Consider the following 211627-nt stretch of genomic DNA (forward strand, 5'->3'; position numbering starts at 1 on the left):
CTGCTGAGTAGTGCTGAGTTAGGAGTAGCGGCGGCGGGGCATTGTGTAAACTCCTGAGTTAGCATCATCTCATATATCAGCGAGGCACAGACAGACTGGGTTTAAAAGCGTACTGTTTTATTGTTGTACTTTATAGTACACGGTTTCACGTACATATGCAAATGCAAATAATGCAAAGGTAGATTTATGTAAGACAGGGAACAACGCTATACCTTGGTTAGCTGATTCCGCGAAATCACAATATTATCCCATGAATATCCTTATTCTCCATCCTTGATCTTACTCTCGCAAATGAACAAACAATAAATTAAAATTCCTTTTCGTTACTTTAATTAAAAATAATCAAACACAATATTAAAATAAAAAATTAAAAGCTGGTTTTATTGTTCTTAGTACTGACAAAAAAGAAATTATAATGACATAATGACACAAAATTACATTTGTGTTTATTTTTTTCTACAGATTTAAGTCAACAATGGGAAGTTTTAAATCAATGTTTGTGATAGTCGGTTTTATAATAATAGCCAATCCTATCAATATAGTATTTTAGACGAAAAATAATTTTGTAATGGCACTAATGAGGTGTAACTCTATTAAACTCTATTACTATTTCCAGAGTTTACAATTCCACCAAAGTTAAATAAATTTAATACAGATAATGGTACTGCTTATTCTTTTACTTAAAAGTAAAAAGTAAAGAAAAGATGTCTTATTTTACCATGTCTTATTTGTCTAATAACCTGTTAAATATTATTCATAAAAGCCTTTAACTTAAAAATTTATTAAATTATATAAGACATTTTTTCAAAAATTAAAAAGTTTCCTTTTTGTTCTCAACACGTGATTGGGAAAATGAAAATGCAATAATAATAGCATACAAAATTACTATATACGAGATGTCTTTACTTTTTCCATAAGTATAATCCTAGAAATGTATATGTTTTAAATAAACATGTGTTATAGTCAGATTGAACTTAATATAATTGACCAATACTACATTGGAAAGTAGTTTTACGATAGACCTCATGAAGTATTAACTGTTTGTAGCAGTTACAATCCTGACTACATAAGGATGGTATGACTGAGCACCGAAATTGAATATTTATTGAAAATCTAAATCTAAGCTACTTGCCTAGGCATAATTATACTAGTATCGTTGATGGGGATGAGTCATGCGAACCGTTTATCTGAATTGCTTTTGCATTATTTTCTTATTCTGGAAGATCCAATTTGGGATATAATTCATTTTAAACTAGTTTCGCATTTGCGAACCATATAATTTGAGTTTGATTGCTACTATTTGTCTAAGCATCCACGTCAACTATTCTTTAACATTCTTGGAACGAAATTATGATGAATTTCCTCCGAGTAAAAAATATCACTAGAGCAGCCTGCACGAAAATAGCCGATTAGGCTGTTGCGCCTTAATCCCCCCCTCCACACTCCGCGCTCGACAGTGTTGCCAGTTTTCCGTGTATGAAAAATTACTGATTCGTGTCTTCATAACGGAATAAACAAATATAATCAACTGTTGCTGTAAACAAATATACGTATATTTGATTTAATTTATCTGATTCGCAATCAGTACGTGACAATAGACAAATCATTGCGAAAATAACTGATGGTTAACAGTGATATGACAACACCGCCACAAATGTCATCGGATTATTTTCGTACGTATTACAAATCTCACATTATAACCATTTTTCATCTAGCTACACAGATTTCAATCAGTTGTATTTAAATTTATCTCACTGTAAGGGCATAAACTCAACAACACACGATTAGTTGGATAACAACGGTGAGTTTACATGTGATAATCAAGGCACATTAGATTTCTTATCTATCCACTTTCAGGTGTTTATGTAAACTCAGTAATATGCTGGTTTTAACTTGCTTACCAACAAGTGACGGTCTTTGTAAATAGTATTAACCAGAGTCCATTTTAAGAGTTGAAAACTGAACCAAGTTATAACGGAATATAATATTAAGTCATTTATTTAACAAACACATAATACTGACAATTACAATATGCTGCCACGATTGCTCCTACTTAATAGTAACGTATTATGTCATATATATCACAAGTATATCATATTACATTATAATGAATGCTCTATTTTTCATCTCATCTGCAATAAAATTATTGCTTCCACGTTAGCGGAGATATTCCATTAGATCTGTGAGTGATGTTCAACACATGATGTATACTTCTCACTTAACTTCTCAACACGATGCTGACCTTGGATAGACGATGTGAGTATCGGATGTCGCGGTTAGGTATCTCTTGGACGCGGATCTATGACAGGTTCAGTGAACCATGTCAGGGTCAAATAACCAAATAGAAAACCATGAATACAATCAGAATCCAAACCGCTTTGGGACACAGTAACAACTTTAGCATGCCATGAAAAACTTGAAACTTGCTTTGCCAGTTCATCGTCACAGCATCAGCATCAATATGACGCTTTACTTTCTACTTCTATCAGAATATTCATAATCTAGGGCAGAGAACACCATGTAAAATTCTAAACAATAAATTAATCTATGTTCAATAATTCACAAAAATTCATACAGTACTTAACTGCAATGCAACGAAACTTTTACTTTACAACTAAGGTACATGTTGACATGAGAAACGGCAAGAGCCAACGTAATGTATAGTATCAAGTTTCCAATATTATACAATCACTGTTAACCTACACTCATAATTGTTTCATTTTTATTGTTTAGTCACATTACATAGGCCATAGTTTATCACATAGTTTAAAAATTGTTATGTGTTTAAGAGTTTGTTATCATATTATCTACTGTTGAGCTGTTATTGTTGAAATTGTATGTTACATCTATATATTGTTGCATTTGTTACTGTTGTATATATGTTATATTAAATTCTGTTTTGTTGAACTTTTATTGAACTTGGTGGACCTTTGATTTGTTAAATTTGTACCACTATCTGAATGTTGATTTATCACATTATTCATAATTGTTATTTATCTTCTAAATTAATATTACTATTAAATGTCTACTGCCAAGTTAAAGTTGTTGAAATTGTTGTTAAATAACTTAATAAATTTGTTACAGTTTCGTTCATTTTCGTATTTAATCATGTATTACCGACATAAATTTTAAATCTGCCTAAGTATTCCTTAAAGTTGTTAAGCATTTTATTATTAATTGGTTTTGTTTGATTCATGTAAGGATTTATTTATTTATAATATCTAAACATTTTGAAACATATTATTTATTTAAATTTAAATTCACCCTCTGTCAAAAGATGACTGGATAGGCTTTGAATATACTTTGCCAACTGTAATATATAATGACAATACATTAAAAAATAACTTTTTTATCTCTTCCACACATGCTTTGTATAGCACATGGAATTGTATTTTTTTTAATATTTGGAAAATAAAGTTTTTTGGGAACTGTGAACTGTCAGCAATTATAGTCTCGGTTATACAAATCCCAGGGATTTCGAATAGGCTATACACTTTCAACAAATTAAATTGAGTGAGAAATTAGAATGCCTGAATGGAAATTCTTTGCAGTTTAAAGATCAACTGAAACTTTATCACAAGTCACAATACAAAGACAGGAGAATTAATTTACGAACAGTAATTTAAACTTGATTTGCTTTACCTTATTAATTTTATTTGTATACCTTAGTACATTGTTTGACATGAAACTAAATGAGTTCCCCATAAATATCACATGGGGATCCATTTGCGAATATTACTAATAAAAATCTATGTACAGAGTGTTCCAAATTCTTCAAACGAAAATATGGGACAAATTATACATTATTCTAAGCAAGACATCTCGTTGAAAGAGACTCTTGGAAACAGAACTCACTTATATTAATTCATTTCAAAATGGCGGCAGTTTTTGTGAAAACGAGGTTCATTAAGTGGGTGAACAAGGGAATTTACTGAAGGAATGAGCAGACAATTTGACAGGATAAGGAAGCGACTTGAGGATATACCAAGATAACAGCGGTATAAATGAGCAAGATCAGCTGGAGGAAGAAGCAAAAGCAGATACGTCTAGGCTTGTTCACATGATGTAACGTCGGAAGTACCAAACAACAAATAGGGTCGCACACAATATGATAACGCAAGTAATTTGAATCAGCTGTTGTTTTATTCGTATTGGAAAAACCAAAGTTTTTATTGGGAATGGCTAGAGGAGGAGTGTGACGGTTATCTGTGGATGAAGGGGAACATGCCATTATAGCTAATTCAGTAGTGATGTGACGCACTTTGCCATAGCTTTTGTCAACCAATTGCGCTGCACAGTAACTACTCCACTCCTTGCTGGCGAATGCTAAGGAGTAAAATAGGTCTTCCGGTTCCTTCGAAAGAGATAGGTAGATTTTGTGAGAGCTTATGGGATTATATGTGATAGGAAAATCGTTCAAGAGAGAACAAAAATTTGTATTACACACGTAGCCAAATCGTGGTCTCGTAGTTATCTCTTCAAACCGTGGCATCTACAATCTCTAATCCCTTTGCAAATCAGAATGGATGCAAACCATTTTTGTACCGAATTGTATATAGATTAAGCACATTACTAATGCTTTTGAATGATCAGAAACATGCAACTAAATATAACAACAACACAATTCTTATTAAAAGAAAATAGGCTGAGAGGCGACTATAGTAAAACGACCTTGAGGTTTGTCCCATAGAATAATGTTAAACTCCAAACACTTTTACGCACTTATTTTAAATTATACAATTATGGGAAATTTATTATTTTAAAAACTTTTGTTGGTTAATACGCATACAAACGCTTTTTTGGTTTTCTTTAAATTATAGGTACATCTATTTGAATATTTAAATAAATTATGGAAAATTTCATTGTTTCCTGAAACATATCGACAAAACTAAAAAGAATTTGGATATTAAATACCTCTTAAAAGAGATTTTTACTAGACAGGTAAGTAATGAGATATCTCTCCTTCCCCAGGAGGGATCACATCTGGCTGGTTCATTTATACCCTCCAATTGAACTTACACAGGTACAGCGAACACCGACGTGTCATTTAAGTCTGGGCAACTCTATGGATGTCCAAGAACGGTACTCGGCAAATGTCGAGATATTGGAGAGCAAGGGTAGATCGAAAGGTCTACAGCCTACTGCGTGAGATGATTGTTGGAGTCAGTGGTGCTCCCTAAGTGTCAATGGCAGTTGCTAGCTTGGACATGAAGGAGTGCCACCTTTGCCTATTTTGAATGGAGAAGCTGTTACAGAGCTGGCTTCCAAGGTGACATGACTGAGATTAATGCCCAAAAAACCTTCCTCGTGGATCTCGACAGGAGACGGCCTCTAACCCCAACCTTCCCATCCAGAATATTCTGTTACGTCAGAAGCAGTAACATATATTTTAGGTCCAAGTGTAATTTTTCAGCTCTGAAAGAATAAAATAATGACACACCTCGCAAAATTCTACAACTAAAATTAAGGCTAAAACAAAGATATCTCGAGTACAGTGAGGTATTAAGTATTAATTTAAAAAATGTTAATTTTCTAACTTGTCTATTATTAAGTATTTTATAGCCGTCATTTCTCTTTACGTTATGTTGTATAGTATGTACGCAAGTGGGAGTGCCAATAGCCGAGCGATCTAAGTCGTTGGACTTTGGGTCTGAGTTAGAGATAACGCAGGTTCAAATCCTGTCAGTGACCATTGCACTTTTTATTAGTACCATTGACCTTGTACTGTAACGACTCCCCCCTTATTCTGTTTGATAAGATCCTCGCACAGGCCAGTGGCCCATGAGGACGGACAGAATAAGGCTTAAAAGGGGATCGGCCTCTCCTTTTTCTAAAAAAAAAAAAAAAAATAGTCTTTCTTCTGGTGAAATTCCATTTATCGCTAAATTCCTGCACTTTTATTGCTTATAAATTATCAAAAAAGGTTATTGAAATTCAAACATCTTCCTAGCGTATCCCCTCAATTTTGAGTTTAGTGTAACAGACGAGCTGTTGATAAATCTGTTATCTATTACAGGATGCACCCACCACTTATTTTGTCTTCTTCGCCTTGCTCTAGATCTACGGTACAACAGCTTCCTCCCACACACCGCTTCTTTCACTTCCATAGCTGTACTGGCTAGTTGTGTACTGTGCCCATCTCTAACTGTGCTGGAACAGACTCAACCCTCAACTCGTGTTGCTCAACTCTCCGATTCATGCACCCTTGTGTACAAGGCCTTATTGAAGAAGAGAAGGTGGAGTTAACGGTACAATTTAACATGGGCTTAGGCTGGTAGAGATAGTAGTCTAAAAGGAAAAGTAATTAAAATATTAAAACAAAAATAAGTCGTGTTTGTTACTTAGTTTTGGCTATTAGTTAAAAGCGTTTTCTATTTTATTAAACGCATAAAAAAAGTTCACTCTTAAATTTAAAACATACAAACTTACAGTTTCAGAAAAACATAAATGAATCAACAATGAAATGTTAACATTTCTAAATTAAGCTTTACTATTGCAAACAATAGTGTCTTAAACAAATGTCAAAACATTTATCATTTCGATGACATTAACTGGTAAACTACAAACTACAAACATAATCACACACAGTCTAGGATTTTCTTATTTACAACTTAATGTAAGCTTTTTTCTGCCTTTAAAATAATATGATAATTGAAAGCCTTTAAATTTAGTTTAAAACATTTTAGTCCTAATGAGAAAATCAAACTTTAGTAATCATCTCTGGATATTGAATAAGTTGATCACAAAAACCTCTTATTTGGAACTCAAATGGAGTAAAATGTATTCAGAAAACAAAGTGAGGTATTGGATATTTATACTTATTCGGATTTTGAGTTTACGTGTAAAGCTGCCGTAATTTAAGATATCCTTACTCAACAAAATCACACAGATACATCTAGATGTCTGAAACTCACAGAGGCCGTGGGTCTTCAGCGACCATCATCCCTCAGGAGCCGAGATTTTGAGAACCTCCAATGGTTCGAGGATTGGTGAACTCCAATAAACGGGTGTTTGGTACGCTCTAGTTTTGAGCCATGGGGTGCAGTGTGCAGTGCCCGTAAGTTTCAGAATATCAGACATTATTTTTTTCTCAAATGCAGCCAAAGTTTCCTGTACTCTTCATGCTAAGGTTGATTTTTGAAACAACACCACTAAATATGTTCCATCATTTTTACTATTAATAGTCACTGAAACTAATTTAACGTCAATTTTACAAAACTTAAAATCTATAAAGCCAAAAGTCTATTTATGGGATTTGATCAACCTTGCTCAGGGTACATTACTGAACAAAGTCTTTTGTAAATTACATTAAGTTTGTAAAAGTTACACCAGTATTTATAAATGAGAGAACGAATGGATACTAGAAATTATCTACTTTACCTAATACCTACTTTATCAGTATTTAGTTTGCACAAAACAATTCATCAGTTTAATTAACTACCTATCTTTACAAATTGAATATTTGTCAAAATTCCAATTTAGTTAAGGAAGAGAGTTGCAATCACAAAGTGTTCAAGTCATTATCTATACTAATAGATAAATTCTAATTAAAAATCAATCATATGTCCTACATATTATTCAGATTGTCCTTGAGTATATATGTCGTAAGAAACCTTAGCAATTACTTATAAACAGAAGTTTTGAAAATAACTTATGGGCTGATCGATCCCAATTACGGAAAATTGAACTAATAATTAATTTAAGAAAATATTTGTTTTACAAAAGAAAGCCTCAAGAATAATAAAGCAATTACAAATAAAGGAGTCTAAAACATTTAGGGAGAACTGACTCTACCATTTATATAGTTATTTTAAATATATACATGGTGGTTGAAAAGTAAGTTCATACCCTCCCCCTTAACTTTTTTGTTATTTTAGATATGTAAAGTTTGTTTGCAGCACTCTTAATAGTTACAAAGGGCTACACTAATAATGATAGTTTTCAAATTTTTGACCTTCAGTGGACAGGGGGTTGGGAGGCAAGTCAAAATTTTCAAATAGCACTTATAATCTTGCAACATATCATTTTGAAGGTCTTTATTAGTCAATAAAAATACACTTAAAGAGTTGAAATCTGAACACTTTACAAGAAATGGCAATACATGTGTTGAAATACATCTTCTTCAAGAAGGTCCCTATGTCAATGTGGTTAAACATTATTGTTCTTGACTTGTAGCCTTTACTTCATATTCTGAAAGATTGCAGCAAGATATGCAATTGGTGCAAATTTCTTTTCAGCATTATACGTTTGGGGCTGCCATTTCTTGTACAGGATAACGGGGAGAGAGAAGAGTTGGACCAAAAGAAAGAGCAAAAATATCGATGGAGAAATGAATGGAGGAGTGAGTAGGAAGAATGATGGGAGAATTTGCCAACCAGGACAATGGGTATGGGAAGAATGATCAGGGGTGGAGTGGGAGCTGGAGTAAATGCGGTAAAATTAGGCGAGAACAGGGAAGTTGTAGAGCGATATATCAGAAACATGGACTGAAAGCAAGGTCAGAAAGATCGGCTGTAGGAAAATATCAACTAGATTAAAGCTATTCCAACAAGTCCGAAGAAAAGAGGAAAACAAAAGGATGGTGGATAAAGGCACCAGGGAGATCGACAGTGAGAATAATTTGGAAATAGGTACGAGCTAACACATAATTAATTACTGGTAAATATATTATTATAAATTTTATAATAAAACAAGGGAAAAGTATAGGGTTAAAATAAAACTTTAATAATTACTTTTTATACTAATCTATTTCCATTATACAATTAATAAACAAACGGTGAAACCAAAATGTTGTCAATTTGACGAGTAAAAGATTAAGTAAAGAAATGGTACTTTGGTATTATCCGGAAGCCACTATTTTGGGACGAGTTTTCCTTATCGGGGACCAAAATAAACTTAATTATATGGTAATAGTACTTTCCTTGTTTCATAATGAATCGAAAAACCCCGATGAGGCATACTTCCTGTCGCCAAATCGACTCCAAATAGGCCTAGACTCCGGAATCACTTTGCTGCTTTCGAATAATTAATTGTTGTTCCTTCAGTTTTTTCATTGATTGTCGTGCGCTTGATTAATTTATAAGGTGGTATATTCAGTAAGATTTATTGTGATGATAAGAAAAGAATAATAAATTAATCTCAACAGTTGACAGGCTCAAGGGTCAACGCCATACGAAGAGGAAACGGAACTCAAATACCAGCAATATTTGCGATCCCGATATACTCGTATCTCGCGGTCCATCTAGTTGAGGTTATGTTTGCCGCTAGTAACTCTTGCATCTCGACGATCGTAAACGTTGTCAATAACAGAATAAATGAGGTGAGGCACCATTAAAAGTCAATACGCCGTGTCGAATGTTTATAAACAATAAACGGTTACTGCTGCAAATATAAGAGCATAGATTTCCAATTCCTGAACATTGTGCCAACCGCTGTTGAAAGTCCATCAAGTGTTAAAAATTAGAGTCTACCAAATTCTACGCGTTCTGTGCTTTTCCTCACCAATCTCTATAGCCTACAGGGTAATGACCATTCTACGACGATGTTTACAACATTAGAAATTAGTTGATGTCATTAAACTCATAAAAGTCACATGTAGATATGGCAAATCTCGATTAATTTACAACTTGAAAAACCTCATAAACTACTAGCTCTTGTTAGTTTATGATTTCGTCTGGCTATTATCAAATACTCCAAACATTATAAAATGAAGCAGCAAAGACTTTCATCCGTTCCTCATATAAAACATATAATAATCCTAGAAATCTTTTGGCCACATCTTCAATAACCAACTAATCAAGATGTGTTCCAACAGCCAACTTTCTTTACTTTGAACTTCTTCAGTCTACAGCTTTGTCAAGAAGTCAGGGTATCACCATATACTCGCATAATACTCATCATACACCAAAGTATGATACTCGTAGTATTGAAAATACTATAGGTATATACTACATGTATATATGTGTCGTATATCTGTATGCTGTACACCAGTTTCCCCAGGTCAGCGTTCCATCTCACCATTTTCATGGTGGAATTGAGTATGCGCTTTATTTGCCGAAGACTATTTCTCATCAGAATCAGGATACTATTTTTATTACAAGTTATGCTAAAATGTACACGCAAATTTAAAAAATCTTGAAGTATTCAAGCAAATAGAATCGCAAAAATATATTTAACCATATTATTTCTTTATTAACAGTTACTTCTATGAGCAAACTGAAATAGATAGACGCCTCCGCGACTTGACACAATGGAGCACCATTGTTTCTTGTAGTGGGAAATTACATGGAAAACTTTGAGATCAGCCGAGAAGTAGCAAAGAAGCCGGTTATGGGTTCGCTAAGTAGATGATGTATGCGCAGTTGAACCGCAAGGTTAAGAGAGCAGATGCATTCTTACAACATATAAACGCCATACATAACAACATCATTTCACCATATCAGTTGAAAAATAGGTCTTTACAATTTTTGGACGTCATCACAAAAAGAAAACTAGATGGAACATCAAGTAATCAACACTCACTAATAAGTATCTGCATGCTAAATATCTTGTCATCATCCTAGAAGCATTGAGTAACCCTACCAATCTAATTCTGTATATGATTTATAAGAAATATAGATTAAGAGGTGTAAGATGCTCTGTGAAATCCTGTGACCTACTTTCCAGAATATCCACAACCACAAACTCTTCGAGAAACAGCGCCATGGTCAGGATTCAGCGGCACGATAATACTATCGCAGGTTATCTGGACTGTTTTAGTGATGGTCCTGTTTTAAACCACAATCTGATAGAACACGTATGGAATAGTGTTGAGTTTAATTCTAGTTCACCTTCCTCCTAATGCAACGTGTGGAATCTGGTGCTGTTACAAACGTGACTCGTGGAATCTGGAGCCATGTTCGTCTGAAGAGATCGAAAAAAGTCAATGACGAAGAAGCCTACTACCAAGATTTGTAATATAGGTGTCTGTGATGTAAATTATTCGTTTTGAGCTTCTTCGTCATCGAATGTTTTCGATCTCTTCAGACGACAATGGCTCCAGATTCCAGGAGTCAAGTTTGTGACAGCATCAGATTCCAGACGCTGCAAACTCAACATTCATATTAAATCAACCCTTCCCACCATGGCTACGTTATATGTTGCTGATGTTACTATTATATATTGCTGTTATATTATTGTAGTTATATTAACATATTTTACATGTATTTGTTATTTACATTGATAAGTTTATATTTATTTACTGATGCTATTGCTTTTTGGCTTTGTTGATACACACCAATCGACATAATCTACTGTACTTTTAATTTTCTTGCATTCCTTTATGTAATGGCATTGCCGTTTAAATAAATTATAAGAAAACATAGTTGACTAAGCTATCGTATCTTATTATATCCAAGAGGTACTACAAGCAAATCCTCAGTTAACGTATGTAGGGAGAAACTATTGCACTAAACTTCAGATGAGACTAGCTTCTCTGATTCTTCACTGTCAAAGTCCACAGTCATTTCAAAGCATTGACTGATTCATCTCTTGCAACTCTAAGACCCCCTCCTCCTGTGCAACAATCGACTGATTCAAGTCTAGACCTCCTTGTCCAATAGCTCATTCCATTCTAACAAAACACAAAGGCCTTAATCACTAGTTAACCTCGACGAATAAGAAAAATAATTTCAGTGTAGAAATTTAGAAAGGTGAATGTTTTTAAATAATCATAATCTTATATTACCAACTTCTAAAAACTATTTTATACCTTTTTGATTAGTAACTTTTGGTTGTGGTTGTGGTTTTATAATACAGAGGTATTAGCCTATTTCACAAGCGGAAAATTTATTTAGTCTTGGTTGGCATTCACACGATCTAATCGCTTATCAAATCATCTTGTCTCTTGCATTTTTTTCTTCAACCTCATGTCCAAGAGTACAACAGTACTGAATCACAATAGGTACTCTTAACTTTAGACGAGACCAATAAAAAATAAAATACAAAGGTAATAGTAATAATATGTTTGGATGAACGAAAAGCCGTTATATAACAACGTAGTTTACTTTTAGTCCGTAGAATGAGGTCAAAGATATTTGTCATGTTAGGAAATTCACACAACACTAAGAATATTAAATTTCATAATTAAATGAAAAGAGAAGAAACACTGCTGTAAATTAACAGTTTCGTGGTATGTTACAGTACTATGTCATTTGCTGGGATTCAGTCAAAATGCAAGAGCTATTATATATGCTGAACAGCCTAATGTACCGTTAGACCATACTATGATCAAAGTACGAACTTTAAAATGGAGATTAAATTTGATAACCTCTACAAAACAGTAATAATCGAGCTATTGAACTGTTCGTTTTAATAACATGAAGAAATGTAGCCACTTCAGGACGAGAATGGTGGGAAAAAAGATGAACAAAGAAGTGGCGCCAACGCCCGCTTGTTGTGACAAAGACCTCTAAAGCTCGGCGGTATCACTGCGGGCGGCCATTCACGTTCAGTGCCGGAAGTGAATACGGTTGGTGGCCCTGCCACAGGAAATGCCCCGTTCATTATGCCCGCTTTGTTTTTGCTCCTAACCGACCTGATTTGTAAGGATGGACTTGCGCAATGCCCGGCCAACAGACTGGGGTTTGTCAAGGGAGTGTTGCCCTAGGCGGGTGGACTCTCCCAGCCAAAAAGAGTGGGCTTTTGTTTGAAGAATCTCGTTCTGAGACGAAACTATTAAGAAACGAGACGAACTTCTTTGACACCACCATTTGTAAGATCAAATTATTCAGACAGGACATGTGTTGATGTTGAATAAGAAACTTATTCCAATTATTAAGATTCCGACTGAAAATCGGTCCTTCTTAAAATTATATCATTTCTGTCTGTCCATTAGTGTAATAACTCTTAAAAGAAAGATCCTAGGATCATGTTACTTGGTTTATGAATTCCTCTTGGTTCAAAGAAGAAGACATACTGAATTTGGGATCAAAAGTCGAAGCACAGCAGTGTTGCAAGCAACTCTATAAAGAAATGACGTGTTTTGCTTCGTTACGTTCTGTCGGTTCCTTGATTATCCGTCGTATCGGTTCATTAAAATTACTTATGTCTTATATGATTTGAATGAATATAAACATAATATTTAGAGCTAAGAAATCTTTAGACAAATAAGCATTTACTTTTACGATGCATGATCAAAAATGTCTTTGGGGGTTTAAGTGGTGTAACTTGCTTTTATGAAGGAAAACATGAAAGAGCTTACATTTCATGGATTCAAACAATCCAAATTTTTCCATGTGAATGGACACCGTTCACTAATTCTCCGATTTCATTGGAATGGACTATTTGAAATATAGTGCTCATCTATTGTCGTATCCATTACTGTAAAGGTGTTGAACCAACTATAAAGTATTTGAATAAATATGAACTATAAATAGCGTGAGCCTCACACGCCCAAGAAAGAGCGGAGCGCATCCTTGATGAGATGGGAGTGGGAAACGTAACACCATCTCCAGCTCAGACGTCCCTAAAAGAAAAAGACAAGAAAGCAAGGGCAAGGCCTCTCGGTCCCTGAACCTCGGGGTCTTCGCCCACTCCAGACGGCCTCCGGTCCGGTGCTGGAGCTGGAGCCGGGATCAATGGCCGCTCCAGCAGCTCCAGCTAACCTATAAACGAAAGCGAATGTGTGCCGGTTCGACGACCGCTCGATCCTGGACCAGACGGGGGTCGTCGACCGGCTGATGTGTGTGACCGACCTACAAATGAAACTGAAAGCGAAATGGGCCGTTGAACTCAGGTGCCTCTCAGAAAATCGTCTTCCAGTCGTTTACACATTGCAGAGAGGTCGTTGACTTCGCTACAGATCATGACTGGAGGTTCTAGAATCTTCAGCACGTTCTCTGCAGCTCCAAGAGCTTTGGCTTTTGATGAAATCATGAAGGACTTTCTAGACCAATGTTAGCAGATTTGTGGGTCACATAAACAGTTGAATTGAAAAATACTACTCAGTGTACATTATTTTTCATTTACATTGTTCATAAATACGATCCAAGTATTATATTGCAATATCGTCTTAATCTTAACAAGGCACAGCTAATTTTCACGTCAACTGTTTTAAGTTGAAATCCCAACTAAGGTTACTAAGTTATTTCAAATTTTATTTCAGATTGTAGCTAAGTTTCCTTTCAGAATATATGTTGTATAACATGGATATTCATGCCTAAACCTGATACAGTATAAATATGGCTTAAATATGTCCTTAAGCTTGGGAAGTGCCGCAGCGTGAAGGACACGGCGCATGGGTATTGAAAAGAGTTTTCTACAAGGTATGTATACAAAAAGCAACTCTGCGCCATACGCGTATACTTTAGTTGTAGGCCTATATATTATTTTAATATTCATTGATTTTTTTATGTATATCTGAAGCTTTGGATATCTGTCACATTGCTTCAGGCTAGGCTATGATGATTCGGTCAATGCAGATCCAGTTGCTTTTTCAGCCTTTAGTGTACCTGTCTTCATGGACCACTGGCCTGTGCAAGGATCTCATCAAACATAATAAGGAGAATCGATATCACAAGGTCGATGGTACTGAAAAAAGTGGAACGGCCACAGACGGGATTTGAAACTGCGCTATGCCAAACTCAGATTTAAAGTTTGAAAATTGTAATTGATAAAGGATAAAACACAAAGGAGTTCTAACATTATGGATAACTGCTCACGCAGACATATATTGCGACTGAGTCTATGGCGATACAAATTGTATTGTATACAACGTTGTTATGATCGTATAAGAGAAATTAGAATAAAACCCCATGAAGATCCTGCAATTACATTTCTGAAAATATTTAAAGAAGTGTAATTCCTAAAGGTCTTTGACCAGTAAGAGCGGGAACGATTAGACCAGTTTTTGTCCCTGATCTGACGGGTTGCGGCGCTTCTCTTGAATGAAGTTCTTTGATCCTTTGCGAGCCCACAATTCTATTTCAGTCTCTCGGCTGGTCTTAAGCCAATTTCGGTTTTCATACAGTAATTTTGTTTTAAACCACAATAGTGTTCAATGAATACCAAGCGTCTAGAGCGTGTTGTATCTAAATGTTATATTTTGTCTTAAAATATGGAGCAACTTCGAATTTCCTGTCCCTTTTATGATTGGTCCCTATCGGTAATCTTAATCTTAGAAGCCTGTCATTGTCATCCTTAAATCATGTCTGTCTTTCCTTCTGTACGATAAAGGCCCTAGATACTTGGAACTTGGTATATAGGTGCACCTTGGTCTTTAGAAGAACCTTATTGATTTTAAGGTCAGAAAGCCAATGGGCAGCAATGTTATCACTAAAAAGGATAAAGGGCTAGACCATCCATTTCCATTAATCCAGGAAAAGTCACCGCCAGTTCAACAGATTTTCGTTACGTTCTGTCAAGTCCTTTGATATTCCGTTGTATTGGATTATTATTTAATGTTATCATTATTCCATTTCCCATTAACCATTAAAATAAATGGTTTGCCTTCAAAAAATCTGCAATAAATATTATTTTAATTACTATATAATGAATGGACGAATAGATATATTGATATAAATTGGTTCTCTAAAGACAAATGATTTTTAAAAGGCTTATAAACCTTCTTGAAATTTACCATACAAGTTGCCACAACCTATGATATATCAAAACGGTTCATACGTTGTAGTTTGATTCATTAAATGAACAGTTTATTCCAGAGATATGGCTCGCTATTACGTTTCTTTACTTGTAGTTTAAGGTTTTAATTTCTTATAAAAATCTCATGTCGTAGAATAATAAAACGGCATTCTAGGGTAGACGTATTAGAGCCCATCCTCACTGTGGGGGAATGTTTACCTTGATTGTTCTATCTCGAGCTGGACCCGCCGGCGGTCATAATATTTATAGGTTAGCCGGAGCGTAGAGGTCGTTGACCTTCGGGCACGGGGGAACGGCATCATCAGATCCTGCAGAGGTGGATCCAAAGAGGATTCCATGGAGCAGATGCTAACGAGTCTAGCATCATTATATTGTGTTTATTAAAACTTTTACAATATATACTGTTTTCTAATATCTAAGGAGGTTGCAATTTTTAACATCATTTGTTTACTTGTGCTTGTATTTAATATGAATCATCTTAAAACTGGTCCTCGAATTTCATCATTTGTTCCGATCCCGACACCTCTCTGGACTATTTACATCGACATATATGAACCGACATATATGTATCTCGGTCAACGACCCAGCTCTCTTCTCTGTCATTTGTTATTTTCAAACTGTTATGTTTTGTTTGTTGTTTTTGTTTTGTTTATTTTTTATACGGTTATTTATGTCGGGGTTTTAAAATAATTGAATACATTCAAAGTGGCATGTCCATTTAAAGTTACAAATTTATTTTCTTATCACTGTAGTTTTTGGTGGCCATGATTACACAGCAGTAACGAACAGATTTTTGAAATTTAGACTATAACATGTTTAACCTAACTTCAGTATTTTGAGGTCTTTACAACACCAAGGGCATTTTAATTGAATATAGCAAACGGGGGTTTTTAGGGGAAACGGCTTACATTCTTTTCCAAAGTTGTACTTATCTTTCCGGAAATCGAATTCATGCCTTCTCGGTTGGAGAGCCTGAGTCTTACCTATAGTCTACAGTAAAGGCTTCAGTATTAAAATCACGGCTAAATACATGATTACATACAATCAACCTCATGACGGCTATATGTTAAAGTAAATAGTCTGCTGCGTCTATTACGATACTAAGCTCTTCAGCAAACTTATCAAAAGTACAAGATTGTTTGATAAAAGATTTAAGGTTGCAGCTTACAACGTGGCTCCAAAAAGTACCTGTTTACAATAATTGTAAAATAAGAAACAAAAACTATTTCCATTTCCGAATCACTCTTGTTTCGTTATTTTTATACGGTCTAAGTGATTCTTTTACGTGCCTTTCAAGTTTGGGTTTAAATATAACAGAGAGATTTCCTTATTGTCTTAGAGAAAAAAAAGATTTGTCTGAAACTGTCGACTACTTTAATTTTCTTCTGAAAATCCGAAAAGGACTGTTTTGCTGCATCCGGAGTGGCAGGATGTTTATTTAGGATGGGTAAGTTTGGGGGTAGGGGTAGTTTCCTGTAGAGATCCCATGAGCCACAGTCGTATTATCTTGAAGAAGGGGAGGCTAGCTCTATTGCCGCAGATTCCAGTCAAAGTGCTCAGAGAAGACCGGCATAGACAATACTTCCTCATTTTTAGGCTTTTAAATGCCTTTAAACTAAGGGAGCCCCACTTTAACAGATATTCTCCGCAGTAAACTAGACAGCTATCAGCCAACCCTTTTTCCTCAAGTCCTTGACAGTTACGATTAATGATGTGCCACTCCTGGACATCCATTGGGTTGTCCAGATATAAGTGACACATCGGTTTTTGCTGTACCCAGTATGGGTTCAACTGGAAGGCATAAACCAGGCAGAAGTGAGCCCTTCTGCCTTAATGGAACAAAATGGTGTTCCAATGTACGTGGCCAAGATATTTATAATATCAGTTTTGTACCAATTTTGAACCTGTTTCAGCATTTCTTTGTCTACTTAGACCAATAAATTCTTATGGGATTTACATTTAGTGCCTTGGGTGGTTAAGGGTGTCACTAATTAATATTAATAAAGTCATATATACACATTAAGTGTTTTCCTTAGAACGCAGGAGAAAGCTGAAGATTGTTTAGTGAGGTAAAGTACCATAAGTGATGCTTACAATCAAAGCCAGAGTCAAAGTACTGCCGGAGTCAACGGCCTGGACTGATGGAACTCTCGGTTTCGTTTATAGGTCACCTCGTCAGACGACCGGTCGTTGCCCGCGACTCTCGCTCTCGTTGGGCCACAAGGTGTCAACGGTTGGCCCGCCCTGATTCCGTTCATCCTGGGACCGCTGACCGCTACCCGGGATTGACCAATCTGCCGCCTCAGGAACCGTAAAGGAGTCGTCTTCTCCTCAAGTGGGGGTGGTTTGTAATGTCGCAGCAACGGTCAAAATTTTGGTCGCTGTAGTTCTCAGATACGTTTTTGAAGAACGAGACGTTTCGTTTTCACGGTCTGGGTTGGGATCTGCCTAAAATTAGAGAAAAGCACAAGAGAGTGTTTTCTGATAGGATCGTCAAATTAAGATACTTAAGTTTCAAAATTATTACTGCAAATGGCTCATCAAATTGCATCATAGGTGCTCACAATAAGAAAGATTTGTGGACTCTTACTTTACCTTGAAAATGGATTACTTTGAATAATTCAATAAAAACTAATATTATCTTCCATTTATAGGAACATATAATTATTGATTTTTTTGATAAAGTTTCCAGGATTCTCATTACTGCTTATAAAACCTGTTTCACTCTTCTAATGCGCGGCGATAACACACTATTCTTCGAGCTTCAATTTGCACAAATCTACGGGTAACAGCCAGCCATGGCAAGGGCTCAGTTCCGAGAAGTCTGTCGAGCATTCAAAATTGTATCAGGAGGAAAATCAGATGATAAGACTGAATTCTGATTCTGCAGCAATCGCCTCCTTACTTATCGCTAATAGAGATTACACTTGCTGACTCCTCTGAGCAGTCCATGACTAGACGTTGTGCCGCTTCGTTGCCTAAGTGTTCTCTGGGTAGACTCCAAAATTTCTACTCCCTTTTCGGACACCAATCTCCTTAATCATCTCATGAGGATGTGCCTTATTAGTGATGCACTTTGAAAACCCAGACTTAGTTTATAAACCAGTGTACTTCCTTTCTGTCTTTTCCAACCGTAGGGATTGCAGAGTACGGGAGCATTGGACCCATGGTACCCAGTTGAAGGTCTGTCTGGTAACAAAGAAAAAAGGAAGTACCGGCTGACTAATCATTTAATTTTGGCCAGCAGCAATTGGAGTTTTCAAAGGAATCGGAAGAAGAAGCCATGCATGCAATGGGTGTCCACTATGAAAATGGACATAAAGCACTCATAGTAGAGTGCAGTTGTGGGAGATGGACGAGAAGAAAGTCAGGTGCTTAAATCTTGTCAAACTACTTTAGATGTGAGAATTACAGGGAGAATAGAATAATTATCACTACCATGAGTGTATAGGTGATGGCATAAACAAACATGCTACGGGAGGTATTGTCCTCCGACGTAGTTTAGGTTTTCATTTGTTTGGGTTCGAGGTTGGTAATAACTATTTTAGAAATAAAATACAATTCAAATCAAGTGTACATTTTAATAATTTATTGTGCTATTGTGGCATATAGATCTTGTAAAAAGTTTTGCATAATCAGGGTGTTTTAAGAAAACAATAAATACAAAAAGAATCCATAATTATCTTTTGATATTGAAGATGCATATAATACTAGTTCAGTGTAGCATTTATCGTTGATTTGTACGAAGTGTCTCCGCTCTTTGTATCTCCACAGTCCTGGATGATGCGGTTTTTATTTTTGTAACTTATATAAACTTCCCTATAAAACATTCCATCTTTCCTTTAAATCCTCTCCTTGGGTAGGGTACGATAAGCGGACCCGGTTTTTATATCGAAATTGGCAAACGATATTACTTAATCATAACCATCGATATAATCAATCGATACTGATTAATTATTTTGAACTATTAACTTAAATAATCTATATTAACAGATGTAAACACTTTAAAATAATACACGTCGGGTAATATTTCAATTTTACATAAGTAATTTTGATTATTAAAATGGCAGTCAATTTTAGAAAACTACACGACATTGCTTTGAAAGGTGTTAAGACATGTTTTTCGTGGCTTCAACATGTTGGACTCTCACCGAAAAACCCATTATGTGAAATTTGTGGGAAAGAATCAACTGTTAACTGTGAGAGGAGCAAATATGGTCGTCTTCAGTTTTCCTACTTTTGGTTATAATAATTTGTTTGATCACTGTAAATATTAAATTCGTATTTTAATTTAAAACATATGATTGTTATTGAGGACTATAGGTATTTCTATATCGATTGATAGTCTAGGATTTGATATGCGAATATTAGGTATCGATTACTACATTCTTCGATATAAAAAACCGGGTCCGCTTATCGTACCCTACCCCTCTCCTTTACTTTCGTCATGACCATTTGTATTACTGGAATTTTAGTTGCAATTAAAATTAAAGATCTTTAATTCGTTACTATGATCGCATCATTCAACAGCGTGAGTCAAGACATTCAGACAGTTGGACGGTTGTATATTCTGCCAGTGTGACAGTGTTAAGTTCGTCTCTCCACACGAGAAGGTAAGGCGCCTGTAGGTGGTAGAGGGGGAAGGCGTTACAGTCGGGACTCGGGAGTTACAGGTTTGGTTCAGTTCAAGGGCGAGTGCAAGGATGATATAACACGGTAGAGTAGTAGAGTCAGAGCCTGGGGTCATTGACACCTCCACGTGCTAGCGTGCAGCTGCTGCTGGACAGCTCGCGTCTGGGGTCAGACCTCAGGAGATCCATAGAGCTATACTTGTACTATAATAAGTGGTCAATCTGTTCTAGGTTGTATGACGCTAACACCTCGTTTGTGCTGTCAAGACTGAAGGATCGATAAAACTTTACAAATACTGGTGACTGAACCACTTTTATTGTGGAATCGAAACATTGCGTAATACTGTTTTAAAATTTCTCCGGAAACCCAAAACGCACACAAGATATATACAGGGAAATCTCAGGTAATCATATTACCTTCTATTTATGATAATCATATAATAATTTACTCTACTATGTATTTACAATATATAATGTTCGTATTACTTGTTCACTGACTGTTTCTTATCTGTAGCATAAGCTGAATACAATTTACACGACCATAAATCTCTTCAAATCTAAATAGCAAGAACGTGCCCACTTCCATGGAACACACTGATAACGTCTGAACATTCCAGATAAACTTTCAATACTAAATTTCGTAAGAGATAAGGAAAGAAAATTTACGTGACTATGAAAAATGACGTTTACAAAGCTAGTAATTACGTTGTGAGCTACAGTTTAATGGCCATATAGGCTATGTACTCTAATAAACAAAGCTAGTAATTACGTTGTGAGCTACAGTTTAATGGCTATATAGGCTATCTACTCTAATAAACAAAGCTAGTAATTACGTTGTGAGCTACAGTTTAATGGCTATATAGGCTATGTACTCTAATAAACAAAGCTAGTAATTACGTTGTGAGCTACAGTTTAATGGGCTATATAGGCTATGTACTCTAATAAACAAAGCTAGTAATTACGTTGTGAGCTACAGTTTAATGGCTATATAGGCTATCTACTCTAATAAACAAAGCTAGTAATTGCGTTGTGAGCTACAGTTTAATGGCTATATAGGCTATGTACTCTAATAAACAAAGCTAGTAATTACGTTGTGAGCTACAGTTTAATGGCTATATAGTCTATGTACTCTAATAAACAAAGCTAGTAATTACGTTGTGAGCTACAGTTTAATGGCTATATAGGCTATGTACTCTAATAAACAAAGCTAGTAATTACGTTGTGAGCTACAGTTTAATGGCTATATAGGCTATGTACTCTAATAAACAAAGCTAGTAATTACGTTGTGAGCTACAGTTTAATGGCTATATAGGCATGTATTCTAATACAATCACCCAAAATTAGAACTTTAGATATTGATTTAAAACCAAACAAACAACAGGGGAGTTAATTAATTACATCTATATAAAGTAATCAGGGATAAAGAAAGAAGTACGAGAACTCCTACTCTTCCACCCACGGCTTTGATTAGAAGTTAATTCGAGTTCTCCGAACCGTCTTCCTTCTTATGAAATATTATGGGTTTTGTTTCTCAACTCTCTCAATAAGATTCCCGATGTTAAATTAATTTATTACAAGAATCTCAAGAGAATTACAGTATAGGATAATGATAAAATATTACAATTATGCCTTGAAATAGATTAAATGTCCCTAACATCTGACATAAAATCCAATAGTAGCCAACAACGATTTATATAACCTGTTATATCGCACTTGTTAAGTGCTGGTCGTATAAGGGTTAACATAGTGTATAACATCTATTAATGTATCGTCTTGTAACATCTAGTGGCCGTCACCGATCTTGCTGGTCCTCCTAAACACACAATATAGGGGCTGGCCCTGTTAGGTGGTTGAAGTGATACAAGCTGGCGAGTTTTACTATATATATATACAGGGTGTCCAAAAAGTCCCGGGTCGGTTCAATATTTTTCAAAATATTTAAAATAGATCTACAAAACCCTACACAAAGTTACTGGACATAAAAATCTATTTTATCACATATTCAGTGATCCACAAAACTGTTTACAATTAATTGTTGTTGTAGAATAATAAGTTTCGTTATTTCTGAGAGGGATCGAATTTTTGGGTTGGTAAAGTTAAAATCAAAAAGCTCATCAGTTTATTTTTTACATTAACCTAAGTTGCAAACTCAAGCCATCTTTGAACGGCTGTCAATTTTGACTCGGTTATCCGTTTGAGGTCGGGTTTGCGGCTCTGTACTCTACTAATAAAGACCTTTTATTTTATATGCATATCAACCTATGCTTACATTTAAGATTTTCTTCTGACTCCTGGCGGGCCGCCCCCCTGAAGAAGTAGCGGATCACTGAATATGTGATAAAATAGATTTTTATGTCCAGTAACTTTGTGTAGGGTTTTGTAGATCTATTTTAAATATTTTGAAAAATATTGAACCGACCCGGGACTTTTTGGACACCCTGTATATATATATATATATATATATATATAATATATATATATATATATATATATATACTAGCTGTTTCCCGCGGCTTCGCACGCTTTTCGTAAGTTTTGCCCGCGTATGAGCATTTCTGGTTGAAGTAAATTATATTTCCAACCCCGATGTAGATTTTTACCTTGATGTCACGATCAAGAAAATATGTCAAAAAAATGTATTGTACATGCATAATGTATTTTATTACAAAGTGGTCTACCACTCAACCTTTAAGTTCAACCAAAAATTTAGTTTTAGACAATTATACATCATAAACTTAGCGCCTTCAAATAGTGTTTCACTGTTTAATATACGTATCTATATCGTAATTGCAGGTTATAATGTGCAGGCGCTTTGAAAAACTTTTCTTCATTTTATTCGTTTATATTCACGACATAAGCGAATAATTCAGATAATAACTATACTATCTTCTAAGTTAGACTAAATTACGGATACATGTGAAATTTGATTGAAATTGGTTCAGTCGTTTTGGAGTTTATTGGCAACATACATCGTGACTCAAGATTTTTTATATATATATAAGATATATATATGGTGATTCAAAACTAAACGGCAATCTCTCGGGAGCTTTATTCTATAGCTAAAAACAAGTAAAAAAAGTTCATATAACCATATGCCCGGAAACGCTTCGTTAGCGAGTTACGCCTAGCGAAAGATTTCGCCCGGATTTCAGAACCCTTGGTGAAGTCAGGCCGTATAAAAATGGTAAAGGTAGTTACAAAGATACAAATACGATTGTTTTTTTTATGTTTTTATATCTGACCAAATTTATTAAAATTCGTCCCAGAGCTGTAAATGCAATACTTTCAGAGATATCTTACGTAAAACACAAGAAATTGGTGCAAAGAAATAACACATTTTTGTGTTTAAACGTAAGATTACTTCCATAAATGTTAATTAAAGGTCATTTTTTTTTCTTAAACAGATTTGTAGAACATTTAATTCTGGAAAAGATTTTTGTGAATTACTTTAGGAAAAAAATTAATAATAGGTATTGAAATTTAGCTTTATTTAAAAATAAAACAGACGCACAAAAAATGCATATTCTTATCTGCATAAAATATTAACTAATGTTTAGGTTGTGAGTAACAGCTGATCATTTATTCTAGACTGAACATTAACATAAAATGTATTTACCTTTATAAAAACTGTAATAATCATCTATAATAGTTGCTCAAAGTGTCCTCCGTTGTTAGCAATGCACGTTTTCGCACGACGAATCCACTCTTTTCTAGCGCGTTTCATAACGTTTGGAGCATTCTTGATAGTTTCTGCCGCCTCTGTAATGCGATTACGTAACTCCTCTATGGTGTTAATCCGTTTTGAATAAACAATTGACTTCATCCAACCCCATAAGAAAAAGTCTGCTGGCGTGAGGTCAGGAGAACGTGGTGGCCATTTTACTGGTCCATTTTCGACCAATCCATTGTCTACCGTATGTATCATTTAAATAGTTTTTTCACATCATTAGAAAAAATGTGGAGGTGCTCGTCGTGCATAAACCATGCATTTATTCTGTTTTGAACAGGAATATCTTCCAAGAGGGTAGGCAGGTTTGTTCTTAAAAAATTTAAGTACGCTACTTCCATTAAGTCGATTAGGGAGGAAAAATGGACCAATCAAATTATCACCCAGAACACCAAGCCATACATTGACTGAAAATGTATGTTGAAAATGCCTGGTCGCAGTTTCATGTGGGTTGTCGTACGCCCAATTATGGGTATTACGAAAATTTACAATTCCATTTCTAGTAAAACAGGATTCATCAGTAACGAGAATACGCCGAAGAAAATACTGATGTCGTAAACAATTTCTTCTTAACCAGCGGCAAAACATCTTCCGTTTATTAAGATCTTGCGGTAATAAGTCTTGAACACGTGTTATATGGAATGGATACAACTGTGCTTCATGAAGTGTCCCGCCATACGCTTGACTGGAAAATATTTAACTGACGTCATAATCGTCTGGTGCTTGTGGTTGGTGATAATTCTACAGCATTTATTATTGCTTGTTCATTATTATAGTTCCTTGCGCTACGTTGACGACCAGTATCTATTCGCTTCGGTTTTAAAGCTACCAGTTTCTCTAAGTCGTCTCTCCACAGCTTCAAATGTTTTGCGATCAGGTGTTCTTTGATGTGGAAAAGTATCACGATATTCCTGAACTGCAGCTAAAACCATTCTTGTTAACTTTGCCGTAAATCAGTACCATGTCCGTATGCTCTTCAAACGAATACATACCATTTACATTATCTGCCATTATTTACTAAGATAATTACATACACTTTTATAAAAATATTTAATAAAATATTTTATATACTTGTATAAAATATTTCCAAATAATCACAGGATCTCACAAAATACAATCTTCACACGCCACAATACAAAAACTTCCATAAAGGTTATTCAAAATATTACTTCATAAACTTAATTGTTGATCAGCTGATATTGCCAACCTTTGCAAAGAAAATATGAACGATAAAAAAGTGTTGAATAAATGATCAGCTGTTACTCACAACCTAAACATTAGTTAATATTTTATGCAGATAAGAATATGCATTTTTGTGCGTCTGTTTTATTTTTAAATAAAGCTAAATTTCAATACCTATTATTAATTTTTTTTCCTAAGTAATTCACATGAATCTTTTCAGAATTACATGTTCTACAAATCTGTTTAAGAAAAAAAATGACCTTTAATTAACATTTATGGAAGTAATCTTACGTTAAACACAAAAAATGTGTTATTTCTTTGCACCAATTCTTGTGTTTTACGTAAGATATTCTCTGAAAGTATTGCATTTACAGCTCTGGGGACGAATTTTAATAAATTTGCCAGACATAAAAACATAAAAAACAATCGTATTTGTATCTTTGTAACTACCTTTACCATTTTTATACGGCCTGACTTCACCAAGGGTTCTGAAATCCGGGCGAAATCTTTCGCTAGGCGTAACTCGCTAACGAAAGCGTTTCCGGGCATATGGTTATATGAACTTTTTTACTTGTTTTTTAGCTATAGAATAAGCTCCCGAGAGATTGCCGTTTAGTTTTGAATCACCCTGTATATATATATATATATATATAATATATATATATATATATATATATGGTATTATATATACCAGGTGAGTTATATTTATATATATCCAATAGCTAACTTTTTAATTACACGACTTAGCACCACACTTTAAATTTGGAACTTGCTCAATTTTAAGTTTCACTCAGGGATACACTTTCAAATTTTTTGAAGATGGCCGCCATTTTCCATATGGCGGTCAACTTTAAAATCTCTTATGGAACACCCTGTATTTTATGTTGTTTTTAGATTCTACTCAACAAAATAATAGATTTTTGCTTTTGAGAGTTTTTCAATATCTCTAATGGTTCAGGAGCTACGTGGACTGGAAGTTTTCATAATTTTTGCCAATAATGGCGGCCAACTTTAAAAATATTTTATGGAACACCCTGTATTTTATGATGTTTTTATATTCTACACTACAAAATAAAACATTTTTGCATTTTAGAGTTTTTCTATATCTCTAATGGTTCAGGAGCTACGTGGACTGCAAGTTTTTATCGTCAGTCCGAAAAAAATCCGAAAACTTGCAGTCCACGTAGCTCCTGAACCATTAGAGATATAGAAAAAACTCTAAAATGCAAAAATGTCTTATTTTGTAGTGTAGAATATAAAAACAACATAAAAATACAGGGTGTTCCATAAAATATTTTAAAGTTGGCCGCCATATTGGCAAAAATTATGAAAACTTCCAGTCACGTAGCTCCTGAACCATTAGAGATATTGAAAAACTCTCAAAAGCAAAAATCTATTATTTTTGTTGAGTAGAATCTAAAAACAACATAAAATACAGGGTGTTCCATAAGAGATTTTAAAGTTGACCGCCATATTGGAAAATGGCGGCCATCTTCAAAAAATTTGAAAGTGTATCCCTGAGTGAAACTTAAAATTGAGCAAGTTCCAAATTTAAAGTGTGGTGCTAAGTCGTGTAATTAAAAAGTTAGCTACTGGATCACTTTAAAAAAACTCACCCTGTATATATATATATATATATATATATATATATATATATATATATATATATGTGTGTGTGTACGTTTTTAGTTTTCAAGTAATCTTACCGAGCTTTTTTACCAATAAAACACAGTTTTTTCATGATTCTTTTAGTAGTATGTGCGACGCAATATTGTCTTTAATTACTAAACCTACATGTCTGTAATTTTTACAGTACTAACACGTAGATATTAATGTCCAGTTCCAATATTTTTATCGCTTTATTAATCTTGATTTTTTCAAACTATAAATGTAAATAATAGTAACACTCAAATTTGTTGTGTTGTTGTAAAAACTTATTTACTTGGATATTAGACTAAAATGTATCTTTGAATACAATAAATACGCTCAAATAAATTATTAAGTTGTAGCTATAATAATTTTAGAATAATGTGTATTTGTTAACATGTATTAGCGGGACTGAACTTTCTCGTTCATATTAACACTCCAATAATATGCTTAAGTAAGTTGAAAAGTAAGATTAAATAATTCCTTGTAGGGAGAATTGTATACATTGAAACGGTAGTTTGACAGTGCAGCACGTTATATTTTAAAACGTCAACAGTTTGAAATATGACATTAAAATCACGACCTTGACCTTAAGAGCTTCCAAGCTCTAGGCTTTGAAACGTGGCATTAAAAGCGATCTTAAGAGACCGTGGCACCACGTCAACAACTGTCTCTTCTTGTCCGACAGTACTGGCAACCTCTTGATTTTGAAAAATATAAAACTTAAAACACTCTTACACACGTATTCTCATTTTAAAGATATATTTAATACACATCCATTAAACGCATTTCAACGATAATAATATTTTTCTTCGGTATTCAAAAAATAATCCCAAACTGTTTTGTACTTCTTAGTTTAAATATTTAAAAAGTATTAGATTTCAACAAATAGACAAAAGCCTAAGGACTTTTTAATCCCACCTTTAAAATGAGACACCTTCCATAACGTTATGACTAAATAATAAGAGTGTGAAGGTGTTTGTTGTTTGACATTGATTTTATGGTATAAATCTCAAGGTAGTTTTATTTCAGGCCATGGGCGAATATAAACGGTAGCTATGGGGGCTCACGACCCCCTTAATTAAAAAAATAACAAACCTTAAAATTTCACCTGGTAGTTTCGGCTAGAAAGCATTCATAAAGTCTTAAATTTCAAAAATCTTCCCGGGGAAATATTTCAGAGCCCCTGTTTTTGAAGGAGTTTTTTTCACCTCCTAAACTACCCCGTGCGCCAGTCCACTCGAAATAATGTTCTATGTAAGCCACTGCTACAGGCTTGTAACATTACCCAATAATTCCTTCACTGTATGTCTGTATATTCCAAATTTCCTTCTTGTCGATAAGGCTATGCAGATTAATAATTCGCCGAGCAATTACATATTGTAAGTCATAGTATCAATTATTTCTAAAAGGAAATGTCTGTGTGATCCGGACTATTAATGTAATCTGAACCATACACCATCAAGATGTTTGTAAGTTGCATACACGTGTTATTTAACCTATCCGTTACATGACAATATTTATAGTAGCCATATAGACTAGATGTAGAATGTAGATAAATGATTGAATACACCCACTCCCACCCACCCACCCAGCCCACGCATTTGAGTGTGGCACTCTCTTTGAATAAGAGGATTTGACAGTTATTTTTAAGTTTAATATTGCTCCATATTGTACCGGAATGAGTGGAGTGGGTGGGATATTGTCTTTCTCTGAGATTTATCCTCTAATCGTACCTCTTTGTACAAAACGGCCATGTTGTTGTATTGTTTTGTGTTCGGTTATTAAAAGGGCTACATCAAATAAAATATTTCCAGTAACAGTGTAGTTGTAGAATTTAGATAAATGATTGAATACACCCACCTACTCACCCAGCCCACGCACTTGAGTGTGGCGCTATCTTTAAATAAGAGGATTTGACAGTTATTGTTTAAGTTTAATATTACTCCATATTCTTCCGGAATGGGTGGAGTGAGTGGGATATTGTCTTTCCCCGAAATTTATCCTCTAATCGTACCTCCTTGTACAAAACGGCCGAATTGTTGTATTGTTTTGTGTTCGGTTATTAAAAGGGCTACATCAAATAAAATATTTCCAGTAACAGTGTAGTTGTAGAATTTATATAAATGATTGAATACACCCACCTACTCACCCAGCCCACGCACTTGAGTGTGGCGCTATCTTTAAATAAGAGGATTTGACAGTTATTGTTTAAGTTTAATATTACTCCATATTGTTCCAGAATGAGTGGAGTGGGTGGGATATTGTCTTTCTCAAAGATTTATCTTCTAATCGTACCTCCTTGTACAAAACGGCCGAATTGTTGTATTGTTTTGTGTTCGGTTATTAAAAGGTGTACATCAAATAAAATATTTCCAGTAACAGTGTAGTTGTAGAATTTAGATAAATGATTGAATACACCCACCTACTCACCCAGCCCACGCACTAAACTTGAGTGTGGCGCTATCTTTAAATAAGAGGATTTGACAGTTATTGTTTAAGTTTAATCAAGTTACTCAATTTGTGTTCCGGAATGGGTTAGAAACTCTTCGAGTATGTTGTCTTTTTCTCCGAAAAAAAAAAAAAAAAAATTTATCTTCTAATCGTACCTCCTTGTACAAAACGGCCGAATTGTTGTATTGATTTTATAACCTCATATATACAAAAATGGTGTTCATTCAGACTCAGATGTTCATCGCTTGAGCAATCCTAAGTCGAATATCTTATGGCTTCTGATACATTAGGCTCTTTCATAAAGTCCACAACTTCGGTTGACAGGGGCATACTAATAATTTCTTATGCAAAGTCTTTCGTACACTGATGAAAAGATCAGATGATACGTACATTTATAAGGTCTTTATTAGTGTCTCACTCAGATCTTTGTACACTGTAAAAGTCATTTTCGCATCTTGGAGATAGCATAGTTAATTATTAAGGTTTAATATTGCTCCATATTGTACCGGAATGAGTGGAGTGGGTGGGATATTGTCTTTCTCCGAGATTTATCTTCTAATCGTACCTCCTTGTACAAAACGGCCGAATTGTTGTATTGTTTTGTGTTCGGTTATTAAAAGGTGTACATCAAATAGAATATTTCCAGTAACAGTGTAGTTGTAGAATTTAGATAAATGATTGAATACACCCACCTACTCACCCAGCCCACGCACTTGAGTGTGGCGCTATCTTTAAATAAGAGGATTTGACAGTTATTGTTTAAGTTTAATATTACTCCATTTTGTTCCGGAATGAGTAGAGTGGGTGGGATATTGTCTTTCTCCGAGATTTATCTTCTAATCGTACCTCCTTGTACAAAACGCCGAATTGTTTTACTGTTTTGTGTTCGGAGTTGGGTACATCAAACAAATTTTAAAAAGTGGGAATATACGATCATGTTGACGGTTTTCTAATACAATTTTTCTTGCAATCCTTTGTCCATGTTTGTTGTAGAACTCTCCATGTGCAGGACATTATTATTACCTCTCGTTATCCTTAACGGCCTCTCTTAATGAACTAATCATTGACAAAAAACACAAGTTGCAGATAACTGTGGAAAAGGCCAACAAAGTCCTTTTAGGAAAGAATATGGTTTACTATCGTCAGAACTTCATAATTGTTCTCACTACATATAAGTAAACATTTTACACACACACACACACACACACACACACACACACACACACACACACACACACACACACACACACACACACACACACACACACACACACACACACACACACACACACACACACACACACACACACACACACACACACACACACACACACACACACACACACACACACACACACACACACACACACACACACACACACACACACACACACACACACACACACACACACACACACACACACACACACACACACACACATGTAAGACTTTATCCTGTGCTTAATAAGTCTTTCTGGAACCTGAAGATCCGTGCTAGTAAGCAGATGCTTACTTTTAAGATTAGAGAATTAGATTTTGATTAACTCGTTTAAGGTTTAAGTTTTCTCTTACTTTTACATTGCTGTAAACAAATCTAAGGCAAGCAAAGATAAGCATAGGAAATAAGTGGTTGGGTGAGTGTTGATATCCATACACCCATACACTGGTCCCTGTTTAATTTATCTGACAAGATAATAGAAAATGTGGAAGGAATACTTACTCTGCACTCCAGTGGCAGCTCTAGTAGTGAATGGATTCCATTCCTTCAATTGTATATAGGTACTTTGGAAAGAACTAGTAATGATTCTCGAAACAGCCGTGATGTTGGGCCTAAAGTCACTGAAAATTCCGCGAACTGACCGTGTACAAGGAGACGATGTTTTCACTGACAAGTTGTCTATATACCTGGCCATTTCGCTCAATGTAATACATATAACAATCGTTACTGTTTAAGAATCATAAGTTTACTATTAGGTTTAGGTCAACTGCGATAATTTATCACTATGTGCAGTTCAATTTCTTGTTTATTTCCTAGAAATCATGGTTTAAATTTCTTGTTTACTTCTTTGAAATCATGGTTTTGTTTTATGCTCGCAGTGGAAGTGAAGCGTGCACATTTTGACCTTACTTCTTGTAAACTATGTTTTGCTTCTAAGATTCGACCTTTTCAAATTGATTATTGAAATATTTGGAATTTTTTTTTAGTTTTGTCTATTACTTAAACCTCCCTACATTGTTCCATAATTTGTCCACCGCATACGAATCATTCCGGGTCTAATACCTTTTAAAGATCGACTCCACACTGACGCACAACTTTTGAGTGGCTACTGACTTTAAAAACCCACAATAACAACTTATAATCGAAGCAGTTCTTTCGTAAGAAACATTTGAAAGGTCTGTGAATAAGGAAATGTAATTTTACTCAAATCGAAAGGTCAGAGAGTCTAAACGACTGTTTTGTTCTCGGAGTTTGACGCGAATCAAAGTGAAGCCGTAGGGCTAACTTGCCTGGGGGCTGTAAATGCGTCACTCCTCCATCGGGGAATAAAAGTGCTGACGTCAGGGGGTTGAGGGAGGTGCACCCCTCCCACCCCCTCCGCCCATCACCCGAACCACCGCCAAACGGGCCTTGCATATTGCATAACATTGCATGTGCGGCCGGCAGACTCAGAGCGTGTTTGTCTAGCCGAACTAATTCACTTTACTGTACTCGTATACTCAGGGAGTCCTGCCTTATGTGGGACTTGTCGGAATAAACAACTTGTGTCTTCAGCGTGCTTTATGGGTGGGCTGCCTTCAAGTGCTTCAATTACTTCTACTCCTGCTACTTACTTTCGTCTTTAACTGTCTATCCCCGCTACATCTTAAGCAAATGAGTTAATACATTTGGCAATTTGTTGGAAGAAGGGTTTTAACCAACTGGGATATATTAACCGACTCTGAAATCATTTTCATAAAACTGGTGGTTTAATCGAACAAATAAAGATCAACTGTGGTGTTTATCGATTTCCAATGAGGATTACATTGGGAGTAGCGTTCTGTTTCTTTTCAAGTTAAACTCAATTTGTGCCATTGCACAATGGGTTAGAAACTCTTCGAGTATGTAAAACATTACTTTTTCTAAAAAAAAAAAAAAATACTGCTTGCTGATTGTAGGCAGGTCCTCAAATTATTGTAATTTAAGCCCAACAAACAAGAGCATGTCACATCTTGATCCACATTGATAACTTTATAACCTCATATATACAAAATGGTTCAGTTTCAGACTCAGATGTTCATCGCTTGAGCAATCCTAAGTCGAATATCTTATGGCTTCTGATACATTAGGCTCTTTCATAAAGTCCACAACTTCGGTTGGCAGGGGCATACTATATTTCTTATGTGGAGTGTTTTGTCCAACGATGAAAAGATTTGATGATACAAGTACATGAATGAAGTCTTTATGAGTTTTGTCTTGACATTATTCTCATGTTAAATCTTCTGTACACTGAAAAATCCTTTTTCCTACATTCCATTACCTCTTCAGACAGAACCCCAACCGGTAACATAATTATATATGTTAAGGCATTTCGAACCAAGAATATTGTTGCAGAAACACCTTGGCTATATTCTGTGAGAGTGTCAAACTTGTCTGTTGTTCCCACAAACCCAGTTGTCTTGGAAACTAGAACAGCGGGTTTAGAAGAACTTAAGGGCTGTAATGCCATCGTTAGTCGTGACACTTACCCCCCCCCCCACCCTTCGGCTCAACCTTTATCGACTATCAGTCCCATTTTAAGTGAGAAATGTTTCTATTATTCTGCCTTTTTTTTGTAACATATCTTTGTCTCTTTTTCTTGCCTCCCATATTTGAAAAAGAATTCCATATGATATGTGCAATACACAAATACAGACTCTCGAAACGAACCTGTACATAAGTAGAGAGAGACCAAAAGTAAAGGTTATTTAACGACAGCTTTTTAATTAATTCAATAAGGCTTTGCAAATGTAGCAAATCAATGCAGATTAGTCGGTGTTGCAGAATTACAGAATTTTCCATCTTTCGCTGTCATCATCTTTCATACATATTGGCATACTCTGTTCATCGACTAAAAATTTCACATGTTCAACGATACACGATTTGTTGTTTGAAGAAAGAAATTAACGGTGTTGCTGGCTCTGCAGTCTCTTTTAGATAATGGATGCGAAATTGTTGACCATATCACGCAGAAGAGCATCTTGGATAATCCCATAATCCTAGTTTTTACTCTTATTCCATCCTTGAAACACGTTATAAGTGGACAAGAGATGGATAACCAAATGTGAGTCGGTGTGTGTGTCCTTGGATTATCAGGTAAACACTGTTTGGATCAGCTGTGCCCAGTACTACCACCACAACCACAATTCAGAAAAAAAACAAACATGTTACTCATTTGTGTGGTAAATGTCACATAACGAATAACGTCATCTTGAGATAAAAGAGTTATTTTTGCTGTATTATCACGCAGTGATAAAAGTTTAACTTCTACCAATACATCAAATGTAGTTGTACATCAGCATTTTGATAACAGTCATTCTTCGCCTCTCTTATTCTATTATAAGATTGTATAAATCTGATTTCCTTTTTTGACTGGAATACGAAAATTTTTGTACTGGTGATAGGTTAGTTCAGCTTCTATAATTTCAGACAAAGCTTCTTCAGGTGAATATCTTTTAGTCATTTTACTCAAAGAATTAATTGAGGTTTTTTGAAATTTTGAAGGTCCGTCTGTTTAAAGCGGAAAGATGACCAAACTCCGCGAAGTTCAGCTATTCTTATAGATAGTCGAGTTCTTGTGTTCTGTCAAAAAAATTTTCAAAAGTTAGATGGTGTGTTTAAATGAGTAGGGGAAGAATTTCCCCATGTTCGCCTTCTATAGCAAAACAAACTTGGCCTTGTAGCCAAAATTCATTATGATAAAAAAATCTAGATTATTCTTTTTGCCTCGTCTAATCTTTAGCAAAAACTTACAAAATCTGATATGTCTTACATATAGTTTGACGGTATTTCACTGATAGCTCGTCATCGAAAGGAGACAATAAATAAGCCTTTCCTTTTATATGATGACATTCCACCGTAACTTAGTCAAAATTGAAAGAGCACCTGTTGCATGCAAGGCTGCTTATTTTCCGAAATAAACACAGTTGGCGGTATTTGGAATACACTTTAATAAAGCGCAGTTATTCAACACTGAAACAGACACAGCCATCTGTATCAAATTATTGTGTTAAAAATTCCGAATTGGATTTTAAATTTAATATAACTTTTCTATACTTCAATATCACTATTTTCTTTTTTCCACCATTTCTATTTTCTTCCTACTAAAATGAATAGCTCCAGTTGTATTTTATGTGTTTAAAATGTATTTAAAACACTCTCCTTTCTGTATTTTATTAAAATACGTTTTCTGTAGAGGAGTTTTACTATATAACGTAAGTCTTATACATAAAAAAATACCCCACGGAACAGTTCTCTGTATTGATAACAATTATACTAGTTGTAGTGTATCGAATACTTCATATTATTATAATAACAATTTTGTAACTAATTAAATCGTTACAGCGCTATTGTAACCTAATAATGACTATTGGACAGTGGAGCATTGTTAAAAAACCTGTAGAATGTTTTTTATGAGAAATAAGTGGAGGCCGTCAAATTAAGAACCTAATTAAGAGCACGTAGTTAAACAACCTTACGTTTTTGTCCATAAGAACATAATTATTTGATAATAGAGTTTCATTTAAAGATACAGTTTATACGCATCCAAATACAATTTTTATTAAGGGTATATTTTTGATATTTATATTATGAAATAAAAAGAAAATTTCTAAATAACATAAACATATCAAAAGTATGTAAAAACTTTTTGATGCGTATCAATTATATCTTTAAAATAAAATACCTCTAATAATTTTATGGTTAAAAGTAATTTTTAAAAAGCGAATGGGTTTAAAATCGTTGTTATGGAACTTGAACAAAGTTAGCCCGCAAGTACATCTGACTAAAACAACGGAATATGGAATGTAATGACATATATACGAGTATTCTATATTATTTCTGAGACTTATATGAATTTTTTTTAATTCTACTTAAAATAAATTTTTAACCCTATGAGGAACAGTTTAAATATTTTTAGTAACTACTTAACACTCACTTTTTAAATTGAAACGTTCACAAGATAGTCTTTATCTTTATAGTAAGTTCCAAGTCACCAATGACGCAAAAAAAAAAAAACATAAAATACAAAAGCCATCAGTGGCTCGTTTGGATTGAACAGGTTTGGGCACCTATGATGATAGTAATATCTTATCTTGTCATCGATTGTTATCTTAGAAGTCTTTATACAGTATTACAGTATTATCTTATCTTTCTGTGTGCATTTCCGCTCTTATCTATGTTATTATGTATATATATTTTGGAAGGTTTTATCTTGTTTTGGCCCACTGTCCATTGGGCTCTCAAAATAAATTATATATTCTATAATACAAAGGCTGAGAAAACGTTCCAGTAGTAATATTATCAGTCATTGTCAGACTAAAGTTTATAAGGGTATTTATCTTCTTACAAAGTTAGTTTTATTCAAATAAATTTTTTTACTAAAGTATTTTAGGTATTTAAAATTCACCTATGTTGTTCTGACATTTTTCAGTAACAAAGTGTAGTTTGGTACAATGTTGATGGCTAGATTGTCTTTTAAATTTCATGAAGTTAAATGAAATCGTAACAGTTTTCATGCAGGTTTTATAGTTATTACCACCTCAATAAACGTATTCCTAAAACAGTTAGGCTACCTAAAGTTAAATAAATTCTTAACACTGTAGTTTGAGACTAAGGGCTACTTACACAAGTTCCAAATTAATTGTATTCAACATCAATAAGTAAATACATGAGAACTGTTTATTAAACTACGAGTTTCTTATAATAGTCCATTTAAGTTATTTTTTCCACTGGATTAATACCAAATTGGCGTTTTCTGAAATTGGAAGTATAACTTCTAGAACAAAAGCCAAGAACCAACTTGTATTAAAGCACACGAACTAGTATGTCGTAAAATTGAGAGATAATTTCCCTAAGAATTGATTGTTTTAGACAAGATAGTTTTGGTAAGGAAAGGTTAAATAATATCAGACAATAAGTTTCTTTTCAGATCATATCTTTAAATTTTACACAGTTAGACATATAAATAAAGGTTAAATCATCATCAGCCAACCAAATGAAAGCCGATCGTTTAGCTGACAATGGCAAATTTCAGTCTCTTTATTTCGTTGGTTGAAGGTAATATAACTATTATTTACGCGCCTGATTGTTAGTTTTATGTAGCTAAAGACGTTATCCGAGAGATATTTTAACGCTTTTGATACTCTTCCATTTCGATCCCCATCTAAGATAGCAAAGCTGATCGATTTATTTCTTACGGGAAATTCCTTTATAGATTCCACGAAACCAGATTAGAAAAACAGATTTCATTCCTGAGTCAGAAAATCAGAATAGTGATAAATGTTCGTTTATGTCAATCCCTTATGTGTCGGGACTATCAGAGAAAATTAGAAGAGTAGGTAGAAAGTACGACATTAGAACCGCGTTTAAAACACACAATACTCTTATACAGTCTCGTAAAAACAAAACAAACAAATTGCTCACAGGATTCCAAAAACGTGTTTGCAGGATAAAATATATTTGCAATAAGGAATACATAGGCGAGACAAAAATACCATTAAACGTAAGGATAAAAGAACAAAAAGAAAACACAACAAAGGGTCTCACAGAAAAGATAAACATTGCACACCATTGTTGGTCCGAAGACCGTTATACGAATAATAATTAATAATAAAGCCAATATAATACATCAAGAACCTCATTTCTCTTAAATGAAATTAATCGAGGCTTCATATATTTATTAAACTGGCAGACCAACCAATCAGTCGGAAATTAGGTTGCTTTGGTTCTGAAAAATGAACTAAAAAGAAAACCAAAATTACAAAACACATTAGATATTTGTAAAATCAATGTGGAGTCACAGTATGGTTTTAAGAAGTTTAAGTTGTTCAAGTAGCATGAACAATAATAAAAAGGTCCAACTCCTGTTCCCTCCTTTTTTGCCACCATCTTGGTTCTGCCGTGACGATTGCCATTTACTGGCCTCTGGTCAGTCGTAGGTGGTTGGCCAGGGAATGCAGATCTATTGTGACTTATATTCTGTAGTTCAGTTTGAATAACAAGTGTTGTGTTTTCTTTTTTATTTAGAGCAGGTTTTAGAATTAACGAAGTTGACACACAACGTTTTGACAAAACAAAACAAAATGAATAAGACTTTATTCATTTTGACTATTACTTACCAATTGCCGAATAATGATGTCTTTCACTTAAATCAATCATTTGCTACCATTGATCAGGGTGTACTTGAAAATTTTGTTTATAATTATCAGGCACTATTTTTATTTATAACTAGGATACAGATGGCAATGGTTTACATGGTCTAACTTTTTAATTATTTTAGTTTAGCATCTTGAGTAGAATTATCTAATTTTTTGTCTAATGTTTCTAAAACTGGATATATGTCCGTTGATATGTAAAATAAATAAGTAAACAACATGGTGGTTGTGATTCCTGACTTATGCGTGTCACAACGCTCTGTTATGATTTGTTTATTTTAACTTAGTTTGTAATTACGTGTTATTACAAATGTGTTATGTGTTATTGTAATTATGGTTAGTTATTTACCTGAAGAAGAGATCAGATTCCAGATCTCGAAAAGTAGTGTTACTGATTTCTTGTATCACTGAACGATCGCAAATGTCCGGAAAATCCTGTTTCCTTCACAATCTCACCATCGTCAAAAACAAACTTCAAACAAAGAAAACCAGGTTGTGTTTTATACAGAGCGAATTTGCTCTCGGTTCCTAAATTATACAGAAAAATCGTTCTCAACTCTTTAGGGCTGCACAGTTGAAGAGATGGCTATAGAATAGTGTGCGAGAAATATTAATGTTCTATGACACACACACAGGTTTGTTTTGAAAGTTCTCAAATATAATTTAGGGATGTAGCGATCGCTATGAAGGAAGACCTTGCAAAACCGAGCGAATAAAAACAGAATTCAGTAGGAAATTGCTGTCTAGCCTATCAATACTGTATCTCTTTGTTGTAGACAAAGTACTTTACTATGTTTACATGTGATGGAATAGCGAATGAATAGTAATCGACCCATCATGGATCACATTTTCTCCGCTGTTGTAGCAACAAAACACAACAACAAACAGGACTGTTGGTGTTTACGGACTAGGAGATTTATAAATGACCAGGAGCTTGAACAAATAACGCGAACGAATGAATAGTAATCGACCCAACATGGATCACATTTTCTCCGCTGTTGTAGCAACAAAACACAACAACAAACAGGACTGTTGGTGTTTACGGACTAGGAGATTTATAAATGACCAGGAGCTTGAACAAATAACGCGAACGAATGAATAGTAATCGACCCAACATGGATCACATTTTCTCCGCTGTTGTAGCAACAAAACACAACAACAAACAGGACTGTTGGTGTTTACGGACTAGGAGATTTATAAATGACCAGGAGCTTGAACAAATAACGCGAACGAATGAATAGTAATCGACCCAACATGGATCACATTTTCTCCGCTGTTGTAGCAACAAAACACAACAACAAACAGGACTGTTGGTGTTTACGGACTAGGAGATTTATTAATGACCAGGAGCTTGAACAAATAACGCGAACGAATGAATAGTAATCGACCCAACATGGATCACATTTTCTCCGCTGTTGTAGCAACAAAACACAACAACAAACAGGACTGTTGGTGTTTACGGACTAGGAGATTTATAAATGACCAGGAGCTTGAACAAATAACGCGAACGAATGAATAGACAAGTGTGCGAGTGGGTGCATCGCATATGAAGTAGTGTCAGAGATCCATTACTACAAATATCACACGCATGCGCACTGGCAGCTTCTCACACACGGTGGAAATAAGATACTCTAATACATTTTACAGTTCGAATGCCTACTCGAATAGTTTATAAGATATTCGAATGAGTATTCATTAAAAACAATCGAGTTATTTTGCTCCTCTGTGCGTTCTTACCTCGGTCGATCTATGCACTCCGAACAATTTCAAACCGTATTCTTCATAATTCATGGTAATTCCAATAATTTTATTGGGCCTTCGAACTATTCAATAACAATCAAAGTTTATAATAATTTTATTACATTAAATAAGCAGGAACAAAAAATCGGTTAACCTATAGCCTTTAACGATTTTAATCAGTATTCTTCACAATTCCTCGTAATTGCAAAAGTTTTTCTTGGGGCTTCGACCTATTCAGTAAAAGTCACAGTTTATAATAATTGTATTGCATTAAATAAGCAGGAATATAACACGGTCGACCTATACTCTCCAACGATTATTATCTTTATTCTACACAATTCCTCAACATTGAAATGGGTTAACAACCTTTTAAGGAACAATATTGGGAATGAGCGATTGACTGAATTTTCTTTACTTTCTGCCCACTACAAGGAAGTATCAGTCGTTTTGACTCCCCCCCCCCCCCAGACAAAACATCCTGGCGCATAGAGGAACTCCCAATCACAGATTAAATTTTAGTATAATAGTAGTAGACAAGGACGTAACCAGTCAGGGGGCCAAGGGGTTTGAACCCCCCAAATTTTAATGTTTTTTATTAATTATTTGGTAAATTATTATTATTGTTTAAATAATTCAGTATTACTGACATGTGCTGCTTAAAGATAACTCTCAACATTGAAACGGGTTAAGAACCTTTTAAAAGAACAAAATTAGGAATGAGCGGTTGACTGCGTTTTCTTTGTCTTCACTCCCCCTCCCCAATTTTTCCCTGGCTACGTTCTTGGTAGTAGAGGTGACCAACAACAATCAATATGGCTCCTTTACTACAGTCTGTCAGCTTTTTGAGAATTTCATACTATCTACTTATTTGAAGTTATTTTCTTTCTTGATTATTTCTAAGGGTTATCTTATGGATGACTGTACAGATGATATCTAGTACATCTATTTTGTCAAATTCTATACTAACAATACTTTTACAATTAATGTCACTATGTGTAGACGTAAAAAATAGTGATTTTTAAAGGAAACTATAAGATATAAGAAACTATTTATTAATTCGCAATTTTAATCCTTAAAGAAACACAATACTTGTTAAGTATTATGAGATGCAAAGTTATTAGCTAATGGAGCAGGCCGGGAGTAATGTGTGCCGCGAGCATCTTGCTCATTATATCGTATTATTTTCTTACAAAAAAGTTATAAAATACCAAAGTGTATGTTGTCATGTAAGATAAACCAAATGTTCAACCTACTTCCCAGTCTGGACTATAGGCATTTAGTAAGGCTACTAGTGAGCTAGCCTGTCTGTGGTTTCACCCCAACTTTCTCACCGCTTTCACTGCAAGACCTTAGGTGTACAACTACCATAACACCTCCTGCCTTACTTGTCACGGGCAGATGTCATTGGTACAATTTAGTTTTCACTTTCTTACTGTAGTTGTCAGCCTTACGCGGCCGGTGTCACGGCTACCATCTACGTTTCCGGTCGTGTGAACTCCTATTACTCTGGAGTGATCTTCACTTCCATTTCACTGGTGTAATATTCACTTCCATTACACTGGTGTAATCTTCACTTACATTAAAGTTGTGTAATCTTCACTTCCCTTTCACTGGTTTAATCTTCTTTTCCATTCCATTGGTAATCTTCACTTCCATTACACTAGCGTAGTGACATGTACTGTAAGATTACAGATTCACTTCCATTACAAACGTTCTGTAGCAGGGGTATTACACGAACTCGCCGTAGACTTTTTATGAAAGAGATTTCATGAAACAGTAAGGACTGTCTGCGATGTAGGACCTACTTTGTAAGACATACAGATTCCCCAGATGAAACGGTTAATTTCTGGTTGGTTAATACCTTCCAGTTCAAGCTACATTGAGTACAGCAAAGCTGATGTGTCACGCATATCTCTGCAGCCCTTTGGATGTACAGGCTACTTGGAAGAATCTACTTGGAAGAATCTACTTCTAAGACGTCCATGTTGAGAATACTTGTAGGAATCTACTTGTAAATAGTCTAGGTTGAGGATACTTGTAAGAACCTACTTGAAAATCGTCTAAATTGAGGATACTTGTAAGATCTACTTGTAAACAGTCTAGATTGAGGATACTTGTAAGATCTACTTGTAAACAGTCTAGATTGAGGATACTTGTAAGAACCTACTTGTAAACCGTCTAGATTGAGGATACTTGTAAGATCTACTTTTAAACAGTCTCGATTGAGGATACTTGTAAGAACCTATTTGTAAGATGTCTAGAATGGGGATATTTGTAAGAACCTACTTACAAGACGTCCAGATTGAGGTCACTTGTAAGAACGTGTTTGTTATTGAGGCTACAAGTAACCTACTTGAGGCTGATTGGTAACATATTGGGTTGGCGGTATTGTGCGTGATCTTGGAGCTCCTGGCTAATAAACTCGGTTTGCGACCACTGAGGCTTAGGAGAGATTTGTCCGATCTCGTAATTCTGCAGACCATTCATGTTCGGAGTTGCTCGCTGAAATGACTTCAGAAAACCTACTGGAAGAAGATCAACTCTTCACTCACCGTTTTAGAGCTACTCCCTACGATCGGTTGTTGGACGAAAGTTAGCGCTGGCTCAGTAATCGAGTTTCTTCTGAGATCAATTTATTCATAAACTATGAGGAGATTCTCAGGGGGTCTTCATTATATTTACTTGTAAAAACCTGGTTGTGCGGTTATTAGCTCTAATATTTCCAGAGTCCTAAATATATCAGATCCAACTATTAATTGCTCAAATCCTTCATTTATATTTCAATTAAAACTATTTTTAGCTGAGGGCTCAGATGATATAGGTTAAACAGAAAGTATTCAAAAGACCTTCAGTTCATCATACTACCCAATTAAATGGTGAGGACCAATTAAATTGTGTTCCTACCTGGCCAATCTACCCTGGTCGTGTACACGATCCGAGTAACGTCTCTATCTTTAAATTAAACGTCCGGAAAACATTATTCTTAACGTTAGAGGCAACTAACAAAAACCCCAGTATATAGTAGCGATTCCAAGTAATCTAATACTTACGGCCATACTATTACTTTCGTTGAACAAGTAAGGAATCTGCAAGCGCCAGAGTATGTCTCAGTTTAACATATCTCGGCTGACTACTGCATTTCTAGTATTAAAACTAGCAGAGTATTTCTCTGTTTACAACTCTCGGTGGATTTAATCGTTCCTAGCACTAAAACTAGCAGAGTATTTTTCTGTTTACAACTCTCGGTGGATTTAATCGTTCCTAGCACTAAAACTAGCAGAGTATTTCTCTGTTTACAACTCTCGGTGGATTTAATCGTTCCTAGTACTAAAACTAGCAGAGTATTTTTCTGTTTACAACTCTCGGTGGATTTAATCGTTCCTAGCACTAAAACTAGCAGAGTATTTCTCTGTTTACAACTCTCGGTGGATTTAATCGTTCCTAGCACTAAAACTAGCAGAGTATTTCTCTGTTTACAACTCTCGGTGGATTTAATCGTTCCTAGTACTAAAACTAGCAGAGTATTTCCCTGTTTACAACTCTCGGTGGATTTAATCGTTCCTAGTACTAAAACTAGCAGAGTATTTCCCTGTTTACAACTCTCGGTGGATTTAATCGTTCCTAGTACAAAAACTAGCAGAGTATTTCCCTGTTTACAACTCTCGGTGGATTTAATCGTTCCTAGTACTAAAACTAGCAGAGTATTTCCCTGTTTACAACTCTCGGTGGATTTAATCGTTCCTAGTACTAAAACTAGCAGAGTATTTCCCTGTTTACAACTCTCGGTGGATTTAATCGTTCCTAGTACTAAAACTAGCAGAGTATTTCCCTGTTTACAACTCTCGGTGGATTTAATCGTTCCTAGTACTAAAACTAGCAGAGTATTTCCCTGTTTACAACTCTCGGTGGATTTAATCGTTCCTAGTACTAAAACTAGCAGAGTATTTCCCTGTTTACAACTCTCGGTGGATTTAATCGTTCCTAGTACTAAAACTAGCAGAGTATTTCCCTGTTTACAACTCTCGGTGGATTTAATCGTTCCTAGTACTAAAACTAGCAGAGTATTTCCCTGTTTACAACTCTCGGTGGATTTAATCGTTCCTAGTACTAAAACTAGCAGAGTATTTCCCTGTTTACAACTCTCGGTGGATTTAATCGTTCCTAGTACTAAAACTAGCAGAGTATTTCCCTGTTTACAACTCTCGGTGGATTTAATCGTTCCTAGTACTAAAACTAGCAGAGTATTTCCCTGTTTACAACTCTCGGTGGATTTAATCGTTCCTAGTACTAAAACTAGCAGAGTATTTCCTGTTTACAACTCTCGGTGGATTTAATCGTTCCTAGTACTAAAACTAAGTATGTTTACAACTCTCGGTGGATTTAATCGTTCCTAGTACTAAAACCCTGTTTACAACTCTCGGTGGATTTAATCGTTCCTAGTACTAAAACTAGCAGAGTATTTCCCTGTTTACAACTCTCGGTGGATTTAATCGTTCCTAGTACTAAAACTAGCAGAGTATTTCCCTGTTTACAACTCTCGGTGGATTTAATCGTTCCTAGTACTAAAACTAGCAGAGTATTTCCCTGTTTACAACTCTCGGTGGATTTAATCGTTCCTAGTACTAAAACTAGCAGAGTATTTCCCTGTTTACAACTCTCGGTGGATTTAATCGTTCCTAGTACTAAAACTAGCAGAGTATTTCCCTGTTTACAACTCTCGGTGGATTTAATCGTTCCTAGTACTAAAACTATCAGAGTATTTCCCTGTTTACAACTCTCGGTGGATTTAATCATTCCTTTTATTAAATTATCAGAGTTTTTCTCTGTTTACAACTCCCGGCGGATTTATATTCCTTGTATTAAATTAACTTATTTTAATAAGCTTTAGTTATTGTCGAAATAAAAAGTATTACAACTTCCGCTCAGGCGTTTTGGTTACATACCACTGACATGACCTTCCTGAACCCAACAGCTGAGGCCACCGACCGGTAAACCAATGAGGTAACTCAAGTTTTGTAACTGGTTTTACAATGCAACTCCATGTTACAGAAGTAGCAGGTTATGTATTAAACAAACAACAGTTGCGTTTTCATAACGGTCGTCTGTAAATAACCCAATTAGATTTATTGCGATTCAAATGCTTTTGGAGTATAATGCTATTGAAAGTTAATGTTAGATCCGAGGTCAAATTTATGTTAAATCCCAGGAATAGTTGTTTAGAGAAATATTTGTGTCTTATTATAAATAAATTATAGTCCTCAATATCCTTTACGTACGTTAGTAGTGGATGGACTGACTCGACGTAATAAAATGAATGATTTAACTAAATTTGATATTAAATGAAGTACTAAATAAGTAATACGAGTGTACAATTAATAGCATAAAATATGTAATAAACACAATTAAAGTTAAACGAATTTAAACGTGATCAGGTAAATTCTAGTATGGTATTAATAGTAGAATATTAATTATTATTGAAAGGGTAAAAGGATTTCGGACATTTTCAGTCGTTATATCTTACAAAAGATTTAACACAACGTTTCGAAGATTGGAATCTATCCTCGAAACGTTGTGCCATGCCTTTTGTAACATATAACAAATGTCCGAAATTCTGTTATATTTTGAAACTTTTTATCGTCAATTGTTTACTTTAATTAATACTGTTTTTTAGTAAAAGAAGACAAGAATGTAATGTATTAATGAATAGTTTCGAATTGACTTAACGACCAATAACATTTGTTATGTAAGGTTTATTTTAATTTCTTTCCACGGGTTCTCTTAATGTGGAAGATTCACATTTACATCTTGCAAATAAAAATGAATCGTTAAATGTGTTGGTAAGCGCTAATCTCAAGAACGGCTGGACCAATTCGGTTAATTCTTTTTGTGAAATGTCCATTGAAATCCAAGGAAGGTTTTTATGAAGAAAAATATAAGAAAAGTTACCTGGAATATTTTAAAATTCAGAAAAAATGCTGCTTTTACGTTTCATAATCCAAATTAAACTGGCACTAAACAGCTGTTCACACCTTCAGTTTTATGTTAAAAAATTGGCTGAAACATCTGTTTACATTTAAATTTGATCAAATATTAAGTAAACAGTGCTTGATAAATAGCGTAATGCAGATAGTAAATAAAAAGTTAATACCAAAATCTTACTCCAGATCGCGCCAGTGATGAATTTAAATCATCTAATGCATTTTATATATCATTTAAACACTGTTATAACACAAACCTTAATGAACAAAGTCATGAATGTTTTCACATACGTTACTTTAAACTGGTGGACTTCCTTGACATTGTGATATGGCATTTTAACAGTGGCTTATGGGAAAACAGAGAAATTAATAGGTCACGCACATTCACAAACAGAGGAAGACGACTATTGTAGGCCTTGGAACAGCTGGAACTTGACAGTGGGAGGTGTCATAGTCAAGGCCAGCTTCTCTATCTTTATATTCCGCTAGCTCCTTGTAACTACAAGGGCAGCTAGACATCTTGGTTCATCCTACAGGTCACGCACATTCACAAGCAGAGGAAGACGACTATTGTAGGCCTTGGAACAGCTGGAACTTGACAGTGGGAGGTGTCATAGTCAAGGCCAGCTTCTCTATCTTTATATTCCGCTAGCTCCTTGTAACTACAAGGGCAGCTAGACATCGTGGTTCATCCTACAGGTCACGCACATTCACAAGCAGAGGAAGACGACTATTGTAGGCCTTGGAACAGCTGGAACTTGACAGTGGGAGGTGTCATAGTCAAGGCCAGCTTCTCTATCTTTATATTCCGCTAGCTCCTTGTAACTACAAGGGCAGCTAGACATCTTGGTTCATCCTACAGGTCACGCACATTCACAAGCAGAGGAAGACGACTATTGTAGGCCTTGGAACAGCTGGAACTTGACAGTGGGAGGTATCATAGTCAAGGCCAGCTTCTCTATCTTTATATTCCGCTAGCTCCTTGTAACTACAAGGGCAGCTAGACATCGTGGTTCATCCTACAGGTCACGCACATTCACAAGCAGAGGAAGACGACTATTGTAGGCCTTGGAACAGCTGGAACTTGACAGTGGGAGGTATCATAGTCAAGGCCAGCTTCTCTATCTTTATATTCCGCTAGCTCCTTGTAACTACAAGGGCAGCTAGACATCGTGGTTCATCCTACAGGTCACGCACATTCACAAGCAGAGGAAGACGACTATTGTAGGCCTTGGAACAGCTGAACCGCGACAGCTGTTAGCACCATAGTCAAGGCCAGCTTCTCTTTTATCACTTCTCGCTATCTTTATCGTTTACAATGACCCAGGAAGGACAATAAAACGTGAACAAGATTAGTACGCTACTTTATTTTATATGTTAAAAACAGTTATCTCGCTAAAAACATTATAACTCTTATATTAACTATTTTATAAATCGTGTGTGGGTGTCCCCTGTATCATTGTTACTATCCAAGGTTAACGGATCATTAGAGCGTTTAATTAATGACCTCAAAAATATAGGTGCACGAGTTACAAAGGGCTCCGAACTATTTATCTCGGTTTCGACTTACTGACAACATCGATCGTCAATACTGACACATACTGATTTGATTGACGACCCCTAGTGTTTCTGAAGAATAGCAGGTTTATAATGGGCTACTCTATTCATGACTCTTGTATTAGACCCCTATCACCCCTTGTATTATCTCCCGCCAGCTCCACGTAACAAACAAGGGCAGTTAGGCATTTTGGTACATCTCACAAACAGAGGAAGACGACTAGTGTAGGACTTGGAACGGCTGTAGCGTGACAGTGGGGGGTATCATAGTCAAGGCCATCGTCTATGTTATTATATCCTGCTAGCTCCTTATAACTACAAGGGCAGCTAGACATCTTGGTACATCTCACAGTTCACGCACATTCACAACCGGAGGAAGACGACTAGTGTAGGACTTGGAACGGCTGTAGCGTGACAGTGGGGGGTATCATAGTCAAGGCCAGCGTCTATGTTATTATATCCCGCTAGCTCCTTATAACTACAAGGGCAGCTAGACATCTTGGTACATCTCACAGTTCACGCACATTCACAACCGGAGGAAGACGACTAGTGTAGGACTTGGAACGGCTGTAGCGTGACAATGGGGGGTATCATAGTCAAGGCCAGCACAGTCTATGTTATTATATCCCGCTAGCTCCTTATAACTACAAGGGCAGCTAGACATCTTGGTACATCTCACAGTTCACGCACATTCACAACCGGAGGAAGACGACTAGTGTAGGACTTGGAACGGCTGTAGCGTGACAGTGGGGGGTATCATAGTCAAGGCCAGCACAGTCTATGTTATTATATCCCGCTAGCTCCTTATAACTACAAGGGCAGCTAGACATCTTGGTACATCTCACAGTTCACGCACATTCACAACCGGAGGAAGACGACTAGTGTAGGACTTGGAACGGCTGTAGCGTGACAATGGGGGGTATCATAGTCAAGGCCATCGTCTATGTTATTATATCCCGCTAGCTCCTTATAACTACAAGGGCAGCTAGACATCTTGGTACATCTCACAGTTCACGCACATTCACAAACAGAGGAAGACGACTAGTGTAGGACTTGGAACGGCTGTAGCGTGACAATGGGGGGGGTATCATAGTCAAGGCCAGCACAGTCTATGTTATTATATCCCGCTAGCTCCTTATAACTACAAGGGCAGCTAGACATCTTGGTACATCTCACAGTTCACGCACATTCACAAACAGAGGAAGACGACTAGTGTTCCTTTGGTACAGCTGAAGTGTGGCAATTGTAGTTACCATAGTCAAGGCTAGCTTCTCTTTTATTATCTCTCGCTACCATTATCAAAATACAATGACCTGGAAGAACAATAAAACGTGAAAAATATCAGTACGATACTTTATTTTATATGTGAAAACAGTTCTTTATGTAGCTTAAAGATGATGAGGTAAGGTGACTACTTTAAATCTGAATTCTGGACTTTTGTTATAGTACTAAATTATCTAAAATCTTAAAATTAGTTACAATTTTTATTAACCGATAGGTAAAGTATACCCTTCGAATGAAATGTTCACATGTAATTTATACTTGTTTAATTATAATTTGTCTAAATAATTTTATTGATTAAGTAATCATAAAACGTGTTCATAAATTTAAAATTTTCCAATAATAATTTGAGTTCTTCAGTATATTAAATCTGTTAGTTTATTGTCATACTAAAATTTAAATCATATAGGATATACAATTTTTACTACTGTTTTATTTTAATTTTCAGCACAATAATCAATTATTGGTGCTTTATTTGTAGATAAGAATATACAATTATATATTTAAAAAATGACGGCACAACACTAGACAAAAAGTGATAAGGGTTTTAAGTATATTTTTAAACCGGACTAAAAAGAGCAATACGAATTCTCATATATTGAAATAAATTCATAATCCAATTCATATTGTTACAATCGTACATTTAAATAGACATTAACTATCCATTCTTACGCACGACGTATGTTATTTCGAATTGTACGTACATTTAATGTACACTAAATTCATGATTATTCACTTCTAGCGCAATCTGAATGGGATCATGAATCTGTTTCAAAATAGGAGAAATTATTTTACTTCTATTTGTGTTAAAATGGTTTTTCTTCATTTAACTTTTATATATATACATAGACAAAAGTAACCATTATTTTTGGTTTATAAGATAAAGCTTTCCAATTGCGATTAAGGGCCTTCTTTGGGATCAGATCTTTGTTGATAATAATTAAATAAATATGTAATAAATAAATACACCATTTTTCATTCCATTGAAACATTGTACAATAGTTTTTACATCAAATACAGATATATCATAAGTTATAAATAATGCAGTACAAAATTACAAAAATATTATATATCTACATCAAAATTTATAAATTTAAATATAACTAAATATTTTTTGGACTACACTGACCAAAACTCCAGTAACATGATCAATATCAAAACAATTTGTATGCAGTAAAGAATTTCTCATTTAAATCGACTTTATTTTGTGCATACAATTCGGGTTTTATAAATTGGAACAATAAGAAAAAGGGACCAGAATCAGCAAAAAGAAAATTAATTAAAATTGGACACAACATTTAAAAACTGTAATGGGGTGGTTATAATTATGAAACTCACTTTAACCACAATATATTTACAAGTTAAATGAGAGTTAAATTCGTTTTGATATAATGGACATTCATGAATATCTGTTGAGAATGTTTCGCTGAATTTTATAATTTGGACATCTGAACATGAAATATTAAACGTTTACATAACCTTATCCAATTTTATACATAAATTAGCTTCTAAATAAGGATGCACGTGGCAACAAATACTTAACCTTTAGTGTCAAGATTGTAATGGCTTTTCCTGCATCCTCTGGCGACGCGACCTAACCTTTCCACCGAGAGCTTTAACTATACTGTATTGTGTATTCCGATATTCTCTTGTGTTATAGGATGACATGGTATCTTTCAAATATTTTTCTCCCGTTTTACAGGATAAAACCAACAATTTATTGAAAACAGACATTTTTGAAAAAGGAAAATAAATGTATGTTGTGTGGTGTAATATGTGGTGTTGTGGGAGAAATATAGAACTGTATTAGATATAATAAAATATATTTTTAATTCTGATTTAAATAGAACTGATATTTGAATGTTGAATTTTTGCGTAGTTTAAAATAAATTACGTAACTATGGTGGGAAGGGTTGATTCATTGTGAATATTGAATTTATCTTCAGTTTACCTTCCTCTTTGTGTAAAGTCTGACAGCTGAGCTGTCACAGTCTTCATTCCTCGAATCTGAAGTCTTATTCGTCTGAAGAGATCCAAAAAATTTGGCGACGATGACGCCCAAAATGAATCCCTTACTTAGTTTCAACATCAGAGATACCTAGACAACAAAATAAAGTGTAATATAGGTGAAAAGGTATTGTCATTGTCCCATCAGATGTACACTTTTGATGGACCTCTTCAGACGAACATAACTCCCAATTCCACGAATAAAGTCTGTTACAGCGTTAGCTTTCAGACGCTGCTCTAAGATGAAGATGAACTGAAGATAAACTCAACATTCACATTGAAATAAATGATTTTCGTTTTACTAAATGCGATGGCTAATGATGTGGTTGGTGATCAGTGATTGTTAGACACATTTAAGTAGGGTATTGATTAATATATGGGGTAGTGGATTATATATATATTCATTGGGTTTTAACATTCTCGTAGTATCATCTTTATTCATAAATGTTGCCTTTATTAGTTTATAAATCCTTATAGTTATTAAAACTTTCTTACCTTTTTTGTAGTTCAGTTTATTAGAATATGACAAATATATATATCTATAATTTATATATACGGGAAAGTGTATAATTGACAATCCACTAGCCTATTGCAAGAGACTAATACAATACCTTTTTGTTTTTTTTAATGCTCTTAGGACAAGAAGCTTATAAACTGCACCTAGTCTTATAAGGACCTTTGCGCTGCTTCCGGAGTGACAGGAATTCTGGATGGGTAAGGTTGGGGTAGTGGGTAGGGGGGTAGGGGGATGGGGGATGGGTAAACGGGGGTAGGAGCAACCTCCTATCGAGATCCCTGAGGAAGAATTTATAGCACTAATCTCGTCATATCCCCTCGAAAGAAGGGGAGGCCAGCTCTGAACCTGCCTCTCCAGTCAAAGCAGGCAGGGGGTGGCACACCCATGTTGAGGCTAGCAAGAACCTGTGATTTTAGGGAACGAACTTCACCAACTCCAATAGTCATGTCCCGCAATAGATTACACCCACCGAATTGCCCAGATTAAGTGACACATCGGTTTTTGCTGTGCCCAGTGGTAGGTTCAACTGGAAGGTATAAACCAGCCAGAAGTGATCCCTGCTGAGTAAAAAGATTCTTGAATAGCAATCATCAAGCCCGTTTTCAGTATAATTAACTTATGTGGAGCATAAAATAAATAAAACGTCAATAAAAAGTGGTTACTATATACATTACAGAAACTATAAAATTCTAAATAATGATATCGATAAAAATATGTTATACTATTAGAATATATAATATGTATTAGGAGGCCTCTTATATACAATTCACGTAAATTTTCCATGTCAATCATTTGTCTATGAATATACCAGAAAAATTCGGTACTATCAACTTCCTTGAGCTATTCTTCATCCACAGTCAGTGTGAAAATTGTAGAGTTTAAAGGTTCTATGTTGCAAAAACATATACTCGTACTGAAATTAGTTTAAGAATTGTAAGTTAGTTGTGCTCATATTAAAATATTGTATGCAGCTATACATTTAAATAAATTCTTTCATAAATTTGAATTTAAAAGCTTAATATGCCATTACATTTTTAAACATTTTACACCGTCGGCGTACGTATGTTTTTTTTTTTTTTAAATCGACTAATGATTTAATATTCCTCATGCACTGTTAAAATGATTGGTTTGAGAATTGAACCTTGTGGTTGTATGATTCATATCTTATTTCTGAAGCTTTGGTATTTTTTTACAGATCTAAACTTGTTAAGTGTCATTAGTTAGGTGAGATTGAATGAAATTTAGTCAAGCTCTGTTTATAAGGATAGAGTGGCACTTACATCAAAAGCCGTTGAACTCATAAAAAAAGCTTAAAGTCGAATTCGTTCTTCAAGGCTTGAAGGGCTGCCAGGGCTACTGGGGGCCTGTGTGTGGGGTGGCGGAAGTTGGAGGCGGTGTGTTAAGGCCGGGGACACACGGTCCGGGTAAACGCCCGTCCGAGTTTTGTCCGGGCTCCGGATGATCCAGAAGTACATTGTGAAAGTTAGTGAAGAACACACGGAACCCGGACGGGCGAAAGCCCGTCCGATAGCAAAGACGCCCGGATGTATTCTCAACTGATCATCCGAGACCCGGCCGGGCGTTCACCCGTCCGACAGGTGGCGGGGCATTGTGTCAAATAGGCGGGAACACACGGTCCGGGCGAACACGTGCAGTCAGTGTTGTTGTGACCGTCGTGGTGTGCGCATCTTGAGTTGGTGGTTCGGTGCTTGGTTGTGATATTGGACTTATATATTGGAGAGTTGATAATGACGACGGATATAGACGCGGATAAACTTATATCGCTAGTGCAAGAAAGACCCCAACTTTGGGACAGAACGTTGGAAGAATATAAAGACAGAAATAAGACAAGGGAGAATTGGATTGTTGTCTGCTCTTCGTTACATCCTGGTTATGACGAGCTGAGTAATATTGAAAAGAAAAAACTATTGTAAGTAACATTTATTTTATTTACAAATTAAATCTTATTACAATATAGTCAATAGAATACTTCTTCAATACAATACTTCTGAACAATAACTGACTATCAATATGTTAATAGTATTACATATAAAACTACAAACTGTCTCAGACCTATGATGTTTTGCATATGAACCTTTCAAATCCTAGACATTTGCCAAGGCACTGAGCCCGCATCACTAAAAAAATAATCTGCCAACACATTTCTAATCTGGTTTGCCTTTTTCCCTACTACTCTAGTTTGGTTCTGAGTTGGTACAAACTCGATATCCTCGAATCCAACAACTTCCAGTGTGTCCTCATAGTTGAATCCATCTCGCTCCCTAATTATATTGTGAAGCACAACACAAGCTTTCACAATATCAATACAAAAGTTTGGGTTCACATTGAGAGGGCGATGAAAGATTCTAAATTTGCTGCTTAATATACCAAAAGTACATTCAATATATCTTCTTGACCGGGAGATTCTGTACTTGAAAACCCTTTTTGTAACAGTCAATTGTTTTCCCCCATATGGCCTTTGTAAATGTACTGAGAGGCCAAATGAATGCCTCATCTCCTATTAGAAAATACGGAATGTCTGGGGTAAGAGTGCCATACAAAGGCCTTGGTGAAGGTTGCACCAACCGATTTTCTTCAATACTTTTCCACAAAGAACTTAGATTAAAGATATTTGGATCAGCTTCACTGCCATAAGAACCAATGTCAACAAAAATAAATTTATAATTTGAATCCGCAACTGCCATTAAAACTAAAGAAAAATAACCCTTATAATTGAAACACACAGATCCACTTAATTCTGGTTTCATAATTCTGATGTGTTTTCCGTCTACTGCTCCAATGCAGTGCGGAAAGTTACTTCGCTTTTCGAATCCTTCTGCGACAGCCTCGCATGACTCTGTTGTGAGTTTTGGTAGGAACTCATCGACAAGACTTGTCCATATAGACTGGCAGACTTGCTTAACAAAGTTTGCTATTGTAGATTTTCCCAGTCTGTATGAATAATGTAGGTCAACAAAGGTACAACCGGTAGCAAGATACCTGAAAACAAAAGCGGCATCAATAACATGTGAAATGAGAATGTATGTATAACAATTATTTCACAACAAACAGATTCTTCAACTAAAGACTTAGTTAGAGTTATATATGTCGTATTTCATTAAACAGGGTCTACATGTACATGTTTTTGTTTCAGGTCAATTGATTCTGAAACGATGGAACAATATCCGGGACCAATGGATGAAATGGAAGAAAAAATAAAAAAGACTCAAAGGAGTCTGGGGCTGGAGCCTCAAAATTAAGAAAATATATTTACCATGAAGCACTGCAATTCCTAGAAAAGGTAAGAGTGCATGCCGAAACTACGTCAAATATCCAAGGGGAAGGTCAACAAGACGACACTGTTGATGAATCTGGGGTCGACTCTCAAAACACTCAACAAACTACAAATACTGTACCTAATACGGTCTACAAACCTTCGAATGTTGCTCCAAAAAAGAAGAAGAAAATGGACGATTTCGAGTTAAGGATGCTGAAGGTGGTGGAAACCCCGCAACAAGATGGAGATCGACATCTTTCCTTTTTTAAAGGAATAATTCCTTCCATTTCCAAATTCAGCGAGCCACAGATTGTAGAGTTTCAGTTGGGAGTACTGCAATTGGTTCAAAAAATGCAACAAACCACACCACCAACACAGGTACCACATAATATTGTCCATTATCAACAGCCACTTTCGATTCAAGTACAACAACAACAACTATTCGATCAACAACAACAGTACATGCCGATGCATCAACCCAACACAGGTTGTAATACTAATAGGTATGCTGCACTTGCACAACAACCATGTAGTTCCACCATGGTTACACAGTACCATCAGCAACTTCAAGAGCAAGCTAAACTCGTCCCACCTATCTACAACAAGCTGTACAACAGGCTAGGCCTAGTCCGGCCGAATCAGATCTAACACAGATGGACAATATGTCACCTGACGACAGTGACGTCGTATACTCTCCCAGTTCCGATTTGTTTTAATGAAAAACGTTATTGCATATGTACAGCAACATAAAGTTAGGTGGAGGGTACTCTTACTGTAAAATGTTAATTGTTCTTAAATTGAAGGCAGATGTTCATTAAACATAGTTTTAACTTGTCGTTATGGTTATTTTTTATGGTACCTCTAATTGTAGAATTAATCTGACATGTAAAACTTAGTTTGTGTTTACTAAGAAATTGTCCATTAATAGTTACAATAAAATTAATTATTTAAGTTAACATCTCTTCTAGATAACTTAATTCAACTCTTACCTTAAGGTCACTGCCAGCATTTCTGCTGGTTTAATGCAGTTCCTCATGTTGGTATCCTGTCTACGAAGCTGTGGTGATATCTTTTGGAGCACCTCATCGAAAGTGGAGACAGACATGCGAAAATAGTTGAAGAATTTTTCTTCATCTACTCTTAATTCTAAAAATAGAGTATTGAAGTGTCCTAGTATGTTTATCTTCTGCACTACAACAGGATGTATCCATACACTTCTATTACGTTTCTTTTTACGTCTGTGACGCAGTAAACAAATCACTGCTAATAGTTTACGTCTATCTTCGTCCATGATCAAGCCGAAAATGACGACAAGTGGAATAAAATCTTCCGGATGGGAGTTTGCTCGGATGTAGTGTGCTGTTCCATCAAAATATCGTCCGTCCGGCCAATCGCCCGTCCGGGCAGTCACCCGGACCGTGTGTCCCCGCCTAGATGTGACTGACGTGTCTTTGCTTTCGGTCCGCATCTTTAAGGTTTTCTTGTATTCATTAAAACACCGAATATAACTTAAAAGTGTTAGTCTGGTTATTCTCTTTTTTGTTTTAATTTTCTTGAATTCTTTTCAATTTATAGAGTTATACTTGAAGTTCATTTTCCATTTAATTCTGTATAAGTTAGGTAATTTTGTTAATATTTATAAAGTATAATTAATTGTGTTAATAATTTACCGGGCCTGTATTCAACTATTGTAAATATACCGTATATGACGAGGTTGAGTGGTAGAGAGGGTTTGATAGCCGTAACTCAGCCCTTTTAAGAAAAGCATTTTTCAATTTTTATTTTCAACTATCATTCATATTAGCTGGACAATAGCATCTGTAAATTTACATACTCTACAGCCAAATTGGTGGATTGAAATCATTTTGATTTGTGCAAAAAAGACTGTAGTCTAGCAAGAAATAGACCTTAAAAACTTTCTTTAACACAGAGAGTAATTAAAATGACATCATGATGGCGTTGCGGCAAGTATATGCTGAAACTCTGGATTGAAATTAAAAAGCAAAAATGCTGCAAAAATCAGATTATGTTCAAATATGAATCTTAGTTATAAGCTGACAGCAGAATGATTTTCAACTAATTCGGTTGTTTTTCATTCCCTTGACGAACTTTAAGAGATGAGGTAACATATGTTTTAAATAACACTGAAGGAGGATCCAGAAATGTTGAAGCATGTTGCATAATACAATATTGGAAGAGATGGGTCTTGTGGAGTACGTGGAGTTGAGAGCCGCCAAGAGTCAACGACCGACCTTGGTAAGCGGGGAAGAGATCAATGGCGTGTAGACATGCACCAAACGCACGCACACACGCACTCACTCCCCTCCATCAGGGTGAGGAAGGGTGGAACAAACAAGGTGTGACTTTTGTTACTGCAATGAGGGGATCTATATGATGCTTTTAAAAGTCCATATGAAAGTGGCAAAGTGCTAAACAGGTCTGCGTGACAGCAACACTATAACATAGATGAGTTGAATTATTGGAGACCTTCTGGCGTAGACTGGCACTGTGAAATCTCCATATGGAGCAGTGTCTTCTTGACGGAGCATCGGAGGGTTTTTCATATCCACTCTACACTGTATGCATCTAGGAATTCATATTTAGGTTTCAAAATTATTTTTTTCTTTGCCCTAATGTATCTAAAAATGCAATAGTTTTATTTTTATACTTTACCAAATTATCATACTTGGTACATGGTTAACGCCTCTTAATTAATGATCTCACATTTATCACTACTGTATATACTTTAACTTGACATGATTTCTGTGATCAGGCTGTTTCCTAAAGCGTACAAGCATTAAGTCTGATATCTGAAGAGTAAGGAATATTTGCAGAGCTTGTGCATAATGTAGTAGAATTCGACAAAAGAAACAATTCTATACGATTATTTATTAATAATAACTGGATTCTTAAAAATAATCAATACAGAAAATGCCTAACAAAGTAGATAGCTTCAAATTGTCGAAAAGGTGGCAGCCAGTGATAAATATGCCATATTGATAATTTTGGTCATACTGGTTGTTGGTAGGTTCAGCTTCAGCTAATCACGATGAAGCTCTGCCCCTCTCAACCCAACTGTACCTATGGATGCGTATTATTTAAGTTTCCGTTTATAACTTGACTAAAGGTGGCTTTCCACAACAACGTCGTAATATTTCAAAAATTTAGTGTAACCAACGTTTCGACTCGATGTGAACCAAAAATCATCAGATTTTAGTCATAATACTGACCACGTAACGGCAAGAACAAAGCTACTCGTACTGTTATTCTTGATAGAGAAAAATTTCTCATCACAGTCACGGAGTTAAATCAATGGAGCTCTGGAATTAGTGGAAAAACTGGTTCGATGAGGTTGACCTTAGCTAACTCCTCCCTAGAGTGTTGGCTTCGCCTTTAATTGGTTGCGTAGGTATAGACACACTAGTCCCTTTTTCTGGAAGACTGCAATAATTGAGGTGAAGTCTGAAGTAAAGATAACTTGTTGGTACTCCGTCAAAGGTCTCAAATTTTGAATAATATCTCAATAGAATCGTCAACAATGGAGAATAGCACTCGCTCTGTACATTGAAGACGTTTAATACAAGTGTATTGTGAATTAAGCCAAGGTATTGATTGCATCTCTCTTTAATCAAACTTGTTTTAAACGTTTGGAGTGATAATCTGATGGACAAAAATGGAAGGTTGTAACCAGCATCCAGAGGTTCTAAGAATCCAACGGTTTAGATGTTTGTTTATTTATTTATTTCTTCCAACGGTACATAACCATTTAGCCTATGACTAAAAAAATGACTTCTTTATCTAGGTATAAGAACAACTTAAAATTATGTTTACATACAACATGCAATCAAAACTTCCAGTTTACCAAGACAATCTTAACAAGACTACATTGCAATTGTAACAATGAAAATGGTATTAACAGAACAATCGAATATCAACATGCATAATATCAACAAAACAATAAGATAACAATACAGTAACAACATAACAAAGACTAGTAACAAAATAAATAATTTTAACAAGACAAGAGAATAACAATAACAAGTTACATTACAACAAAGTTCCTGAGTATTAGGACCTATAATTAGTTAACAGTTTGCTATATTTTTTCTTTGAAAGGTGAAAGAGACCCCAGGAAGAAATCCACCTGCCCGGACCACACACCACCATGCCTCAGAATTCTTGCAACGCTACTGTTGAATGCGTAGTTCGTGGGCAGGAATTTGCGGCAGAAAACAGTCCGTGATCTCGTTCCCCTAGGGACGCTCAAATCAACCATTTCCAGGAGAGCAGGGCAGTCCACCAGTCCGTTGATCAGCTTGAACAGGAAGAGAAGATCGAAGATGATGCGCCGATGGTACAGTGACTGCAGGTTAAAACGCTGTTTCAGTTGGAGAACAAGCGTTTCCATATAGGCGTAGCCCAGACGAGCTCCCAGCATCCTCAAAAAACGTGTCTGCACCCTCTTCAAGTCTTCTACGTGGCCCAGTTGGTAAGGGGACCAGATCACAGTTCCATATTCAAGCACTGGTCGCACTATGGATTTATACAAAACCAGCATTGAGTCGTGTGACTTGAAGCCCCTTGTCGATCTTCCAATAAAGCCAAGGAGGGCATATGCCATAGAAGTGATGGACGCAATATGATCAGAAGGACTTAGTGAACTGGTCAAAATAACTCCAAGGTCCCTCAGACGATCAACTCTGTTGAGGGGCACACCACCTATATGGTAGTTAAAGTTGAAAGTTAACGTAGCGCGAGTGAACGAGATAATTTGGGACTTGTTATCTAAAGGATCGTCTACTGGCTATCAAAGGTGCTTTCCCAAGTGTTTCAAACGCTGCCTTTGAATACTGTCCTAACCCTGCTCTCTTGGATATCGTGATACAAACTACTGCTTCACGAGGTACAATCATATTCAACAAGCAGGACACTGCTGGTACTTAGCTGCAGCGTTGTACTCTAAAATTAGCAGGTGAAAAGTTATCTTGTACGTTATTTCTGATCCCATAATTCAAAATATTTCTTTGAGGGACTAAGGACTCGGTTAGGTAGACTCATTTCTTAGTGATCATTTACTGACAGCTAAGAGAAAAGATGGCATGGGGTTTTGAATTGAGAGATCGAGGCCTTGTAAAAAAGCTGATATCTATGGGTCTTTGATCTAGTCTTCAAAGCAGAGGTCTCTACCATGACGGATTATGATTGTGAGAATCTTTCTGTGGTATAGGGAGAAGACAAAGCTTTCACTGATATTTAAGCAGATTTGATGGTGTGTTTAATTCCAAACATGTCTAGGGTTGTTACAGTACTATGCGGGGAAATTATCTCGGTAGGATCTACAACATTACTGTTTATTGGGCTTCAGGCCATGAGGATATCGTGAAAAATGAGAGAGAATAGTGTGGCAATCTTCGGCTCAGCATCAAAGGTGATAGGATCTCACCCGTTCTACGGCCTCAGGCGGATGTGTAGCCTTTAGAACCATCACGAAGTGGATGCACACTGAATACAAGAGAGAATATGAAGAATGTAGCAGAGCTTAAGGATGAGTAAGATTTATTCAACTTCCCATTTAGAGGAATCTGCAGATCTTAATCTTCTTGGATAGTGGAAATAATACAGAGCATAGACGTTCAAGATAATCCTCTGTACTATGAGCGACACAAAAGTGGAGAACACTTGCTTTTAGACTGCTGGTATTTGCCATCTTTGGTACTTAGAATAAAGACTTAGTTGTTTTCAGCGATTTTTGGCACTACTGGAGTTGCTAGGTCCAAGAGTATTTATAATTCCGTGGTGTGCAAAAGTCCATTGAGGTTTAAGTGCTTAGTAGTAGGCCACCAATTAATTATATAAATAGAAAATTTGCTCCAAAATCCAAAATCACTAAAACGGATTGGTGATCTGGGTATTCCATGCTCTTGCTTACAAAACACCCTCAATTTGAGCCAGTCCTCTTATCTTTAAGACCTTTTCCTGTACTCTGATCGAAGTGCTTTTGAAAGATGTTGAAGTGAAATTGACTCAGCAGGTGATCGCTGACTGTAAGCAGCCTCGCAACTCTGAAGAAATAATTCAAACTCGCTAACCATCTACTTGAATAACAATGTCCAAATTTCTATTCCTGTGATTGTGCTAGGCGGATTTAGGATGGCCGAGGAGGTCGATCTTGTGATTTTATTAATGGAAAACAGCAGGAGCTATGGTAAAAAGCTTCAATAACCCTAAGATCTGAAAACCTTAAATTTTAATCCTTTACCGTTTTTCAGGTCATGTGTGAAGAAGAAGAAGGAATAATTGCGGTAGTGGCAGTTTGAAGTTAAATGTAAAACTTAATAGGCCTTATTATTCAAAGAAACGTCATCATATTTTCAACAAGTAGCTTCATTTTCCTCCAGGAGAGATAGGCAATTGGGTGTGATGGGGTACTTATGAGTACTACTTTATTGCGCTATTTGCATAGTGTTGTTATATATAGTCTGTTTTATAAAACTGCAGCTTATATTTTTGGTGATTTTGAGCTACACCCTTATTGTAAATATTCGTTAATTATTCTTAAAAATTAAATTTGGTCAATGCAGACTTTTAGTATTAAATTGGATGGCCTTTTGTCCAAATTTGTATCACGAATAAATTAAATAATGTTCTTTTTAAATAAATACTATTACAATCTCCTGCCAATGTGAAGCTTATTTTGTCGAAACTAGTCGAATAGACTGTAGAGTATAGTGCATGGTATTCCTTGTTTGTATTAGTTAAACAAGAGATCACTCATCCTATATTAGAAATACGGCGAAGATGAGCGCTCTGACTGTACTCTGTGAAGTGAAAGGCTCATATAGTAAATATTTGAACGGTTAGAATCAAAGTTATGTGGTGCAGCCCTAGCGTCCGACCCCAGAACTAATTAAAATAATCCCCCTGGCCCTCCTGGGTTATGATTTACCCAGGAAATGATTTATCTCCTGTGTGCCTAATACTATCATAGGTGTAACTTGTATATTTTTATTGCATATGTAATTGTGTTTTCAAAGTTTAATCAGATAATTTTTAATAATTAATTTTTAAAATACTATTGATTGAATGAATCAATACCTTGCGATTATGTCTGTTTCTGAAATAAACATGCGTGGAAGGTTTGCTATTTGGAAATGAGTTACGCAGGGCAAAACTATTTATGCCCTTAATGGATTATAATTTGTCTACATATTTGTACCTTGTTATAGTTAGAGCCACAGTCTGTACGGCCAGATGTATCGCTTTCGTTAATTCCACTTCAAAAACAAAGAGTGTGTAAACTTGCTGTTAATTGTTTTAAATATATCACTTAGTTAACTGAATGTGGACTTATTGGACTCGATTCTCGCGCACAGGTTACGACCCATGCGAGGATCTTTTTCATACTTAGTTACTATGGATGTTGTGTCTTTTATGGCTGGAAATAAAATGTATTTTCTGTCAAAAAAATCTTCTACTAATAAATCGCTGATTGCTCAATCCATATAAAACAATATTATTTTAATAATCTTTTGAAAGATTAGCTAGTGAAGAGAATTTGTGTTCCTTTCTCAAATAATTAATATAGTTTTAGTACAGCACATCTATGTTAAAAACAAAATTAGCTCATTTTTAGGAATTTGGAAATACATAATCATGATATTAGGTATTCCATACAATACTGAGATATGTGCCAGTGCAGAAATTAATTACCATATGTAGGAAGCCTGTGTAAAAGGATCTAGTCGAGGTTTGTTGTATTGCAGGAACTACGAAGTGGGCTGCCTTACAATATCGGCCGCAACCGAGCTTATCATCCATCTGTCGCCATGTTGGATGTGGGGCTGCCGCTGACAGCTGACAAATGGACAGCTGATGAGAGCGACTCAGTGGTGCCACTCTTGTAAACGTAAATTGTAGTGGTTTTGGTACCATCTAGTTCTAGCATTCCCACCCAACTTTCTGTGAATCAGACATCTTTACATGATGTTTTCAGTATAATAGTACACGCAGCTTTATCTATACATCTTTGATTTATTTTAAATAGACCCTGCATCCATACGGGAATTGTGTGGAAGGAATATTGTTCGATAAAGCGTATTCTGTTCGATGAAACATAGTAGATAATTCTACCATAATAAATCTTGTGTTTAATGTTGTAACCTACCTTAAATATTTTGTAATTACCTAACTTTTATGAATCAAAATGAAAATGTAGGATATCTTTTATTATTGCCAGAGCTTACTCAATTTTACAAGCTTAATACTGTTGTTTATTTGGTACTAGATAACGTGCAGCTACAACGCATATGTAGTGGCATCAGAATTTAGCATTGGTTGCAATTATTTTCATAGATTGTATTCGATAAGGCTGTTTCATAATCAAAGATAATAATCAGAAATTTTCTTTCCCTTTCACCTTCTAACATGTATTATGCGTGTCGTTATAGTAAAGAAACAACTCGAAAACAAAAACTGGTTGTGTTGTGTTCTTTTTTAGGTATGCCAAACAGACGGCGTATTGAGCAGTTGTAAAGACATATTGATGTCAATGTCTTGATATATTACGGCTCACAATTAATAACTTCATCCCACACCAGTATTTGTTCTGAACTTAAACATTTCTAGTTTGTTAGAACTATGAAAGTATTTATTAAGATGGCCTATTTCAGATGAAAGTGTTTGTATCATGCTATTATGATTTATGTGGTATCAATGAATTATATTTACAAAATAAGCTTATCATAAATCTTTGAAGGTCTTCATCAGACATACTAGTTTGCACTTAGCTATTTACTCAGCTTATATTAAGACTTGTATTAATAATAAATAAAGATTACTCATTCAATACTGTGTTAGTACTCTGACGTCTGTATGGATAAATAAAGTTCCAGCCTACTTTTTGAGGGGTAAATAGCTTTATATTCTCTATAACAAAAGGAGGTGAGTCTTTTTATTTTTGTACGTCACGTAATTAAACACTAAATGTTCTTTGACTGTGTATATTTTGTATTGAAGCTTATGGATATTAACTAGTATCAATCAATATATGATTCATGTAGTTTACCGGAACATTCTCCCAAACAATTTAGAACGTTCATTTTGAAGTATTTGTTCCAAACAAAATGTTTTTCAGGTCGGAGACCATACAACATTTTTATAACAAAACAATTGTATGACCATCTTCCAGGCAAATTTATAAAATTTTTAGGGGAAATACTGAGCATCAAATCTCCGCCCTCATTACCAAACTCAGGTCGTGAAGTCACTAATGAAAAATTGGTGCGAAAACTATCCGACTTTGATAATTAATTAATAGACTTTTATCACGATTTCTAAGGATTTACTTTCTAAAACCAAACGTATTTTAAATAAAGTGTGAAGGAAAAGATATTAAATCAAGAATTGTAAAGTTGTTGTTATATTATCCCTTCTTTTAGGCTAAATGTTACAGTAGTTATATTGTAAAATCAATTTATTTTCATTTATGAACCGTCTCTGCTAGTTCCCAAAATATCTCTCAATGTATTTCAAAATATATATTGAAACTATATATATTGGTTGGTTTTAGTTTAGAATTGTATGTAAGATCGGAAGTTTTCAGTTAAGTTTCATGTGAAGTCCGAACCACGAAGATTTTGTACTTGGGCTGTAGTAGTAGCCTACGCTGTGGAATTGCTATTTACTGGCTAGACATGATATTGAAAAAACTCCATGCCCTCCATGCCAGGAGTATAGTACGATGAACGGATCCGGTTTTTTATCAATATAAAAAAAAGATATTCCTCAGTTATCACCATCGATATAATTAACACACAATTCCAACTGTAACTTCTGAACCAGCCTCTCAAAGCAGGCAGGGGGGGGGGTGGCACACCCTTGTTGATGCTAACAAGAACCTCATATATGTAGGGAACGAACCCCACTAACTCCAACAGTCATCTCCCGCAGTCTTGACCTATCGAATTACACTTGCACCCCAGAATATCGATATTGCAGTTAGTGATGTGCTGCTCCTGGACATCCATGAGGTTTCCAAGATTTAAGTGACACATCGGTTGTTGCTGTGCCCAGTGGTAGGTTCAACTGTAAGGTATAAACCAGCCAGAAGTGATTCGCTGGGTTTAATGGGTGGTTTAGGATGCATACGATACCCGCAAAAATATACGCGCGGGAATTCCCCCCCCCCCGGGACATTGTTGAGCTTTAAAAACTCATAAATGTGTTCCGGCTTAAAACAAAGTATTAGGTACAATTTTAATTTTTTTGTTTTTCAAAAACTCGAGTGAGCCTCCCAAGCCCCCCCCCTCCATATAGAAGTCCATGAGTTAACTTTATAAAACTAAATTAAATTAGTATTGAAATATAATAAACTTTATTGCTTTTCTTTGTTTCAAGATGTATATTGTTGTCAATGTTCCCCAATCCTAATTGTTTGTTTAACGGTTATGGTTCCTTTATTATTATGACATTATGCAACTGCAGTGGCGTAACTACAGGGGGGGGGGATGAGGGGGATAGAAACCCCTCCTTCTAGAGCCATAAGGATAACAAAATATTCAAGAAACATCAATTTAACTCGTCTGAAATGCAGCAGTTCAATATTTTACTTTGAATTAGGTCCATGCAATTAGTAAAAATTTGGATGTGTGCAGATTTATTCCAAGGACGTAGCTAGCAAGGGGGTCCAAGGGGCCCGGATTCCCCCCAATTTTTTATTTTTATCATTTACTTTTTAGTAAACATTTATTATTATTTAAATAGTTCAGTATTACATGTACTGCTGAAAGATCGTTCTCAACAAAGAAAATGGTAAATAATTTGTTTAGGAACAAAATGGAGCTTTACTCTCTGTCCACTACGAAAAATATCAGCTGCCTGGATCCTCCCCCATTTTTCTGGATACGTTCTCGATTTATTCCATACAATTCCCCTCCCCCCACTGTGAAGTGGCTCTCAAATCAGATTAACCCCACCCTCCTCCAAATACAAGTCCTAATTACTCCAATAATTGATGCAATTGTATATATTAAATTAATTATTTTACATTCAAACGTATGACTAGACTTGTTATTCGATATGTGATGTATCGATGATTATACTAAACTCTATAAAAACGGGGCCCACTTATCGTTTTCTACCTGTAAAAAGATAAGGTGACTCAGAAACACATTCCAATACAGCGTATCAAAATCCCACATCCAAATACAGTAGATTTAACCAACCCCTTCCATCACAACATGCTCTTATACAACGGTGTTTACGAACTCTCCGATAATATTTTAAGAATTTATTCTTCGTGTCAAGACAAACACAAATTGTGTTATAAACATGGCAAAGAAATGCCTAGTTTACGGTCTGTCTATAAATGTGTGTGTGTTTTTTTTTTTAGATTTTATGTTTTACTTCAGAAACTATTAAGGCTACTCTGCAAATTTGGTCCAATTATTGTTCTTGCAGTCTCAAATTAAGAGAAAAACTAATATTAAATTATATCACTTTTCCAGATGGCGGACGGTTAAACTTTTTAAATTTTGACGCCGTAAACAATATTATGAAAATGTGGACAGTATAATAAAAGTTGCTAAATTTAAATACACACATTTTGACACCTAGTTCATAACAATAGGTCAGTAAACAATGTCGATGTAAACGTTTCGTTGTTGTAATGCACGGTTAATGATTCCGTAAACTTTTAAACAATGAAACCTTTGCGTAGTTTACATCTACATTATTTCTTGATTGATTGTAATTTTTTAGTTGTAAAAAAGTTTATAATTAAATGTATTAACTTGTATTATTCTTTCATTATTTTCATAATCTTGTTAGATTTTACGGTGTTAAGGGTAGTCCAACCGTTCGTTATCAAACTATCTTGTTTGTTTTGTCTTCTAAATGTAGGAATTGACTGCCCTGCTCTCCTTGGATTAGTCAGAATTAAGATCCCTAGGGACGTCCCTTCTATGGCCCTTTTCTCCAGGTCAACTGCCTGAACATCTTATATGGCCAACAGCACGATGTTGAGAACCCAGCGGCACGGCAACCTATTACATGACACCATGTACTCGATTAACTCCCCGCCATGTGTTTTAAGATGTCTCTGGTTCATAGACGGCCACCATATATGCTATTTGTTAACGCTGTCAAGATTTTGTGGTGTTAGTTGTTTAACACTGTCCACTGCCATGATTGCAGTGTGGTCTGTGATTTCTGTCAAGTTATTCATGTCCTCTCCATTTTTATTATTATTGTTATGTTTATAATATGTGATGTTTATTTATTTACATTTTATTGATTTTTAAGAATTCTAGGTGAGGTCTGCATTGTTTATAGCCTACACAAATGTATATAGTTTTTAGTTATGTTGTTTATCTTATTTTATCATCTGTGCTTGTTGTTATGTTATTTATTTATTACTTATAAGGTTAGTTGTGTTAATTAGTTAACGTGGTCCTTAATAAGAAACCCCTTATTTTGTAATTATTGCAAATTGGCTATGCTATTGAAAGTAAAAAAATAAAAATAAAAAATAGGCTACATAACTTGGGCATAGCACTTGGTTCGAACTCTCGGGCGAATTGTAAAAATCATTTCATGTTGTCTAAACTTCGAAACAACAAATAAACGGAAATTTACGAGCAACGAAATCAGATTAGAGGTATCTCTTGTTTCGTTAATTTATAAACAATACACGTCAAATCGACGTCAGGTTACAGCAGTCATTTGTTGGCCGTTGTATTGGACAACTGACAGATGACCACATGATATTGATGAAGCCATCCATCGCTGGGGCTAAATACGGAGGAAATATTGTTTTATATTTATAAATTGTACAAGTAATACAATACTGTCACATTTAGTAAGCTCTTCCCGTACTTTCCACATGTTTTAAATTTGTTCAGGTGATTATTTAAACGATTTCCAACAACGTAAATATAAATGAGCTTTTTATTTCTCGATATAAAATGAGCACAATACAGAATGACGAAGGCTATTAATATCGTAAAATTAGCCGAAATTTGTCCAAACGCCTTCCAGACTGTTGATGCAATGTAGAGACACACCGTTGGTTTGGTATTTGCATACATCCTCTAGTCAGGCGCTCGTTGTTGTAAGAAGGCTTGACTGTTTTACCTGTCAAATTTGATTGTAATAACACTCTTATGAGCAACAGTTATACATGTATAAAATTAATTACTACACACCATAACACGCAATCAATTTGGAATGCGTTTATAACGCATGTACAGTTGGAGATTGTAAAAAGTATCTAGCACAAATAGTTTCTTTGATTGTTTACCTACAAAGGTTTCAGTTTCAAAGTATAATCTCCATCACTATAATATAAAGCTATTAGTTATACTCACTTACTCTGAGACTAAAATATAATTTATCCACTTGCAAATGTAGAAACTTGAAATTTTACAAGCGCCTTAGTTAAAAAATTAATTGGAAAGAACAAAATGATTTATATCATCAATCATAATTTGAAATTTAAGGAAGGTTTTCGAGGTCTCAAAATTGTTTTATCATTGTATAAAATATAAACTTTTTACAGTAAAAAAACTTATTTAAAAATTGTATAAAATGTATTATTTTTAACTTTTATACATAAATTTGTAATTGGATAAAGATGGAATTTATCGATTGATGATACATGTTTTGTCTCTTTAAATATGAGTTGAAATATATAATTTTAGGAAATATCTCACACATGCACTCTCTTCACAGTATCTGAAAATGTTAAACATATAGTAGCGCTGAAATGGTTGACTCTTTTAATTCTCTTATGTTAAAACTGTATGACAAACATGCACCTCTTTTTACCAAGCCAATTAATAAGAAACAACCCGTTCCCTGGATTACCAAGAATATTCTCGGTCTAATGGCCGAAAGAGTCGTTGTGTTTCGCAGAGCTTTGCGCTCTAGAGATGTCAATTTAATGATTCAGTACTGCCATCTTTGTAACCAAATAAAGCAACAAATTAGAAACGCCTGTCTTCAATACATAAGTGGTATGTTTTCAGACAGAAATCAATCGACAACTGCGTTATGGAGTAATGTCAAAAGGCTGGTTTTTGGTAAGCAACTCTCTTCTGCCTCTGATCATATTCCACTTAATGATCTAAAAGAGTATTTTTCATAATTTTCTCAAAAATGCATCAAACCCGTTTAGATGAATTGAGTCAACAAACCTATAATACTCCCTCAGACAGCCAGTTTCGTTTAAACCCAGTATTAGAGATAGATGTCCTTAAAGCAATCAGACGTATACAAACGAATGCTACGGGTTCAGACAACATATCAATCTTATTAGTTAAGAAAATTCTTTTTGCTATTCTCCCTGTCATTACAGCAATTTATAATAAATCTCTCACAACAGGTGTTTTCCCCACACAATGGAAGTCGGCCTTAGTTTATCCACAAAATAAAATGAAATCTCCATCTGAACCCCAAGACTACCGACCAATTAGTATCTTACCAGCTCTTTTGAAAGGCCTTGAGCGAATAGTTCATTATCAAATATCAGATTTCTTGTCTAAAAATAATATTATTAATGTTTTTCAGTCTGGCTTTCATAAAAACCATAGTACAGAAACTGCACTTCTGAAAATAACTGACAACATGCCATTAGCCATGGATCGAAGTCTTTATACTAGTTCTGTTTGATTTCAGCAAGGCCTTCAATACAGTCATTAATAAAATTCTGAAGGAAACAGGATTTTTCCGGACATTTGCCATCGTTCAGTGAAACAAGAAAACAGTAACACTACGTTTCGAGATCTGCAATCTGATCTCTTCTTCAGGTAAAGAACTAACCTAATACATAATTACAAACTAGGTTAAAATAAACAAATCTTACTAAAGCGTTGTGGCACGCCTAAGTCAGGAATCACAAACCTACATGTTGTTGTCAACTTCACTAACACTAAAGACATGCACTTAATACCAAACTATACAAAACACTAATCATTAAAACTAAACTACGGAATACAGGCCACAATACGTCTTCACTCGTCTACTAACCACCTACGACTGACCAGAGGGACTAGCCAATGGCAATAGTGACGGCTGGCTAAAACAAGATGGCGGAAATACAAGGGAAGGGGAACAGGAATATTGTGACTTCACCATATTGTGACTCCGAGAGAAGAAAACACGAGAAAGGGTTTCACAGAAAAGTCAAAAATTGCACACCATTGTTGGTCCGAAGACCATCATATGAATTGGGATGAAGCCTACATAATACATCGGGAACCACATTTCTTCAAAAGGAAATTAATTGAGGCAACATACATTAAATTGGCAGACCAACCAATCAGTCAACCATCAGTCGAGATTAGGCCGCTTTGGTTGCCAATTCTAAAAAATGAACTAAAGAGAAAACCAAAAGTATCAAACGGATCGGATATTTGTAATAAACCAATGCGGAGTCACAATATGGTTTTAAGAAGTTCATCTCGCATGAACCAATAATAACGAAAGGGCCCATTCCTGTTCCCCTACCCTTGTATTTCCGCCATCTTGTTTTAGCCAGCCGTCACTATTGCCATTGGCTAGTCCCTCTGGTCAGTCGTAGGTGGTTAGTAGACGAGTGAAGACGTATTGTGACCTGTATTCCGTAGTTTAGTTTTAATGATTAGTGTTTTGTATAGTTTGGTATTAAGTGCATGTCTTTAGTGTTAGTGAAGTTGACAACAACATGTAGGTTGTGATTCCTGACTTAGGCGTGCCACAACGCTTTAGTAAGATTTGTTTATTTTAACCTAGTTTGTAATTATGTATTAGGTTAGTTCTTTACCTGAAGAAGAGATCAGATTGCAGATCTCGAAACGTAGTGTTACTGTTTTCTTGTTTCACTGAACGATGGCAAATGTCCGGAAAAATCCTGTTTCCTTCACAATCCTTCCATCGTCAAAAATAACCTTTAAACAAAGAATAAAATTCTATTTAAAAAACTTAAAAATTTAGGATTCTCTGACAAAGCTTTAACATGGATAAAATCATATCTAAGGGACAGAAAGCAGTGTGTGTGCAATGACAACTTAATGTCTGATTTTAGAATTGTGACCTATGGAGTTCTGCAAGAATCAATTCTCGGCCCACTACTACTTTTCATTGTGTACATAAATGACATTAACACTGCATTGCAAATTTCACTGTTATGCTGATGACTTACAAATCTACTCACATTTTAACATTATTGGCATAGACAAAATTGTGAAGCGGATGAATGAAGACATACAACGACTTGTTCAATAGGTTTTAAAAAATGGACTTAAGCTTAACCTGTACAAAACCCAACCCATTAAAATGAAAAAATCTTACCACACGTTAAAAGGGTGAAAAGTCTAGGACTAATCATAAGAAACACACTTGGATGGACCGAAGCAGTGGTGTACACATGTAACAGGGTGTTCGCTGCTGTGCACAAACTGAAAAAAATGCAAGGACTTCTACCATTTCACATTAAACTTCTGTTGATCAAATCACTTGAGTTTCCATTTAACTACTACAATTCTGTAATCAATGACATGACTGTAACCCTTAGCACTAAACTGCAAAGAGCACAAAATTACTGCATTCGCTTTCTGTTTGGTTTATGTCAAAGGGATCATGTTACGCCATATTTATTCAGACATCAATTCTTAAATTAGCTGATTCAAGATCAATTTGCATTTTGTTATTGTTGTACTCCATTACTAATTATTAATACAGATTCACCCAAATATTTATCTGAAAATACTTTCAGTTTTTGGCAGGGAGTGGCGCAAGAAAAACTCGGTCTGGTGCACTAAGTCTCAGAATTCCAATAAATACATACAACCACAACCTATAACCAATCCTTCACTGATAATGCCTGTAGATTATGGAACTACTTACCAGATTCTGTCAAACAAATTGAGAGCTGGGAGCGGTTTATGGCAGAGCAGAGACGGAGATGCCTGGACCAGATGATTGTGGCGGGCAGCGGGGCTACTCTGAATCGTGACTGTGTGAATGGAAGATTGTTTTAGTAAGTTTTAGTTAGATAAGCCCTATTTTGTATTATTAAGTTTGTTTTTTTTAAGAGATTAAATGTAAGAAAGAACCATATGGTCCTAATTTTGCCTCAATAAAAAAGTATTTCTATTCTATAGTAATGTAGTACTTTTCCAGTGACAAATGAATAGCTTATGGATTTATAAAGAAATTAGTATATGCATCATCTAATTTGAAAAACATGTTAGATTCTACTCTATATGAATAGCCTAGTTGTGTAGACAATGCTTGATTATATTAGTTTGGAGACATACAGAATATAAGTTGAGGTTGTTGTATGGGTCGGTGGGAGGGGGGGGGAACAATTACTGTAGAACAGTAATTGGAAAATTAAAATTAAAAGGAAGAAAATTAAAAGGAAATTTACAAATGCAGAATACCTCAGTTTGAAACAGGAAGAAGAATAGGTAAATGTCAAGTTCCTCTTCCTCTTCCTCTTAGTGAACTGGAGCTAAATTCAACATTCACATTGATTCAACCTTTCCCACCATAGCTACATTATGTGTATAAAACTTGGTTGCTCCACTGTAATTTAGGATTGTGTTAGAAACATTTTATTGGACCAAATTGTGTACCTGATGAGACAAAGAGAATACCTCTTCACCTAGATTATGTTATATTTTGTAGTCTAAATACCTCTGATGTCAAAACAATGCAGAGTACGTTTTGAGTCCTTCGTCACCGATTTTCTTGGATCTCTTCAGACGAACATAACTCCAGATTCCAGGAGTCAAGTCTGCAATAGCGTCACATTTAAGATGCTGCACTAAGAGGAAGGTGAACTGGAGCTAAATTCAACATTCACATTTAATCAATCCTTCCCACCATAGCTATGTGATATTGCTGTAATGTTTACATAAACATTAATAAATTTAACAAATTCTTACAACACCATTCTAATTAAAGTGATAAAATAAAATACATTGCTTGTTCATCTTAATTTGAAATATCCTCGAATTAATGTTAAAGCCTGAGAGTGCAACAGTCATGTCATTTACTACCGCATCCCAGAATTTAAAGTGAGAAGAAATACTCGTGTCTTTACTTGCGTTATCTTAATATTAAATGGCATCAAAAATCAAACGGTATAATTCTATGGACTCTAGCAAAAACTACGGTATATTGCAAGTTTAATTAACCTGATCAGGCCAACTTAACGATTTGTTCATCAGCAGTCCAAGATTTTTCACCCTATCACCAGTCAAGATCCTGACTCTTGATGGTCAATTTCTTCAGTGATAACAGGAGCTCATAAAAATATTGTTTCTCTGATAGTTCTTTTAATTTATATTATTGAAATAGTCTATTAAAATGATTCTGATATTTATTTAATTATTCCTTTCAATGGCAATGCCATCAATTACAAAACAAATAAAAGAATGTGAATGTCTTCAGTATCAAGATGGTAACAAGGTATTACAGACAATAAAAATAGAACTAATAACAATAATGCATTCTAAAATACTAGAAGAAAAAGAAAAGAACAAAATCCCAACAGCATAATATACTGACAGATACTCAGAACTAGTAATAATATAACAAATTGGAACAGATAAGAAGGTAACTATAAGTTGATAACAAAACATAAATTGGAAATAGTAACAAAATATAATAACAAGGTAAACTATAGACTGATAAAAAACAGATTTTTGAACAGTAACAAGACAAATTTATAAGTATATAAAAGTAAATAGTAGAACAATGTGTACCAAAGAACAAAATACCATCAAAAACTTAATTCATTTTATTAAAAAAATATACAAAAACTAATTTTGATGGTGATAGAAGTGAATACTGATGTGTTGAATATTTAAAAAAGTGATGTATGTTATACAGGGCAAGCACTGACTCTACACGAGAAAAGTGAGAGCATATGGATTGAATCTCACTTCACTAACGCTCCACGAACTTGTTTCCTGAACGAGGCAAGAGAGACACCGAAGAAGTCAATCTCAGAAATCACCAGAGTTCCTTCCCTCACCAATCTCAACAGACCACTTTTATAGCTGTAGCTTTTAGGCAGGTATCTCAGCCGAAAGATGCTTTTAGATCTCGTACAACAAGGGACCGCAAAGTCAATTCTGCAACATAGGGCAGTAAACGAGGCCGTTCACCAATTTAAAGAGCAGTTCGAGATCAGAGATCCTGCGCCTCAACTGCGGGGACTGCAACTAATCAGCCACTCCAAAGCAGCGACAGGGGTCTTGAGGTGCCCATAACCAAGTCTCCACCCCCCCCCCCCCCCTTACCCAGCAGGGATCACTTCTGGCTGGTTTAAACCTTCCAGTTGAATCTACCACTGGGATAAACAAAAACCAATGTGTCACTTAAATCTGGGTAACCTTATGGATATAGGAGTGGCACATCACTAACTGCAAATGTCAAGATTCTGGAGTGCAAGGGTAATTCGATAGGTCTAGTCTACTGCGGGAGATTACTGTTGGAATTGATGGGGTTTGTTCTCAAAGTTTCAGAGGTTCTTGCTAGCCTCAACATAAGGATGTGCAACCCCCTGCCTGCTTTAACTGGAGAATATCCTGTCACTCCGGAAGCAGTGCAAAGGTCCTTATAGGACTACGTGCAATTTATAAGCTTCTTGTCCTAAGAGAACAAAAAAAGTCTCTACCCCAGAATTTGAATACAACGTACATAAATTTCTTCGAACATGTTGATATGGCCAATTTGGTAAGGGCACTCACCATATGGGTAAAGCATTCTCGAGTACAGGTACAATTAAGGATCTGAAAAAAATCAGTGGCAGAGATCTGAAGTTTTGTTGGAAGTGGCTCCAAAATCATATGGTGGACTTCATTAGCTCCATCTGTTCTGCCAGTAAGGTTATTCCATGACCGATAACCACCTATGACAAATAACGGTAGTTGTTCTTTTCCAGTTATTTTAGTTCAGGCAGGTACTTCATTAACTAAGGGTACACTGTGATATTCGATGTTCAAATTTGTCATTTTATTCACAAGGTTACTTTTGAACACTGCTAGTTTTTCCTAGATATTGTTCTTTCTCTCTTATATGCAAAATCAAGATTGTAGCCATTTAACTGATTATTGTACTGGCATTTTCGTGTTGTACATGTTTATAATAAGAGCCGGCTGTAGTGAAACGATCTTGAGATTTTCCCAATACAAACAATGTTAACCCTTTTAGTTTCACAGGCTTTTTTCAATTTGTGCTCCACCAGTGCCAAGCATTTATTACAAGTGTATACCTGCCAGTGCTAGTAATTTTATATCCCTTTTTGCAATGTGTTGCTAAATAATTTGTATCTCTGTTATTTCTACACAAATTTCTAGATTTTTTTACCAAATTATAGATAAAAATTTAATTTATTGGAATAATATACTAAAAATAACCATACTTAAATTAAAATATTTGTACTGCAAAAAATGTACTTACATGAACAAGTTTTCAGTTTTTTCATTTGAAACTCCTTATGGCGTTGAAAAACATAGCTGGGCTCTGTTAAATAAATTCACTGTAAATTTCTCTAAATTATGAAAATATTGTTGAAATTTAATGGTAAAATGTTTACTAAATAAAAAATTGTGGCATTTTTTTAGACATTTAACAACTGGCACAATTTTTGAAGTCTTAAAAACAGTTCATGATTTTATACAAAATATAAAGTTAAGAAAAAATACAGATACAATTAATAAACACAAAGTAAAACTAAACTGTCAATAATAATTATACATTGTAAAAGTTATCTAGTTTTTTCCAGTGGGATAACATTTAAAAAAAAACCAAAAACTTAGCAGTGATAAAAAGGAAAAAAACTTTGGATTCAAAATCTTTTTGCACTTTTGGCACATAAATGTTGATTTTTTTTCTCTTCCCAACAGTATGTGTGCTGGTTGCAATACAGATACAATAGTTCTCTATGTCATTAGATTTTTTGCAAAATACATGTCAGAATTTGTATTTCCTCCAGGACCTCTGGCAGGACACCTCGGTTAATGGATCAGCCACATTTGGTCTCGATTCTTGTTCTAAAGGCCATTGTCGAAAGGTCATTCACAAGAGAAATAGTAAATTCTAGTCTTGTGAGAGGTTTTTCCGTATTTATAAATAAGAAAATGTTTCTGAATAAATAAAAAGTTTATTTTTGAATTTTTAATGAAGTCTGGTTAACTAGACGTTGTTGTATTAAGCGTACATTTTAGAACGTCCTGTAAACAGAATGGTGGCACTTTATATATAACTTTTTAGATGTCTGGATAACAGAACGTTAGCACTAAAATAGTTAAACCTCATGCACTTTTATTGCTTTATTTTTTATTATAGTGCTATGGTAGTTTTTCTTCTAAACAGTGTATAACTTTTTTAGTAATTAAACTTTAGAGTTCAAAAAAATTAAAAATATTGAAAAGACTCAAAATCTTTAGAATGAATAAAATCTATCCCATAATTCATGAAGTCATTGTTCTTATGGAGATACAGTCAATATGGCCACCAGTATAACAAGCTCTTATACTTATGTGGTGTGGTAGAGAAGACAAAATTATTGTATCACTATTTTGTTGCTATACGGACAACATATTAATGGTGAATTGTCAACATACTTCTTTCCTTTAATTACTGTTAAAGTGGTGAACTTTGTGATACTATATTGTATCATCTTCTCACTCCTCTCAAGATATCTAGCTCTAAAAATGAATGGCCATTCATATGTTGTAATGATGAAAAAAAATGTATTGTAGATGTAGTTTCTGATATTTTGAAGTATTTCTCTAGTGCTTCATCACTTCACTGTGAGCCATGATTTATCCATCTTGAGAGTGCCATTAAGGAAGTGAGACATAAAGGAATGAATCAGTGTGTGTCTAGATATCTATCAAGTAATGAGTTTGTGAGTCATAACTTTAATCAAAGTAAGTCATAAATATTAAATGTCTAATTTGAAATCCATACTCTGTCACTACATTTGTCATTAAGAGTTTTAAGAGGAAGTCAAATTATTTTTTCTAAGATTTGCAGTACTCTTGGTGAAAAAGGTTGAGCTGACCTGCTACTACTGTCAAAATCTGATAATACTTTGTGACGAATGACGAAATTTCCATTTTTTTCCATTTTAAATTTTCATTTGAATGACTCAGTGGCGTAACTAAGAAAGGAATGAGAGGAATAAAGCCCCAAAAAGCTCTAAAAAATTTAAAATATACATATAACATCAATCAAAGTAGTTAAATGTTTTACTTTGAATCCAGCTTATCTAATTATTTAGATTTGGAATAATTATTCAATAACACTCCCCTCCTCCGTTGTGGTGTGCTCTTCAATCAGATTCATTCCTCCCTCAAAGCTAATTCCTAGTTACATCACTGAGAAGACTTGATGAATTAAAGCACAATGTCAGATGAATCACCTTTCACAATTTATTAGATTTGGAACAATTATTCAATAACACTCCCCCCCCTCCGATGTTGTGTGCTCTTCAATCAGATTCATCCCTTCCTCAAAGCCAAATCCTAGTTACACCACTGAGAAGACTTAATGAATTAAATAAAGCACAATGTCAGATGAATCACCTTTCACAATTTATTCAATAAACAATCATTTTCGTTAGACTTGTCATCTATATCTCTGGACATGTTTACTCTTATTCCTTTTTCCAGGGGATAACTTTAATTTGTTTCAGGGGCAGATAATGGAATATGATCCATTTTGATACTATTCACAAAAAAGCAATTGTGAAGAACAATGCAAACACTCCTACAATTTTAATTATTAGACCAATTTGGTACAACAGTGATGATGGGTTGTATAGAAAAGCATAGTTCGCCCAAGTTTGGTGCATATCAATTAAGCCTGAGAAGGAATAACTCAAACAACACAATTCTGCAGTCCAATTTAAACAGAGAGAATGAATGGGTTTAAATTAGAAGTTCTTGCTATTAATAGAACCTGATGTTTTTCAAACCAAGTTTGAAACATTAAAATGCAGTGCCAATTCAATGCCAGAATGTTTAAATATAATCTGTGCGTCATCCAAGCTATTACATCTAATATTCTCATATCAAAAGCTTAATCATCACAAATAGTTGTCAGATTACAAGAAATTAAATGTAATGATACAGATCTTAATGTTTCCAGACCATTTAGGCTTTAGGTTGCGTAAGCAAGAGACATAAAAATGTAATCAGTTTTACATAAGTAATTAGTATTGTCTGTGCTGTCAAATGTGCGATGTACTTGGAGTGTTAGTTCAAAGTGGAAGTATTGGTGATAGGACTAGCAATCATGCGTGCATTGTAAACTCAGCAAGTTTCACTCAGGAACTGAATGTGAGTATTTCAAGCTTAAAGCATTATACTTTGTTATACTAAGTTAAGTAGTATGCAGGTCTTTACTTGAATCAAATGATCTGTTACTCCATATTTTAGTTAGTTGAATTAATGAGCCAACAGGTCCTTTTAAAAATTGTATCGTCTGTCAATCTATGGACAGACAAGGATGCAATTTATTGTTCTAAGCCATAATAGAAAGGTTCTAGAGACTTGAAACTTGTACATAGAAGTTTCTCTTGGTCTAAGAAAGAACTCTATTGGTTTTGGGATTATAGTGTCAAAGGGCAGCAAAGTTAACTCTTTGATTTTTTTATGTTCTGTAGGGTCCTTTGCTACTCTGTTGTATTGGTTTATTTTCAAAAAATTAATTTGCTTAGACTAGCATTTCTTCTCGAGATAGTGATTTGATTTTGAAATTTATGTTTGGAATTACCAGTACAGGTACAGTTAGCTAGTAACAACTCTAATACATTATGTACAATGCAAGAGTATGCAACATCATATGCCACATACACATTGTAACATGTTTCTTTGAGATTACATTCAAAATAGATCATTTCATTCTTGAGATGTCCTACAGATAGACAGACAGACAATCAATCATACAGAATATAAATGTTTACATCCCTTCAGCAGACAAAAAGAGTCGTCCTACTGAGTGATTGACTTCTATGACGCTGAGCCAAATCCCATAGATACACGTGCACCATCATAGAACTCGTTCTTGTCTATGTAGAGATAAGGAATCATGGAAAATTGAATGTCTACAGATGAATTCTTTCTCGATGTATGTTATGTATGTAGGTTAGGCTACCTGTGTCACTATGGCACATATGATTCCAAAATATCATATGATTTTACATAGTTTGTTTACAAATTTATTTATTCTGGAATTTTCTTATTCCCATTATGATTATCCTCAAGACCAACGTTAAAATGGTCATTAATGCTCAGCCATATCCCATAGAGTAACATAAATATCATTGAATTTGATGTGCCTTTGTAGAAATAATGCTTCATGCAAAATTTCAAGAATATAGGAAAGTCCGTTTTCAACTTTCCAATAGACAAAAACAATCCAACTTTTATTGAGCTACAAGAGTCACAGAGTCAGTATTTCCTCCTTTTTTTAAAGCCCTTTAAAATCTCTGTGTTGAAGATTATACTGTACATTTTTGGTGAGACAAAACCTTTACTACTTCTTCAGAATATCACACACATACACTTTCAACTTTTTCAATTCTAATTTTCCCCAAAGACATCAGTGTTCAACTCAAATTTGAATTTTGTATTAATACATTTTGAACATATTGAACATTTCCCATTTTATGAATTTTAATAAATTTATAACGATATCCAAAAATAGCTGAAACTAAAAACCATCCCATGAGTGAAAATCTTGCTGTTCTACCTACTACCTGGCATATCATTGTATAAAATTAATTATGTATTTGTAACCTAACTTAAATTTGTAATTCTCAATTCCCATATTTATATACTGTACCAGAACAACAATTATAATTTTATCTTTTTTATAGATTATTAGATTATTTTATTATGATTAGAACACAATGTTAGTTGTTCTTAGAAGAGTTTCCTTATAGCATTATTCCATGGCCAATCTGTGATTTTATAGGAAGGTAGAATGGAGTTCTTGTAGCAGTTATTGTGCAATAGATTTTATTCTCTTTAAGACAAGCAGAACTGATCCAAGTTTTTTTTACAGAGAATGTTAAAGTGATAATGCTAAGAAAGACAATCATTAAGTGTCAGTCCCAGACTGTGTAGCCTGTACTCTTTGAACATTTTGTGAACCTGATGTATGTTCTCTGTATCTTAGAAAGGTGTAATATAAATACTCTTTGCGGTGTTACTCTAGTTACTCTAACTAGATCATTAGAAATACAAATTATTTGTGCAAGCTAAGTGCAATACATGTGTTAATTTCAAGTTGTTCTACAGTGTTGTTACTAGACAATAGAACTGTGTTCTCACCATACATAACAGAGTAGGTGTGAAGGAAGAGATAATATGGAGTCTTCCATAATATAAACAAAACAGGACCCAATATAGAGTCCTGTGGAAAACCTCTTTTCATGCTCACTTGGCTTTGATTTTCTTACCTTCATTTTTCCAACTCTAGTTTACTTAATTTCTATATTTTGATATATTTCTATCAGGTAGCCTTCAAACCATTTATATTTCATAGTCACAGAGTTTTAAATTTATGTATATATTGAACAAAAATTGCTGAGAAATTAAGTGTTTAACCAAATCTATTAAAACAGAGCAATAATGGTTGATCTTCCTGGAATGAAACTATATAGTCTTTTAAGAAGCAATTTATTGCTTTATGTGATCAAGCAATCTTAAAAGAACTATTTTTTCCATTAATTTGGAGGAAACTGGTACCAGAGAAATAGGTCTATAATTAATTGTTAACTTCTGTTTTGTGAGTTTTGTAAATTTGTTTGTGCAATGGATACAACTTAGAAAGCTTTATGCATTTTGATAGAAATATATCTAACAAAATAGGCTTGTTGATTAGATTAGTCAGAGAAATGTAGACTTTGTTTTATAGAATTTGATTGATCAGATTAGTGAGAGGAATGTTTGTAAGTTTGGTTTTTGCAGAATGTGAGCACTTTTGAACTTATTTTGTCAATACCTTATTCATTCAGAGTATTTTTTAAGTTCTTTAACTGATGGTGAAATGTTAACTTGTCTGTAATGTTGGTAATTTATTTAACCTGGAGGGAACATCAAAATTTTAAAGTTACTTTGTATGATTAGAACAATGAACATTCATAACCTTGACCTTCTGATCTAACTGATCTATCAGGGCAGAATTGACTTATGGTATCAATCTAAGTATTCTTGTTGTTGTCAAACAGGTTCTTTTTATGTAAAAAGATCCAAGAGTTTCAGTGAAAAATGTTTTTTTTTCCACTAGCAATAATAGATCATTCACATTTAGGTTTTTGACAATACAAACCCCATTGTTGTTAATGGAAATCTCCTCCCATTACATAATTTAATAATCATGGTTGAAAGATGCCTTTGGAGGGCAGTAGACACTAAGGAGAAATATATCTCTTTTTCTATACATATTTTGACCTGAGGCAAAAAATGAGTTATACTTTAAAACACTGTTTCATTGGCAAAGTAGTAGTGCTTATAAATTGCAATGCCTGTCTTAGTACGCTTCTCTCTGCAGTAAGCTGTGATCAAGTATGTTGTGTTGGAAAGCTTGGTGTTTATTGTAGCAAAGTCTAATCCATGTCCTGACAAATATCTAGGTTATAATAGAACAAGAAATGATTGTTTGTAAACTTTATTTCCTGGCCTCTACATTTTGGTGAAATATGACTAGTCTTCTCTTTTTTGTTTTGAGTTGGCATAATTTTTTTTATTTAAAAATTTCTTTTGATTGACAAAACTGGTTTACATTATCACAATTGTTTAAAGTATTTTGGTCTAAAAAAATGTGAATTTAAACTCGTGGAGTAACGTTTGTGCCTGGATTTTTCGTTGGCTGGGTGTGGGCGGATCTCCATGTTGTGAGGGCATACCAGCATGATTGGTAAAGTTGAATTTACATTACTGTAATTTAAAAAAAGAATATTACAGTTTTAGTAACGAGGAAATGTAAATATTTTGAGTTTGTTGAACTACACTCTCATAAATAGGTCTTTGTTTAGCATATAAAGAGAGGAAGTTTTTACACAATTTTTCGTGGATTATACTGTCAACAGATTATGTCTTTTGGATAATAATTGTCTCTGATTTTCATCAAAGGGCTTTTATACTTTGCTTTCTATAGAGAAACATAGAAATGATTTCTCCCGCCCTTATTTGAGAAATACACTTTGGTTAAAGACTTCATTCTATTAGTAAAAATCTTTGTAGGTACTTTGTATTGTGAAGGAAACAGGATTTTTTTTTAATACTTTGTATTATATTTACATGTACTGTCACGTTAACTTGATCTCGATGATGCAGTTGTTTTTGCAAAGCTTTAGAGAAGCACTTCGTACAGTGTTCATTAGTTTTCAATTAGGTTACTGTAATTTTTTATTTCTGAAATAACTAAGTTAACTGTTTAGCTCTCACTCTTTTTTTATCAGATCTCATTTTATTTTTTATTTTACTATTCAAATATTTTTGCAAGCTTGGTTCGAATTATTTCATTTTCATAAGATGGAATTTATTTATTGTTTCAGTTTGAGAAATTTACGGTTGAATTTCGGCTTTAAGTTCAATTTTAGCATGTAAAGTTGTTTTCAATTTAAGTTAACGTTCAATTTATTTCTGAGTCCACTATAATGCGTACACACACATATACAAAAGACACAAATCTATTAATTCAGTAATAAAATGTTACTCCAACAATATTAACAGTAACAAATGTGTTAGTAGTAACAAATTGTTGTTACAGTCAATTTTGTTATTTTATAATTAAAATTCTCAGTGCAGTAACAATCCTGTTACCTCTGCCTTTATAATCCAAGAACCAAGAATCAATTTACATTGTATAAGAACTCAACCTAGGTTTTTCTTGATATCGAAGTTTTCCCTAAGAAAAATATTGATTGTCGGTCGCATTAATTTTGATGAGGTCGAAATGGGAGGATATCAAAAAGGTTACAAGAATATGAGAAGATAATTGTAACAAATTAACTCCTAGACGGGTACGGTCCAATAAGCGGGACCCGGTTTTTTTATATCGACATTGGCAAACGATATTACTTAATCATTCCATCGATATAATCAATCGATACTGATGAATTAATTTTTAACAACTTAAATAATCTATATGAACAGCTGTAAACACTTTCAAATAATACAAGTGTAATATTTTAAATTTCACGTAACATTGTGTATTAAAATGGCCGTCAATCGTTAGGAAGCTTCACGAAATTGCTTTAAAAAGACGATAAAATATGTTTTTTATGGCTTCAGGATGTTGGGTTAGTACCTAAGAATCCATTATGTGATATTTTGTGGAAAGGTAACAAATGTAACTGTCAGAGGAGCTAACATGGTCGTCTTCAGATGCAAAAAAAGAAGGTAATGGTGGACACAACTTTAGTAAAAACGTTTCGTTCTGTTCATTTAGTTAAAGTTATGAGTTTCCCGATTTTGGTAATGTTCATTTATTATTTGTTATCATTAAATTCACATTTTAATTTAAACATATAATTGTTATTACTTTTATATCGATTTTATAGTCTATGATTGCGAAATATAGGTATCGATGATTATTCTTCGATATAAAAAACCGGGGTCCGTTTATTGGACCGTACCCTCCTAGACTATTACCATATCTGCCTGCTTTGCTGACGTCAAACGAAAAACATTCCTCTAAATAGTACCTATCAGATTACATATCAAAACCTCACAGTGTTTGATCACGAATGCCTCGTGCCTCCAATAATCGGTGCGGCAAGTATCTATGTTGCCGCAGCCTGCACTGCCAAACATTATATTCAGTTCATCATAAAAATAATGGAATAAATATAAATTTAATAATGGAGCCGATACAGAACGAACTACTTAAGATATTTATAAATAGCCGACAATTAAACCAATGAGAATTATTATTTCTAAAGTATAACAGTTAAAAAACCATTCTTCCCGTATTAGAAGAATCATTCATTCCACATTCAAAGAACATAATAGTTAACAATATATTTCCGCTGAAAACAAACATATATCCTTAAACAATCTATTAAAGAGAATTTTTTAAATCACATTAATAACTTGATTACCATAGTATTGTTTTTTTTTTACTGATGTAACTGATAGGTATTGTCTGTGGATAAAAAGATTAAAGATTGAAGAAATATAAATAGACATCTCTTTTCATAAAACAACCATTTACCGTGTTTCCTCCACTAAATAATTTGAGTTAACAAAGCAAAAAGCAGTGAAATTAAGAATTAAATACTTGCCGGTTTATGCTTGTGATAGCAATTAAAAAAATAACAACCGATCGGAATGAAATACCCGATGTTTGTTCAGGGGTAAATTTTGTGCTATACGAAACAGCTGATCTTTTTTCTTGTGATCAGCTGAACCAGTGGCGTTTCTCAACAGCTGTGGTCAATTCTTATGTTTTTGTTTGAGTTGGAAGAGGGGAGCTGACAGATTGGCTAGTGGTTACTCTTTTGTGTTAGCCTAGCCTAGCCTCTTTCAGTGTTCCGATAGATACAGTTTGGTTTGTTAATGTGAATGTGTTGTTTATTTTCGCCGTATAAACAGTGAAATGTAAGTAATGTACTTGAAATATATGATAGCTTAATTGTATAAAAAATTATCGTTTGGCAACCTAACTGCATTTTATGTTCATTGACCAACATCGAATTCTATTGTCCCTTCAATTAATCTTATTACTCATTCTGTACCAGTTTAGATATACTGGAGAACATAAAAAAAACAAAGTAATGTGATTGAATAAAAAATAAAATTCTTTGTGGTTAGCAGAATTTTGATTGTGAGGTTACGGTTTTCCTTCTCACCCAGCTTTTTGTCCCAAGAATTTACACCATTGTATAATATACAAGATGAGTCCAAAATAATTTTATGAGTACCCAGCACTCAGGTACCAAATGTCATGATAAATATATACTTTACCTATTACACATTATTTGTTTTTTTATGAACAACGCTTAAAAAGTATAAGGTACAAAATACAAATTATTACAGAAACCAAAATGTAGGAAGTTATAGAAACAAAAAGAAAACCTAGAAAATGAATGGGCTGACACTAAATATTAACCATTCTCAAATCTGTCTGCACTGCTGGGTAACATACAAAAATATCCCTAAAGGTGTTATTCCGGTTGTAGTTATCTATAGGCCTAATAAGCGGTACCACCACCACAACCAAATCATCGATATTCATGATTATTTAAATTACGGAATAAAAAAGTTTAACCAAATAACATTTTTAGTTATTTTAAATTATAGTGTAGAGCTGCTATGTTTTTATATCTAAAACAGTGATAATGAATTCAAAATAAAATTATCTGATAGTTATTCATGTTTATTTAATGTAATAAACAATCAATGTAAATCTTACTTACACTTTACTATTTTGAAGGATAAACATGTTTTGATGACACAAATAAAGCATGTTCATAGCCATTGTACGGTAATTCTAAGCAATATATGGGTCAACCTCGATTTTTCTCATATTACAATATAATGTTCCAATAGTCAATTAGAAAAGGAAATGACTAGAATTTCTTGCCGGAAAGCAGTTATAGGGAGCAGGCAACCGCCAGACGGTCATATATTGCTTGGAGTTACCTATAAGTGATCAGGGGCACTGACGTGATCTGGGCTTCAAATTTGGAACTACTCGAGTTAATTTTTTTTCTAAAAGAGCAAGCAGCGGGCAAGCATCGTGCGTGATCTTCGTATATACTGAATTGATTCAGGCCAAAGGAATGACACAGATTCCTTTACCAGATTTTTACGGAGATTTTGTATTGGGCGGATTATATTGGTTTACTTTGCTTTCCAGCATGTAATTATGTGTTTAAAATTGTTTTACATACATTACCTACATTATATTGTAATATGTAATAACAATTTATCAGAAATTTTTAATAAAAAAAAAGGATCACGCACGATGCCTGCCCGCTGCGCAGCGCTTCGCGCGGCTTGCTCTTTTAGAAAAAAAATTAACTCGAGTAGTTCCAAATTTGAAGCCCAGATCACGTCAGTGCCCCTGATCACTTATAGGTAACTCCAAGCAATATATGACCGTCTGGCGGTTGCCTGCTCCCTATAACTGCTTTCCGGCAAGAAATTCTAGTCATTTCCTTTTCTAATTGACTATTGGAACATTATATTGTAATATGAGAAAAATCGAGGTTGACCCATATATTGCTTAGAATTACCCATTGTACTTTTGGCCAAATTACTCAAATAATTTCAGTTTAAGTTAATTTTAAAGAATATTTTTCTTTTATACATTAAAAACAGCAAGCAATATTGTAAATAACTATAGTTAAAACATTTTTGTATTAATTGTTTAGATATTTCTAATTGATAATTTGGTTCTGTTTCTAATTGTAGTGGCCGCTTATTATACTGCAGCCAATAGACCAAAAGAGTAGAGTACAATACGCAGAGTTTTACATCAATATTAACAATCAAATATAAAAACTTTAATAATTTATTAGTAGTTGGAATTATTGTTACTATCAATAAATTTTAATAAAATATATATAACTAACATCAACTTTACTGTAAACACAATTTTGAACTAACTGCAATATTTATTTTAAAAGTGACTTTCTTCTATAAAAATACTGTTTCCATCACAATCCTCCCATAATAAAAACAGACTCTAAACAAGAAAGTAAAATTAATAGTAGACCTATACTTTACAAAAATAAATTAAAGTTTGTTTAAAGATGACAAACAGTGTTTTGCTGGCTTGAAGATGTTGGAATGGTGCTGAATAATCCTGAATGTGAAAGAAATTTGTGGAAAAGAAACAAAGACTATTGTGACAGGAGCAAAACTGGTCATGTTTTAATTGTATGATAGTGTTGGCCTAATTCCAGTAAGAAATAACTTTAATGTTTATTTGATTGCAGACATGTTTTCTTTGATTTTTGTTTTTGACTATGTCCAAAAGTGAATATTTTTTACATAGAAAATTATAATATGAATGAGTTTATAGATCTAGTAATTTTTATGACTCAAACAAGACTTGTTGTGATCATACTCTCTAGAATTTTGACCTCATAAGGTAAACTTCTGGTATAAGGTATTGGCTGGTATGTATACACCAATCCATGAAAGCATCATAAGAACTAAGTACATAGACCTTTTGGTAAGAAAAGGGTTAAGGCCCCAATAGACATGTTTTGAACACCAATTTAATGTACTGTACCCCTTAGCTTTGCAAGAGAATTGTGAATAAGTGGAAGAGGGAAGTAAAATCGCATTATGGAAGAACTAAAACAGTACAAAATGTTCATAGATCCTCTTGAGGAGGAAAATGTTGTAACATGTACCTACAAAATAAAAAAAGAGACTTCTGAATCAGGGAACCACCATGAACATATCCAAAGACATCTAAGGATACTTGGGACTCTGACTCAAGAGAAATCTGTACATTTTTAATTGAAAAAGAGTCATCGGAACATCTTTGGCTGGACTATCTTCCAGCCATTTTAAAGTGTCAGCTAAAGTGGTTTTGAAAAGCTTCTCCCAACTTCTTAGACATGAGAGAAATGAATTTCAAAAGGTTAGAAGAATTTTACTATAGTTGACAACTTAATAAAATTCAGTAGTGGAGCGCTCAAGACCCTGTGTCGCAGAGGTAGGAATATGGCGAAAGAAGAGATGATTGCCACATAGGAATTTGTTTGAGTTCTAAATCACAAATCTCATCTGAGAGATCTTTCTTGGCTGTTTTCTGGATTCAGTAAGAAAGAAACATAGTTTGTTATAGGACCCTCATTGAGACAGTAAGGACCCTCAGGATATGTAAGCAGGATATACCCTCTTCCTATAGAGAGAATCGCCTGATACGAGTTTTCAGAGTTTCAGTTTTCGCCTGATACGAGTCGTAGTTTTCAGAGTCCTCCCTGTGCGCAGCTGTTCCACTGACTCCTGTTCCTGCACACATAATTTTCACAAATGTTATCTGAGTGGAGTACCTTGTAAAAGTATCTTTGCTCTGTAATTAGTTAGGGATGTGCCGCTCCTGCACCTCCATAAGGTTGCCCAGATTTAAGTGACACATCAGTTTTTGCTGTGCCCATTGGTGGCTTCAACTGGAAGGTATGAACCAGCCAGAAGTGATCCCTGCTAGGTATTGAGCTACTCTTTCTTATCATGGAGATTTCCTATATAAACTATAAACTAGGTGATGATATCTTGAATGATGATTTTGATGGAGGCATGTCAGACATGGTTCAGAATGATTTCCTTCTGTCTAGGCTTTGTTGTGACCAACAATGCGTTATTCTCTTGCTGATCCCTCAAATAAGACGCTGAGGAAGTGAAAATACACAGAGTTGTAAGTCATTATGTGTAGAAAAGATATCAACATATCTGTGAAACATTTGATTTATGTAACCAGAGACAGGTAAAGCTCAAAAAGCGAAGCTCTTGTAATGTGATAGCAGAAGCTATTGACCAACCAGCACATCCTGTTCCAGCAGGTTTTCCTGTACCTTGGAGGATGGTACAGCTTCTCTAACAATGGCCATTTCCTCATTTAATTGCAGATAATAGTAAATTAGTAAATCCTCTACGTCCTTGTATCTGCCTCTTCCACATCCAAAGGTTCAGGAAAAGATTTTTCAATCCAGTCCCACCGACGCTTGAAGTGACTGAACAGTCCAGCTAATAGTATTCTGCTAATCTTCTTCATTACTGAATTTGTCAGACTTCTTAGTCCTAGTCTCCAAAAATGTTTTCAGGGAGGTCCCAAGACTACTTTTCGCTGGGTCAAGTCACACTGTTTTCTCCTAAGGGTTTATGAACAGCCTTGACCACCTTTGTCAGTGGGAGTTCTGCCACAATGAACCTATCAAGCTTCTCTCCCACTTCTTTATAACTTCTTCCTGAAATTTACAGGATAACTTTATTTGATATTTAGACCTGTCAAGAGAGACCTGACTGCTTTCTTGCCAGTGAGGTTATCTCCTCCTTATTTCCTTTGATGCCTTCAATGGTATGGCACCAATACCAGCTCTGTCTGATTATATTTTGCCAGTTACATTTGTTGCTATGAAATTAAATCTTTATTTTTGTCATGTGCACCATAAAATTATTGACAAAGTCACGATTGAGCATTAAATTTCTGCTAAAATCATCATAAATTGTGATAAGTTAAACGTAACTTGACTTGACATTGACTTTCCACTCTTTTATGTTTCATTTTATTTTGTTAATAAAACTGATACATGTTAAAATCTTATATGATTGTACTCAGTTTATTTACAAATTTGTTTATTCTCTATTTCCTCTTTGCTACTTCTTATAAATTAATGGTTTTATTCTGTTAAAGATTTTAAGTGAAACAACTCTACAACTATTTATTACCTTGCTCAGCCCATAGAAACCAATAGCTGCACAATTTTGATTTTTAGTATTAAAATTATGTTCATTAAATGTCAGTATGTTTTTATTGTTATTTACAAGGTCATTACTGTGCAGTACCGCATTTCCCTATAGGCCCACTAGGCCCAGGCCTAGGGCGCAAAATTTTAGGGGGCGCATAAATTTTAAAGTACACAAAAGAAAAAAGTTGCGGCGGCGGGTGGTGTTGGTGCTCGGCGGCGGGGCGGGTGGCCAAGGTCAACTAGGTCCGGGGTGCGACGTTGACTCATTCATTGGTTCATTGCTTAATTTTATTTATTCAAAACACTCCTCTATATATATATATATATACTATTGTAATTATCTTTCATCAAAATTACGTAATTAAGAAATTTACTGGATTTCTACGTCAGTGTAATCAGAGTCCTCTGGGGGAGGGGGGGGGGGTGCTCTTTGGTCTGTAGGCCTAGGGGCGCCGAATTTGTAAATGCGGCCCTGTTACTGTGGGTCATTATCAAGTCATGTTACTGTCTTTGAAAGTATTTAATAAAGTTAATCAATCTCCATTAAACATTCAGTAAAAACATTTACATAAAAATGTTATAAGTTTTTGCTTAATAATCCTTTTTATTCTTAACATAATTTTTTTTATGTAGGTGATACATTTTTAAATTAAGAATTCATTTTTTATGCTGTGTAATTGTACTTAATTATTTGTTAATGTTTTACAATAACTATCTGTTTAATTTTATTAATAAATAAATTCATGTTTTGCCGGTAAATGTATGTTATTTTGTTTTCATTATTATTTTAGTCACTAGTTTTCATAGTGATTAAGTTTGTTGGAATTTACAAGTATTAAGTAATAACCTCTTGGTTCAAAGAGCTCATAGGTTCAAACACTGAGGTTTAAAAGAGAGTGATAGAAAGGGAAACATCTTTGAGCTGCTTGTCTCTGTAAGTTAAGAAAGTATTGAAGTATTAAGAAGTACCTCAGTGGCCGCAAACTCACAAAACAGGATTATGTTGTCATCTTGGCTGGTACGAACAATGTCCCTGACCACTGCGATGGGCTTTGCGTGTCTCTCGGTCGGGCACTGGAGGGTTTGGCGGACACCAATGTTTATTGTATTGGGTATTCCCAAGAGATTTGATGCTCCAAATCTAAATGATGTCATTAATGGTGTTAAAACCGGGATCTTCTTGCTACGGTTGGGAGACATGATCATGCTGACTTTGTTTCACTCGAGTGTATCCCAAGGCGATTCTTTACGAGGCATGGGCTGCATTTTAACGAGCTCGGGAAGCGAAGGGTTGCGGAACTCATAGTCAATGCTCTACCGAGCTGTTTTGGGAAAATCAGGCCTTTATCTCCTGGGCTTGGATCTCGAGGAAGTCCTCAAAATGGCGTAAAGCACAGGCCCCTACACATCAAAATGGAACAATGTTCTAAAGCAGAACGAATATTTAGTACCCGAATAGTGTACAATTCTAACTTTGAATCGAAAACATGGACTAATTCTGAGGCAAATTATAATTTTTTTAGAACGGGGACAGGTTACGGAGCAAGAGAAAAATGACATTAGTCTTTCCCTCTGCGACAGGTGTCGGTTACAAAAAGGGAGCTTTCACTATTTTCCACCAGAACATCTGTGGGATTCGAACAAACAAAGACCTCCTAGAAATACACCTAGAGAGCGACACACCCTGAAATAATTTGTTTATCTGAGCACAAATTATCGGAAATACAGTTCGAGTCCTTCTCTCTATTGGAGTATAAACAATGTGTCGGCCTTTTGTTGCCAATCTCGGCAAAAGGGTGGAGTATGTATCCTGGCAAATAGTAATGTGGTTTGTGAACGTGTTGATGTATCCCAGTTTTGTTCCGAGAGTTCTTGTCAATTATCTGCTGCAAAAGTTCAGCTTTGGAACGGTTGAGAGTTGAGAGTATTATAATTATTGCTGTCTACAGAATTCCTGGATATAACTGTGAAGAATTCTTCCGGTTTGTTTGGTGACTGTCTTGCTAGAGTTGTTCGGCGGAGTCATAGACTTGTTGTTATTGGAGACTTCAACATAGAATCTATTGAGTAATCAGGCATCCAGTAGACATTTCATTCATATCATGAAAACATTTGGTCTAAGACATACCATAACCTCTTACACCAGGGAGTTTAAGGGTTCAAAAACTGCAATTGACAATATATTTACTAACATTGATCCTAGCTTGATAAATAGCAATGTCGTGATAACTGCGTTATCAGATCATCATGGTCAGGAAGCTGTTATCGTCCTCCCAGCTAAGACCATACCTTTGCCTAAGTTTAGAATGTCGCGAAGGATAACGTCCCGCAATATCCAAACATTCAGGCATTTTCTAAAAAATGAAACATGGAGTAGTGTGTTTAAATCAGGGGACTTCAATGATAGATTTAATGAATTTACAAATCTAATTTCTTATTACTTTGAAGCAACTTTTCCTCTGACAAAGACAAGAATACACCCTCTTAATTCTTCTAACAGGATCGTCACGGAGAGTCCCGAAATTCTAAGACTCAAGGATCAGCTACAGTTTTGCTATTCCTTTACGAAGGACCTAGAATCCTCACATCCCTCCAGATTGGCATACAGAAAATTAAGGCGTTCCTATAAAAGTGCAATAAGGAAGTCTAAGTCGGATCAACTCCTGAGTAGGATCTCTGAATCAGCAAATAAGACAAAAACCATTTGGACTCTCATTAATGACAGCAAGCCTTCCAGAAAAAATAATAATGTTTTCCCCACTTTGCTTGATTCTGATGACAATGAAGTTAGGGATCCTGTCAGGGTTGCCATATGTTTAACAACTTCTTCTCGACTATTGGTCAATACCATGACACCAGTGGAAATATTTCTCATGGCCCTAAGCGAGTCAACACCAAACTACTACACCACAATCTGTAACCAAGTCGCTGTTCTTGTCCCCCACCACAGAGCAGGAAGTATCGCGGTGTGATACTTGCTTTAAAACCTAAGCCATCTTGTGGAAATGATGGACTATCGTCTAAGCTTTTCAGGCAGATCCATGATTTAATTTCTTCCCCACTTGCTTATTTAATTAATTTATCTTTTTCAGTGGGTGAATTTCCTAATTCACAAAAACACGCTATAGTCCACCCCTCTCTACAAGAGAGGAGCTAGGAACGTTTGGTAGTAACTTCAGACCTTATTTCGCTGGTTACAACCTTTTCTAAGATATTTGAAAGAATATTTCTGGATAGATTGTTGTCTTTTCTGGCGAGAAACGGAGTTCTCTCTGCAAGTCAGTTTTGGTTTCATTAAAGGAAAATCAAACCACTGACGCAGTTGACTCTGTTATTTCATTTATGACACAGGCTCTGGACTCGGGCAATTTAGCTATGGGATTGTTTTTTTTCGACTTGACCAAGGCCTTTGATATGGTTAATCATAAATTTTTGCTAAAAAAACTTCACTTACTTGGCATTAGAGGTGTATCGTACTGTTGGATTTCATCTTACCTGCGTGGGAGGACGCAATCAGTTCAGCTTCCTTTTTTGGACAGCTATGGCTGTCAAAGAACAGCTTCGTCAAAACCATGTGAGGTAATAAGAGGAGTCCCGCAGGGTTCAGTACTGGGACCAATCTTGTTCCTCTTGTTTGTGAATGACCTCCCAAATTGCATTTCTGGTCCCAATGCCAAAATTTGTCTTTTTGCAGACGATACATCCCTCACAGTGAAAGCCCCAAACCACTTGGACCTCATGACTCTGGCTTCTGAAGAAGCACAAAAAATATCCCAGTGGTTTCAGCATAAACCAGCCTCGTAGTAAATAACGAGGGAGAAAACTCAAATGATCCATTTTTCTATCAGAAGTTCTCCGGATTTGGAGCAAATTCCATTCCACTTGGGGGATGAAGAGATTTCATCTGGTAAGTCGCTAAAGTTTCTAGGCGTTCAGATTGACAATAAATTAAGCTTCCACGATCATATTGAGCTCGTTGTAGGAAACTAAGCTCGGGGATTTTTGTTATTAGAAAACCTGTCAAAGTTTGCTGATACCAGAGTGACCTTGGCTGCTTACTATGGGCTTATCTACCCCTTTCTCACATATGCTGTAGTCATTTGGGGATGTGAAAGTGTACGTACAAAATTCGTTTTTAAAACTCCAGAAAAGGGCGTTGAGAGCGGTTTTTGGGAAACCGTGTAGAGCTTCTTGTAGGTCGCTTTTTTAGGGAGGCAAAGGTTCTAACATTCCCCATCGATTTATATCTTGTACTGCGTGACATTTGTTCACAAAACCTCCACCTTTTCAAATCTCAAAATCCCCCTACATCGTCACAATCTACGTCACTCCAATATGATTACCATTCCTGCCCATAGAACAAGTTTTTTTGAAAGACATTTATTAACCAGCGGCATTAAACTATATAATGCACTCACAGACTCTATGAAAACAAAAACAAGTCCTTCTTTTGAGAGGGAGGTCAAGCGGCATTTGGTACAGCGGGCTTACTACAGTGTCAGGGACTTTGTTCGAGTGCTCTGGTCGACTAGCTTATGTTAAGCTTTATGTTAAGACCAGTCCACCTATGTAAGCTTTAGTTTGATTTATTTTAGCATTGACAAAAACTTTAGTGCTGATTAAATTAATCTGACGTTTTTATATTTAATTTTATTGGGCTATTCTGAAAATAACTTAATGTAATTAACTATTACATAATATTGTTGACGCTATTTTGCAGTGTTCTACTGTCTGACAATAAAGAATTTCTGATTTCTGATTTCTGAGTATGGTCTTGTATTATCTTTGAATATGGACACATGTCTCATTTCATTTGTTTCTTTTTTAGGGTCTTGGCCCCATTTGCTAATCAATCAATAGATCTAAAGCTTAATTTTTTTCTAGACATTCTTTCAACTGAACTAAAGCAACGCATAACACGTATGTGTGTGATGAAATACATGTGGATTTTCCTTCTGAATACATATGGTGATTGGCACTTAATAGTGATTTAATGAGCATCCCATACATTTCCCACCGACTCAGAACTTTGTAATTGTGATCATGAAATTAGGTATATTGTAAATGTTGATAACAATATTGAAATTTTGACAGTTTTGACAAATCTGGACCTTGTAATTTGGCGATTGACATTTTATACAATTTAAGCAAAACATTTTTAATAAAATATTATTTATACAATAAAATAATTATTTTATTAATCAGTACTTTTTAAAGGAGTATCAGTTGTTAAAACGGTACAGTTAAATTTTACTTCCTTTGTATTTACAAAATGCTATGAGAACGGTCAGTAAGAGATACAATGACCTGAAGAGTCTGAACATTATTCAGGTTATCACAACAAGTCACGTGAGCGGTTCATGGGCCATTGTGCTTGTATTTTTAATTGGTTTTTTTATTGGTTTTTTTTATTGTTTTATTTTTAGTACTACTGGAGTATTAAACAGGTCCATGCATATTGCAATGTTTCTGACATGCATTTGATCTAATTCGATGTAACTCATTAGTTTGACTTAATACTTTTGACAAGATAAATAAGTTTAATTCAGTTCAAGTAAGGTTGCTGGGCAAGTCGTGTGGGCCTTTTTGTATCTTATTTGTAACAAGATGCAAGAATGTGTTGACGTTCTATTTTTGTGGAAATTTCCAAATGCGACAATTGATCGGTCTCCACCTATTCTTTTTCATATATTGCATATTTAAAACATGGTGTTAGAAGAGAGGGGAAGGAGGGGGACAGTGAAAATATCAAATAGTATGTATTTTCACGTACAAGAAAAAATTGTGTGACAAGAAAGATTTGTTTACACACACGGGTAATTTAATGCTTTATTTTTTTTCTTACACTAAATGATTTTAGAACATAAAAAAATAAAAGTAGTTTAAAAAATTGTGAAAAGTCAAAAGAGTAATACTTAAAGGCAATCACTAGAATCTGCTCCATTTACTTGGTGGCAATTAATTACTAATTAGCCTAATAGGCATGGAAAGAAAAATATTTATTTGAAAATTCATTAGTTGATTCTAAATAATTTTATATTATTTTGTACTTCAACTGTAGGTACTTTTAGTAAATTGATAAGAAATTTTAGGCAAATAAATAGTTAAATGTATTTAAATTTTGTAGAAATACAAGAAATTCAAATGAATAATTAATAATGGTATTTATTTCTATTTTTAAATGAAATGCTGCATTCAGTAAGTTCTGTGCATCAAACCAGACGGCCTTCCAAGTCAAGGTAGGCAGGATGTAACAAAAATATGGGACCGCTTGCATAATATTTTAATACTGTTCAAAAAGAGTAAAACGTGATCTCAAAATTAGACACGTTATAAGATCAGATTGTCACGTAATTTAACGACTGTGTGAGACAAAATGGGAAAATATGAAATTATTGAAATGCGTTAAACATAAATAAAAAATGTTGTCATTCAGAAATCGTATCAATTAATAATATATAATGTGGCTTGTTATAGGTCTGAATAAAATAACTTACTCGTACTGTCAAATACAAAAAATAATCTAAATATGCTATTAATGCAACATTTCCACTTTTCCTTTAACTCACAAACACAATATGAAGAAAAATATTGCATTTGTAAAAAAAATCCTATTTTGCATTTCATTGAAAATATCCTGTTTTGGGGCCTCAGTACCCATATGAATATCAATGACCAGCTGAACAGTTTTTTTATTTTACTGAATTAGTGCGTAGGTTTGTTGATAAATACTAGGCTATGCTTGTAATTTTTTACAAGTGATATTAGATTTTTCATCTATAAAACAGTGTTGTTAGTTAAAAAAACAGTTAGTTTGTGAAGGAAACAGGATTTTTCCGGACATTTGCCATGTTTCCTTCACAATCCTTCCATCGTTAAAAATAAACTTCAAACAAAGAACAGTTAGTTTATTAAAAACACTTTATACATATTTTAAATGAATTTTGTACTATTTATAACCCATTTGGTCTTTAATATTCTTAGCCCCTTATATCAATAGTGTGTCGGAATAAAAACTATTGTACAGTAAACTTTTGTCACCTTGAGCCAAAAGGGTTTGACAAAAAAGCCTCACCTGCATTCACTAAGGGTTTTTGTTCGAAAGCTATGAAAGATATACGATTTTCTAGATAAACAGCTATTGAAGTTATCATAAAAATTGTATGTATGATAATTTTGATTGATGTAAAAGATATGACTGTGCTGAATCTCTGTCCAAAATATTTTAGTTTTTGAGATTTTATAAGCACAGTAAATTAAATAGTTCAGTCCTACAAAATGTGTAGATTTTTATATAACATACAGTGTTTGTAAGGCAATTTTGAATAAATTTTCAATATTTATACCATTAAATGGTTAAAAGTTGCTTAAACCATACATATACAAATTTTAAACATATTTATTGTTGATTTTGTTTAAAAAGGCAACTGATGAAACCATAAGAAATAGAAAAGGTCTAATTCTATTATTTATAGTCTGTTATGGTAGTTCAAAATTGTCTAAAAACATGATCAGTTCTTAGGCGAAAATAAATGTGTTCTATTTTGTGTAGGCCTACTAATTCAAATTCAGATTCAAAATTTCTTTATTCAGACATGTAACAGATTATAAGAATAGCGTCACAATAAATCTCAATATAAATTTATCATTTATATATTAAAACATAAAAATCAGTTTGACACTCACTGAAAAAGTAAGATTTGGCTATGTAGCCTTCTACAGAGTAAGTTAAAGCAATTTCTACATCAAGGCAGTTATTAGTTAAGGTAATTATTTGGTAATTTAAGGGGATTTTATACATTTCTAAACATACCCAACAATACTTAAAAGTTATTTACATATTGAAACAAAAAAAGTCTTCAAAAGAATACAAGGATAACGTTAATAAATAATCTTTAAGTAGTTTTTTTGAATTTTTCATAATTTTGCTCATTTTGAATATTGAGAGGAAGGGTAAACAAAAATTTTGTGCCGATGAAACTAGTTTTCTTTTCATAAAACTTCAGCCTATGTTGTTCCACATATCTGCTACGTCTTAAATTGTAATCATGATGATTTAAAGTACTAATTGGATTGTTGTATTTTTTTACGTATAAAACAGTTTCATAAATGTATAGATCATATACAGTTAAAATTTGAAGTTGAGAAAAGTATGGTTTCACTGTATCTCTTTGTTTTAGGTTAAAAATTATTCTTAAAGCTTTTTTTTGTTGTAATAAGATTCTGTCCAGATTTCTTTTAGTTGTGGCTCTGTATATGCCTATTACTATTACTACTACTATTGCCTATTTGAATTAAATGAAAAGCACATTTTATACACAATTAGTGCTAAGTCCTATGAATCCTTAATTTTTGTTTTTTAAGTTAAGTGAATATTTAATCTCTTCAACACCTTAGCTTAGCGTGTTCTTGGCTTTCATTAAACAATGTGGTGAAATAAATGAAATGCAGCAACCAAATAGTTACTATGACCTGGTTGTGGTTTTGTAAGTAGCCCCATTTACACGGGTGCATTTAAAGCAATGGGTTACTATCAAGTTACAGTTGTTTGTCTGGTCCGGAGGTAGTCAGATCAGACCACTGTCCGACCAAAGTCTACCAACCACACACTGCTGTGTGGCAACTGAACTGTACAGTGTAATGTATTTATAATAGTGGCTTCTGTGGAAATACAGCCTGAGTTCACCTTATCTTAATTCTTGTGATAATCTCTGTATTCATTTCCAAGTAATTGACAGGAATAATGCAAGGCAAAACTTTTTTTACCTGGGATTTCTAATAATGTGGGTTGGGACATTGAAGTAAATTTTGTTATAGGTGAATGGCATATAACAAAAGGTTTGGTTTGGGTGGCACATGGGATACTTCAAATCAATGGCTAGTAAGAACCATACTTTTGAATTAAGCTGCACTGGTTATCTTGATTTTAACCCCATAGTAGCTACTGCTCAAATATTGATACCTCAAATATTTGTATGACTACTTTTAGCTGTAGAGTTGAGATGCCCATTTTAAATATCTAATTAATGCACAACCATAAGCATTTAGTTAAACAACATTTGGAATTTTTCATTCAGAAAATATTTCAAATTTTTGTTTCTAATTCATCATTTGAATATTCAGGAAGTATACACTTTATAAGGAAAAATAAAAAGCTTTTGGATGCATATTAATAGATATGATCTTTGAAATAAAACCTCTCCAATATTTCTATAACCGAAAATAATTTTTGAAATACGGCACTGTTGTACGGGGTAAAACTTACGGTCATTTTACTACAGCACGGTCATTTCACTGTCGGCTCTTCAAAAGAAAGGACTTTTAACATCATTAACCATACGCATGCTTAGAGTATTAATTATGTTTTATATTTACTAATTGACAAATAGTGAATGCCTGTTACAATCTTGGTTAAAAATTCAAGCTAAAAACTATATATAACTTTAAGCTATAAGCTGTCTACTTGTCACTACACAATGAAAGCAATCTATTTGTAACTGAACTGTTCTCTACACACGAAATGCAGCAATGGCAGAATAAATGCAGAGCAAATGTGTATTCAAATAACATTTCCTGTCATCACAGCATGAAGATTGTGGGAAGTTAGCCAAAGTTACAATGAACTAAAATACTTTTTACTGTAGTTTATTGTACAGAACGTAAGACACAATTACCAGTTGCCAAATTATAAACATAACTGCATCCTGTATTTTTAAAAATTAGGTATAGTTTTATAATTTACAATTGTATGTTAGTGATTATCTGAAAAGAAAATAAATCTTATTTGTTATAGTGGTTTTCTATTCATTTTGCCTAATTTAAATCAATACAGAGACCTCAACACTAAACAATAACTGAAGCTTTGATATGAACCCATTTCTTGATGTCATGGGATTTTTAATGTATGTATAAAAATTAAAATTAAAACAAAATCAGAATATCATAGATATTTTCCTCAAATATGGTAAACTTCTGTTTGAATGTTGATCCCCCATGACGAAACCTGGTTAATGAGTCCTAATTATTATTTATTATAAGGCTGTTTATTGCCTGTTTATTTTTGGTTCTCATCAATTTTGATAAGTTTTATTAAATTTAAAAATCTCAGCCAAGATAATTATAAAAAAATCACGAAATTTTTTAAGAAACTATATTCTATAACTCGTTCACTATGGCACCTACTGTCATGTACCGAAATTAGCCGGGATAGTAACATCAACTGTCCGCAGCAGTCAACATGTTAAGTACTGTCCATGTGGGGTATAAGGAACAAATGGAGAGGAAGATATGTAGAGAAATTAAGTAGTTGATGCACATGTACTGTTGAGATGATGTTTCCACAACACTTACCTGTTGTGTGTTATTGCAGTCTTCAATATCCGCTCTAAAAATATTTTCATTCATCTCTTCAAACTGTCAGACATATTGGAGATTATAATACTGTATTTAAAAAATCATCAAATATGTCTACTGGAGGAAACATTTTTCACAATTGTGTGGGTACTTTTAAGGGGTTTCCTTCTAAAGTTTGTGGTTTTGGACCTGTTTTAGGGCTAAAATAGAGGAAACTCTCTCCACCAAGTACCAGTCCTCTCTTGTTAGATTATTTACTCATCTTACACCCAATAATATCCAGTACTGTTTCAAAATCGTGATATGTTTCTAGTACTGAGCGTGGCATCGTGTTTCAGGCAAGTGTTGAGTGAGTGAGCTTAAAGATGGCTGACCCAGTACCTCCTACTAATCAATGGGACGATGTGGACCTTGACAGTAATCCGGACGAAGGGTGAGTTGTCCTCTCAGTTGTGGGTTATTAAAATTAGTAGTTATTATCCACTTGTGTGTTTTTCATATAAGAAATTATACAAGAGGGTGCTTCTTAGACAAAAGCAGAACTTCTTTGATTGGTTGTACCAAGTCCTCTTGTTAGATGGCAACTTAGAAAAGAGGTGAAATAAAAGAATCAAATTTATTTCAACGTATTATATAAGCTATATCTCGTATTTACACCATTTGCAAAGTGAATTACTGTAGTGTTCATTGTCCATATGGTTCCATTGTCCATATGGTTCCATTGTCCATATGGTTCCATTGTCCATATGGTTCCATTGCCATATCACTGTATTAGGGAAGAGACACCCCTACTTGCTTACTTTGTAAACCTGTTTGCATATTGATACACTTTGCTTTCATATATACTTATTTAACCGTTTGGCTGTTTCGCAATGATTTTGGCTGTTCGTGTTTTTGCCAAAAACTGTTTCATAATGATATATTGTTGTTCATACAGTATATTTGCCGAAAATGGTTTCACAACGGTATATTATTGTTGCACAGTACATTTTTGGTATCGTAATTTTTTTGACGAATTAATATATGTATATATCAATTAAAAAAAATTAAATCATCCACAAAAAATATTTTCATACTTTTTTACATTTTATACTTCACTACTTATAAACTTTATAAAATTTGAAAAATTACTTCAAATCCACGCAAGTTACTATTTATTGTTTTTTTTATACCAACCATTATTTGATATGTTACATTAGTACATAAAAATATAAAATTAAAAAATACATTCATTTTTTAGTTTTGGGAAATAGTAAAAATTAGACTTATTTAAAATTTAAAATTATATTTGTTCATGAAATCTTGTGATAACTGTAGCCATAGCACATAGGAAAAACATTTCTTATGATGGAATATAATAAACTAATATAACATAGTATCAAAAAATAAAACAAAAGCGTAACAAAAGATTTATCAGCCAATCCAACAAAGTAACTTTATCACATGATAAAACGTGTACTCAGTTTGTTTAAAAATTTGTTTATTCTGTTTTTTTGCCATTATTGTTACTGAGCAATATAAAAAAATAAGAGTAATGTAAAAATATTATAATTACGTTTTCTTTGATTTTAATCTTCTGATCCCAAAATAAATATTCTATAAATCTACCTTCGATTAAGAGTTACCAATGTATGAAGTTTCTAGGACCTTTGTATTGATAGTTATTGCACAGATAACATGATTTTAAGAAGGTCCCATCAGGTCCTTAATAATATACAAAGTTTCACAAAAAGTTGAGCTGGCTACCTTAAATTGTATTCCACAGGTGAAAATTAGTCAAAAATGTTCATTGAAATTGTTTCACTCTTGCTTAGTTTAGCCATAGTCCACAGTTTTGTATTCTTTTAAATCTTATTTCAAAAATCTTTGAAGATATATGTTGTGAAACTTGACAGATACTAACTCAGATATCTAAATTTGAATAATATTTGTTCTATTTTATTAACTAAAATCGTATCAAAGCTGGTTGGTTTAAAAAAAAAAATGAAGTTTGAGAATTTTTGAGGACAATGCCCAGTTTATTAAAATTTATGTATAAAGAAGTTATGGCTGTTTAAATATTTACTGTGATATTAAAGAATATGTTTCGTATGCTAATATTTTGGAAACCTTGTCTGAATTAAATTACCCAGCTGTTTTTATTTATAAACCTATTTCAACAAAGAAAGTACTGTAAAACTTGTATTGAAAAGTTTAAAAACTTTTCCACTTGCAAATGTTTTTTAATCCTACTTGTTTTCTATGGAATGTGATTTTTAAATATTTACATTAGCACCATTTTTAAATTTGAATTTATATGTGTGTATTTGGATATTTTAGATACGTGAGTTGATGACACCTGTCAAATTATGTTAAAATATCTTAATTGGTTTTTGAAATAAATTTTATTCAAAACAATCAATTTTAATGATGGATTAAATCAGAACTAAGTCGAAACATAAAAAAATGTAATGAAAAAGTCTGACTTATTTTTATCTGTTGAATTCGGATCTGGATAGCTAGTTTTTATTTACAGTTTTAATTACATAAAAAATAAATCAGTTTGAATAAATAAAAACAGTATTGAAACATTGTTAATTCAAACAAGTGCTGTATATTGCTCTAGAGTAACTCAACATGAGTAATAATTTTTCTGTTTTATATATATTTACTAAATTTAAATTAATTACTTTCTATGAGGTGTATAATGTTTCCGAAGTACATTGTCAAAAGAATTAAAGTGTATTGATTCATTTATCAACTCAGGAATGTTTAATGACTAATACTGTTTCAATTTTATTAATAGTTTTGTCTATTTGAGCATTTAGAGCATTAACTATATTCTAGTAGTTTAAAACTGTCATTCTTTAAAAAAAGTGTTCATAAATGTTCTTATAAAAAATTAATAATACATTATGACTTTAAAATTCAAGAATACATTCAGGTATTAATTAAATATTATATCTTCTGATATCACTTTAAATTTAATTTTGTTTGTCTTTTATTCCCCTTACATTAAAGTTTTTTGTTGTGAAACCTAAATCACATACATAGTGCCTATTTGTAAGGCCAACAAAAGTGACAAGTAAATGATGAATTTAATTTTGAATTTTTGGTTGTTTGTCAAACATTATTTTTTGCTCATATGTTTCCTTTGACCATCAGAACATAAAGTTAAATAATGTGTGTAGGCTTACCTATTAAAAATTTGTTAGCCCGCATTTGTTAGCCCATGGATATAATTTATAAAAGAAAGATGCAGGAAATACAATATATAATTTGCAGTAGTTTTATAATCACCTGTTATATAAAAATGTGTTAAACGTAATTTTGAACATTTTCTTCTTCAAATTCCAATAATTACAAAAAACTTAGTTCAAATATTTATGACTGACTTAATATATCATTGTACTAAATATACACATGATTCACAAGCAATCACCGTGAAATTCACTTTGCATATTTGACATTGTGTGATTGTAAACTATGTTTTGGTTGTTTAACACAAAAATATCTTTTAGGTATTTGTAAACCGAATCGAGAACCTAAATAAATGTCCAAACTGAGTTTCATTAAATCAGACCCATTGTTAGATTGCAGGTAAATTGGGTAGTGTAATTAATCCAAATGTTTATGGCCTGCTCGTGTTGTATGGCTGCTCTATTGTTATCACTGAGGTGAGTGGAAGATAAGATAGGGTAATGTCTTCAGACCAAGCTTTAAGTGGGTTCAATAATCTTCTGTTTGTTCAATAACGCCAAGTATTTTTGGAACAGTTAACTGAACAATCATTTGGTGTAAATTGTATTGAATTCTCTTGTCATATTAGCTCCTAAATTGTGTTTATTTTATTTCTCAAATTAAAGTGTTAAGTTGAAAACTAAATAGTTAATTTTACAAACTAAAATAGTAATTTAAATGGAAAATGAACCAAATACTTAATAAAACAAAATGGCATGTTTGTTGAAATAGAAAAAAAAACTAAACAATTGAATCACTTAATGCAAAAAAGGTGTACGTGTCCAAAATTAAAATTTCACTTTTTGTTGAATTCAGTTGTTTGATTAAAAAAACAGTGATTGGTACATAAAGAACATATGTCTCACACCTATAATGAGCTGTATTGAGGGGCCAGACACTTCATGTAGTGCAGAAAGAGCACATGATATTAACTAATGTTCTTCCTGAATCATTCATAAAGAGTACAACCTGAAACAGTGTAACCACCAAGAGTAGTGAACAGAGATATACTCTGCTAATTTTAGTCATAGAAACATTGTAATTCATTGAGAGTAGCAAACAGAGAAATGCTGTGCTAGTTTTAGTACTAGAAATGGTGTAAACCACTGAGAGTAATAATCATTGAAATACTCTGCTAGCTTTAGTACTAAAAGCGGTGTAATGCATCAAAAGTTGTTAAACAGAGAAAAGCTCTGATGTTTGCATGGTGATTGTTTGTTTCTTTCTTTCTCTGCAGCGACATGTTATCTCACTCAAGGAAAAGTCATACAAACACACACACACATGCACGCGCGCGCACACACACACATGCACACACGCACACACGCACGCACGCGTGCGCGCACACTGTGATATCGGTAAAAAATAAAATGGTGTAATCCACGAGTTTTGATTGAACAGAGACGTACTCTTAACGCTTTCAGAGTCCTTACTTTTGTTAAGTTCCAATTTAAGGGTTCATCAGAAGTAGGGGTAAGATTGTAAGTGTTACAATACTTGGAAAGGGTACTATACATCAATGTTTGGGATAGTGGGCCCCTAACATTGAGATTTACGATTTCCAACTATTTATGTTAGAGAACTCGTTACTTGAATCACGTAGGGCATTATTGAGTAACGGTAGGGAACGCAGCTGGTCCTCAAGTGTTAGGCACGTACTGTAAGTGGCTATGATGAACTGAAGGTCTTCTGGATACTTTCTGTTTGGCCTACAAAATGTGAGCTCTTACCTAAAAATTATTTAAAGTGAAATCAAAGGGATAGATTTGAGCGGTTAATAGTCAGAGCTATTTTATGTAGGCCTCTGGAAAAATCCCGGCTAGACCAGGTTTTGACAGATTGTAAGTATAATAACAGCCCAAAAAAACCCTTTACATCCCAAAGTACATTTGTTTTTCTGTTCAGTCAAAACGACTATTCCAAGAGTATTGGAAAGTTCCATAAACTACTCCTGAAGTACTGAGCTAATAGTAAGCTATCTAATCAGCTATTGATGTAGTTTTTTATCACGCACATCGTACAAGGTTTATTAAATGTATAAAAGAATATTACTACAGATACTATTTATATTAGTTTTCTCTTAATTAAAATTACTGTATTTAATAAAGTGGATAAGGCAATATTTATCTAATAATTTTGTATTTCGAGACAAACAATCTTTGTTGTATTTCAGAGAAATCGAGTCATCATCAGTGGGTCAAGATCATACTATGACTGATTGTTTTGTTCTGGTGGGCTTTCTGAGAGTTGAGACCAAACAGGAAGTGACAAACTGTGACCATCTATCAGACCAAATATTTGCTTGTTATATCTTTGGCTCACTCTTTATCACATCAAAGGGTTTGAGGGTCTGAGTTATCAGTTAATTAGTGCAATCAAACAAGTATCTAAGTGGCCCTTAGTGTACCAAGGGCTACCTTATTAAGTTCTACAGTCACAACTTCCACACTTATGAGAAAATTGGAATTTTCTGTATTAAAAATTTTTTTAATGTCATTGATTTTGAGTCAGCAACACTTTAAAAGTAAATTAAATGGAAATTTTCCTTCAGAATTATTAAAATTACTAATTCATGTGACTGAGTTAACCTCATCCCAATCATCTAGGTAAATTATGTTGCTCAACAATCTTAAATTTGCACAATTTGTATATAGTGTTATATCTAGGTAATCACAAAACAGCATTAAAAAATGTAAATTTATACTTGTTTCTACATTCAGTTTAAAAATGACAGTTTGAAACATTTTAAAATGTAACATGGTCTTAGAAAGTTTTATTACTCATTCATATCAATGGTAAATATATCAGAATGAACAAATGACAACTACTATAATTCGTAATTAATACTGACCACAATATAGAGATAATATTTACACAATGGCATAAGTTCGTTCACCAGTCTCATTTAATTTGAAGTTATGGATATTGTGGACGTTTACATTTGTGTAGAATTTTTGTCATGGATCTTACAAAATATAGAGCAAAACTGAAAGGGGTTGTATAATTTCCAAGTCATTTACAACTACTTTTACATACGTTTTCTGATATCTTTAAGCTTGATGCCTTAATCTTAGAGTGAACTACAAAAATTCTGAAATGACTCCTACCAAGCAAGGCATGAGATGATCTTATTTAATATACTCTGAAGAAACATAAGGCACTCTATATTAACTTAAGTTTCAATATGGCGGTTTTTATATATTGTGAAAACTTTATTTTTAGTTATTTCACAATACAAGCTATTCTGTTCAATTAGTTTAATTAAAATTGTAAGATTTAAATTTATAGAATATTTTTTATCTACGGTATAACTCTATTTGGAGTAAAAATAAATTATTTAAAAAACAGAGTTTTAAGAAACCTTACAATAACTTACTATCTTGTAAGATTTCAAGATGGTGGGCCTCCAAATGTTCTCTAATAGAGTTGTTATAGCAACAACTGTACAAATTAACCTTCAAAACTATGCTCAGCTAGATATTTCTAGATGACAGTCACAACGAAATGTGCTTTTGTGCCTTTTTTCCGTCTGTGCAGGCAGCGTTATTTTTAGCTGGCTTTGTTTGTGTGTATGTGTAGCTTTTATTAGCTCATTATTTAGTTCACCAGGTTAAGTACTTTTATTTAAACTGTCACCACATTTGAATGAAGTTTAAACTTAGCTAAATAAAGAAAATCAGACATCGTAGCACTACAACCGAAGTTGTGTATGAAGATCAGTAGTGGAGCACATTCTGGCTAAAACCCAACAAACATAGCTCGAGTTGGCCACTACACGTTTGAGGCAAGGCCAGTAGAGGGCCGAGTTAAAAGTGTTTAGCCAGTGTCAATGGTTCATTGTACTGCCAGTGCAAACTCTTTAGACTCTTCTAAATGAAATTTTGGTAGTCTTTACAGAAACTTATCAACTGTCAAGTTTACAAACTATGTTGAATTAATGTTATACATATTTATATAATAGATAAACACTCACACCACATAAATCAACAATAATATTTAAGAATATTAAAGATCATTCAATAATTAGCCTGAATAACAAAACATAATCCTAATAAAAGTTGTTTATTTTCCCAGATATTACTGTAACATCTTCTGAAAATCACAAAATCATTATTCTATGACTATTTGGCGCACTACTGCTACAAAATTATAATTTTTTAAACTGTTCTCTTTGTTTAAAGTTTGTTATTGACGATAAATGATTTGAAAGATTATTAGTAGGATTTCGGACATCTCCCATTGTGAAATATTACAAATAAGTTTAACACTACGTTTCTAGGATTGAATGGCCCTCAAAATGTAGTGTTTTATTTTATGTAACAATGGGAAATGTCCAAATCCTACTATTTTCTTCCTAAAATAAATTTATAATATTAGTAAAACAGATACAGTTGAAACCAGTTGTTTACCATTATTATTTTCATGTAAAACTAAAAATAATTTGATTTTTAAAGTATTGAAATAATCAATTTACATTTTTAATAATTACTATTTATTTATCTAAAATTGAAAGTACTAAATTATATTTATTATTATGTAAAATTAGTAGGTAATAGACAGTAGAAACAATTCTTTATTTGCTATTTCATTAAGAAATACAACAGTGTCAAAAATTAGCGATCTTGATTTACGATTTTTTGTTTGTTTCTTATAATTTTGTGTCTTTTTTATAAAAACTCGAAGAACTCCTTGATTGAATATATGGGTCACTCCAATAGCCAGTTCTGTAATTCATTTTTCAATTTGTTTCCTCTCTTGTCAAGGTTTTTTTTGCTAAATTGTGTTGTGTGGTGAATAGGAAAACTGTAGTCAGTTGTTTGTATAGTAGGGATGTATATCTTTATTTCTTGGAAAATCCAGCTGCTTGATGTAAACGACAACTGCAAGTATGTAAAATGACGAGACACTGTAATGAAATTCCCACAATGTTTGCGTGCCCTACTAAAATGTTAACTTAGTATAAGAATTATTTTACACACTAATTATTGTAGGAATTGAGTGTTGGCTCGAATATGTATAAAATGAAGGTATTTTCCTTGTTCATTTCCATGTAAATAAGTGATCTCTTCACACGCATTAATTACAAAGTCAAATAGCACTATTGATAAACCACTAATATCCTAATATCACTTATTTTTAACAAATTTTCCTAAGTTAACTTTGTCACATATAAGGCACACCTGGTGGCTTGTTCGTTCAAGGAAAAGTGGTAAAGTTCCTGTTGTTTACAAGTTACCTTCGTTGCGTAATATAATTACTTCACAGTGAAATCACTTCTAATATGAACAATTTTACTTCAGTTTGTCTAGTGCCAGTCACATGATGATAATATTAATATTGATAATATCTGTTTCAATTAAACAAGTTAGATTATGATCCTAGTTTCTAAAATAACAGAAATGAAACACTTTCTAAAAACTACTACTCTGAAACTCAAGACATGTTTAAGCATACCTGACAATTAATTTTATAAAAATACTTCAACAGGACAATAAGTTGTGTCAAATGATTGAAGTTACCATAAATGTTTAATTTCTCCTAACTTTTTTTATTTTATCTTCTCCTGTATGCTTAATAAAGAGGAAAGTATTGTAATGCTATAAGGATTAAAATTTTAATTATTATTGGAATTTTGATCAGACATATCCTTTAAATAAAAAAGTGGGTTGATTAAATGTCCCTCTGTGCGCAAGTCTGATTTTGACTATATCTTAGTTCTTAGGCTTACATGGCCGGTGTTTTAAATACATTTAAGTTTTTCTGTTTACCACATTTCAATTGCAATATATAACAGTAATATTATTGTCACATATAGAACATATAAATATTGTTATTGCAATTGAAATCTTCAAATATTTCAACCTGCCTGGTTCTAAAACAGCATGTTAAAAGAAAAAAAATTACTCCAAGATCAGCTGTGTATAACAGCTCTCTTTTCAGTGAAAACTAAACTTTTTTGTTTTCTATACTATTTATGAGAAGAAAGTGAAATTCTCAACCAGACTTTATAAGTAAAACAGACTATACTAATGTTTTCTGTCATTTAGTAAATTGGACATCTTACAATTGTACAAAAGCCTTCTCAGAACAACCTTTTCCAGGATTTTAGAGAAAGTTTGCATTATTGATATTGGTCTGTAATTACCAACTACTGTTATATTGTCTTTTTTATATTTTGGGTAAATTTTTGCAAGTTTTAAGGTTGAGAGAAATTTAACCTTGTGAAAGGTTAAATTTCCATTATGTGAGTAATAGTTGTGAAAGGGAGTGTGAGTGATTCATTGCAGTGTTTCAACATTTTTGTAGAATTGTTGTCTATTGCTGCAAAAGTTTATTGTTTGCGATTTGTAATAATATTATGTATATTTTGTATTTGGTTTGTGTATTGAAAATCTTGTAAAATATGACCTGTGGTTGGGGTTGCGTGTAGGTTTATATATTGTTTAGGGTTGTTTTTAAGTGTTCTTTCAGCGATACTGTTGAAGAAGTGATTCATATGAATTTTATAATTGTACATGGGTCAACTTCCATTTTTCCATCAATTAAACTTGAATGTTTGCTGCTCTACATGTTTCGCCTGTCTTTCGTAATGTATTATCTTCCACAGGGCTTTAGATTTATTTTCTGCTCTATTTATGAAATGGTTTGATGCTTCATGTCTTAATTTTCTAAGCCTCGTATCATATTCTTTTTTAGCATTGGCTAGGTCACGTTTATCTTGTTCATTATTTGTTTTGTTTTATATTAGAAATATCTGGAGGAAATTTTCTTTTAACAGGCTTGCCTGATTGTCTACAAAACGTTTATTTTCACTTCCTTTTTAGTTTTAATTTTCTTTAAGGGGCAAGCCTGATCAAGGGCTATGGTAAATATTCTGAGGTAAACTTTATATAGGCTTCTGCAGTATTGACATTACATATTTCATTCCAATTGTCTTGTAGTAGCAAGGCATTTAGAGTACTAAGGTTGTTCTGGCAGTAATTTCGGTTTGTCCCTTTTTGTGAGAAGTGATTTCCTGATGATCAGACCATGCCACTTTGAATTACTTTGCTTTTTACATCATTACAAGCAAGATTTGTACAAATGAAGCCAGTTGAGGAGCTTGAATTCGGTAATTCCTTGTTGGAGGTAATCTTAATCTATGCATGTTGTGACTGATCAAAATGTTGTTAAGTTGTTTGTTTCATTGTCAGTTTCTAAACAGTCAACATTTATATCACATAATAATAGGATGGGGTGATTTTCTGCTATTCTGTCTTCCAGCATCTCTGAGATTAGTGCTTGATGAAGGCTGCCAGATGAAGGTCTGTAAATTCCTGCAATGTATAACGGTTTTTTATTCAATGTTAGCTTAATCATAGTCATTTCACAGATTAATTTTGTAACATTGATTGTCTCTGTCAAGTGGACTAAGGTTTTCTCAACATGTATTGCTACTCCTTCTTTTGCATGGTTAGTTCTTCTAAATTAAGAGGCTAGTTTGTAGCCAGAAATGTTGATACTGAAATGTTGAAAATTTCTTCTTTCGAGTCCATGCTCTGTAAGTAAGTAGTTTTCTAAATTCATTAGGACCATTGCTGTGTAATTTAAATATAATTGTAAAATTTAATAAACGATTCATTAGTGTGATGAATTTAGATTCAGTGACACTTTCTTTACAAATTTTATGATCTCATTGTTAAATCGGTATGATTTTTACTCTACCCTACCAAGTGAATAAAAGTATAAACAAAGAACAGCCCAAGTCATTCCTTCACTTTTAAATTGAGTTCAACCTAAAAATGCAACACTGCTATTGCTGGGTATATGGAGAACAGTATTTTTATCATAGGATGATTAAATACCATTTATCTTTATTGGTTGTGATAATGGATGAAACTATTTAGTTAGAAAACAATGGACATTCTTCAAAATCTAATTTCAAGCCTATCCAATTTTTTGCAGTTATAATTCAGTTGCAATCTATAGTCTTATAAACTACCGGATAAGTCTGGCTGTGGATTGATGTGAAAATTGCAACTGTTACAAAACGGCAGTTTATTGACCATTAACCAGATCACATTATCGTACATACAGTGTGGCAGCAGTGTATGACTTGCGGCTTGGCAAGGCCTATCAGTCACTTTCGACTACATGAGGTTAGGTTATATAACAGTCTTACGGTTCTTATCTCCCTTGACATGTGTGTCAATAATGTCTTCTGTTTTATCTTACACCATACATTGTTCTGTTATAATTTCTTTAAAATATTATCTTTCTCCCACATTTTTTAGGTGCATCGTTAGTGTTCAGCTATTTTAGAAATCTTAAAGTTTGTTTTTGGACAATGGAAGGGTTGTGAAGGTAGCAGGGGTTTTCAGAAATTTTTCAGCATTCAGTGACGATAGGTATCAGAGTCCAAATATTTATTTTTTGTGTTGTTACTGATGTCTGTATCACTGAACGGTGGCAAATATTTGAAAACATCCTCTTATCTGAATTTTAAATAAATGCTACATGATCAAGGGTTTTAAGTAAAAAAGAAATTTGTGAAATCATCTTTTTGCTTCCTTTTAAAGGGTAGTCTATAAGTCAATCTTCCTTGCTAACATTTGAACCATTGCAGATAGAAAAAGGAAACTTGGGAATTTCTTTTATGTCAGCGGGGTCAAATTTTTGAAGCATTCATAGGTTTTAATGGATGACTTCCAAATGCATGCACCGAATACTCAGTTTTGAAATATTATCCTCCTTCTCGCTATGATAAATTATTGAACTGTTTCTTTAAAAATTTGTTTTCTTACTATTCTAAATATTATAGGAAATTTTCCATCGTTATATATTACAAAATATATAACACCTTAATATCTCCTCACCTGATGACAAAGAGGATAGATTTCAATACTCGAAACATTGTGTTATACATTTGTACCATATAACTATGATAAAAGTCTGAAATCGAATTATCCTTTCTAATCATCAATAATAATATAAAAAAAGAATAAATATTAAACTTATAAAAATATGTATAAAGCATACATAAAATATTACAGAAGATATAATATGTATATATCTAACACAAACATCTACAAATACATATACAACATTTCAAAGTTTTGTAAATTGTAGGGTATAACTATGAAGGATGCTAACTTAAGTTGTTTAGGACTTGGGGAGGTTGATTTAACAAATTCTTAAGTGCACCAAAGCAGAGGCGGATTTGAAGATTTGCCGCCCCTGGGCTATCCACAATTTGTTGCCTCCCTCCCACCAACCATGTAGGCTTACCTTGGTACTGCGGTGGGTTGACGCGACATCGGCGACAGTGAGGTGGTCACGCTAAGCTTGTAATAATACTCAAATAAAATAGGTTGAATTGTCAACATAAAGTTACACTTTTTATAGTTGCAGTTATTGTTTTTTACCATAAAATATGAGATGTCACAACATTTATCAACTGGTAAATTACTAAAAAAATCATGAAAAGAAAGTAAAAAAGTTTTGTTGGATTAAGGACAATCAAATTAAAGAAGATATACTTAGGAATTACACTACAATAACTTAAGTCTGATTTTAATAATACTTAGATTTAGAATTTAGGTCATCAGAAATTTATTATTTTGTAATTTGCATATGTTTAGTTAGAAATTTAAATAATAAAAAGGAAATGGGAGAAAACGAAATTCTGGATGAGAATGAATTGAGTTGTAATTTTTATAATGTGAAATGAAACTATTAAATATTACGAATATAATGTAAATTAAACACACAACACAAATCAAAAGGTCAGCCTAACAAATAGAGGTGTATTTTCCTTATTTTCCTACCAAATACGTCATATTATACAAAGTTGCCTAACCGCTAAGCGAATACTGTCACGTCTCGGAACATACTACATACACAACATTTCTTTAATGTTAGGACTACGAAATAAATGGAATATATTAAGTGAATGATTGTTTAAACAATTCCAATTTACAAATTGTTATGTTTACAAATTTATTACAAGTAATTTTTTTCACATATTCTTAACTTTTGGAATAATTTATTTTTTTACTTTTTTACCAAAATTTGCCACTCCCTGAATTCTGCCACCCTGGGCTATAGCCCATCCAGCCCATATGTAAATCCAGCCCTGCACCAGTCATATTAGATTTGGTGCTGCAAAGTGTGGATATTGTAGGCAGTTATTCTGGTTCTGTAAATATTTAATTGAAGAGTGCATTGACATGACACCTGGGGTCACTGCCCAGCCAGAACAACACTCAGGTTCCTCCTCATTGTGTCATACTCTCTCCATGCGTTATAAATGGTAGTTGATGAACTATTAATATTATGTGACCTAATTTTATTATCCAAGTTTTTTTTAATAAGGACATTATAAATTAAATTCTCTTTCACTATCATAGTATTAAAGTATTAAGAATAATGTTGTACTAGTCCTTGACACTAATACCATTGGATAAGATAAGAAGTGAAGTTTCAGGCGCAAGTAACTTTATCATAGGCAACATTGTGCTTTAATGCAACACCACCATAACTTTCCAGCATTACAAGTTCTTTCCGTCAAAATTACAAAATAATTTAATTTTAGGATTGCTCCTATTAATTATAAATGTAATAAGTAAGAGTTAAAAAAATCATTAAAAATGTTGCAAAAAAATTGCTGTCATAAATAAAATACAAAAAAAAAAGAACTCTAGATTACAAATCCTGATCTTCTTCTATCTATGGTTATAAAACATTAGGTTCTGTTTATTTGTTTTATACAGAGATAATTAATTTGTCCAACATATTAGACATGTATTTATATACACCACCTTACTATACAAACAGAAGTCTAACATTTATTTGTACAATAAAAAAAGGTCTTGTCATATTTTTTTTAGATATCATGAATTGCTGATAAAGTTACATTAAAAGTAAATTTTTTAAGTGAGAACATTATTTTATTTTATAGCATTCTTTAAATTAAAATTTAAACCTAAATAAAATGCTGTCAAAAAATTATTAAATTTGTAATATATACGTGATGTAGCAAATCACGGTCAACAATCTAGTTATTAAATAATACTCCAATAAACTGGTAACAGAAATTGGCACAGTACTGTTTTATATAAATAAATTATTAACTAATTGTGTCTAAGTTGAAGGTAGAGAGATAACGTTAAACCAAACAAAGATGCATTTTGCAGTATAATAATTTTGAATTGCACATTGTTTATGAATTGATTAAACATTTCAAAATATAATTCCTGTTCAATGTAATCTGATCTATTCTGATCATTCAGTGTAGTCTACAGGAAATTTAGTTCGATCAACTTAATAATTCCTTAGTGATGCGATGAGTCACTGTCACAGCTGCCTGGACAGTTGAGTCATTGTGTGAATCCCCTGTAGAATAATTAACAAGGTTTGCAATAGGTTCTGCTGTTTGGTTAAATGTAACAGTTATAATATTATTAAAATATGAAATGTACATTTTTAGCATGCTAGCTATTCTTCTTGATCCTTGACCTAATTGAATAGAAATTATTTATTTGTCGTGCAGGTACGCATAGATGAGAGAAAGGAGATTGTTAGTTTCGCGTTCACCCTGCGATCAAAATATATATATTTAGTTTTTCAACTAATTTTTTGTATACAAGTTAACCAAAACACAAAATAGTCACACAGTAATTTCCTTGAAAGTATAAAATCACATGATATTATCAGTTCAAAAATATGATCAAAAATACTTTCTTTGGAAATATTATTTATGGCTTTTGGACAAACCTTTCTATTCACTGGAATAATTCTTTTGCATGAAATCTATAACATTGTAGATACTTGTACAGTTACACGCTTCGCGATCAACTAGTGCGACTTTCTATACATTTTAATCCACACTGGTCGCCCACTATATTATCATTTTTTTTTTGACAAAAGAAACCACCATAGTAGAAGTTATGAGATGCTATTTTGGCAATTCTCAATATAATACAAAATCATACAAAATTGCGGTTAATTATTTTAACACTAACTGTTATACCGTGTATAGTAGAACAGAGTAATGTATGCATAGTCTGTTCAGTGATGTAATCTGATGTTCATGCTCCTGCACTCATGTTTAAATTTGTGAAGCTAAGTTTTCTTTTGCGAAAGCAAAACTTGCTGATTGAGCAAAACAAGCTGCCACTGTTTCAATGATAGGCTGGTATCCACTGCTAGTGCTGTAATTCACCTAATAAGCTTGGTATTTGTGGGATTTGAACTGATAAGGTTTGACATGATATTCTTATGCTCATTAAGTTAACCCCTTCACAATTTTTTATATAATATTACGTTAATAGCGATTGTGTAAAAGTGTGCTACTGACGTTATACCACATATTGTTATATTATTCCTGTTTTATTTTGTAATATTCCAAAAGAAGCGTTTTTTAAAGCAACCACTTGTCATTTTCTACTAGATGTCAGCACTTCCTTGGTCCTCTGTCATGCGTGTTTGCATCTTGGTGAGTTCGCTGTAGTCCCACAATGCAGACAGCTACCGCGTGTTGTTACATGTCACCCATCCTGGACTATTTTATGGTTTTACTTCTAGTGTTTATTGTACTGTGGAAATATTCTACGCACAAATAGACGATTGGCTTCGTTTGTGTGATGATGAAATGGACCCAAATAGTGAAAATGACTTAGTGGACAATATATACAAAATTTGAAATAACTTTTTTTGCATAAAAACTATGTAGGTATCTAAACTTTACAAACCTGTCTGTAAAAAAGCAAAAGGAGAAAATTCAACAAAAAATTATAATTTTAGGTACAAAAACAAAACCGTTAAAGGGTTAATACCACTCTCAATCTATATGACCTAGTAGAAAAGTCCACTTTTCTGGAGGTCTGGGCACCAACAAGTGTGAGAATTGAGAGTGAGTATCATCATCAGTGAAACCATCACTTCATGTCCTGGCCACACACGTGCATATCTAATACAAAGAGATTGTACCAGAGAGTAAGAGTAGGATTAATTCTTCCCTGAACTTTCAGAAATTGAACTAGACCTGAACAATAGTTTAACCTTCCTTAGATACATGTTTTTATGTATCTATATATATATATATATATATATAAATGAATGTTTGTATGTTTGTCTTTTATGGAATCGTACACTATTTGACCGATCATTATGAAAATTTGAATGTATATGTACTTTTCGACGGAGAAGGTTTATATGCTATACTCATTTATAAAACTCACCACGAGGTGGCACTGCAAAATATAAAAGTTTTCAAAGCGCCTGCACATTATAAACTGCAATTACGAGACAGTTACGTATATTAATTTGCCAAAGACTATTTGAAGGCACTAAGTTAGAATATATGTTTGTCTTTATGATAAATATATGGTTGAACTTAAAGCTGACTGTTAGACCGCTTTATAATAAAATACATGTACATGTATAATGGCTATATAATAAGCATACACAGATTTTCTTGATCGTGACAACAAGGCAAACTCTACATCGGTGTTAGAAATATAATGCACTTGAACCAGAAGTGCAAATACATGGCCAAGGCTTACGTAAAGCGTGCGAAGCCGCGGGAAAACAGCTAGTCTCATAAAAAACTTTTAAAGTCATTAGAAAAACTAGGGATTACTGGAAAACAATTGAAATGGTTTGAATCTTATCTCAAAAATAGACAGCAGTATGTTGAGATTGAACATTCAATATCAGAATTTTCAGAAAAATACAATTACATCCGCAAGTTCAATTCCCAGAGACGAATAATTAAACATGGTGTGCCGCAGTGGTCTGTCCTGGGACCTCTCTTGTTTCTTTGCTACTTGAAGGGTTTACCTGGAGCGATCCCTGTTGGTAGTACTATTTGTTTGTTTGCTGACGATTCGAATATAACAATATCAGGAGACACTAAAGAAAATGTTGAAGTTTCATCATTTATTACTTTGTCAATTGTCAAAGAATTTTTGGATCATAAAAATCTTCTACTAAACTCAAGTAAATCTAATTTTATATCATTTTGTACAAAACAAACAAGGAATAAAATAAACCCACAAGTAGCTATAAATAACGAAATAATAGAACAAGTTGAAGTAACAAAATTTTTAGGGCTTTAATTGACGAAAACCTAAGTTGGGACAAGCACACTGATCATGTGGTAGGCAAAATGTCAACAGGCTTATTTGCTCTGAGACAATTGGCAAAGTACTGTAGCTTGGAAACATTAAAAATAATATATTTTTCTTTAGTTCACTCACATCTTGCTTATGGGATAAGCATATATGGAGCAACAAAAAAGGGAAATTTAGATAGAATTTTAATACAACAAAAGAAATCATTAAGAATTATGTGCAAATTAAAAAGAGAAGACTCAGTCAAACATCTTTTTGCTAATCTAAAAATATTAACTGTATATGGGCTCTATATTTTAGAAACTATGACTTACGTAAAACAGAACTTTGACCCGATTTTATCTGTAAATAATCATATATTCACAACACTCATTTAAATATACAGGTTGAAACACATCATTTAGATTTTTTTAAGAAAAAAACTAAATATATGGGAACAAAGTTTTTTTGTACGGTATATGCTACCAAGGCATATTTTACTGGAAAATAATTAATGTAAATTCAAATCTAAAGCGAAAGATTATTTAATAAATTTATCTCTTTATTCGCTAGATGAATATTTTCTCAGCTAGAAGTAAGCAATTCTGATCTAACTGTTGTAAGGAATCTAGGAGGGGCCATTCTATGTTTGGTATAACATAATATATTTTAATATAAATAAAATCTATATTAAAGTACTATCTAGTATTAAGTCTTGACCATTTGTAATTTGACGCTATTTATTGTACCTTTGTACATAATATGAATAAAGAATGTTTGAATCTTGAATCTAGTAGTTTTATATAATTGTTAGTAATAATACAGCAATAAAAAAATTATTCGTGAGAACAATATTAGAATAAGAATACATTTATAAAAAGTTTTAATAGGAAATTTTTCTAATGTTTTGAATAGTTTAAAAATAAGAATTTTTTATTGTCTTTTAATAATTACAAATAGTTTTTACCGGAATTTGTCAGGTTACAAGATAACTTAATTCTAGAGTAAATGCATTACACCAGTGGCAATTTAGTAAACTTGATCTACGAAATTAGTAAACTAAGATGTCAAAGGAATAAATTTATAAAACAAGTCAAATACACACAATAATACATAGATAAATTTAGTTAAAACTAGGTTATTTCTAATGCATGTGGCATATCCATCTACTCCTGATGCCCCAAACACTCATGCATTGAATTTTTTTAATGTATCTTCAGGAAGGGTCTTAAAACTTCCAGGTAGCAAATTGAAAAACTTCAAGCTAATTTCTGAAAAGTGGTTTTGAATTTTCAACAGTCTGACGTGAGGAATGTTTGAATTGTTTTTATTTCTGGTGTAAGAGTGAATCTTCTCTCTGGTTGTACTGTTATTTAATTTGTCTTTAGCATATAAAGTAGGCATTGTAAAATTGATATACTAGGAACTGTTGGTTTGCACTGATAGGAGAACAAAATGTTATCTAAAATATGTTAGTATATTTAACCCTACGATAGCAACATTGATTGGACAACGTTGAAAGGCAACATGGGGTGACGCGTCACCCTATTTTTCTTAAAAGTATAATTAAGCATATTTAAATATACATTAAAAGTGCTTCTAACTTCATTATTTAATAAACCGATTATAAATACACAAAATACTGTTATATTGTTTTTCTTCTTATCATAATAAAGTATTAAGAAATGTATTTTCAAGGAAGACTTAATGAACAAGTTTTCTATATTCAAAATGCATTCAAAACAATGATAGTTACATAAAAGAATGAGAAAAAATACGCTTACTCAACAATATTTTAATGATAAGATACATGTTAGTGAAAAATAGCATTTTTGAGTAGTTAAAATACTTTGTAAATGTATAATTATGTTCATATAATATTAGTTAAAATCATGAATAATAAAAAAACAATACGAGTGTTTATAGACCACACTAGTATAAATTAATGTTTTGACTAAAAAAAAAATATAATACAAATGAAATATAAAATTTATAACATATTATTGTAGCTATGGCAACATATTAATTTGTAATAAAATTTACCTTTTGTCTTAAAAACATTCATCACAGACTTCTTTGCGATGGTCACCACAAGTTGGTTTCCTGCATTTTGAACACACAGTTTTCACTTTTTTGTCCTTACAACGTGGACACAAGTGACATCTAGCTTGTTTAGCTAGCTTTGCCGGTGGGTTGAGGGGTAGCTGAGGATCCTCTATGTGTAGAATTGCCTTGATGGTAGCCTTCAGCTCCTTTGGAAGATTTGTTTCCAGTCTTCTTTCCATGTGAGGTCTTGCCAACTGCAGTCCCAGCTCCCTTTAAAAAATTGCCTTCGCTTCATATTCTCTAATGGTACAGTTTTTTTGAACAGGACCATTGCATTAACGCCTGCTTGGTCCAACATACCATAGAACATGCGGAGGGGCCATCGTCTAGTACCTCTTGATACACTGTATGCGTGTACCATTTTATCAAATGTATTACTCCTCCTTTAGTCGAGTTGTAAAACTCTATGACTTCAGGCTTTTGGGAGTCTTTATTTACATCAGGTTGGTTATGCATAGTTGACAGAATCAAAAATGCATTTGTTCTTTTTAGGAGTAAATGATTGTAAGCATCACTTGACCAGAAAATCCAAATTGTGTTGTGTTGACAGGCTTTTGTTTGTCTGCCAAAAATGAGGTAGGAATTTCTCTTTTGTTGCGCCTTACAGTTTCCTACAAGTGTTAAGTTGTGATCTTTGGCCATTTGCTCAACAAGAGGCACAGACATAAACCAGTTATCACATGTTAAGTTGCGATCCGTACCATGTATTGTTTTTGTCAGATTGTTTACATAATAATCAGCTGAAGTTTTACCCTGGGTCTTTACCAATGTACGGAATTGCATCAATCATGTAAGTAAGTGCGTGCATCACACATAGTCACTATTTTAATTCCATACTTATCTGGTTTCTTAGCGATATAAACCTTAAATGGACATCGGCCACGAAAATGCCAGCAATTGCTCATCAATAGTAACATAAGCATGGGGCTCATAAACTGATTTGCATTTATCAATGAAGTTCATCCAAAGCTCTCTAATGGGGGCAAAATTGTCTTTTGTATTTGCACGTCTTTGATGTCGAATCTTAAGCATATCAGTAAAAACCTAAATCAATTTTTCAGTCATAACACACTTATAAAACTGTGATCCATAAGGAGACCACATTTCAGAAGTGCTAAGGTGCCCATCTTTCTGTGATCCTGCTGTGTATAGCAAGCCAATCAAAGATAAAATTTCAGTTGAATCAGTATCACATAAATACCTTTGAGGAGAGGTAAATTTTTCTCTACGCTTAGCTATTACTCTGTGTTTGTATGAATGACAATCATATTTATGGCTGACTGGTCTAGCAATATTTTAAAAGCATCCTCTTCAGTTGTTATATTTAGAGCTGTTCCCCTTGCATGAGGTATACGAATTATATTTCTATTAGCTGTTCTAGTAGTAGGAGGTGGTACAAGTGACCAAGTATAACCATTTTTACCTTTTACTATAGGTCCTTGTACTTGAGACGCAGGATTATCCGGTTCCGAGTCAGAAGCAGCTGAAGAATCATAGTTGGTCGGGTATTCAGTATTGTCTTCCACAGAAGTTATAGAACTTTGATCTTCATCAATTATCACACTGTTCTTCATCTAACATATCTCTAACTATATCACTAAAGTTTGGGTCTATTGTACTTTGCCATATTATAATATAAAACTTTAAAAACTTTAAACACAGCACTCTGCAATTGGACATACACCGAAGGCAAACAGGGGTTATACGTCACCCCAAGCAATTATTTATAGTCACTTTTAACTGATCAACACACTTGTTATCTCGCGTGCGGGCACAGACTGGACCGCTTGTAGAATAGATAAAATTATCAAGATCGTATTAGCAAGATTGCCACAACAACATCAAAATATTATTCTGTGTGGGGTTACGCGTAACCCCTGTTGCCGTTCTAGGGTTAATCCCAAGATGCTTGTAATTACACGTTTTTGCTGTATAAATACTTGCAATTTTTATGGCCCTCAGTTTTAATCTACCAGGACTGACTATAAAAAAAGGTACAACTGATACGAAAAAGTACAGGTTACTATACTAAGTAACAAATAGTAATTTACAAAAATGTAGGGCCTTTGCGATATAACCGGTGTAGAGGATCCGTGTACAAAAAAAATCTGTTTTAATCAATTAAAATGCTACATATAAAGAAAAGTATTATTGTCTCTCTAAATGTTGTAGTGATTATGTGGTTGTATTGAGTTGTACACTTAAAAATTAAATTCTAGGTACTAAAGAAAATTAAATTTAAAAAAGTGTGTTAATCCTTTTACTGCTAAAGTTTGAAAGTTCACATGTTAAACTTACTCTTAAATTGCCAGTATCTAAAATATTGGATGTTTGGGAAGCAACATTAATTACCCTATTAATTTAGCAAATATCTATAGTCAACCAAGATAACAATGTTGTCTAATCAGTTACTTCTCGTGTGATTATTCATTCATATAGGCTATAAGTATTGTTTGTCTGTAATAAATCATAAAACCGAATAATTTTTAGATAATTATTTTTTTAATATATGCTGAATTGTAATATTCTTCAAAATAAATTCTTAAACGTATTGAATGGAACTATAAATTTTGTAAATGTAGTCAATGAAAAAATATAAAAAAAAGCATTAATAATTTGTTGTAAAATTTAAAATGTGCATTTTTTCATCATATTTGGTTTTTAATCCTTTCAGAAAGAAATAAAGGAAATTTTAGATGTTATGACCATAAATAGCAAAATTATGAACTATTACATAAACATTGTGAAAAACTGTCAGAGCACATGCTCATATTGAGCTGTCGGGCATTGCTGGAGCAAGTAGTTATTGAGTGTTAGGCAGTGAAAAGGTTAAAATCCTTTTGGCTGAGAAAGAAAATAGAACAATCGTGTTCAAGATATTGAATTTCTTAAGTAGTAATTTATAGGTTAGTGATACTTTATTGAGTTTTAGTACATTTTAACATAAGTTATGTATTCAAGTTATAGAGTAGTTTCTAAAATGTTGTAATTTTCCTCATGTTTATTTTCATTATCAATAATCCATGTAAGGTGGTGAATTGTTCAGTAGAGAAGTTGTGGGTTGAAGTCTATTGTATTGTAGACATTCGTTTGCTGGAATTGTAATTCTGAGACAGGCAGTGCTTAGTTTGAGTCTTGTGTGGTGGATGTTATTATACTAGAATTGTTATTGTAAGTGAGGCCGTGCTTAGTTTGAGAATGCTTTGAATGTAGAACTTCCATAGAATATAAATGGGCTGAATTGATACCAAACAAGGAGAAGAATTGATGGTGGAGTTTAACGCACTGACTGTAGTGGACAAGTTTCTGTGTCAGGCCTAGTAGTACTACTAGCTAGCTGCAGTGAACATGTTGTTTGAATCACTGTAGAATTTCACTATTCCGTAACTGCAAGTAGCTGGGTTTTGTTCCTAAAATTAATTAGTCAGTAAAATTACAATTTAAAGCTGTTGGTTTCGTCAACTATTCATATTTTATAAAATAGTAACTGATTCCAGTTTGAATTAGTGTTCTGGCTAGTATTTAATTATACTGAGGATTTCCAATTAAAAATAATTGATTTCAATTTTATGTTCATAGTATTTTCGAAGATGTTTCTTATTAGATAGATAGCAGTGCTGAACGTTGATAACAACAATTAATTAGGTTTTGCTACTGGTTGTGTTCACTCAAAGTTGATAAACCCAATCACTTTTTCTGCTTAAAAATAGATATAAACCATTGGCACAGATCAATTATTGTTCATGGTATAATATTAGATAAACAGTGTTTAAAAAAATAACAAGTACATATTTAAAAAAATTTGTCTATTTTCTACTCTTTTTTTTGTGTAGTACGTTCATAACTAAACACGGGTTCCTGGTGATTAGTATTTACTATGGAGTTCTAGCATCACATTGTTATCATCTAAAGAAATAAACAGGATATTCAGAAATCAAATTACTTGGCCGTAATGATTTACCAGATAATTTGATAGGTCAAAATGTACAAGGAATAATATATACAGTATTGTCCTATTGTACTTAATTTTGGTGGGTTGGTTGTCTATGTGTTTTCTTAAAAACATTGTAACTAGCCAATAAACATTTAATTGGCTGAGCATTAGCAAAGCCTATTACTCGAGGAGCTGAGAAAATTTTATTTCTGTCTGTCTGTACGGTATCTCAAAAACGAACTGAACTTGAAATGTTGCGTTCATTTCTATATAGGCAACATCAAGTTCGATGAAGGTGCATGTCACTCCATGGGATTTGGCTAAGCATTAGTAAACATTCTACATTGATTTTATGGGTAAATATGATGGCAATGAAAAAGATCATAGAATAAATAAATATGTAATCAAACTGAGAACAATCATATGACATTTTAACATCTGATGTAATCATGTAGTTGTAGACTTGAAATTTTGCAAGTAATATCAGTAAATCCTGTTACGTGATACATGGTATGACCTACTACCACCTTTGTTAGTGTTGCAATTTGGCATGAGTCTTAAAATTATCTAAGTTATAGTTACAAATTGTAACAAATCTTATCACAGTTTCATAACGGTGATTTCTTTAAAGTTTTCACACTGAATTTCTATGAAATCCCACATACACAGCTAACTTTGTTTAATATCAGACAAGTATTTAGTTTACGTACATTCAAAAATAAATATAAAAACTAGCTCATAAAAAAAACAAACACTCAATATCTCATTTGCTATGATTGGATGATGAGAAAATGCATTTTTACTGTTTAATTAAATGTAAAATGTGTTTTAAACTCTTAAATATGCACAAAGGCAATAACAATCATAAAGAAAAGTATTGTTATTATTAAAAAAACATATAAAACACCTATAACATAGCTCCAAAGGATTAGTATATATGTATTTTCTCACTTATTTATCATCTTATAAATATGAGAAAAACACACTGACAGACTTACATAAAATAAATAAGATAGAATCACACATTATTCAAAATATTATATGTTGTTTATTTGATGTAACAAAACATCTGGTAAAGTTTGGTTGAGTAATTTCTGCAGATCCTGTGTATTATCGGAGGGTAGTTTGAAGTAAGTAATTAAAAGGTTCCAGTCTAAAACATCAGACCATCCACTGAAGCAAAATATGAAAATAATATGAATAAAACACCAGCAAACAAATGGTACTAATCCGGTCTCATGTTGGAAAATTTTAACGACATTTAGATAACATAGATGTTTCCCTTATCTATACATGTAGATTTTTTGCACAGCAATAACTCTAACCTTGAAGAAGTTGTTTGGTAACTATAATAAAATGTTCAGGACTTAAAAACAGACCCTCAAATTTTATAAAACACATTTTTTATTGTGTTATTCCATTGATTCTGTGTATTTTCTTAAATCTACTAGGGATTCTCATTTTTATTTGAATATAGTATCATAGCTCTTCTGAAAGCCCCTAATGATCTGTGTTTATTTTACTTGAACACATGCATTTAAAAAATAAGGCCAAGTAACATTAGGTTTTAAAATTTTTAACATTTGTACTATATATTGATAATTAATTATGTTATATAAATGAAACTAGATTACAAATTTATGAATCAATCATTCTACTAAAGAAAATGTCATTTTACTGTGAAGTAAAAACAAATAAGACATATTACTCACCTACATTCACTCTCACATCAGTTTTTGCTACAAGTCTTTTTGGAACTACAAAGGAAATGCATTTGAACATCATTTTAAAACAACAAAAAGGACCATGAGAATTATACTCAACTTAAAATATGACGAATCGGACAAAGAGAAATTAATTATTTAACCTTAAAATAACCACTGTTTATAGGCAGTATATTTTTGATAGCATATTACTTACTAAAAATGAGGTAGTAAATTCTTTATCTCTCATCTCATATGTATAATACAAGATATTAAGGTGAAATTATCTCAGTACATCACAGATTGAAATTTTATGGAAAAACTGACATATATGGGAAAAAATGTTCTATAATATTTGCAGAATAAAAGTAAGTTTGAAATAATATTGATAAGTTTAAAAACGTCAAGGAGTTTATAATCAATAAACCAATTTATCATTAGATGAATTTTTCTATCTCTTTTCACAATGTAATTAGAAACGTCTACAGACACTGTCTTAAAGTAATTAGGTTTAGAAATTTTATTTAAAAATTGAAACTATTTAAATGTACTTATGTGCTTGATATGAATAAAAATGTTTGATTTTATTTTATTTGAGTCTTGTGCTTAGATAAAATGGAAGATTATTTCTGGCAAGTCCTCATATTATAATTTGGCATCGAAGTCAATTAAACCAGTGTATTTGGTTTCCCTTTTGTCTTTGAAGAACAATGTTGCTACTTGTTCAATATAAATTAAAAAAAAAATGTAATAGTTAGTGTGAATTTTTCCAAGACCACCTTAAGCACAAATATTATCAAAAAACGTTTTTCCAGAATTTGAAGAAACTTAAACAGTGGGATCTTTAAAGATTATTTTGGCAAGTCTAATAGTAATGGCAGACCTCATATGATCACATTTTAATGGTAGAATTTGTGATGTAAATATAACACTTTTGTCAACCTTTCTAGAGCATTTGGTTCTTTTTATACTTTTAAACAATTTTACTCTGTATATTACTTAGATCCAAAACCAATATTTTTAATGTTATGGATGACTCTTTATTTCCTCACGAGCATATGAGGAGTCAATATACTCATATGTAAAATCTTAAATCTAAGAAATAGGTTTAATTTAAAAATGCATTTAATTTTAAAGGTGTCGACAAGAATAATTATATAGTATGTCAAAATTAAAAATGGAAAACTTTGTAATTAGTTTCTTGATACTAGGTAAGTATATGTTCCAATTGGAGAGTAATAAAAACTTATCTCCACTGCTCTAAAGGTCTGCAAAACTTGAATTCATTCATATAAGTGTATAATAATTAAAAATTAAATAAACCAATTAAAATTTCTAAATGTTTCCCTGGACTAAAATAACACAAAGCGCATCTATGCAGAACGCATCAGCCTATACTTGTTATTTTCGAAGATTCTGTAGGCGTAGACTAGCAAATTAATTCATAACTGTACGCATCAGTTATTAGTGAGTGCCAGAACGATTAAGCAGCAACTTATCAGTATAGAGATTGGCTTTGAATAACAAATTTTGTTTGTAGTCAAGTTACTAATTTTACATTCAATTATTTATTTTTAGACAATGTGTCTGCAAATTGTTCAATGTACTAAATATTTTTATTACATTGTCCAATATAAATAGCAAATTTTAAACTCTGCTGTTGGCCATAAATATTACTTGTTGATGTGTTATTTCCGGTGAGATTTGGCCCATGAGAAGCACTTAGCGGAAAATAAGTAGCAAAATCTATCTATAAAATACATTCAAATATAAATACATGGTGGGGGTAAGTGGCTCCTGAAAATGTTTTACTAGAATATTATTGTAGAATATGTACAAAATTGTACGGCTTAATAGTTTCTCAATATTGAAAATATTCAACTTTTAATGTGTCAATCAAATTGTAAACTTTCAGATCAGTATAGTAGGTGCACTACGATGATTTAGTCACGATCCCTAAGCATTGCGAAGCAACTGAGTTTTCTGCACATACCGGTGCATCAAAATGAATTTTTACAGTATTTTAATTTGCATTAATAGGATTATATTATAGGAAAATGTGTTGAAAAAGTTTAATAAAATATTGTTTACTAGTTTTAAAATTATGGCCATTTGAAAATTACAATTTTAAATTTATTTAATTAAAACTATTGTAGTAGAAACAAATTCTGTAAAAATTGGCCTAAAATAAAAACAAAACATTTTAATAATTGATTGATGAATAACTATGATCAATACATTGTTATTTTTAAATAAACAATAATCTGTAATATATATATATATATATATATATATATATATATATTACATATTATATATATATTTTTATATATATATTATATATATATATATATATATATATATATATATATAAAATTTACCTCATTTTAGTTAGACATGTATTAATATGTATCTTCTCCATTATTTTCTTGCCCATATTTACAAAATCAAGCACTATTTAGTTGTGTCTTATTTTGTACAATTGTATTTTTTTAATAATTTATTTTTCATGTGAGTTTTTCTAATATCTCAGTTTTGAAATGACTACTACATAACGCAATATAAGTATTAGGATAATATTTTTGGCAATATGTAAAAAATGACCTGCACTGGGTTGGCACTGCCATTGTAAACCATACAAAAGCACACACACAGTATAATGTAACACTAAACATATGCACTGCACGGCTACTGAAAATGAAGCTATTTAGCTCGTAACTCAAATATAACAATGTCAGGTTACTAACAACACACTACGAAAATTTTTGTACTCCAGCTTAAATACTGGTGCTAAACTAAGTGTATATTGCAACAATGGACGGAGGTTCTCTGATGGGAGACGGTAACATCTGGAGTGAGTTTGGCATATCTCCGATCAAAAACGTTAGCAGAGAATGTGTTAATATCGTCAGTCAGCTCTCTTGAAAGAGGTAAATGTTGATGGTATCCTGATGTTCCAGAGGCTGTGAAGACCCGGAACCTGCGTACCGGTACCATGGAGAGTATCGGAGGACAGCCCCTCCGTACGTGGCTGGGCGAGGGTTTATTCGTTACAGCTCAGCACTACAGCATCTCATACCTGTCCGACCTCGCAACAAAAAGTGAGTTTCTGATATTAGTCTGACACCGTCATTACTAGCACAGTACAATTTTATGATACAATGACTTTTAATTATTTTAGCTCTTTAAGGTTTTTGTCTAAATTAGATCAAATTGGATCATGTTGGATTTGTTAACTGATATTGATTATTCAGTCTTAATATGGCAAATTGTTATAATATTCAAAGATGAAATTAATTTAATTGCTCTAAATATGAACAACATAATGCAGATGGCAGTACAAAGGACACAAAAAAAGGTAACAACTTGAGAGCTACTAATATATAAAATTAGTCTGGAACCTTTCTTGATTAAAAATAATATTGCTGATACATCATGCCAAATGATAAACCTGCGGTTGATTTAAATAAGGGACAATTTTTTTTTATTCGAGTTATTTTACAACCTTAATTGAGGTTTAGTCAAGGTTTATATCTATAATATTAATGTGTACTTTTTGCTTTTACAAAAGTTACTTTTTTGGTAAGTTGAAAAATAATCTTTTCTAGATAATACAAAAGGATTAAGACAAAATTCATTCATCCCCATTGTATCGTAATTAAAACGCATAAAACGAACTAAAGTTTAGGTAAGTAAAATCGATTATAAATTCTTAATACAAGTAATTTCTTAGATTTATCTTTTAAAAGTAATTTTTGGAACACCTATTATCAGGATATATAATTTAGTATCATTGTAAAATTGTAAATGATAACGTATATGTAATTCCTTTTTGATTTATCTCTGTATATAGGGTTTAATAGTAAATATAGGACTGTCTCAATATTGAATGTATTATGAAATAACTGTCTTTACTTAGATAAATTACATTTATATTTAATATTTTTGAGCAAATTTGTTGATTTTAGCTATTAATATAGGCGTATAATCAGATGTATAGGCATTTTTTGGTTTTATAAACAAGAAAAACACATATCCCAGCTTCAAGTAAGATGCATCATTTGTTACAGGAAGAGAGAGACATTGGGTGTGGATGAGGCGGGACTGTTTTCATTCATCACATTCAGCTGGTTGACCAAGTACATGACCAGGGCGTACAAGAAAGGCACATCTATGGACGACATCCCCCAAGTTCCTCCCTCGGATTCTTGTGATTACAATGCTCAGAGGTTCGTTAGAGAAATTACAAATGTCAAATACAAACATGAAGTGGTTCAAGAAAAACAGTTTATTCATAATAAGCCTGGGTTAATATTTTGAATTGTTGTAACAAAAATAAACGGCTTACTAAACATCTTAAAAATAAAAATAAAAAAGACAATGCAGTTTGGAAGATTGCTGAAATCAATAAATAAAGAACTTCTCAGTATTGTAAAATTAAGAAACACACAATTTAAAATAAAAGTAATGGTTAAAAAGTGTGGAGTTCTGTCAATATTAAAAAAAACCATTTTGCAATAGTATCAGTAGAGACATCAAAATTCCAAGTAGATTGTATTAAATATTTTAATTAAACAAAATAAAAAAACAGACATCACCTTATAATACAATTTGAAATGCCCATTCGAGGCTGAAAAATAATTGCAAGTAACATTAATTAAAATCTACATTTTAAAATGATTTTCAAATGTATCTTTCCATAAAAGATAAAATAACAACATATTGCTTTAAAAGCACCTTAAAAGTTATTGTACATAGATTTAGATCACTTGTGTTTTTATCTCGCATTCATACTATTGGTATTGAATCACTGTTTGACAATTTAAAAAAAATGTGTAAATTTATAGCATTTTTGTTTTTTTTTTTAGTATAAAAATGTTAAGGAACGTAGGATCATTAAAAAGAAAGTTAACTGGTATACTACGATCTGGTTAAGGAAAGAGATTTTATGTTAAATCTGTTTGGCATTTATAAGGATATGACTAGGCAATGATATGAGCAGTATCATGGTTGCGTACAATGCATGTCTGAACTGCAAAAATTTGTATTGTAAATATCTTGTACAGGCAAAAAAAGTGGCTTGTGAAAAATTTATTAATGTGGCTCCTAACAGATGTAAAACCACTTGGGATGTTATTTCTCAAGAACGACTCATTCCATGCAGTAGATACTACACTTGACCCTGATCTAGTAACTAATTATTTTGTTGACTCCTTTTTAAAGATGTTCAGTGACAAAATTCCTGTCACTAATAACAATATATGTGATTTTCCATGGCAACAGGCAAGTTGCACCTGATACATTTTATTAGGCTGATAAACCTATCGAGTTAATCAAGATTGTTTCCAAAATTTACTAATTCCATTCAATTATTTATTTGCATATTACATTTGTAAGATCGTTACAAAAGTAACAACAAATTAGTGCATCATCATAACTAAATATTTATTAATAATAATTACATTTAAAAAATGTAAACTAACACACATGTACACTAACTAAAAATATGTATAAGCTACAAAATTCATTACAAATTTGTGCATTGTCAAAAATTACACAATTAAAAAAGTACTGATTATTACTGTTTTTCAAATTATATTAAAGAATAGATTATATTAAAGAAGCATTAAGACTATTAACAAACGTCTAGTGTATGTATACTTCTCTGATTTATTGAAAATTTCAAAAATTACCCCCAGATTTTAAGAAAGGAGACAAAAAGCTGCTCTGAAATAAACCAATCTCGTTTGTGCCTATGTTTTCAAAATAATTAAAACTATAATGCACAGGTAACTAATTTACTGTTTGAAACTCATAACTTGCTATCTAATTCACAGTTTGACTTTAGAACTGGTCACTCTACAACTAATGTTGATGGATGTAGTGGTAATGCCCTTTAAGCTTTGGATAGTAAAGCATCATTTGCTTCACCTTTATTTGGTTTTAATAAGGCTTTTGATTACGTCACTTTCAACAGTATTCTTAAACAATTGGGATTCTACATGTCTAAACATTCAATAAAAATCATAGAATAATATTTAGTAAACTGCAAACAATGTTATTGGGCTCAGTTCTTGGCCCTTTTCATTGTGGTGATGAATGACTTGTGTAGATCTAGTGGGGTACAATCTGTCATACAGTATATGCAGATGACGCAACTTTATATAATAGTAATAAAAGTATAGCTGATTTGCATGCAATTGAATACACTCAGTTGGATTTTCTCAAATAATCTTCTGTGCAATGTGGAAAAGACAACAAATATACTACTTAGTTTAGCTCATAATACCAACCATGAATGTGTAAAGCTGTTTGGTTTTTTTTATTGATTCAAAATAAGTATGGAAAGATTATATCAATAATGTAATGATACTGCTAACACCACCACGCCTTTCAATAATTTTAAATCAAATATTCTTGAATTAATTACCCTTATTACTAAATAAACAAGTATATGTAAGACAATTTTCGTATTTTTTTTAAATTCTAATTCATTTATTCCAATTAGGTGATGCATTCTTGTAAGTATTCTTGTTAACTGTTTTATGTTTAGTTTAATAATGTTGTAAGTAATGAAATATCCAACTGGACTTAGTAGTATAATTGTACTTTTTTATTGATTGATAATACCTGTTTCTCGTAATAGTTCTAATGGCAATAAAATTCTTGATTTTTGGAGTAGCAAAGCACAGTAATTTACAGTGTTGGAGGTTTATCAATGATCATTCCTCATTATGCAATGTGTAATTGTTTCCTGCATTGTTGGAATAAAGCAGCAGAATTTGCAGTGATGACCATCTACAGTGACCTCAGAGACATCTTGATGTCCAGATTAGCATTACTAATGATATCCCTTTTGAAGGCAACAATGTCTAATCACTAATTCGGCTTAATAATGAATGTAAAATAATTCAATATTTCTTTGTTTGAAGTTTTGTTATTAAAGATAGATTATTTAAAAAGATAAATGGATTTTGGATATTTGCCATTGTTATATGTTACAAAAAGAAAACACTGCATTTGGATGATTGAAATCCCTCTTCTTCACGGTGTAAAAAAACCTAGTTAATACAGTTACACAAAAATCTTAAAACTAAAAATTGCAGGATGAGTATACCACACACTAAAGTAATTTAACATAACATTTTGTACATCCAGAACTCAAGCAATACCTGACTTGTGTACCTGTAGCATGAATTTCAGACTATGACAATGAACTGAAGATTTCACTGCATAGAACTTAGAGCACTGAGTGTGTGTGTACATACCTCATGTAATAAATAATAAGAACAATGTCAAGTTCTTAACATACAACATTCTATGTTGTTAAACTTAGTTCAGTGTGTGGTCGGTTTGTTCTGCAATTTTAGTTTTAATTTTTGTGTGCATGTTTAATCTTATGTTTTACTGTTTTTTTTTTCCAAGGGGGTAGATTTCAATAAATGCGAATGTTTGTTTGTATGTTCCGTTATAACTCTGGAACCAATGCACGAAACATCGTGAAATTTTGTACAGTGATTCTACACGTTCCTGGAAGTAACATAGGCATACTTTTAGAGATTTTAATAGTTTATTTCATTAATTTTTTAATTATAAATTGTTGTTGATGTTGGTGTGTTTTATATTGGATCCGACAGACTGCGCTACGACACGTAATACAAAGCGAACTGATACTTAACAGCTGATAATACTTTCAGCTGAAGTTCATCAAAGAGGCAGAAACATTTGTTTACATTTAAAATTTTAAACATTTTTATTGTAAAGTGCTTGATCAGTAGTGTTTTTAAATTCAGATTGCATCAATGATCAATAAACTATTTAATTCAAAGAAAATACTATTAAACGCTATTATGAAAACAACCTCATTATACAAATCCGTGAATGTTTGCACATAAGGTAATCGAATTTGGTTACATCGAAGGTAAATGAAAAGAGCCGAAAGAAGACACTTTATGATCGAAACTTGGTTTCTTTGATACATTTTCTTGAAGGCACACTCCTAAAATAATACTGGAAATATCTTAGACAGAAAATTAATTTTAACAGAACGAATGTGATTCTTTATAACCTAATTAGTTTACCGAGATTCATCCGTATACAGTAACTGTTCTGAATAACTTATCAACACCTAGCAAAAACCACGAAAGATAGAGGCAGGAATATGATACATACCTTCATAATGCGCCCAAGAGGCTCACGAAGGAACGACTGTCAATTATCTCAGCAATGTTTAGAATGTGATAGAAAAAAAATAAGTGAATATAGTGGAAAAAAAATAAGTGAATATAGTGTACTGTTTTCATCGGGAAATTGCGTGCGAAGCCGCGGGAAAACTGCTAGTTCTTTATATAATGTTCCATTTTTGTAACATATAGGTAATGATGGCCATAGGCGTAGCGTGACCTAATAATTTGGGGGGGCACGGGGTCTCCGGGGGGGGGGGTGGTCCCGTGGAAACTTTTTTTGAAAACTACTACCACTTAAGAACTAAAGTAAAGTATATGTGTATTTTTTGTTAAACATTGGTTTTTAATCAATTTTTACTATATTGATGGATTGTAAAAAGACTCAATTCAAATTATACAAGTTTATTCTATTCTAGACATAACTGCAAGGACATTTATAACACAAAAAACAAATTTGTGTACAAGACAAAAGTTTTAAGGTGAACAGAACTACAGTAATGGTTTTCAACGAACCAATTTTCGTCACTTCTAATGAAGCATTAGCCTCCTATCGGCTAGATTTTGAAAATCTGTCAACTAACAGATCTAGTTTTTTATCTTTCATGTATTCAGACGTCAATTCTTGCTCAATAGACAATCAGGGCAAGCCCACTTAAGCGGTCTTCTGTCATGGTGCTTCGAAGAAATGTCTTTAGCCTTCGTAGTGTAGAAAACGATCTTTCTGCGCTTGCTGTTGTGATAGGCCACGAAAGTGATATTTATAGTAGCTGCCAAACATCTGGTGCACTGGCTTGAAGATCATTCTCAATAAAAAAAATCAGCCAACTCTTGGAACGTTATTCTTGTGGTTGCTTTGTCTGTTTTGACAAAATTGTTCTTTGCATAACAGTGAAAAAACTTAAGATGTACAAGAAACTTAAAGACAAGTTATAAAACTTTTGGATTGCCATAACAGCGTTGTTTGTCAATTTCGGTCCAATTAAATAGTAACTGGGCAACGCAGTTGATTTTATCATAATCGTTCTTGGAAAAACGAGATTGCAGGTTTACAATTACTGTGTCTAAAGCAGCAAAGTAAATGCCAGTCTTGAACATCTGTTCAGGTTCAGGTTCAGGTGATTGATGAAATGCAGCATCTGAAGAGCTACTACTAGCTTCAAGTTTTTTTCGGAATCTTCCGTTTGCGTGGTAGTGAAGGCCTTTCAACTGACAAACCTTTTCATACCATATTTGTTACACTGTTCTTCTGACTCATTCCACATCTGAATAAAGCCATCATCATTTCTGTCCAGTTTTAAACAGTCAATGACTGAACTTTTGCAAAAACCTTAGAAATGTCAAGAGATTCACTCTGCAGTTCTTTGGAGAAGTATATCAGTCTGACTCAAAACGCTGTGCAATAGTTTTAAACTGAATACAAAATTCAAATGTGCTGATTTGTTTGGCTATACCATCAGCTTCGGCTGTAATTTTACGATTTGATACATCGTTTGCAATAACTTCCAAAGTTTCGTACACTTCAGGGAGCTGCTCTAGAATTACATGGATTGCTTTGTGTCGAACTGTCCATCATAGTTCGAGACAAGCTCACCAGTCTTTTCATTTTGTTTCTCCCGCTTTGCTTACATATTGATTCAAATATTGAAAACCTGTTAGCTGATGCATTAATTAAGTTATACAGGTGATTTTACTATGGATATAGCAATTCCGAAGCTGTCTTATTTCTTCACAAAATCTCTGAACAGCCAGATCAAGCAAGTGGGCATGGCAGTGTGTGTACAAAGCTTTAGGCTCTTCTTCTTGGAACCTTGAGGCTACACCTTTGAATTTGCCGCTCATGTTACTAGCTCCATCATATGCCTGGCCGTGCATTTTATTTAAGCTTTTACCCAACTGCTGCAGATACTGTTTAATAGTGTGATGTAAATTTTCACCAGTAGTGTCTGACACATCAACGAAGCCCCAAAAACCTTTCATTGATTTTTAATGTGTCCATCTATTTTAGTAATGTATCGAATGCAAATGCTAAGATGTTCAAGGGTTGAAATATCCGTAGTTTCATCACAAATAATTGAGTAGGCCAAAGCCTCACTCACCTCTTGGACAATTTGTTGAAGCATTTCACTTTTTATGCAATCTATTATCTCATTTTGTACCTGGGCACTTTTGTATGAATGGACTGGGGATTTCATTAATGTTTGGATTCCTTCCTCCATTTTGAGTTGTATAGATATAGATCTCAGTTGTAGCAGTTCTATAAAGTTCCCCCTGTTAAATGAAGCAGTACTCTCATCATGTCCTCTTAAGGCAAGATTCTGTTTTCCAAGGAATAGGATGTTTTCAATTATGAATTTTAAATACCTCCTATTCATCTCAACCATTTTAGTATGTGCCGAGGACAACGAATCTGCTACCGTGCTTCCTGCTTTTCTATACTCATTGAGAAACTGTTTAGATATTTGATGCATTTCACTATTCTCATGTTTCCTGAATTTTTCCAAAGCTTTCTTCCAATTGTTTCATCGCCCAGTTTAGTGAATGACTCCTCCCCGCGACCAGACTTATGTTGACAAAATAGTCGGGCATGGGTAACAAAATGCAGCGTCTTTAATGGGGCTATATTCGACCCAATTAAATTCACTGTACCAGGATTCTTTGAACTGCCTCGATTTGGATTGAATCTTGCTTACCTTAAAACAATCAACAGGCTGAAATGCTCCTTTTGCAATATCTGCACTTTGTACTCCCAATGAAGGATCTCTACTTTCGCCCTGGAATGTAGCATCACGATCTGGGCGTAAACAAGATGGCGATTCATCACCAACGCTACCTCCAGTGCTACTTCCCGCTAAATGTTCTATCTTCATTTACACTTTCACTTGAATTTCCAAGTTTTTTTAAAGAATGTTAGTACAGAGGACTGTTTCTTAGACATGATAACAAACGAACATCCGCAAAAAATTACACAAACAATAGCAGCTCAGCTAGTAACAATAAGCTTATTGAACGAATAAAACGTGGCGACCACCTACACAACACACACACACGCGCACTGAGCTGGTATGATATCCCTCCGCCAGGCGTCGTCAATGCTCGGAGGCCCTCGGCCGGCGTCGGCTGGGCTCGGGTGCATTCGATCGGCTGCTCCAGCTCGGGCGCAACCGGCCAGAGTCGGCTCACCCGGCACTTGTAAATTTAGTTGTAACACGGGCATACTTTACACACACAGAATCAAATTAGATGCATACAGAAAAATAGACTAACGGGGGATCTATATTAGTTATTCATTCGTAACTTTTAGTGTATACATATACGTAATTTAAAGATAATTTATATTATTTTTTTCTTTTTTTGCATAATGTTTGGGGGGGGGGCACGTGCCCCCCCGTTGCCCCCCCGGCCCGACGCCACTGATGATGGCATATGTCTAAAATCTGATTTAAATTCAGAGATTTTTATATAACTCATGGTGTGGAGTGTGAGCAAAGTTGTCAGAAACAGTTAGTTACATATACAAATAAAATAAGTATTGCAGTACAGTTCAACTGAATTTGAATAATAATTTTCATTAACATAAATTATGATACAAAACATCAAGTAATTCAATCATAGGCGAAGGTCTAAAATAATAATAAATTTTAAATACAATTAATAATAATGCAAGTATTTATTTCTTAAAAATTAAGAAAAGTTTCTTATATATTCATTTCAAAAAGTCAATATTAATCTATTAGGAGTGTTTTAAAAATGGATTGGATTATGATCTTAATGAAAGGGAGTTTTTAACAGAATATAATTTGAAGTTAGCAGAGAATATTTTAAGTAGGCCTAATTGATGTTTACTGCTCCCTAGAGCATAGTATAGTCTGTATTGTCACTAATGTTAATCTTGTTATTATTTAATTTTTACCATAAATACATTTGTTGAATGTGAAATGTTAGTGGATAGTGTAATACTGTATGTTGATGTAGATTTCTCATGTCCAAAATGCTTTTAGTCCAATTATATCAGTAACAATAAAACACTTTAATAGGTGTTACATATAGATTGTTATTCACAATAAAGGCAATTTCTGCTAACAAATCCAAAAATTGTGTTTAGTTTTGTTTCTGTAAACTGAGTAGTTAGCACCTCAGCATATTTTCCTGGTGACTTGGGTTCAAATCATGGTTTGGGTTAGGTATTTTCACATGTTAAAAATTATTGTTAGAGTCTAATCAGTGTAATGTATAAATGATCTTCAGCTAAAGTTTCACTATCTACCACAAAAAAGAAGCGTAAAACTGAATTAAATTATTATCTATAGAGAACCTTAGCATATTGTCTAGTGTGAGTTTCTCACAGAGTTGGGCAGACTGGTATTCTGTCAGTGCCTATATTGGAGGTCTAATGTGTTGACTGGCCTCATCTCAAGACTTCCGAACCTCGCTGCCAGCACGTGGTCATGTTGGGCTTCTGCCAACATTGGCGATAAGTACTTCTCAAAGAATTAGAAAAAATTGTGTACTGTACATATCTGTGTTTGAGATGTGACCTGTTGGCTTCTCCTATCTAAATACTACACTGGGTTTCATTGTCAATTTGTGGTTTATTTTAGTTACTGTTTCTGTCAGAGGTATGAGATTGTTGTCTTACCTCATTTAAAGACTACTAAGTGTCACTGCCAGCTTGTTGTCTTGTTTGTTGATTTTTACTGCCAATGTCTATGATGTCAATAGTCTGACTTGTTGGCTGGCAATATAAAGACTGCGAGTTCTCATTGTCAATTTGTGGTTTAGTTAAGTTACTGTTTTTGTCAGAGGTATGAGATTGTTGGCTTACCTCATTTAAAGACTTCTAAGTGTAACTGCCAGCTTGTTGTCTTGTTTGTTGATTTACTGCCAATGTCTATGATGTCAATAGTCTGACTTGTTGGCTGGCAACATACAAAGACTGCTAGTTCTCATTGTCAATTTGTGGTTTAGTTAAATTACTGTTTTTGTCAGAGGTACGAGATTGTTGGCTTACCTCATTTAAAGACTACTAAGTGTAACTGCCAGCTTGTTGTCTTGTTTGTTGATTTACTGCCAATGTCTATGATGTCAATAGTCTGACTTGATGGCTGGGTCAGTATATAAAGACTGCGAGTTCTCATTGTCAATTTTTGGCCATGTCAGAGGTATGACATTGTTGTGGCATTGCAAATGTCTGATGCTGGTTGGTTCTCACAGAGTTATTGTTTGCATTGTAACATCAATGTCTATGTCTAAAGTGTGCCGTGTTGACTGGCCTCATTTCATCATTGCTAGGCCTCGCTAACAGCTTGTTATCTGGAGTTATCGTCAATTTTAATATCGGAGGTCTAGTATATCGGCTGCCTTAACCTTACGACTGCAGGTCTCGCTGCTAGTACTGTCTTTATGTTATTTACTTTGACAGAAAGTCTTAGATGTTGACTGTTTCTCATCTTAAGACTACTTGGGTCTTGCTGTCTGTTTGTTGAGTTATTATCAATGTCTATTCTGGTTGATCTCAGAAAGTTAGTGTACAGGTGGTGTCAATGTCTAGAACAGAAATCTGTCATGTATGCTGATCTCATCTAGGTGGGCTTCACTGTCAGCTTATGATTTTTGTGGGTTACTGTTCTTGTCTAAGTCAGAGGTCTGAGATGTTGCCTTACCCCATCTACAGACTGATAAGTTTGGCTGCTAGCTTATGGACTTACTGATTTACTGTCTATGGAGGTTGGAGATGTTGTGACTTGTACAGAACTGTCAACATTGGTGCGGTTGAGATGGTTATTTCATATGCACTTTTCATATGCTAATTTTCATTACTCAAGAAAAGAGAGGTGGTGATACCAATATTATTTTTATTTTCTGTTATTTTATTTATTGTTTACAAATTGTTGTCAAAACTTAACAGTCGAGTATGAATATTGTGACAAACTACAGCTTACCCCTTAAGTATGAACAATGCAGATTATTTATATCAGTGCAACTGTATTTTATGATCTTCCTCCATTATTTCTTTGATCTATAATATTATTTACAGTATGGAATTATATCATATATCTATAAATCTTGATTACAGTACAATTCTTTGATTATCATGAGTACGTAAGTGATAACATAATAAAATATTGATTTAGTAGATGTATAGTAAGAAAGCCAGACAATATCTTTGTAATATTAATAATAAACAAGCATGATAGTAACAGAAAATTGAAAAAATCTGATTTTTGAGAACTTTGATTATTACAAATATTATTTTAAAATTCTAAAATAAATTATAATGCAATGTTTAATTTGAATTCAATATGTTTTATTTGGAGGAAACGTTTAATAAATAGTCAAAATTCCAACTTGTTCTTACTCTGTATGTTTAAAAAGATTTGAATTTAAATCTTTGATTTTAATATCTTTTGAAACAAGCTGACAATCACATTAATTTGTTATATATTTTTAAAATTCTGTTTTCCTTGTTTATAAATAATGAGAAGGTAAATATTGTTTAGCCACTTGTAGTTGAAATAAAAAAGATAACAATTTCATTGTATTTTTTTTTTCAATCTTAAACCTCCCCTTATTAGTAATATGTTTTAATATATGTGGCTAAATTTCATATTCATAACAATTTTATCAAACTTTGTTATTAGATCTGAAATGTTTTACAAACATAATATTACTTTTATTATTTTGTGACACTTTTTTGATATTGTTTAGATTTTTTATTTATTTGCTGCAATTAACATACTGTTATAGGGTAACAAATGGACATCTACTTTATTGTATGTCTATGTAAACAATTATGTACTCAGATTAGTCAATATAATCAGACCACTATCAGACTCATACCTTAATAGTTCAGAGACAACATTAAGTTCTCTAAGGATAAGGCTATCTCAGGTAGAACATAAGATAAGACCACTAAGGACACCCTCACTCACTCTATACATAATTTATGTCATCCATAGAATGCACTCTTCTACAACTCACGATGCTACAAAACAAGCAGACATTGTTGAAAGAGGTTTCCAAAAAAATGTATCATCATAAAATATCTGTTATCTTTCTAAGTTTAAAAGTATGTGTTAATTCATAGTTTAATTGATAAATAGTGATTGTATTAGTATTAGTTAGTAATAGTTAGTGATTATATTTTTAAAATGGATGTTTCATGAAGTTAAATCTTACACTATGGATTTATACAATACTGTGTTTTTAAACCATTCCTATAATCATATTAGGTTAGGACTAAAATTTTTATTGTAATTTGAGATTTTTAAAAAAATATGTTTGCAGCTATATATGTACATACATACATACTTTATTGAGGAAAATCTGCGATAATATGCTAAATATGTAGTTATCATATATTTTGTTGGGAAATTTGTTGAAAAGATATGCTTTAATTAAATATATTTTTTTAAGTGTTGGGTTGCCTCATATCCTTTAAAATAATTTTTCAATCTCTTATCAAAATAATTAAATAAGCTTAACAAGTTGAACAGTGATTCATTTTCCATTTTTGAGATCTTTATTCATAAATGTGCATGACAAAATCATGGACTGAACAAAAAGTTTAATACCAGAATAAGTTTAATTACATACACTTGGAACTCCTAAATTCAAAAAAATTGAAACCAATATTTACAGCAATCCACATTTGTAGATTAGGAAGTAAGAAACTGCTATGATAGTGTGAAAGGCTAATGACTATGGGGCCTGGTGAATAATGGCTGGGTGACCGCACCCACCGCACTTCCTGTGCTGTGCAGCGAACTGGGACTGATATATTCCTGCGGCATTATCTGCAGACAACACCGTCACTGAAAGCAGAAAGAAAATAACACTCAAAGTAAAAAAATTAAACCTTGTTGCTTTTGTTGAAATTTGAATAGTTTAAACTTTTCTGCTCTTCAACATCTTTTATAAACAAACCCTTCCTAAATAGCCTATTGTTAGTTGTGAGAATTCTTAATTTCCTCATTTCTTTTAAGAAGAGTCATAGTCCTTTTTTCTAGCAGCAATTCGTCTTTCATATTCCTTATGGCATTGGTCTTTTGGTGTGCAGTGCTTTAAAAAAGTTCTTCTTAGCTTTTCTAATTCTTTGTTGGTTGCTTTAAATTTTGATTTTAGTTTGGGGTATGACTTGTTTTGGACACATTAAGAATTGCATAACGATTTTACTAAAATAGTCATAAGATTCTTCCATAAAAGAGGTTTCATAGACATGCTACCATGTCTTTAAGTGAGGCAGACGTTTATCATCAAATGTGTACCATCATGTCAAAGTCGAACTGTACATTGTAATCTTTGAATAACATCTTTGAATTATACAATTGCAGCTCAGTTATGTTATCACAGTTGTTTATGACATGTTATACTAATCTATTCACAGCGTAAATAAATGCAACCTAAATTTTTCAAATCTAAGCAAAACAAGACTCAAATTAACAACAAACTGCTATATGGTTGTTTTGAATGATGCAGATTGGAAGTGATGTGGCAGAAAGAAATGGCAGAAAAGGGTCCAAAGGCAGCGTCACTCAAGCGAGTGGTCTGGAGGTTCGTGCGTACGAGAGCTCTGCTGTCTGTCTGTGTGCTGTCTCTCAACATCGTCACGAGTTTCATCAGTGTGGTGAGTTCAACTGGGGCCCGTGTTGTGGTGAGGTCGAGTTTTGGGGTTTGAGTTTATTGGAATCGGTCTTCATATGGTATTCACACAAACTCATCAGACGACAGCATTGTGGAGATGTCAAGGTCACTTATTAACATTTGATGGACGCAACATTGGCAACTGGATTTTAGTCAACAACCTACCATTGTGAGAAACCCCTAAGAGATACAACTCTTAGAACTGTAAGAATCCACAGTTTATCATTGGTTATTAACCTCGTTAGTTAAAGTGTAGCCTGTGGAGACAGTATCGTCAAGGTCACTCACATTTGATGGACGCAACATTGGCAACTGGATTTTAGTCAACAACCTATCATCGTTAGAAACCCCCGCAGATACAACTCTTAGAACTAACTGTAAGAATCCACAGTTTATCATTGGTTATTAACCTCGTTAGTTAAAGTGTAGCCTGTGGAGACAGTATCGTCAAGGTCACTCACATTTGATGGATGCAACATTGGCAACTGGATTTTAGTCAACAACCTATCATCGTTAGAAACCCCCGCAGATACAACTCTTAGAACTAACTGTAAGAATCCACAGTTTATCATTGGTTATTAACCTCGTTAGTTAAAGTGTAGCCTATGGAGACAGTATCGTGTACCACTGAAAGAACTCTGGTTACACTGACATACACATAGTAGTAAGAGCTACAATGAGATAAAACTAGTCATAATAAATTTATGACCCTGAAATTAATAATTCATTCATTGTAGTGTTGTAATAAATATATGTACTTGGAGATCAGGTATATTGAGTATTTGATCTAATTAACCCAAACATTTCCTATATGTCCGCTTATTGTTGCCTGTCAGCTGGTATGTCCAGTCTGACTAGCAAGCAGTCAGACCTCAGCCTTGTCTATCAGCAATTTAATCAGACCAATACTCAATGTTCATATTAAGACGCTCTGTATTTCGATTACATTTTAAATAGTACACTGTATACTTTTCTGGCTTCTTTATGACATGATGTGAGCCTAAAGTATCAATCAGTTTGTTTTCATTGTCTTTGTCTTATTTACGACTTTCAACGATGTTTTAAAAACCAGTGATGTGATCGTTTGGCAGATTTACGACAGTGTTTTACCAAGTGCTTCTACTCTTGTTTAGTTTTGCATTTAGCATGTTGAAATGTTGTTTGTGTGTGAAATAACTTTGTAGTGTAAATATTAAGTCCAGAACCTTCACCTTCCACTTATTGCAGTTTCTGAAATCTGACAAAACATTGTAGTATTATTACATTTGTCAGTACCGTAACAGTAACCAGAAACAGAAATATTATGTTGCTACGCTATTGAATGATTATGGCAAAGTAGGCTACTAAACAGTGATGTATCCTCTTTACGTGAGCCTTCATTGTTTAAAAACAGGGAACGTAATAATTATTTATAAGAAATGCATCAAGATAATATTTTCAAAGGATAAAGATCTCTTGGAGTTTTTAGATGAAGGTAGCCATTTTGATAACTTAATTTATTTGTATTATGTTATTTTTTATAGAATTTGATACTTAAAGCAATAATCTTGCACTATTTTTGTTGGTAATTTATTATTAGTCACTGAAAAGGAAATAAATAAATCCATATTAGACGTTATAATGTACAAAACTCTAATAACTCTTCTTTTTTAAATATTATTTTAAAAATAGACTTTCTATACTAGAACATTTGTGGAAATTTATTTTTATAATTATATAACATACTTTATCTACAAAACAAACAAAAAAAGTAAAAGGAAATCTTTGAAAATAAAGTTTTTACAGGCGTTTTCCCAAACACTAGCATTTAAGAAAAGCTGAAATTGGCCTGCACTTTTACGCATATAATATAAATACAGGGTGATTCGGTTAGTGTATCCACCCGGCACTTTCTGAGCTGATTGTACTATAAAAAATTAAAGAAACAAGTTTCATTTAAAACATGGGTTCCGGATTGGATGGATTTGGTCGCGGTAGGGACCACACACTTGGCCACCAAGATCACCGAGATCTAACTCCATTAGATTTCTGTATATGGGGTTGGATGAAGATCCTGGTGTACCAGGAAAAAAGTAAATACAACGTGAAGAGTTAAATAAATCGAATTGAAGATGCCGGCCCCACCAAATCAAAAACAATCGATGCAGCGATTGCGGAGGATAACGTCGATCAATAAGAAAGCGAGCTGCCTAAGTGTATTGAAGTAACAAGGGACTTGATTTTTGAACATCATGTTTATGAAAAGTGGTACGTAGTATTATAAGCTTTAGATGGAAAAACAATAATGTATATTAAAACTTTAATTTAAATTGCACTCCTAATATAATATTATGTGTAGGCTACTCTACTGTTCATTAAAATGCAGTTTTCCATCTTGCCTTTGGAATTTTCTTGCTTGGTAAGAATGTTTGTTTGTAAAATTAAATTCCTGAATCTAATTACTATCGTGTTAATAGCCGTGTGGAACATAAATTTTATTCAGAATTAAATTTTCTGCAAAGTATTCTTTGTAAAATAATGTGGGTCTTCAATGCCTATATTTAAACAAAATAAATTGTCCCCCGTTAAACCTTTAAAAAAGTGATTGTTTTCAAAATTATTTTATTTCTGTTTTTTGTAGTATAACAAAAAAACTAAGATGAGATTTACAGCTATTGGAGGAACTTTAATTCAATTTCTCATCTAAAAAATCTGTTAAGAAAAAGTTGCATTACGCGCTATTAAAATATCTCATACATTAACATGCCGGCAAATCATCAATTTGGGACATCACTGAACACAATTTTTGGTGAAATCTTCAATTGGCCATATCACCACCAGGAAGGATGCATTTACTGGACCCATGTTTATTATGAAACTTTTTTCTTTATTTTTTTCTGTACAATCAGCTCAGTAAATAAGTTGCCGGTAACACTAACCGAATCACCCTGTATATATTTGGAAAATTGCCTAGCAATGAAAGGATTAAATTATAATATATGTAATAACTATGAAAGATATCAAAGCCTGTATAGTACTCACTGCCTAAGCAGACGATAGTAACAAACTACACTAATTAAATTTAGTATGGTGGAAAACTGTTTTGTTGCAACATGATTTTGGTTAAACCTATTATTGTCGTTAACCCTTTCGATTCCCAGGCAATTTTTCGCGCTGTAAGTCTGCTGAGTCCCGGGCGCCTAGCACTGGTGCAAATCTGCCCCACTGTCCCAGGCCTCGTTTTGTGAGAAATGTAAGACTCTTACTAAAAACTGCATAAAAAGTTTGATTTATAGATGGAATTTTATCAAAATCTTTTTTAAAAAATTAACTCTTACATTAATCTCTATCACATGCATTAATCTATCAATATAATATAGTATATATAGTATATATATATTATATATACATTTGCAGCAAAAATTTTTTTGGAAATAAATGTTAATTACCCTAAACAAACTTTTTCAAAAATTTTAGCTGTTATCCTGTAGTTGCCCGAGTATCCAAAAAAATATGTACCCCAATAATCCAAAAATTAGATTTTTATAACAAAACTTTATAGTTTAAATAAAAATACAACAGGTTTTTAATTGCTTTTGAAACCACAAATAACTGCACAAAATATATATTTTTTGTTTAAATGTCATAATAGGTGGACCAAAAATGTTTTTTCTGCGGATATTATTTGTCCTATCATTTTAGTTTAGGAATATCCAAATGGGTTTTTAATCTAAATCAAAAGTTCTTGTAATAAATATAAAAATGTTATTAGAATAATTACAATTACAAACAGTTTTTATTTATAGTTACAACAAAAGTTATTGAATAATAAAATAATAAAAAGGGGGACCTACACCGCGTTTGGAATTTGTGGAATAGGAAAGCCACTTGGTATGTAAACCCTTTCTTACAACTTAGATACAAATGTACAAAATAGACCTTTTTTTCTTTTGCCTACCAGACCTTTGGTACTTTGCTGCACTACATTACAACAAAAGTTTCTTTGCATAGTATAATGTGGCAGTTTTTTCAAAAAAATTTTTTACTACACACCTTGCTTATCTTCGTTCTTCACCTCCAAAGCCAAAATACCTGGTTTAGGGGGGTCTTTTGTTCTTTTCATGTCAAACCATTAACGTGCTAAGTTATCAACCAAAGGTCACAGAAAACTTCTAAGTCTAGATGTATGGGTGTGGTTTGTATTACTTTTGTACAAAATGAAATATATTTTAAAATCATACTAGATAAAAGATTAAAAGTGATCGTTTTCCAAAACTTGGTTGACTGTTACAGGTCTCTCCATATACTGGTGTGTAACATCTGGTCATGGCCAATCTACAAACACCACCCATGTAACAATTAAAATCCCTAAATAATCTTAGGTTTACTTGTAATGGTATACTTTGTTTTCCTCTTTTTCTTTGATTTTTGTTGCTTCCCCCCCAATAAAAGGCCCCCTTTTTAGGGGGGGGGGGAAAAAAAAAACCCCCCCCCCCTGAACTGAAGACGTTTGGCAGACGCTGCTTGCTCTGAGCAGGTCAGCAGCCTACTAAAATAGCATCGACATTACTTAAATTAAGACAGTTCCGATAAAGATACTATAAACTTTGTTTAAAATCGGTTCTTTTACAAAATATTTTTGGTATATGGAACAAAGGTTTTTTCTTTTAAAAATCTATTGTAAAAAATATTTTAACTGGACGTCTAAAAATTTGGAAGCTGGGCATCATACGCAATTTCACGTGACCGTCCCTTAGAAAATTAGGTCGTTGGGGGATCGTACGCGATTTTCATGGGTACGTCCTAAAAATGAGGAAGTTGGGATCGAAAAGGTGTTAAACCACTCATCATAGCATGCCAATGGTTTTAATTCTCATGTGTTCCAAAGACTTGATCGTTCAACACATATTAACAGAATAATAAATAAGAAAAACATTTAATTTTGTCAAGCCATATCCAAGAAATTGATCATTATCTTTTTTTGCTGTAGGCTTGATTGTATTGATTTTTGCGAGTTCTTAATTAGTTGATTTTTAACCCAGTCAAAAATTTATTTACAACTACTAATCCAAATTTTGCTTTTGTTACACAAACAAACTTAATGTGTTTTATGAAAGACTTAGGGAGAGACCAGAAAGTAAAAAAAAATTAATCTAATAATCCAGTTGTTAAGTTTGAAGACGTTGAAGTAAACTTGAGTATCTCGCGTAAACTGTATCTTTGATTTAATCATAAATTTAACTCGATTGGGCGGCTAGTGCATTAATAATATAAATGTCTTAGTACTTGACTTTATCATTGCATTATATTTCTTGTGCGGACTGCCACTATTTATCTCAATTACCTTTCACTCCATATTATCCAAGTGCAATCTCTTTAATTCCAAAAATTACTTTTATTATGTTATATTTACAATATTTATATGGCACTCTTTAATTTCCAAATATTCATGATCCTCCATTACAAGACAAGTTGGCTTTCCTTTATAAATACATAGAATAGAAGGCACTACGAGCAAATGGAATATTACATACAATAATTCAATAAAAATTAATACTACATTTTATATCCTAATGTGTAAAAGTGAACTTGAATAAAAAGCAATATTAATGATACAATTAAAATATTAGTAATCAAAATTACACTGTAAGAAACTTATTTATGAGTTAAATTTATCAAATCATTAATTTTTTTAACCAAGCATAAAGAACACCTATTATGGGATTTCCAAGTTTTTAAGTAATAATTGCCTAAAGTCTAATAAATTGGAGTAAAGTAAATAAATAAATTAAAGTTGCATTCCAAGTCCAAGTATGTGTTTTGTGGTGAGCAGGCATTCATCATGCGCTGGCTGTTGGAGTTTGCGGAGTCTCCTGATGCACCGGCTAGTGATGGGATCAAGTGGGCGTTGTGTCTGGGTGTGGCCGAACTGCTACGGGTTGTCTTCTACGCAGGAGCATGGTCCATCTCTAGCAGGTATATTATAAGAGCTATGATGATTATTTGAGAAAAGTCTAAATTTTAGAGCTAATTATGTGTTTACTATAAACCATAATATGATGTATTTAGTATATTAAAAATTACCTTTTTTAAAAAGGAATTGTTCAAAATTGCTTTGAAAAAGTTACTTTTAAAACCAGCAATAATAAATGCTGAACATAAGCATTTGGTTTGAATTCAGAATTATTTTATACAATATGAAAAGTATCAATTTTTTTATATTTAATCACATTTCTTAAAATACTAATTATTAGTATTAAGAAAAAGTTCTTTTTCTTATAAATATTAATGGTTTCCTTTACAATTTCCAGTATTAATTTCCTCTAATAAAAGTAATATTTAACATTTTAAACTAAACCAAATTTATCAAACAATACAGGTTTCATGTGTTCACAAATTTCCTGTTTTATTCGTTTAAAGTAGTGTTATTTTTTTCTTATTATAACTTGAATGTGTCCCTTAAAAAAAGTACATTCTGCGACCAATGTCATATTAAATATTAATTTTGATCTACCAAACTTTGCCTCTAATTAAAATTTCATTATTGAAAAAAAATCTACACATCCAAATTTTGTTTTAGTTTGTTTTGGCGAGATCTTTACATTTTGTGTTAAAATTATATTATTAGTATTTATTCGTATTCTATTTTTAATTATGCTACATTTGAAAAGAAACAGAGAACCTGCATCACTAAAATGAGAAACTTTTATTACTACAAATGTACTTTTAATTTAAATCATGTAATTAGTTTGAAATATAGATTTATATAAAGAATAAATGCATCATTGATCAATTTTTTGTACAGTATTAAAATTTGTTTTTATTAATTTGACTCCATCTGATTTTATTTTAAATTTCACGTATATTAATCAAAAATTTAAAAAAAATCATACACAAAACTAAGAAAATGAATATCTATACATTGTTAGTCTGTTGATAATACTGAATCATGAGACTAATAACTGGAGGCCAGGTGTTGATTACAAAGTCTATGGACTGACTGACTCGATTGTTTCAGATCCTCACCTGAGTAAATTATACAGTATGTCATTCCAGACTGGGCAATTGTTTTGAATCTTTGGAACAATGTAACAAGATTATATCATAGCTCAGTTACTTTATAGGATCAGTAGCGTATCAAGCCGATAAACCAAAGGGGCACAAATTTAATTTGCTCTGATAGTACTCTGGTTTTTATAATAGAAACTTAACTGATGGGTGATGAATTTTAAAGCTGTTAGAACACATAACGCCAAAAATAGCTTTAATTTTGAATGCAAACATCTTATCTTTGGACTTTACTATTCTCTACCTGAGAGTTGAAGCAGCCCCTAGCTAATTAACATTTTGATCATTAGTAATTTAGGAACTATAAATTTTACAGTAAACCTAAAGACACTATTTTAGTTAATGATTTTAGTCTAGTTTTCAGTCATCTGTCTCACAGTGACATCCGTTATATTCAAACACTCTGTAACTGCCAATGAATCATTGAATAATTTTTCAAAGGTCATATTATTTGTAATAGAATACTTAACATCGTGCTATTTTAATGGAAAGTATGAGTATATTTTGTTTACTTGGAAACAAGTATTAGGTTAGAATGGGTGAGGGAATATTGGTTGTGGTATTGAAGCTAGCAGGCTTGTGTTGTAGGACTGCTATCCGCTTGAGAGCTGCCTGCCTAACAATGTTGTACCGGAAAGTGATCCGAGTCCACTCTCTGGGCGATAAGACCATCGGAGAGGTGAGTCCAGTTGATCTTCTCAACTTGTTGTCTGTGGTAATTTCTTTTACATCGTCCGCACCTATATTGTAAAGGTCTGATATATGAGGAAAGGTACAAAATAATTCAGGACCCGAGAACCAGTTTGCACTGTATCAGCGTACAATTTAGTTTTTCATGAAATCGATTGAGGAATTTCCCTCAAGAAAGAAACTGATCATTGGATGAATAGTTTTATGAGTCCTGAAATTGAAAAGTATTGTTGAAGGTATCAAATGGTAATTTTTAGATCATATTTTTGTAGCTTAAATGTAGCCATCGGACATGTAAATAATAGTTATATCAACGTCAACAAACTGTATGAAGACCGACTGGCTCAGAATGACAACTTTTAGTCTCTTTATTGTCACGTTTTTGACAATATTCGGTCACTGAACAGTAAATATTCTCTGAAAGATTTCTGTAGCTTAGACCCCTTATAATTATGTGTTTATATTTTGAGATGTCAGTCACACACGAAATTGACATTTCTTTTAACTCTGCGGGAAAGGTAATGGTTGATCCGTTAGAAATAAAATAAAAAGGATAGTTGTGAAGTGAAAACTTTATTCCGTGCAGCTGATGCTCTAACATCATCAGGTTGGAATTGTACAACCTAACAATCTATGTACCCACTCCTGATAGCTGTACCCAAGCATACTATGAGCACAGATCCCAGTGCTACCAACTGTTGAACCTCAGGGGAAAATCCTCATTTATTTGCTCATGTATTTTTATTTGCTTTACGCTTATACTGTAAGTAAAAAAAAAATTAAAACAATGTAATTTGTCTTTGGTCTATTGTCTTGGATATTTATATTGTTACAATTAATCATTTGACATACTAGTTTTAGAATTTGGTTTTTATGGTTTGGTGTAATTATGGTTTAAATTGTTTTTGAACTCTTACAAGATATTATTATGGTCATAATTTAAAAATAAATCCTTTTCATAACTTAAAATTACACAAATTGAGTGATTTAAAAAAAATAGATGACAAATGCAAAATGGGTGTTTTGGTTCTGGTACACGAAATGTACAAGAATACACTGATCACGTCAACTTCCACCCAAAGCCAACAGCTGTTAATTTAAGGTAGACCCTTAACCTGCCAGCTCTAATACCACCAGACTCTGGAAGACGTGAGTCTCATAAGTGTACACCAGATCGAAAATATTCCTAACGTTAGTAAGAGAACATGAGGCTCAAGGTTAGTTCTTGTGTCCAAGAGGAACCATCCTGGCTTAATGTTTTGGCTGTGCAGATAGCTCACTTACGATTTCTCTACACTGATTCTTCCTCTTGTGCTTCCATAGAGGATTTGGTGTTTATCATTCTAAAAGCATGCCAATGTATTAAGGATAGCCTTACCACTGTCCACTCTCAGACTTAATTATCATAATGATATTAAATTCCCAGTTCAGGGCCAAAAATGAAAGTGTGTTTAAATTTTTTTTCTTTTTACTTCTTAAGTATATACAAGTATACATACTTGTTAAAGAAGACAACAAGTTTATAACATTTATTTGACAACATCTTGTGTCTATTTTATCTATGCTCTTCATAAATTCTGGAGAATTTCTAACAAATTAGTTTTCATCGTGTGTTACAGCTAGTGAACATGTTTGCTAGTGACAGTCAGAGACTGTACCAGATGGTGGTATTCGGTCCGATGATCATCAGCGGCCCTGTGTCTATGAGCCTGGGTATACTCTACATTCTGTGGCTGCTCAGTCCTTGGGCACTTATGGGCATGTTGGTATTCATCCTCTTCTACCCTATACAGGTCAGTTTTATTTAAATGTCCACCCCATGCTATATTTTTAAGGGAGCTATGTAAGCACATCAATCAGTTAAATGGGAACTAAATTCAGCATGTGACGCTATTCCTAAAATTCAAGACTTGACAGATTTAAGAACGGCAAAAACTATTTATTTTGGCTATTTTGAATCCTTAATAAGATATGGAATTGTTTGTTGGCGTAGTTAGTTCACAATTTATTGAACAGGTTTTCAAAACTCGAGAGCAATCAAATTCTAGGAAATTTTGTCAATCAAGTATTTACATAATGGATGTTTTAAATCAAACTAACAAAAGAATACAATCCAATCCCTTTACCTAGCTTTATAACTAGACAACACGTAATATTCATTCTCTACTCTGTCTATACACAGAACAACCCATTTAAAAACATCTTTCTCTTACAATAATCACCATTTATAAAATAAACATCTTTAGCATCGATGGAGAAAGAATAAAGGCTTTCAGAAAACTATCACAGAATGTATGTTTCAAAGTGACATTTATATTTTTCATAATTTTTGTCCGAATTCAGCTGAACATAATTAAGATGTAAAATATGTTCACCTAGTTTTAGCTATATGTTACTAGTGTTTTAGTTGGTATTTTTAAACTGTTATTTAGTATTTAGTGTTTTTATATCTTGGCAAGCCTTATAACAGTCTAATCTATTTGGTTAGTCTAATAAATCATTTCAAACTTTTTGTATCTAAATCATGTGTAGAATGCATGAGAAGTTTTGTTAGAATCTAAAATTCTTTATATAGGAATTGATTATATTCTTTATACAGAATATGTAATTTAATATATTACAGAATTCCAGCATTTTGACAAATGTGCTAATTTCAACAGCACTTGCTAATTTGTATCATAAGAAAAGAGTTTAACTTATTGAATGAAAATTGTTTGTAACGGAAGGTGGAAGTATTCCCAAAAATATGCCCTTAAAGTTTCATATATCAGTTGAGAGCAAATTATTCTTCCTGAAAACATTTAACTACCCATTGCAGATCACTGACGATATGTCGTCACCTAATGACTGTTGCCTTATATCGAGTTCAGCTCATTTTAGTGTACTGGCTTTAATTTTACCTCTTAATAGTTAAGTAATCTCTGATAGAATACAGTAACGTGTGTTTTATGCAACCTAGTATTTTTAACAATGATCTAAATGTAATTTTACTTTCTTAAACGTCCACAATTATCCAGCATATTGTACCAATATGTTAAATTTAACAATACTTAGTTCAGCGTATGATATTATCTGTTTGGCAGCATGACCCAAATTGGTATTTTATTTTCCCTGGATGTACATAAACATATTAGTAATCTCTCATATTGTGTTACAGTATAAAGGTGCAAGTAATATATTTAAAATCAAAATTTGTTTTTCAACTTTAGGTTTCAGTAAAGGCGCAGAGTTTTATGCGATATGAACCATTACCGTTGAGCCGCCATGTCACTCCATAAATAACTAAATATGCAATTACTTAAAGCTAGTTGGTAATGGACTAGAAACTCTTAGTGTAATTGATGCTAAGCCCATTCTCTCTGTCTAACTTGATTTCATTTGTTTGTCTTTTCTCAGTATTGGTACATTGATTATTTTAGTATAGCTTCAAAATTGATTAAATTACTTAAAGCAATAGTTTTATGAATCATAAATTTGTAAATGTTATAATTTTCACTACATTAAACATAGGTAGAGAGAGAACATAGTAGTGTAATAAGTTAAGAGCTACTGTAACTTGTGTTACAGTACGGCATGTCAAGGCTGGTGGGCAGGTACCAGGCGAAGGTGGTGTCTATGGCTGACAAGAGGATCTGTCTCACCTCCGAGATCCTCAGCTCCATCAAACTGATCAAGATGTACGCCTGGGAGAAGTGCTTCACGAAGACTCTCTTTGGTTAGTACTGCCCCATGTGAGTAGGCTTACAGTACATGTCTCTTGATGTTGCTGTAGTTGTCTACGAATGTTGTGATTGCAAGTCAACACGTTATCTGTGCACACACAACTTCCCTGTTACCTCAACTCTTTACTGCGGTCGTTCTTACAGACTTGAGAGACAAGGAGCTCCAGTTTCTCCAGGTGGCCATGTACTTCCAGAGTCTAACAGTGTCCGTGGCGTCCACTGTTCCCATCGTCACAGCCATTGTCATGTTCCTCACCCACATCGGCATGGGCTATGACATCACTCCTTCCCAGGTACGGTGTTCAAATTCTATTTGGGGTCTTATTTAAACTACTATGAACTTTATACTGTGAACAGTTGCCATTAGTTTAATAAAATGGTACAGCACCTATTTTATGACAACTTAAGTAGAATAAGCACCAAACCAAAATACTCACTGAGCACTATTTCTGCCATGAGTATAGTTGTTCTCCTGACTAGTGGTCTGATGATCGTAGCCTCGCAAGAGATTAGGCGATGTACCTAGTCATTAGTGATAATTTGGAAGTCATATGTCCTCAGGAGGAGTGTTAAGAGGAACGCTGTAGCCCTAAATTGTGCTGTGTTAGACAAATCACAATTGAAAAATTATTACAGAATTATGGGACTCATCTCGTTTTAATTTTGGTGATTGAATGATCTCTAGAAGTCTATAAGGTGAAGAACAATTTAATAAATTTTTACAATAAACCACACACAAAAATAAACAGACCACAAACATAACTGAGTTGGTTGTTAGTGAGCACATGACTGACATGATCCTAGTTTTTGTCTCAAATGAAAGCAATGGCCTATTTCCTTATTACCATACTGATAAGAAAACAAAAGGATATGTGCATTTAAAGACATCTTCCCATTATCAGAAGTTCAGTAAAACCAGACATTGGTGCTCTTCTCACATTTCCATATGTTTGGTAAAATCGGATATTGGTACTTTCACATACTTTTAAACGTCTGGCAAAACCGTAAATTTGCACTGAAAGGTTTTTAGTTATCATAGGTTCAATAGTTTTTAAAGTACAAGTTGTGGTAATAGTCCAAGTATTATCTTACTTTACAATAAGTGCAAAATTGTGTGCCAGGCTAAGTCCAATTGTAATAAGTTCATCATTAATTTGTTTAACGTAAAAAATGTAAGATAAATTTTCTTATCAATTTTGATATTGATAGTTAACTCTTTCTGTACTATATGTTTTAAAATAGTCTAGTGAAAATGACTAATGGTAATGGCAGATAGTTTAATGAGCCTTATCAGACAGTAGGAAGTTAAAAGAATTACGTCTCCTTTATTTTCAACCAATAAAACTCAGACCTTAGTAGAAGGATATTAATATTTAAACAAATTAACAGACATTTCCAATTCTTTGTGATACATTTTTGTGTCTAGTTTGTATTTTGTTGTTCTCATCTATTTCTATTTTTTGTGTATTTGCTATTCTTTTTTTATATGGACTATATTATTTAACATTGTACATGCAATTGGAACCAGTAAGATATTAGAAATTAAACTATTTATAATTTGTAATCTCACCTGCACAGTAAGTAGTGTTTACGTGGTGATGAGTCATTTCTATAATTGACAAGCTTATTATAAATTATTCGTTGGTATGTATAAACATGTCTGTATACATTTATCCTGGTAACTGTGCTATAAGTTACTTGAATAATTTAGCATTAACCACAGTTTAATTTTTAAATTATAACAAATACCATAATGTTTTGTTAATTTTCAAGTTTCACAAATATATTTTTATTAGTTTAATAATAGTATGATATTTTCCTCTGTATATTCTCAATGTTATTCTCTAAATATTTGTGTTTGTATAGATTTTTAAATTAATCTATTTTAAAAGTTGTTAACATAAATAAATATTCTCTATGGCACATTTGGAACTTTGGTTGATTTGAGTATTTTACTGTTCGGTGTTGTTAATGGATATAAAAACTATATTGTTAAATTATAAGTAAATTATACCAAATTATTTCAATCACTTTAATTTGAGAGAGAGAGCCTTTGTTTTAGAGTGCTTAAAATATTTTAATTGTTGACTACTATTTTTAAATGTTATAAGTAATTAATTTTGTATCAATATAATTTTTAATTTTTTCATATAATCGTGAAAGTGTTGACATTTTTAATAATGCATAATGGTGACAATATGTGTAACAATCCTGTATCCTTTTTAATCTTTTGTTTTCAATAATGAAATTTAAATAACAAAATTATTAAAAAAAACTAATATAACATGCACCATCGCATGTTTATACATGCATTACCACATTCTTTTCAAACTTAAAAATTGTCTCTGTTTAGTTAAGTTTGTATTTTGATGTTTATTTTTCAGTTTCCATATGGATGAATGAAATAGCTCATCAAACAATGTTATTTTTCTACATTTTTCAACTTTTTTATATGTGACCGTTTATGTTCTTACCATCCATAAATTTTGTGCAACCTTTTAAGACAGGAACGTAGTGGTAGATGTGGTTACTTTGATTTGATAGGGCGATCCACGATATCTGTGGAGAAACAAAATTTTGTCTAGTTGTGATGTTGAGGTTAACCCAGTAATTTCCACAGGCGTTCTCAGCCATCTGTTTCTGCATGAGGCAGCTGTCCACGGTGATGATTTTCACCTCCGAGAGTTGGAAGGCACTTATCGAGGGGTGCATAGCCATCAGGAGGTTCCAGGTGGTTTTCTGACCAAACTTGTTTGTCATTTTGCTTGTTTCTGTATGTGGGATTCGCTCTCTAGCTCGCTTGACTCATTGTAATTACTCTTATGTCTCCCTAACTCACCCTCACCTAACACACATCGGAATGTACCGTCTATAATTGAGAACATTAATTTGCGATATTAATCATCAAAAAAAGTAAAATTTGGTAATATTGCCCATTTATTAGCAGGTGTGTTGTAGTAAAAACCTAGTGAATCTCGAGAGTGTCATTTTGTTTTGTTCTAGAGTAGAGTTAGAAGATCGTACTTAGAACACGGTCATTTAATGTTATTATATGTATAAATTTTTTATGTTTTTGTAGTGCCTGCCCTGCATTTTTACCAATCCTAGGGAGACTACTTCTATCACTGTCCTGTTTCTCTATCTGAACAAGTTGTATGTTACTATGTGAATAGTCATCATCTAAGTATTTATTAATAGTAGAGACCAAAAATAACGTTTTCCCCTAATGTGCACAAAATGGGTAAATCATAGCCAGCATGCCTAATCACCTCTCTTGCAGCGGAGATTTCTGGAGAAAGTATACAACCTGTGATGGCAGGTATACCAATGACTTTATTTGGTAATAGTGGTTGTCTTGCAGTGTTACCATTACAGGCCTTTACGGTAATCAGCATCTGCTTGAAGCAACTGCGTAACGTCCTCACCAACACTCGAGAGGGTTGGAGGAAGGTCATCGAGGGTCAGATAGCTGTGGCCCGACTGCAGGTTGTATATACGTCCATTACCATTGAGCCTGTGTATGTGGTTGTTTGTCTGGAACCGTTCTTGTGGAATTCAACATCAGGTCTCGACTCATTCTTGCAGATTGTTCTCTTAAAACACGCTTTTAGAAATCAGATTTAGATTTAGTGCAGTGGAAAACAAAATGAGTAGAGATGTGTGGGTGACGGCATTTATTAGTCCGTTTGAATGTGCTAAAACTCACATGGTAATGCATTTCTAGGCCTACTCGACAAAAACTCATTTCTCATCATCTCGTAAGAATGAACCCCACATAAAATAAACTAAGTACACAAAGTGTGAACAAATGACTATGGATAGTTGGATCTTGTAGAAATGAAACTGGTTAGAATTGCTGTGTTACTTGAGTATTTGGATGGGATCACTTTACAGTAAACGCAATATAGCTGCACTCTATACTAATAATTGCAGTATAAAGACACAACTTGACCAAGCACAAACAACCGCAGTACAAAATATGATCGTAACTGTACTACAATTCCAATTAAGATTTCAGTTAATTATTTCTAACTTCTAAATATAGTCAATTTATTTCCAAATTTACTTCAATATCTAAGCTAAAATTATGTATTAGACAACGTTATTTACAATTTTTAAAATTTATTCATAAAATCGTCAAAAGGAGAGCAGTCCCTAATAAAATAAATTAGCACTTTAAATTTAAAGTTGTGGGTGAAAACCATGCAGTTAAAAAAATATTTGACCCACAAATATCTATTTATTTTATGTTAAATTTAATTCGTAATCTAAGCATACAAAAGTTATTGGCCTACTTTATTTATAAGTTGAGTAACATCAATTTTGTAAGGACACGAAATTTTCCCTTTTTGACATTTGTGCAGGTTAACGTAACACGAGTTTTGAAATTTGTGGTACTTAACATAAAACCAAAGTTATTACTGATGAAATAATTAAAACAGTTTTAATCATATATTTAAAAAAAACTTAAATACAATGTTAATCTTCCTTTCAGCTAAGCTTCTTTAAATCTGTAAGTCGATTCTTCAAAGCAATGTTGTATTAATTAAATCTTTTTACTGAAATAAAATGATGAACTAATCTGTTCTTAAGTAATCATTGTTTAACACATATGCTACCAAATGGCGCAGTAGTGGTGTGTGGTGACACTCATGATATCAGACATTGCGTCGCTTGGTAGTGAAATGTTATACATGAAAGTTAAATATTGCAGTCAAGTCAACCTTTGCCAACATTGTCAAAGGTCAAGCTTCTGAAAGCTGTTACATTTTAAGCTTGTCAACAACTACTATGGTTTTTGCATAACTAAGTTTAATGGCACACAATATTAATCGAGAATACTACTGTATTGAATTATCAGTATTTTTAAATGTTAAAAACATTTAATTGAAAGGGTCTAACGAAGTAATGTATTTTAATTTATGATTCTAAAATAAATATGTTTCCTTGAATTTTAATCTATGAAATTTTTTAAGAAAATAAGACTATTAAATATATCACTATTAATAGTTCACTTTTAGTTTCACATAAGAAAAGTATTACGTTAAGAGTAATGTTAGTGAGTTATGAAGGCAGAAATCTATTGTAATAAATGCAGCTTTGTTAAAAATGTTCATGAAATTGAATTGCAATTAAATTACATTAACCCTTACGACGTAAAAATGGCGTCACCTCCTAACGTGCGTACAATGCGGACGTGCACTTTTTAAATTTTACTACCCACCGAATGCTTTGAAATCCACAGACTTGTGTATAAAGAGGTACTGCATTGAAATATATTAGTTTGTAAAGCTTTGACTTCGTATTTTGTTATTGTGTAATTGAGAAATTGCAATACGTCTCAGCTGACTGCTCAATGATTGTCATGGACAGCTGCATTTCACAACGTTGTGAATATTCCAGCTTGCTTCATGTTGTTAGGTTCAAGCAGTATAAAGTACAGTAGTAGTTACATTTTAGTTCGTTATTTATTTGATTGTGAAAATACATCAATTAGTAACTTAATGATGAACTTAGTAACGATTTGAGTGATAGCTGTCTTGACATTTGTGAAAACATTTTCTACTGATGTAAATATTGTATTTAAAAGTCTTTTTTTAATATATGATTAAAAAAGATTTAATTATTTTATCACAAATAACTTTGGTTTTATGTTAAGTACTACAAATTTCAAAACTCGTGTTACATTAACCTGCACTAAAATGGCAAAAGGGGAAAATGACGCGTCCTTATAAAATTGATGTTACTCAATTTATAAATAAAGTAGGTCTATAACTGTTGTATCCTTAGATTACGAATTAAATTTAACATAAAATAAATAGATATTTGTGGGTCAAATATTTTTTAACTACATGGTTTTCATCAACAACTTTAAATTTAAAGTGCTAATTTATTTTATTAGGGACTGCTCTCCTTTTTTATGATTTTATGAATAGATTTAAAAAATTGTAAATAACATTGTCTAATACATAATTTTAGCCTGGATATTGAAGTAAATTTGGAAATAAATTGACTATATTTAGAAGTCAGAAATAATTAACTGAAATCTTAATTGGAATTGTAGTACAGTTAGCTGAAAGGAAGATTCTCAACTTTACTTCTTGAAACTTTTTATATCAAAAGGACATTAATACAATAACAATTTTAAAAATATGTTAAAACTGTTTGAATTCAGTGTTTAGATTTATGAATAAATGTCATATTTTATAACTATTGTAATTTCTCTTTTTTAATGTGATTTCTGCACCAATTGTGCATGTGGTATGAGAATGATAATTTATATAAAGCATTTGGATCTTCTCATAAGTATAATAATTTGTATTATATCCACAACAGTACCATTTAGTCATAACATTAAGTATCAAACTTGAGTAATATAAATAAATTATTTTTACTCACTTTTAAAAGAAAATTTATATTTCCAAAAGTTTAAAATATTTTAATATGAGTGCTTACAGCAAAATTAAGTTGACTCTTATGATAAAATTGTGAATATTTTATTTATTAATATAAACTATTGGATTTGATGTGTCTTTCTAGTTTTTTGAGATTCATCTGGATGTTTTTTCATGATTAATTTATTGAGCATTGAATTATTAATATTTAATTACTTAAAGCAAATCTTTTAAAATCTCGCATGGTTCATGTGAGAACAGAAAAAATTTTATTGCATCTATATTTTTTACATAACATTATAACCAAATAGATTACTTTGTAGAGATTTTTAGATTTAAAGATCTTCAATGAATGATCAATACTACAATATAATATTTATTTGTGTAAACTTGCAAAGATAATAAATTTCAGTTCATTTGGTTTCCATTGGTAGAACAATTATTTTCCTTATTTATTTAGAACTTTTTTATTTGTCTACTAGACAATACAATGGGAATGGACACAACTTGTTTTCCCCAATACTTTGCACACCTTTGCTTATTTGTGTGCTGTCATCTTGACTAATTACTAAACTGTGTATAACTGAAGGAAACAGGGTATTTCCAGAAATATACCAGTGATACATGAAACCAGTAACACTTTTGTTTCAACGTTTAACAATGTTTTTCAACGTTTAACAATGTTTTTCAACGTTTAACAATGTTTTTCAATGTTTAACAATGTTTTTCAACATTTAACAATGTTTTTCAACGTTTAACAATGTTTTTCAACATTTATTAATGTTTTTCAACGTTTAACAATGTTTTTCAACGTTTAACAATGTTTTTCAACGTTTAACAATGTTTTTCAACATTTAACAATGTTTAACATGTTTTAGAAATAGTGTGCACGGAGTTGACACAAACATTTTTTTGTGATTCCTGACTAATGTGTGTCACAATTCTCTGGAATGACTTATTTTAAATCTAGTTTGTAGTTACGTGTTAGGTTAGTCATTCACCGGATGAAGAGATCAGATATTGAAATATAGTGTTATGGAATTATTGTATCACTGAATACCGGAAAATATCATGTTTCCTTCACAATCCTTCCATTGTAAAACACAAACTTAGAAAAAGAGTGTGCAATTCTAATATATAACCTTTTGTCAAAGTTTAAAAAGAACCTAAGTTAAGTAGTCCCAATAAATGACATTAAAATATGTTATAAATATTTGATTATTGATTTTGGCCGTAGTAACAACTAAAGTTTTACTGTGTAATATTTGAAAAAGATGAAAAGATGTTTATACAATATTGACATTAGTTTGTGTACAACATACAATGCTAATACGAGTAATGCTCGTATGATATATTGTAGCAGTTATATTTTCTTTTTTCTTAAGTTGGACTCATTGATTAAGTTTTATGTAGCTATTGGTGTTTTCGTTTATACAAGGTATATTCAAAAAGTAACAGGAATTTTCATTTTCTGAAAAAATATTTATTTATTTATTGATATTAATGTTATCACCTTAAAAAATCCCTATTAGATATTATGCACTTATGCCAGCATTTCTTCCAATACTGAAAACACTTCTTAAACTTGATCTTTGGGATAGCCTTTAGCTCTTTCAACGATGCACTTTTAATGTCATCAATGCTTGTAAAATGATGGCTCTTTAAGGTTCTCTATATTTTTCGAAATTATAAAAATCACACAGAGTCATGCCTGGAGAATATGGAAGCTGGGGCATTGTTACAGTATTGTTGTGGAAAAAATCACGAACAAGCAATGAAGTTGAGCATCGTTTTGTGTCACAAATTCTCTGGGCATTGTTTTTTGGATTGCTTTCACGTAAACAGCATTGAATTTGTTGGTAGTACTCCTTATTGACTGTTTGACCTTGTGGTAAGAATGCATGATTCATTCGTTCATTACCATTTCTTCAACTTTTTCATGTTTTCATCGGTTTTGATATGCTGGGGTATCCGGAGAGTTTGCCTTCTTCAATATCGGCACGGCCATCTTTGAAGCGTTTTACATCTGTAAACCCTTGTTTTACTCATAGGAAACTCACCATAGGCCTTAACATTTCCCACACTTTGTTACTCTGTATTTCATCGCTAAGAGTCTTTTATTTCATTTCATTAATGACGCTTTATGAAAATCGCTGAGTTCATCAAATACGTCTAACCTTAAGAGTTGCCACTGAAAAAGTAAACAATGAATACAGCTGGAAATTATTTTATACTTTCAGAAGCATGAATACTAACCTAATAAATAATATTGACAATCACACTCTCCAGACCTGGGAAACTAAAAAATTCCTGTTGCTTTTTGAACACACCTTGTATATTGTCATTATATGATAACTTATTTATAAATCATCTTAATCACTGGAGAATATAAGTGAAACGTTTCCATTGTAAAAATTTTGAACAGGATAGTAAAATGTTTGTTGTATGTCCATTTCCTCTTATAAATTCTTTGTTGAATAAGTTCTGCCAAATTGAATAAGGTCAGTCACTTTTTGATTCAAAACAAATCTTTTTATTATGATTACATATAGATTATAGCATTTTATTTTGACTAATTTTATAAATAATTTATGTAAACTATGATTAACATATAAGCTTTGGCTAAAAGAAATCTACAAATTACATAAGTTGAGTTTAGATAATGTTGTATTCTTTCCCTTTCATAGGCTATACATATTTAATTTTACTCCTCTGAGTACTGGCTTTGGAGATTTCTTTTCAACATCCATATATCGTTTACAATTATTTCAGCCAAGTCTCATCTGAGGTTTTGAAAACAATTTGATTTTTACATCACTGTACTATATCCAGTTTAAATGTCTCCCTTATATTTTGTTTTTCATTGAACACTAAGTAGTTAACTGTTTAAGCATTATTTTTTAGCATTTTATTTAGGCTATACATCTGAATAAAAGCAAAATAAAGTGATAATTTAATATAATACAAAATGTACAGTAAATGATAAAATAGTAAGTAGGTGATGTGTTAATATCAAAACATGACTCAAATTAAATTATCTCCAATCAGCAATCTATTTTAATGTAATCCAGTCTTGAATTTGTGTACGTAACATTGCAGTAAAATGCATGTTAAACAATTGGCTGAGCTTTAGTGAAGCCTATCACTCATAAGACTGTAAAATTTCATTTCTATCTGTCTGTCTCCACAATATCTCGAAAACAAACTGACCTACAGACTTGAAATTTTACATGAAGCTTCATTTCTATATGAGAAACACTGAGTTTGATGATAGTGCATGTCACTCCGTGGGATTTGGCTGAGCGTTAGTGAATATTCTTACATTGGTTTTATGGGCAACCATGATGGGAACGAAAAAATAGCAGAACAAATTAATTTTTTAACACGTTTGAGATTGCGTTTGAGATCTGCAACCATATTTCTTCCTTGGGTGAATGAATATCCCAACAAATAACTACAATCTAGGTTTAACAAACAAATCATTCCAGAGCATTGTGACACCCATAAGTCAGGAATCATAACAATAATGTTGTGTGTCAACTCCATGCGCACTATTTCTCAAAAACATGCACTTAGTAAAAACAATACACTTATTATTAAAACTGAACCAAAGAACACAAGTCATAATAGTAGGTTTGCACTCATCTATGTAGGAATTTACACTAACAATAGTCATGATTTAGTGAAAATAATGAAAATTTAATTTAATTAAAACCTGTAGGAGTTGTCTTATATTTTATTTATCTAATATCATCTACATTAAAAAACTTCATATAAAATACAAATGTTCGAGTGTAATTGTTGCTACTAACGTTGCAAATAACTTTTTTTATATATGGTATCAAATTTTACCATTCACACATCCCTACTATGTTGAAAACATTTCGTTTTAAGCTTAATTAACCAAATGATGACTTATTATATTATATTTTTGCTGAGCTGTGATACTTAATCTACTAATAAGACAGCCACGTTCAGCAGGGAGCCTGTGTGCTTGTTTCATCACATCACGTCTTGACACGCAACCAAGCATGTCTCATCCTACCGGCTTGCATGTCATGTCATACCATGTGTTGTCTGCAGGCTTTTGCAGCCCTAGCGTTCCTAACGTCGGTGTTTGTACCATCGTGGCTCGGCTGGCTGGAGGCGTGCCGCAGTCTCCACCGAGGGATCGCGCCTCTGCTTCGAGTCAAGGTTACATCTCCATTAACACGGATCAGGGCTCCATGCTTTCCATTAACAGCTGGTCACTTGCGGGTGCTGGACATTTTCATGATTATTACTGCGCACTGGTTTCGGATATATTGTAAATACCCTGTAACTCACATATTATTTATTACAATCAACGTTTTCTTGGTAGAGTGTTGTAATCTCTGTTGCGTGTAAATTTATGTAATAAAGAAAAAAGAATGGAAAAAAGGAGAGACAAAGAGATCTGATAATAAATTGTAATTTGTGACAAAAATTTCTGTTTTCTTTTTATTAATGAGAGCTGCATTATTCAATTATTCATTCAAGTACTATGGAATGGTACTTTTGGTTATAAAGTATACAGAAGGAGAAACATATCAACGTTTAAAACAATGCTTAGTTAAAATCCTCTTATTTTACAAATTGTTTTCCAAAGTTATCTTTGTCTCTCTTCTATCCAAAATATTTTCAGAATGAAGTAATAATTAATTGTTAATTCCTCGTAGAATCATGTGAATTTACAATTACTTTCTTTTAAACTGTTCTTGCCTAGTAAATCATTTAAAAACTTTAATGCATACATAATATTTGTATTTTTTTAAAGTTTTCAGTTGCCAAACAGAAGTTTCATATAATAATATTATGTCAAGATGCAATTAATTGTACAGTCCTATGCTTGTGCAGCTAAGGCTTTCACAGATATGGAGTCTTCTTATAATATTGTCTACTTTTAATTCGAGGATCCTCTGAAAGTGAACAAAACAGGAGTGTTCAAACTGGAAATGTTTCAAATCAAAAACAAGCTGTATTTGAAAATTCTTAAATTGAATTGAAGAAAATGTGGAAATATAAAAAATTTCATGTAAAATACAAATAGTGGTCTACTAATCAATATGATTTGAAGTATAATATTATTGTTCCGTGGCTTTTTATTATTAGAATGGGGGTTTAGATGCAAAACTAATACAGAATACCAAGTCAAACAAACATGAAATTACGTCCATCAAGTCTGACATCACTGATAGGGAAAATGGACTCTCTGTAGTTAGAGATATGACATGGTGACTGGGGAAGAGAGGGGGGCCGGAAACACTTAGCCTTTGTCATTTTCTATCAAAGAATCATTAAAATCATTACTTTGATAAAAACGTTATTGGCAAAACAATGGTGAAATAGTTCACTGGCAGCGTTTTGAATCTGCCAATACTTATCTTGATAGTAGAAATTGTGAAAACGTGATAGAATGGAAACTAATAGAGCACCACTGTAGCTAAAACATTAATTATTTTAAATTGGTAATAACGAAATTAGCAAACACATTGTCAAAAATCATACTACAGATATTTTTTATATGAACAAAAAATGGCGTTATTGGTTGAAAACTAGTCTTTGTTTTTTTTTTTTTTTGTATTTGCTGAACATTACAAAAGAAATTTATAAATTACAGTGGTGCTCTATTAGTTTCCATTGTATCGCTTTTCAAATTGTGTCAACAGTTTTGACACATTTGTTCACTTTCAATTCATCCTTATCTTTTATATTTTAAATCTTAATAGACCTTATTTGAGTCAATTCCAGGAGGTGAATTCAAAATGAATGGCCTTGATTAAATAAATAATGTATTTATTTGTCAAGGTTCACACATGATGCTATAAAATCGTGTGTTAACCAAAGCTACATTTTAAAGCCTTCAACTGTTGTTTCTGCTTTATTTGGCTGTGTATATATATCTGCACTTAATATGTACTTTCAGATAATTACATTTACTTCTGGTAAATTCATTTTCACAGAAGCTTAAAATAGAATGAAGCAAATTTAAAGTATTGACTATGAAAATATAAACTCATTGAATAATTACAAGTTATACAGGGTGAGGCAGACCACCTGTACAGTACGTATAGCAGCCTAACCAAACGAGGTAGATTATTCGTAACAACTTAAACCCCCCTATTTCCACCCCAAAGAATTTGGAGAAATTATTTTGAAATCTCTAAAACTCCCCAAAAGGGTAGTTTTTGGGGGGTAGGGGTGGTTTTTGGAAAATTTTCAAATGTAAAGGTATGTTGAGTTATACCTCATTTTAAAGGTATATCTTCACTGATTATCTCTAACCATTGGAGATAGAGACAAACTTTAAATGTAGAAAATGTTTATTTTTTAAAGACCTTTCTCTAATTATGTACAACACAACCTAGGTTGCTATTTGGATTTTTTTTAGATTGGGGCTGTTAAGTATTTCAAAATTCTATGTATTTTTAAAATGTGTAAATTTTGAGTTAGGGTGGCATTTGATGATATTTTTTGATAAGCCGTCTCATCATTAGTTTTGAATAAAAATATTGTCTCTCTACATTTGTGCAGGTAGTTGCAATAAATTTACCCACAAACCCCTGATTTTTTAATGTTTTGGTGTACCCTGTACATAAGCAGCAAGATAGGTTCAAACTTTTTGCGTCAAAATAATCAGTGAAGAAATACCTTAAAATGAGGTATAACTCAACATACCTTTACATTTGAAAATTTTCCAAAAACCACCCTTACCCCCCAAAAACTACCCTTTTGGGGAGTTTTAGAGATTTAAAAATAATTTCTCCAAATTCTTTGGGGTGGAAATAGAGGGGTTTAAGTTGTTATGAATAATCTACCTCGTTTGGTTGGGCCGCTATACGTACTGTACGGGTGGTCTGCCTCACCCTGTATTAGTGATGTGTTATGTGTAACATTGAAATTTAGATCTTTCATTTTGAGTTAGGGCAGTGTATATAGAGCATTATTAAATTATCATCAATTACAATGTTGAATAAAATTGAAGCTTTTATGAGACCAAAAAACATAAGCAATGTATTAAAAACAAAACTTAGAGGTTAAGTTAGTGAAAGTTATTTCTTAACTGCTTAAACATTCTTGTTATGAAAGAACTGCTTTTTTATCGTTTAAAATAATTTTTTAGTAAATAGGAAAAACAATGTTAGAAATGTAAACTTTTTTTGAAATTGAAGAAAAATATCATTTTTTGTGTTGATTGATTTTAACAAACGTGATAAAAATTTAAATAAGTGGGTTTATTCTATGTAATAAATCTTCACACTTCAGCCTCTTTGCATCTGTACTAGAAGTTTGTTCAGTATGAAACATTTTATAGACCTTACATGTCTGTTTCCGTCACTCCATCAAGTTGCATAACTTTCCAAGCCCTAACAATCACCCTCCATCTTATTCTGTCTTCTGCCTCCTTCATATTGGCTGGTTCATTCATATCTCTCTGTTAGCATTTGGATTTTCCTAGTGAACTAGGGTCCTCCCCTTCTCATTCTTACGAGTAAACTCGAGTATGTACTTTTTGAACTTGGCAACATGTTCTCTAGCTGATAAATTTTCTTTTTTGCACTTTTCTGATTACATACTTTCCAAAGCTCTACAGCCCTTGCTGACTTTGAATTGGGCCTGTACTAAGCTACTAAGCAACTACTTTTCAAGGGTTTTACTAAGCTGGAGAGTATTTTTCATATGAATTGGCGTGTCTTTTGATCCACTTTGGATAGATACACACATCATTTTAACTATTCTCCTTGGCTGTTGAAGCTTGCACCAAACACCATTTGCTATTCTATTTCTTGGCTTCATTAGAATAAGAATGTTGGCTTGTCGTATTACACAATACATGTATTGATATAGTCAAAATTACAGCTTTTTAATCAAGTCTGTATGATATAACTCTAGCCATTTTTTGCTGTTATCCCGTCATCCGTTCTTAACAATTGCATGAGTTTTTGTATTACATCGTAATGGTTATATTCCTTTTTTTAACTATTATAAGTTGATTAATTCACACATTAATCTATAATCTTCTGAAGTTCACATCCACCAGTATATTTTGAATAAATAATACATATAAATTATGAACTCAAACCTTATAACTGCCATCACTAAATAAGTCCCAGTGCACACTTGATTACTGACACCGTAATCTGACTGTGAACTCCGAAGTGCATCTGTCGAGCTCAATATCTCCGGAATTAGTACACGCAAGGTTGATGACTAGATGAAACAAAGGTGAATGAGCTTGCTTACAGCTGGCTGTCCTAGTGTTTATTAGTTATAAAATGCCTTAATGTTTTTTTTTTTTTAATCGGATCATATATTTGAAGTATCAGACATTACACGACCAGATATATTTTTCTATTATTTCCATGTCATTAACCTTTTAATTAAACTTCTTATGTGATCAGAACCCATATTTTTTAGTACGTATATATAAACCTTTTTATAACACTTAAAACCCTGTGTTCATCGAATATTGATCCTGAATCATCAAAATCCAATTATACTTGAATGACGCAAGTAACAATCACGTAACTCCTGCTTTTTCTAGTGTAGCTTTTATCCTCTATTATTTATTTCCACCATCCTTTCCAGTCCAAAAGAATTACTGCACACTTTTAAGGCATGATTAATTATTTAAAGAATAGTTTGCTATGCTTGGTTTTAGTTTGTTTGGTGATTTTTGTTTTATGTTGCATGTGGATGAATTTTTAGGGTGTGACAGAGTTCCAACATTTAAGGCGCATGTGTTAAGTTTATTTTTTAATCAATCAAAATACATATTAATTCTTTAGTTACTTAATGTAATTTTATATAATTAACATACTTTAATATATAGAATCTATAAAAAAAAGCAAATTTCAAGTTACTTTATTTTTGTGATAAAAGGATTTTTATTACATTAATATTAACTTAAAAATATTTATTGACGTCATATGCACATTTAATATTTTGCCAATATAGTAGAGTCTTGCTTATCTGACATGTATGTGTGGTTGTAATATTGAATAAACAATAAAGTTAGATAATAGGAAAATCTTGTTAAAAGCAAATATTTCTTTTAGTACAAAAATAGTCTTTCCATCTCACCCGGACAAAGTTGGTGGATTTTGTGACAACTGAAATATTATTCTCATGGGATGTAAATGTACCCAAAAATTGTTAAAAAAATGTTAAAAACCTTTTTATATTATTTTTTAGTTTTACAAAATTTCAACTACCATTATGATGAAATGAAATCTTATACCAGCTTCATAAACAAACTTAGATACATTTCTGGTTGAACTTAAAGCTTGAGTGTTAGACCACTTTATAATAAAGTAGATGTACGTGTACAATGGCTGTAAACATACACTTTTGACAAATGTTCTTGATTGTGGCAACAAGGCAAACTACAAAATATAATTCACCTGAACCAGAAGTGCTCATATATGGGTAAAGCTTATGAAAAGTGTGCCAAGCCACAGGAAACGGCTAGTGTTTTATACAATACAAAACCTTTTCTACGAGAAAATTACAAGATCAGTAATTTATACTATTATAAATTCCATAGTATAATCAATACATCACAAGTTAGCATTTGAAAAAAACTTTATCTACAGGTATAAGATGTAGGGTATTTGTACAGCCAATGTCAACAAAGCACTAAACTTTGTTTTCCTTTTTTTTGAATTGAAGTAATTTTTAATAACACAGGGTGTTGGATAAGTGAGAACTTACTGTATATCTAACTTTTTATGTTGAAAGTATAGATAAGTAATGAACATTTCTAGAATTTTCGACATTTGATGACCACTGTGTGAAGTAAGAGTACTTAATTTTTAAATCACTTGCATGTTTAATATTTTGACCAGTATACATATTACCTTGCTTTGTCTGTAACTTCATTAAATAAATCATTGTGAAGAATCATTAGTTTCTTGTATGGTTTTATAATGTAAAGCCTTTATAAAAAACATAAATAATCTATTTACTAACTTGATATTGTATGATGTTTATAGAGCGTAATGCTACTGAACGAGATCAGCCCTTATATTGCCAAGCCCATGGACAAGTCCCAGGCCGTATGTATCTCAAATGGTACATTCAGCTGGGACACCCCTCCCCCCACCCCCAGCCACACCAAGGTCAAGAATGGCAAGAAAGTCTCCAACAAGTTGCTCAGGTAATGCTTCTTAAACAACTCATAAAACATTGTCCATGTCCATAAATGTGTCCATTTTGTCAACTCATACAGCGTGTACATAAACCAACCAACAGACGTGTAAATAAAAGTAAAATCAGCCTCAAAAAACCATTTACAGACTTGCTATTAAAGGAAAACTGATAACATCATTCTCTTTATCTATGTTTTTTTCCTGAGGGAAAAGGATGGTTTGTCCACGTGCTTAGTTCTAAAAAGGACCTCTGCGCCTCCCTTACTTAAATTTGTTTCCTCTAAATCCGAGGCTTTTACAGAAACCTATCAGATTTGAGGGCTCCTGTTCTCTGATATTCTTGGGGCTGAGGAGATATGCTCCCAGGAATCTTTTCCGAATTTTTGAAATGGCAGGACAATTTAACCAAATATGCTCAGTTGATTCCTCCTCTTCTCCACAGGGTCTACATTCTTCAGTCTGGCTAAGGCCCACCCTCATAACATGTTTACTTAGAGGGCATGTCCTGTCAACATCCCTAATATCAGTCTTATATCCTCCTTACTCTGATCTAGGAGAGCTGCCACCCTTTAGCGTAAGGAGAGATAAACATTTTGGATAGTCTTAATCCTGAGGCTCTTCTCCAATTAATGTTTCTTATCCTCTTTTCCCAATCTTGTACAAGAGCTTTGCTGTTGGAGAAAGCTATCCCGCAACCTGACTCAGGCCCCACCATTATGGACTCTGCTCCCTTTTTGGCAAGGATGTCTGCTTTTTCATTTCCATGAATGCCCTCATGGCCCGGCATCCAACCGAGTGTCTATATCTATATCTAGTTGCTGAACGATGATATAACCATTGTCTATGTGTCTGATGGATGGATGGTGCTTTAAATGTGTCAAGCCAAGAAAAATGTGATCTGAGAAAAAATTATTGCTTTATATTTTTAACCCTTTTAATACCTCCCATTTTGACCACCACCAAAACTAATGTGGCTTTTGTAGATTTATAGCATTTGTGAGCAAAAGTCATCAATCTGTTAAAAGTTATAATCATGGGTTTTTACATTACAGCACAGCCAAGATCAAGAAGTCAGACCACATCCAAGCTACAACAGAAGAAACCGTGGTCCTCAACTCTGTTCCCAAGCAAGAACCTGTGTTGCATGACATTAACTTTTATGTCCCTAAGGTAAAATAGTTTTATGTCACTTTAGAGAGATTGTACGTACTTTTAAAAAGATTAAAAAATTTACATTATGTTTTGAGGTGGATATTGTTTTTAGATTGAATTGTTATAGCATTTTTATACATTTTTACATGTTATAAAGACATATATTCTTCAGTAATGCCTTTTTAGTGTTACTTTTTAATTTTCAACTTTTTCTCTTGTTTTTGTAAAATTTATAGTGCACCAATTATAAATTCATAATCAAATTTAGGTTTGGGAAATTGCCTACAATACATGATTTGATGTTATCCTTGATCAACTTTATTTAGTAGCTAAGCTGGGGCTGTAAAGTCCTCTCTGCCACAACCTTATATCAAAATCTGGGGTAAGGTGATAAGGATAACAAAATTTCATTTTCTGATAAATTTGTGAAGCAATTTATAATATGTTCAATAATCTGGACAAACACTGTTATCATCAACTCAATAATATAAATGTATGAGGAAAAGTGGGCAAGAGTAGCTGTCATTGATTTTTTAAGTGATTGAAAAAAAAAATGACAAAATGTAAATTATTTGATAAAAATTAAAAGTATTGAAATACAGGATCAATATCTCTGGTTATACATTAGCCATAACCTTGTAACAGACAGATTGTTCAGTAATTTTTGTTTAATTTCTTCCTTTTTTTCTAACTTCCATCACCAAGAGTTTATGGCATTGCAGGGTAGTCTGGTCGGAGTGTGTGGACAGGTGGGGGCAGGCAAGTCGTCGCTGCTCTCAGCCGCCCTGGGCCAGCTCCGGATGGACTCAGGCAAGGTATCCAGGGAGGGATCCTGTGCCTATGTCAGTCAACAGGCCTGGATACTAAATGCGACTCTGAAGGAGAACATCCTATTTGGAGAAACTTTCAATGCTAAGAGGTGAGAATCCGTATTAGTTAACCTTGTAGTCTAAGATTATGATGTAGCAAAATCAAAAATTGTAGTTTTTATCACTAGGAGCAAAAGTGGTTGTTTTTTTGGATGTAGTCATCTTTTACAAGCAAGGGAATTCTAAGCTAAATTTCATCTATCAAAAATTTTAATCTTAAAAAGCTTGAAAACTGTCAGTCAGTGATATGATCCTTTTAATTCATTGAATAAAACTCAGGATTTCTGGCTTGCTTTAGTATTGATGGGTTTTACGTGGTTTGAACCAATTATTTAAACCAATGACTGTGTCTTGTAGGTATCACCACACTGTGATGTGCTGTGAGCTGTCAGAGGACATCAAGTTGTTGCCGGGAGAAGATGAGACAGAAATTGGGGAGCGAGGCATCAACTTGTCTGGGGGCCAGAAACAGAGAGTGGCTCTGGCAAGGGCACTTTACGCTAACCGGTTGGTACAAATTCACAGGCTAATCAACCAAGTTTGTAGTAAAACAGAAGTTTAAATTGCCACTAAAAATATAAATGTGCAATAGATATAATCAAACAATTGCAGCAAGATGTTTTTGTAAGATTAATCTATTACAATAACTGTTGGTTATTGTGCAAATTGATTTAGTTTAAAAAAATCTCAACAATAATGTCAAACTTTTTGACTGTTCAACTTTAGCTAATCATTGTTAAAGTACCTAATACCAATAGTTTTGTTTTGTGTTTAGCTTTTTCAAGTTTCAACTATATATTTTTTGACTTATGAAAAATGTAAGATAATTAAATTTTAAGACAATTATCACAGTATAATACATAATTATTGTAATCCTTTTTTCTGTAACAGTCTTTTGTGAAGTGTTTGACAAACATAACATTGCTATCAAAAGTCTTGACACCATAATAAAGTTTAAAATATTGATTGTGAATTTTCAATGTATTGATTACAAGAGACCAATATAAGCTTAAAAAATAAAAAAACACATTTTTATTAGTTACATGTTACAAAGCTTGTGTTGGTGGAAAGAGTGACAGTGGCAATAACCTTCATCATCTTATCACATGTTTATCAATTTAAAATTTCACAATATCTTTGTCTATATTTCAACATTTAATTATTATTGTCCATGGTATTTCACTACACTAGGGAGATGATTTGTGTTCACTAGCACAGAAATGCTGAAAGTATTGTATCTTTTTTATAACATAATGATAAATAGTTGTATGATTTTGTGCTTATTTAAATATAGGATTTAATACTTTATTTTGACAATCTTGTTTACGCTATGTTGACAGAGACATATACTTCCTGGACGACCCTCTGAGTGCAGTGGACGCTCAAGTCGGAGCCCACATCTTCAAAAAGTACATCTTGGAGGCACTGAAGCACAAATCTGTCATTTTTGTCACCCACCAAATACAGGTCAGAATTCCTGCACCCAACTACCTTTGTTGAGTGTTATTGATTTATAGCCATGTAAAATTATTAATTTGGTGTAGGAAATTCTTGTTAGATTCGGTTTTGTTTCTATTCCAGTTCTTGAACCGTTGTGATGAGATCTGCGTGATGAAAGATGGCAGCATTGTGGAGCGAGGAACTCACGAGGAGCTGCTGGCTAAGGGTGGAGAGTACGCGACCATGGTGCACACCTGGCAGCAGTCGCAGGGCGATGGCGTCAACTCGTACGATAGTAACAGGTCAGTCTGCTGCCAGCTGTGTGTGTAACATAGAGGGCAGTAGAAATTACTAATTGGAACTTATTTGGAGCTAAAATTTCAGGTTATAGTTACTGTTTATTGCTCCCATGAGCCAGAGATATTGAGGTACAGAATTTACTTCACCATCTTTTGTGTAATGGGAATGCTGCCTTGGCAACTTTATGCCATGAAATGAAGAAATAGTCAATAGTGAATTTTCTTCATGGAGAAAGGAAATTCCTGATTTTACCCTCCGACATATCTTTGTTTAATCTTTTGCACTCGGCAAGCTATTCAGTGTGGGCCAATAGATCTCTTGCTAAGCTCGGGTGGAATTACAGGCAGTTGTCCTCTCAGTTCAACGGGCAGCTGGGTTCTGCGATACTACTCGGTGCTTCCATGACTTGGGACTCGTATTAAAATGGTAGTATTTTACCTTAGGCTCCTTATATGACAGATTTAAATTAAATTCTCAAACAGTTTAGAAAGTTTATCAGTTTTAAGGTTGAAACTTTTTTGATTGGATATTTATTATTTAAACGTACCAATTAGTATTTATTTATGGTATAGTATTAGTTGATATATTTTAAAAGTACTTTTATTTGGGAAATAAAATTGGTCTAAAGTAGGGCTCTGGTATCAATAATATGTAAACTCATTTCCATATTTTGAGGTTTGGCTCCACAAAATGGACTAGCATTTTAATAAATTGAAAGGATACACCCTAGCAGCTACAGTGGCAAACACACTTGGCTTTAAAAGAAAACCAACTAACTGAAAACTATGTCTACTATGGAAAAGTACTGTAATTAGAGAAATATTTATTTAGTTCCTTATTTGACTGAGAGACTACAGCATTTTCCAGCCACAACTGGATAAGGATTGAATTTTAAATACAGTGGGCCACACATAGTGGCCTGACAGGCTGAGTGGCAAATAAATGCGGCCTGTGAGTTGATGAACAGGATGGGGTCTTAAACCTCCAATCTGACATAGAGAACACCTATGGCCGGCCTAATCTAATCACATAAGTTCAAAGAATTAGTATGAGCCTCGTTCTTAATCCGATTAAGTACTCTGGTACCCATTCCTTTTATAAATTACTACCGACCCAGTATGGAAATCTTCAACGCTGAAGCATCTTGCATATTATAAGAGAAAATATAACTCTTTTACGCACATGCGTTTTTTTTTTTTAAATAATATTTTCCCCATAAAATGTAGTATACGTATAGTAATTAAATATATAAAAATAGACCTTCAAATACTTAGTCTGACTGGTGTTGTTCAATTGAAAATAATTTAGGTTCATATTCACACAAATCAGTAGATGCCTATAAACAAAATTCGGCTCAGCATAATTTGGTGTGTAAAACAAAGGAAATAAAAACATCTGTTATGTCACATACAATTATTATGAGTCTTTTATGTTCTCTGGGAAGTTTTTAAACAAAAGTCTTTAGAGCAGACAGCTGACTATGAAAGAAGCACTTTTACTTTTTTCCTCCATAAGCTGAATCACAAATGATACGGTTGTTCCAACAATTTTAGCGTACAAGCAAACATATGTTTTAGTAGTCAATAGTTATACTCGTGAAATATGTAAGAAGATCAGTGATACAAACAGAATGTAAACAAATGATACGGTTGTTCCAACAATTTTAGCGTACAAGCAAACATATGTTTTAGTAGTCAATAGTTATACTCGTGAAATATGTAAGAAGATCAGTGATACAAACAGAATGTAAACAAATGATACGGTTGTTCCAACAATTTTAGCGTATAGGCAAACATATGTTTTAGTAGTCAATAGTTATACTCGTGAAATATGTAAGAAGATCAGTGATACAAACAGAATGTAAACAAATGATACGGTTGTTCCAACAATTTTAGCGTATAGGCAAACATATGTTTTAGTAGTCAATAATTATACTCATGAAATATGTAAGAAAATCAGTGATACAAACAGAATGTAAACAAATGATACAGTTGTTCCAACAATTTTAGCGTATAGGCAAACATATGTTTTAGTAGTCAATAGTTATACTCATGAAATATGTAAGAAAATCAGTGATACAAACAGAATGTAAACAAGTGATATGTTGTTAGCTGGCCTTATAAAATATGTTAGCAAATTAACCTTGGATCTGTCAAATGACTTGTGGCTAATCGCTTAAAAATGTTTTTACAATTTTAAGTGACTAGTCTCTAGTTGTTTTTGTAGTTATTTTTATAATTAGACTTTTGGTATCAAAAATATGATTTAAGTAAGACATATTATATATCAGATTAATTGGGATGTTTCACAGTTTAATTTGGTGTATTTTTTTATTGCATAATAATGTGTAAAAATTACAGGGTGAAATTACAAAGTTACAAATTGAAGAAACATTGGTGGTTTGCTGTTTCTGCTCGCCCACTTTGACAAAATGCAAAATTACGGGATTTTGCCTTCTGCTTTTGATACGAGAACTTTTGTTCAGGAAAAAGTTTGGCTACTTCACTGCGTTCAGAATTTCTTCCTCAACAAGAACATCTTCAAAACTGGTTTAATACTTTATGGTTCGAAAAAAAGACTTCCATTGCAAATACAGTTTGCAGCATTTCTATGTCAAAAGCTAGTATTTTGTTTATTTTTGATTTTATTCTAGAGTTGTGGTTGTATCAAGTGACATGAAACTTTTCATCCTGAAATTTAGCATCAAGTGGTGTATAATAGTAAAAGTATAAAAATATACTCTACAAAAATAAAATAGTTTTTGGAAAGTGAAATTTATAAAATGTATAAAATGCTTTCCATTTAAAAACTTTTGGAGGTCATGTTGTATATTTTTTTATAAGCAAAAACAAATTTTTCAATTTTTTATTAGGCTGTACTTTGAAATTTGTTTTTACTTTTCTTTTTTTCCATTTGTAATTCCAAAAACCTCCTAAATTAAAATACAAAAACAGATTGAAATCTATATATATATATATATATATATATATATATATATATATAGGTGTGTGTTCCTTGCAATTTACTCAAAAAGGAGATATATGGTAGAAAATACTTTACTTCAATAATAAAGATTCTACATAGGTTAGAATGATGATGTGCACAATAACAAAATAATGCCTGAACATTATAGGAATTTCAACAGCCAGATCCAGGATTATTAGAGAACTTTGTTTGCTGAAAATTAATAAAGCTGATGTATTGTTTTAGGACCTAATTATTTAAAAGTGTTTTCAATGGTATTAATTGAGCTTACTAAATACAATCTTATTGTAATGGAGACAGGTATTAAAAATAGTCTGCTCTCTCATCTTTTCTGTGGAAACCAGTACTACTGATGTTTATCGTGATTATTTATTTATTTTTTATCACTGATAATGTATTATCTGTATTTTTATCACTACATATAGTGTTTGTTCATTAAAGAGTAGCAGAGAGAATAAAGAAGTTTGAACTAGAGAGAGTTTTCCGTATCAGTGTTATTTGGCAAATACTGGAAGCTTCAAATTGAATTCCCCCTCGCCCTCAGCGGTAGATATAGTGCCCAGTGGAAACATCCTGTATGTGTTCAGCTTAATGTCTTCATGTCAAAAAGAAAAAGAATGTTCCAAATTGCTGAAGATAAGCGAGCTCTTCCTATCTTATCAAAACTATCTCGTTAAAAATTCTCTATTTAGGTGAATCTTGCTGATTTCCTATCAGTTATCATATTCTATATTTCTAACCAGGTGCTGTTTGAAACCTATAATTATAGTATTATATGTTTTCTAATGAATTTAATTAGTTTATATTTCCTGTTTCACAGAATAATGAAACTAGTTGTACTGTGATGAATGTTTAGTGACTCAGGAGTCTCGGGAATGAATGGGAAATGTGTGTCGGTGGAGAAGCTTGCCACCAACGGCACCCCAAAGAAAGCGAAGACTGTTCAGAACGGAAACCACGATATCCAAGGTTAGATATTTTCCTTTTTTTGTCAAATCTTGTTGTTAATTTTTTGTTTTCCTTAATGCTTCAAACTTTGCCAACAGTGTGTTTCTAAGTTGAATGCTATATTCCAGCACAAATGATTGGTGGAAAACATCTAACGCAGGCAGAACGCGTTTAGAGCGTGGTTCGCTTCACTCGGAGACCTACATCAACTATATCCGGGCAGCTGGAGGCTTCTGCGTGGTCTTCTGTGTGGTGGCCATCATCATTCTCAATGTGGGAACAACAGCATTCAGCTCTTGGTGGCTGGCCACGTGGATCAAGGCTGGTGTCGGGGTCAGTGAGTCTTGTGCAAACTATGTGTATCTAGTGTTATTAATTAAACACTTTATATAAGGAGGTTTATGAGTTTATGGTATGATAGAGGAATCCTTGGATTTGTGGAATAACAAAATTCTAAAACAGTTGGTTTGGAGACCTTGGTCTAGGCCAGAAATGTTCATAAATTGAAAAGTCACTAGCAAGAAATCACTGATATTTTCCTATAAGTAACAGTTTTCTAACGCAGGAGAAGTAGGGGAAGTTCACAAAAAGTGCACGTTATGCAACATTAGCAATTTTTACACACCATGAAAACTATTTCTCTGTAGATTAAACAGAGCAAAAAAGCCAGGTTTAAATAAAAATGTTTTGAAGGCAGGAAGAGCAGGCTTACCTTAACCAAACTGGATGGATATTCCTCTTCGTCTTGATGTAGGAACATTAGAATACAAGTTGGTTATCCACTGGGCACATTGTGAACGAAAGAGAGAAATTAAATTTTGTGTGCAGCGTTGTCAAATTGCAGAGAAAAGGAAGGTGCAAATCCACTGATGATTATAATGTTTATACAGTTCATGTTGCCAATTTATTAGCAAGTCTGCAATGGAGGGAGGATATTAAAAATGCAATTTATATTAGGTTTAGGTTAGGTGACTTTCAGGAATCAATTACTCATTGTTAGACTAACTCCTACCTCATATGTTTATATTGCTTTGTCTTATTGGGTAGGGCTTTTCCTACTTTTGTCGTAGTTGAGGGTTGGGGGTTTGTCTTTACCCTAATAAGTAAAATTGACTGATGATGCCAACTGTTGCTAAAAGAAAGGTTTAAACTGGATTATACAAAGTGCATATCGATTGTATATTGAGTTTGGAGGTACAGGGTTTGATAATCGGCCGATGAACAAGTTCATCATAAGAATCAATCTCCAGAGTCACATGCAATTAAATTAAGGTTTGGAAAAGTTATCAAAAGATCAATTATAAATAGTTATGTTGCTCTGCACTGGTCTTCAAAATCAAAAGTGATAGTGTTTATGATAGTGATTTGTTAAAGAAATGAGTTCGTCTCCATCGAAATGATGACGTATTCAACCACAGTTGAAGTCTTGATGCTTGAAAGAGAATAAAATCTGTGCTTACTAGTTTACCTATTAAAAGCTTTGAGTTGCGTTGCTCAAAGCCACTCGTATTAAAGTGATAAAACTTAAGGACATGCTGGACTGAAGTTCCCCAAGGAAATAGTCTTTTAATATTAATTGGTTCCAATAATAGACCAGAAAGTTGACACTTGTTAGTCGGATCACTGGTTGGTTATAACTGCACTGCACTATTTACGGTTCTACTATTAATTAAATTAGATGTGATTCCTATTTTTGTAAGTATTTTCAAAAATAACAAATTGAAATGCTAGATATTCAGTGATTAGACATTAAATAACAAATTAAAATTTAGGAGGTTAAGTGGTATGACTAAATTATTGACAGAATATTCTTACTGTATAGTGAGGAGTTTTACATGCATTAAATTATAATTATATGGGGAGAGGAAAGAAACAAGTAAACTAAAATAAATGTGTGATTGTAATTTCATCTATTTTGCTTTTTTATGAAGGCATACGCAGGATCCGCCTTTTTCTTATTTAGTGCCAAATACAATATCATGGTATTGTATTTACTATTTAAAAAAGCTTTAATTATGAGGTAAATAATGTCATAAGTTATATTAATGTTTATGATTTGATGGTGTTTTAGAACAGTTCATTTGTGAAGAATGAGTCGATTGTCGTTGGCAACGAGACAGTGTACGAGAATGTGACAGTGTTGGGCACGAGTATGGCTGATAACCCTGATTTTGAGATGTACCGGACAGTGTACGCCCTTACCATCGTGGGTATCATTGCTACCAACCTCCTCAGGGGCTTTGTGTACGCCAGGGTACGTTATAGCTGTATTTTGCATAACCTTTTAGAAGTCAGGAATTGATCTTTTATATTTAATTTATCACAATTGTAGAAATTCACAGGTTAAGAAAGGATTTGCAGCACAAATAGAAATAGCTGACAAAATTGTCAGATCTTGTTTTAAATCCCTTATTAAAACACATAATGAATGTTGTTGTTTTTTTAATGTGTTCCATGTCCAATAGCTCACCATGTATAATTTGATTCAGTAACATTTAGTCATTATAGAAGTTGTCTTGCTGTATGACATGGCATTTTATCTAACCAATGCCAACTATTGGACTAACAAATGAGAGAAACTAAAAAAATTATTTGTCCGACACTAGAACCAAACTGACAACTCTTCAGTCGTTGATCTAACATGCCTCCACTAACAGGCATTTTTATCCCAGATATCACCTATAATTTGTTCCTAAAACGGCTACTTTCACCAGTTGGTATGATTTTTTTTGTCAATTGTATCTAATACTAAATTTATTCAAATTTGTTGACAAAACAATAGTAACAGTAATTAGAAATGTTACAATAAATAATTGCAGTGTACAAATATTTATTTGTAAGGTGACAAGGTGCTTGTGATTGTTAACAGGTGTCACTGAACGCCTCCAAGAAACTGCATGTCCAGCTGTTTAACAAAGTAATCAGAACAACTATGCAGTTCTTTGAAACAACCCCTCTTGGCAGGATACAGAATTTGTTCTCTAAGGATATGGATGAAGGTAACAAAATAATATAAGGGTGATATACAATAAACACTGTTTTTCTGAGTGCTATTCTGCATTGAATCCCTTAATTATTTGTTATTCAGTAAAGACTTTTTGTCATGAGTATTTATTAATTAGTGGCGTAAATAGAAAACTATTTCAGGGAGGGGCCGACACACTGTTTTCATTTTGGACAGAGAGGTTACAACTTGGTTTTCTTGATGATTTGGTTTTATCTTTAAGATATTTTATTTGAGGCATTGCACAATGAGTCATTCCGTTTAAAATATTGGAGTTGCCCTGTACCTCATTACCATTTTGGGGAAGTAGGAAGTAACTATAAACTCCATAATGGTCCTCATCTGAGTGTGTATTCCCAATGAGATTTAATAAATATCCACTATTAAGGTGGTGGGAGAGGGTAGGACTTTTAGGACACTCAATAGATTACCTTGTGTTACTATGGTTTTTGTACAGCTAAGAGTTAGAATGATGTAGTATTACATATTGTGCTGTTCAACCCCAGAGTCCCAACGCTGTTTGAAATTGTGTTACTATGGTTTTTGTACAGCTAAGAGTTAGAATGATGTAGTATTACATATTGTGCTGTTCAACCCCAGAGTCCCAACGCTGTTTGAAATTTGTGTTACTATGGTTTTTGTACAGCTAAGAGTTAGAATGATGTAGTATTACATATTGAGCTGTTCAACCCCAATATTAAATATCCACTATTAAGGTGGTGGGAGAGGGTAGGACTTTTAGGATACTCAATAGATTACCTTGTGTTACTATGGTTTTTGTACAGCTAAGAGTTAGAATGATGTAGTATTACATATTGTGCTGTTCAACCCCAATATTAAATATCCACTATTAATGGGTAGACTTTTAGGATACTCAATAATTACCACACTATGGTTTTTTGTACAGGCTAAGAGAATGATGTAGTATTACATATTGTGCTGTTCAACCCCAAATAAATCCACTATTAAGGAGGTGGGAGAGGGTAGGACTTTTAGGATACTCAATAGATTACCTTGTGTTACTATGGTTTTTGTACAGCTAAGAGTTAGAATGATGTAGTATTACATATTGTGCTGTTCAACCCCAATATTAAATATCCACTATTAAGGTGGTGGGAGAGGGTAGGACTTTTAGGATACTCAATAGATTACCTTGTGTTACTATGGTTTTTGTACAGCTAAGAGTTAGAATGATGTAGTATTACATATTGTGCTGTTCAACCCCAATATTAAATATCCACTATTAAGGTGGTGGGAGAGGGTAGGACTTTTAGGATACTCAATAGATTACCTTGTGTTACTATGGTTTTTGTACAGCTAAGAGTTAGAATGATGTAGTATTACATATTGTGCTGTTCAACCCCAATATTAAATATCCACTATTAAGGTGGTGGGAGAGGGTAGGACTTTTAGGATACTCAATAGATTACCTTGTGTTACTATGGTTTTTGTACAGCTAAGAGTTAGAATGATGTAGTATTACATATTGTGCTGTTCAACCCCAATATTAAATATCCACTATTAAGGTGGTGGGAGAGGGTAGGACTTTTAGGATACTCAATAGATTACCTTGTGTTACTATGGTTTTTGTACAGCTAAGAGTTAGAATGATGTAGTATTACATATTGTGCTGTTCAACCCCAGAGTCCCAACGCTGTTTGAAATTGTGTTATTTATAACGCTTCATCTGTGGGCTACTCTCAGGTTAAATAACTAAGAGACAAATAGATTTTGAAAAAATGATTTAATCTTTCACAAAAACTAAAACTAACATGGAAAGAGATAATAAAAACCTATTTTACAGAATTTAACACACGAAAACCCACATTGCCTTGGAGCATCGTTCACATAAGTACTTGGTCATCCACCACTTATGAATTGGCAAAATCAATACATTTTCCTTGTTGAGCTTGTCGTTGCATTGATCGTTGCTTGTGTTCTTGTAGATCAACTGGACCTATACAATGTAAGATGACTGTTACTGACTGCCGCAATGGGTGGGCTAAAACTGGTATTGCAGGCAGTGCTCCAACCAGGGTTTGATGAGCACATTGGCAGTCCCTTGGCGAATTTTTACTTAGAAAGAGAGGTTTACCCCTTGGAAGTTTTGTTATGTCAATAAATGACAAAGGAATTTACAATCATGATGTTAATCCGAATTCCGTAGAACTCTTCGAACAACAGACAACGTAAAGCACAAAATATTATATAAACTTATAAAATATAAACTGTAAAATATCAAAATATAAACTTTGGTGTTGTGTTGTACGGGGCCACTAGTAATTCAAATCTGTTAAGCATTCTTCAACTTCAAAAAAAAGCAATTAGGATAATCATGAACTTAAAGGATGGGGAATCTGTGAAAGAGTATTTTTCAAAATTAGGAATTTTAACTATTTACGGAATGTATATACTGGAAACTGTTATAATGGTTAGATCAAATTTTGACAAATTACCCCGATTGTGGGGTCAAATCACAACTACTTTACTAGAAATAGAAATCAATTGGCAGTACATAAACATGCGTTGGAATTTCATTATAAAAAACCTAGCTCGGCAGGTATTAAACTTATTAAATTTATAAACCAAGTCCCTAGAAATTTATTTAACATAGAAAATGATTTATTGTTTAAAAACATTTAAAAAAATTTTTGACAGATAAGGCTTTGTATTCATTTGGAGAATATATGGACACATAGGATATAATAAAATAAAAAATGTAAGATGATTCCATTTCTTATTTGTATAAATTCAAATGTAATTGTACAAATAATATGAATAAAGATAATTTGAATTTGAATTAAACTGCATTCCTAACGCTTTGTCTTTAAAGCAACGCGGCTATAGATAGAGTAGAAAGACTGAGCAAAGACACTGCACGACTGCAGATACTGGGAAAAGGGGTTGAAGCAAGTTCTATGTCTGTCTAGGGAAGAAGTGAAACGGCTGTGTTGGGGCTCGAGGGTTAAGAAATATAAAATCGTTACACAGTCAAAATGTCAGTTTCAGAATACAATTGCCTGACAGAATCTTTTTGCAATCATAATTTAGATGATTCCTGTTGTTTTTTGTTTTGGAAAACTATTATTTGATCAATTTGTTCATAGTGGATGCTCACCTACCGTTCACGCTGGAGTGTATGCTAGAGGATGGCTGTTCGCTTATATTCGCTATCCTCTTCATCTGCCTTGTCTTTCCTTGGTTCATCGTTCCTCTAGTGATCCTCTCCATTCTGTTCTTCACAGTCAGCAGAATATTCAGGTATGCTCCTTGGGTGGGTTCAATTGAATGTCTTCTTTGTCATGAGGAATAGAATACATAAGTTACGCCTATAACAGAGTTTGGAATGCTCAAGTACAATGGTTTCTTCTAATATTTTAAGTGAAGTAAATATGATGGCAAAATACTTTTACCAAAGTCCTTTTTTATTTTGTGTTTCTTCCAACTTGTATTAATTTTATCACTATTAATAGTGTTAACAAATATTAACATGCTTGTTTGCAAAAAGAGCATGTATATGTTACTAAAAATTGCATATTTAGCATTTGAAATGTATAACAAAGTTTTATAGAAAGTACGATACAGTTTAAAATGTAATATTGTGTAATGTTTTGACAGTTTTTTTTTTTTCATAACATTAAAAGGCATTTTTAATTCCACTCTTTTGTCATTTGAGAGAGAAAGGGTGTTGTTTTGACACATTCTTAAAAATGTATATACAAAAACGTTTGTACGAATGGTACTATGTCAGGAGGGCTATTGATTAACAGTGGGATGTTCAAAGCACAGTCTTATGGCCGGGCCACACATACCCGCACCGCGCCTGACACGTGAGTAGGCCGTATGTCGGCTGTCATATGGTGAAAGAATTGCAGCGTAGCTTTCAACCTGTAAGTCCACACATGTCCGCACCGTCACCGATACGTGAAGTTTGAATTTTGACGGACACGGTGCGGTCTAAGAGCGGCATCAGTCGATATAGAGACATTTATTGAAGAAGTGAAGAAGAGGATTTTTTTACAGTAAACTAGTAATGATTTCTTACTGTGCTAAACTTACTACAAAACATATTAGGTGGCATTTTAAATTTTGTGATTAATACAAAATTATAAAATATGTCTTATACTTAATGATTTTAGAGCAACTGAATTAAAATAATATAAAATATTATTGATTTTATTTTAAAATAATCAGAATTTATTTATTTTTGATGTATTAAAATTACTTGTGAAAATTCTTTCCTGTATTTTGTAGGGCTTATGTTTAAAATGTTTTTATGACCTTTCATATATATTTTATTTTTCTAACTACAGTACAGTTTTAAAATTAAAATATTTTATTTGCAATCCTAAGGTTTGAGAGTATGAAAAAAACATTATACTCTAGTTCATATTTACTATGTTTTACCAGTTATAATAAAAAGACTTACAAAATGACTAAGTCACTACTTTTTTACTTGCTGAACATTTTTTAAGTATTTGCCACTTTAAAGTGCAAAAGAAATATGCTCTAGTACAAACATTGAGATTTTTGCGCTCGGGAAGGATACGGACATGTGTGTGTCCCAACCTTTAGCTATTTCTTGGTTTTATTTTTTATAAATAACATAAATTCCAATGTGGCAGCTTAGAAGGTATACAGTATAGTTTGAATCAGTTCCAATATACCACACCTATCAGGAGATTTACAAGCCACCCTAGATCCAATATTACTGATAATCTTCGCAACACCAACAAGGATGATAGTTCAGACAGGAAGTGTATCAATTCAAAGAAATGTTGCATTGCAGCTGTTGCTTTTAACCCTCCAGAATACCAAGTGCTTATTGAGTGGGTGGTAAAGTCGGTGCCAAGCATTTATTGCAGGTCATATTTTTTTATTACCTAGGATATAAGTAAGCTATAATATACCTAAACTCAAAAGGTTAACCCATTGTGGATTGTATTGTTTTGGCGCGCTGGCACCAGCAGGCACGAATTAATTTACGGTCAGCGGTGCCGAACGAACAGCAATGGTGCGCCACATCGTATCGCTCACTATTCTATACTAGAAAATTCAGCTGTGAAGGTATTCATTCAGATGGGACATGGCCCTGCTGGGGTATCCGTGATGTAGGAACGATAACACGCGAGCAAGGTTCCGGGGTGGCAGGGATAATGTCGGAATCATAGTCTAAATGAAGCGGCTCGGGCGAAGCGATTACAACATCCGACCCATTGTCTAGACTAAACCCGCCAACATGTACGTCTGCGTTGTTTAGTTCTTTGTCACTAACCTCAAAAGTATTATAATAACAACTGTGGAAAATACACAATCAGAAGCACTAAAAAGCAGATAGTAAGCTCATATGAATTATTTTTCAACTTCGACATACAACTGCGATCTTTAGGATATTTATAAAACTTTTGAAAACTCTAAACGTAGACCGTTGTTAAACACTCTTAGTTGACAAGTGAAGACGATCGCCCGATCTATCAAACATTACTAGAACTATTTGGAGGGAAACTTAACAGCAGACCGCTTTTGCGAGCTGAACTCGTCATCGTGCTGTTAGGCCCGGCCGCTGCGTGACGAGCCCAGTTCGTCAGTGATGGGTTAATACAATTTTGCGAGATGATCAATTAATATTTCATTGACATGACAGACATATGTTCACTTGTGTTGTGTTGGTAGGGTGGCTGTCAGAGACCTAAAGAGGCTGGAGAACACGTCACGATCTCCCATCTTCAGTTCTGTGTCTGCAACCGTGCAGGGCCTCAGCACCATCCATGCCTTCAACAAAGAGAACGACTTTATCAGCAAGTGAGTGTCGTTCTATAATCATGGCAAATATAGTGAAAAAGAAAATCGAATGTTGCAATATTTTATCTTCAGTATCTAGTACAGTTTTGTTGCTGTAAATTTTAACTATTTTAATAAGATACTACCTGTTACAAGCAGTTTGACACACAATTTAGTAATTCACGGTTGGATTTTCCACAACAAATGCACTTAAAGTTTTAGACAATAGACAATAGACAATTGCTTTATTTTCGTATTCATTAAGAACAGAAATTAAATGGCGTCAAATATGATAAGACATATAGTCAATTAATTGTAGATAAAAGTTGCTAACTACATTAACAATTAACATGTTTAACTGACACAGTTTAGGTAGCTATTTCTTTAAAACATGATAAAAGTTTTACCAAAATAACAATTACAAAATACACATATAATTTACATATTTACATTGGTTATATTCTTGAACTCTTCAACACTATATATTGACCTTCCAACAAGCCACTTAATAAAAGTCTTTTCTTCAGAACCTGCGGAGTGCTGTGCTGGTTTTGAAGTTCTTCGGAAGCATATTATAAAGCTTCGCTCCAGCATAAGACGGCTTCTTGGCAAAAAGAGCTGAGTGATGTAAGGGAAGACTGAAGTCATTGGCCCGCCTTGTGTTGTAATCATGGATGTCACCATTCCTCTCGGGACGTTGTGTGTAGGCGTGTAGAATCACTTCAGTAATGTACAGAGTTATCACTGTAGGAATTCCCAAGGTCTTGAAAGCCTCTTTGCAGCTATCTCGAAAGTCTAGATCAGCCATGATTCGTATTGCACGCTTCTGTAAAACCAACACTCGCTGGAGATTCCCTGCAGATGATCCACCCCACAGTACTATACCATAACGAATGTGGGTCTCAAACAGAGCATGGTATGCGGTTCTTGTTGCAGTAGGTGTACCAATTGATTTTATCCTCTTTAGCACAAAGAGTGCTGAGCTGAGTTTTTTGCATAAGCCGTCTATGTGGCAGTTCCAAGTCAACCGGTCATCGATCACTACCCCAAGGTGTTTTGTGGTTCGTACTCTTTCAAGGTTGGGTGGAGCATGAACTTCATCCTTATTTTTACCAAAAGTAAGGCATTTTGTTTTTGATGCGTTGAAAATTAAATCGTTCCTAAGGACAGTATTCCTGAGCCATATTTACAGATGTTATGGTGTTCATTTCTAGTCCTGGAACTGACTTGCTGTTGCTTATTAAAACTGTGTCGTCTGCATAAGAGACAGGGTAACAGTGGTTCCCCAAGTAGTCAGGCAGGTCACCAGTGAAAAGTACAAATAACACAGGTCCCAACACTGACCCCTGTGGAACCCCTCTCCTTATAGTCATTGGCTTAGATTTTTCTATTTTCAAGTTTCCCTCAACAACTTTTTTTATTTCAACGATCTGCTTTCTTTCGTGCAAATCACTTTGAAACCACCTGAGTGGTGTTCCTACGATACCAATAAAATATTTATTGTATACAATGTATATTTTAAAAGCGTGAAGTTGTTTGTGTCACACTCTGTGACTTTTTCAGTTTTTTATTATTGTGTGGTACTGGATAAAACATTTTTTTTTTATCTGGAATGTAATTCAATAAATTCTTATTTAACGAATTTTCTCATAAAATGAGTATAAATTGATAAATTGTAAGAGATCTGAACTTATTTTTAAATGAGCAAATTAATTGCCTTCATTGGTGTGGTCATTAAGTTTTGCAAAAACCAGCACGGTTACATTAACCTTAGTTGGTTAGATATGAACTCATCTTTCTCTCTATCCGTTCGCTGGCTTATTGATGTAAATCAGAAAAAGGAAAACGATAGTTGTTAATGATGGAAACTAAAAGAATACAATATATATTTTCAGATTCACCAACACCTTTGATCTGAATTCAACCTGTTTGTACATGTCGACATCAGCTATCAGGTGGCTGGCCCTCAGAGTTGATACATTATCAGGTATGTTTGCTTCAATACGCTACCATAACTCTCATTTCCAAAATGATGTAATTGTAGCAAGTAGAATGTGTTATGCCGAAAGCAAAAAGAGTGTCCTTATCCAAGATTTTGGGATAACAACTACAATAATATATTCTTGTTGGTATTTTTGTCCCTACTACTGTCCATATCATATTACCAATCACAAGCAAAAATAAACTAAAAAACTAACATTTTATCCTTTTTTTAAAATTTTAATCAGCTATGATGCAGTTTGAATTGTTCTAGTATAGGCAGTTTTCTTGTGCGATCTATATGAGGCAGTTGGAACTATTTCAAGCAATCATTACCTTTTTGTTATTATTACATATTTTGTTTGTTTCATTCAGCTAGCTTTTTTAACTAAACAGATAATTTATATCAGTGTATGCTCCTGTTTAAAATTGTTTAGGTTTATGTTGTTTTTCATTACATTCCATTAACAGTGTTAAAATATCACTGTTTAGTCTATACAGATTATAGTATGAGACTAAATATTTTTTTTAGTAAGTGTAAAAAAGCATGCCAAAAGTGTTGTAGTTGGGTTATCTTTGAAGATCTAATTATGAAAGATTTGTTTTTATTTTATATCAACTAAATTATTATAAAACAACAGTAATTTAATAAGTTTTCATTTTATACATATATCTATTTACAATATTTTAAAATGTAATCTTGAAAAAAAAACTGCAAATAACAATGACAAAGCACTCATGGTATCATTGAGTGTAGGCTTGTTAATTCCCGCAGCTGACACAGATGGGCTGACTAAAACTTCCTTGTTGGGTGGTTAAACAACACATTTAAAATCATATTATAGCTCTAGTAATTTGTTGTGTGAATACACTTTTAAAAATACAATGGTACTTATACTATGTGAACTAAGGTATCTCGTACTATGCTCAGGAATATGCTATCCACTTCTGGCTGGTTTATACCTTTCAGTTGAACCTACACTGGGTGCAGCAAAAACCAACGTGTGACACATCTGGTTGTCCAGGAGTGACACATCACTAACTGCGAAAATTGAGAAATATTGATGTGTAAGGTAGATTGGTAGGGTTAGTCTACTGCAAGAGATGACTGTTGGAGTTGGAGGGTCCCTAAGTGTTAAAGGCAGTTGCTTGCCTAAACATAAGGGCATACCACTTCCTGCCCGCTTTGACTGGAGAGGCTGGTATAGAGCTGGCCTCTGCTTCTTCCGAACAGATATGACTGAGTTTAATGCCCAAAATCCTTCCCCATGGATCTCGATTGGAGGCGGCCTCTACCCATCCTGAATATTCTGCCTGATACTCCAGAAGCAGCGCAAAGAACCTTTCATCTCTAAGTGCATTTTCTAATCTTCTTGTTCTAAGAGAACAAAAAAAGATATATGCTATTATAGATGCACTTGCATAATTATTAAATGTACATTTTTTACCATAACAAAATTTGAATAACAATATCAGGGTTGATATTGAGTATGTGAAGAAATATGGGATGTCAGAATAATAGTCAATTTTAGAGTGACATTAAAACTGTTGATGTTTGCAGCGGTGATCACTTTGATAACAGCATTCTTGTCAGTTCTGCTGCACAACCAAGTAGCACCTGCGATGATGGGGCTGGCCATAGCGTATGCTGCCTCCATCAGCGGTATCTTCCAATACGTGATCAGGATGGTGGCTGAAGCAGAGACAAGATTTATCTCGGTCGAACGCATCACCTCGTACCTCGAGGTAATTATTGGTCTAAGACATTTCAGATGGCAATTCTATGGAATTGGTTGTGTCTAAAGCCTCTTTTTGCTACAAGTCTACTATAGTATTTGGCTTTATGTTTATTGTCAGTTCAGTATTGAGAACACATTAAGCAAAAATGATATACGTGTTGTAACCAGCTATTTGACGATCTTAAATACTGGAAGCAGGATATCTAGCGACCGAAAAAATTGGGAATAGTCAAGGAGTTTTAACAATGTGGAGAAAGTCATGGAAATATCAAGGATTGATTGGGAATTGTTCAGCTATTCTTGTTGGGTGTTGCAAGAATCCCGAAAAAGTCATATACTATAAATATAAGTTTTAAATATAATTTTTTAGGGCATTGTAATAATAGCTAGTGATGTGTCGTTGGCAAATCTCAAATCAATCGAATTTGTATAATCCGTGTCACCGCATCATTAATTTGCGTATGAAAACCCGTAAATAGATAACCTAACTAACAAATTATTCAGAACAAAGTAGTACAAATAGAACAAATAGTGTACATGCATAATCACGAGTCTGATGCATATATTCGCTGATCGGCAGTACATGAGTTACGGACCACTAAATCGTATTTATTGTTATACTTTGTATATGAAAATCCACACACACGCACTCACGCGCGCGCGCACACACACACACACACACACACACACATATATAACCAACCTAATCCTAGTGGATACATTTTTAAACAACTTAAATTTTATTAGATTAATCTTGTAATTATTTTAAGCAGAACTGTCTTGCCTAGTTATTATGTTACTATTAATGGCCTCTGAAATAATTAAGCCTTATGGATAAAATTGTAACCAGAGCCTGAAGGTGGAAGGTGGTAATGGACCGAAAGGCAAGCCATGGGAAGGTTGGCCGCAGAGAGGCAACGTGCACTTCAACAAGGTGTGTCTGCAGTACCGCAGCTCCTTGCCGACAGTGCTGCATGAAGTAACCTTCAAGGTCAAAGACTGTGAGAAACTGGGTAAGCTTTAAACATAACAATATTATGTTTGGTGCTTACTTTTATGTTATTTGTCCGTAGAAAAAACCCTAACTGATTGGTTTGACAAGTTCAGGTCCAATAACGTGTGTTATATAGTATTAATATGTAAGTATAATATGTAGGCTTCGCAATTTTGCACAAAAATTATTTTGATATGTTTTTTCCATGTACCCCAAAATAAGCAATCATTTATTATGGTATTAATGTAACCACGGGATCACATTTAACAAACCACCAAGGCAGCCAAACAATAAAAAGGCAATAATGAAATTGCATTGCAAAATGTGTACCCCATCAGGAGCTTTACGGAAAGCTCGGTGTGTACCCGTTCGGGTACACAACGGCAGCTATGAAAGTTTGCTTGTACCCGATGAGATACACTTTGTCATGAACGTGTTAAAGGCTTTATTAATCTATGTTGTAATTTGTTCATAAAATTTCATGTAAGTTTAGATGAAGCTAAGTCTACATTTGTGAATTAAAATGTTTAATACCCACACTAATTTTTGAACACATGTGGCAACTGTAATTATCAAATCAAATCAAATTATTTTTATTGTTGAAGACATTTACATGCATAACAATCGTCAGTGTACATTGAAAATGAAACTAGCCTAGTTTCTAAAAATAACTAAAGGTCCTTATCAATTAGAAAACAATTAGTACTATAATATTCCTTTTCAGATAACAAGCACTTTATCTTCCTCCTAAATGATATTGAAGTTTTGGCCTCCTTGAACCCAGATGGCAAGTTATTGAAAAATTATATGCAAGAGTAAAGGGTTTGTTTTTCAAAGAATGTTGTTGAGTGTTTTGGGAAGAGTTAAGGAATTTGTATCGCGGAGATTATAATTTGACTGTTGTACTGGAAAAAGGTGTTTGTTTTTAAAGACAAATGTCAAACATTCCAGTATATATAGACTAGGAAATGTCAACAATTTATTTTGTCTAAAAAAACCTCTACATGACTGAGAACGATTGAGTCCACATATCACTCTTATGGCTTTCTTCTGGAGGGTAAACAAGGCTTTTGTCTTAGTGGATTCATGACCCCATATGATCAAGCCATAACTCATGGTAAGTGTAGAAGCACCCATAGTAAGCTGTCAGCCAAAACATCTTTTACTAGAGAAAGTAGCCAATCTTCGTAAGATGAACAGACTGCTGCTTAATTTTTTTAATTACTTTGTCGATGTGATTGTGAAAGGGACAAATTACAATCAATTACCAGACCCAGAAAATCAGCGCTGGGACTAGTGACTAAGACGAAAGTCGCCAATGACTATATCAGAAGAGTTTGCATCTGTTCGAGACGATCTTAAATAGAATTCAACAAGTTTTGTCTTCTTTACATTTACATGAAGTTGGTTTTTTTTCCAGCCATTGCAACAAAGAAACTACTCTGAATAAATATATCAGTTTCTAGTCGCTCTCTGTTTCCATTGGAAATGCTGAAGGATGTGTCATCAGCAAAAAGACATAAGTTTCCCATATTTACAAGCTGTAGGGATATCATTCACAAATAAGAGAAAAAGTATAGGTCCGAGAACGGAACCCTGTGGCACACCTGTCAAAGTAGACAACTCCTTCGACTCGTATGTGCCCAGGCAAATTCCGAACTGTCAATATATGGAACAGCCACCACTTGTTTTCGAGGTTGAGCACAAAAAAGATGAAACCCAATCATAAGCCTTGCCTCTAATACCGACCTGTCGGACTTTTTTCAAGTAACAAATTGTGAGGTACTACATCGAACGCCTTACTTTGGTCCAAAAACAGAGCAAAGGTGTACCTGTGATCATCAAGCGAAGAAACAATCTCTGATACAAAATTAAATATTGCATCTGTAGTAGAAACACCCTTTCTAAACCCAAATTGTTGGTGACAGACCACCTTGTTCAATTCAAGGAAAGATTCAAGACGGATAAAGAAAGAGCGCCTTTCCAAGACCTTAGAAAATGTGGAGAGTATAGATATTGGCCTGTAGTTTTATCTGGGTCCTGATGATTTCCATTTTTAAACAAAGGCTTCACAATTGCTGTTTTGAGAGGTTGAGGAAAAACTCCAGTTTTGGAAGGATGCATTTGTTAAATGAGCTAGAGGCACAGCCAAAAGTTCGGCACAGGACTTTAGAATTTTTGATGATATCCCATCTTTTCCTGAGGAGTTACTCGTGCGTAGTGATTTGATTACTTTCAAGACTTCAAATTCATCTGTTGGCGTCAAGTACAAAGAAGGACCTACATGCTCAGATGACCTATAGCACTCTACTGATGATGAGGGTTGTAACGAGTTCAGTCGTTCGTGTTCCGACCCGGCTAAAAAATTCATTGAAACCCTCAGACACAACACGAGGGTCTTGCTCTACAACTCCTTCCGGTGTCAAAAATGAAAATGGTTTAAAATTTTTTCTCTTTTTACTCGGATTTAAATCATTGATAATTTGCCATGCAGCCTTTTGAATGTTGTTGGAGTTTGAATAATTTTTTTTAAAACCAATTCCGACTTTGCAGACCTAATGCTGTCCCTGAATTCTTTTTCAATTTTCTGTATTGCACTTTTAACGGATGATGAAAATCGAGATGCTTAGAAACAGTGTACAACAGTAACATCCTTTCTCTTAGGTTTAGAAGAAGTTTGATCTAATGTTATCCTGGTCAGACCTGTGCTCTCATTTAGCCTAACTTGCTTCTCAGTAAAGGCCAACTTGTAATAATAAGAAACTTTGTTTATGAAAAAAAAAACTTATGCGAAACATCATCGGTGGTGAAGAATATCATTCCAAGTCTCATTTTTTAAGAAATTGTTAAAGATAAAAGTGTTGTTTGTGTGCAAAATCTAACTTTTTTGTAAAGAGGAATTTCTGTTTTAATATAGTCAAAACCCAAAGTCAGCAATTTGGGCATGATGATCGCTAAAACCAGTCACAAGAACAGCAGCATCAAATGTAGTAGGGTTTATGTTTGTAAAAATGTTGTCAATAGTCGATCTAGATCCTCGTGTAAGTTGTGATGGTTTGTAGGAGGCTGAAAGAAACATTAAGTTAGTAAACTGCCCTGGGAATTTTTACTGTCGACCGAGACGTCAATATTAAAATCACCCACAACAATTATAGGATTGTTGCGCTTTTACAACTGAGTCAAGACAATTCGAGAAAGAATTAAAAAACTCATTCAGCTCAGACGGATATTCTTTGGTGGCCTATAAACAACTAGGATTATATAGTTCAAATTTTTTACTATATTTACTATATTTACTCTTTAATGGAAGAGAGTTTCACAAATTCCCTCCAAACAGAAAGAACTTACATCATGAGGCTGAGTTTGCAATGTATCCCTTGTCAAAATACAAAAACACCACCCTTCTATAGGCCAGACCGACAGAACCCAGACGAAACTGAAAAGCCAGGGAGGCAGAAGGAATCCAGCACCGATTGCCTGAAAAATGTTCCGACAAGCATAGAATATCCGGAGTCATCAGCTCGACCAAAGACTTCGATCTGCTCAATTTTTGAAAGGAGTCCTTGTACATTTTGATGAATCAAGCGTAATGGACGTACGTTGTGATGTTTAGAAGCTCTAGGGGGCACTAATGATGTGCCATGTTGAGTACAACAGTCAATTAAGGTACTTTGCCGCAAATGCGATTCTGCTCTAAAAAAATAGTTTTGTCTGGTTACGGTTCCGGAATACACAAAACTGGCCACATCCACAGCAGAGCGCCTGGCAGGAATGGAAGACACAGTTGAGGATCGTTACGGGATAAGGAACGGTCTGTAATCAGGATTGGAATTCGTTGGCAAACATCTGAATTGGAACCAGTTTTTGAGTTGTTTCTTCATAAAAGGATTCGGAGGATGGAAACTTCTGATTAATACACAAATTAGGTTTCTTTGATAAGGAGAGGGTTTGAGAATAAAAAACTGGATATCGTAGTGAATCATACAACAAGTTGCACAAGACAACACGTTTACCACCTAAGTTCAAATGGAGGCCATGGCGAGTATAGTTTGCTCATCGTAGACTATCAAGTGAAATAAAGTTTACATTAGTATAATTAGAACATATGATACCAATTGCATGGTTAACAAGACTTATCTGCTCATTGAGATCAGTATTATCAAAGCGCAAAGGGATACCTACAATCAAAATATTAGTGCCGGACGCCCCTCTACACAATGCCTCGATCTGTTCAGTATATGTCCGCACAGCCATTATTAGATATGTCATTGGTACTACCAGCCCAGAATTGGCAATACTGTCATCCTGACCCGAAAACGTTCAGCTCTGGACCAGCAGCATTCAGTACATCACACATTCTTGCACCAAGCATGACGTGTGCCGTGATTCTTACCGAATGTTCGAATGTTTTTTAACCAAATGTGCGACACGCTTCGTCCATGACTGTCCGTAAATAGACGCAACGATTTCACTGTTGAGGTTTCTCTCGTTAGCTGATTTCCATCAGCGTGCTCAGAGCCGACACGATGCAGATCAGGACTGCCTATAAAACTACATGCATTTTTATTATACGTATATTCACAGTTTTTGAGTGCTTTTTTGAGCTTATAAATTAACTATTTCTGATTCAGAAGGTTCTTTGTAAAGTACATTGTCCCTGTTAGAGATAGCATGATTTCGGGGTTGCTCAGTAATTGTAAAATTATACTTATTTGCATTTTTCTTGTGATGTCGTTTTATTTTACATCTATTATTACCATTTGTAATTTTCCTCTGTTTTAATTTCTGGTTTCATTGCAACATACTCAGCAGGAGATGTTTTGTTTTGATTTGTTTGGTCATCATTAATACTACCCTAAAACAGTGAACTTGTTAGATGTAATAATACCTTTACATTTATATGTGTTACAATGGTTAGAGCGAGAGCCGTAATGATGAACGCTTAACAATGGTCCAGTCCCTAGGGCCTTCTCGCCTTAAAACTATTTTACAAATCGCTTTTTTGTCTGGACATTGTTACTTATGCTAGAGCCTTCATTTTCAGTGGATGCCCTTATAAGATCAAAATCTTGAGCCCAACCACTGACATAAAGAAATCTTTCTCTCGTAACCAAGAAGAAAATAATTAAGAATGTGTTTAGCATTGACAATCACATTTATTCCACATTCATAGTTGTTAGTTTGCTGAAAGCATTCCATATCAACAGATTTGTGGAAGAAATATTTAGATGTTCCAACATTTTGAGGACGGAACATTTATTTGATCCTTGGAGTGAATCGAAATGATAGCAATCGTTGTTTCACACTCGATCAATACAGAGTAAACTCCAAATGCGTTCCCCCCATCCTCCTTGGTGAGATCAGCACTATTGCTTACACATAACAAAACAACATTACTGTTCGAGAAGGCCGGAAGCTTCATGATTTCACTTGCAGTAACTGACTGTGACTAATCAATTGTGTTGAGGATGGACCACTCAAGAAAACACTTTTCCCAACAAAACACTTGTGGACATGGAGTCAAAATAACTATCAATGATTTGATCATCTATCCATTTAGCTTTATCCCATTCATTAGTTTGTTAACACAGCTTTGGGAGTTCAGTGAGTTCAATTTAGCATTAAGATTTTTTATTTGTTTACTATAAATGTCATTGTTACCGCGGAGTGAGTCATTTAGCTTTTTAACATTGCTTAAGTCATGAGCTAGTGTATTGTTTAACAACAACAGATTTTTGTTGTCATTAACGGTACTATTAAACTTAGATTTTAAGTCAAAAATTGTCTGTATGAGTTCTGCTTTCTCTTCTCGACAACATCTTGCTCAGTGAGACGCTGATCGAGTTCCAGCTTCCTCCGATTTCTCTCTGACTCCAACCTGGCAGACAACTCGGCGATATCATGAAGAGAACAGTCAAGATCATTATTCTTCAGGTCAATGACTTTCTGACCCGATTCTATTGTATTTAGAAGATCTGTAATCTTACTGACCAGCAGCTCAGTATGTGCATCAGGATAGTTTGCATGTAACATATTTATTTCGAAACAAATACCTGCTATTAGCTCATTAATGTCAAGCTCAGTGTCGTTTGTCATGCCGATAGAGAGTATGGATAATAGCAATTTTCGAGGTTGATTAATTAAAAAATATAAAACTATGTAATAATCACCTCTATTACAAATAAAGTCATATCACCAACCAGTGTGACGAAACATGATAGTTACTGCAATGCAGCTATAATCAGAAGAGCCTGAACAAAGTAGGCGGCAGCATCATTACAGGACTGTGCAAAAGCAGTATCAGAGAATTGAAGGCGCAGAAGCAATCAGGCAGCGTGGAGCCAGTCCAAGGTGTGTCAGGCAGCGACACGTGTTAGTCACAGGGAAATGTGGCTCCGGTAGAGGCGGGGCGGCAGCAGTGTATACAAGAGTGACGCGGCCGCCAAACAGCTGATCGGATTACGCTCCTCCGCCAATCACAGAAGCAGTTCAGAAATAATCAATTAAAAATGTCAGTCCTGCTATACGATTGACTTGTCAATTTCGATTCGTTAGTCACACAACACGAATAACTTACAGTCTTTCCAGGAATATAGAAGCAAAAACTATGAATCACCTCCAATTAAGTCACAGTATTAATAATTGTCACTGACATTAAAACCTATTAGTCCGCAGATATTAATCAATTAAACAAGAACGACACATCACAACGTCAATCCAAGAAAAGCATGCCTGCCAATCCCCTGTAACATCAGTATATGGAAAAATGTGACACCAGAACACGCTTACTAACCAAACATGCAATATAATTCAATAAGAAATTTGCAATAAAGTACCTGCAGATATCTATCAGATTATCGAAATCCTGGCAGCCTTTGATATACAGAACCAGTATTGTTCATGATTGGTCATATTGATCAGTGAATGTTTTGACTTCAGTAAATCGTGATAAAGCTTTGCCCAATTCACTCAACTAGAAGTGCATTAGGTCCTGTCAGTTTTGGTCTAACATTTATTAGCTGAAGATAACTCTGCACAGTGAGGCTTAAATATTTCAAGGTTTGGATTGTATTAACAAATTTTAGATAGGGTATGGACTGGAAAACCTATATGAATAGTCTTGACTCTGGCTGTGTATGGCTAGCAGTAAATCTATGTAGCGGGTATGACGGAGTGCCTATGAAATTGATAAAATTTGCATAAAAGCTCTTTTAATTAAACCATTAATGCATCTGGTAAATTCTTCTCTCATTACTGGCATATTTCCTAGTAAGTTAAAATTGTCTAAGGTTTGTACCTATCTACAAAAAAAGGTATTGTAACAGACATTTCAAAATTATCGTCCCGATTTAAATTTTACCATCAATTTCAAAAAATTTTTGAGAGAACCATGTACAATAGATTGGTCAAACATTTAGAAATAAATAATCTTTATGACAAGGAACAACACGGTTTTAGAAAAAATAATCTACTATAACTGCATTGATAGAATTCACTGAGTATGTAATAGAGTCAGTCGACAAAAATAATAATGTAACAGGAATATTCATGGACCTATCAAAGGCTTTTTATAGCATATCTCATGAAATTTTACTTAACAAATTGCAAATTAGTAATCTTGAAAGTTCAAAAAACCAGCTGTGCCTATTTGCAGATGACTCAAATCTCATTATATCTGCAAAAACAGAACTCGAATTGAAGATATCTGCACATCTCCAACTCTCAAATGTACAACAATTTTTTCATTGACAACAAAATTAGTTTTTAAATACCGATAAAAACTAATTTTATTTCTTTTAATACAAAACAAGACAGAAAACGTTTTAAATCCTAACATATTGATAAACGATTCCAGTTTGGGATCAAGTTTCGTACACAAAATTTCTCGGTCTAACAATAGACAAAAAACCTTAGCTGGAATCTTCATATTGAACAAATAATTAAGCGGATAAATTCTGGGTTATATGCTATCAAAAGACTTTCTTATTTATGCAGTTTGTCAGTACTAAAGATGGTTTTCCATGCACATATTCAATCCCACGTTGCATATGGGATAGGAGTGTATGGAGGAACCACAAACCAAAACCTAAATAAAATTCCAGTTTTTGCAAAAAAAAGCACTACGAATAATGTTGAAAATAAAGAAGGATGAGTCAGTGAAAAATAATTTCACTGAACTAAATATTTTAACAGTGCATAGCCTTTATATTTTAGAAATGTGTTATGTATGTACTTACAATACTAGGAATAAGATGGAATTAGTAATACCACGACACAATTTAGAATTTTTCTACAAAAAAAAACTTCTTATGCAGGAATAAAATTTTTTAAGTCAATTCCAAAAACAATAACAAGAGTTGAAGATATTAAGAAATTTAAATCAATGTTAAAAGATTATTTAATTAGAAAAGCATTTTATTCATTTGAAGACTTTTATTCAACAACATGATCTAACTATAATCATCCAATTATGTAACTTAGTTGTAGTGACACTATTGTACCATGTACATAATGTAAATAAAGATATTTTGACTTGACTTGACTTAATATGAAGACAGTGTTAATACCAATTTGCCGTAATAATTTTCATTTAAACTATAGTTTTACTAATCAAAATAATGATATTTATGTACTCATTTAACAACTGATATTACAATACAGGGTGTAACAAAAAGGTACCGTTGACTATGCATTTTCAGATTCTAAGCTAAACATAAAGTTTAATTTTTTTTAAATTTCCACTTTGTTTAACAGTTATTATATGTCATTTTGTTTTTTTTTTTTTATTATAAATTTTGTCTTATTTTGTTTTCCATAACACTACCAATTGCAAATTCGATCTTACAAATGTGTTGTGTTTAAATTTATCAGATTTTTAAACTGACTATTAAGTCAGTTTCAGTGTTGTGTTTTAATTACAGTAACAGCTGATTCAAATAACAGCTGTCAAATTATGGGCCATTTAGTTTTCATGTGTGGTACAAAACCTTCTTGGAAGTAAAAAGTTATTTAAACACTTTTTTGTGTTATGTAAAATTTTAATCAAAATAGTGGTTGATTAGCTATGTCATAAAACAAAAAATAAATGGTCGCCATTTTGAAAATATTAAAACTTATTTAAACATATTTTTTCTGATACAATACCTTGTATCATGTACCTGTCTATCAAGTTTTTTAACAATTGTAAATATAATAACAAAGATGAAATTGTTTTAATAAAAAAAACAAAGTGGTGTGTAGCTGCTAAACAAAGTGGAAATTGGAAAAAAAAGTATTCCTCAATTTTAGGTTATACATAGAATCTGAAAATGCATAGCCAACTTTTTTGTTACACCCTGTAATATTTATCTCATTATCATATTTTATTATAATCATAAACATGTTCATAATAACGGATATTATTTTGTAAAAAATTTGATTATTTCAATGTCATAATGTAGAACGCTGATGATATAGAAACAACAAAATACAGGGTGTAGAATGTGAAGTGATAAGATCTGGGCCATATTTCAGTGTCATTAATTATCTTTCTGTGTTAAAGCCAGTGCTAAAGGGTTTAATGACAATTGCTTGGGACAGGTATCGTGGGCCGCACAGGTTCAGGAAAGAGTTCACTGACCACTGCACTATTCCGGTTAGTGGAGCTGTCTGCTGGAACTGTTGAGATAGACCAGCTCAACATCTCTTCCTTGGATCTCAGCCAACTGCGGACACAACTCACCATCATCCCTCAAGACCCCATGTTGTTCTCAGGCACCATTAGGTACACATACCTATCATTATCCTTTTTTAATATTACAGTGTCTGAATATTACATTAAACATATTGTAATATTACAAATATTACTATGTGTAGGTTATTTTGTAAAGTAACCAATAATTATAATTAATGAAATAATTTAATTATATGCTATTAATACATTACACTATGCATTGTAGTTGTATTTTTCTGTAAACATGTGATAGAAAATCTGTTTTGAATAGTAAAATTTTCAACGGAATGCAACAAATTAAATAAAAACGAAGGAAAAAGGCAAATAATAACTTGAAAGCATATTTTATATACATATAATTCAATTCCATTTTCTTACTTCATCAAAGCAGAAGTGTACATGAATGTGTGAAACTTACTCTAATGTATACAATATATGATTGTGTATAAGATAGCAGAAACATTAATACTTTATTTAAAACATTAGTAAACCATCAACCCACCAGACAAAAATTCCTCTAATCAATAAATAGTCTTTCCAATTAGAAATGGTTTAATTTTCTTTTTAAATATGTTTTGGTTTTCTATGGTGTTTTAACCCAATGGCACATGTTAAAAAAAACTTAATTCCTCCATGACGATCTATAATAAGCTGATTGCTGACTGTTTCTTCTGTAATAGACAATAGACAACTTTATTAACCGTTTAACAATCAGCATATATGTAATAGGTTTAGTCAGTAGAGGCTAAAAAACAAACATGGCTAAACTTGTGGAAACTCCCCATTTTGGGTAATTGGTCTAAATTTGCCCTTAATATTAATTATCAACTGATAAATGTACAATCCGTAAAAAGTAGCAAATCCCAATTATTGGACATGTTCTTTTATAGAATCCTGAAAACCTAATTTTAATTTTATATTTACTGCTTTCTAGACGTAAATTTGTATAAAATTAATGCATTCACTAATAAAGCACAGAAAAGTTTAAATCTATGGCTTAGCCTTAATGCCAATTATTTTCATTATGTTGTCAAAAATTAAATTAAATGCCATTCCAGGACAAACTTGGACCCATTTGACCAGTATGGGGATGACCGGTTATGGGAGGTCCTGGAGAAGACACAGATGAAGGAGAAGGTGCAGGGTGCTGACCAGAAGTTGGACTCCAGGGTGGGTTACGGTGGTGACAATCTCAGCGTCGGTGAGAGACAATTGCTGTGCCTGGCGAGAGCTCTGCTTAGGAAGACAAAGGTATAGTTGGTTACAATTATGCACCTTTATAAGACTAATCAATCATACCGTCGAGGAGAAAGTCCAGTAACGTCTAGTATGTACTGCAGATTCTAGTGCTGGATGAAGCGACGGCTGCTGTCGATCCGGACACAGAGGCTGCTCTGCACAATGTCATCAAGGGGGAGTTCCGGGACTGTACCGTCCTCACCATTGCCCACCGGATCTCCTCTGTCCTGGACTGTGACAGAGTGCTGGTCATGGAGAACGGCTCGGTTAGTCAACTGTCACGTCCCTCCTTTACTATGATATTCCCTACAGACATACATAAACATGATGAGGATTGTGCTTCTTTTATCTGTTCAGTTCCTAATAGTTTCAAACTTCTCATACATATTTCACTTTTCACTTAGTCTAGGAGCTGAGAGGATATTTGCACTGTATAAGCACACAACCTAGTTTCCTTGAAATTGATTGAAGAAATTTCCACTAGAAATAAATTAATTGTCAGCTACACAATAAAAGAAAATGTTTTCAGAATAGCTAATACAGATTGAACTTATTGTTCACCAACTTTGTTGGTAATAATTGCTGTGATACGGTTTGAGAGGCCAAACCAAAATGTTTTCAAAAACAATTAATGAAATCGGTGGGAGGGTATCAGAGCAGTTAAAATGTGAAATGATAATGTTTTTCTGGCTTGATACGCTTAACCTATTGAGTCCCAGGTTGTTGCAGTACAGGTACCCCTGCTGACCAGGGTTTTTCCTGGCACTTGCTTATTATTGTGCATTACAGTTATTATTTACTCCTGGAACTCCACATAACTATAAGATTTATTTAGATTATTATTTACTTAATGTTATTGATGTTTCTGCATTTATACAGGGTGGTCCGGGAAGAAAGGAAAACATTTTAACAGGTGATTGTAAACCTAAAAACAAGACAAAAAGTTCCTATAAACATAGGTCTTTGTTAGCGAGCATTTCATTGTCAAAATTACCATTCTAATGGTTTCAGTCCGGGATTATTTAATCCTTGGAGTGGAAATCTGAGCGAAATCTTTCGCTAGCATTTTCTTGCTGAAGATACATTTTCAGACATATACTGTGTATATACATATTTTAGTATATTCATATTTTGGTTCATCGAGATAGCCTAGGTCACAGCTGAAGTCTGCATAAAAAACTAGCTCTTTAAAAATTAAATCATCACATCTGTCACATCTGAAAATATTCACTTCACTTTCTTTGTCACTATCAGATAACTCAAAAAACTCATCGCATATATTATTAATTCATTAATATCTTTATTGAATAACTCATGTTTATTCATGTTTATACGAAGCCATATTTGTGTTTACAAACAACAGCTGCCGGATGAAACACCTCGATGAAACTTCCTTCTCAACAAAGCAAGCTAAGAATAAATTACGGCCCACAGTATTTGTCGAAAATAAGATACTGGACCAAGTACAAGAAACTAAATTTCTAGGATTAGTTATAGATGAAAACTTAACGTGGGATGAGCATGTAAATCTTGTTATGCGTAAAACATCAAGCGGCCTTTATGCTCTAAGAAGAATGGCACTATCATGTAACATAGAAACATTAAAATCTATTTACTACGCCTTAATCCCCTCCCACATTTCTTATGGTATTTGTATATATGGCACAACAACAAAACGAAATATGGACAGAATCTTAATCCAACAAAAACGGGCCTTAAAGATTATGCTCCATTTGAAACAATCCGACTCTATTAAACATATATTTTCAGAATTGAAGATTTCTACAGTGTATAGCTTATATATTTTTGAGACAATAAAATTCATACTTTTAAATAATAAAACTACAATAGGGAAAAATGTACATACATATAATACTAGATCACATCGACAAGTTGAACAACATAGATTGTGCTTTTTCGAAAAGAAAACTTCTTTTAAAGGAAACAAATTTTTTGACTGTTTACCGCAAAATATTAAAAAAGAGAAAAATCCGAACAAATTTCTTAAATAATTAAAAAATTTTTTAATAAAATCTGCATTTTACTCAACTGAAGAGCTACTTACTCTAAGAAACCATTGAAATACATTGTGCTTTTCCCCTTTTCGTTTTATTCAAAAGAAAATTGTTAATGACTACTCTAATAGAACAGGTATGAAAGTTGAAAGAAGGTGAAAACACTTAATTTTAATATTTTTATTTGTAGGCTCAATGTTTGTATGATTGTTTGTAAAACCTGTATTTAGAATTAATGTTGTTCTGGCCCGAAGAAGGGGAAAACCCCTAAACTAATCTGCACAAACCTAGTTAAGAATGTGTAATTTTGTGTATAAAGAGGTTCTTGTTTTCTGTTTTGTCTCATTTGTTTTTATTGTTCATTGACATTGTAAATGTTTAAATTAAAACCAATTACTCTTTTGACACTATTTCTTGTACGATATGTACATTTTTATGAAATAAAGATGTTTGATTGATTGATTGATTGATGTTTTGGAGTAAAAACAGGCCACCCAGTATCGTAGTGCAAAACAAAATAGACCTCAAGAGAAAGCCGATATTCTGCTGTGCATCCAAGTATATTGAACGTCATTTAATTCGGCGAGGTGTGTCCAAGAAAACTAAAAATTAAAAGGCTTAGAAGCAGCCGCAACGTTGCGCCTACGAGCCCCGACTGAACACTTGTCCCGGCCGCAACTGTGGGGCAGCAGGATCCAACAGGTTAAAACTTGCCGTCAGATACTTAAATAAAAGTTATATCACCGTGACAATTTTCTCTTTTGATTTAAAGAAAAACCTTTAAAAAATTTTTATAAAAGTTGTGTGCTTATAAAATGCAAATTTGCTCTCGGCTCCTGGACTTTTAGCACTCGCCATTTATTATCTAGTACAAAACATAACATAATATGTAATATTTCAATTTGAATTACTTACTGTTTTATAATTTAAAAATGAATAATTTGTATAAAACAACTCTAAGTTGTTAATAATTGATTTTTGGACAAAATCACTTTCTGTTGATATAACATGTCTACGTTTGCTAATTTACTTGTAGTTTTACTAAAACAATTCTCAAGCTAATTAAGCAAAGTTGATAAGTTGTTATAACTTCACTTCAAGATGTCACAAGTGGAAAAAATGGGATTGATTTGTTAACAATGGTACAATTCCAAAACATTTATTGTATTTGCACTTATCCAATAGTACATTTTAATTCTTGAAACGAATTTATTATTTGGCATTGTGCGTAGACTAGCTCTGTTTTTTTATGTAATGGTTTGCTTGTAGGTGGCTGAACTGGACAAACCAGCAAAACTGTTGGAACAGCCTCACTCCAAGTTCTCTCAGCTGATAGCAGCCAGCAAGGAGTCAACCAGCTGATGTCTAGCAGCCAGCAAGGAGTCAACCAGCTGATGTCTGTGACGCGCTCGGACTTGTCGTCACTTGCACAACCACAGGGTCTACTGGACCCACCAACCTAGCATTTCACTTTAGAATAGTGAGCTGACTAGGGTAAGGTAGTATTACGTCAATTTTTCAGTTTTTCAACAACAAAGACTGTATATGCTGCTGTTTTTATCTGTACTGACAGCTTTAAAACCCCATCTCTTCATTTTTTTTCAATTTTTTATAAAATTAACATACTACATTATTACCTAAAATTAAACATTTTCTGCAATTGTTGTTAATTTACAATAAATTATCATTATTGGGTTAACTGTTTGAGAATTGTCTTATCCATCTCGTCCATTCGGGTTCAGTGTTGGTTAATCGTCTATTTTTGAATTTTGTCAACTATTACTGTATCACTGTTTAGTTTTATTCCACTATATTGTAGTAATTAATATTTAGTTTGTGAGTTTTAGTATGGCTGGTATTAATATTAATGATTTGTGAAGATTATTCAAGTTGACATTCAATGACAAATATGATTTATAAGAAACAATGTTTGAAGTTTATTGCTTTTTAATTAAATAACAATTTAAGTAATAGAACTGATTTTATGTGAAATTTAATTTTTGTAAATCTTTACCATCCAATTATAGAATTCAAAAATGTACGAATGTATTTGTGTGAAAATGTAAACTAAAACGATGTACTGGCTGTGAGGTTATGAAAGAAAATGTTAAAGTGTTAGGTGATACACGGTCAAGTCATTAACGTTCTGTCTCAGTTAGCTGTTTTTTTTTTTTTTTTTTTTTTTTTTATCTGTAAGTTCAATTTGTAGCTCTGTAGTACAGCAATTATAGTCAACAGTTGAATCGTTTGAGCTGTAAGTTCAGATTTCATTAACCGTTTTGAAAACATATTTGTTTAGCCTCTCAAACTACAGCAATTATTACCAACAAAGTTGGTGAACAGTAATTTCAATCTTTATTAGCCATTCTGAGAACATTTTCTTTTATCGTCTCAAGTTGTAGGTCAGCAGTTTCCGAGAATAAGGTTGGTGAGTTGTAGTTCAGTCTATATTAGTTAATCTAAAAATATTTTTGCTTAGTTTCTTAAACTGTGACGCACCTGTCACTGCTAACAATATAAGAATTTGTTTGAAACAAACCATTCAAGGAAACAAATCATTTAGTAAGTATGTTACTGGACAAAAATTGAGTTAAAGTTCCTATGAATGTTCCTGGCCCGCTTGATGTTTTTGAAGGTCTAGTAAAAGCTCTCGGGCATAATGCTATGAGATAGAAACCACCTTTTGCTAGCAAGTACATTTCCTTTCATAGAGATTTTAAATTTCTTTACTTAACTCACTGCCAGTAGATAAACTGTAAGTGGTCGTAGAGTCTAATTAAATAAAATTTAATTTTCTGAAATAATTAAAATAATTATGGGTTTTTGTCAGTTGAGAAGTTTTTGTGACAAATAATTTAACTACATTATAAACTTATAATTTTTTTTAATTGATTTTTTAAAGTGAACTGAACTGCCTTTTTCCTCTATGTAATTCCCATTGCTTGTATGAACTAAAAATCTGTGTGCAAGTAAATTAAAAGTTAGTTGATTTCTTTATCGACTTTTCTGCAATAATTTTACTCATCGTAATAATTTCTATAAGGTTTACTGTTAGGGTTTAGTGTTAACCCTTTGAATTCATGCACCGACATCCGATCCATCAAAATTAACATAAGTATGGAATACAGTAACATATTTTAAAATTACTAATTATCTATTTATTTGTCATGTAGTATAATTTGTGGTCTTTGTTAGATCTCTATGATTTTTTTTACAACAGTGTCAGGCATTATGTGGTACTGTCGTGCATTGCTACAATTACACTCTCCATTAATATTCAAGTGTCGTGTGTTTTGGCATGGTTAGTTCCGAGGCAATCTTGACAATGTCAGTCACACATAGTCTTCTTCGAATGTTATTGAAATGCTGTGTTGAGTAAATGACACAAAACCAGTTAATTTCATTTCACTCCGTAGTTTGTTTCAAATGAATCTTATAAATATGGACTTGATTCTGAATTAATGGTGAAAAACAACCTGCAGTCACTTGCTGACAGGTTTGATAAAACCTAGTAATAACCATAGATGTATTAAATATGTAGGCTATTAAAGTTATAAAAATTATTCTTTTCAGATGCTTTTTAAAAATCCATTTTTAAGCGTTTTGTAAACAAATGTATATGAGACGATATTACCCAATTAAAAATTATACTGCTTAAAAAATATTAATTTCTCTGATGATGTGATCAGTGTGAATGTACTCTTAGTTCTTACGCTTACACAGCTAGTGTCAGAAATGTCATGTAAGTTTTCTGGTTGATCGGTTAATCAATACCGTAACGAACCAATTAATGACTCCGCTTTCTCCAACTTGACTGTGTAATCAGACATGTTTTTATTGACCCACACTTTTGGTTTAACATCTGTAGACTGAAAATGGCTCCTTAAAAGAAGGCCAAAATATTTCAAAACTTTAACTGTGTTGACTATATTTTTTTATGTGGTGTGTGTAAGCCAGAAAACTTATATAATAGTCATATAAAATTAATATCTTTCATTATTACAGTTAACAGAGTTACATCGATTTTATAAAAGAACACTTTTCACTATAATAATAGTAAAAAATGTTCAGCATTTAGCGTCCTTTATTTCTTACTTGAATAATGCGAGTTTTAGAATCGCAACGTGTTAAACATAATATGTATAGTTATCTAATCAAGTACCTATTCTTCACTCAATATGTCACTGGCAAGTGCATAATTAATGTACTATCTGTAAATACCTAGTTCAACACTATGATAGTTTGTAATTGTTCACCATCACATGTGATGATTCGGAAGTGTGTGAGGTGCTTGGTGGATTTATGTGATCTTAATTTAAACTAAATGGTAACTGAGGTCAATTATTACTCGTGCAACTCTTAGGTTACATCTTTTATTCATTGTAAGCATTTATCATTGTATCGTAATAACAAATTTATTAATTTTGAACTCGTGCTTGGAAGGTATTATTTCTGGTATTACTGCTGTGTTCTCCTTATTACTGGTGCCAGTTTTAACCTTATTACTTTTACTATATCAAACCTTTGTGTTAGTTTTAATTCGGATCAAGCACCACAGATCAATGTCTGAAAGAAGACCATTTTGTTTTTGACGACGGAAGGATTATGAAGACCATTTTCTTTTATTTGAAGGTCTGAAACGTTACACAGCGTGAATAGTGTAACAACGGTATCTGCTATGAAAAGCTGCAGTCATCAATTTTGTTAGAATAATTTTGTCCTACCTTTGGGTGGTTTTAAAATGATTTAAATTACTTTTTCGTATTTAAGAAAACAGAAACTTAATTTAATAAAAGAAACCTGTAATAGTTCAGGTCAAAGATTATCAAGATGCTATTTTACTTAGATGACTGATTGTTTTAGATAGTATATGTATGTTGTTGATTAAGTTATGTTTTGTACTTTAATATTTTTAGTTCATGTTGTAAAGTTATAATAATTTTAATTGTTAAGGGAATTTATAATAATTACACAAACCAGTCTTCCTAGTTGTGCTGTCATGTTAGAGCTTGTATAACAGTTTTAAATGTCGTTGCCAGAATTTTTAAAATGCAGCTGAGTTATTGTAAAGTAAAGAGTCTATAAAATAATATATTTTAATAAATTTGTACTGTAAGATAATATTTTTAAATATATTATTTTTTAATAAATGAAATGCGATAATTTTAAGTGTAGTGTTTCTTTATTTGAAAATTCCCATTAAATTCTTCATCTAGATTTGGTGACACATAATTCTAGTAACCGTGTAAATCACAGGTATTTCTTTAAGCACCATTGTTTAAAGTGATTTAATTCCACATGTTAAATTGGTTACATAGAACTTTCATTAATCCTACAAGAACTGCTAGTTGAAATTCACCTAAACTACAGCCTTATTTTTTTGTTTTGTATGCTTCTTTTTAAAGTCAAGTCAAGTCAAGTCAAAAAATCTTTATTAACAATTTCTTCAAGAAATGTAATAGAGTCACAGAAATTTACAATCTTGTTTACAAATAAAGTTAAAGGATTTAACAATAAGTCAAAAATTGGTTTATTTATTAATTGTGTGCAGTTCTTCCTAGGTGGTCCTGTAGTTCCTGCAGCGGTCAATAAATTCATTTGAGGGTATAGACGGTTTCTTCAAGCAGCCAGTTTTCGCAGTCTTCTTTTCAGAGTGTTGTTGTCTCCTCTCTTGATTTCTAAAGGAAGCAAGTTGAAGAGCTTTGCGGCCGGCATATGATGGTTTTCTTCGTAAAGAGTTCCATCCTGTGTAGTGGGAGGATGTAATCCTGTGCGTTTCTAGTTGCATGCCCTCGAAAGTCTCCAAGCTTCTTCAAGTTTTTCTTTGTGGCGTGAAGAATTACCTCCAGAATATAGATAGCTGTTACTGTCAGGATTCCGCGATCCTTGAACACCTGTCTGCAGCTTTTCATGCGGCCAATAGACCCACCATAGTCCTTAGGGCACGCTTTTGCAGGACAAGAACTTTTTGAATATTTGTACTAGATGTACTGCCCCACAGTACCACACCATATCGTAGGTGACTCTCAAACAGAGCATGGTAAGCGGTGGTCATAGCTTCATCTGTACTGGTGGCCTTTACCCTTTTCAGAACAAATGTTGCCGTGCTTAGTTTTTGGCACAAGTAGTCAACATGCAGAGTCCATGAAAGACAGCTATCCAGAATCATTCCCAGGTGTTTTAGTGAGTCAGTCATTATTATATTAGGAGGTCCTGATTACCCTATCTTTTAGTCGTCCCAGGTTCATCTGTTTTGTTTTTGTTTCATTGAACACAAGGTCGTTCTTTTCACAATAGTCTTGTGCCATACTTAGAGATATGTATGCATTTATTTCCAGTTCTTCTGCAGACCTGCTGGTAGTGAGTAAGGCCGTGTCATCAGCATACATGATGGGATAGCAGTAAGCTTCTAAGTACTTTGGCAAGTCTGAAACAAATACGGATCCCTGGGGCACGCCCCGTCATACACCCCTAGGTTCTGAAGCCACTCTCCTCACTGACCCTTCAATAACATGTTTGATTTCAACAATCTGTCTTCTGTTACACAAATAGCTTATGAACCCATTTTGAGAGGTGTTCCCCATATTCCCAGAGAATCAAGCTTCTTCAGTATTAGGCTGTGGGTCAAGACAATCGAAAGCCTTGCTTAAGTCTAGAAAGGTACTAACAACAGAGTTTCCAGACTCAAAGCTATCGATAACAAACTCAATCAGGTCAACAAGCCCAGTTGTAGTGGATTTTCCAGAGATGAAGCCGTGTTGTCTCTCCGGTAGGAGCTTGTTAAACTCAAGATGTTCAATTAGTCTTATTAGCACAACTTTTTCGCGATGACTTTTAGATACGGTTGGGGATAAGTGATATGGGTCTAAAATTGGTTATTTCATCTCTTTTGACCTTGTTTATGCAGAGGAATTACTTTGGCAGTTTTTAGTTTATTTGGAAAGACTCCTTGTGAAAAGCGATTTGTTTATGATGTCCTTCAAGGGAGCACACAACTCTTCTTTGCAGAGCTTCAGAAGTCTTGAGGAGATATCATCTACACCAGCTGACATTGAAGATTTCATTCCTTTGGATGATAATCCTGACTTCTTCACTCGTTGTAGGTTTGAAAGCAACAAGTTTTGCTCCTCGAGTTGTGCTGAAAGAGACACCTGTACCAACAGTTCTTGGGGGGTTATTGGCTTTTAAAGTCTTTTCTGCCACTGTTGTAAAGAACTTGTTAAAATGTTCTGCTATCTTCAAGGGTTCCTCAGTTTTTGCTCTCCTGCGATGCTTAGCTTCCATTTTTCTTGTTCAGCACTCATTCTCGAAGCCCTCTCACAATTAATCATACTCCAAATCATTCTACTTTTATTTTCAGAGTCAGTTATCAACTTTTCATTAGCCTTACGCCTGATAGATCTTAATAAAACATTAATAAAATATATTTATTGGACAGGGGAAGTGGAGAAACAAAAATATAGTTCTTTTAGGGATTACAACCCTGTTTCAACCCCTATGGATGGATGATCTTCCAGAAAGGGAATTTAAACTGATGGAAGTTGACTCTTTTTGACCAAATTAGGTTTTCGAGATTAATATGTATATATTTCTTCATACAACAAAACCTAAAATAGAACCAGTCCAAATTTTATTAAACTTTTAATCTGCCAACTATAACAACAAAATAATACGTACGTGTTATATCTAATTCTATTTGAAGAATATCATAGGGGCCCATCATATTATATTATAAATGTATTTACTAAAACTAAGTCCTTCGATTGTGAAAATTGATATGTATTAATATTAATATGTAACTGCTAGTACTTAATAAAGTTTGACATATTCTAATACCACGGATTCAGTCAGTTTCAGAAATACTTGTATTAGTTCCAATATTATTTTATTCCACAATAAGTGAAAATAGAGTGCCACAAGTGACATAGTTCGGTTTGTATTTTAGACCTAACCCTAATTGTGACAAAATTGTAGTGAATTGAGAAGTTCTAGGCCTATAATAACTAAATTAATCTATTATGTTCTCTTAAGAAACATTGATTAAGCCTAGTTCATAATATTTACAAGAAATGAAAGTAAGAATGTAACTTGAAAAAATGTGTTGACATGTTCACATTAACGGACAAAGCCTCCACATAATAAAAATGGGCAGTGTCGTAACTAGGATTTTGCTTTGTGGGAGGGGGATGAATCTGAAGAGCACACCTCACCGGGGGTACAGAAAAATCTGAATGTATCTAAATTTAAATAAATTAGACAGGCATAATTCGAAGTAAAATATTTAACTGAGTATTTCATACAAGTTGCATTGCATTTATACACTTTGTATTAAAAACTATTTTTTATTTTCTAAAGGGAGGTTCTATATTCTTCACTCCACCCTTAATTATACCTCTTGAATTAGGTTGTTGCAATTTGAACTGTCTTATCACAACACTCCGTAACTAGAATAGTTAAGGAACCGTGACAATGAAAAATAAAAGGTTCCATTGGAGTTCTTAATATTCATATGATATAATCAAGAGCATTAAAATAGCTCATTAAAATCCTCATGTTTAAGGATTGATATGGAAAAAAGAACAAAACACAAAGGGCTCAAAAATGAAACCATTAGTGTACTTTGTAATGGTACTTTATTTATCGATAATACAGAACATTCAAAATATTTACCAAAATTTAAACTAACTACGTCTAAACACACAGTTGTTACATAAAAATATATATTTCTTAACAAGAAAACTGC

At 33.4% G+C, this 211627-nt stretch overlaps 3 protein-coding genes across 3 annotated transcripts; 2 read left to right on the forward strand and 1 right to left on the reverse strand.

Moving 5' to 3' along the window:
* Positions 1 to 17780: 17780 nt before the first annotated feature.
* Positions 17781 to 54803, forward strand: LOC124363429. The gene is made up of 2 exons (XM_046818679.1): positions 17781 to 17950; positions 53962 to 54803. The coding sequence occupies exons 1-2, from the start codon at positions 17781 to 17783 to the stop codon at positions 54674 to 54676; spliced, it is 885 nt and encodes a 294-aa protein (XP_046674635.1). The 3' UTR covers positions 54677 to 54803.
* A 3321-nt stretch (positions 54804 to 58124) lies between these two features.
* On the reverse strand, positions 58125 to 58649 carry LOC124363430. Its single transcript, XM_046818680.1, has one exon. It carries the CDS (start codon positions 58647 to 58649, stop codon positions 58125 to 58127), a length of 525 nt encoding a protein of 174 aa, XP_046674636.1.
* Positions 58650 to 83481: 24832 nt separating this feature from the next.
* On the forward strand, positions 83482 to 208058 carry LOC124362024 (ATP-binding cassette sub-family C member 5-like). Its single transcript, XM_046816170.1, is given in 31 exon segments — positions 83482 to 83640; positions 99161 to 99255; positions 126838 to 126978; positions 127948 to 128106; positions 140539 to 140686; positions 146516 to 146658; positions 148339 to 148429; positions 150060 to 150233; positions 152008 to 152155; positions 152307 to 152455; positions 155538 to 155648; positions 168571 to 168734; positions 169779 to 169896; positions 170601 to 170797; positions 171105 to 171254; positions 172088 to 172214; positions 172329 to 172489; positions 176329 to 176441; positions 176549 to 176585; positions 176588 to 176753; positions 178492 to 178674; positions 179290 to 179419; positions 182532 to 182685; positions 185098 to 185226; positions 187101 to 187192; positions 188747 to 188931; positions 189775 to 189937; positions 199498 to 199681; positions 200689 to 200881; positions 200971 to 201135; positions 204154 to 208058. Coding segments are annotated over 30 exon segments (4236 nt in total). The 5' UTR covers positions 83482 to 83640; positions 99161 to 99187; the 3' UTR covers positions 204247 to 208058.
* The last annotated feature ends 3569 nt before the right edge of the window (positions 208059 to 211627 follow it).

Source organism: Homalodisca vitripennis, chromosome 5 (genome assembly GCF_021130785.1).
Source record: "Homalodisca vitripennis isolate AUS2020 chromosome 5, UT_GWSS_2.1, whole genome shotgun sequence".
Lineage (NCBI taxonomy): Eukaryota > Metazoa > Arthropoda > Insecta > Hemiptera > Cicadellidae > Homalodisca > Homalodisca vitripennis.

Bases quoted from the DNA above. Each gene is read 5' to 3' on its own strand.
- LOC124363430 (XM_046818680.1), bottom strand. From the start codon at position 58,649: ATGGCATATGCCCTCCTTGGCTTTATTGGAAGATCGACAAGGGGCTTC.
- LOC124363429 (XM_046818679.1), top strand. From the start codon at position 17,781: ATGGAACTCTCGGTTTCGTTTATAGGTCACCTCGTCAGACGACCGGTC. The intron at 17,951-53,961 runs GTAAAGGAGTCG...ATGAAATGGAAG, and splicing joins AATCTGCCGCCTCAGGAACC to AAAAAATAAAAAAGACTCAA.